The sequence below is a fragment of the Notechis scutatus genome, chromosome 11 (genome assembly GCF_049901735.1).
Source record: "Notechis scutatus isolate UNSWTSFEM ecotype Mainland chromosome 11, rNotScu1.2, whole genome shotgun sequence".
In the NCBI taxonomy this organism is placed as follows: domain Eukaryota; kingdom Metazoa; phylum Chordata; class Lepidosauria; order Squamata; family Elapidae; genus Notechis; species Notechis scutatus.
The window spans coordinates 1,507,501-1,760,000 of record NC_142019.1 but is presented as its reverse complement, the minus strand read 5'-3'; the positions used below and the strand labels follow the sequence as shown (position 1 = coordinate 1,760,000).

At 44.0% G+C, this 252,500-nt stretch overlaps 7 protein-coding genes across 13 annotated transcripts in view; 3 read left to right on the top strand and 4 right to left on the bottom strand.

Moving 5' to 3' along the window:
• SEMA7A (semaphorin 7A (JohnMiltonHagen blood group)) overlaps positions 1-37,511 on the top strand; it is a 39,063-nt gene extending 1,552 nt beyond the window's left edge. The window contains exons 1-14 of one of the 3 annotated variants that reach the window (XM_087972538.1): positions 4,822-4,840; positions 22,352-22,485; positions 24,035-24,079; positions 24,684-24,779; positions 24,883-24,967; positions 25,855-25,965; positions 28,498-28,643; positions 29,473-29,651; positions 29,902-30,010; positions 30,790-30,967; positions 31,780-31,895; positions 33,125-33,282; positions 33,799-33,866; positions 35,370-37,511. In XM_087972538.1, coding sequence (XP_087828664.1) covers positions 4,837-4,840; positions 22,352-22,485; positions 24,035-24,079; positions 24,684-24,779; positions 24,883-24,967; positions 25,855-25,965; positions 28,498-28,643; positions 29,473-29,651; positions 29,902-30,010; positions 30,790-30,967; positions 31,780-31,895; positions 33,125-33,282; positions 33,799-33,866; positions 35,370-35,737 — 1,797 coding nt within the window. In that variant the 5' untranslated portion in view covers positions 4,822-4,836 and the 3' untranslated portion in view covers positions 35,738-37,511. Of the gene's footprint in view, positions 1-4,821; positions 4,841-20,639; positions 20,839-22,351; positions 22,486-24,034; positions 24,080-24,683; positions 24,780-24,882; positions 24,968-25,854; positions 25,966-28,497; positions 28,644-29,472; positions 29,652-29,901; positions 30,011-30,789; positions 30,968-31,779; positions 31,896-33,124; positions 33,283-33,798; positions 33,867-35,369 lie in introns of those variants that run through there. The other 2 variants (XM_087972539.1, XM_087972537.1) reach the window with 2 other exon arrangements.
• A 20,042-nt stretch (positions 37,512-57,553) lies between these two features.
• CYP11A1 (cytochrome P450 family 11 subfamily A member 1) lies at positions 57,554-67,226 on the top strand. The gene is made up of 9 exons (XM_026684553.2): positions 57,554-57,868; positions 59,669-59,824; positions 60,673-60,872; positions 62,543-62,746; positions 62,914-63,074; positions 63,562-63,728; positions 64,524-64,602; positions 65,404-65,598; positions 66,381-67,226. Exons 1-9 carry the CDS (start codon positions 57,579-57,581, stop codon positions 66,501-66,503), a joined length of 1,575 nt encoding a protein of 524 aa, XP_026540338.1. The 5' UTR covers positions 57,554-57,578; the 3' UTR covers positions 66,504-67,226.
• A 458-nt stretch (positions 67,227-67,684) lies between these two features.
• On the bottom strand, positions 67,685-174,972 carry CCDC33 (coiled-coil domain containing 33). The gene is made up of 25 exons (XM_087972527.1): positions 174,038-174,972; positions 172,935-173,410; positions 171,780-171,995; positions 150,015-150,178; positions 126,227-126,360; positions 120,550-120,659; positions 115,610-115,711; positions 115,107-115,198; positions 114,495-114,615; positions 106,516-106,639; positions 105,468-105,601; positions 104,762-104,833; positions 95,216-95,362; positions 82,906-82,956; positions 79,581-79,645; positions 79,124-79,151; positions 74,725-74,920; positions 73,339-73,427; positions 72,752-72,883; positions 72,561-72,648; positions 72,264-72,382; positions 70,950-71,036; positions 70,134-70,253; positions 69,033-69,126; positions 67,685-67,867 (listed from the first exon to the last, which is right to left on the bottom strand). Exons 1-24 carry the CDS (start codon positions 174,345-174,347, stop codon positions 69,061-69,063), a joined length of 3,243 nt encoding a protein of 1,080 aa, XP_087828653.1. The 5' UTR covers positions 174,348-174,972; the 3' UTR covers positions 67,685-67,867; positions 69,033-69,060.
• Positions 174,973-178,168: 3,196 nt separating this feature from the next.
• Positions 178,169-210,516, top strand: STRA6 (signaling receptor and transporter of retinol STRA6). Of its 3 annotated transcripts, none has more exons than XM_087972511.1 (19): positions 178,219-178,267; positions 178,946-179,016; positions 187,479-187,629; positions 191,067-191,145; positions 193,893-193,978; positions 194,165-194,304; positions 195,980-196,146; positions 197,269-197,394; positions 199,343-199,410; positions 199,505-199,581; positions 200,009-200,070; positions 200,152-200,329; positions 202,585-202,660; positions 204,963-205,096; positions 205,734-205,851; positions 206,374-206,475; positions 206,628-206,791; positions 207,825-207,962; positions 209,278-210,516. In XM_087972511.1, exons 3-19 carry the CDS (start codon positions 187,529-187,531, stop codon positions 209,454-209,456), a joined length of 1,995 nt encoding a protein of 664 aa, XP_087828637.1. In that variant the 5' UTR covers positions 178,219-178,267; positions 178,946-179,016; positions 187,479-187,528; the 3' UTR covers positions 209,457-210,516. The 3 variants fall into 3 exon arrangements, with proteins under 3 accessions (XP_087828635.1, XP_087828637.1, XP_087828636.1); XM_087972510.1 differs by having other exon boundaries at positions 178,946-179,025; XM_087972509.1 differs by lacking the exon at positions 178,946-179,016 and having other exon boundaries at positions 178,169-178,267.
• LOC113423216 (immunoglobulin superfamily containing leucine-rich repeat protein-like) lies at positions 210,205-216,010 on the bottom strand. 2 transcript variants are annotated; one of them, XM_026684512.2, is made up of 3 exons: positions 215,891-216,010; positions 210,938-213,121; positions 210,205-210,839 (listed from the first exon to the last, which is right to left on the bottom strand). In XM_026684512.2, the coding sequence occupies exons 1-2, from the start codon at positions 215,951-215,953 to the stop codon at positions 211,841-211,843; spliced, it is 1,344 nt and encodes a 447-aa protein (XP_026540297.1). In that variant the 5' UTR covers positions 215,954-216,010; the 3' UTR covers positions 210,205-210,839; positions 210,938-211,840. The 2 variants fall into 2 exon arrangements, with proteins under 2 accessions (XP_026540297.1, XP_026540298.1); XM_026684513.2 differs by lacking the exons at positions 210,205-210,839; positions 215,891-216,010 and adding an exon at positions 215,561-215,626 and having other exon boundaries at positions 211,153-213,121.
• A 13,274-nt stretch (positions 216,011-229,284) lies between these two features.
• ISLR2 (immunoglobulin superfamily containing leucine rich repeat 2) lies at positions 229,285-236,513 on the bottom strand. The gene is given in 4 exon segments (XM_087972508.1): positions 229,285-232,689; positions 232,691-232,969; positions 234,986-235,108; positions 236,441-236,513. Coding segments are annotated over 4 exon segments (2,370 nt in total). The 5' UTR covers positions 236,488-236,513; the 3' UTR covers positions 229,285-230,768.
• Positions 236,514-242,385: 5,872 nt separating this feature from the next.
• LOC113423215 (PML nuclear body scaffold) overlaps positions 242,386-252,500 on the bottom strand; it is a 13,894-nt gene continuing 3,779 nt past the window's right edge. The window contains exons 3-8 of one of the 2 annotated variants that reach the window (XM_087972502.1): positions 250,855-251,438; positions 249,403-249,458; positions 248,330-248,428; positions 246,736-246,997; positions 244,948-245,000; positions 242,386-243,731 (exon numbers count right to left, since the gene is read on the bottom strand). In XM_087972502.1, the coding sequence (XP_087828628.1) occupies positions 243,729-243,731; positions 244,948-245,000; positions 246,736-246,997; positions 248,330-248,428; positions 249,403-249,458; positions 250,855-251,438 (1,057 nt within the window). In that variant the 3' untranslated portion in view covers positions 242,386-243,728. Of the gene's footprint in view, positions 243,732-244,947; positions 245,001-246,719; positions 246,998-248,329; positions 248,429-249,402; positions 249,459-250,854; positions 251,439-252,500 lie in introns of both variants that reach the window. The other variant, XM_087972503.1, reaches the window with a different exon arrangement.

The window sequence follows — 252,500 nt, the reverse complement described above, 5'->3', positions numbered from 1 at the left end:
AAGAAAGAAAGAAAAGAAAGAAAGAAAGAAAGAAAGAAAGAAAGAAAGAAAGAGAGAAGATAGGAAAGTAAGAGAGAGAGATGATAAGAAAGAAAGAAATAGAGAGAGAGAGAGACAGGCAGAGAAGATAGGAAAGAAAGAAAGAGAGAGCAAGATAGGAAGGGAGGGAAGAAGATAAGGAGGGAGGGAAGGAGGGAGAGAGACAGGACGGGAGGAAAGAAGGAAGGAAGGAAAGTAAGAACATAGGAAAGAAGGGAGGGAGAAGGAGGGAAAGAAAGAAAGATAGGAAAGGAGGGAAGAAGATAGGAAAGGAAGGAGGGAAGGAAGGAGGGAGACAGGGAGGAAGGAAAGAAAGAAAGATAGGAAAGGAAGGAAGGAAAGAGGGAGGGAGAGAGGAAAGAAGGAAAGAAGAAAGAAAGAAAGAAAGAAAGAAAGAAAGAAAGAAAGAAAGAAAGAAAGAAAGAAAGAAAGAAAGGAACAAGGGAGGGAGAGGAAGGAAGAAAAGAAAGAAAGAAAGAAAAAGAAAGGAAAGGAAAGGAAAGGAAAGGAAAGGAAGGAAGGAAGGAAGGAAGGAAGGGAAGGAAGGAAGGAAGGAAGGAAGGAAGGAAGGAAGGAAGGAAGGAAGTCTTGGAGTCACACTGGCCAAATATTTTTGGAGTCATTTGAAGGCTACTCAAGACTTCTAGAGAGGACCTGGCTGGCAAGTTTGGAGTTTACTTCCCCCCATTTCCCTCTAAAAGGAGGAGGAGTCCAAGAAATGAATGCATTGGGGTCTGTGGGTGTCACCATGATTAAATCTAGGGTGTTTTGGGACTATCAATCCCAACCATCTATCCCAAACTGGCTGTTGGGATGTTGACTTGGCCTTTGGTTGGTCTGGATCTGGGAGCCCCGAGTTGCTACGTCTTGGGCGCCTTCTTGTCTCTCTAGCAGAGAGGACCCAAACGCCATCCTTTCAAAGGCATCCTTTAAGGTTAGGAAGAAAAGAGGCAGAAACGGTGTCCATCATCCTGAACCCAGCTGGGAGATGGAACCAGAGTAAAAAACAAAGCAACCTTTGGGAATCCTTGTGGAGCTCGTTGGTTTTGATTGCTTGCGAACATCTCTGGACCAAACTAGCTAATGTCATCAGGGCGAACTGGCTTTGCCTTCCTCCGAAGAAGGATGTGTACCCGCTGCCCTGCCTGCGTTGGCCACAAACTTAGTCCGTTCCGTTCCGTTGACTCACCTTGGTATCGCAAGGATAAACTTTCTCGGCAGCATCTCTTTTCGTAACAATCTTGTTTTGAGGGTGGGAAACAGGGGGAAAAAACAAACCCAAAACAAACCCAAAACAAACCCCTTACCTCTCCAGCTCTGAAGATGGCAAGGGGAGGGTACACATCCACAGGGGTTTCTACGGGACCTGCCGGGAAACGAGAGAACGAGCAAGGATTTTTAAAAAACCACATCCATTCTTTCTAAACTCCTGGATCGCTCTCTCATTTCAACCTAGAAAGATTCATTTGCTCTTCAATACTCTCTGTAATAGGTCACCAAGGGAGGTGCAAGCATTGATTACTTTTAGGGACGAGTTCATATGCTTCTCATCCTTCCTATTACCTATCTCCTTTTACTTATGACTGTAACCTTGCTACTTGTATCTTTACGGTTTATATTGTTTTGTTTAGCTTCCTAGTATGATTTGATTGCTTATTTAGCATCCTATGACAATCACTCAGCGTTGTATCTTATGCTTCTTGATGAATGTATTTTTTTATGTACGCTGAGAGCTTATGCACCAAAGTCAAATTCCTTGTGTTTCCAATCACACTTGGCCAATAAAGAATTCTATTCTATTCTATTCTATTCTATTCTATTCTATTCTATTCTATTCTATTCTATTCTATTCTATTTTCTATTGTATACTATTCTATTCTATTCTATTTGCTGTTCTATTCTATTCTATTCTATTCTATTCTATTCTATTCTATTCTAAATTCTATTCTATTCTATTCTATTTATTCTATTCTATTCTATTCTATTCTATTCTATTCTATTCTATTCTATTCTATTCTATTCTAATTCTAATTCTAATTCTAATTCTAATTCTTATTCTATTCTATTTATTTTCTATTCTGTTCTGTTCTGTTCTGTTCTATTCCTATTCTATTCTATTCCATTCCATATTCTATTCTATTTTCTGTTCTGTTCTGTTCTGTTCTGTTCTGTTCTATTCTATTCTATTTTCTATTCTGTTCTATTCTATTCTATTCTATTCCATTCCATTCCATTCCATTCCATTCCATTCCATTCCATTCCATATTCTATTCTATTCTATTCCATTCCATTCCATTCCATTCCATATTCTATTCTATTCTATTCTATTCTATTCTATTCTATTCTATTCTATTCTATTCCATTCCATTCCATTCCATTCCATTCCATTCTATTCTATTCTATTCTATTCTATTCTATTCTATTCTATTCTATTCTATTCTATATTCTGGTTGAACTTTTTCTCACCCGTGGCCTTCTAGGTATGTGGGAATGCCAGGTGGATGGAGAGTTTATTGGTTAGCCTGCTTTTAACTCACCTGTAGCTTTACTTTTTGAGAGGTCAAAATAACGTCTTCTTTAAGGTGCTCTTAATGGGCTCAGCAAAGTCTCGCTGATGATGTGAGATTTATACCCGGGCTAAAATGATCCGTGAATGTACCTGAGGTTATTGATTTTTTTGGGGGGGGGGATGCATCCTCTTTCTATTATATTTTTGTGGTCGCACAGGGTTGCCAAATCGGTTTTTATCCATTCCTGGTTACTTCCATTAACTTGGCCACTGGCAGTTCAATTGCCGGGGGGAAGATTTTAATGTTTTCCTAAAATGTGTGTGGTTATGTGCATTTCCACAGTGTGTTAAGGAAGCACACTTTCTCTCATTCTCCTGCTTCCAAGATCTGTACCTTCACTAGGAGGCATCCATAAGGATCTGTATAACCATCAATTCCAATAGACATTATCAATTCACACCTTGGCCCAAAGAAACCGAGGATGACCAATCAGAATAGAGCTGGAAGGGTCCCTGGAGGTCTTCTAGTCCAGCCCCCTGCTCAACAGGACATCCTACACCTTTCAGCAAGTGACTGTGCAATCTCTTCTTTAAAAGCTTCCAGTGATGAGGAACCCACAACTTCTGTTCCACTGGTTAAGTGACCTCACTGTTAGGAAATTTCTCCTTAGTTCCAGGTTGCTTCCCTCCTTGATTAGTTTCCATCCATTGTTCCTTGTCTTTCCTTCTGGTGCTCTGGAGAATAGCTTGACCCCCTTCTTCTTTGTGGCAGCCCCTCAAATACTGGAACTCTGCTATCATGTCTCCCCTAGTCCTTTTTTTCTCTAGACTGGCCATACCCAGTTCCTGCAGCCATTTTTCATATGGTTTAGTCCTCCAAACCTTTAATCAACTTTGTTTCTTTCTTTGCACTTTTTCCAAAGTCTCGATGTCTTTCTTTGGTAATGCAGTGACCAAAACTGGATGCAGTATTCCGGGTTTGGCCTCACGAAGGTTTTATAAATACAGTACTCATATTTCACGTGATTTTGATTCTCCATAATCAAATATTGAAATCAAAATATCTATTTTGACCAGATGAAGGCAATTTCACTTCCACTTAACCAGAGTTTGTTGGGTATGGCTTTAAAAACTCTTGGGAGGGAAATTGACCCTCCCCATTCAGCCAATCAGGTCAGAGTGTCATAAGAGAGAAGGAATGAATATCAAGGGATTGTTATTCAGTGGTAGACTGCTCCTGGAGCTGGAGGTTTTGGATCTCTTCTGCATGATCCATTAATTTAACCGAGTCTTTTTTCCTTTTGTCATCCTTGGAGGGGTTCTCTGATCCAGAACCCTTCTCAATCCGGATGACAATTGCAACTGTGAGATGAATCTAACTGCACAGTGTGAGAGTTAGTGTTGTATATTTGTGTACCGCGTGTGTCTAATCTCTGTTAAAGGAGTTATGTCAGATCAAACAGCCAAGCCCAGATGGGAATGACATAATAAAGACACACAGCCTGATTCCCAAGATGGGATTATGAGGTCTCCAAAGGATTTCCGTGCCAGCTGAATCAACCTTGCTTACTAAGAAAGGATTATGATCTTATTTCTTGGCATGGCAACCTTCTGTAGCTCCTGCTCCCAGATCTCAGGGCTGAACACGAGGCATAAACAGCCTTGGAAACGTTGATTAAATCTCATTAAATTCCATTTTATGGGGATCCCTCTGCCCGTGGCTGAATTGGTTCTTGGATCTGCAACCCGCAGAATTTAAATAGTACCAGAGAAAGATATTACAGAGGAAAAAGTCCTGGATAGAAACATGCAAGAACTGGCTAAACAAGGCTAATTTTTTCTTTAAGCCCTGTGAAATATCCCAGGTAGACACCTCCTATAAGAAGGAGGAGGTGGCACAGCACTATCGGTTTTGCAAGATTCTGTTATTATATGGCAATATTATTACGATTGTAATCGCCTCCAGATAGGATGGGCCACATTTAAATTGAATGAACGAATAAATAAAATAAACTAGAGCCTTTCTCGGTCATTGTAGTTTTAGTCTTCCGTGGAGGTGATTTCCTGGACAAAAGTGGATTTCCTTGGACAAGTGGTGACATCGGTTTCATCTCTTCTCCAAGAGGTGGACTTCAACTCCCAGAATTCTCCAGCCGGCATGGAGGTTGAAATTCATCCCTCTTAAATGTGCCAAGATTGTGAAACATTGGATAAAACAGTCCAGAGAATGAAACAAGTGTGAGAAAGAAACTCAAAAGAAGCATTTCTTGGCTATATTTAGTGTATTGATGGGTAAGAAAGTCTTCCTTCCTTCCTTCCTTCCTTCCTTCCTTCCTTCCTTCCTTCCTTCCTTGTCATTATACCCATACATCAATAAAGTACCAATCCTATGATCCTTGCCTCCCTCAAAGGGCTGTCCAACCCCCCTCAACTATTTGATCTGCTTTCAACATGCATCTTCCTTCTTCCTGCTCCCAAATTTAGTAATTTTGTACTAAAGGACTTCTTGGGGTTTGGGTTTGTTTATTTAGTTGCATGCAAGTTGAACAACCCTGATCTGGTTTCCTTCCTTTATTACATGAATAGATAAGTGTGTACATGATAGGGGACAAGATTTGCCTGAAATATTTCCGAGAAACGTCGTAAAATGTTTTCCGGGGAGATTAGTCAAGAGGCAGAAAAATTGCAGTTTCACATTGAACTAATTTAACTTGTTTGCTTCATTCCACAACTCCCGAATTGCCACAAGTTGTCTTATTTTAAGACTCACAACTCCCTTAACAAATGTCTCACTTAACAACTTAAATTTTAGGATCATTTTTGTCATATGTCGAGGTCTACCAGTATTGGGTTCTCACAGGTGTCTTCAAAGCAGTGTCTTTGTACAGCACAGTTTGGAAACTTAATCCCACAGTGCCGCCTGGGCTCCAGAGCCATCTATTTAGTTTTTGATCCCCAGATTTCCTTGGGAAATTGCGCCCCAGAAGTGTAGCATCAATTCCTGGTTCTTTGAGAGAAACCGGCTATGAAAACAGTAGCCGTAGCCTTCAAAATGGCTTGGTGACACTTAGAAAACAGCCAAGTAAGTGAAACAGGTTCTCTGCAAGAGTTTGTCTCTTGGTTTTAGTTTCTGTGCCAGAGAGTCAAAAAATACTAATCATCTTTACCAAATTGTTCCTCTTTTGGGTCTTGCAACACCGAGTAGAAATGACTGTTTCTCAAGAGATTGAGGTTGGATGCAAAGTAATAATAGTTATTTCAGATCTCTGGGTTTGGAAAGGCTGCCTGGTCCCCAGAATTACTACAGAGTTGCTCATATTTTACATCCTCAAAGCTGCCTGAAGACCAGCTTTGATCAGACACAAACTTTGACCAACCTTTGATTTGATTCTATGGAATGATCCCAGGAATGCTGGCTTATAAATCCTGGTTTGTGTCTTGGTGTGTTCTGTAAACCTACCAAAACTGGCTTATTTAGTAAAGCACCGAGAAGCAGATTGTAATTCCTTATGTAGTGTAGGTTGATTAGATTACTAATTCATGATCATTTATGATAAATTAGATGACTTATTCATGATGTGGTTTAATCTAAGATGTGAACCTCACCAAGCTTTTTCTAGTCAGAAATCTTGGCTGGCTTAGCAGATGATATAAAGCTGAGACTGGCTTAATCATTGCATATAGTATCAATCATTTGATTGAGTATCCTCAATATTTCAAGCCATGAACCAAGATGCCTTATGAAGAAATTGCCGTCTTGCAAAACCATCCCTCAGCATAGCCTGAGTTAGTCTGTAGGTGTGTGAATTCAATTATTTTGCCAAGTATGGAAAAGAATTCACACTCTAAGGAGCGTAAAAACATTTAATCTGTTTATTTATTTATTTTATTTAAAGAACCTACAGTAGGTCAATGTTTCTCAACCTCAGCCCCTTGAAGATGGGTGGACTTCAACTCCCAGAATTCCTCTAGCCAGCTTGCTGGTGTGGAAAGGAGGGGGAATTCTGGGAGTTGACGTCCCAATTCTGGGAGTTGAAGTCCATTCATCTTCATGTGGCTTGAGAGCTTGAGAAATGCGGAGGACATGAAACCACAATCATCTGCCAGGTTGTGGGTGTTAGGAAGTGGAACCATGCTCTTTAATGGGACAAAGGCTAACTGGGAGTGTTTCACCTCTGTGGGGGTGTCCATCTTTCACGTACTACCCGCCTGACTGGTTTTCAGGAATCTATAACTTCCTCCATCTTTTTACCTTCTCTCCTATTTGTCCTGATCTTCTATCTTATCTTATCTTATCTGAATTCAGCTGGTGAAAAATTCCAAGGAGGCCAAGCCTGTGCCATGTTATCTTTAAGTCTCAAAATTTAAATTATGCGTGTTCTTACCTTTACATGGCAAGGATAGGTCTTCAACATGAACTTAACTGTTGGAGATGATCTTATCTTCTGTAGCAAAGTTTATTGGATGCAACTTTACAAGGGCCAGCCAATAACTTACGCATTGTGGTTTGCAAAGTTGAACTGTTACACAATCTGTATCTCCAGGCAGGGCAATAGCTTGACTAAGATAAAGGTATCAGTGAACACTGGGTGTGTGAACACTATGTCTCACGCAGTTAAAGAACCTGAACCCAGATCCAGCTGTGTCTGAAAGACAGTAACTTGTTCAACTTAGTGTTTCTTAACTTGGACAACCTTAAGGTGTGTGGACTTCAATGCCCCAGCCAGCATGTTTTAAGTCTTTAAGGTATGTTGACTTCAACTTCCAGCATGGATGGCTGGGGAATTCTGGGAGGTGAAGTCCACACACCTTGAAGTTATCAACGTTGAGAAACATTTCTCTAGATGCTATGGACAGGCACTCCTATAACCCTAATCAGAACAGCAGATCAGAGGAAATTCTGATAAAAATGCCTCCTATTTCCCCTGATCTTTAAGAAAACAGATGCCCGGAAGAAGTTATAAAAGCTGGAATCCACCCTGCTGAAATTCTAGAAGAAGGTGAAAATGAAAAACGGGAAGAAATCTTGCAAATGCTCTTCCAAAATTTGCATTTCTCTAATTTTGTATAACTAAGACTTTAATACAGAAGTTAAGAATGCCCTATTGGCACTATACATACAGCATAGGTCTATTTACATAGATAGATATATTTGGCATCTTGGCAGGGGAAAAAAAATAGAAACCACAACTAATTTTTTTTATAATTCCTCTTTCCTACTGAAGCAACTTTGGTTTAAGCCTTTTATGATCACAATTTTTCTTTTGTGCTGCATTTCATCGTATAACAATAGTTATTTCCTGATGCAGCCGGAAATAAATTGTATTGTCACGTTTCCCTTACATACATACATACGTTTGTGCGTGTGTAAGAGAAAGAGAGAGAGAATGACTCAGAATAATGCAATGGGTTGTGTTTGCCAAATGAATATTTTTGAGTGAGTTTGTCTAATTACTAATTCTGATCTATAAATACTTCCTCCCCCAAACTCATGGTATTTATTAAAGTTTTAAATCACCCAATAACCGGTTTTTGGACAAATTGCAGAGTGTAATTGAGTTGAGGACTAATTGTATGCAAGAAATGAGCTCAACTGAATTCCCCCTAAACATACATACACACAACAAAACAACAACAACAACCACCTGGTAAACAATTCCAACCTAGGAGAATTTGCTGACTTTGGCAAAGTCCGTTGTCCTTTCAGACCTGATTCAAAACACAGCAGCATTGGGTGTTGACCAAAATTTTCCCCTAGCTTAGATCTGACCAACGGATTTCTAGAAAGAACTGAGCGCTTAAGACCACAAAAACCTTAATCTTTAACGAAAGGCTATTTTGCAAGTAATTAAAACCCACATGACTACTCACATGTGGAGCAGGAGATATAGGGAAACCCTTCACCAGCCCTATGCTCTACCATACTTTCTAGTTAAGAGTATGGAGCAGAGTATCTATGTGCAGAAGAAGAAATGTGCCTGTGAGACACACACACACACACACACACACACACACACACACACATGCTGAATCATGACTAAACAGCAAAGAGTCCATTGATTACCATGACTAATGTTGGTTGGACATAGTTGACTTGTGGTTGGCAAGATAGCTGAGAACTTGGAGCATCTCCAGATGTCCATGATAGTGTTGATTTTCTAGGAAACCTTCTGGACTTGATAAGTTTGCTTCCTAGACCTTGTTCCATCCCCTAATTCATTTATTGCTTGATTAGTTTCTGTAGCTGTTCAACTCAACCAATTGATTCTGAGTGGTTTAACGTTCTAAAGTTCTAAAAGATGAAAAGTGTAAAAATATCCCCAAAATAAATATCAGAAATGCAGGCTCCTGATACGTCTTGGTTGATGTAGGGTCCTTTTGAAAAGCTTGTTTGTTCCAGCATTTTATGGTTGTCTTGCCACAAGCAATGTTTCTAAGATGCTAAGCCACTAGCATTGTTCCTGCTCCTGCAGTATCATGTCTAGCAGATTGCACATATGTGTCCATGTTGGTGAAAAGAACTAGAGTGTGATTCAAGATAGCCTTTATTATTATTATTTTACTTCCTTCCTTGATTAGTCAATTTGCTCTAGCTCTTTCTCAAAGTATGATATTTCCATTTTGAGTTAAATAATGTTCATTGCTATTATAAGACAGGATGCTGAAGTCTTTCTCAATTCCCAAAGTCCCACTGGCCAATTTTCTCTCTTGTTTCGATTCTTTATGACATCTGTGGCCTTCTGTGCAATAGCCTACTCCATCCTTCACGCTAACCATGTTTAGCTGTTTTGTTGAGCAACCCAGATTAGATTAACGCATTACATGAAACCATAGCATCGCTTAGTTTATATCTTAGGATGTTTCAAGAACCTGATCATCATGGTTTGCAAATCATGGCTTCTAGGTTCTATCATATCACAAGACCTAAAATGGACACCTAACATCAAAAATGTCATCAAAAAAAGCACAACAAAGAATGTTCTTTCTGCGCCAACTCAGAAAGCTCAAACTGCCCAAGGAGCTGCTGATCCAGTTCTACAGAGGAATGATTGAGTCTGTCATCTGCAACTCTATAACTGTCTGGTTTGGTTCTGCAACCCAACAGGACAGGCACAGACTTCAGGGGATAATTAGGACTGCAGAAAAAACTATTACTACCAACCTGCCTTCAATCGAGGACCTGTATACTGCACGAGCCAAAAAGAGGGCTTTGAAAATATCTACAGACCCCTCACATCCCAGACATAAACTGTTTCAACTCCCACCCTCAAAACGATGCTATAGAGCCCTGCACACCAGAACAACTAGACACAAGAACAGTTTTCCCCCCAAAAGCCATCACTCTGCTAAACAAATAGCAACACTGACCAATTTTTTTACAAAATCTGCCCTACTATTACTATTAATCTTCTCGTCACTCCTTATCACCCATCCCACTTGTGACTGTGTGACTGTAACTTTGTCACTTGTATCCTTACAATTTTTATTGACTGTTTCCTAGTATGATTTGATTGCTTATTGTACCCTACGACTATCATTAAGTGTTGTACCTGATGATTCTTGACTCTTGATGAACATATCTTTTCTTTTATGTACACTGAGAGCATTTGCACCGAGACAAATTCCTTGTGTGCACAATCACACTTGGCCAATAAAGGATTATATCTATCTATCTATCTATCTATCTATCTATCTATCTATCTATCTATCTATCTATCTATCTATCTAGCATGGTTTAGTTGGTTGTAATTCAGCATTTTGAGGGAATGGCTGAATCATTTGAATCCAGACACTACCTAATTTGATGTTAATTTAGTGTGATTTGTGAGTCAGGTCCATCAAGACATTGATAGACAATGTTGTTTTTACTCAAAATATGCTGGTAATATTTTGGCTGTAGACTTTTTTTTTTTTTAAAGAAAACTATGACCAACATTTAACACCCTGCTGTATGCAGAATCGTTTCTCAAAGGATAAGAAAGATTCTGTTCTCTTGTTTGTTCTTGTTCTTATCTTGTTCCAAATGTTGCCTTTTAAAGGAAATAACTTTGTTCAGTTTAAACTGAAACAAGAACATTCCGAAGTTTGTGGCTAACAAAGCAATCTTTGATGCCTGATGTTTGTTGTGTTCCTGGTTTTATAATAAAATTTGGAAAACATGTTTCTTCTTTCAGTTTGAAAGCTTTTTTTTCTAGCCTGTCTCTTGGGAAAGGGGTCATATGGTGGTTAAATGTTCTTTTTAATGTATTTCATTTCAGTTTAGCTGAAGATAACCTCAAGAACTTTTCGTCCTTGATCTGAAAGAACTAATTATTACAGAAATTGTTTCTCTTATGTAACTGCGTCTTGTAGTGGTGTAATTGACACTTGATGCTAAATGTTTGGTCGAGTTTCATTGTTACACGCAAATGGCTTAAACTCAATAACTAGATTGAACAGAATTGGGTGGAGTCAACCAAAACTTTGTGTGCATTAAAAGTACTACAATTTATTGCACAAATTTTCCCAGGTCATAGCCTACATCACTATAATATAACACCTTTAAAGAAAATTTAAATCTTATACAGAAAATCGTGCATCTGTATAACATAATATATTTTGTGCTAGCGAATATCTCACTGTAATGCATGAGGAAGTATGTGTTGAATTTCCTGATCAGCCCTAGTTTAGAAATGTCATAGTGGCAGCAATCTTATTATTTGCAAATAAAACAGTTTATAATGGTGTAAATATACTATTTTCACAGAAGATTGTGGCTGCCTTATTGATAGATAGATAGAATTATTTATTGGCCAAGTGTGATTGGACACACAAAGAATTTGTCTCAGTGCAAATGCTCTCAGTGTACATAAAAGAAAAGATACATTCGTCAAGAGTCAAGAATCATCAGGTACAACACTTAATGATAGTCATAGGGTACAATAAGCAATCAAATCATACTAGGAAACAGTCAATAAAAATTGTAAGGATACAAGTGACAAAGTTACAGTCACACAGTGGGAGGGGATGGGTGATAAGGAGTGATGAGAAGATTAATAGTAATAGTAGGGCAGATTTTGTAAATAGTTGGTCAGTGTTGCTATTTGTTTAGCAGAGTGATGGCTTTCGGGGGGAAAAACTGTTCTTGTGTCTAGTTGTTCTGGTGTGCAGGGCTCTATAGCATCGTTTTGGTGGGAGATGAAACAGTTTATGTCTGGGATGTGAGGGGTCTGTAGATATTTTCACAGCCCTCTTTTTGGCTCGTGCAGTATACAGGTCCTCGATTGAAGGCAGGTTGGTAGTAATATTTTTTTTCTGCAGTCCTAATTATCCTCTGAAGTCTGTGTCTGTCCTGTTGGGTTGCAGAACCAAACCAAACAGTTATCGAGGTGCAGATGACAGACTCAATAATTCCTCTGTAGAACTGGATCAGCAGCTCTTTGGGCAGTTTGAGTTTCCTGAGCTTTATGGTCAATATCATAGTATCCTTGAGAATTGAGGCACATCAGAACATGAAAAACTATTTCTGAAGCTGTTTAGCATTTCTCAGAGTCAACTTGTTGACTTTCTCCCTCAATAAACCACAAATTTAGCCTACATGTCTAGCCAGCGGTGTGGTCTTGACCACATATTTTAATTTGAGAGCTGGATGCTGTGTCAGCTTTGCAACACCATGTTGGGGGGTAGAATCTCCAGACATCTTAGCTGAAATGGAGAAAGTTTTTTCTCCCTCTCTTACAAGACTTGGATCTGGGGTCCAACAAAGAATTGGAGGGAAAAAAATGATGAATTCCGCCATGAGTTTTTTTTTTATTTTTTTTAAAGCTATATTGTAAAATAGAAAAATACGAAAGAAAATAATAGGAAAAATAGGGAAGGGAAAAGGTGTAGAAAAGAAGGGGGAAAGAAAGAAAAGGCAATGACTTCTGACTCCCTTTGATGCATTAAAATAAGATAATGACATCAAACCTCAACTTTTTACTTTTATATAATTGTATAAATGGTTTTACATTCTGTAAGCTGCCTCAAGTCGCCATGGGTGAATAGGCAGCAATGAATGAATGAATGAATGAATAAATAAATAAATAATAAACCCAAAATCAACATGTCATTTTTTTTCTACCTCAAGCACAAAGTCCAGAAGTGCTTTCCAAGGAGAAACCAAAAAGAATTGTGTTTTGTTTCTTTAATTATGCTGCCATGAGTTTTGACAGAAAAGTGAAGATATAAATCAATTTCCAAAAGCAATTATGGGTAATAAGATGACTTGGAAATTCCCACTCTTAGAGGATCCCAAAATAACGCTCGCTTGTTGAAATGTCTAAAGCCTGACAGGTCCTACTTGGGCATCTCGTGGGCTTCCAGAAAACCATTGTAGGAGACAAGATGCTGGATTAGGTGGACCATTTGGATTAACTCAACAACGATTATTTGTGTCACTTCCAAACCAGCATTTCTCAGCCTCAACAACTTTAAGAAATATGGACTTCAACTCCATACATCAGTTGAAGTCCATACCTCTTGAAGTCGCTGAGGTTAAGAAACCTTGACTGTAGAGTTGTAATTGCAGGAATGTTCCAATCTCCGATGGCAAACCTCAGATGAAGAATGTTTCCAAGCAAATACAACTCAGGCAAACAAAGTCACTAATCTATGGATAAAGGAGGATTAGAGAGGGGAAGTAGACATATGTTAGACTTTAACTAGAGATAATTAATTGTATGGATTACTGTACTAAACAGTAACGAAAGTTAAGCAGTAACCAAAGTTAACCAATGATGGAGGATAACTAAAAATGCATATAAATGCAAGACTGTACTCCAATAAAGATCATCATAATTCAGCTGTTCATGATCAAACAACTCGACTGCCTCGACATTACAACACTTGACCTAAGTGACTGGAGACATCAGCGTAGGATCTTGCTTCAAAAAGAAATTTTAATTTCCTGATTTTGAAAGGGGGTGGAAATATTCTGCTCTTCAGCAGAAAGGAAGATTCACCCGAAGACCTTGTGCAGGAATGAGAATACTTTTCTTTTCCACAACAGGTCAATGTTCTCTTTATCTCCTCCCAGGCTTGGTTGCACCAGCCATAAGCGACTCTTAGACTCTTGGCATTCAGCAATTCTTGACCACAATTGTAAGCTCAGCCATTCCAGCTCTGAGTAACCTTGGCTGACAGTCAAGTTGGAAGGAAAAAGCCTGCATTCTCCCTTCAAGGGCATTGCTGTTTTTCCGTTTTCCAAGTGAGTAACTCTGCCCACCCAGATTCTTCCCATTCACCCAAGAAACCATGGGTGGCCACAAGGCCTGAGGGGCCCACCGTAGTATGAAAACCAAGGCGGTCTCTAAAAGTGTCCAGACGTTTATTTGCATCCTACAGGGGAAGCGTAGCATAGATTTTACCAAAAGGGGATGCGATGGCCTAAGGGTTAAGATGCGGGGCTTGTTTACTGGATGGTCGGCAGTTCGAGACCCAAGCGCTGTGTGATGGGGTGAGCTCCCGTTCCTCACTCCAGTTCCTGCTCACTTAGCAGTTCAAAAGAATGCAAATGCAAGTAGATAAATAAGTACCATTTCGAAGGGAAGGTAGCCTTGTTCCGTGTGCCTTTGGTGTATAGTCATGCTGGCAGTCAGGGTTCCGATGAATGCCCTAATTAGTTCATGAGCTCAAGACAAGTTTCAAAAGAAATCCAATTATTTATTAGGAGCAAAATGTTGGCACTTTCCCAAGTGCGGTTGGCTTTGCCCCATGTAATGTACTGTCCACCTATGACCCTGTTTCTACCCTCCTCCCAGGATGTGTCATAAATTACATTCTCCAACAAGTACTTTCGCCTCTCTGGCTTGCTCTAGTAACCTAGGATACAATCTGGAGAAAGGTATGCGTGGCATGTGCTTCTGTTCATAGCAACCCAGCTTCTTTCCCCCTCCTGCCTATGGCAACTCAAGAGCAGGCCAGGAATGCTTTACGAGTTGACCCTGGCCACATGACCACAGAAGATGTCTTCAGACAAATTTTGGCTTCCTTGGCCAAGAAACGGAGATAAGCACCTTGCTTAGAGTCAGACATGACCAGGGGGAAACCTTTAACCCTTTACCCTTTACCTTTTTTTTACATTTGACCATGTTGAGATAGCTGATTCTTGGCTCGGTTGGGTGCTAATTGTGGTTTATTCAACAAAACACCATTAAGCAAAATGTGGCTTAAAAAAGTGTATGAACCTGCATAAGGGGATTGAGATTAGAGGTCTAAGTTAGGTGTCAGCCACCCACGGCTCTGGAGCTACATGCAGCTCTTTGGGCCCTCTGCTGTGGCTCCCTGTTGGGTGGTCCTACTACTGGCTGGTCCCACCCCTCACCTTCCCCTCCCAGTCACTCTTTGCCTGGGCTGAAAAGGTAAAACACAAAAAACAGAAATGAGAGGGAGGGAGGGAGGGAGGGAGTGGGGGAGAGAGAGAGAGACCAATTTCCCACAGAAAACACCAGGAGCCACAAAACCAGGGTAGGCGTGGCAGGGTGGATGGGTCATGTGACTGGGTGGGAGTGACGTTGAGTTGGCCATACCCACCCAGGTTTTGTAGCTCCCGGTCTTTTCTGTGGGAAACGACTCCAATTGGCTCTTTGAGAGTTTAAGGTTGAGGCCCCTGATCTAAGTTAACTTTTCCTCTCTTTTCATGGTTTAGGCCCTAATGTATTTGTTTCCTAGTGTTTTCCTCCAAATGTGGCTTGTTCTCCACTCATCATGGTTTCCTTTTGCTCAGGGCAGATGGTGCTTTTTCTCACACACACCCAGCCAGATCTTCTCCCTGATCTTTTTCGAGCAGGTGCATTAGGGAGATAACCACAATAGTTTGCAGCTTTAAATGTTTAAAGACTGTTGACGGAAGAGCTGAGAAAGTTGGTGGAAAGCACCAGCAAATGCAGAGCTGAATTTGGCAATGATTTGAATTTGTGTGTGTGTGTGCGCATGCTTTTAAAATAAAGTTATTGTGTGCCTCTGGAAAACTGTGACATTGCCTGATGGCTTCCTGGACACATTTGGGCAGTCTTTTTTAGGAACAGTGCAGGCGTGGTTGATCTTTGTTTTTCAATTATCATTTTTTCAAAAAACCTCCCAGTCTAGTAAACAGTCCTTAGCTAATCTGATTCCTTCTCCCCCTTCTCTTTCTTCTTCTGGTTCCTTCTCTTTCTTCTCATTTTCTTTGTTCTTGTTCTCTTTGTTCTCGTTCTCTTTCCTCTTCCTCCTCCTCCTCCTCCTCCTTTTCTCCTCCTTCTCCTTCTTTTCTTCTCCTTCTCCTTTTTCCTCCCCTACTCCTCCTGTCCATTCCCTACTAGTACTGATGATGTTATCTAGTTAGGTCATGAAATGTCTGCAAGAAAACAAAAAACACTCAGAGAGCATCAAGGACCATACAGTCTTCTTCTTCTTCTTCCTCCTCCTCCTCCTCCTTCTCCTCCTCCTCTTCTTCCTCTTCCTCTTCCTCTTCTTCTTCTTCTTCTTCTTCCTCCTCCTCTTCCCCTCCCCCCTCCTCCTCTTCTTCCTCCTCCTCCTCTTCCTCCTTCCTCCTCCTCCTCCTCCTCCTCCTCCTCCTCCTCCTCCTCCTCCTCCTCCTCCTCCTCCCATTATGGTTTGTTGAAGGCTCCCCCATCATCTGGTTCAATTGAACAATGTTGTCCTAGGCAGCTGCAACTGGGGACCAGTACCAAACGGATTGGGGTTCCAATCAAACAAAAGAGCATCTCGTAGATGATCTGCAAAATCGATGAACAAAGCAGACAAAATGAAGGGAACACGGGGAAATGAGAAAGGATTTCTTGCAGTCGCCCTCTTTCTCAGCCGAGACTTTTGATGATACTCCACTGGTCCACTCCACTTATGCTTTTGTTGATGACTGGCATACCTGGGCGCTAAGCCAGATTTATCCCTGGGCATGAATTGATGCTCTGTTGAGGGCAAATGTTTTGTAAGGCGCGTAAAAGACCGTGGCGTAAACTTGCTGAATTGGAGGAATGTGCTGGACGGAACATGGGCTCGATTAAAACATGAGGGCTTTTACAAAACTTACCCAGGTCAAAGGTCAGGATTCTTGACCGGGTGTCTTAGATCAGAGTTGGCAGCCTTGAGAAGTCTGAGTGACACTTGGATTTGTTTTCTTTTTAAATATTTTTTTTTAAAAAAAGCGAAGACAGAACATGATTATGGGGAACTGGGCAGAATCGGCTGCTTTAGGAAAGGAAACCCATGTAGGGAATGCGCAAGAGAGGGCGAGAATAATAAAACCTTTGTAAGCGCTCTTTTCTGAGGCAAGCAGGGAGTTTTCTGCGCTGCTGAGCAGGGAGGTTTTGACGAGCTGACGCTGCGTTGTTCTTTAGCCTTTGGCTTTTGTGTAGACCGGGAAACGTGCCTCTGGCATGTGGCAAACCTTTCACGCATCAGATGCATGCGTGTGTGTGTGTGTGTGTGTGTGTGTGTGTGTGTGTTTCATAATATCCCTTCCTTCAGCAACTGGACCGTGTCTTCGGCACATCAGCCCAAACTGCAGAGCAAAGCAGGAAGCCACACCAGTTTGATGTGCTTTGCAAACGTTGCGCCTTTGGTTATGTGAGCCGGAGACAGCCACGGCGGTGGAGATATACAGGTTGTCCTCAACTTTGAATAGAATAGAATAGAATAGAGCTGGATGGGACCTTGGAGGTCTTCTAGTCCAGCTCAAGCAGGAGAACTGTACTATAAAGTGGCTGTCCAGTGATGGAGTGCCCATGATTTCTGAAAGCAAGCGGTTCCAATGGTTGATTGTCCTCACTGGTAGAAAGTTTTCCAGGTTGCTTTTATCCTTGGTTAGTTTCTATCCATTGTTTCTTGTCCTGCCTTCTGGTGCTTTGGAGAATAATTTGACTTCCTCCTCTTTGTGGCAGCCCCTCAAATATTGGAACACTGCTATCATGTCATCCATAATTCTTCTTTTCTTTAGACTAGCCAAACCCAAATCCTGCAGCCGTTTTCCATATGTTTTAGTCTCCACGCCTTTGATCATCTTACTTGCTCTTCTCTGCACTTTTTCCAAAGTCTCAACTTCTTTGGAAAAAGTTCAGAGAGCAACTAAGATTTACAATTTCCAACTACTTGCTTAGCAGCGGTTCAAAGTTACAATGGCACTGAGAAAAATGATTTACGATCATCCTCGCATTTGTGACTGTTGCAGCCTCCCCATGTCACGTGATCAACACTGGTGCTTCTGACAAGCAAAGTCACTGCAGCCTTTAAGGCGGCGCGATTCACTTAAGGTTGCAAAATTGGGCGTGGCTCGCTGAACAACTGCCTTGCTTAGCGACAGAACTTCTGCTCCCAATTGTGGTTGAGGATTAACTGTGACGATAGCACTAGCGCTAGCACTAGCCCTTAGACTTATATACCACTTTGCATTGCTTTTACGGCCCTCTCTAACTGGTTTACAGAGTCAGCCTCTTGCCCCCCAACAATCTGGGTCCTCATTTGATCAACCTCGGAAGGACGGAAGGCTGAGTCCACTTTGATCCGGTCAGGATCGAACTCCTGGCAGTGGGCAGAGTTAGCCTGCAATACTGCATTCGAACCACTGCATCACCACGACTCACAAATTGGGAACCAGTAAAGAGACTGGAAAAAAAGAAAGAAGGGACACAGTGGCTCAGTGGCTAAGATGCTGAGCTTGTTGATCAGAAAGGTCGCAGTATGGTGGTTCAAATCCCTAGCGCCGCGCAACGGAGTGAGCTCTCGTTACTGGTCTCAGCTTCTGCCAACCTAGCAGTTCGAAAGCATGTAAAAAAATGCAAGTAGAAAAACAGGGACCCCTTTGGTGAGAAGGTCACAGCGTTCCATGCCCCTTCAAAAGCGTTTAGTCCTGCCGGACACATGACCACGGAGACATCTTCGGACAGCGCTGGCTCTTCGGCTTTGTAACGGAGATGAGCACCGGCCCCTACAGCCAGAAATGACTAACACGGATGCTCAAGGGGAACCTTTTTACCTTTAGATTTCAAGAGGTTGGAATTAACACAATCAAACTGGAATTGGGAACTAAATAGGATAAGAAGGTAGAATAGCGCAAACCAAACTAAACACCTGGATGGACAGAAGATAGAATTCAGTAGCATGAATTATACAGTTAAGCATCTGTCATTCAAAGCACCCAGGGATTTTGGGATTATGTGGATTTAAAGTGGTCCTCAGGTCAAAATACTAATTTCTTGCAGCCCAACCAAGGCCAACTTCAAATCCCAAGAAGACTGAGGAATTTGGGTCAGCGGGTAAATAATGTCCAACAAGTACAGACTTCTCAGCGCATTTAATACTTGAGTATTAGCCAGGTAGATTAGCAGCCGATCCACCTGTGCTATGCTGCGACCAAGTCTTGCCAAAACGTTGTTTTCTTCTTTGAGATCTTGGCCACCCAAGGAGATCACCCAAGGATTGTATCTCCTGGTCTTCTGCTTGTTCTTTTGTGTTGGAATTCAGCTTCCTTCGTTCCCCTAGGTTTGAATGAAACCTTCCAGGAAAGATTTGTTTCTTTTTCTTGGCTGGGGGCTGTGGATGAGAGAGGGGAGCACCTTAAAAGGAGACCTACCCCTCCCTGCTGCGGGCATTTCTATCCTCTTGTCAACAAGGTAAAGGTTCCCCTTGCACATCCGTGCTAGTCATTTCCGGCTCTAGGGGGCAGTGCTCATCTTTGTTCCAAAGCTGAAGAGCCAGCGCTGTCCGTAGACGTCTCCGTGGTCATGTGGCCGGCATGACTAAATGCTGAAGGTGCACGGAATGCTGTTCCCTTCCTACCAAAGAGGTCCCTGTTTTTCTACTTGCATTTTTTACGTGCTTTCGAACTGCTAGGTTGGCAGAAGCTGGGACAAGTAAACGGGAGCTCACTCCGTGACGCGGCGCTAGGGATTTGAACCGCCGAACAGCCGACCTTTCTGATCGACAAGCTCAGCGTCTTAGCCACTGAGCCACCGCTTGTCAACAAAGCATCTGTCAAATGCCAGCTGCCCCAAGGTTGTTTGTTGATCAACCTTAAGTAGAAATGCCCCGGAGGCCTTGAGGGACCCAGATTGAGGGAGATCATCTTCCACCTCGGATGGAGGATTCCCTGCTTTAGTCATCACGGCTGACTGAGAAGGCCCAAGAGAAGGCTTTGTTTTTGTCCCTTGAGATCATGATACAATGCTTCAAAAAAAGAGAGTCGAAAGCCACATTATTTAGCCAATGTGATGTTGTAATGCCTCCGCTCCCCAGACAATGAGCAACCTATATTTTAGATGCCTAACTTCTTAACTCATCCTGTTGCCAAACTGGATGGGCAAAGTGAGAGTAGGAGAGGCTATTTCAGCCCGAACTATCCACGGTTCGATCTGGGCGCCTCCTTGTGAGAAAGCTTGGGTGGAAGAAATCCACCTGCCCACCTGTTGGTTGCAGGTGGACCACACTATTGGCTTCCATGGGGCTGAATGAAAGAGAGCACCCATAGCCAAGATTAAACAGGGGAGAGAGAGAGCAGAGAAGAGAAGAGAAAGAGAGAGAGAAGAAAAAGAGAGAGGAGAGAGAGAGAGAAGAGAGAGAGGAGAGAGAAGAGAAGAGAGAGTAGAGAAGGAGAGAGAGAGAAGAGAGAGAAGAGAAGAGAGAGAGAGAGAAGAGAGAGAGAGAGAGAGAAAGAGAGGAGAGAAAGAGAGGAGAGAAAGAGAGAGAGAGAGAGAGAGAGAGAGAGAAGGAGAGAGAGAGAAGGAGAGAGAGAGGTCTAAACTGGCTCATCAGGCTGAGAAGTGGGAACAAAGAAAAGCTTATTTCCTTCCCTCCCACAGTTGTGATTCAGGGTCATCTGTTGAAACCAAGCTGGGTGATCGAAGGTCAGCAGATGTTTACGGCCTGGTTATCTAAGTCTTTCTTAGTTTCATTTGCCATTTCTAGTGAACTGGAAGAGTGGTTTGGGTTAGGTGTGGTTGTTGGCTTTAAATCTAGTTCTCTTTGTGTGTGTGTGTGTGTGTGTGTGTGTGTGTGTGTGTGTGTGTGTTGGCTTTTTCCCAGACAGCTGGATCAAGGAGAGAGAGAAAAAAAACAACACCGTGGGAAACTGTATTCCATCCTTCGGCAAAGGACGGCTTTGGCCATCCTCTCTTTTGTTATCTCTTTCGGGTTTTTTTCTTCTGTCCAACCTCCCCTCGCAATCTGGACAATTTCCGGAGCATTGTGTAGAGGGAAGAGCTAGCGAGAAGCAGTGGAGAAGGTAGATCTAAACAACTAATTTGGATTCTGCAGATGGAACCTGCTCTGCAGTCGAGGTAGCAACTCTTAAGATCTTAAGATCAGAAGATCATGAACCAACTTGGGGTGGAACGGGTGGAAGTGAGAAAGAATGAAAGCAAGAAGAAAGAGAGAGAGAGAAAGAGAGAGAGAGAGAGAGAAAGAGGGAGAGAGAAAGAAAGAGAGAGAGAGAAAAACGAAAGAGAAAGAAAGAAGAAAGAAAGAAAGAAAGAAAGAAAGAAAGAAAGAAAGAAAGAAAGAAAGAGAGAGAGAGAGAAAACGAAAGAGAAAGAAAGAAAGAAAGAAAGAAAGAAAGAAAGAAAGAAAGAAAGAAAGAAAGAAAGAAAGAAAGAAAGAAAGAAAGAAAGAAAGAAAGAAAGAAAGAAAGAAAGAAAGAAAGAAAGAGGAGGGAGGGAGGGAGGAAGGAAAGAAAGAAAGAAAGAAAGAAAGAAAGAGAGAGAGAGAGAGAGAGAGAAGAGAGAGAGAGAGAGAGGAAACGAAAGAGAAAGAAAGAAAGAAAGAAAGAAAGAAAGAAAGAAAGAAAGAAAGAAAGAAAGAAAGAAAGAAAGAAAGAAAAGAAAGAGGTGGATGGCCTGGCTAATTTGATGAGGGAGGCTGCCTGGGTCATATTCACATGTCAACAATTTTGAAATTCATCAGATGGCAGAGGGACCAAAGGAGAGTGAGAGTGTAGCATTGATTCATGTGCTGATTGTATCTAATTTTTTTTTGAGGAAGTTCCTTCAAACCAGCCTTGACTCTTAACAACTTGCTGGAGAAGTCCGGGCAGTTTTCTTGGCCAGATTTTACTTTGCCATTGCAACTAAATTGCCATTCCTGCCAATGACTGAGAGGGTGTGACTGGCCCAAGATTACCCAGCTAGCTTCGTGCCTAGAACTCCCAGCCTCCCAGTTTCTGTCCCGATGCCTTCAATACTTCATCACCAGCCTAAATGGTTAAGGTGCTGGCCTAAAAACCAGGAGGCTGCGAGTTGTAGTCTTGCCTTAGGCATGAAGCCAGCTGGTGACTTTGAATCAATCACTAGGAGATGGTGAGTTCTAGTCCCACCTTAGGCATGAAAGCCAGATGGGTGTGTTTGGCCGAATCACCAGCAGTCGGTGAGTTCTAGTTCCACCTTAGGCATGAAAGCTGACGGGGTGACTTTGGGCCAATCACCAGGAGATGGTGAGTTCTAGTTCCACCTTCAAAATGTAAGCCGGCTGGGTGACTTTAGGTAAATCACAAGGAGACAGTGAGTTCTAGTCGCTTCTTAACCATGAAAGCTAAGACTTTGGCCCAATCCCTCGCTCTCGGTTGAACCCACCTCACAGGGTTGTTGTGGGTAAAATAGGGAATGGGGATTTTGCAGTGTCCTTCCCTTGCCACACCCACCAAGCCACACCACACCCACCAAGCCACTGCCCACAGAAACGGTAGTAAAAAAAATTGAATTCCACCACTGGTCATAATGTGAGGACTCCCTATGCTTTCCTTAATCTGGGCTTAGTCCTGAGTTGTTGTTTTTTCCCCTTTCCCCCCTTCTTTTATAGGGTGGAAAAAGTTCCAGTTTAATTCCACGGAGAAACACATCGCTGTCTACCACGAAGAGGGCTCTTCTTCCGTGTTCGTCGGAGCGGAAAACAAACTTTACTATTACAATTTTGAGGACTCCACCAGCCACGTGGTGAGGAGACTGGGAAAGGGAGGGCGAAGTTGATCTTTGATGTTTTTGTTGTGGTTAGCCGGCAGCAGGTGTGGACAGCTGAGGAGAGCAAGGACTCAGATGAGGGGCCAGGACCATTAGGGAGTGGACTGCTGCCTTCAGAGATTGTGGGGGCTGGCAGCAGCGATGAGGAGGTTCCCGAGGAGCCTGTGCCAAGTGCGCACGCACACAGGGTTGCTCGCAGGACAGAGCAGTTACAGCAGCATAGGCGACTCGGGAGTAAAGCTGCAAGGTAATGGCCCCTCCCTCAAGAGGATAAAAGCCAGGCTTGAAGAAGCGTTCTTTGCAGAAGGCAAAGACGTTCCGAAACTCAGCCTCGTGGACATTATAGTTAGTATTTGAAAACTCTTGTAAACTATTTCTTATCTCTGGGTTTTTGGCAGCCTTGACAAACAACTTGCCAAGGCTCTTTCTTGTCGGAGAAAATTAGTAGGAAGCAGCCTTTTATCTGTGAAGAAACAGAATTCGTGGATTAAACCTTAAAAGGTGGGGGCTGCTGCCTTTGTCTTGAGTTTGCTCTCTTGGAACCAGGTTGGGCCAGAACAGTTTTAATTGTAGAGTTGAAGAGTTCTCCGATCTTTTCAAGAGGTGCCGGATTCTGGAAAACACTTCTTATCCCTTGACGATTATGGGTGACTTCCTTATTCCACACTCCCTCCATCTCTGAATCACCTCTTCTCCTGGGACGGCTTTAGAAACAGGCAACGTGTTGGTAACTAATTGCGCTGCTGCACCGACAGGAGAGGGGTTGTTATGTTTACAACCAGGGTGGAAAGTTTTAGTATCTGCAGAAAGCTGTTGCAGAATGGAGTGCGCCCCTTCTGTAGGCCTGCTAGCCCGAACGAGAGCAGAAGAACGAGTTGGAAGGGACCTTGGAGGTCTTCTAGTCCAACTCAAGCTAGAGGCCCTAAACCAGTTCAGACAAGTGGCTGTCTAGTCTCTTCTTAAAAACCTCCAGGGATGGAGCACCCACAACTTCTGGAGTGAAGCAGTTCCACTGGTTGATTGTCCTCCCTCTTAGGAAGTTTCTTCTTAATCCCACGTTGCTTCTCTCCTTGATGACTTTCCATCCATGGTCACTTGTCTGACCTTCTGGTGCTTTGGAAAATAGGTTGACTCCCTCTTCAGCCAGCCAATGAGTTGTCCTCTAGAAGAGGTCTCCTCCTTCAAATGCCTTTCCTACATCTAGGCCATTGGGTAGGCTTGATACCAAGGGTTGCCTCACCTGTTATCTCTTGGAGCTTGCTTGGATAAGTAACTCATCAGTACATTGAAACAAAGTTTTGGCTTCTCTCCTTGAGTAATAGCTTGGTTGAGAAATACGAACGGTCCCTCTTCTGTGTGCTGGAATGAGTCCACTGAAAAGGCCGAAATCCTTTCTCTCTTGGGTTGGCAGTTTAATGTACAGTAGGTGGCAAAGCACTGCCAAGTCATATATCAGATTTTAAAAAAATTGGGATTAAAAAAACATGCATGTAATTATTTCTTCCCTGTTCCTCTTTTTGTACAGGAGCGTTTTGATGTAGATAGATCCAGGTCCATGTGTGGACGTTCAGTAAGTTTGATTAATAGTTCAGTTCTTCCTTCCTTCCTTCCTTCCTTCCTTCCTTCCTTCCTTCCTTCCTTCCTTCCTTCCTTCCTTCCTCCCTCCCTCCCTCCCTCCCTCCCTCCCTCCCTCCCGTGATGGGATTCAATTTTTCTTACTACTGGTTCTGTGGGCGTGGCTTGGTGGGCATGGCAGGGAAAGGACACTTTAAAATCTCCATTCCCTCCCCACTCCTAGGGGAAGGATACTGCAAAATCCCTATCTCTCCCCACCCCACTAACCTGCTTTCCAGCTCCATTCTCCTATGCAGGGCAACCAAAGACCCAGCCAATCAGCTGGGACTCAGGAGGTGGAGAAGAGGTGGGGTTGACGGAGCCAGTCAGAGGTGGGATTGGCCGGTTCTCTGAACTACTCAAAATTTCCACTACCGGTTCTTTAGAACCGGTCAGAACCGGCTGAATACCACCTCTGCCTTCCTCCCTCTCTCCCTCCCTGTCTCTCTGCCTCCCTCCCTCCCTTCTTTCCTTCCCTCCCTTCCTCCTCCTCCTCTTCTCTCTCCTCCTCCTCCCCCCCTTTTCCTCTCCTTCATCTTTTTCCTTATTTCTTTTTTCAGGAAGAAGCTGTCAATTATCTCACGTTCATCGGGAAGTACCAGGGCAAAGTGCTGGTTTGTGGCACCAACGCCTGCAAGCCAACCTGCTGGAACTGGGTAAGGTCCATGGTTGCGTCTTCTTCCCTTTTCCTTTTGGGAACATTGGCCAAGCGAGACGTGGGGAATTTCATCTTTGGTCTTGTTTTCCTGTCTTCTACAGGTCGACGGGCAGAAAGGGCCAGGAATCAGTGCCCAGAGCTTAGCACCTTTTGGCCTTGAAAAAAATTCCCTTGTCCTCATCGATGGTAAATGATTTCAGAGCTCATAGTTATGAATCCACCAGGGGACTTCTCCAGATCATTTGTTCCGAAGCTCCCTTTCTTCCAACCTCATGTTGGAAGAATATAAAGCTAGATTTACCTTCTTCATTATGTTATAAAAGATCTTGGGGTGACTTAATTTTTGTAAGTATTTGAATACACAAACACGATGGTGCCTTTCATATTCTTCTTATTTCTGTAAGCCAAGTTTCCCCTTGAAGAGCATGTCCTTCTGTTTAGAAGGCTGGTTGTAGATATTTCTCGTTGCACAATCCATGTGATGGAATCCCCGGGGGGAAATGACAGATCTTCTTTATGAGAACTCTTTTTGGAATCGGTTGGGCGAGAAGAGAAGTTTCTGGTTCAATTTCTTCCTCATCGTAGAATATAATAGAGTAACTATAACAGAGTTGGAAAGCACCTTGGAGGTCTTCTGGTCCAACCCCCTGCCTAGGGCAGGAAAACTTACACCACGTCAGACAAATGGCTGTCCAACATCTTTTTAAAAACTACCAGTGTTGGAGTAATACACAACTTCTGGAAGCAAGTGGTCCCACTGATTAATTGTTCTAACTGTCAGGAAATTTCTCCTGTTCTAAGTTGCTTCTCTCTTTGATGAGTTTCCATCCATTGCTTCTTATCCTGTTCTCAGGTGCTTTGGAGAATAGCTTGTCTCCCTCTTCTTTGGGGCAGCCCCTGAGATATTGGAACACTACTATCATGTCTCCCCTAGTCCTTCTCTTCACTAGACTAGCCAGGCCCAGTTCCTGCAACTGTTCTTCATATGTTTTATCCTCCAGTCCCCTAATCATCTTGGTTGCTCTTCTCTGCCATCTTTCTAGAGTCTCAACCTCTTCTTCCTTGTCTTCTAGGCAATGACATCTATTCGACTGTCCGGAAATACCAATACAATGGACGGATCCCTCGTTTTCGGCGGGTGCGTGGAGCCACAGAACTTTACACCAGTGACACAGTCATGAAGAGTAAGTGTTGTGGTTCTGGAAGAGACAATTGAGCGACAATGTTGTGCTTTCCAACCCTTGCAAATACCTGACAAAGTGTCTGGCGATGAGGATTAAGGTGACATATCCAGGCAGTCCTTGCTTTGCCTTCAAGACCTACTGTGAGAACATGACTTGCATTGAGGGTTGGTTGGGTGGCAGGGTGGCTAGTCAAATAACCCCAATTGGCCCAATCAGGAGCTTCTTTTCAAGGAGGTTGAAGGCCACCATTTCAATTTTCCCTTGGTGCCCTATATTGACAGATAATGGGGACATTGTGGGGCCTTCTTAAAATAGTGATTCCTGGCTATCCAAAAGTGGTCCAGAGCAACCATAACTCATTGGAGAGTGGTCTTGCCAAGGATGCGAATCGAGGAGAAATTTCCTGACAGTGAGAACAATTAACCAGTGGAACAACCTGCCTCCAGAAATTGTGGGTGCTCCAACACTGGAGGTTTTTAAGAAGATGTTGGACAGCCACTTGTCTGAAATTGTATAGGGTCTCCTGCTTGAGCTGGGGGTTGGACTATAAGGCCTCCAAGGTCCCTTCCCTTGTGGTCAAGCATGGATGTGTCCTCCAGATCTTCAAGAATGAAGTATAGCTCAGAGGAGACTGTGGTAGCTTTTATGTCGATGTCTGTAGAGATTCTCAGTCATCCAGATCATGGTTGTTCCAAAGGTGCTTTTTTCAAGAGGCAACTGGAGTTTCTGTTTTTTTCTTTGATCATCCAGTGGTGGGATTCAATATCTTTTACTATCGGTTCTGTGAGTGTGGCTTGGTGGGCATGGCGTGGTTTGGTGGGCATGGCAGGGGAAGGACACTGTAAAAACCTCCATTACCACCCCACTCCTGGGGGAAGGTTACTGCAAAAACCCCATTACCTCCCCACCTCACTGACCTGCTTTCCAGCTCCGTTCTCCGGTGCAGGGCAACCAAAGAAGACTCAGCCAATCAGCTGGGACTCGGGAGGCAGAGAATAGATAGGGTTGGCGGGGCCAGTCAGAGGTGGTATTGGCCGGTTCTTTGAACTACTCAAAATTTCTGCTACCGATTCTCCAGAGCGGGTCAGAACCTGCTGAAATACCACCTCTGGGTTTATCTTCTCTTCTGTATGGGAAATGGGTTCCCTCGTTCACAGATCTTGGTTCTCTCTCGAGGGAAGGGAGACCAGGCATTCTCCAGCTTCCACCAAGTCGGAGATGAGCTTTGGGGTTAGGGAGGAAGACTCAAAACAAACACAACTCTGGCCCGGAGGAGTTCAATGGAGCAAAAAACAAACAAACAAATGCCATCCAGGTGTCTCCTATGTAATTAACATCATGGAGGATGAATTCTCCAAGGTTGGAAACTTCTGATGACAAGCCTCAGATAATTCAAGGTTCCTTCCTTAGGTCCCTCTGGGAGGACTTTTCCGTTCCCAGCTCAGGGGCCTGTTCCAAACAGCACAAAAGTGACGGATTGGGCTTTCACCCCTGCAGACTTGGCCTTTAAGCCTTGATGTAACAGGGTCCAAAGGGCCTCTTCCGTGCACAGAAGGGAGGGGTAGTCAAGCTCAGAAAAAGGCCGTGGATTTCAGAAGAGCTAACTTGTCTTCGGAGGTGGAAAAAAACACTTATCTCCTGCATAAACCTTTAAGGATGGTTGGGCCTTAGGTAATTATGATTACCTTTATTGTCAGAGTACAACATGTGTACAATGAGATTGGCTGGGCCTCCCTTCGTGCACCCCCCTCCCCAACACCACTCACAGCGAGGACAGAAGTCCCTAACTCAGTCCCAATCTCATTACATTAATTGAGAGATTCAGGGAGGGATCAGCAGGTGGTGCAAACCAAGTGTCAACTTATAAAATATTTCTGCGGTCTTTTAGAGTTGCCAACAGAAAGGGAGGGGAGAGCAGTGCAGCAGCTCGGAAATCGAAAGTGCATTCCATAAATGTTTTCAAAGATAGTAACTAGGTGACTGAAGTTTCCGCCGTGCAAAATTTTAACCGGAGAGCATGATTGATGACTCTTGGCTATGGATGTGTCCCATTGGAGAATATGAATTATGATACACCCAGAGGGTGGGGGAAAACCAGGGTCAAGGGTGACAATGAATGATGTCTCAGAGTCGGCTACGCCCAAGCAGTGCCGGACATGTTAACTCCCAATAAATCCTTTTGAAGTTTGGCTCGAGAGTCATGATTTAAATGGGGGTAACTGCCAGAATCCTGACACCTAGTTTGTTTGATGTGTTGGTAATGTTGGGTCTTGTGATCAGCTTAATCCATAATTCTGTGTTTGCCCAACTTGGTAAGCCCCAAAGCTTTACCAAGGTGAACCGTAACCTAGCTTGTTGTGTGAAACCAAAGCACCTAAGTGGTTTTTCCTATGATTTGGTTAAACATATTGCGTGAACATGAAAAGGATTGACAGTAATCAGGCATGGGTGTTTTGTGTAGGTTCTGAGCTAAAGGATCTGCCCAGGCTTGTTCTACTTTCTTTTCTAATCTCACCTTTTCCCTCCTGGCAGATCCACAATTTGTGAAGATTGCGCCAATCCGACAAGAAGAGGCCTACAATGATAAGATCTACTTCTTCTTCCGAGAGGACAGTCCTGACTGGCCAATTAATCCTTTGGCTCCAAGGAAGATCTCCAGGGTGGCTCAAGTGTGCAAGGTCAAGAATGGGCTTTGAAAAGCTCTTGGGATACTTGGCTATCTTGGTAACTTAATTTTGGTGGGAACCAAGCCCTCATGACCATCAACAATCCCGCGTGAATGATGACAGGCACATTGTGATGCAAACAATTTTGGATCCTGTACTTTCCTCAGACACCACAATATGTAGAAATCATTCAGTGGTGCATACCACTGCGTCAATGGTGCAATAATGGTATTGCGCCCGGCCATTGTGACTTCCTGGTGGCTTGCTATGGGCCCTGCACCAACCAGTGGAGTCGATGGCTTAGAGCCACAGCTAAATTCAGTCGTGATGGCTTCTTCAATCAATAATGTCAAGAGCAAAGAATCAGGACCAGGTTGCAACATAAAATATTTATTCAAGGTTGTACACAAGGATCTGGTCAGCTAAAGTTCAACCCAAAATTGGCACCAGATGAGTGGCAATAGAATTCAGGAGGGACTGGACTTGGAGTGCTTGTTGGAACGCAACAAACCTAAGCTGATGACACACTTAACTCCTCCCTCCTAGCTTTGCCTGCTCTTCGCCTACAAATGATTCCTTAGCAGAATGCATGAACCCAGTTTGGGTCTTCTCATCCCCTCTGGAAGATTTTTTCCCCCTGAATTGTAGATTTGTGCAAAAGGAATAGATGGTGAAATGAGATACCCTCCATCCATTAGTTTTTACTCTTGAGCTATAAATAGTTTCTGAAAAGATCGAGTTTAATGATCTGTTTTAAAAAAGATTAGAATGGGCACCCAAAGCTCAGAGGAGGTGTTTTGCTGCTCTCTTACTAAACCCCCTTTCGCCCTTCTCTCTGCAGGGTGACAAAGGGGGCAATGGCTCCTTTTCAGCAGCCAAGTGGACGACTCTCCTGAAGCTCATGTTGGTCTGTGTGGACTCAGCCACTAACCGAAACTTTGACTGGCTTCAAGACATCTTTATCGTTGAGTCGGACCAGTGGTTTCAGACAAAGATCTATGGGCTTTTCCTAAATGAATGGTGAGTCTTTGGCTCTTGGACCATACATCACCACCACCAGAGGACTTCTGGTTGGCTTTGAAGAACCTTCTTCGTCCCTTGCAGGAACTTTCCTTCCTTCTTTCCTGTCTTATATAGATAAGATATAGATGTAGCATGGAATTAGATTATGGCAAGAGCCTCACTTTTACTGGCCATAATCGAATAGAAAGCCATACAAATATGAGTTGCCGTTGATGGAAGGCTGATTCCTTGTATCTCATTTCCACAGGGGTTATTCCGCCGTCTGTGTCTACTCTGTTAGTGACATCAGCGAACGCTTCAGAATGTCTCCCCTGAAAAACTACACTGGGAAACCCCCTGCTGTGAAGCCAGGACAGGTAAACAGCAGTGGTGAATGCTGGGTGGAAAAATCGATCCTTCCCATATGTAGTCAATTTGGAGACTATGGGATAACTCAGGATGAGATATAACAGCAATAGTGTCAACTCATAAAATATTTCTATGGTCTTGCCAACAGAGTTGCCAACAGAAAGGAAGGGGGGGAGCAGTGTGGCAGCTTCCATTCCATAAATAGTTTTTCAAAGATAGTAGCTAGGTGACTGAAGTTTCTGCCCTGCAAATATCTAATTGGAGAGCATGATTGATGACTCTTGGCTATGGATGTGTCCCATTGGAGAATATGAATTATGATACACCCAGAGGGTGGGGGAAAACCAGGGTCATGAGTGACAATGAATGATGTGTCTCAGAGTCAGCTACACCCAGGCAATGCCGGCACGTTAACTCCCAATAAATCCTTTTTAAGTTTTGGAAGTTGGGCTCAAGACTCATGGTTTAAATGGGGGGGTAATTGCCGGAATCCTGACAAATAGCACTTAAGACTTATATACTGCTTCCCAGTGCTTTCCAGCCCTCTCTAAGCGGTTCACAGAGCCAGCCTATTTTCCCCCCAACCATCTGGCTCCTCATTTTACCCACCTCAGAAAGGATGGAACTCAACCTTGAGCCTGGTGTGATTCGATCTGCCAAATTGCAGGCAGCTGGCAGTTAGCAGAAGGAGCCTGCAGTACTGCACTCTAACCACTGCGCCACCGGGACACATGGAAGTTCTTCTCCATCCATCTCCTGACTATCACCGTTGTGCCTTTCTTGACAGTGTCTAGAAGAAAAAACTCCACCTGAGACTTTCAAAGTGATCGACAGCTATCCAGAGGTGGCTGACCAAATGAATGGAAAAACCATCTTCTACAGCAAACATCACTACCAGCACCTTGGAGTCCACCAGGTTCGGGCGGCAGACGACAAGAACTACGATGTTCTGTACTTAGCCACAGGTAACCGACAAAGCAATCCGTAACACACTTGCTAGTTTTAGAAATTGTGTGTGAAAGGTTCGGTAGGAAGCCTCCGTGGCTATGGGAGAGATCTTCTCAACTCAATATAAAGGCACTTTGGACATCTTCTCTCGTCTACAAACAACATCAAGCTTTGGTTTAGCTGATCTCCCCCCCTTGTTTTATACAAAGACTCTTGAAACCTGCAATCTTGCACTTAGCAAGTGCTGGATCCTACAGCTGTCTCTGAATTACCTCTCTCTTGCTGTGATCCAGATGAAGGTTGGATTGCAACAGCGGAGAATAGCCAGGAATCGGAGTTGGAGAAATGGGTAGATTTGGCTTCTCATTTGCAGATGTCTCATTCTCCCTTCCATAGCCCTTTCTGGGCTGTGATCTTGGGACACGGAGAGATCTAATGTTAGGTTGCACAGTTGCACAATTGCCTATCCTACCAGCTTTCGATGTGATACCCTGCACTGTTGAGTGTTGTTGCTTTCTGTATAGCCACCTGTTCTACTCTCATCTTTCTGGCTATTTCTCAAATGAGAACTCTTATAGAGAATTCTCACAACTCAAATATTTGATTGCTGGGATAAGACCATAACGTGGGAATTAAAGATGGATAAGGGGAAAAGGTCCATTCTAAAGGGTTTTATGGTCAAGTATTCAAATCCATCCAAGTGGAAAATGTCATGTTGCTTCTGTGGTCCGTTTGAGTCTTGTCACTTGTTCCACCACTAGCAGTTCTCACCATCCATGTCCCTTTCTTCATCTTGCTAATCCTTTCTTTCTTCTCATCCCACATACAGACAAAGGAAGCATCCATAAGGTGGTTGTCTTACCAGACGGAGCCATGAATATCCTGGAAATCCAGCCTTTCCAATCCCAGGCAGCCATTCTCGCTATGATTTTAGACAAATCAAGGGTAAGAAAGACTTTCCCTGACTTTATCAGGACGGGGGTTCATGCATGATATTAGGCTACGGAGTAACCTGTTCTGACTTAGTATGTGTTGAACCAAGTTTGGTTTCCTTTGTAAACTGGTGTATATAGCTTTTGTTGTAAAAGCAGTCAGCATGGCTTGTTCAGCAAACCACAGTTAAAGCAAATCATGGCTTGTTATTCTTTATGGACAGTGTGTGTCCGAAACAAATAGGAAACATTTTATTGCTGTGGGGAAGATTGTGGGTGGGCTAAAATGTCTTCAGGATATGCAGCGGCTTCCAGATATCCTGGGTGAAACTCTAGTTTAAATTTGGGCGTCAACATTCAAAAGTGTTTTTTTTTTTAAAGTAGCCATTCCCACATGCTTGGAAGCCTTCTTTCTGTCATTTTTCAAATCTTTACCCTTTGGGGATCTTTTGTGTATAACCAAGTATACAAGAAGGGATGAGGTGGCTCAGTGGCTAAGATGCTGAGCTTGTCGATCAGAAAGTTTGGCAGTTCGGCGGTTCGAATCCCTAGCGCCGCGTAATGGAGTGAGCTCCCGTTCCTTGTCCTAGCTTCTGCCAACCTAGCGGTTCAAAAGCATGTAAAAATGCAAGTAGAAAAATAGGGACCCCTTTGGTGAGAAGATAACAGCGTTCCGTGTACCTTCAGCATTTAATCATGCTGGTCACATGACCATGGAGACGTCTTCGGACAGCGCTGGCTCTTCAGCTTTGTAACGGAGATGAGCACTGCCCCCTAGAGCTGGAAACGACTAGCGTGTATGTGCAAGGGGAACCCTTACCTTTACCTAAATATACAGCTACAGTTGGAACAGCTGTATTGAACTAGGAAATGGTTTATATCCAAATAGGCTGATGGACTCATTCTGATGGGTTACGAGAACCCCACTGAGAATTTATCTAGAGGACTCTGCATGTGAGACACACATTACAACTAGGTAGATCTTTGATTGCAGTGGCTATCTTGAATTTTTTGATCATGCAGTGAAGACACTCCTGAATTTATCTAAGAGTGGTCAACATGTAAGTGTCCACCTATTGTTGGATCCTGGTTTCCATCTTCCTTTGTCATTGATCCCTCTTGCCAGGATGTCAAATCTGCGTTTCATGACCTTGAGGCAGCTGTCCATTTTCCACATCTGGTTGACTATCTCTTGATGGTCAATAAAGCTCCTTTCAATGGCTCCTTTGTTTTATTTTGCAGAATGAATTAATTGTGGCTTCAGCAAACGAGGTGGTGCAGCTCCCCATGGCCTCTTGTGGGGCATATAAGAACAACTGTGGGAGTTGTGTGCTGTCCAGAGACCCCTACTGTGGATGGGTCAATGAGAAATGCACTTCTATTAATGAGCATGAAAATGGGTAGGTTACATAATTGATACATAATTGGTGTGATGGCCACATAGGATGGCTGAGATCACCAGAGCATCTTAAACCAGACAAGCATTTCTAAAACATAAATGTGATGTCACTTTGTCAACTGGGTGTATTCATCAATTCTGGTCCACCAGGTAAAGATCTTATGAGATATGTTCCCACATGCGAAGCTTGGTTAGCGTTGACCTTGGCTACTTGTTTTGGCTTATCTCTTGCATGAACCCAACCAAACAGATTATTGCTGAGCTAATATATTATACAAACCAAGAAAAGTGGTTTTACTGGGTAGCAACCCAGTAAAAATGTGTGAGAACATGACCTTCTAATAAGACAACGAAACATTTTGATTGTGATTCTTCAGCTATTTTTTGACCAGCTAAACAAACATAAATAATAATGTGATTACCATGTATCTTTTATGGAGATGCCACAGGCTGACCCGTTGATGGCTTAAATTATTGAAGAAATATGATATTTAACTTAATTTTCCATTTTTTTTAGAACCTTATTGCAGTTTCTACAACATGATGTTCCTCGAAACATTTGTCTAAGCAACTTGGCCTCTGAAGGTAATATTCATAAACAAACTTGAGCATACTTAAGAAGTACACTTAAGAAGATGTTTCCTGCAAAATCTGTGAAAAGATATTTTTAAAAGCCCACAAGGAATTAGGAGAAGGAAGAAGATGGGGGGGAGGCGGGTTAGAAAGAACGGCCACCAGACAAAGTGTTGAAAGTAGCGGTGGATTTCAGGGGGGGAAAAAGTTTTGTGATTTTAGAATGAAGAAAAAAATAATAAACAGAGTTGATGGAAGGTTATAAAAATCATCATATTAGAATTCAGTTTTATTTGTTATATTTGGCAACTGCCCCAAACTTTGGGCAGTGGATAGTAAAGTGAAACAAATTACGAATCGTGCAAAACTGAAATAATCAGTTAAAAAGATACAGAAATGTGAATGTGGGGAGGACCACCCATATGCCAACCAGCTGAAAGCTTGTCAGAAAAGGAACATTTTCAGGCTATTCCTGAAAATAGGGTACCATCTGAACCTCCAGAAGTAGCATTTTCTATAATATGGAGGAAACCACAGAGAAAGCCAACCATGAACCTTGGACAGGGAAGGGATTCTTACCCAGTTTTCCCAAGAAGACCAGACCAGACCAATAAACAATTTTAATTTGTTGGGTTTGGCCACAAATATGAAAAGAGGTCATCTAATGACACTGGTTTGGCAGTAGACACGGAGTAGATAATCTCTCCGCAACCTGAAAAAAAATACTTCATGAGGACTACCAGTTTGAGGGCCTCAAAAATGTGGAGACTCTAGAAAGAGTGCAGAGAAAAGCAACAAAGATGATAGCAGCCTTCCAATATTTGAGGGGCTGGTCAACCTGTTCTTCCAAAGCACCTAAAGGCAGGACGAGAAGCAATGGATGGAAACTAATCAAGGAGAGAAGCAACCTAGAACTAGGGAGAAATTTCCTGACAGTGAGGACAATTAACTAGTGGAACAGCTTGCCACCAGAAATATTGGGCTCTCCATCACTGCAGGCTTTTAAGAAGAAACTGAACAGCCACTTGTCTGAAATGGTTTTGGTTCTCCTGCTTGAGCAGAGGGCTGGACTAGAAGACCTCCAAGGTCCCTTCCAACTCTTATTATTTTGATCATAATAATTCTGACAATAATACTTGTTCCACTAATTCTTCTGGATGAAACTCTAGTTTAAATTAAACCTTAGTTGTTGTTTTTTAATTAGCCATTCCCACCTGCTTGGAAGCTTTCTTCCTCTATTTTTCAAATCTGTTCCCTGTGTGTGTGTGTAACCAAGTATACATATACAGTTGGAACAGTTACCTTGAACTAGGAAATGGTTTATTTCCAAATAGGCTGATGGACTCATTCTGATCCCTTTGAGAATTTATCTAGAGGTCTCTGCGTCTCTGTTCCTTCCAACTCTGTAATTCTGTTATTTAAAAGGAGATGAGAAATATTCAGAAAGGGAGACAGAGAGGCCCAATCTGTCCCACCACTGACCCTTTCCTTCCTTCTTTCCTCCCTTCTCCTCAGGAGATGGCAGCAGTTCCGACCCAAAGAATGTGACCTTACACTCCCGCTATTTCCTGAATTGCTTTCAAGAATCTCATTATGCCAATTACACCTGGCTTCACAATGACCAGCCAGTTGCCCATTGCAGCTCTGGGCACCGTCACTGCCTTCATTTCATTGACAACATGACCGCTGAGCTCTATGGCAAGTATTCCTGCGTATCAAAAGAAGATTGGTTCCATCAGACCGTCATAACTGAATACCTGGAGAATCCCTCTCAGGACAGCGGGTACAAGTATGCAAAATCAGTGGGACTTGGCTCCATGCCGTCTTTATCATTCTGGCTGGGGTTACTGCACATAATAGCCATAGTCTTCATCGTCCAGTAAAGCCTGATCTTCTGTGGACTTTCACAACATTCCCCTACTAGGCCGGATGTTCAGGAGCATCTCTGCTGAAGACATCTGACAGTTCAGATGGTTGTAGAGATGAAACTTCTCCTTGATCTTCTTGACATCTGGATGGAAGCAAACGAAGAAGAAGAAGAAGGGACTTGGGAGAAGGAAAAATGACTGATCTGATACCCTCAGTTTCACCTGTTGAGATTGGGTGGTTCTACAAATTGGACAAATAACATCATAAATAAATATTTCAGGAAGGACATGGAATGTCTTAATGGGAAAACCTTGTGTGGTGGCCTTGAGACCTGACTAATCCAACCTCGAAAAAGAAAGATGAGTTTTGCCTAAAAGCAGATTAGCACTTACAAGGTCTATTTTTTACAAGATCTCTGCCAGTGGCTTTTCAAGTTAACTCCTTCCCGTCTGTTCATTTGTAGAAAGGGCTTGGCTCCATGTTTGTTCAGGAGTCCAGCTTGAGACAAAGGCATTTTCGATTCTCTACCAACCCCACTGGTGTTACTGCTGCTTATTGAAGAAGAATAGCGAGTGCCAGTGTCTAGATCTATCGGTCGTAAACTTTCAAACAAAAGCCCTTATTATATTTCAGAATAGTTGCAGTATATTTATTTATTATATTTTCTCTTTGTAAAAGAGAAAGCTCCCAACTCTTTCTATGTAAATATTTGTTCTACATTGTTTGCTTCCTGTTTTTTTAAACAATTTGTTAGTTTTTTATTAAAAAAAACCCCACCCAATTGTTTTATTTGGAAGACGTTTAATGTTCCTTGGTCAATGAAGGTTCTCACTTACCTACAGATAGACTAGGGGGCCTAATGGGCCTGCAAATGCCCCATTTCAGGATGGTGGGTTAGAAAAGAAGCAATGGTCGAACACCTGAGGTTTGGGAGCTCTGGTTCCTGGAAGAAAAGATCTTAAAGAGGAGTAGAGATTTTTTTTTCCTGTGTAAACCTTTACAATGAAGTCCTCCAATCTGGTGCAAAATTGCTCGCCTTAATGTTGGACTAAGATTGATCCTTAAGCCACTTCCCAAGGCTCACTTGCAATCCAATCTTTGTTATGGGGCCATTGCTTGGAGAATCAACTGTGAAATGTGTCTTATTTTGTAATAATACTCCTAGAGAACGTGAGTTCTCTGCACATAAACTGCTTTATTTTTCTTAACTCATCCCTTCCGGTTCCTTCATACTGTTATCACCTCAAAATATGTCCCTCACTACTCTCTGTCTAACATTGGTTCCTCTTCACAGTTAAACATCAACAGGTTCCATTTACCCTGCACCACAAAATGGACCTGTCCTTCCTCCCTTGAGTACCTCTTAATCTTTCGAGCCCCAAAGGCAATTTTGTGCTACACTACATTGTTGTTGTTGTTGTTGTTTTTAAAAAAAGAGCCATTCCTTATTTCGCTTTTGTACATTTCTTTGTCATTGATAGTGTTGTTTTATGATGCACTCTGGACTGCTGCAGCAGTAGATTATGAATAGAAGGAACTCAAAACGGGTGTTTTATGGGGAGGGGCTATAAAAAAAGTCAAGATGGCGGCTGTGCCGTTGAAGGGGGCGATGCTTTAATCACATGGCTGTGGACGCCATTTTGAGCGGGAGGGGTTTTGACGCACATTTCTCCTAGATATCTCTAAACAAAAACTTATTCCTTTTTTTTTATATTTTTGCTTCCAGTTTCTTTGTACCTGAATGTATTTTTTAAATAGAGCACTTTAAAATAAAAACAAGTAAACAAGTAACTGTGGTCAGAATTAACTGGAGTAAAGTCTATGTGTCTTAACTCTTTGGGATTTATCAATCGGTGACTTCCCACTATGGGTCCTTCAATCTATCCAAATCATAGCTGCATATAGACTCCTCAAAGGTCTACATCAGAGGTCTTCAAACTTGGCAACTTTCAGACTTGTGGACTTCAACTCCCAGAATTCTCCAGTCAGCTGGCTGAGGAATTCTGGGAGTTGAAGTCCACAAGTCTTAAAGTTGCCAAGTTTGAAGACCTCTGATGTAGACCTTTGAGGAGTCTATATGCAGCTATGAAAATTAAGCTAGGGTGAGGTTGGGGGGGGGGCGGAGCTGCCCCAATACTTACCTTTGGACAGTTGTAGCCAGGCCTCACACACCTGCCTTGCCGGCCCATTTCTTCTGCAGCCAGAAAGGCTGGCATGGCTTTCCTGAACGCCTCTGTAGCTAATAACAAAGCTCTGGATCGACTGCAGAGACAAGGAAAGCCTTGCCGGCCACAGAAGAAGTTCCTGAAGGCCTCTAGGACAGCAGAAAGGAGGCCCGAGGGCGATGCACACAAGCGAGGTTAGTTAGTGGATGGCATCCCCTGAAAATAAGACCTGGTGCTTTTTTTGGGTAGCAAATATATATATATATAAGACAGCGTCTTATTTTGGGGGAAACGCGGTACATCAATTGTAATCCAGGACAACCTCAACAAACATCTGCTATAACCCATCACCCAACTGACCTTAGGTGAGTGATGCAGTTAGCCTGAACTAAAGACTTCTGCTTTTTTCTTTTTCTTTGCAACTTTAGCTAAGCCGCTTTTTTCTCCTGTATCTTACAAATTCCTTGTAAAAGAATTGGGCCATTCGACAAGAGTTCAGGCAAAAGACTTACAGAGGTTTGGCCCTGACCTAAGCTGGTATCCAAATTATGGGTTATTTTTGGTTGCAGCCTTGTTCATGTTTCTTTAGAAGTCTGGCCACAGGTCCCTTTGGGGGAGAATCTCTATAGAACAGTTCCTTCTCCTTTTCCTGTTCTATTGTGATGTTATTTTGGACGGCAGACCAGCCCTATATAGAGAACTACACATTTGTCTTTTTTAAATTCTGCTTCCTCCTTTTTGTGTCTTAGTTCCGCTCCTAATATAATACACACACAGCTCTATTATACTGATGGCTTCAGCGCCTTTTATAAGCCTTCTATTTTTCAGTTCCTCAAAAAGATAAAAAAATTAAAAGAACTAAAAATAAAAGCATCAACAACAAATATTGGAGATGACTCAGAACGTCTAGGAGTTTTCTCTAGCATCCTGATCTTAATGGAAATACCTCCCTTGCTGAATCTTCTAAGAGAGCCATAGAATTATAGTATAAAGGGCTTGCAAAAGATCTTAGCAATTAGTGTTCAGTGTTGCTCAACCTGGATAACTTCAAGACTTGTAGACGTCAATTCCCAGAATTCCCCAAGCAGCCAGCGTGGGAAGTTCAAGCCCGCGCATCTTGAAGTTGTCCAGGTTAAGGAACATTGAGCTAAGCTACAACTTGCCCAGTGCAGGAGTAAAGACTGATAACAAAAAAGAAGGATGTCAATTTTATCTTTCCAGGTTGGACAACCTGATCCTTCAGTTCAGATGTAACTTCAAATGTTCGCTAAATGAATTATTGTAAGTGGAGAACTACCAGCACAGCCTATAAACAAGAATCTAGTAAAGTAAGGGTCAGCACTAAATTGGCATTAGATAAAGGTCAACAGAATTCAAGAGGGGCTGGATTTGGGCCTCTTGTGGCAACGCACAGATTCCAAACTGATGGTGTGTTTAATCCCGCCCTCCAGCTCTGCCTCTTCTTTTCCCTACGAAGAAACTGATTATCGATTGAACTCCTATTTCAATTTCTCTTGGGATCTGTTTGGATATACAGGTAATTCTCAAATTCCCACAGTTCATTTAGTGACCATTCAATTGGGAGTGGTGCTGTTCTCACTTGACAACCAGGAGGTTGTGAGTTCGATCCTAGGTAGAGGCAGATATTTCTCTCTCTGGGCACACTGAGAATATTATCGGATGAACAAAACTCCATATTGGTGACAGGAAGGGCATCTGGCCATTAAAATACTCTGCTAGCTCCATTCAGTTGCCCAGATTCCACCCCGCAAGGAATTATGGGGTTATTAAAAGAAGATGATGATGATTTAGTGACCATTCAATTGTGGTCCTAAGGAGGACTGTAAGAATACATTTACTCTAACTATATAGTTATTCGACTCCATCTTTCATTTTGAAGATGTTAAGCGTCCAATTTTCAAAGTGGGGTTTCCCATCTAGGCTGGCTATTTACATATTCCATAAGATAGAACACTGCTTTGAATATCTTTTATTTGGCCACAGTCGTTAGCTTAGAAGGTATTCAAAACAGGGAAATTGAGGAACTACACAGCCCGAAAAACCCGATTATTTAGCTAGTGCTTGCAAAGTTGGGTGTAAAAGGAGGGCCCTTCCCCTCTGCAGCTCACCAAATTCAAATTGCACAAGAAGCAGCGAGACTCAACTCTGGCTGGAGAGCAGGTGGGCAAACGTCTGGTAACAGCTGGGGCTGAGCAGGAAGAGGGAAGGGTAGGGCTTCCCATCTGGGCAAAGCTGTTGCCAGAAGCCGCTGAGCTCAGCAGGAGTCATCAGAGGTGATTTGCCAAAGGCTGCACTTCTGGCTGGACAGATGTTGGGCACAGTGGATGTCAGCATAGTTGCAAAGAGACATCATAGAGTTTTTGTATCCAGCACGGGAAACCACACTGCAGCCCAATTGTCAAGGCTTGTTCTGTCTGCTTGTCTCTCCTGTAGCTCTCTGTCCCTCTTCGTGTCAACATCTCTCTCTCTCTCTCTCTTTCTCTCTTTCTCTTTCTCTCTCTCTCTCTCTCTTTCTCTTTCTATCTATCTATCTATCTATCTATCTATCTATCTATCTATCTATCTATCTATCTATCTATCTATCTATCATCATCAGTGTCTCTTTTCATCTTTGTTGTCTGTCTGTCTCCCTCTCTCTATCATATTTCTTCTCCTTCTATCTTTTCATCTTTATTGTCTATGTCTGTCTGTCACTGTCTCTCTCTCTTTCACACACACACACACACACACACACACACATCTTTATCTATCATCATCTGTTATCTTCGTCATCAGTATCTCTTTTCATCTTTGTTGTCTGTCTGTCTTCCTCTCTCCATCATATTTCTTCTCTTTCTCCTTCTCCTTCTATCTTTTCATCTTTATTGTCTGTCTATCTGTTTGCCTGTCACTCTCTCTCCCTCTCTCTCTTTCAGACGCACATATCTACCTACCTACCTATCTATCTACCATCTATCTAATCTATCTATCATCTATCTATCATCTATCTATCTATCTATCTATCTATCTATCTATCTATCTATCTATCTATCTATCTATCTATCTAATCTATCAACTATCTATCTATCTATCTATCTATCTATCTATCTATCTATCTATCTATCTATCTATCTATCTATCTATCTATCTATCTATCATCTATGTAATCCATCATCTATCCAGCCCATGAAACTCTTGGTGTTTATTATTCTGGTTTAATTTGATTTGAAGACCAATTTTGACTTTTTATTTTTCACGGAGTAGTGAACCTGGCATATACTTCTAATAAAGAACAATACTGATGCTTACTTTTTTTAAAAAAATGCAGTCAAATCTAGCAGCTGTTGATAGACTTTCTCCGTGGTAACTTTTAGAGCTAAGCCCCCAATTTCATTTCTTCTTTTTAGTCAAATCTTATCCTCCTGAATTACTCTTTCCCCATTTGTAAACCCCTGAAGATTTCAATGTTAACACTCTGCAAATGAATATTCAGATAGAAAGAGAGAGGTTGCATTTCTGGTTTGTATTAATAGGATGACTTAAAATGAAACCAGACATTTTAAGCAGAGCCTTAAAAGCACCTGTTAAATTCAGGCCTCTACAATCTCTTGATTATACTGTAGTTTCGGCAAAAGATTTTTAATGAACCAATCAAAAGGTTTTTAAAAATGCCTTTTTTTTTTTGAGGCATTACATAAATCCTTAAATAGGGGATTTGTTTACACCATAGATGTGATTTATCTCTCCCTTGTTCCAGAATGTTTCAATTTCTTGGCTAAAGTCCTGGCACTTCTCCTATTTAAACAAACTCAGATAAGGCCAGCCAGGTGCCCCTCCTTATTTCAAACTGTGTAATTAACACCCTGCTCAAAGTTTAGATTTTATGATCTGTAAACTTTACCTTTTACCTGGATAGATTTTTTTTTTCCTGGACATGAAGTAAGACTCTGTTCCCAGGGATCATTTTTTTAAAACAAATTTTAATTGATTTTTTTTCTTCAGAATAAAAACATTTAGAAGAAGAAGAAGAAAAATAAAGGAAAACGAAAGAAAAGGAGTGAGAAAAGAATGGAAGAAATGAAAGAGAAAGGAGAAAAAAAAACAAAGAAATGTCACTTGATCTTTACAGCAGTTATAAATACATTTGGTCTTCATTTTCTCTGCCTAAGGTTACATCATAATTCCCTTCTTTCCATTCTCTCTCTCTCTCTCTCTCTCTCTCATAAAATTTGCTAGTCTTCCAAATATCTCCTGATTCTTTGAAACTCTGCTACCCATCCCTCAATGTATCCTGGGGCACAAAGTTCCATTCACATCTTGTTAATTCAATTTTCTTCTGTTCCTTCTGTATTTGTGCCAGTCAGTTTCACCAAATGACTCTGAAATATTAACATTATAAAAAGTCCTGTCCAGTCATTCTTCCTTCTGCATGCCAGCGTGCATGATTAAAACAAAAATAACAAATGGCTTTTATCATCTACTTTTATAAGAAGCACAAAACTTCATCCTGATTACAAAATTACTATCATTCGTGAACTCACCGCATCATTGGATAACATCTGTGGGAACTGGATTTACCCAAAGATGTAAAGTGAGTTTGCAGAACTGCTAAAGTCACATTAGATATGGCTATCCTTGCCTGAAATCTTAGGGGTGATTTTGTCAATATTTCATAATATTTAGCAATCATGGGATTTTTTTTTAAAAAAATATTTGAACAATAACAACGACAACAAAAAAAGTAAAATCACACAATGGCACCCTGGCCAACTCTTGTTATAATCCACTGATTTTTCAATGGAAGGGAATATTTGTAGCTCAGGATTGGAATGAAGAGGTCCATGGTGGTCTCTGAGTTTGGTTGCTTTCTTGCAGGCATTTCACAACCCAACTTGGTAACATCATCAGTGCTAGAAGAGAGTGGGGTTTACTCTCTGTTTATATACAAATGGATTCCCCATATATAAAAAAATCAGCCTTCAATAGACACATAGAGATAAACGACATCTACCTACCATTCAAAAGAGACAAAGAACCCAAACAGAAAGCAGAAAGTAATGCCCAGATAAGCAAGCAATGCCCAGATAAGCAGAGATTAACATCAAGATTAACAGTAGATCAACAAACAATAAATAAATATTGTCCTAATCAGGGACCTATCAAATCAGACAAATAAAATTAACAGTCAACCTAACCAATAAGTCACCAAGAATATTCTCACCAACACAGACAGGACAAATCACTAGTATATAAAAATGAGAGCAAACCCCACTCTCTTCTAGCATGGATGATGTTACCTAGTTGAGTCATGAAACATCTACAAGCTCAGAGAGCACCAAGGACTGCTCATCACATTTTAGATATTTCTAAATTTATTAGACGCCTCTCAATATTTCTAATCAAAGTACACCAGGATCTTGTGATTTTGAGCTTTGGGGAATTTATCAATGGTTTTGCCCTCTTTAGATGAGCAGGAATTACAGTGTAGGTGCTCCAGAGATGAGTGGGTGGGGAAAGGACCAAACCCATGACTCGTTTCTGTTTTAAATCTTTCGTGCTCTGTTTTGGCACTTCTCAATGTTGCAGAGACATACTGATTTTCCCCTCATCTTACACCCACTCTAAATCTTCATTGCAGACAGATGTGGGTTTCCTTTTTTGAAGGAACATCTGAGAACCAAGAACATTTGATAAAGAAGACAAGATCTCTAGGCTGGTACATGGGTTGGTTCTTTTCATAGTCCCTGCCGGAGCTGACTCCAGACGACATTACAGCTGGATGTAATCTCAGTTTTAAGGATTTCCAGGAGCAGGAAATCTTTCCGAAGAATTTCCTGCTGCTGTAAAGGTAAAGATTCCCCTCGCACCTATATGCTAGTCGTTTCCGGCTCTAGGGGGTGCTGTTCATCTCCGATACAAAGCCAAAGAGCCAGCACTGTTCAAAGACGTCTCCATGGTCATTTGGTCAGCAGGACTAAATGCCAAAGGTGCATGGAATGCTGTTACCTTCCCACCAAAGTGATCCCTATTTTACTACTTGAATTTTTTTATGTGCTTTTGAACTCGGGTGGGATTCTCCCAGTTCGCACCTATTCGCTAGAACCGGTTGCTAACATTCTAAGCAGTTCGGAGAACCAGTTGTTAGAAGAAATTACTGGGCTAATCCTGTAAGGAAGGCAGGAAGGAAACATTCTGGTGTTGCTTACAGAAACTGCCTCTCCACTAACCCTTATTACATTCTTGGCAGGACTAAACTTCCTGTCTCAGGAACCTCTCTGGAGTTTTTTTTTCCCTTCCTTTGCTAGTACTTGGCTTGTGTGGAGTGACCATTCAAAGTTACAATGGCACTGAAAAAAGTGACTTATGACCCTTTTTCACACTTCCGACTGTTGCAGCTTCCCTACAGTCACAAGAGGCCAGGTGAGGAGATGCGTGCCTCGATGTGAGTGATATTGAGTTGGCCACGCCCAGACAATAACACCACCACCAAGCCACGCTCATCAACTAAGCCATGCCCACAGAACCAGTTGTTAAAAAATTTGAATCCCACCCCTGTTTGAACCGCTAGGTTGGCAGAAGCTGGGACAAGGAACAGGAGCTCACACCGTTATGCAGCGCTAGGGATTCAAACCACCAAACTGCCAGCCTTTCTGATTGACAAGCTCAGCATCTTAACCACTGAGCCACTGCACCCTTTTTTTCCTGCCACTGGCAGAACCCTAAAACTGAGATTCGTACTCAGCTTCTTCAGTGACCACGAAAAGAACCATTCCAGGCATCAACCTGATGACCTTGTCTTCTTTATCAAGTCTGGTTTGTTTTTTGGAAGCTAAATAATCGCTGTTCTGAAATTCAGGGGAAATCAAACCATCTGTTTGATAAGAAGCAATGCAGAAGTTCTACTGAAGTGTTCTTTTCTTAGTGGTCTCGAAACTTCTTATTTCAAAGAAAGAAGAACCTTCCTTCTGATACTTTTACTTCTGGTTCTTCACTTAGCAACAGAAGTCTAGAAAAGACAAGTGGACTTGGTAGTCCATTCTAGACAGAGATGGTGAAGGCTATTCCTTGAGTAGGAAACGTTCAGGAGATATCTCTGAGTGCATTTACCCCAGGGCTTTATTTGATCATATTAATCATTCCTTATTTTAACCCTACTTCTCAATTGCTAAAGAAATACACACAATTACGTGAGCATACATCATGCCTATTCAATGTACACAGATATTGTTCCTTTAACAATCATATCCTTTCTCTGACTCAGAGTGTAAGAACACCAAACCAGTGAGATGCTACACAGGTAAAGTTCAACGGGAGCGCCTATTCTTGGGAAATCAAGGAAGAAATAAAAGGATATATATTGACTTAAGTCCACAATGGACACCAGGATATCCGTGGTTAGGCAAGACAACTGTTAAGTGTAAAATCCCTGATTTTATTATCTATATCCTTTTGCCAGGCTTGTTAAACGAATCCTTGCAGTTCTTAAGTGAATCAAGCAATTATTAAGCGAACTCAACTTCCTCAGAAGCCTGTTGGGAAGATCACAAATAGCACTAGCACATACACTTATATACCGCTTCAGGGAGCTTTCCAGCCCTCTCTAAGTGGTTTACAGAGTCAGCCTCTTGCCCCCAACAATCTGGATCCTCATTTTACCCACCTCGGAAGGATGGAAGGCTGCGTCAACTTTGAGCTGGTTAGGATTGAACTCCAGGTTGTGGGCAGAGTTAGCCTGCAATGCTACATTCTAACCACTGGGAAGGAAGGAAGGGAGGAAGGAGGGAGGGAGGGAGAGAGGGAGGGAGGAAGGAAGGAAAGAAGGAAGGAAGGAAGGAAAAAGGAAGGAAGGAAGAAGAAAGAAAGGAAGAAGGAAGGAAGGAAGGGAGAAGGAAGGAAGGAAGGAAGGAAGGAAGGAAGGAAGGAAGGAAGGAAGGAAGGAAGGAAGGGCAACAGCAATAGACCTTAGACTTATATACCGCTTTGCAGTCCTTTCCAGCCTTCTCTAAGTGGTTTACAGAGTCAGCCACTTACCCCCAACAATCTGGGTCCTCATTTGACCCACCTCGGAAGGACGGAAGGCTGAGCCAATCTTGAGCCTGGTGAGATTCGATCTGCCAGATTGGAGGCAGCCGGCAGTCAGCAGAAGTAGCCTGCAGTACTGCACTCTAACCACTGCACCACCGGGGGTCATGTGATCAAATGGTGACTACATGACCCTGGGATGCAGCAAGCCAGTTGCCAAGTGCCCGAATTCTGATCTCGTGAGCATGGGGATGTTTCGGCGGTCATAAGAAGGAGACCCCGTCGTAAGTTGCTTTTTTCAGTGATGTTGTAATTTTGAACCGTCACTGAACAAAAGAATATAAATGAGAGACGACCTGTGATTTCTCGTCTACCTCTTTCTAGATTTAAAAAAAAACGCTTAATGTCTTTCCGGGATGCAAAATGGATTTTCACTTCTTCCGATTGCCAAACATGAGATTCTGAATCACAGAAACGGCTGAATCTCAGTGAAAAAGAAGAGCAAACAAACACTGCATATCAGTTCTGCAGAGTTGCTTGTCACCAGCCCAGATAATAAAAGGAGAGGTTGGTATTGAATCATGCCGACTCAGAATTACGCATTCTTCCTGGCTGATGCCAATGTCTCTCTTTTGAGTGACCTCTGTCTCCAGACAGCTGGTTTGCACGGTGAATTTAATTCCGCAAGATAGAATTACTATTGTTCTTTTTCCTATTATTTGGCCAAAGGGCATTTCCTGAAACTACTTCATGAAGAAAATGTCATTTCCTATTGCTTTCTAGCCGCTCCTGCAGCTCCAGGGCCGAAGCCCATTATAGTGATGGTGCACGCACATGTGGGTTGCGTGTTTCGCATGGGAACCCACCAAATTTCAGCCAATTCAAATTCTCAACATCGGCTTAAAATGCTAATCCATTTGTACTTCTGAATCAGGAGCTGCCACAAAGAAGAGGGGGGTCAAGCGATTCTCCAAAGCACCTGAAGGCAGGATGAGAAGCAATGGATGGAAATTAATCAAGGAGAGAAGCAACTTGGAATTAAGGAGAAATTTCCCAGCTGTGAGAACAATTAACCAGTGGAACAACCTGCCTCTAGAAGTTGTGGATGCTCCAACACTGGAAGTTTTAAAGGAGATTGGACAAAGATTTGTCTGAAATGGTGTAGGGCTTCTTGCCTAAGCAGGAGGCTGGACTAGAAGACCTCCAAGGTCCCTCCAACTCTGTTATTCTATTCTATTCTATTCTATTCTATTCTATTCTATTCTATTCTATTCTATTCTAAATTCTATTCTATTCTGTTCTGTTCTGTTCTATTCTAAATTCTATTCTATTCTATTCTATTCTATTCTATTCTATTCTATTCTAATTCTATTCTATTCTGTTCTATTCTATTCTAAATTCTATTCTATTCTATTCTATTCTATTCTAAATTCTATTCTATTCTATTCTATTCTATTCTATTCTATTCTATTCTATTCTATTCTGGACTGCTGGCTTGATCCAGAACAAAACAAGCCTTTTTTTCAGGAACAAACATTTATCAGACCTGAACACCCTAATTTTACACCAAAAACAACAACAACCCCACATTCTATTGTTTGAAACTGCCTATGTCCTTAAATCAGGGGCCTGCAACCTTAAACACTCAAAGAGCCATTTGGAGCTGTTTCCCACAGAAAAGAAAACACCAGGAGCCTCAAAACCTGGGGGGGCGTGGCCAACTCAATGCCACTCCCACCCAGTCACATGACCCACCCACCCTGCCATGCCTACCCAGGTTTTGGGGCTCCCGGTGTTTTCTGTGGGAAATGTCTCTCTTTCTCTCTCTCTTCCCTCCCTCTCTCTCTCTTCCTCTCTCTCTCCCTCCCTCTTTCTCTCTCCCTCCCCCCTCTTTTTCTCTCTCTCTCCCCTCTCTCTGTTCCTCCCTCCCTCTCTCTTTCTCTCTCTCTCTCCCTATCTCCCTCCTTCTCTCTTTTTCCCTCCCCTCTCTTTCCCTCTCCCCTCCCTCCCTCTCTCTTTCTCTCTCTCTCCCCACCCCCTCATTTCTGTTTCTTCTGTTTTATCTTCTCAGGCCAGGTGAGGAATGACTGGGTGGGATCACCCAACAGGGAGTCACAGCAGAGGGCCCAAAGAGCCACATGTGGCTCCAGAGTCGTGGGTTGCCGACACCCGCCTTAGATACTACCTTAATCATTTTTAGGTCCTTGCCACTACTTGATTTATTAAGTTTCCCCCAGTCTTTGACTGTAAATCTTCTGTATTCATATAATAATAACAATATGCTGCTAACTTTGCAAACTAAAACACGAATGAATTATGACCGATACGTTGGATTAGACTGACTGGCAAGAATGCGTGTCTCTGCTGGAAAAATGAGTCAACATCAGGAAGATTGACCGAACCAGTGGGTTGGAAATAGCACCAGAAGACCCACAAGGCTGGTTAATTGCTTGGTGCAGCCAGGGTGTGTTTTGCACAAACACACTGAGATATTTCTGCTTTCGGCCTCCAAGCATTGTGTCAATCTTTCCAAGTATTGGAATCTTGAAATAGTCTCTGCCTTGTGATAAAACACTTCGGTCAACATGACTAAGTCTGTAAAGAATAGTGTCAGTTTTTTCCCCCTGATCCATCATTAAAGTCTTGGACTTTAGTTGAGTCCAATTAGCCCAGATCAAAGTTAGAAGGGATTCCCTCTGTTTATAATTCCATGTAGTGGATAAAAGGAATCGATGAATTTTAAGCTTTAAGAACGGTTGTGGAAACTGGGTATGTCTAGTCTAACGAAGAGAAGGACTGGGGGTGACATCATAGCAATCTTCCAATATCTGAGGAGCTATCACAGAGAAGAAGAGGCCAACCTATTATCCAAAGCACCTAAGGACCAGACAAGAAGCAATGGGTGGAAACTTATCAGGGAAAGAACCAACTTAGAATTAAGGAGAAATTTCTTGATGGTGAGAACAATTAATCAGTGGAATGGCTTGTCTCCAGAAGTTGTGGCTGCTCCAACATTGAAGGTTCTCAAAGAAGAGATTGGACAGCCATTTGTCCATAATGGTATATGGTCTCCTGCTTGGGAAGAGGGTTGGACTAGATCTAGAAGAACTTCAAGGTCCTTTCTAGCTGTGTTATTGTGTGTAAGTGATAATATACAAGGCCTGGCCAATTGTGGAATCATTGATCTTCAGACAGAAATTCATGGAGAAGTCCCAGAGGAAAAGTCTAGGCTGGGGAGTTGAAAAAAATACCCCTCCCCAAGTCCACTTCTACTTTTAGTGCAACCTGTAATAAATCTGTATTAATTAAATACCTGTGATAATAAAGAAATACACTCATTTTGAATTGCCATCAATCAATCCTCAATCGATCAATCAAACAGCATGGTTATACTTAAGTAATCCTCAGGAGCTGAGTGTCAGGATCCCAGCAATCACCCTAATTAAATCATGATTCTCGAGCCAAACTTCAAAAAGCTTCAAAGGATTTATTAGAGGCAACACACAGGCACTGCCCTGCATGAAGCCAACTCTGGCATAGTGTTGTGGTTCGCTGGCAGCAATCAGGTGGACGTTCCCGAGAAACCTGTGCTGGGTGGGAGTGAGAGCAGGATGGTTCGTGGAAGAGCAGCACAGGCAACTCAGGAGTAAGAATGCTAATTAATGACCCCTCCCTCTAGGGAATATAAGTCTGGTTTCAAATGGCTTTTGCCTTTGCAAAAAGCAAAAGTTCAAAGGAGTTAGTGTGATGATTACAGACTCTGATTTATTGGACTAATTGGCTGCAAGCCATCTGTTATCTACAAAGAGGGTTATTTGTGGAATAAAGCCATGAACCTTTCAGTTTTGGAGTTTATCTGTGTTTGCTTTTGGAAACTTCAGCTGGGACAGAACACATACATAATTTACAGTCCCCCGTGACCCTGTTTCCCCCCTCCCCCCTGGGTGTGTCATAAATCAGATTATCCAATTAAGCACCTTCATGGGCTGGGTGTCATCATTCACGATCTTCAATTAAATATATTCATGAGCAAAAACTCTGGTAGTTTAGTTACAATCTTTTAAAGATAAGAGTTGGAATGTACTTTTGCTTCCCCCGCTTTTTTTATGGCAACTACTAAAACCGGCATAGGAATGTTTTATGAGTTGACATTGAGTTTTAATTTTAATGTAATGTTACCTCTTTGTGAAAAAATGTAGGGAGGGAAGTTGATGCTGTTTGAGTTATGTGACAATGCTCTTGGGAGTGGCTCTTTGTTGATCTTTGTACAAAGGGAACTATGCAAAAAGGAAGAACAGTAATTATAACAGTACTCCCGAAAATGAAGGAAGCCACTCGGAGGAGGCTAAAAATGGCAATGCACCTATGAAGCGGAAAACACCCTAAATAGTTTTGGGATGTCCATTTTGTGTACGCAAGAACGTCATTGATCTCCAGAACTGTTAGGTATTTTTTGCTCTCACAAATGAGCACATTTTATTGAGCATAAAAGTTGACTTGCTGAACTTCCACCGTAAAATTTCCCTGAAATAAAACTTCTGAGTTTCATTTAACAGTAAAATCTAATGAGTGACTTCCTATAAGGACAACCACTGAAATTGTAATAAAATCTAGATAATTTGCTGATTGGAACTGAGGTACTTATGTCCTACAGGAAAAAAAATAGAACATAGAATTATGGGATTGGAAGAGATCTTGGAGGCCTTCGAATCCAACCCAAAGGTGGTTTGTTTTTTTTTTCAAGAGGAAACTGGACTTTCTGGTTTTTCTTTGAATACGTTTCACTTCTCCTTCTTTAGCTCTGACTGGATGGTGGGAAATGGAAGGATTTATCTTCCTTGCAGACAGCTGGTCACTTGCATTCTTTTAGAGAGTCACTGAGGCCACTGGGAGGTTTGTCTGTGTCCTCAAGCAATAGAAATCCTTCCTTTGCCTACCATCCAGTCAGAGTTGAAGAATCAAAATGGTCTCGACTCTTTTAACCAAATCCCATAGACTTCCCTACTGCAGCTGACTCTTTAGGTTTGAAGGGCGCTCTCTACAGTCTATTGAAAATGCTCCCGTCGCTGTTGCAGCTACAATTGACAGGTCTGGTGGATGTGAGTTTTTTGTTGTCTTTTAAATCCTGGTGACTGCTGGGATTATTACAGATGACAGATTAACAGAGTTGGAAGGGTTCTTGTAGGTCATCTCGTCCAACCCCCCCCATCCAAGCAGGAGACCCTACACAATTTCTGATAGCAGTCCAATCTCTTCTTGAAAGCCTCCAGTGATGAAGCTCCCACAACTTCCAAAGGCAACTTCTGTTCCATTGGTTGATTGTTCTCACTGTCAGAAAGTTTCTCCTTATTTCCAGGTTGAATCTCTCCTTGTTCAGTTTCCATCCATTATTCCTTGTCTGGCCTTCAGGTGCCTTGGAAAATAGCTTGACCCCTTCCTCCTCTCTGGGACAGCCCCTCCAATATTGGAAGACTGCTATCCTGTCTCCCCTGGTCCTTCTCTTCACTAGACTAGCCATGCCCAGTTCCTGCAACCGTATGTTTTAGTCTTACGTTATAATCCCTGCCACCTCTGTTCTTGCCAATCTGAATAGCAGACAGATAGAAGTGCGCCATATCTTAGTAAAGATTCTGGAGGGTTGCAGATGTTTACTGCCACCTCATGGTAAAAAAGAAACTGGCCCCTTTGAATCCTGAATCAGACTAAACTACAGAAAGACAGAATAACAGTGTTGGACAGAATGTTTGTTTGATTGACTGAAGATTGATTGAAATAAATACAAAATAAATTTATTTCCTTATTACAGGTACCAGTATGTTGCTCTAAAGACAGAAATGATCTTTTTGGGGGGAGGAGGATTTTTTTTCAACACCCAACCTTGCATCCTACTCAGGGCTTACTCTGTGAATCTCTGTCTAAAGATCAACAGAGCCAAACCCAACTGAGCTTCATAGTCTAGACTCAGTTTTCCATGCCTTGTACACTATTGTTCATACTGAATGGCAGAGTTGAAAGCAACCTTAGAGGTCTACTAGTCCAGCCTCCTGCTCAAGCAGAAGACAAATGGCTCTCCGATCTCTTCTTGAAAATATCCAGTGATAGAGCATCCACAACTTCTGAAGGCAAACTGTACCACTGATTCTTCTCACAGTCAGGAAATTTCTGCTAAGTTCCAGATTGGTTCTCTCCTTGATAAATCCCCACCTGTTACTTCTTGTCTTGCCCTCAGGTGCTTTGGAGAATAGCTTGACCCTTTCTTCTCTGTGACAGCCCCTCAAAAAGGAGAAACACTGTTATCATGTCGTCCCCTAGTCACATGATAACAATCTTCCCATATTTGAGGGGCTGTCACAGAGAAGAAGGGGTCAAACTATTCTCCAAAGGTTGGAGAATATGATTAACTTCACACTAGTCATCACACATGACCTAATTTGCCAGATTCACCCAGCATACCAAGCCATTAATCATGGGTTGCCAATCAAAATAACTAGGTTCAGCATTAACTAGGATCCAAACTCAGAAACTTCTCTGATTGCTGATGTGTGTGTGTGTGTGTGTGTGTGTGTGTGTGAAGGGGAATAAAATGAGGATATACAAACTACAGGGGATTTTGTAGAGAGGCTGATGACCAGGTTGCATAATTACCTTGGGCAATTGGACACTAGAATGTGAAATTTAATTTTTTCTCTCTACTGGATCAGCAAAGGTCATTTTGTACCACAAGCAAGTATGAGTCAGTGTGATATCTGTATGACATAAAGACATGATAACTGCTGATTATCGGGGAACAAATTATCTTCAAATGTGGCTATTGCAAGTCAGGATGTTCTTCTCACTATCCAGATCTTTGGTAAGTTTAAGGACCATGACCTTCTGACTCTCTTTTGGAACTCCAAGATCCTGACAAACTTGAGAGTCCCTGAGAGTTTATCAAGAATTCCCCAAGGAACCACATTTGGTCATAAAAGCTCTCAGCTGATGTTGCTCATGGCATTGGTTTTTTTTCAGAATGAAAATAGAAGGTCCTGAATCACTTTTCAGTTTTGCTTTGGGAACTGGTGAATTATTCTTTTGGAAAAGGTCAACCAAGAATTTAAGAATGAGTTTATATATGTATTTTTTTTAACCCGGCTTTATTATTTATTCAAATATCTCAAGGGGGAAAACATACCCAACACACCTTCTTCTTATTTTCCCCAGAACAACAACAATCCTGTGAGGTGAGTTGGGCTGAGAGAGAAGGACTAACTCAAAGTCACCCAGTTTTCAGGCCTAAGGGGGGACTAGAACTCCCAGTCTCCTGGTGATTGGCTTAAAATCACCCCAACCGTCTTTCATGCCCAAGGGAGGACTAGAACTCACCATCTCCTGGTGATTGGTTCAAAGACATCCCAACCAGTGTTCAGGCCTAAGAGGGGACTAGAACCCCCAGTCTCCTGGTGATTGACCTAACGTCACCCCAGCTAGCTTTCATTCCTAAGGGTAGGGAGGACTACAACTCACCGTCTCCCACTTTCTAGCCTGGTGCCTTTACCACTAGCCCAAACTGGCTGATTGTTATGCAGGCTATTCTGGACTGAAAAATCTATAATTTAATTGGCCGAAGATGTAGTTTTCGGCTGAAAAATACCTCGACCTTGCTTGAGGAAACTACTTTCTAGAGAACTACATGAGATAATTCTTCTCAGATTGATGGGCATATGGAACAAAAAAATAAGCTAGTTTTAGATGAGGTGGTATAACCACATATCCCATTAGTGAGAGTGCACAATTCGACATCTTTACCTCCTGCAAACTCTTCAAGCAAATTTGGTCTGTTGGTAAACTTAATCTTGATTTCCTTGAGATACCAAAGTAGAATGAGGTTTCCTTATTGTTTTTCTTAACTAGAAGATTACGGAGACAGGCTAGATATTCCAAGCTCAATGAACCCAAAACAGAGATGTCCCAAGAATTGACAACTGTGTAGGGCCAATATTTTCTTGCATATGAGTTTGGTTTGTGAACATATTGATCTTCTGAAGAAAAAATAAAAACCAGTGTCTTTCCAAATTGTTGTCCTCCAACCTGGAGGAAAGTTTGAGGCTTTGGGGCCTAATTCACATGAAAGCCATAATGATGTTACCTAGTTGGGTCATGAGACATCTGCAAGAAAACAACCAAGTTCAGGTTAGAAAAGATGATAGGAAGACATGTAGATTTTAAACTTGATTTTTTTTTCCTATTAGGTATAGCACCAGAAAAAAATTGATAAACAAAATATATATTTAATATTGCATGCATTAACAGCAGCAAGGAATTTATATTTGCACAATATTGGAGAAATGAAGAAATACCACAAGATGAAGAGATAATTAGGAAGATACTGGATTGTACAGAAATGGACAGACTCACATTGAAGATTAAACAGAAAGAAGATACAGAATATTATCAAACATGGAACTTGTTCTACCAGTACTGGTAGTTGGATGCTAAGCAGATAAAATAACCCAGACAACACAATGTTTATTAAGCACTAACAAAATGTAAACAATAGAAAACTAATAAAACTTTATTAAAAAAGAAAGAAAAGAAAACAACCAAGTTCAATGATTACCTGGTTATTATGACACTACCACGATACCCAACCAACACAATGTCCTTCAGAATTATTTAATCTACTGATGTGAGTACCAACCTAAGATTATGAGTTTTGGAGGATGTTCCTACCCTTCTTTGAAACTCATGTTTCCCCAAAACTCATCAAATGGTAGGGATATTGTGTGCATGCAACTCTTTCCTTACAAGGTAGGGCAGTGAGAAGCTGGCTTGACATCATCCACAATATTTTTCAATTCGTGTGCCACGCAAGCTTAACTCCCAAACTTCAAAGAAAGAACAAAAAATCCATTTTCTCTTTTCAAAAAGTGGAGAATATTAACCAAAAATAAGAAGAACTGGTCTGAAAAAATATAGACTCTCCTGTCCTCATGGAATAGAGACAGAGTTGAGTAGGGTTTGAAGGCAGCAAAAGAAATTATTAGCTCTGTTTTGGAATTCAAGTACAAAGCTTTTTGGGACTTTAATGCACAGATGTTGGTCTGTTTGAAATTCTAATTGCAAACTACTCAGTGCCCTTCAACTTTTCTTATATGTACTCCTTCTCATGTGTTTTTTGGCCAGAATCCAATCCTTTAACCTCATTTTTAACCCTTTTTTATCTATACTTCCTCTAATTTCTGTGTTGTTGTTTGTCTGGTCTGCAATTTTTGAGTGCTAAGAGAATAGAGCGACCCACAGTTTTTCTTCCTTGGTGGCAATTTTGACTCCAACGAGAAAGCGTAACCAAGGTGTGTGTTGGATAATAGTATTTTGCTTGTTTGGTCCAGAAGAAGCAACTGGGAGATATTATTTTCAAAGCTAGGAATTCCAGCTACCCAAACAGCTGAATATTCAAGCATAGAAAAATGAAACTGCAATGCCTACCTGGTGGATTCATAATCCAGTTAAAGATCTGCCACAGATCAGTCCCTGGCTGTCCTCATGGCAAGTCTGCTTACAAACCCAATATTAATAAAATCCATTATCTTGCAGGTTCCCATATATACACACATTTCTCGGTATGTACTTTGTTTTCCAAAACTGGAATCTCTCGTTTTCGGTTCTGCTCTGTCTCTAACATTTTTAAAAGAATTGTCTGTAGTTTGCTTATCATCTCTCTCCCTCTCCCTCTCCCTCTCCATCTCCTCTCTATCTATCTATCTATCTATCTATCTATCTATCTATCTATCTATCTATCTATCTTTCCATCCATCCATCCACCCCCCTCTCTCTCTTTCTTAACTCTCTCTCATCTCTCTCTCTTTATCTATCAACTATCTATCCATCCATCTCTATATCTATTTCTATCTCTATCATCTCTATCTTTATCCTACCTCTACCTCCATCTCCATCTCCATCTATCTCTATCATCTCTATCTTTATCCTACCTCTATCTCCACCTGCATCTCCATCTATCTTGATTATCTATCTATCTATCTATCTATCTATCTATCTATCTATCTATCTATCTATCTAATTATTTATCTCTATCTAATGTTTATGGCTGCCCATCTCAGGATTATTTCTAGGAAATAATAGAAATATGGAAGGATAGGCCAGTCTTAGAATGATTCAGCCTCCAACATGAAAGGACACTGATTTAATCCATTTGAGGTGGGCAACCCTGACATAAATCAACCAGATTTTATTTATTTATTTATTTTATTTAATTTGCCAATCACTTACAAGTTAATGGGTATAAGTATAAACATGAGTAAGAATACAGGAAATAGGTACGAATAAATGGGGACAATAGGACAGGGACGGTAGGCACGATGGTGCGCTTATGCATCCCCATTACAGACCTCTTAGGAACGGGGTGAGGTCAATGGTGGATAGTTTGAGGTTAAAGGAGTGGGGGGGTTTGAGGATGTAACTACAGAGTCAGGTAGTGCATTCCAGGCCTCAGTTGCTGAAGTCGTACTTTCTGCAATCAAGTTTGGAGCGGTTTACTTTGAGTTTGTATCTGTTGTGTGCTCTTGTATTGTTATGGTTGAAGCTGAAGTAGCCATTGACTGGTAGGACATTGTAGCAGATAATTTTGTGTGCTACACTTAAGTCCAACCGTAGACGGCGCAATTCAAGGTTGTCCAAGCCCAAAATCTCAAGCCTGGTGATATAGGGTATTCCGTTGCGAGCAGTGTGGTAGTCTTCTTTTGAAATATTTCTGGACTCGCTTGATTGTATTAATGTGTGCTGATATACACAGCACCTCAACTTTGCAAAAAATAAAAAATAAACACCCCCCAAACCAGAACAAAAGATTTGACTAAGTACAAATTTGGGGACCTCAAAGGGGAATTGTAGCTGTAGTCTTAAGCAGTCTGAACAACTGTTGTGCTAAACAGAGCTCTCTTGACCAAAAGTTCCAGGATGATTGAGATGGGTAGAAATTGCAAGAAAAGGGGAGTGGGCAATGCTGATTGTCTCAGAACAACTCAATTGATACCATGGCAGCCTTGCTCCAATGGGGTCATTAAAGTGGAGATTGGACAGAGGCAATCAACGTTGATTGATTTTACATCAAGGAGAAATTTGGTCTAGCTGGAGATCCCTGGAGCCAATCTTCTGCAGTAAAGGCCAACTCTAAATGTAATCTCTGAGATTTCATCTTTTATCACAGAGCTCTTTTGGAAAGGAGCAAACATTTACCAATGCTTTGCTAGTTTAAGCCTGCCTTAGAGCCTGCCTTCTTTATTTGAACGATTGAAAATAGAAAGTTTTTGCATTGGAGAAAATAAAAATAAAAGAAATATTACCCTTAATAACTGCAGGCTCCCAAATACCACCTTATCATACCTAATGTGGAGAAATGGCTTTAAAAGGTAACAAGTCTCCTTGTGATGTACGTGTGTGTTTGTGTACGCACACAAAGTTGTGTTTATTTGTTTTGAAAAAAAAAATGCAATGGGAAGGCAGGCTAGGATTTCAGAAGGAACCTGATTGGACAACCTTCATCCTTGAACAGGCCATTCCTGGGCTATAAAACTTACAGTTTTGGAGGTCTTCTGTCATTTTCAAGGATTTTCGTCTCCAGTGCTGGTTTTTGACTCCCCTCCCTCCTTTTCCCCCCTCCTTTGGTGTGGCAATGCTGCTCAGGCCCCATCCCTTTGTTCCTGCTTTGGGCATCACCAATTCTTTGCGGACCCTGTTCTGCCCTGAAGATGCATCCAGGCCCGGCATTCTCCAACTCCACACAGCTTCCAGAGAGATATTGTCATCTCCAGCCCAGGAGAGTGCACCGAAGCCATTCAGTGACTTGCCAGGAAATTGGAAAGCCAGCTGGTTTAACCTCTATCAGTTCTGGAAGGAGGGTGGATTCCACAACCTTCACAACATTATGGTGGACAAATTTAAGACCTTTGGTCCTATTTATAGGTAAGGAGGTGGGGATTGCTTAAATCTGGAGGGATTTTGCTTCCTTTCCCAAACTTTTTCCATTCTTCTTCCTCAGACTAACCTATTTTGTCCCACTTTGATCAGGATGATTTGCAGGTTTAACAGATGCTGGGTTGTTATTATTATTATTTTTTCCCCCTGCAACTAAATGACTGGTTTTCCCCTTGAAGGAGTGCAATAAATCTTCTCTTTTTCTCTCCCTGCCTCTTGTTTGCTTCAAACATTCCTCTGTTACTGGGAGGTCCTTGGTGCTCTCTCAGTTTGGTGGTTTTCTGGCAGATGTTTCATTTACCCAAACTAGGTAACTTGATCTGATGTTCCCTTGTTTGGTAATGAAACGGTCAATCTGGAGCTAAATATATTCTCTATTATTGATTTCCCTGTTTGTCTTCATTAGAGGATATTGCAATTGGAAATACAGTATTTAAAACTAATATTATAATCCAGAAAATCAGGGGGGTCATCCTTCCAGGTGGACATTCAAGATCCTTTAAAAGTGATAGGTTCTGACCATTTCTTTTAAACAGCTGACTGAAGAGTTGTGGGTTTTTTTTTTTTTTAGAAGGATGTAGGGGAGTTTGCAACAGAGAAAGTTGTACACCTCTGTAGCATCCCCCTAATTTTCCTCCATTTCATCTCTTCTGATTTATCTCGTATTGCTAAGAAATAGAACGGACCTACAAACTCCGGAGGGTTTATTTGTCCCAGAACAATTTGCAACAGGGATCAAAGAGCCAAAAATTCTTAAATATGCTACAAAGCAAAATATATATACAAGCTTAAAATCGAACAAAAGCATCTGTTATGAGTACAAATTTGCAATTCGGTCCCTGGATCTCAGAACAATGCAAAGGGGACAAATTCTTAGAAGTCCTGGGTGAAAGGGCTTAGGCCAGAACGAAAACAGAGGCTTCGTGTGCAAATAGATTCTGATGTTTCCAAAATCTGCTTGCAAATTGACTGAATAAATCAAAGCCGAAATCTCTGGGTTTTTCTTTTTTCTTTTTGCAATATACCTGGATAGAAAAGCATGTTTTAATCAATGTGCATGCATTATTAAATTTAATTTGGAATTGCTTTATTCATTTATTAGCTTTTTTAAAAAAATCCTGCCTTTATTGTTTTGATAAGTGACTCAATGCAGTGAATCTATCTAATATACCTACCTTCCTCCTATTTTCCCCACAACAACAACAACCCTGTGAGATGGGTTGGGCTGAGAAAGAGAGGGACTGGCCCAAAGTGACCCAGTTGGCTCGCATACCTTCTGGTTGCTACTCCAGGCAAGAATCACACCCCAATGAGCTGCTTCTCATAGCTTGTGGCCCTGGCAGTTGATTGATAGCTCTCTCACTTGCCTTTAATAGTGTTTTCTTCTGGATGTTTCATTACCTAGTTGGTATAATCATTAGTGCTAATTTTGGTGTGGTAATGAAACGTCTGCAAGAAAATAACCAAGGTCAGAGAACACCAAGGACTCCACAACCCACATTTCTCCTCCTCCTCCTCTTCTAATTCCTCCTCCCCCATCCTTTGCTTCTTTTACCCTCAACAAACCTCATCCCTTCTAGCCCTGATGATGTTACCTACTTAGATAATGAAACATTTGCAAGAAAACAACCAAGATAGCAGCCCATTTCTTTCCCATTCTTTAACCCAATCCTGCTGGGAGAAACTGGGCATCCACCATTGCCTCAAGAGTTCCATTTCAATGACTTCAAACCTGTGACACCAGCCAGCCTTTAATGTCTAAAATGAGGTGCCGATATGTCTTCACAGGGAGAAACTGGGCAGCTACGAGAGCGTCAACATTATTGACCCCAAGGACGCCGCCATCCTCTTCAAATCAGAAGGCTTGTACCCGGAGAGATTTACTGTGCCACCTTGGATCGCATATCGGAACTTCCGTAACAAGCCCTGTGGGGTTCTCCTGAAGTAAGAACCCCATGAGATGTGTGGGGACTGGCCCATGGGTTTTCTGAGGAGACAATAGCCACCAAGAGTCTGAACTCCACACCGGAACCAAGGGTTGGGGCTGGAGATCCTTCAGGAAAAGAGAGATAGGAAACTTGCTTGATCGTGAGGGTGATTTGGTCATGTGGAGAGGATTTTATTTCTCCACTTCTTCTTCGACTTGCTTTATAATTTCTTTTTACTATCGATGAGCTGGCTTGATTGTAGAGAATAGAAGAGAAGAGAAGAAGATGTTTTAGAAGAGAAGAAGAGAAGATAGAAGATAGAATAGAAGATAGATAGAGCAGAGCAGAGTAGAGTAGAGTAGAATTGAATAGAATAGGAGAAGATAATTTAGAAGAGAAGAGAATAATAGAAGAAGAGAAAATAATTTAGAATAGAATAGAATAGAAAATAGAAGATAGAATAGAGTAGAGTAGAGTAGAGTAGAGTAGAGTAGAGCTGGAAGGGACCTTAGAGGTCTTCTAGTCCAGCCCCCTGCTCAAGCTATACTATTTCAGATAAGTGGCTGTCTAGTTTCTTCTTAAAAACCTCCAGTGAAAACCGGTCATAAGTCACCTTTTTCAGTGCCATTATAACTTCAAACTGTCACTAAATGAATGATTGTAAGTCAAGGATCTCCTGTATAAGGATGTGAAATCTCCTACTTACAACTACCAGCCCTTCCTCGACCTCCATATATATTATTGACCATTTTCACCCCTCCTGAAGATGATCCCTTCTCCACCAGCTTGAAGAAGAAGAGATGATCAGTGGGAGAAATAATGACAGAAGCAACCTTGGAATGACTTCTTTTTAAAACTTTCTAGGAAAGGAGACAGTTGGCGCCAGGACCGCCTAGCCCTGAACAAGGAAGCCATGTCCCTCAAAGTCACGGATAACTTTATACCTCTCCTGAATGAAGTCGGGGAAGATTTTGTCAAGAGGATGGAGATGAAGGTTGGAAGCAGTCCGCAAAATAAATGGACAACTGATCTGACCCACGAGCTTTTCCGGTTCGCCTTGGAATGTGAGTGGAAGGGAAGCAGGTTGGGTTGGGATGGGTGGAAAGGGAGGCTCAAGAATTAGGCAACCGATCAGGGGAGGGATTCCAATTTTTTAACAACTCATTCTGTGGGTGTGGCTAGGTGGGCATGGTCATGTGACTGGGTGGGCATGGCTTCTTCTTCTTCTTCTTCTTCTTCTTCTTCTTCTTCTTCTTCTTCTTCTTCTTTTTCTTTTTCTTTTTCTTTTTCTTTTTCTTTTTCTTCCTCCTCCTCCTCCTCCTCCTCCTCCTCCTCCTCCTCCTCCTCCTCCTCCTCCTCCTCCTCTTCTTCTTCTTCTTCTTCTTCTTCTTCTTCTTCTTCTTCTTCTTCTTCTTCTTCTTTTCTTTTTCTTTTCTTCTTCCTCCTCCTCTCCTCCTCCTCCTCCTCCTCCTCCTCCTCCTCTCCTCCTCCTCCTCTCTCCTCCTCCTCCTCTTCTTCTTCTTCTTCTTCTTCTTCTTCTTCTTCTTCTTCTTCTTCTTCTTCTTCTTCTTCTTCTTCTTCTTCTTCTTCTTCTTCTTCACCTCCCCCAGTTCTTTTTGCTCCTGGGCCTCAGGGAAGCCTCCTGGGCAGGTATTTTTGCTCCCATAAGGCTTCCCTGGGGCCCAGGAAGGAAAAAATGGAGCATGGGGGGGGGGGAAGCGCGCAGCACACTCCCTACCACTCCCACCCTTTTTGCCTCCTGGGCGAAGCAGTAAGGCAGCGAGAGGGATCCTGGCACAGCTGATCATCAGAACAGCTGATCGTCAGGAGGGGGGGAAAAAAGAAATACTTAAGGACAGACTGGATGGGGGAGAATGCAATCAGCAATGTCGGGCATGTGCGAAACATCGCACATGTGTGATAAGGACTGACTGGGTGGGGAGAGGAGGGGCGGGTGGAGAGGGGTGGGGCCAGCCATGGGCACAATTTGCCAGTTCTCCGAACTGCACAGAATCATAACAACCGGTTCTATAGAACCGATCCGAACCGGTAGAATACCACCCCTGCAACCAGTGGTGGGATTCAGCCAGTTTGCACCACTTCGGGAGAATTGGTTGTTAAGTTTCTGAGCAGTTGGTGAACTGGTTGTTGGAAGAAATCATTGGGGCAGAGAACCGGTTGTTAAATTATTTGAATCCCACCATTGCCTGCAACTGATGTAATTCTTCTCCTAAATAGATTACAGTTTGGGTCATTTTAATTTTATCTAGTTTTCCTGATAAGCATTGAGGAAGGTGCTTTGCTGGATCTGCAAAATAGCCCATTGGCTTAATTTAAGGTTCAGTGGATATGTAAGGCCATAAAATAATGTGTAAAACCCGGAAAATGCACTAATTCAATGAACTGGGTCAGAAGGAATAGAAGCATTCACCTCTTGAAGAACAGAAGGGTTGATAGAAGAGAATTTGTAGCTCAGGGGTTGAACTGTTGGGTGCTTGGTGCACCCTGAGCTGAGATGTTTTCTTGTTTCATTATCCAACAATATCAGTGTTGATGATGTTACCTAGTTGGGTAATGAAACGCCTGCAAGAAAACAACCAAGTTCAGAGAGCATCAAGAACCCCACAGGAACAGATGTGATGCGCAACAAATTCATTAGAAGATGGTCTCTGCCCTTGCGGGAGACATGGACTTGATAGTTTCATCCATCTTCTCCATCTCTCTCTTCCCACAGCTATATGCAATGTCCTCTACGGTAGCCGGTTGGGACTTCTTCAGGATTTCATTGACCCCGAGGCACAGAAGTTCATTGATGCCATCACCTTGATGTTTAATTCCACTCTACCCATGTTGTACATACCACCAGAATTTCTGCGCAGGATCAATTCCAAGTATTGGCAGGACCATGTCAATGCTTGGGATGTCATCTTCATGCATGGTGAGTGGACCTGTGGTGGTTGGGTGATCCTGCACCCAGTGACAGAACAGAAAGTGGCTAGTCTGGTGAGAACTTGGTGAGGAAGCTTCCATGGCGATGTTATTGTTTCAATAAAATTGTACTGTATTTTATTTATTATATCTACCATTTCGTCTCCATCTCACCAGCTGACAAATGTATACAGAACATCTACCAAGACCTCTGTCTTAACCAGCAGCGTGCCAAAGAATACCGAGGTATTCTCTGCAGCCTTTTGATACAGAACCAGATGCCAATAGAAGACATCAAAGCCAGCATAACTGAGATGATGGCAGGAGGGGTGGACACGGTAAGGAGAGACCTTGACAGATTCTTCAGATGTCCCCTTCAAATGGTTGCTTTGATTCTATTCAACATTTTAAGAAACTCTTTGAGGAATTGGTGATCTTTGCATTCTGCTGGCCATTAAAACCATTCAGGACATTCCTCTGTTCACGGATGGTTTCCTTAATCCCATATGTCTCTCTCCAGCCACTTCAAACACATCTCCCCCTCTGTCTGACCTAAATTGAACTCTACCTCGATAAGTTGGTGGACCTAAAACATTAAGGTCCAGAGATACTCCAGTCCAGTTAGAAACCTCAAATCTTGTAGATTAAGGCAAGGGTTTCCAAACTTGGCAACTTTTAAGACTTGTGGACTTCAACTTCCAGGATTCTCCAGCCAGTCCACAAGGTTGGAGACCCATGCACTAAAGGAAGCACTTTTTGCAGGGGTGGCTGAGAAGACCCACCTAAGAACACACCCATGGCCTGATATTATGTATTTTCATTCAGACTTCCATCACCCTCCAGTGGGCTCTGTATGAACTCGCTCGCGCGCCACACCTTCAGGACCAACTGAGATCTGAAATCTCTGCAGCCAAAGCATCTTCCCAGGGAGATGTTGCAAAGATGATGAAGTCCACCCCGTTGCTCAAAGCAACCATCAAAGAAACACTAAGGTACAAAATGTTAAAAAAAAATATTTCCTGTGGGTCAACTCCTGATGTTTGAATGTGCTACACAGTTCTACATGGGGCTACTTTCAAGACAGGTACTGTCAGCCTTGGAAGCGATATTTCATTTAGAAGCTTTGACGCTGCCACATTCAGTGCCTGGGAATTTGGGAGGGGGGATTTCATAGAGAGGTGGAAGATTAGACTCAACAACATTCTTCCTTAAAAGTCAAGGACATATTACCCTGCACCCGGAGAAGAGTGTTTAAAGGAATGTCTCCAGCTGGGATGGTGTTTGATTGGACCATGTGATGGACTGGTGGGTGCAGGGGATGGATTTTTGGCTTGCTATTGGGAAGAGAAAACCTGGAACTCTCAGTTTCGGATTTTCCCTTCCCAATAGAAATTCAAAGATCCATCCCCTGCACCCATCATCCCATCACATGGCCCAATCAAATTGTCGTCTCAACTGGAGCCATTCCTCCAGACACTCCTCTCCAGGTGCTGGGTAACATGTCCTTGATTTCTAAGAAAGAATGTTGTTGCGTCTAATCGTCTATTCACTAAGAAATCTCCCCTCCCAAATTCTCACGCACTGAATGGGGCAGCCTCAAAGCTTCTAAGTAAAATATGGCTTCCATGGCTGACTTTGGTAAGGAAAGGCCTTGGAAATACGTCCCAAAGAGTCACATGTTGTCTAGTAGTTTGTAATTGTTGTTGAATCCTATGCTGGTCTCCTTGGGCTGGAAAAATAACTTTTCGATGATAAATGTGTTTCTTCTTCCTCTGACTTCACTCTAGGCTCCATCCAGTTGCAGTGACATTGCAGAGATACACAACCCAAGAGATTGTGCTTCAGAATTACCGTATCCCTGCCAATGTGAGTAATCTGGTAATGAGGATGATTGTTGTTGTTTTTTAAACAAATTTCAAACCCTGCCTTTTCTCCAAAGTTCTGAAATTGGCGAAGGTAGTCATTCCCTTCAGATCACACAAGGAGCATTCCACATTTGAATTGGAGCAGCAGATTATTCCATACTTACATGAAAATATATATATTGGTTTGAGACCATCTTCCCACTGGTGACTTGTATTGTCTTCTAGCATCACCTAACCTATTGTGGTGATGAGATAAACCTTGTCATCATTAGTACCATGCTGGCCAAAAGATGGTTGAAGACACCTAAAAGTTGCCAGAAGCCTGTCAGCCTTGGAAGCCATTTTTTTACTTGGAAGCTTCAAAACTGCCACATTCAGTGCCTGGGAATTTGGGAGGGGGAGGGTTCATAGTGGAGTAGAAGATTAGACACAACAACATTCTTTCTCAGAGAGTCAAGGACAGGTTGCCCTGCACCTGGAGGGAGTGACTGGAGGAATGTCTCTGATGATTTGATTGGGCCTTGTGATGGACTGATGGGTGCAGAGGATGAATCTTTGATTTCTCTTTTGGGTAGGGAAAACCCAGAACTCTCAGATTTAAGTTTTCCCAGATGTGCCAATATGACAACTCTAATAAAATGGAACTTTGAGGAATTGTTTGTTTTGGAGTTTATTGGTTTGGGGTTGATTAGTTGGAACATTGACATTGTCATTCTTGCTGATGCTATTTTAAATCTTGTTTTGATACAACTCATAAATCCTAATTTATCTTTTTCTCCCCCCGCCCATCTTTTCTTCACAGATATTAGTCCAGGTAGGACTTTATGCCATGTTTCGGGATTCCAGATTTTTCTCCAAACCTCTGCAGTTCAACCCAGAAAGGTGGATTAAGACCGAAGACTCCAAATATTTCAGAGGATTAAGTTTTGGTTTTGGGCCACGTCAGTGTCTTGGCCGCAGAATTGCCGAGATGGAGATGCAGCTGTTTTTGATCCATGTAAGTCCAGTTCTGCCACCAACTCATCATGGAAGGCAGGCTGGAGAAATATGGAGAGGGTGGACTGGTATATATATATATATATATGTTTTCTTAAGTTTTCGCGGGTACTTACATGTATGGTATTCAGCTTTGTTCGGGTATTTTCCCACATCATTATAGTTGTGCCTGATGATGGCAGATGAGATTCTGTCGAAACGTTTAAAAGCACAACTATAATGACATGGGAAAATACTCGAACAAAGCTGAATACTATATATATAAAAGTCTGTAAAAGTCTGACCCACAGACGGTCCGGTAACATGATGACAGGAGAGAATATGTTTAGCTCAGGATGGAACTGTGGGGTCCTTGGTTGTTTTCTTGCAGATGTTTCATTACCCAACAAGGAAACATCTTCTAGGTAACATCATCAGTGCACTTATGATGTTATCTAGTTGGGTCATGAAATTTCTTGAAAAAAACAACTGAGCTCAGAGGGCACCAAATCAATCCTCCTCTTCCTCCTCCTCCTCCTCCTCCTCCTCCTCCTCCTCCTCCTCCTCCTCCTCCTCCTCCTCCTCCTCCTCCTCCTCCTCCTTCTCCTCCTCCTCTCACTTCTTTCTAGCACTGATGAAGTTACCTAATCAGGTCATGAAACCTCTACAAGAAAACAACCAAGCTCAGATGACTCTCTGGCCAATCCTTGCTATGTAAAGACAGATTTTGAAGTTTGAGGTGCATGATTTGGCAGCCTTATATGACTTCCTTCTGGTCCCCCCCTTTTTTTCTCTCTCCTTCAGATGCTGGAAAAATTCAAGATTGAAATAAAGAGAGGCGTGGAGGTTGGTACCACTTTTGGCCTTATCCTGATTCCAGACAAGCCAATCTATTTGACACTACGGCGCCATCATTCCCAGCAGTGAATTGGGTTAAATTTTCCACAAGCACCTGGTGCCTCTTTTAAAACGCTTGGAGAAGGGACGGAGTTGCCAGCTTGGCTCTTAGGGGTCACAGTCCAATGGTGTTTCCAATGTCAGATGTTTACTAAACATAAAAGTCATCCCAAGGTTGGGGTGCAGCAGGATATTCTGGCTGTCTTATATAATACAATTTAGATAGGAAAAAGATTCTCCTGCCCAGAAACCCTGCACATGTAGCACTCTACTAGGTTTAATGTTATTAGATTTAAGAAGATTCCTTCTCATTGGATGGAAGTACCTTTTTGCTGGACTGAGGTTGAATCTCATCCATCTCATCCATAATGTCCAACCAGATCCCTTTGGGAAGCTTTTAAGGAAGGTATGGTATTTATTAGGGTCTCTCAACTTTTGATTTTTTCCTTTCGGGCAATGGTAGAAGTCTACGTCTGAAGGCAGAGGCTATATCTTTTGGTTGACCTCTTCTCTGTCCATTTCTCTAGTCCATTACAACTTTCTGAGCTATTAACATGTCAATTCTGTGTGCTGGATGAAATAAAGTTATTTTCCTCGTTTTTGAATCTCCTGACAAACTGACGCATTTAGGGTGCCCACCCTAAAACCCTAGGCCAACATAAGCAAATACATGAATGAGGAGTCTTAATTTTAAAGTAATCATGGTTAGATGGTCAGATCCTCTCCACAATTTGTTTCCAACCAGGATTTCTCTTATGCTCCGATAAAGTTTTTGAAATGCAATGTTCTGTAACCAAGTCCGAAAACTAAGATCATAATAAAGTCAGTGAAAGATGATTGCTACTGAGTCACTTTCCAAAACAGAGCTGTTGACTTCATCGTTGGCTAAGCATGCAGACGAATGAGAACAGAACTAGGAAAAAATAAGCTCATATCACAGCCAGAAGCTCTTGCTTGATTGTAAGCTTACATTAATAGAATCTTACAAGTCTGGAAGTATCTCTCAACCCCTCCCACCCCTTTATGGTCTGAGAAGCTAGGGAGATGTTCCCCACAGCCATATTCCAGATCAGCCATGATCTGACTGCTGTCTGGTTTGTAGCTCTTCCTCCTGTCTGCCAAGGCACATCCTCACATACCATTACAAACTCAAAAGGGGGAGACATTTTATGTACCGTACAAAATTTACATCACAGGCACCAACACTGTCATGTAGTTTACAGAGAAGTCTGTATTCAGCTCATCTCTCCAGGAAAGAGGTATATAACTGTATATATTTTACAATAGATATTTTGTTCTGCTGCACCAGGTAGAATTCCAGGGTCTCCTCCCAGACTAGAGTCGAAGGCTGTGGACTCCAACGGCTCTTGAGTTGTGTTGGATTAATGAGGTTTCTAGGAAGGATGGAAGAAGTGGTGTCAGAACACAATTTTCACTGTTGCTTCCTCCTTCCCCTCTGGGGACCAGTTTGACCCGGCCCAAACTTCCTCGGCCAATGGGTGTGGACAGTCATGGCAATGTTGTGAAAGCAGGCTGATGTGGAGGATATGTTGACGTTACGAAACCATCATAAAAGGTCTTCCAGGAGTTTCTTTCCCCTGAGATTACTCCCACTCCTTGGCTGAAGTTCAGGACACAGCTAAGATTGGCTGTATCTCAACAAACCAGTTCTGATGGCAGGAAAAGGTCAGCCTCTTTCTCCTTTCTCAGGAGTAGCAATATTGCAACTATTCCAGCATGGCCTACAGCTCTTCCCCCAGAAAGGCTACGACAAGCCCACCTCTCTGCATGACTGATTGTGTTTGGCAAGAACAGTAATTTCCCATAATCAATGGAAGAGAAAAGAGAAAACATTAACTGTGGGAAAATTGGGAGCCCCTGTTTTGTTTTGAGTCGGTGGAGACAGAGAGAGAGGGAGGGAGGGAGGGAGAGGGAGAGGGAGAGAAATTGTTAAAAATATACTTCCACTTACGAAAACCATCCAGGGGTGCAATTCAACTGGTGTAACAACTGGTTCAATAAGTGTTTGCTACTGACTCTCTCCAGCAAATCAGATGAGCTTAAAAACCAGGATATAAAGACTAGAGCCAGGGCGGGCAGGTGGGCCCAACAGCTGATCCTCGGAGCTACCGGTTCTCCCGAACTGGGCCAAACCGGTAAAATCCCAACCCTGGAACCATCTCATTCAAAAGGTGGTCCATTTCAATGAGGTTAATTTTTTAAAACATCAAAAAAAAAAAAAAAAAAAAAAGCAACGGGATTCAGAGAAACCTCAGATACCAAACAAGGTTGGTTTGGGATATTCATCTCCACAAACAACCTTTATCAATACATTTGTGTCTACCCTTGTCATCTATCTCCACTGTTGGTTTTTTTTATTTTTTAAAGTATACAAGACAATGTTCTTTGCTCAAGCTTTTTCCTGATTCTTTCATCTTTGGAAGTCTGGTCTACAAGGCATTCTTGAAAGGACCAATGTGGCCTACAGCCCTCACTCCTACCCCCCACCCAAAGCTGTGCAATCTTGGCTTACAATTGTGGCTAAGAATTAACACTGACCTATAAGGAGATTCGGCCCCATAACTGGCTACTTTTGTATGACCTTCCCTGAGTTTTTGTACTTTTCTTCATCCTCTCTCCTTTCCTTCTCGTTCTGTGGATGAAGGGGAGACATGTGAATGGGTTAAGAACAAACATTCTCTTTCGTATCAAAAGCTGATCTCCATTTCCAAATTCTTCCAAATTCTGCCCAAATTTGTTTCCCTTCTGATCCTCCACTTTCCATTTTGGAGGATCATGTCCCACTGTTGAATGGTGGCTTCATGGTAACCTTACATCTTCTTGGGTATAACGAATTTAACAGAAAATGAAAGGGAAGGTCGTTTTTATCAATGGGAAAAATAGGATTGAATCCTGAGCCATAGAATTCCCAGGATTAAGTTTTTTCCACACTTCAGTCTCAACCAAAGCAAAATATTATCTTTGGAAGAGAAGAAAATGTGTTTTGCCATGGGAGATGTAGCCACTTGGACAAGCCCAACCAGTCACAATGCAGACCGAGATGTCCACTTGAGACAGTTGGAAAAGATGGGCCCCCCTTCCTGAACAATAGAAGTTTGGAGGTTTGTGACATATGCAACATATGAAAAACAGTTGCAGGAACTAGGTATGGCTAATGTAGTGAAAATAAGGACTTAAGGGTGGCATGATAGCAGTGTTCCAATATTTGAGGGGCTACCACAAAGAGGAGGAGGGTCCACCTATTCTCCAAAGCACCAGAAGGCAAGACAAGAAACAATGGGTGGAAACTAGTCAAGGAGAGAAGCAACCTAGAACTAAGGAGAAATGTCTTGACTGTGAGAACAATGAACCAGTGGATTGACTTGCCTTTAAACGTTGTGGGTGCTCCATCACTGGAGGTTTTAAGAAGAGACTGGATAACCCCTTGTCTGGATCAGTATGGGGTCTCCTTCTTGAATTAGAAGACCTCCAAGGTTCATTCCAATTCGGTTATTCTGCAGTGATGGACACTGTCCCATCGCAACCCAAGAACCATCTTGCATGGTTCTACACACATGGGTATCACTACTGAAGTGACCTAGAAGTTTTATCTAGCCTTCCCTGCTAGACTATTTCTGTTGTTTTATGTCCATTGCTCACCGGATAAATGTCATGAACTATGAACGAGGACGGCGATCGGTCAAATCCAAGGTCATTTTCAAGCAGACGAGAGTTGTAACTCTGCTTCTCTCGGCCCCAGTTCTTGGCAGAGTCCCCCAGCTACACCAAAGCAAAGAAACATTTACAGGCTCAGAGCCTCGGTTATGACATAGAGTTGATGCTTTAGCATTTGATGGTTGGCCACCAGAACCAAGTTAAGAAGCTGGACAAGAATTGGAGAGATGGCAAGGTCTGGCCTTCCCTCATCTCTTCATCGCACAACCCACCTGACATATTGTTATTGGGGGTTAGGGGAAGTAGGAAGAATAGAGTTATGAACACAGCTGATGAGCTGTCCAAATAAAGATGGGATATAAATCTAATTAATAAATAAACTGTCATCAGCATAGGGCATATGGGAGCATTGGCCAAGCGGCCAAACTTAGCAGAAGTCATTTCTGCTTTAAAAACCATGATTTCTAAATTTAACTCTGAGCATTTGCCAGGAAGCTGAATTTAGCTGTCAACCACAAACTCAAGACACTAAGAGTTAGTACCAGTTATAAATCAATGCTCTGTTTCAGGACTTCTCAATGTCAACTGAGCAACTTTAAGAAGGGTGGACTTCAACTGCCAGAATTCCCGAGTCAGCAAAGGCTTCTAGGAGTTGAAATCCATGCATCTTGAAGTTGCTGATGTTGAGAAACGCTGCTCGGTCTGAACACAGATTAAAAGTGGTTGGATCTCATTCTGGTTTCAGAGGAACATCTGGGGAGGGATCACGTCAAAACTTCATGCCAGTGAGATGACAATTACCTGGTGTTCCAAGGCAAGTATACGTGCCTCAGCCTTCTCCAGCTTTGAAACCAACGAGAGCTTTTCTGAGCTGGTTGAAAATGTATCCTGCGGGGGACATCAAAAAGTGTTTATGGCTCACAGATGGAGAAGAAAGCCAAGAAATTCAAATAGACTCATGTGGTTTTGGGTTACAAAGGGCCCTTCAACTCAGTTAAAGGAGTCAAATAGTGGGAGATGCCTGCACTGAAGACCAGGTGCCTCCAGAAGTTATGGTCTAACACTGGAGGTTTTAAAGAAAAAAATTGGACAGCCATTTGTCCAAAATGATATAGACAGGGGTCTAGGTCTCCTGCTTGAGGAGAAAGTTGGACTAGAAGACCTCCAAGGTCCCTTACAACCTTGTTATTCTGTATGACTGTCTTTTGGACCAGACCCATCATGGGGCATCATCACACGAAGACATGCAGTTGATAGGTAGGATAAATAGGGTGTCATGCCCCTGATGGAGACTGACTCTGAGGGAGAGGAGGAACAGCCAACAGGGAGTGGAAGTGTTGCTCCGGAGGTGGTGGAGGAGGCTGGGGAAGGGCAGAGGCCGGCTGAGCAGTCAGAGGAGGACCCAGGCCCATCCCCTATCCATCCTAGGGCACGCAGGGAGGAGAGGATCAGGGAAAAACGTGGTCTACTCGTGAGAAGAGGGCCATGATCCTCTTCATGGGTTGCAGGTGTGAGATCTGCATAAGAGTTTGGACCTGCGTGCTAACAAACGCTGGAGACAAATTAGTGTTTTATTCCTAGATGAGGTTCATCTTGGTTGGCGTTCTTCCAGCGGACTGTACCTGGTTATCTTCCTGAAGTTTATAATTATTTATCCTGGTCTGTCATGGAACTTTATTCAGTGTGGTTTGTTTTTGGTTTTTGCTTCGTTATCTGCTCTTTGAATTTGAACCGTGTTTCTTTCGTTTGGAATGTTATTTTGAAAATAGTTTGATCTTCAACTGGGAACAATTAAACAGTGAAGCCAAGTTGAAGGCATGAAAGGGCCTTTATTTATGTTTTGGTTTTTGTTATATTTTTGATACACTCCGGATCATCACATAGGGACATAGGTAATTGGAAGGTTATATAGATAGACCTACAGGCAGACAGCCAAAGTGGGAAAGGGAAGAAATAGAAGGTACTTGTGGAGTGATACACAGAGATGACAGAGCAGATAATGAGATGGATGGATGGATGGGTGGAGATGGATGGATATACCCATAAATAGATAGGTAAAGGGGATAGAGGAAAGGAGGGAAAGAGAGAAAAGGCAATTGAGTCAGAGGGTCTTACGGGTAAGGCTTGTTGCTGCAATATGATGGGTGAACGAAAAGAAGATTTCCCCAGTTCATCCCGTAGCCTCATGTTCTCCATCAATAGGGTGGAGTAGACATCTTTGGACCAGTTGTCACCTGAGAACCATTAAGGTATGTGATGGTCAAGAACAGAAAGAGAAGGAAAAAGCTTCGTAAGTACCAAAGAATCTCTTCTTCAGTTGGGAACAGAAATGGGTTACCCAGCAATCTCCTTCAGGGTGGCAGCCAAATCTCTTGGGGATAACGAAGAGAAGACCTGCTGTGGTTTACTTACCAGCCGTTTTGGATAACTCTCCAAAAGAGGCCTCTTTGATCCGTTCCTTCATCTTCCCTTCCAACATCCTCTCCATCCTCTCGATTACCTTTTTTGTGGAAATGGATGAGCATAACCGTATAGGAAAAGGCCGGTTGCCTCTTCCTGAAGGACCCGACCCCCTTGAAGTTAATCCGATTAGTATACCTAACCTTTTCCTGCTGCCGGACCGCATCTTCAAGGGTTTGCATCTTGGCCATCTTGGCTTGATATTTTCGAAGCACCATCTGCTGTTGTTGGTGGGCTTTTTGTAACATCACCAGGTCTTTTTCTCGGTCATTTTTCTGTGGGAAGGAAAATAAAATGAAGAGAGAAATCCAGCTTGGAAATCGAAAGTGCATTCCTTACATAATTTTTCAGAGATAGTAACTAGGTGACTGAAGTTTCTGCTGTATAACTGGAGAACATGATTGATGACGCTTGGCTATAGATGTGTCTCATTGGAGAATATGAATTATGATACACCCAGGGGGTGGGGGAAAGCAGGGTCAAGGGTGACAGTGAATGATGTGCCTCAGAGTTGGCTACACCCAGGCAGTGCCGGACATGTTAACTCCCAATAAACCCTTTTGAAGTTTTGGAAGTTTGGCTCAAGACTCATAATTTAATTGGGGTAACTGCTGGAACTTTGACAGCAGCATGGATTTGGGACAAAAAATTATAAATAAATGAAGGCTTAGTGGTCCTGTCCAGCTGTCAAGAAGGCCAATGTAAGATGCATCAAAAGAGAATCGCTTACCCTAATCAATTCGTTTTGCAGTCTTTGTATCCGATCCTTCATCCGGGCCATCTCCCGAGCCCCGGAAGATAATTTTTGCTTGAGTGCCACTGAGAGAGAAAAAAAGAGGCAAAACCTCCAATGAAGGTACAGGTAGTCCTCAACTTACAACAGTTCATTATTGACTGTTCAAAGTTACAACGGTGCTGAAAAAGGTGACTTATGACCATTTTTCACAATTACAACCTTTGCAGAATCCCTGTTGTGGTCCGTCTGCCGGCAGCCTGCAGAGACGGCAGCAGAGTTGGACAGTGGGGAGGAACATGGGCCAATCCGTGAGTCTGCGGAGGACTCAGATGAGGGTCCTGTATCTGATACAGAGATGGGCCACCTGGGAGTTATGTGCTGACTCTGGAGCCTCCGGAATCTGACAGCAGCGAGGCAGAGGAACAGCGGGAGCCTGTTCCCAGTGCGCACATGCACAGAGCTGCCAGAAGGCAAGAACAGTTAAGACAAAAGGGGCGACTCGGGAGTAAGGCTTGGAGGTGATTGCCCCTCCCATAAGACATAAAGGAGGATGGGAACCTTTGCAGGAAGCAACTTTGTTCGTACTGGTCGGTTTGAAACCTGAAGCTCTGTGTTGAATTTGTGCTCCATTTGGCCTTGTATAACGAATTAGAAATTTAGTTCTTGGCAGCATTTCAAGAGAGATAAAGGGGGGTGCTTATCAGACTTATCCTGAAGGACTTTGGCAGACATCCATGGGACTATTTACAAACTTTCAGACTCATTATGGGCTGTGAATGACTAAAATTCACAGCCATTGAAATAAAGAAAAAAGGGTTCTGGGACTAATGTGTGTTTATTAGTGTCTCAATAAGCCTTGGTCAAAACAATCCCTATGATCAGGTGATCAGAATTGAAACTCTTGGCAACTGGATCCTATCTATCACAGTTGCAGGGGTTCCAGAGTCACGTGATCCCCTTTTGTAACCTTCTCACACGCCAAGTCAATGTGAAAGTCAGATTCACTGAATAATCTGGTTACTAACTTATCAACTGTAGTGATTCACTTAACAACGGTGGCAAGAAAGGTCATAAAAGGGGGCAAAACTCACTTAAGAAATGTCTGGCTTGACAACAGAAATTTTGGGCTCAATTGTGGTTGCAAGTTGAGGACTTCCTATAGTCAGAATTCTTCTCCCAACCCCATGATGGAAGCCGTAGGATGACATGTGGCAATCTTGCCATGGATGCATCCAAAGTTAACTTTTGCAAGGGGAGATCCTTGGCCTCGATGGATGCTTTCAAAGAAAAGGAAGACTTCTGGGGTGCTCTCCTTCTTTTCCTTTAAGTAGACCCTTCCCCCAACTGAATGGGCAGAAAAGGAGGAGACAATTCTCTTACTTATTCTGTCAACTATTTCTGCCTTGGTCATAACATCCAGATCGAAGTCTTGGAGAAGAGACCGGCCAATGTCTTCATGCAAGGCAAGGTTACGTCTCAAGGCACTGTTTTCCCTCTCCAGTGTGGAAATATGTTGGCGCAAGGACAGGATGTCATCCGCCATTTTTTTCAGGGCTGCACGGTAATTATCTGTTTCCTAGGAAAGGAAAGGAGGGAGGGAGGGATGGTGGAAGAAAGGAAAGATGGAGGAGTAAGGGAGGAAGGAAAGAGAGGGAAGGAAGGAAGGAAGATGGAGGGAGGGAGGAAGGAAAGAAGGAAAGTGAGGGAGAGGAGGAAGGAAGGAAGGAAAGGAAGATGGAGGAGGAAGGGAAAAAGAAGGAAAGAGGAGGAAGGAAGGAAAGAGGGAGGAGAGAGGGAGGGAGGAAAGAAGGAAAGTGAGGGAGAGAAGGGAAGAAGAGAAGGAAGACGGAGGAAGGAGGAAAGAAGGAAAGAGAAGGAAGGAAGGAAAGAGGGAGGAGAGAGGGAGGGAGGAAAGAAGGAAAATGAGGGAGAGAAGGGAGGAAGAGAAGGAAGATGGAGGAGGGAGGAAAGAAGGAAAGAGAAGGAAGGAAGGAAAGAGGGAGGAGAGAGGGAAGGAGGAAAGAAGGAAAGTGAGGGAGAGAAGGGAAGAAGAGAAGGAAGATGGAGGAGGGAGGAAAGAAGGAAAGAGAAGGAAGGAAGAAAAGATGGAGGAGAGAGGGAGGGAGGAAAGAAGGAAAGTGATGGAGAGAAGGGAGGAAAGGAAGGAAAGGAAGATGGAGGAGGGGAAGGAGGAAGAAGGAAAGAAGGAAGGAAGGAAAGATGAAGGAGGAAGGAGGAAGGAAAGGAAGGGAAGATGGAGGAGGGAGGAGGAAGGAAGGAAAGGAAGGAAGGAAGATGGGGGAGGGAAGGAGGAAGAGGAAGGGAGGGAGGAGGGAGGGAGGAAGGAAAGAAGGAAAGGAAGGAAGGAAGATGGGGAGGGAGAAAGGGCAAATTAACAGCATAAACAGAAAGAAAAAAAGTGCAACCTAATAACTATTGATAACAATATGAAATTAATTCAATCCTTAAACTTGTATTTAAATCCGGACTAGATGGGCATACTGCTTCATCACCTCTCAGTGTATGAACGTGCAAACTCTGCTTCTGAATTTCACTGGAAATTTCACGGTAGCCCCCCAATTACGTCTGCGATGGAGTTCTTCTGGCAGGATTTTATGGGAAAGGAGGCAGCGCATGGAAAAGGTTTGGGTTGCTGCGGGGGGCTGAAACAAAAGCCTCTGAAAGCTGCCTTGAGCAGCGGAACATCAAATTAACCAACATCCTTCAGAGTTCTTGATTTTTGGCTGATGCGCTCAGCCTTGTAGAAGAACGGCTTTTGAGATTGTGGGGCCCTGTCCTTGGACCAGGCTGCAATCTGAACCTTGCCCCAGCCTTCAACGGGTGGGACATCCAGAGATAAGGCTGGCTTATTTGTTTAGAGACCAAGGAGAGGGATTTCTTGGGAGGAGCTATGGTCATTAGCCATGGTCATTCCTACCTTCAGAAAGGGAGACCCCAGCTTAGTTGAAAACTACAGACCAATCTCATTATGTTGTGTTGCCTGCAAAGTCATGGAATCAATCATCAACCAATCCATTACCCTCCACTTTAGAGACAAACAACCTACTCTCTAACAAACTGTTTGGTTTCAGAAAAAAAATGTGTCCTGTAATCCAGGGGTCTCCAACTTTGGCAACTTTAAGACTTGTGGACTTCCTGAACTCCCAGTGCTGTAATCTACAACTCCTACACCGTAAAAACATTTCGACTACACAACTCCACCAGGGTACGTCCTACCTGTCAATGACTACTTCAGCCACAATAACACACAGGCAAGCAATAGATACAAACTCAAAGTAAACCGTTCCAAACTCGATTGCAGAAAATACAACTTCAGCAACAGAGGGGTCAATGCCTGGAACTCACAACCTGACTCTGTTGTTACATCCTCAACCCTCCCAAAACTTTAACCTGTTTAACCCTACTGTTGACTTCACCCCATTCCTAAGAGGTCTGTAAGGAGGTGTGTATAAGCACACCAGTGTGCCTACTGTCCCTGTCCTACAGTTCCCATTTATTTGTACTCAATTATTATGTATATACTTATACCCGTTTATACTTACATGTTTATATGTTATGTTCGTACTTATACTTGCTTTCTCATACATGCTTGACAAGCTAAATAAATAAATAAAATAAATAAAGATGTCGCCATCCTTTCCTGTTCTTTAGGACACAGGGTTAGCTGCTGGAGATGGTTGTGTTTCAGTGTCACCCTGGTCAAGTTGAACCAAGGTTTAAATATCCCAGTAACTTCCTGGGTTTTTTTTTTCCCGGAGAAATTGACGCACATACAGAATGTTGTTGTTGTTGACGTTGGCACAGCCTTGCTCCTGTGACCTACGGCTGTCAGAGGGACATATGTCATAGATCTACCTTCTTTTTTTCTCTTTCTCTCTTTTGTTTTTTTGGACCCATGACCACGTGGCTCTGCTGAACCAGGACCATCAGCTGAGGAGAGGACGAGCAGACAAGGACACGACAATTGGGGAAGGTTAAGCAGCTCGATGAGTGCCTCAACAAGTAGTTTCGGAAATGGCCGAAATCAGTGGTGGGATTCAAATTTTTTTACTACTGGTTCTGTGGGCGTGGCTTTGTGGGCGTGGCAGGGGGAGGATACTGCAAAATCCCCATTCCCTCCCCACCCCACTAACCTGCTTTCCAGCTCCCTTCTCCTGGGCAGGGCAACCAAAGAAGACCCAGCCGATCAGCTGGGACTCAATGGGAGGCAGAGAAGAGATGGTGGGGTTGGCGGGGCCAGTCAGAGGGGGTTATTTGCACATTCTCTGAACTATTCAAAATTTCCACTACCGGTTCTCCAGAACTGGTCAGAACCTGCTGAATACCACCTCTGGCTGAAATATAGAAGCCATTGATGTCAAGTGACACAAAATTCCTTTTGCCTTCCAAAAAAAATTAGAGTTTTCTGTGCAAATGGCTATCAAAGTGTGCCGGATGGGGAGAATTCTTTGAAGACCTTTGTTCTTTCATGTCCTTCTTTTCAGTCTTAGTAAAGAACTCCCAGTAGCGTCTTATGTCTCAGGAGTGTATGTTTACCCATGTTTTCTGGCTGTGTTGTTGTTGTTGTTGTTGTTATTGTTGTTGTTATTATTATTGTTGTTGTTGTTGTTGTTGTTGTTATCCTTCTCATCTTCTCTCCCTCTTTTTTCCCTTCTCGTTGTTATGATTATTATTACTCTATTGTTTTACATACCCACTGAGAGCTTACGACAAATTCCTTGTGTGTCTAATCACACTTGGCCAAATAAAGGCTTCTCTTCTCTTCTCTTCTCTTCACTTCTCTAGCTCTGATTTCACACTTGTGGTCTTGATTTTTTGATCACATTTTGTGGATAATCTGACAATAAACAAAGCTGATCATATCTATTCCAGCCAACAGTGGTTCAGTTGAATTTTTCTCTTCTCTTTTGGTTCTTTCTTTCTTTCTTTCTTTCTTTCTTTCTTTCTTTCTTTCTTTCTTTCTTTCTTTCTTTCTTTCTTTCTTTCTTTCTTTCTTCCTTCCTTCCTTCCTTCCTTCCTTCCTTCCTTCCTTCCTTCCTTCCTTCCTTCCTTCCTTCCTCACTTTCCTTCACAGCATTTCTATTGAACGGAGACAAACTTGGTTTTCAGTGATTTCAGATCTATTTTTTTTTTTTTGTGATCCAGCACTGGAGGTTTTAAGAAGAGACTGGACAGCTATTGGTCTGAAATGGTATAGGTTTTCCTATCCAAGCAGGGGGTTGGACTAGAAGACCTCCAAGGTCCCTTCCAACTCTGTTATTCTGCGTTTTTACCAACCTGTTGAATCCCTTCTGCTAAGTTGCTTCCTTGCTGCAGAGGGCAATATTTCACATCTTATCCCTCTCTCTCTCTCTCTCTTTCTGTGTGTGTTTTTAAAGTAACCTTTCAAGTGATTCTTTGATAGTTGTACACATTTCAAGGGTGAGACACACAGCAGGATTAGTACCTATTAATCAGCCTGGCAGTTCCTTCAAGTCAGACAGAAAGGATTAGTTTTGTCAAGCGTTTTGCTTTTCTCCTCCTTCTTTTTCTGAAAAGCGTTTTGTAGGTTGCTCAGGGCAGCCGTGAAAAAGGGGCAGACATTCATTTCCGATGGATTGCAAAAATCAACGGAAGCCCATTCGTTATGCTGATCAACATCACCAAAGCCGAAAAAAGAAATAAAAGATTTGAAAGGATGGAAGGACGAGGAAAATGTTGCAACAGTTTAAATAACCATTCTTTAATGAATTATTATTTCTAATTCTAATTGCCTTACCAGATCTTGGATCTCTTCAATGACTGGCCTGCAAAATTAGCACACACAAAAAAATGTATCAGAAGAAAAGATGGGCATATTTCCCCCACTTTGCTTTAGCTCGAGTTTTTTTTCTTTCTTCCTGATCATACTTTTATTTTGATTTGTTTCTTTAGCAGCTTGCAAAACAGAAGGTGGGGAAAAAAAACTGCATAAAGATCTGTGTTTCTATACCTTTCCTGCTAATACGCACACATTAATCAGTCAATCAATTAATTAATGTTGCATTCCCTAGTGCACATTGTGGCAAGCAATTTTCACCATCATATATGCCTGGTGCATTCTGTACCCGGAATAGTTTTGTGCAACGTAAAACTGTAAATGCAGTCCAGGCTTCTGGACTACAAATATTTCCTTCTATGGAATCCCATCTATGTACTGCTGTTCTGCAGAGCCCACAGGCTAAGTTGGGGCCTACCTGGTGCCTTTCCCAGGCAGGATCCTGGCTACAGCATCAGGTAACGGAAACCTGTTGTTTTGCATCTGTGAAAGAAGAAGCAAATGGTTGCTCTCAAAATGTAGAAATTAAGAGAGGCTGTTTCCTTTCAGAAGGAAGGAAGGAAGGGAGGGAGGGAGGGAGGGAAGGAGGAAGGAAGGAAGGAAGGAAATGAGAGGAAGGGATGAGATGAGATGAGGGGAGGGAGGGAGGGAGGGAGGAGAAAAAGGAAGGGACGGAGAAAGAAAGGGAGGGAGGGAGGAAAGAAGGGAGGAAGATAAGAGGGAGGAAGGGAGGGAGGAGATGAGAGGGAGGAAGGAAAGGAGAAAAGAAGGAAGGGAATGAGGAAGGAAGGAAGGAAGGAAGGAAGGAAGGAAGGAAGGAAGGAAGGAAGGAAGGAAGGAAGGAAGGAAATGAGAGGAAGGATGAGATGAGATGAGGGGAGGGAGGGAGGAAAAAGGAAGGGAGGGAGAAAGAAAGGGAGGAAAGAGGGGAGGAAGATAAGAGGGAGGAAGGGAGGGAGGGAGGAAATGAGAGGGAGGAAGGAAAGGAGAAAATAAGGAAGGGAGGGAGGAAGAAAGGGAGGGAGGGGGAAAGAAGGGAGGGGAAGGAAGGAGATGAGGGGAGGAAGGAAGGGAGGGAAGGAGGAAGGGAGGAAGGAAATGAGAGGAAGGGAGGGAGGGATGAGATGAGGGAAGAAAGGAAGATGGGGAAGGAAAGAAGGAAGGAAGGAAGGAAGGAAGGAAGGAAGGAAGGAAGGAAGGAAGGAAGGAAGGAAGGAAGGAAGGAAGGAAAAAAACCTGGCCCTTCAATTGTGTAAATTCCATATCATTCAATAGAATTATTTGTGTGTCTGCTGTCTTATGCACAGGGGGAAAAATATCTGTGTCAGCTGAGGAATCCTTGGTTACTCACTGTTGAGGAGAACGGCCGGTAGTACAATGCCATTTGCAGAATCTAAGCAGCCCAGCTCTGCCTCCCGCTAATTTTTACCCAGATGAAAGACTGGGTAGAAACTTTCCCAACCCTTCCTCCAGCTTTCTCTCCTGCCTTTGCAAGAACGGATTGTACAGCTTCTGTCTTGGTTGCCAGGGGCCTGTCATTTCCACATGACAACACCCAAGGAACCGCACCAGCTCCAGAAGAACAAAGCAAACAGGTGTGCCTGCATTTCCTCCAACGGAAATGCCTGAGGGCACTTCGACATGGACTCGTTCGAGGTAGGAGGATGACTTATAACAAGGAAGATCTCCCAGTGCTTAAAACTTAAGGAGGGGAATCTACTACCTGGTAGGCAGTGAGGAGGGAGGGAGAAAGGATCTAACACAGTGGTGGGATTCAAAACTTTTTACTACCGGTTCTCTGGGTGTGGCTTGGTAGGTGTGGCTCTGTGTAAGACAAGCTAGGGGAATCCCAGCATAGCTGATTGTATGAACAGTTGATTGTTGGGAGGGGAACAAAAAAAGAAATACCTTAAGGGGGGAGAATCAGGCGGGCGGGGTGAGCGAGCATCAGGCGGGCGGGCAGGACAAGCAAGCTAGAGGCGACCGGGCGACCAGGCCAGGGGCGTGGCCAGCCAGAATTTACTACCGGTTTGGTGACCCACACGAAATCCTTGCTACCGGTTCGCTCAAACCGGTGAAAACCGGCTGAATACCACCACTGATCTAATGGGGAGCAGAATGATCTGGAAGCTTGGATCTGCTTTTAAAGATCTGCCTCCTCCTCGCTGTGCATTCCGGTAATGGCTGTTGCCATATAAAAGCCTGGGCTTCTCTTAGCAACTGGGTTGTAAGCTAAAGCCCACAGAGAGTGATGGGTAAGCAACAACAGGTGAATGGTGGCTTACCAGGTGGTGACAAGAGTATAGAAGACCTATCAGAGATGGGAAACACTTTTTCCCTTGACCACAGACAGGATTGAGAGCCCAGATCTCCTTAGGCGAGTGTTTCTCAACTTTGACAACTTTAAGATATGTGGACTTCAACTCCCAGAATTCCCCAGCTAGCATGACTGTCTGGGGAATTCTGGGAGTTGAACTCCAGATATCTTAAACTTGCTAAGATGGAGAAATACTGCCCTAGACGACCTACAATGTGTGATGACCCGGGGCATGTCACAAAGGCAACACAGTCAGATAATTAATAAGAGTCCCTTTATTAGCTCCAACTTTGCCCCCCAATGTCCAGGTTACCTTCTGGCTGGAGAAAAACTCTCCCAGGAAAAGCCTTTGACTGCAGAGAATCAAGTCCAAAACATGGTCAACCCAAACTGTAACTTTAAGTCCAATCAAACCAAACTGAGGTAATTAGTTTGGCAGGGCAGGAGCAAGAATTCCAGACGTGAAGGCACAGCAATAACTCAACATGGTTGGGAAGACGCCAGGAACACAGATAAGCAAAGACAACACTGGATAAAGTCACGTTTGCTCCCAGCATTCAGTTCTTTTAAACTTTCATTCCCCACTTTAGCTAATGAAGGGAATCAGGGCCCTTTCCTCCCCCATAAGCCTTGGAAAGGGACCCTAATCTTCTCTCTAGTGAGTCTCCTTACTGCTTTAAAACTTGCTCAACATTAAAACATTAGCTTCCCCCTGCAGTATTATAGTTTCCGTTTGGTATCTTTGCTTTCCCTAAATGATTGTGGTTTAGAAGGCTGACTATAAATACACACACAAAAGGATATGTCACACTGATGGCCAGAGCAATAGACAGCGGGAGGTTCAGAGGTGGTATTCAGCAGGTTCTGACCAGTTCTGGAGAACTGGTAGCAGAAATTTTGAGTAGTTCGGGGAACCGGCCAATCCCACCTCTGACTGGCCCCGCCAACCCCATCTATTCTCTATCTCCTGAGTCCCAGCTGATTGGCTGGGTCTTTTTTGGTTGCCCTGCACAGAAGAACGGAGCTGGAAAGCAGGTTAGTGAGGTAGGGGATTTTGCAGGATCCTTCCCCTGCCACACCCACAAAACTGGTAGTAAAATTTTTTTGAATCCCACCACTATGAAAAACCTATGTGAATCTACCAGCTTCTATGGATTTCTCAAGCTACCAAACATCTTCAAATGTCCCGTTGCTCGATTTGAAACCAACAGAGTGACCATCACCACAATGGGAGTCACAAAGAAGAAATGGTAGCAAGCCATTGGCTGCAGCAATTCCCTTGAGGGAATGCGACCTGATTGAAAAGCACTGGAGAAGACAGCCAGGACATACAGACTTGGGGGAAACCTGTGGGATGGATCCCAGGTTGAGTTTTTTTTTTTAACTTATTTAAGACACAAAGCTAGATGTTATGGGTTATACTCACGTCTGTCAGGTCAAAGTAGGAAGATGCACGATCAGGTTCAATGTAGGAATCCTTAAAAATAGAAAATAAATTTCTTGTCATTCCCTTCCAAGGACCATGTTCCTTCCAAAGCTTGGGTCATCTCAATGTCCGAGAGACGGAAGGAAGGAGAATCACATAATGTATGGATATTAATAATATCAATATTGTGACAACAACAACACTAATGATAATAATATAACAATAAACAGCGAGGGAGGGAGGAGAGAGAGAGAGAGAGAAGAATGAATGAAGCAAGATGGAGAAAGGAAGGGAGGAAGAAATAAAGAAGGAAGGAAGGGAATGAGAGGGAGGGAGGAAGAAGAGAGAGAGAAGAATGAATGAAGAGATGGAGAGAGGAAGGGAGGAAGAAATAAAGGAAGGAAGGAAAGGAGGGAGGGAGGAAGAAGAGAGAGAGAAGAATGAATGAAGAGATGGAGAGAGGAAGGGAGGAAGAAATAAAGAAGGAAGGAGAAATGAGAGGGAGGAAGGGAGGGAGGAGAGAGATAGAAGAATGAATGACGCAAGATGGAGAGAGGAAGGAAGAAATAAAGAAGGAAGGAAGGAAAGGAGGGAGGGAGGAAGGAAAGGAAGGAAGGAACACAATTTATTTACAGAGAAATATTATATGGGTGGACAAAGCTGAGCCAATAGCTAACTACGAGAGCTAACTAAGAGAGACCAGGCTGTTTTTATTGATGGGGAGTACACACATCTATATTAGCCACAAAAGCCAGGCACACAGGTGCAAAACCCAGATCATGTCCTAACCATTTGAGATGGGATTCACACAAAATGATGGGTAGCGGCTTAAAAAGATTACGCCCCGTTAATTCCCAGGCAAAGCAAAAGAACTGACCCGCCCCGTGTCTGAAGGAATCAGGAGATCAAACCGAACTCCATTTTGATGAGACGGCCAAAAATCAAACAGAACCAGCTTCTTAATGGTTATTGCCAAGGATTAAAAATAAGCATTATTTTCACGCCAGCCTGCGGTTTATCTTCAACTCTGCATGCGATCAGGTGGTTTTCAAAATTCTCATTTTCCTTTTCCTTTCGGGCAAATCCTTTCATATGAGATGGTGGGGTGGGGAGATCTTTTTTCCAAGCTCTGCTCCGCTCCCATCATCCTATCTTGGTCTGTGCTGGTATATTAGCTGGCTGGTTGGCTTGGTTTGCAAATTGCTTTGGGGGCACTTTTGCTGTCAGCAGGATGGGTTTTCAACCTGTGGAACTTATTTATCTCCCAGTGGCTTAAAAAGAACATTCGGGAGTTTAAAAAACTGTTTTACATGGTCTGACTTGCTCCCAGTCTTGATAAGGAAACCACGGGGGCCCCAATAAAACATGGAAATACAAATAATGCCACTTGCAAGCCTGTCCTTTGAACCTCCCTCAAGCCAGTGGGGGGGGTTTGGGGGGGGGGGGGGGGGGAGGGGGGTTCGGGGGGGGGGAGTTGGAGGGGGGGGGGTTTTGGCGGGGTTTTTTTTTTTTTTTGGGGGGGGTTTTTTGTGGGGTTTTTGTTAAAATGGGGTGGTGGGGGGGGGGTGGGGGGGGGGGGGTGGGGGGAGTCTTGGGGGTTTTTTATTTTTTTTTCTGGGGGGGGGGGGGGGTTGGTGGGGTTGGGGGGTGGTCTGCGTTTTTTTTGTTGGGGGGGTTTATTTTGGGGGGGGGGGGGGTTGGGGTTGTGGGGGGGGGTTCGGTGGTGGCTTGCTTTTTTTTTTTTTTATTTTTTTGGGGTTGGGGGGGGCTTTTCTATTTATTTTTTCTTGGTTGGAATATATGGGGTAAAATTTTTTTTTTTTTTTTTCTTTTTCTTCTTTGGGGGTTATTCTTTGCTTTTTTGGGGGTTTGGGGTTGTTTGGATTCAGCCGGTTCTGACTGGTTCACAAGAACTGGTAGTGAAAATTTTGAGCAGACATAATAACATTCTTCTGCTAAGTCAAGGTCATGTTATTTCTGCACCTGGGTGAGGTGACGTCTCAAGTTGGTTCTGGAGAACCGGTAGTGGACATTTTGAGCAGTTCGGAGAACCGGCAAATACCACCTCTGACTGCCCCTGCCCCCATCTCTTCTCTGCCTCCCATTGAGTCCCAGTTGATCGGCTGGGCCTTCTTTGGTTGCCCTGCACAGGAGAACAAAGCTGGAAAGCAGGTTAGTGGGGTGGGGAGGGAAGGGGATTTTGCAGTAACCTTCCCCTGCCATGCCCACCAAGCCATGCCACACCCACCGAGCCACGACCACAGAACCGGTGGTAAAAAAATGTTGAATCCCACCACTGCCTCAACTCAACCTTCTTGTTATAGACAGGTAGCAGTGGTGGGATTCAAATTTTTTTTTACTACCGGTCTGTGGGCGTGGCAGGGGAAGGATACTGCAAAATCCCCATTATCCTGTTAAGGACGTTTTTAAAGTTCAGCCAAATTCTCCCTTCGTCACCTAAGCCTTACTCTCCTTGCCATCTAGGACAGCAGAGAAGAACGATGGTTTTCCTTCTGGCAGAGGAAACGGCCCCTCACAAGTTGGCCATGATTAGTGTCTTCTCAAACGCTTACAACCTAAGAATGGCAGGTGGTAATTTGGATCTTGAAGCGGACGAGCACAATAAGCAATGCTGAAGCACATCCTGGTACATTCATCAATCTTTCAAGCCATTGGCCTTCAGTGGTCGGCCTTGCCTGTGTAAATCTTATGCTTTCGTGGCTTTTAATTACAAGTACCATATCAAGCTTCTCCTTGGAGACAGGACCATAATTGCTTGGGAATGAGAGTTGATCATTAGAATTGACTCGGTGGCCTTTCTTGAGTCATTAGGCCAGGACAAATCAAGGGATTGGAACTGGGCTGTGCATCGCATGGGAATATTTAGGAAATGGGAATATTTGGGAATTAACCTCGTGCATAAGGACGCAATGCCTTTACAAGGGCCAGCAATCATCCATTAAAATATTTGGCATTTCAGGGGCTTCTTATTTCTGAAAAATATTGCCTGCAGGATCTTAACAGAATTAACAGAATAACAGAGTTGGAAGGGACCTTGGAGGTCTTCTAGTCCACCCCCTGCTCAAGCAGGAGACGTTATACTGGTTCAGAGAAATGGTTGTCCAATCTCTTCTTAAAAACCTCCAGTGTTGGAGCATCCACAACTTCTGGAGGCAAGCTGTTCCACTGGTTAATTGTTTTATCAGGAAATTTCTCCTTAGTTCTAGGTTGGATCTCTCCTTAATTAGTTTCCATCCATTGTTTCTTGTCCGGCCTTTGGGTGCTTTGGAAAATAGGTGGAAAATAGGTGCCTCTTCTTTGTGGCAGCCCCTCAAATATTGGAACGCTATATAAGCATTCTATTTTATTTTATTTATTTATTTGATTTGTTAATTGCTTACAAGATAATAGGTATAAATATAAACATAGTTATGAATACATGGGCACATATAAGGAAAAAAAAACAATAGGACAGGGACGGTAGGCATGTTGGTGCGCTTATACATGCCCCCTACAGACCTCTTAGGAAAGGGGTGAGGTCAATAGTAGACAGTCTAAGGTTAAAGTTTTTGGGGTTTGGGGAAGAAACCACAGAGTCAGGTAGAGTATTCCAGACATTGACCACTCTGTGGCTGAAGTCGTATTTCCTGCAATCAAGTTTGGTGCGGTTAACCTTGAGTTTGTATCTATTGTTTGCTCTAGACAGGTAGGACATTGCAATGTATGATTTTATATACTATACTTAGATCGGACCGAAGGCGGCGTAATTCTAGGTTTTCATCTTCTATAAAATTTAAGTGATATATTTTTTATCATATAAGATAGAAGATCTGGAGAAGAATTTAAGGGTTCAAAATTGAGGTTCCTATTAAGAACTTAGCAGCTTTCCCTTCCTTTCCAACACTCCAGAGTTTGTGTAGCCAAAATTGCAAAATTTGTGCCCCAACAAGGAGGTCTCATAACATGAAGGAATCAAATATTTGTAAAACTGCAACATATTTGGGAGAAGGACTTAAATGGGGGGGAGTAAACTCAAAACTACTTTATGAAGTCAGAGTATGATCAGTAGTCCAGGAATGTTGGCCAAGTGTTGCAGAAGAAGGTTACTAGAAGACTGCAAGCAGCTGCCTCACAACACACTACGGTGACATCTGCTGTGGTCCACCTTACTCACAGGATGAGGTTGAATGGCATTTGTGGGAATTTTACCCACAGAGGAATGTTGTGAAATCTCCTTAATTCCAACGAATGACTCAAGCATACAAAATCAAACACAAATTTCATGGGTTGGGTAGGTTCCAAACTTGGTCATCGTTGAGAGAAACGCAACCTTTGAGGATTTGAGACTGAGCAGCTGCTGGGTCCTGGAAGGGTACATTTCTGAACATTAAATCAATTCCCCTTCCCTTGTCTGGACATGCCTTCTTTGTGAATTACCCATCTCATCTGCTTCTCTCCATACACTCAGGTAAATGTCAACTGCAATTAATCGTTCTTTATCTGATTAAACTGGAGGTGAACTCACCAGCTATTTACAAGCAGTCTTCTAGATGAACAAAGAGGAAGGGTATATATATATATATATATATACATATACATACATGCTTGGGAATGTCGCCATATATTTTCCCATTGCTATTCAATTTGAGAGTTAATTGGATTGTAACGAAAAGCATTTAATCTCCCCAGGAGCTAGTTTAATAGAGATGCACCAGCCCTCTCCGTGACTTGCTTCCCCATTCAAAAGGGGTGATTTTTAAGCAGGCCAAAGAGATGGGCATCGTCATCAGGGTGTAGTCCCAGCTGCCAAACGCTGATAGGATATCAAGCAAGACGATAAAAGCTGACAGATTACACACGTAACTCTCTGAACAGACAAGCATTTCACCAGTTCGGGTCAGCCTGTTTCCCAGAGATAAGGAGCACGCTAGAATATTGAAATCATGCCATTCTGCCGCCAGGGTTTCAGAGCGTTGTGTTTTGCAAGTGGGGCAAGTCTTCAAGTGATCCAGGGACTTCCCACCCACCATCTTTAGTTGAGGCGTCAAAGAGAAGCTCAGAAAGTGTCCCACCTCCCCTGGAATCACAAAACAGCAGACCGCCCTTTCCATCTAAGATGCAAAGAAGAGCTGAAAGGGGACACACACACACACACACACACACACACACACACACAACCCGGGCTGGCTTTTTCAGATGACCTCACATTCGTCTTTGTCTCTGTATAAAGGGTTCCCTAGTATCATAAAACAGCAGAATAACCAAGCTGGAAGGGACCTTGGAGGTCTTCTAGTCCAACCCCCTGCTCAAACAGAAACCCACTAACATTTCAGACAAATAGTTTTCTAATCTTTTCTTTAAAAACTCTGGTGTTGGAGAAGTAAATAAGTAAGTATGGAAGGAAGGAAGGAAAGAGGGAAGGAGGGAGGGAAGGAAGGAAGGAAGGAAGGAAGGAAGGAAGGAAGGAAGGAAGGAAGGAAGGAAGGAGGGAGGGAGGGAGGGAGGGAGGGAAGGAAGGAAGGATAAAAAAGAATAGCAGAATAAACAGAGTTGGAAGGGACCTTGGGGGTCTTCTAGTCCAACCCCTGCTCAGGCTATACCATTTCAGACAAATGGTTGTCCAATCTCTTCTTTAAAAGAACATGTAGCCTTTGAGAAACAACACTGCTTGAACGACAGGTATAATATGGGCTTCAAACTCCGCGATGCTTAATAGGAGGAGCCATAAATAGGATTTTTTTTTAAAAAAAAATGTCCTACTTATTGTTTTAAAGTGGAATGGAATTTGGAACTGGGCTATTTAGTTCTGCTAACCAATCCTTGGTTGATTTATTGCATTTATATTTGAGAACGCTCACAGCAGCTTTCCAAAGGGCTTCTGTTGATTTTTTTTTCCCCCTTCCAGAATCCATTTCTGGGGAATGGGTTGTAAATGGGAATGGAATTGACCCAAAGAGCTCTGGTTTGGTGGAGATTTGGAGCTGGGTCTCCACAGTCCAAGGTGGGCATCCTAACTGACCATCACTAAGAGTTCCTGATCTGACCAGAAACATCCTTCTGGTTTGTTTGTTTTTGTTTTTTAATGCTGCTGTTTAATTAATGACCAGGTTTAAATCATTCTGCTTTCGACACAGGGAAGGAGGTGATGGCACGGCACTTCTGGGAAACCGTTGGCAAGAAAATTGTAGAGACTTGTTTGCCAAGAGTGAAAAACTAACTGGAAGGCACCCGGATAAGTTTGTAGCATAAGGTAGTCCTTGGCTTAGAAGCCACAACTGATCCCAACATTTCTGTTGCTGATTGGGACATTGGTTAAGTGAGTTTTGTCCAGGGGTGGGCTTCAAAAATTTTAGCAAGTGGTTCTCTGCCTGGTTGCTGGGTGGACGTTGCCATGGTGGGCGTGGCCTAGTTGGCCTCCTGCACCATGGCAGGGGGGCATTCGAGCCTCCGGAAGGGAGAAAACGGGCTCCGCGGGCTCCAGAGCAGAGGTGGTCTTCAGCCAGTTCTGACCAGTTCTGGAGAACCAGTAGCGGAAAATTTGAGTAGTTTGGAGAACTGAAAAATACTGCCTTTGACTGGCCCCACCCCCATCTATTCTCTGCCTCCCATTGAGTCCCAGCTGATCGGCTGAGTCTTCTTTGGTTGCCCTGCACAGGAGAATGGAGCTGGAAAGCAGGTTAGTGGGGTAGAGAGGGAATGGAAATTTTGCAGTATCCTTCCCCTGCCTCATCCACTAAGCCACACCACACTCACCAAGCCACACCCCTAGAAGTGGTAGTAAAAAAAATTTGAATCCCACCACTGCTCCAGAGGTTCTGTGGAATGTGAAAATGGGCCCATTTCTGGCCTTCCCAAACTTCCAGGAGGTGCAATTTTTTGCCCTCCCCGAGCCTCCCTCCGCTTACCTGCATCCCAAACAGGCCGTGTGGAGATTCCCGGGGGTGGGGGTGGGGGTTCGAGCCAGCTGGTCGACCGGTTTGGATGAACCGGATGTAAAATTAACCTCCGGTTCGCGTGAACCGGTGCGAACCGTTAAGCAGCCCACTCCTGGTTTTGTCACGTTTTATAACCCCGCTTGCCACCGTGAATCCCTTGCAGATGTTAAGTTAAGTCACCTGTTTGTTAACTGAATCTGGCTTCCCATTGACTTTGCTTGTGAGAAGATCACAAAAGGGTTACACATGGGCCCAGGACACTACAACCATCATAAAGATGAGTCAGTGGCCTAGCACCTGGATTTGGATCACGTGACTGTGGGGAATGATGCCAGGGTCGTAAGTGTGAAAAATGGTCCTAAGTCACTTTTTTTCAGTGCCGTTGTAAATGGTAAGTGTCAGCCTCCAAGATTCCTTCTTCTGCTTAAATCTTTCCAGCTGCCATAAAAAAAGGGGGGGGGAGGAATAATTGGGCCTCGTGAGGGGAAGGGTGCTGGAGGTTGGAGTTGTGTGAACTGTAACAGTTGGGATGCTTTGCTGCTTACTGGCCAAGGTCAACCATCTTGGCATACCAGATGTGTGAGATGCCACCTGACACTATACACACCTCAGACTGGATGTCCATTTTGAATTGTTGGAAGTGGGTCGGGACTTGGGATAACTTGCTATGTGTAATTTCCGCACCTTTTATCTCGGATCTTGCCTTTCCTTTGTTGCTACCACTTCTTATTCAGTAAAAGTATATTTCTCTATAAAAACTGGAGCCTAAAGTTTTCAAGTTGCTCAAGGGTTGAGCCATTCAACACAGATGTCCTGATGGTGGGTTTGGTTAATGAAGAAAGAAATGAATTAAAACAACTGAGCCATCTTTCTATCTGTCTGTCTGTCTGTCACTATTCAGCCCTGCCTGCCTGCCTGCCTGCCTGCCTCTTTCGCTTTGGCCATCCTATTCTGCTTGGCTTAGGATTCTAATTAGCGCCAACAATTGAGGTTTCGTTAATGAGCTCGCTATAACAAGAACTAATGAGCGTCTTTCACTGGGGCTGTTAATTAGCACTTCAAAAGCTCTGTTTGGCTTGTGGAATTAGCTGTACATCATCCAGCAATCAAGTGTTTTGTGACAAACCCAACAAGGTTTTTCTGAAGCAAGCCTGAATGGGCGGGGTGCTTGTAAATTGCTGTTGCACACAATCTCTTCAGTGTGTGTGTGTGTGTGTGTGTGTGTGTGTAGAAAGCAGAATCCAGTCTCTTTTTTTTTTCCCTCTCCTTTTGTAGGAAAAAAACACACCCAAAGGATCCATGGAGAGGTAAAATTCTATCCTCCACATCCTGCATTTTGTATCTGAATACTAAAGCCAGTTTTGAGGGGAATTAAAATACGATCTGCAAAGCAAAAACAATAGCTGTCTCTCGTTTAGACCTAACTCTTCTTGGTGGAGGTATTTCTTTCTTTAAGAGGTTTGCAGCTCCTCTTCCTCCTTTTGAGTGAAATAAGGGCGCACAAGATCGGCCATTTTTAGAACTTCTCCCCACTCGAAGCTGTGCAAGAAATTGGGCACCAGTTTCTAGGAGCATGAATTCAACGAGTGTTCTGGGTTGGCCCTGATATAGAGATTGCTACAAAATGCAAGGACTTGCCTCTTTTCCCTTCCTTTCTTTCTTTAAATTGGCTACATGGGGTAATCAATGAAAGCATGGGAGATGGATGGGTCTCCAACCTCAGCAGAAGTCAAAAGAAAAGCTACCTACAAGAGGTAAAGACTATCACTTGGTCCTTCCAACCATCACAGTCCAGATGTTTGAGAACTACAGCTCAAGGGATGGAGGAACATATCTACCAGCTGGCTGAGACATCTGGGAGTGCAGTGCCCACATATTTAAAGGACTGCTGGTTGGATGCAAGCAATGTTAGCAGAACTTCTAAGCGACGGTTGTTAAACCTACTTTTAAGATTTGTGGTCTTTCAACACCCAGAATTCCCCAGCCAGAATTCTGGCAGCGGAAGTCCACCAGTCTTAAAGTTGGCAAGATTGGACACCCCTGCTCTAAGAGATGAGAAGGATGGCTGTTGATATAAGTATTGTCCACTAGATGGTGGTAGGAAGATTGCAAAAACAAACAAACAAACCTGAGCCCATCGGCACAAAAAATATATATATGGAAATAATTGGAAAGGCTGCCCAGATTTCTCAAGGCGTCCACCTGTAATTCACAACTTCAGCCCAGTTGGAAGAGGATTGGCTGCCCACAGTGTGCCAGGAGCACAGAAGGCCTGCCGGATGGTGCCACACTACTTGAGAATTCAACATGCTGCAATGATGATTCTTGTACCTGAAGCAGATCCATGTTCCTGCCTGTCAGGGTTTGTGCTTTTAGGCACACGCAATCAGAATTAGATGTAATGTGAATTTAGTGGCTCGTCTCCTCTCCTCTCTCCTTACCTTTCCTTTCCTTTCCTTTCCTTTCCTTTCCTTTCCTTTCCTTTCCTTTCCTTTCCTTTCCTCTCTCCTTTTCTTTCCTCTCCTCTTCCTCTTCCTTTCCTTTTCTCTCCTCTCTCCTCTCCTCTCTTCTTCCTTTTCCTTTTCGTCTTCCTTTCCTTTCCTCTTCCTTTCCTTTTCTCTTCCTCTCCTTTCATTTCCTCTCCTCTCTCCTTTCCTCTCCTCTTGGTTTCCTCTTCCTCTTCTTCTTTCCTTTCCTTTCCTCTTCCTTTCCTCTCCTCTCCTCTCCTCTCCTCTTCCTTTCCTTTCCTTTCCTTTCCTTTCCTTTCCTTTCCTTTCCTTTCCTTTCCCTTTCCTTCCTTTCCTTTCCTTTCCTCTCCTTTCCTTTCCTTTCCTCTCCTCTTCCTTTCCTTTTCTCTCCTCTCTCCTCTCCTCTCTTCTTCCTTTTCCTTTTCCTCTTCCTTTCCTTTCCTCTTCCTTTCCTTTTCTCTTCCTCTCCTTTCATTTCCTCTCCTCTCTCCTTTCCTCTCCTCTTGGTTTCCTCTTCCTCTTTCTTTTCTTCTTTCCTTTCCTTTCCTCTTTCCTTTCCCGCCACTCTTGATTCCTGACAACTGCCTGAACAAGCTCTTGCAGTTTTCCTAGCCAGGTTTTTCAGGAGTGGTTTTGCCCTAGGGCTGAGAGAGAGAGACTGGGCCAAGGTCACCCAGCTGGCTTTGTTTGAAGCTAGAACTCACAGCCAGCTTTCTAGCCTGATGCCTCTACTCCAAAATGGCTCTTAAGGCCACACGAACAATTGGAAATACAAATTATCTCTCTAAAAGCATCGCGACAATGAGCGGTCATTGAAAGAAGAATAGTCTTTGTGTGTTCTGAAAATTTCCTGTGCCTTTTTGCTACTTTCCGATCGCTGCTTTCACATGCCCATTTTATTCATCAAATTTCCACACCACCAAAGTGACTCTTTTAGGGAATGATTTCGTTTTCCTGAATCCACACAGATCTGCTCTATTCTCTTCCCTCTTTCTCCAGTTCTCCCAGATTTTGACCTGAGCCATCCAGTTGGATGACTTTTGTCACTCAAAGGAGTGAAAAAAAAAAAGGCCAAATAAATTTCTCAAACTTTCATGGGGGGATGTAGGCCATTTAAAGGGGAAGCCCCCCACCCTGAATATTATACTGGTAGGTTGCACCCAATAGTAGCTCCCTTGCTAACTGAGTTGTAGAAGAGCTAGGGAGGCACAAAGGGAAAAGCAGTAACACCTACATTGTGGTGTAGTGCTGCAAATCCTTGACTCACACATATTTGCATCCGATGCTAGGACACAACTAGGAAAAGATGGCTGTTGTGTTGACTCATGTTTTACCCATTTTTTTCATCATCGCAGTTTTTACCAGAAGGCTCCACATGTGTGGCTCTTGAAGATCTTGTCAACGTTGGCTGGAAATTTGCTACTTCTACACACAGCCCATCTGTCTCCAACTCTCCCCTTTTCTGTTTTCCTTCACCCAACTTTTAATTTCATTTCCATTGTGCCCCCTTTGTTTCGCTACTGCTAAAATCTAAGCCGGATAGTGATTACACCCAACCCAACTTTATGGAAACACCAAAGATCTTGATCTACATGGGGGAAATAAATTGCAGTGGAAATCTTTTTAAGCTTTATCTAACAGCCACCTTCTCTTTGCTTTCTCTCTGGGTCCTTCCAATGTTCTACACCCAACTAGATAGTCCACCAAGATATGGAATAGTTGAGCTCTAATGCCTTGTTCCTTTTGTGTCTGTTTCTTACATTAAGATTGATGGAACACCCCAAGGCCTTCACTTAGCCAGTGGTCAGTCTGGAAGCCCAATGAAATGATTTTATCCATGTCCAGGTTTTGCTGATGTCAGTCTTATGGTCACAGAGCTGACAGTTATGAGCTGGAAGTGGGCCTGAGGTCTAGAGATAATGTAGCTGTAATAGCCAGCAATGCACTAAATGGGTTCACAATCAAATACTCATCATCTTGCTGAAAGCCTTGAAACTTAGCAGCCAAGTTACTTCTCAGAATGAGGACAGGCAGGAATTTCTCAAACTGTTGGAAAATTCAATTCGAAGATTGGATTAGAGGGGTCTCATTCTCAATTTGGAATCAAATCACCAAATCAGTTCAGGACACCAAAGTGGACTGGAGACATTCAGATGGATTTATCAGTGGGTGGAAACTTCCAAACATGCATGCTATATACCTGTAGAACCTTTTTTTTAATTGGCTTAAATTGATTGGATGATCTCAATCAAATCCATAGTTGAAATTAGTTTTGGGGTAACCCATCCCTTAACATTGACATAATTCGGGGGGGGGGGATGGGGGATGGACAAGATGCTCTTCATCTACAAATAGATCTCATCTGCACTTGGTCATGGTTGTTAACACCCATTGATTTTTCCTGTCCCTTGGGTTCACCAATTCACAAAATCATCCAGGGCATCATTTATTCTCTCTAGTTTCTTCCTGAATAAGGGAAGAAAGAAGGTGAAGAACAGAAGAGAAGGACCAGGAGACTCCAACAGACTTGGAGAGATGGTGGAAGGGATGGGCCTTGGTGTCTATTTAATGACCCAAAGATATTACTGTCTCCAACATGGATGAACCTATGACATTTGAGCTACAAGAAACAGATAGCGTTTAAGCATCTGGTAGAGTTGCTGCATTCTTCTGTTTTGCAATCACTGCATGCCAATCAAGCTACTGTTTTGGGATTCTGAGGTTGGGTTAGCCCATAAATTGTATGTTTTAAGAACCTACCTCTTTGCAAGCCACCCTGCTGCTTATTCTTGGAAACAGATATTACAAGGGTGTCATGATTTCTACTGTTTTCACAGTTAAAGAGAGCTTCGCTCTATGACGTTGCTAGGAAGCGAGGACCATAATAAAATAAAAGAAATCACTCACAGACTCTCTAGCCGAAGTAGTCTTCTGTTCAGTTTTGGAAGTTGGCCTTGTCCACGGTTCCTTGATTGTCCCGAGCTCTCCCACCAACTCTGGATCCAGGACGGGAAGTCCATTTGTGGCTGATGAAGTCAGAAACCCATCTGGCCTCTAGACAGAACAAAACAAGAAGACATTACGATGGCCAGCCTTGAAGTTGCCTTAAAGATCTTGGACCTGTTTCTAACCAAGGAAGAGTAACCAAGCTTGCTATATAAAACACACCTTCAACAGTTGGAGAAATGTTCCATGCACCCCTAAAAAAAACCATTCAATCCTAGATTACATCAACAGAAGGATAGAATCAAGGTCATGTGAAGTGTTAGTACTGCGTTATAAAGCCTTTAGTAAGGCCACACCTGGAGTACTGCATCCAGTTTTGGTCCCCACCATATAAAAAAGACAGTGAGACTCTTTTGGGGGTTGGAGGGTAAACCATATATAGAATTGTTGCAGGAATTGGCTATGTCTAGTTCAAGGAAAAGAAGGACTGGTGAGTGTGTGTGTGTGTGACATGATAGCAGTCTTCCAATATCTAGGCAGTTGCCAGAAAGAAGAGGGGGGTCAACCTCTTTTCCAAAGCACCTGAAGGCCACATGAGAAACAATGGATGGAAACTAACCAAGGAGAGAAGCAACCTAGAACTAAGAAGAAATTTCCTGACAGTGAGAACAATTAACCAGTGGAACAACTTGCCTCCAGAAGTTGTGGGTTCTTCATCACTGGAGGCTTTTAAGAAGAGACTGGACAGCCACTAGTCTGAAATGGTTTTGGATCTCCTGCTTGAGCAGGGGATGGACTAGAAGACCTCCAAGGTCCCTTGCAACTCTATTGGTCTCCAAAGCACCTGGAAGCAGGACAAGGAACCATGGATGGAAACTCATCCAGGAGAGAAGCAGCCTGGAATTAAGGAGAAACTTCCTAATGGTGAGTGTTAAGCCTGAATTCCCCAACGAGTGTTAAGGAAAACAAACTAAACAGAATGTGTAGCGTAGTCAGATAGGCAGACAGGTAAATGTGTGAGATAAGTTTGTATTTTAGTTAACACGCAGTAAAAAAATACAGATACGCTTGTGCTATCAAAAATATAGTTTATTCCATTAGGAATTATAGCATAGTCAAAATAAACGGTCCATTAGTCATGTATCATTTCAGTCAGTCCAGTCAGGGATACTCAATTTGCAAAATCCGTGTTGAATAGCCAATGTCAGTTCACTTACAATAAATCAGTCCGTATTATCTCTTCTCTCCGTTGAGAAATCAACACTCCTTTCTCTCCTCCGTTCCAGTAAGGAAAAACGCAGTCATCAATCCATCCAGTAATTAGGGATCATTAAGCCAGAGAGAGAGAGCTGCAATTGACTTGCTTCTTTTATGGTGCTTTTACAACCACACCCTTAATTACATTCTTGTAGTTAAAGTTACACACACTTTAACCAACAAACCATGATAACTTATTTATTATTTTTTACCCAAACCAGTTAGGGTAAACAATGTTATCCCTAACAGTGAGAACAATTAACCAGTGGAACAACTTGCCTCCAGAAGTTGTGGGTTCTTCACCACTGGAGGCTTTTAAGAAGAGACTGGACAGCCACTTGTCTGGAATGGATCTCCTACTTGAGCAAGGTTTGGACTCAAAGACCTCTAAGGTTTCTTCCAACTCTGTTATTCTGTTAAATATTGTTGGAAAACTCCACGTGCAACCAGCTGAGGAAGGATTGTGCATTTTGGTCCGAGACTTCCCTCCCCGTTGAAGCATCACCTTCGCTCAATAAGCATGACAAAATAGACTTTGATTTCCATCAGCAGCCCTGCAGTAGAAAGCACTCATTTGCTACCTTCGGGGAATAGAAAGACCCCTCTGGATCCCTCCTTAGGCAATCTGTTTCATGTTCTTCCCTAGCACTTATTTGCAATTAGTTTCGAGAGACAAAGGGCTCCTATCCTGAAGACAATGTCAAGCCATCACCAAGCTTTGATCATTGCATCTTGCATGGATTTCCTCCTTTTACTACTAAAGTTGCTGGCTTTCTTTTTAACCTGATTCCACACATTCTGTCATTCCCCTCTGAACCTCCTTGAAGGACCACTTCTATTCTGACTCCCTTCTTCTGCTTGGATGGGTAAAACCCACGGGGTCTTTTAATATCGGGTGAGAAAAAAAAAAGACCTCACACCGTCCTTCATGGGATAAACCTCAACCAAAGGCTGTTTAGCGCAATTTCCAGGAGGAGCACCCCTACAGCTAGTCCTCGACTTAGAGCCATTCATTGAGTGACCCTTCAGAGTTACCACGGCGTTGAGTTGGGTAGTATGACTTACAGCTGCTCTTCATACTTAAATAAATAGCAGTAGCACTTAGATTTATATACTGCTTGAGAGTGCTTTCCAGCCCTCTCTAAGCGGTTTACAGAGTCAGCGCCCCCAACAATCCGGGTCCTCATTTTATTGACCTCAGAAGGATGGAAGGCTGAGTCAACTTTGAGTTGGTCATGATTGAACTCCTAGTAGTGGGCAGAATAGCCTGCAATACTGCATTTTAACCAGTGCACCACGATAGCTCTTCCTTCCTTCCTTCCTTCCTTCCTTCCTTCCTTCCTTCCTTCCTTCCTTCCTTCCTTCCTTCCTTTCCTCCTTCTTTCCTTCCTTCCTTCCTCCCTTCCTTTTCCTTCCTTCCTTCCCTTCCTTCCTCTCTCCCTCCCTTCCTTCTTCCTTCCTTCGTTCCTTTCCTCCTTCCTTCCTTCCTTCCTTTCCTCCTTCTTTCCTTCCTTCCTTCCTCCCTTCCTTCCCTTCCTTCCTCTCTCCCTCCCTTCCTTTTCCTTCCTTCCTTCCCTTCCTTCCTCTCTCTCTCCCTTCCTTCTTCCTTCCTTTGTTCCTTTCCTCCTTCCTTCCTTCCTTCCTTTCCTCCTTCTTTCCTTCCTTCCTTCCTCCCTTCCTTCCCTTCCTTCCTCTCTCCCTCCCTCCCTTCCTTCCTTCCTTCCTTTCCTCCTTCTTTCCTTCCTTCCTTCCTCCCTTCCTTTTCCTTCCTTCCTTCCCTTCCTTCCTCTCTCCCTCCCTTCCTTCTTCCTTCCTTCGTTCCTTTCCTCCTTCCTTCCTTCCTTCCTTTCCTCCTTCTTTCCTTCCTTCCTTCCTCCCTTCCTTCCTTCCTTCCTCTCTCCCTCCCTTCCTTCTTCCTTCTTTCCTTCCTTCCTTTCCTCCTCCTTTCCTTTCCTTCCTCCCTTCCTCCCTTCCTTTTCCTTCCTTCCTTCCCTTCCTTCCTCTCTCCCTCCCTTCCTTCTTCCTTCTTTCCTTCCTTCCTTTCCTCCTTCTTTCCTTCCTTCCTCCCTTCCTTTTCCTTCCATCCTTCCCTTCCCTCCCCTCCCTCCCTCCCTCCCTCCTCCCTTCTTCCTTCCTTCATTCTTCCTTCCTTCATTTCCTTCCTTCCTTCTTTTACCAACCTCAGAAGGATAGAAGGCTGAGTCATCTTCGAGCTGGTCAGGATCGAACTCCTGACAGTGAGCAGAATTAACCTGCAATATTGCTTTCTAACCACTGCGCCACCACAGCTCTTCAACCAACTAACTAACTTCCAAGGCAGACACACAACAATGACTCAATGGTCCTCAAGTTATGTCCTGTCCTCCCTGAACATAGCTGGGCAAATCTGTTCTGAAGCTGCCATCGAGAGGCATTTAAGGAGCCTAACAAATGGCAGATGGTCTTGAGCAAACAGAGATGGGTGGTTAATTAAGGAGAATTCCATCAAGGCTTAAGGCAACCTCTCCGTGCTCACCAATATGATGTCTTCATTTCCTACAATCCTAGGGCTAACTGGCTAAATTGGCCACTCTGTGTGTCTGGCAGCAAAGTGGCTGCCGCCAATTCTGATGCCGTGACTCCAGGCTGTGACAGCTTATTTGAGTCTTAATGGAGAAGAAGAAGGCAGGACTCCTATGTCTATTCTTGGATTCATCTTCTGAAATCCTGCATCTGTCTCCGGACTTGGAAGAAAAGGAGCAAACAGAATAACAGAATAGTGTCAATAGTGTTCCATGTCAAAACCACCAAAGCGCTTTCGTGCCAGTGACATCAGCGTTGCCCAAGGGATGCCCAGTTGGGGGATTCCTTTCACATCCCCATCAATGAGTCCACCCAAGTGGTAGCTATTTATTTATCTACTCCTGTTTTTAAACAGCTAGTTTGGCAGGAACCGGGGTGAATGGTAGGAGCTCACCCAGCAGCACTCGGACCTCAAACACAGACTTGCAAATTGTCAACCCAGCATCCTAACTACGTGAGCCACCCTGGTCCTTAATAGCAGAACATCAGCAGAATAGCACAACAGGACTTTGGAGGTCTTCTAGTCCAACCGTTGAAGTCAACTCATCTTCAAGGTTGAGATGCACCTCAATCTGATCTCCTTCTCTTTGGGATATTCAGAAATATCTCTGAACCGATGACTCAGTGGATCACAAGTTGTCTAGAAAGTGTGCTGGTAAAGTCTTTGAGTCTTCTGGCATCATATTTTACCAAGGTTCCATTGTATAGAAGATAGAGCAATAGGATTGGAAGTAGGATTGCTGGTAAAGTCTTTGAGTCTTCTGGCATCATATTTTTCCAAGGTTCCATTGGATAGAAGATAGAGCAATAGGATTGGAAGTAGGATTGCTGGTAAAGTCTTTGAGTCTTCTGGCATCATATTTTACCAAGGTTCCATTGTATAGAAGATAGAGCAATAGGATTGGAAGGGACGTTGAAGATCTTCTAGCCCAACCCCTCTGCTCATGGCAGAAGATCCTATATCCTTCTGGACAAATGTTTCTCCAATCTCTTCTTGAAGAACCTCCAGTGAACCTCCACAACTTATGAAGGCAAGTCATTCCACTGGTTAATTATTCTCATGGTCAAGAAATTCCTCCTTATTTCTAGGTTGCTTCTCTCGATTAGTTTCCATCCGTTGCTGGAAGGAAGATCCCTGAGATTTTGCAGTGGAGCTGGCTGACTGATACAGAATGCAGGGCATCAGTTGTCCTGTACCTGCCCATCTACATATTTCATTCAGCTGGGGAGCCAAGCTTGACCTCAGCCAACCTTCCTTGGCATCAACAATGAGGCTTTCGCCTGGCAGGTGTCAATTAAATCCAAACAACCCCCAAAAGGACTTCCTGCAAAAGGCAGGCCTCATTGTCAATCCCGCCAAGCTGACCACCCAGATGGGACCCAGAATCGACTGGAATGATTATCGCCTCCTCTGCCCCATCTGATTAAAAAAAAACTAAAGGAGCAAACCTTGACCAACGAAGCTTGCCTCATCTGCTCCCCTAATTCAATTAATTCCCCCCTAAAACTTCCTCTGGGAACAGCCAGCGAAAACTGGCAAATTTTCCTTTCGACAAAGACATTCGTTTTTTTTCTCCCTGCTCCACTTCGCCGTGGCCTCGCTGTCTGCCACTCATTAGCTGTCTAACAAAGCGAAGCCGGTGGACTCGTTCCTGCTCAGTAGTAATTCTATCACTGCTCTATAATTTCCACAGCAATCATGATCTCTAACGATGTTGGGAAAGGGTGGAAGGAGGATGGGCTTAGAGGAGCAGAGTTGCAACTCACAGGAAGAACATTATTCTGCTGGGAAAACAACCTCCAGCAAGAGATGTGAGAGTGTGCATGGATGTATCTATCTATACAGATAATCTTCCTTATGACCAGGATTTGGGACCACAATTTGGGACCTCTAAGCAAGGCAGTGACTTGAGCCTGATTTTACGACCGTTTTTTTTTTTTTTTTTTTTGCCTGGGTATTAGGCAAACCATTGTAGTTGTTAAGAGAATCATGCAGACTTTATGTGCGTCGGCTTTTAACTTATTGCCCAATGGAGCAAGGAAAGGGACAACGGAGAAATGGGCAGGGCTGCTTACACAGACCCGTAACTTTATGAAAAGTACAGCTATAAGCAGTGTGGCTGCAATATGTTGTGTGACCAATAGAGAGAGCAGCAAAACAGCATGGAATGGTAACTCTCCACTACCGCCTAGTGGTCGTGTGAAGAATGCTCATGTGTGCTATTACCGTAGGGGTGGGAAGAGGAGGAGGAGCAGGAGGAGGAGGAGAAAGAAGAAGAAAGGAGGAAAGGAGGAGGAGGAGAAGGAGAAGGAGAAGGAGGAGGAGGAGGAGAAGAAGAAGATATTAATTGGGGGGGGCTGCAGGCAGCTGGTGGACTGACCACCCTGGTTGTACATCATCCCACATCATCCTTTAATTTATGTACTCCCCCCCTCACCCACTAGGCACTTAGCAATCCATCAGCACCTGTCACTGGGGAGGGAGCCCCACAACACATGGCAGCATATTGAATTTCACTCTGATCAGCCAAGATCTTCTTTTTGTGTGTATTTAAAAAGAAAACGAAAGGAAAAGATGGGTAAGGAAGGGAGGGGGTGGAATCGTGTTAAGGCAGTTTAACGTGACAGCAAGCATGAAAAAGAAAGAAAGAAATGATGGCTTAAGATCCCTGTTCCTTTTAGAATTAATTAACCCCCATGGATGGCTTTAGAAAGCTCCATGGATGTTCCAGAGCCAAGACACACATTCTCTCTCTCTCTCTCTGCCTTTCTCTTTCTTTCTTTCTCTCCTTTCCCATTTCCTCTCTTCTTCTCTCCCTCTCTGCCTCATTTTCTCCCTCTCTTCTTCTCCTACCCTCTCCCTCTCACACACCCTCTCTTCTTCTCTCCCACTCCCTCCCTCCCTCCCTTTCCTTCTCTCTTCCTCTCTGTCTCTCTCTGTCTCTCTCTGTCTCTCTCTGTCTCTCTCTCTCTCTGTGTGTGTCAAATAAATTAAAATACAGGGTTGTGAGCTTCTTGCTTTCAATGGAAGATGGACAGAGGTCTGTAGGATCGAAGGTGCTGTCCAGAGTTATAAATGTGTATAAATGTGATGTTTTATTATTGTTGTAAAGGTTGAGGACATTGGTGGTTCCAAACTTGTTCTTGTTCTTCTTCTTCTTGTTCTTCTTCTTCTTCTTCTTCTTCTTCTTCTTCTTCTTCTTCTTCTTCTTCTTCTTCTTCTTCTTCTTCTTCTTCTTCTTCTTCTTCTTCTTCTTCTTCTTCTTCTCCTCCTCCTCCTCCTCCTCCTCCTCCTCCTGCCTTCTTCTTCTTCTTCTTCTCCTCCTCCTCCTCCTCCTCTTCTTCTTCTCCTCCTCCTCCTGCTCTTCTTCTCTGCTTCTTCTCTTCTTCCTTTCCTCTTCTTCCTCTCCTCCTCCTCTACTTATTATTATTTTTCTTCTTCCTTCCTTCCTTTATCCTCCTCTTCCTCTCCTTCCTCTACCTCTCCTCCTCCTCCTCTTCCTCCCCCTTCTCCTCCCCCTCCTCTCTCCTGTTTGTGTATTTGTGTATTAGCATGAGTGGGGGAGGGTCTCCACAACCGACAGTCCTTCCAAGATCAAAACAATAATCAGCTAAATGAATTCTGCAGCATTTTCCCGCATGACCAGGAGTGATAATTTAGTGCAGCAGCCAGCTGGAAGAAAGGGGGATTAATTCTGCACTTACTGACGCCCCTGTGAATAATTCATCACGTGCAGAGCCCCCCCACCCCCTCCTCTCCCAAGTGCTTCTCCAGACAGCCTGGCCCCAAACCCTGGGAAGGGGGGGGGAGGGGACCCTCCAGATGAAAAGAGCAAAAGAATTAACCCGCCAGGTGTGAATTTGGCCCCAAGTTGGAAGAAAGAACACAAAAGCATCATGGCTTCTTACAAGCTGAACGCTGGTCTTCTACAGGGAGTTTTCACTTAAGGACAGTTCAAAGTTAACCATGGCACCAAAAAAGTGACCAATGACCCTTTTTCACACTTACGACACCCCCCCCATGGTCATGTGATCAAATTTCGGAGGCTTGGCCACTGACTCATACTGATGACGGTTTTGGGAGATGCAATGCTCCTTGGGTCCTCCTGAAGACCGCTTCCCGTCTTGCAAATTGTTCTGCCGAGAACAATTGTTGTTTGTGGGTCAAGAGTTGCCTGCACAATCATTGTGTTTTCCCCCTCTCTCTTTTCCTCTTCCCTTTCTTATTTCCACCCAGCATCCTTCCATGATGTAATTTAGCCCCGGCGAGCTGAAAGCGGTGCCTAGCTATGAATTGCTCTCAACCTGTGTTGTTTCAAGACTGCCAGCCTGCGGAGAGGAGAGAGGGAAGGCAGCCAGGGGGTGCTTTCCAAGGCCATGTCAAACATCATCTATATTCATGAAATGGGTTTAGGAGGCCCCGCTCTTTAGTCGAGTCGGTTGCCCAGCCGCCCGGGGTTTCTGGTGGTTTTACAGGGCTTGGATAGAATCACGAGGAGGAGATGGAAGGAAGCTTAATTCAATCCAGCCCCAGACCAGGCAGAGGTCTAACAAGATGGTAGGTTCAAAACAGCAAAAAAATTAGGGAACATTGTGTCACATCTGTTGTGCATTTCCCTCTGCAAGAATGCCTCTTTAGACAAATACCACATTTGCATAGCTTTCATATGCCGAGCGAGCCTGCACAAGCTTGGAAAGGCATCGATTTTCGAACAGAAGACGTGTTTCCAACGTGTACTGGCTGAATATGAATTATTTTGCTCCCGAGAAGAATTGAATTCCAAGCATGGCTACATGTAGAAAGTTGGGAAACTTGTTGCGTCATTCTCTTTTCTCCCGACACCATCCTGTCTCCCTTTCCTGGCTGAATTCTTAAACCGGATGGGACTAGGGTCAGATGAGATGGGGTAGTTTGTGAGTTGGCCTTTTGTGGTAACCCACTCGTAGCAGTGGCCTAAGACGCTGAGCTTGTCGATCAGAAAGGTCGGCAGTTCAGTGGTTCGAACCCCTAGCACCGTGTCATGGAGTGAGCTCCCGTTACTTGTCCCAGCTTCTGCCAATCTAGCAGTTCGAAAGCACATAAAAAAAGGCAAGCAGAAAAATAGGGGCCAATTTGGTGGGAATGTAACAGCGTTCCATGCGCCTTTGGGCATTTAGTCATGCCAGCCACATGACCACAGAGACATCTTCGGACAACGCTGGCTCTTCGGCTTTGTAACGGAGATGAGCACTGCCCCTTAGAGCTGGAAATGAGACTAGCATGGATGTGTGAGGGGAAACTTTACCTTTACCTTTACTCGTAGCATTAACAAGAATTGGGCTATCACAATAAATGATAAAGTGGTTTATTTCATAATGTGTTTTCTTAACTTAGACCTAGAGTTTAATGTGTTGCGTGAACACCACACACACACTCTCTCTCTCTCCTCTCTCTCTCTGCTTCTCCTCTGTCTCAGTCTCTCTCTCTCTCTCTCTCTCTCTCTCTCTTTCTGTCTCTCCCTCCCTCCCCTCTCTTTCTCCACACCCCTATTTTTCCGAGATATGTGAAATCAAGGATGAGAACTATTCATTTTTCCAGTCCCATATGGATTACGACCACTTAAGGCCAAGGATTGACTGCAATCAAGACATTTGACATTCTGGTAGGAAGCGACCAAGCCTTTGTGAACGGCTGTTTCCTAACCTTACCTCTGAATTGACTAACTGAAGGCCAAGTTGGACAGTTGGGAGTCCACCAGATGTGGTTTTCATAGTGGTATCCTGGAGAAATAATAGGCAGAAGGCAAAACCAATTAACACAAATCCACACAGTAGGTAGAATTCGTTACTCACGTTTCCTTAGAAGAATTCTAAAGCCTTAATAAAATTGATTATGCAAGTTTCCTTCTTAATATTGTAAAATGGCTTGGCTGGAGAAAATTAAACAGCCAGCTAACCTAAGCTGTATTTTTTTTTTAAAAGGAGATATTCAAAAAAGTTTTCAAGAAGCACAGGAGAACGAGAATTCTTCTCTATTTATCTCCACAAAGCAGTCATCAAAAGACTGGAAGGACTTCATTTGGTCATCCAGAGTTTCATTCATTCGTTGACTTATTCCAAAGACTAAGATGAACCCTCTTCTAAGACATACCCATGTCATTTAAGTTGACAGCTTGAGACAGAACCAATACCCTACTGTTCTAGAACAGTGTTCTCCAATCTGTGAAACTTTGAGATGTGTGGACTTCAGTCTCCAGAATTCCCCAACCAACATGGCTTTCTGAGAGTTGAAGTCCATATATCTCAAAATGGGCCCAGCAGGAAGAGAATGACCTAGAGCACAAATGTGATGTAATTCATCCATTAAAAAAAACAACAATATTATTCCAATATAATTTGATCCACCCATTCCTACCTGGATGGGTAGATTTTCTACCCTAATTCCACTTCGGCTACTATCTGCTGCAAGTTTTCGGTAAACTCGGTTGGTCAGTGGCAGCACGGAATAGCCTAAAAACTTTGATGTGCCTTCCAGATCTTCTCCTGGTGCTGGCAGTGTTGGAGAAGAACAAAGAGTGGTTTAGCTTCCCCTTACTTTGTAGAGGAATACAAAAGATAAAATAAAACGAAGTGATTTGTCTTTCTCAGAATCTGCCAGTTTTAGACTTCAAATTCTTCCCATTCAGACTTCATTCTGGGTTTTAAAGTTGAGACTGAATGCATGGTTTCTACACTGAACCAATGTTTGGGAACCCTGGGCTAGGAGTGGACCTAGGATGAACGTTCAAAAATTAGTCTAAAATGTTCTGCATTGGAGACCTTTGCATCCTTAACCAAATGGACCCTTAGTTGGGATACCATTCAATGAGGCTTCTCAAAGAGTCCTTGATGCTCTCTGAGCTTGGTTGCTTTCTTGAAGACGTTGCATGACCCAACTAGGTAGCATCATCAGTGCTACAAGGGAGTGGGGTTTTTTTTTTAAATTTCTTCATTGTTAACTATACCCCAATCAAGGAACTACCAACTCAGACAAATAATCATTCAGTAAACCACAGCCTAACCCAGGAACCATCAAGACCACTCTCACCAAGACTGACAGGGCAAGCCACTTGTTAATAAACAGAGAGCAAACCCCACTCCCTACCAGCACTGATGATGTTACCTAGTTGGGTCATGAAATGTCCTCAAGAAACAACCAAGCTCAGAGAGCACCAAGGACCCCACAGATCAACCCTGAGCTACAAAGACTCTTTTCCATCTTGTTAACTAAGTTTGAACTGATTATCTAGCTGCAAGAGGGTCTTCTATCAGCTCTGGACCCTACCTTAGATGCTGCCATGCCCTACAGCATGGTTCTTATGATGACCTATGATCTGGGAAGAGTTGGCAACCTTCTTGAGCTCATTCTCATCTCTTAGAAAGAAGATGCCAGTTCCTTGTTACACAGCACACCTGGGACTTACTCGATCTATAGTATTCAATGAGCAAGGCCGTATCATCTGAAAAAGCGGTAGCACCATCCCTTCCTTGAAACAGGAAGGAAGTATTCCACATGGGTTGTTCAGGAGGTCCGCCAAGCGAAGACACCTGAGGATTGGGGAAAAAAAATAGGATGAAAACCCAGAAGGCACCCCAGATGATGAACATCAGGGTTGAATCAAGAAACCTTAATACACTGCTCGACTGAGTTCACACGGAGAAGAGTGCGAATCTTTCTAATAGCCTTCTGAAAAGGCAATAAAAAAATAAACAGGCAATAAAAAGGAGGAAAGCTTTACGTATTAACACAGCATAACAATTTTGCCATAAAATTTAATTGCGCAGGAAGCCAGAGATAAAAACAATTGCAGAATATCCTCCTTTTTCGGATCCCATATAGATGACTCCAAGAAAGAGTAGAGGGACCAGGGTGAGAGCAGATCAAAAGTCGAAAAAATCAAGGTTTCTCTTTCTTGGGTTCATCCAGATTTTTCCACCCTCAAACCCTACAAGAAGGAAGTGTGAACTCAGTCACCGTCATCTGTTTTTGCTCCTTAATAAGGAGAGACATTGTACTTCATCAGTTCACGATTTCTCTTTAACCCCTAAATTGAATACGGGTAATACTTGACTTAAAACCAGGTGGTATTTCAGCAGGTTCTGACCAGTTCTGGAGAACCGGTAGCGGAGATTTTGAGTAGTTCGGAGAACCGGCAAATCCCACCTCTGACTGGCCCCACCCCCATCTATTCTCTGCCTCTCGAATCCCAGCTGATTGGCTGGGTCTCCTTTTGTTGCCCTGCACAGGAGAACGGAGCTGTAAAGCAGGTTAATGGGGTGGGGAGGGAAGGGGGATTTTGCAGTAACCTTCCCCTGCCACACCCACCAAGCCAAGTCACACCCACAGAATGTCACACCCACCAAGCCATGCCCACAGCTGATTGGCTGGGTCTTCTTTGGTTGCCCTGCACAGGAGAACGGAGCTGGAAAGCAGGTTAGTGGGGTGGGGAGGGAATGGAGATTTTGTAGTATTCTTCCCCTACCACGCCCACCAAGCTACGCCCACCAAGCCACACCACACCACACCCACCAAACCACAACCCGCCCACCAAGCCACGCCCACAGAACCGGTAGTAAATTTTTGTTGAATCCCACCACTGCTTACAATCATCCCTTTAAGGGACCATTATTTCAGATTTCATTTGATCTACATATTTTACAGGAACGGATCTATTTTGCACATTAGGGATTTCTTTGTGTATCAGAAGGCTGCTGGCCTTCAACATTCAATGTCCCAGAACTGGGCAATGTAGTTTCTGCCCAAAAGAAATATACACGAGAAGAAAATTGCAATACCAATGTCCGGATTGGGGAAATTTGCATTGTTATGCCTTCTTTTCTCCCCCCCACTTTTTTTTTTTTTTTTTTTGGGCAGGAAGATCCTGCAGCCTGACTGAACTGACTTCGAAATGAGTAAACACCAATCTGTATCGGCCAAATATTGATTAAACGATACATCCCCAGCAATCAAATGAAATATATTAGAAAAGCAAACGCATACAGGCAATTAGCAAATGAAGCGTGCATTCTCTTCCCTCTCCCTCCAGCCTGGAAGGAGGGGAATGAGCCGGAAGAGAGAAATTCTTGCTTACATTCGGATCCACGCATACATATGAACCCAAAAGCTGGGTTCACGCAACATGCTTAACAAAGGCAGATATAACGGCTGGGGTTGCATGCACAAGAGCTGCTACTCTTTGGTTACGACTGAATTATTTTGTTCATTTTTCTCTACCAGTAGGTTGGTGATTCCTTGTGTGGCACAAACCCAGATATAATGGGTTAATCAGACTGCGTATATTGATTAAACATAATGTGTCTCTCTTCCTCCCCTTCTCTCTCTCCTCCTCCCTCCCTTCCTCTCCCTCTCTCTCTTTCTCCCTCCCCTTCCCCTTTTTTCCTCCCTCCCTCCCTCCCTCCCTCCCTCTTTCTCCATCTCTTCCTCCTTCCTTCACTCTCTTCCTCCCTCCCTCCCTCTCCCCCTCTTTCTTCATCCCTTCCTCTCTCACTCTCTCCTTCCTTCCCACTTTTCCCTCCCTCCCTGTCTCTCTTCCTCCCTCCCTCCTTCCCTCTCCCCCACTTCCTCCCTCCCTCTCTTCCTCCCTCTCTTCTCCTTCCTTCACTCTCTTCCTCCCTCCCTCTCTCCTCCTTCTCTTTTTCCTCCCTCCCTTTCTCTCTTCTTCCCCCTCTTTCTCTCTCTCTCTCTCTCACACACACACAACCCAGAGTTTTCTTAGGCAGAACACTAAAGGAACATCATTACTTATTCATTTAATAATAGCATTTACATACCTCCAGCCCTCACGAGGACTTCCAGTGATTTACAAAAGGCTGGGACATAAAATCCATACAATCATAGCCCTCGATGATTAAGTCACAGGCATAACCCCAAAGGTTATCCTCCACACTCCCCCTCTTTCTCTCTCCCCAATTCCCAGGCCAGCCTGGAACTCAGACATCCCAGCCAAATGTCTTCTGACAACTTTAATACCGTTGAATTGTTGAGGTCCATTGAACTGTTGAGGTCAATGCTGCAAAAACTCAACTAATAGCCACTCCGACCAACTCATCTGGAATCCAGCTCCTGTTGGGTGAGTTTTTTTCCGATGATAGAAAAGATTATGGAGGCCAAGGGGTCCTGGGCCATATTCTAACCAAGCACGATCATGATCAATCCATCAGAAGAGAGCTAGAAGGGATTTTGGAGGTCTTTGAGTCCAACCCCCTGCCCAACCTAGAACATAAGGAGAATTTCCTGACAATGAGCACAATGGATCAGTGGAATGGCTTGGCTCCGGAAATTGTGGGTGATCCAACCCTGGAGATTTTCAACAAGAAACTGGACAGCCATTTGTCCAGAATGGCATGGGATCTTCTGCAGGGGTGGGATTCAAATTTTTAACAACTGGTTCTGTGGGCATGGCTTAGGTAGTAGGCATGGCTTGGTGGTCATGTGACTAGGTGGGCATGGCTTGGTGGTCATGGGACTGGCTGGGCATGGCCAATTCAATATCACTCACATCGAGGCATGCATATCTCCTCGCCTGGCCTCTCGTGACTGTGGGGATGCTGCAACAGTCGTAAGTGTGAAAAAGGGTCATAAGTCACTTTTTTCAGTGCCATTGTAACTTTGAATGGTCACTCCAGACAAGCGAAATACCAGCAAAGGGGGAAAAAACTCCAGAGACGTTCCAGAGACAGGAAGTCTAGTCCTGCCAAGAACGTAATAAGGGTTAACGGAGAGGCAGTTTCTGTAAGCAACACCAGAATGTTTCCTTCCTGCCTTCCTTACAGGATTAGTCCAGTAATTTCTTCTAACAACCGGTTCTCTGAACTGCTTAGAATGTTAACAACTGGTTCTAACGAATAGGCGCGAACTGGGACAATCCCACCCCTGATCTTCTGCCATGAGCAGGCGGTTGGACTAGAACAGGGGTCTCCAACCTTGGCAACTTTAAGACTTGTGGACTTCAACTTCTGGGAGTTGAAGTCCACAAGTCTTAAAGTTGCCAAGGTTGGAGACCCCTGGACTAGACTATCTCCAAGATCCCTTCCAACCTTGTTACTCTATGTTCTATCCAATGGAACCTTGGTGAAAAATGATGCCGAGGACTCAAAGCTTTATTGACACACTTTCTAGGCAACTCCTGTTCCACTGACTCATCGCTTCAGAGATATTGGTGAATATCCCAAAGAGAAGGAGACTGTATTGCAGTGTTTCTCAACCTTGGCAACTTGAAGACTTCAACGTCCAGAATTCTCCAGAAATCATACAAGGTTGTGTGGATGGCTGAACGTAAGCTTTCTGGCTTTCTTTCGCTTTTTGCTTTTTTTAAAAAAAAAAATTATTTTTGCAACCCTTTGCTTGCCTGAGGACAGACAAGCCGATGGCATTTCACAGCATCACGGCTTGATTGCCTTAAACTGGGATTTGAGTGAGTTTCCATGTAGATCTTGAGGCTATTGGGTGACTGATCAGCGGAGTAATGAAAGGAATTACCGTTCAGAAATGGATCCTACGGCTCAGCACGGACACCCGAGGGTTAAACAATCGACTGAAAAGGACATAGGAAGAAAGATTGTGTGTGGGTTGGAGTAGGGGGGGTTGGAGAGAGAGAGAGGGAGGGAAGGAGGGAGGGAGAGAGAGAAAGAGCTTGGACATGATAGTTCAATTCCCCCTGAGGATTAATTTGTAATTCAATTGCTAAGTGCAATCGTGATGCCCAGAAAGTGTAATTTACGGTATGTAAAGCAAACCGCTTGGGTTGGGGTGGGATTAACCCCATTCGTGTCTCTGCCTTCTCTACCCCGACGACCTCTTGCTGCTTTGAAGGCTGCAGATGGGAGCATTTAGAAATTGTGCCTTTTTTGGGGGGGGGCTTTCCACCCTTGTTTGATTCCAACTCTATTGAAGAGATCAGCCTACCCGTCACAGTTATAAAATACGTACGAATAACGTCCATGAAGAACGGTCGCAGGAATTTGGCTAGTCTAGTCAAAAGAAGGACTAGGGATGACATGATAGCAGTCTTCCAATAACAGAACAGAACAATGGGACAGAATACCAGAGTTGGAAGGGACCTTGGAGGTCTTCTAGTCCAAACCCCTGCTTGGGCAGGAAACCCTATACTATTTCGGACAAATGGTTGGCCAGTCTCTTCTTAAAAACTTTGGTGAGGGAGCACCCCAACTTCTGGAAGCAAGTCACTGATTAATTGTTCAATATTTTGAGGGGCTGCCACAAGGAAGAGGGGGGTCAACCTGTTGTCCAAAGCATTTGAAGGCAGGACAAGAAGCAACGGATAGAAATTTGAGGTTTTCAAGAAGAGATTGGACTGCCATTTGTCAGAAATGGTGTAGGGCAGGGATGGCGAAACTTTTTGGCACCGAGTGGTGCATGTATGCATGCCAGAGTACCAGAAACCCAAAGACCAGTTGGCCGGTGCACGCATGCCTGTTTTGGGGGCATTTGGGGGGTTGTTTTGGGCTGTTTTTCAGACCTTTTACAGGCCATTCTCAGGCCATTTTTTGGGCCTGGAAAACGTTCTGTTTTTGGGGTGTTTTTCGGGCCATTTTCTGGACCAGCTGGCTGGCACACATATGCAAGAGACCAGAAGAGCAGCTGGCAATGGTGCATGTGACCACAGTGAGGGCCCTGCATGCCATCTCTGGCACGCGTGCCATAGGTTCGCCATCATGGGTGTAGGGTCTCTCGCTTGGGTGGCGGGGTTGGACTAGATGACCTATATCACACTACTAACTGGAGCATACAAAACATTTGCTAGACCTATGCTTGAATACAGTTCATCAGTCTGGAACCCATATCATGTATGTGATATTAACACAGTTGAGAAAGTCCAGAAATATTTCACAAGAAGAGTTCTCCACTCCTCTACTCGTTGCAGAATTCCTTATGCCACCAGACTTGAAATTCTAGACCTAGAAAACCTTGAATTACGCCGCCTTCGGTCCGATCTAAGTATAGTATATAAAATCATACCTTGCAATGTCCTACCTGTCAATGAATACTTCAACTTCAACCATAACAACACAAGAGCAAACAATAGATACAAACTCAAGGTTAATCGCACCAAACTTGATTGCAGGAAATACGACTTCAGCAACAGAGTGGTCAATGTCTGGAATACTCTACCTGACTCTGTGGTTTCTTCCCCAAACCCCAAAAACTTTAACCTTACACTTTCTACTATTGACCTCACCCCTTTCCTAAGAGGTCTGTAGGGGGCGTGCATAAGCGCACCAATCGTGCCTACCGTCCCTGTCCTATTGTTTCTTTTATTTTTCTTATAAGTATCTATCTCATGTATTCAAAATTATATTTATTCTTATACCTGTATCTTGTAAGGCGATTGACCAATCAAATAAATACTACAAATAGTAAATACTATAAGGTCCCTTCCAACTCTGATTATCTGTTATCTATTAAACTAATCAAGGAGAGAACCAAGCTAGAATTAAGGGTAAATTTCTTGACAACAAGAACAATTAATCAGTGGAACAATTTGCCTTCAGGAATCGTTGGTGCTCCATCACTGGAAGTTTTAGAGAATAGATTGGACAGCCAATTGTCTGAAATGGTATAGGGTTTTTTTCTTGAGCAGGGGGTTGGACTAGAAGACCTCCAAGGTCCCTTCCAACTCTGGTATTCTGTTAAAAGGGACAAAAATCATCACCCATCGGTGTCCTTTCTCTTGGATTTGCTGAGAGCAACTGCACAGGGCTTTCCCAAAGCTGTATTTAAATGAAATTCAAGGTCTGGAGGTCAGCCTTGTGATTCAATTTTGCTCTTTCTTCGGAGATTGAATTTTGCTTCCTCTGCGCAGATTCAATTTTGGTTTTTTTTTTCCCCCTTCACAGAAGAGCTACACATAGTCACCTACAGCCCTCCTCCTCACCGTGAGTAGCCTGCTTGGAGAAAATAGACTGAAATAGAAAAATCCAACTGAAATCGAAAAGGAAGCCCTGGCCTGGAGGTTTTCTATCCCTACTCCCAAGTAGCCCGTGGTCCCTGTTGCAAAACCAACGTTCATTTCAGGTCTTTAACAAAACTGTTAGAAAGCAAGGGAAGGGAATATATTTTCACAGTCCAGATGGCTCCACTAAATCATTTATAACACCCTATCGACATCCTGTATAATTTTTTCTTCTTTTTCGCCAACTCCAACTGGCAACGTGCCTCACTGGAGGATTGTCAGTCGAATCCGGATGGAACAGGGACTTCCCTTCCTTTCTCTTCCCCCACAGGAACTAATATTCATGAACCTAGGACCTACTTCTTGCTGTCCTTATGTTCTACTCGTGGCTTCCTGTGGGCCTATGTGGACAGCTTTTAAAAATATCTCTCCCATCACTTCTGCAACTCAGTCAAGCTCCAAAGAGTGGCAAGAATATCTCTGGATGACATTAGTCATGATGGATGTCCAGCATTCTACATTGTCTTAAGAATACAGGAATAAATTCTCCACCAACAACTTTGTAACTCTGATGGAAAGGAGTAAAGAAGTAGAGCCCTAGGAGGGAGGGGTGTAGTTGTTCTGACCCAAACCTTTGTCCAATAAAACAAACAGGAACCAAAGGAAACAGAATCCTTTTAATGATTCTTACAAATCCCCAGTTAAAAGGCTGCTGCAAACTAATTAACTTTGATAAGTGCGAGCCTCGCCAAAACTGTGCGAGGCTGCCAAAAATAACAGATAAGAAAAATTTCACAACACAAGAGTCTTCAAATACCAACTTAAGATACTGTAATATCCACGAGGCTGAGTTTCAAAACGTCTTTGCTTCCTGCAAAGAACGTTCACTTCACAGCTGGCTTATCTTCTTGAAGGAGGGGCCATTACCTTTCAGCCTTATTCCTGAGTTGCCCGTGCTGTTGCAGCTGCTCTTTCATGCGAGCAACCCTGCGTGCACACGCACTTGGCACAGGCTCCTCGGGAACCTCCTCATTGCTACTGCCAACCCCCACAATCTCTGAAGACAGCCGTCCTGATGGTCCTGGCCTCTCATCTGAGTCTTCACTCTCCTCAGCCGTCTGCACCTGCTGCCAGCTAACCACAACAATAGTCCAGAACAGTACAAAGCAACTCAGTCTGGAAATTATGTGTGTGAGAAAGAGGGTGAAGAGAGCCTCTCCTTAATAGTTTCCCAGAGTACATTGTAGATGCAGATAGTAGACTCCTTAATCTGGCAAGATTCTGTCTATAGGTGTAAAACAACTAAGAACTCAGCCTGGAGTTTCACTCTTGGTTTTGAGCTTGACATCAACCCAACACAACTGCATCATAAACCAGTTCTTTGTTCTTCTCCGTGTCTTTTCCCAACTCTAAGTCCCTGGGTTCCATCAGCCACTCAGCCAGATCTTTTCTCTCCCTCTTTCTCCTACCTGTGGATATCCATGGTTGTTGACTCGAGGGACATCAAAATCCTCCATTACAGGATCTGGGAAATTCACCACGGTCAAGGGAACGGCAGGAGCATCAGGTAACCGAGCTTGCATCTTCTGTCTTTAAAAAGAATGAAAAGGACAGAAAGGTCATTTGTTATCCACAGCTTGGCGCCATTTGGTTGTTAACGAGAAGATTCTAATTACACCATAATCCCAGACCTGTAGACATCTTCTCAAAAGGTAATCCTGTACTACTCAACAGGGCTCCTTGTGCCACACAATGTAGGCTGCTCTCCGAAGTCAATTCCACGAAGCTAAAAAAATTCCAGGCAAGTCCTGGTTGCAAGATACATTCGTGGCCTTACACAATTTTTGACTTTTCTGACTCAATCTCTGGGCAGAAAAATTAGAAGAAGATAGTTATATCACATGATTCAGAAAACCAGAGAGCTTGGAGCAAATCATAATCGTCCCCATTCATGTCATTTATAGGTCAACTTTCTTAGAAAACCTCGCTGCTTCTTCTCTGGATCTTCAGGAAGTTAGTACACAATCCCAATGAGATTGCTACCTGACACATGCGCATACATGCACAGATTTATTACTCACACGTAGGCTCCAAGGTTATTCACTATTCTAGCAACGGCTTTGACTTTGCCACCAGGCTGTGCAAGAGGTTCATTGATCCCTTTGAGGAAAACCTAAAATTGGAACAAAAAAGGGAAAAGATCAGGAACAGATTCCCAAAGCACTGTGGGAAGGAATATTCCCTGAACTCTTTCCCTGTAGAATTGTGTCAATTGGAGTTTTTTAAATCAACCATGGAAGTCCTTCTTTAGAACTCTTTGAAATTCAGTTTCTTTCGAAGACCACCAAGTTCTTTAAGTGGTCAAGAAATGGTTCTTTGTAAAGTAAACAACCATTTTTTGACCAGTTAAGGATGCTTCATATCACATACATTTCAACACCAAAAAAAGCAATAGTCAAATTTCTCATTTTTTTTTTAAAAAATCACATGTCTAGTTCCATTTGACTTATTCATGAAGCTCTCTGACCCATCTCCCCAATGGCCTGGATTTAATAATTTTTTAATTCCTTGTTCTGGCCCTCACCTCCAGCCCTGTGTAGTTCACTCCGGCATAGCGTGGGATGAGGCTACGTTTACGAATGATGGATGCATATAACTTGGTTCCTGTTTGGTCCTTCTTCCGAGGCTGTTTGAGGAAAAACCAAAAACCAGAAGGAAAAGAGATTGAAAGGTACAAACGAGACAATAAACCAAGCAGAAGGAGGCTTACGGGTTGTTCTTGAGATGGCTCGAAGGAACTGTAATTGATAGGTAAACCAGGAGCTGTTCATTACAGTTCATGCTACCCTGGAGAATCATCTAGAAAGTTCAATGCCATAAATTGCTCTGATTGGTGTAAAAGTAAATACAATAATGCTTCTATTTCTGGAGAAAGAATGGAAGTGGCTTTCAATTAAGCTAACATCAAAGATTTGGCTGTTGGGAAGGGTTATGGCCAGTAGATTCGACAATACAAAAGGGGAGAGCTCGTGTTATGATGGCACAAGACACCTTTTGCTGTTTTCTCATCATTGTGATTGGTTCCAGATGCCCACAGAACCAAAAATGTTTCATGCTTTGTCTGTGTTAATCTCTGGTGATCAGTGGATATCTAAGCAGTGTTTCTCAACCGTGGCAGCTTGAAGAGACGTGGGCCTCAATTTCCAGAACTCCTCAGCCAGCAAAGATGGCTGGGGACTTCTGGGAATTGAAGTCCATGCTTCTTTAAATTGCCACGGTTGACAAACACCAATTTAGAAGAACTGTCATTCTCTCTCTGCAGAGGTTTCTAAGGTAAGGTTGGACAGATGTATTCTGGAGATGATGAGGCTCTGGATTACTTAGATTAAGTAGAAGACGTCCGTGGTTTATAAACCCCTCCAGTTCTATAGATTTATTTCACATTGTGTTCTCTCCCTTTCAAAATTCTGTACCACTTGATTATCCTAACTTATCCAGAACTGTGCCACAATACAAAGAAGCGTGAAATTGAATGGAAGGCACCACTCGTTGTTTTGAAATATGCAGATCAACCAGTTTTCTACATAAAAATCCAGGAAGAGTGAATTCTTTACCTATTTCTACACAGAACGGGATTGTCACAGTGTGGCTTAGCGTCTGCAAACAAAGGGCCACAAGACCGAAACCTTTTAATTGTCCCGTTTTTAATTATCAGTAAAGCACTAGTCTTTAAAAGCTTCCATAAAGGTTAGAATCACAAGCAATCCAGCCCTATAGAAATACTGGGAGGCTGACGTTAAGATGAACACAAATGGATTCCTGAGCCATCACCAGACAGCTAATCATTATCATGTCATCAATACAAGCACTTTCCTTTTTTTTTAAAAAAAAATCCGTCTTTGTGCAAACGGGTAAAGGTGTAAAGGTCGAATTTTTTTATTTTTTTTTGAGATGTCAGAAAGAAGAATTTGCAGTTCCATTCTGTACAGCACAATGGCTTCAAGAAACCATGCATGTTTGCATTTAGGGGTTTTAAATTTTAGCATTCCAGGATGAATGGAAATATGTAGGTATCCATTCTCAGATGATGCAAGGGAATGGGACTGGGGTTTTTCTCTGTTTGTTCTACAGTTTCAACTTGGAACAAAAGGCAAACCTGGGGAAATGACTCAAGCCCAGACTGGATTTCATTGAGGTATTCTGTGAGGCCTTCCTTTCTCCTTTAAATTTCCCATTTTTTTCTTTTTTTCTTTTTCTTTTCTTCCTTTTTTTTGGGGGGGTGGGGGGTATACATCTTCAATCTCAGAACACACTCAATTGTTCGTCGCATTTCTCAAATACCCCTTGAGTTTGCTACTATAAAAAGAGCAAGCAGTATTTGGTGGAAGGAAAACTGGACACGTATTTTAGATAAATGGAGGTTAGATAGAACAATAAAATAATGGGATAGTAGAAGGCTAGGAAAATGGATAGATGAATACAAATAATGCAATACTGATAGAACAATAGAATGATAGAACAATTGGTACAATGACTGATTGATTGATACAGTAGTTATACAGATGTAGAGAAAGCCAGTCAAAGAAAGAAAGCAAGAGATGATACAGAGATAGAGATAGATAGATAGATAGATAGATAGATAGATAGATAGATAGATAGATAGATAGATAGATAGATAGATAGATAGATAGATAGATAGATAGATAGATAGATAGATACTTAGATACTTAGATACTTAGATACTTAGATACTTAGATACGTAGATCATAGATGGTAGAGATAGATAAATAGATATAGATAGATAGATAGATAGATAGATAGATAGATAGATAGATAGATAGATAGATAGACAGAGATAGATAGATAGGTAGGTAGGTAGGTAGGTAGATAGATAGATAGATAGATAGATAGATAGATAGATAGATACTTAGATACTTAGATACTTAGATAAGTAGATCATAGATGGTAGAGATAGATAAATAGATATAGATAGATAGATAGATAGATAGATAGATAGATAGATAGATATAGAGGTAGATAGATAGATAGGTAGGTAGATAGATAGATAGATAGATAGATAGATAGATAGATAGATAGATAGATAGATAGATAGATAGATTATGGGTGGAGAAAGATGGATGATAGAAGAGAGAGAGCTTATGGAGAGAGGTAGATTATGGATGGATGGATGAAGACTGACTGACAGATATATAATGCATAGATATATATGGATAAGAGAATAGCAGAATTAAGGGTTGGAACTTGGAAGGGACCTTGGAGGTCTTCTAGTCCAACCCTTTATTCAGGAAGGAAACCCTCTACCATTTCAGACAAATAGCTGTCCAATCTCTTCTTAAAAACCTCCAGTGATGGAGCACCCATGATTTCTGGTGGCAAGCTGTTCCACTGGTTAATTGTCCTCACTGTTAGGAAATTTCTCCCTAGTTCTAGGTTGCTTCTCTCCTTGATCCTGGATGGATGCATGGAAGCATGGATGGACAGATAGATGCCTCCATCTTCACTAGTCTTTCTCTACCATTCCTGTTTTCCCACTGCTATTTTTTTTTTTTTTGGTCTTCCTTCCACTTTGGGCCTCTCATTCCTTCTGCCCGTTTTCACACACTCTTCACCAGCTGTGCTCCCTCCTTCCTTCCCTTCCACTGCTCATGCGGAAAAGCAAACATGTCAGGTTGTTTCTTTAGCTGCCTTTGAATGTCAAGTTGTTCCTTTTAATGTCTTTGATGCCACAAAGATTAGAAACAGGGCAGGGCAGCTCTCTCTCTCTCTCTCTCTCTCTCTCCCTCTCTCTCTCTCTCTCTCTCTCTCTCCCTCCCTCTCTCTCTCTCTCTCTCTCCCCCTTTGCTTGGCTGAGCAATGGAAGCCCCTCCAAGGAAGCCAAGAATGCACCTTCTTTCACAAAAATTGGACAAAGGGCGAGGAGGGGACCCCTTGAACTGACGGATTTCCAACAGCTTGACCAGCAACAAGATCTCTCTCCCCCTGGATATCTTGGATTCTCTGCAAAGAGCATTTGAGAACAAAACCTTTCTGGTGACGGAACTTAGGTTTCGTAGAACGTAGACATTCTGAATTGTTGTTGTTCGTTTTTCTAACTTTTCAACCACAGGTTAAAATCATCCCCTCCAAGTTCTCATCCACGGGGAGCTTCTCTTGTAGCCCTCTCAACATCTGGTTTGCGTCTGCTATTTTGTTCTCCTAATGGCTTCTCTTTGGTGTTTAGATTGCAAAGGGGTTTTTGTTTGCTTTTGTTAGGAACATTAGCCATCTGGAAGCACGCCCTGTCCTCCACCTCCCTGGCTTGGTGGGAAAGCTTTGAAGTGAAGAAATAATTGTGCAGCGCAAACAAGGAGAAGGGCTCAAACGTTCGGGTCCTGGAAATCTCATGGAGCTTTCTTCTTGGTGAGCTAGCTTGCCATCTGCAAGGACTTTGGAGAATGGGCCTGGCTAGTCTAGTGAAGAGAAGGAACAGGGGAGACAAGATAGCAGTCTTCCAATAGTTGAAGGGCTGCCCCAGAGAGGAGGAAGGGGTCAAGCTATTTTCTGAAGCACCGGAAGGCCGGACAAGGAATAATGGATGGGAACTGAACAAGGAGAGATTCAACCTGGAAATAAGGAGGAATTTTATGGCAGGGAGAACAATCAACCCATGGAACAGAAGTTGACTTCAGACGTTGAAGTTGAGACTTTCAAGAAGAGATTGGATTGCCATTTGTCAGAAATGGTGTAGGGTCTCCTGCTTTGGTGGGGGGTTGGACTAGATGACCTACAAGGTCCCTTCCAACTCTGATTATCTGTTATCTGAGAAGAGCATCCTCTTTTGATTATGTGTTTGCGTTTACGTACAGAAATAGTAATAGCAATAGCACTTAGCCTTCTATAGTGCTTCACAGCCCTCTCTAAGCAGTTGACAGAGTCAGCCTCTTGCCCCCCAACAAGCTGGGTCCTCGTTTGACCGACCTCGGAAGGATGGAAGGCTGAGTCAACCTTGAGCCATAGGGGCCCTGGATGCTCTCTGAGCTAGGTTGTTTTCTTGCAGGTGTTTCATAACTCAACTAGGTAACATCATCAGTACTAGGAGGGAGTGGAGTTTGTGGAGAGGAGGAGGAAGAGGAGGAGGGGACTGTAGGGTCCTTGGTGCTCTCAGTTGTTTTCTTACAGATGTTTTATTACCCAAATTAGGTAACAAACTAAGTAACATCAGTGGGAAAAACCCCTCCTTTCAACTCTCAGCTGCATATATTCTCCTTTAAAGTCTAAACAGGTAGATTACATCAGCAGTCCCCAACCTTTTTGGCACCAGAGACCAGTTTCATGGATGATCATTTTTTTTCCATGGACTGGAGAGGAGGAGCGTGCAACTTAGATCTCACCCACATGCTGTTTACAGTAGGGTTTGCTCACCTGCTGCTCACATCCAGCTGTGCTGCCCAGTTCCTAAACAGGCCCTGGACCGGTACCAGTCCACAGCCAGAGAGTTGGGGAGCCCTGAATTATGTAACTCACCAGCACCAAGGCACAGTGATAATGGTGGAAAGGACGGAGGTATTTCACAGGGATGTTGTATTTCACAAGAATTTCTTTGGAGTCCTTGTCAGCTATGGTGAGAGACACATCTGGAAAGAGAAGAAAGGAGTAGACAAAGACGGTCAGGTTAGGGCACAAAAATGCCAGCGAGCCAAACTTAGCTACACGCAGGAGAATCGTGGTCAGCTCTTTTCATTTTTATTTTCTTTCCTTGAAAGCAAATGGGGCGCCAGGCGGCTGCTTTTGATCAGTGTGGTGACATTTAATCTCCCAGCCTTTCCTGCCATTTTCCCAATCTAAATATCTCCCCCAGGGGAACTATTAGGCACATGAAAGAAAAAAAAGGGGGTAAACCCCCCCTGATGCAAATTCTTTGGTCATTTTTATATTGTTTGCTCTGCTCTGGGGAGAAACCGTTGGCTTCCAATGGGGAGGGTGGCAGCTGATTGAGATCTGAAAAATAATGGAGTCGGGTAGATTAAGAGCCCTTGTCTAAAAGACGCTGCTCTGGTAAAAATTAGAGCAGTGTGCCTGTTTCAAAATTTAAAAAGAGAACCAAATATCTATCTTTTCCTAGCTGTTGCAAAGCTGATTGGTGCTTTCATTCATTTATTTCTCATGAACCCACCACAAAATGCTTGTTAGTTACTGAGAATTCAGAACTCCACCAACATAGATAAATGATAAAGATGATAGATAGATAGATAGATAGATAGATAGATAGATAGATAGATAGATAGATAGATAGATAGATAGATAGATAGATAGATAGATACTTAGATCATAGATGGTAGAGATATATAGATAGATAGATAGATAGATAGATAGATAGATAGATAGATAGATAGATAGATAGATAGATAGATAGATAGATAGATAGATAGATAGATAGATAGATAGATAGATAGATAGATAGATAGATAGATAGATAGATAGATAGATAGATAGATAGATAGATAGATAGATCATAGATGGTAGATATAGATATAGATATAGGAAGGAAGGAAGGAAGGAAGGAAGGAAGGAAGGAAGGAAGGAAGGAAGGAAGGAAGGAAGGAAGGAAGTTTGCTTTTGATGAGATGAGCTAAATTAGAGAGATAGTAGATAGATGGATAGAGATAGATAGATAGAGATAGATAGATAGATAGGGAGAGAGAGAGAGAGAGAGAGGAGAGAAGGAGGGATATGGCGATACATGATAGAAAACTAGAGAGAGAGAGAGAGTGGATGAAGATAGATGATAGATAGATAGGCAGACAGACAGATATCTTAATAACCATCACTTTACATGTCTACTGTACTATAATTGCAGTAGGAAAATTATTCTACTGTCATCTGAGACAAGCCACCCATGTGCTAATTTCTAATCTCACCAATTATCATCCTTATGAGTTTCTAACATCGCTAAGCAAAGTCTTAAAAGCTGTGTGGAACAAAAGGCCCATGCGAAGAAAATAAGCCCCTATTCACTTGATAAAACTCATTATTCTTAGTTGAATAATGTGTGAAAAGCGCCTGAAGAGGCTTCCAGTCCTTGGGGGGGGGGGGCTCCTCCCCTTGTCCCCCCCCCCCCGAGCAGAAAGCTCTGTCCTTGGTGCTGAACTGTAATCAGGCGCCTCTTGAAGGGAAGACGAAGGTGTGATAAATAGTTGATGGTGTATACATTTTGATTTGGAATTTACATCTTGGGGGCGCGGGGTATGCACAAGGAATAGCTATGCTAGGTTATAGTAGAAAGAACTAAAAAAAAAAACCTTTAAAGTGATTGTAAATGTTTGCATTTTTATCTGCAAAAATCCACCTTTACTTCAATTCCCATCCAAAGTCTTTTCTTTCCCTTCCATTCTAACACATTTGTGTATGTTTCATTTATTTTTTCATTTATCCCACCTTTTCTAAAAATAATATTGTCAGATATGGGGGGACGAGGAAGAGAAAGGATGAGAGGAAGAAGGGAAGGGAGAGGAAGGGAAGGAATTGCAATAGTGCTCTATTAAAATAAAATAAAAATGAACTTCTAACATTAAAGGCATTTATTAGACAATGAGAGAATTGGGGCATTATAGAATTAAAATCTTTTTTTTTTACTGCTCCATCAAAAATAGAATATCCTAATAGCTAAGTATTCAAAATGATTAAGAAAGCTAATAATTTAAGAGTATGAAAGCAAAACCAGACAATGAACGTTGAATCATTTTTTTTTATGAAAATGGAATGGAGGGGAGATAATCTTTTTATCAGACCCAAAATAGGGAGTTTTCAGACTGATTAGTTGAAACAGGCCTTTTTCTGTTATTTCAACTGGAACGACAACAACAAAAAGAAGTACTGTAAATGTGGTTCACACCTTCCTCACCTTTCCTGACCTACTAAATGAAGTTCCAAAGGCTCTTATTTTTTATGATGGCTTGATTTGGGATTTCCTTGAGCCAATTTGAGATGGAACCCTAGCATTCTCTTCCTGTAAATCATGAAAAATTCATCCAACTAGTCCCTAGAGTTCAGGAGCAGAAAGAAGAAACGTGCAGAAACTATAGAAGACTTCCAAATGTTATGCAACGTCAGAAATTATATATTTTTTCTCTTCCTACTCTTCCTTGAGAGACAGAAAAAGCAAGATGGTGGATTCTGAGGTATTCCCAAAGGTGAAGGCCAGGTAAAAAAAGATGTTGGCATCATTGCTAGATAAAGGGGGGAAAGGAGAAGGCATTGGTTGAATGTCTTAAAGGTGCTTTTCAAAACACAACTGGACTTTCTTGGTTTTTTTCCTTGAAAACATTTCACTTCTCATCCAAGAAGTTTCTTCAGCTATGAGAAGTGAAACATTTTCAAGGAAAAAACACAAGAAATTCCAGTTGCCTTTTGAAAGAAACTTTTGGGACAACCATGACTTGGATGACTGAGAATCTCCATAGACGTTGGTTGAATGTGGGATGGAAGAAGAGATGGAAGGTAGACTGGATGAAGGTCAAACCAAGTTACATAGACACCAGCCTCTTACTGGTGCCTTCTTCTCCCTTGACCACGTTGCTGGCCTTGTAACCTTCTCCTAAGTCCCCATAGCATTTTCTGAACTTTCTGAGAACACAGCTGAAGCCAGGAAGACATTGTTGCTTTGTGTCTGGAGATGCTCTCCAGCCTGTCTCCCCGCCTGTCTCATTATCTCTTCCCAGCAGTCTTGTTCTTGCTGTGGCCATTATTCTTTGTCCCTCAAATCCCTTGCCCAAGAAGGAAGGCCTGCCTCTCCTGTGAGCGTTGACAACGGAAGAATAGAGCCTCATTTCCTCCATCATTAGTTGCCAATTGCTTTCTGTGTGACCCCACTGGAGAAGGGAGGGGGCAGAGGCACCACAGAGCTATGACTGAATAGATATCCACAGAGCAACAGTCTGCCAGGCACCTGCCCAACGCATGGATTTCTTTGTCTCTCCCTCTTCTTTCTCTCTGTCTCTCTTTTGAGATCCCTCCCATCTATTCATTTTCTTTCTGATTGCAATCACTAACTCCAAGAACGTTACGACTTCAGCTGTCGCCTGGATGTCACTGTGATAGCCACCATCTCTCACAACCTCTTGGTCAGAGAAGGATAATACTCCACTTAGTACCGTGACTCTTCTTTTCCTAAACTTAGGAGCTGATTATTATTATTATTTTGCTATTGGGAGCAGAAGCAGGGGCACGATGGCTCAATGGTGAAAGGTGCTGTGCTTGTCAGCTGGAAAGCTGACAGCCTGGGTTCGAGACCCCAGCTCTGCACGATGGGGTGAGCTCCTGTTCCTTGCCCCAGCTCCTGCCAAATTAGCAGTTCGAAAGCAGGCAAATGAGAGTAGATAAATAAGTACCACTTTGATGAGAAGGTAACGGTGTTCTGTATGTCTTTGGCATATAGCCTTGCTGGCCACATGGCCACGGCGTTGACTTTGGACAACACTGGCTCCTTCGGCCAAGAAGTGGAGATGAACACCATGCTCTATATTGGAGAGGGAAAACTTTTATCTCTGGAGGAAGTATTTGACGTGTCTTTTGCTGAAGATGCTTTTCTTTTTCTTGGAGGGAATCTCCAGGTCCCATGGGGGGGGTGTCCTTTTGGGGTGCTGCATCCTTAAAGGAGCAAGTCTCTCACCACACAGTCATGGGCCCCATCTTGACCCTTTTGACCTGTGTGTTCTGACCAAGGCTTCCTGAGACCCTAATTAAGCACACGCTGACTTAAAACAACTCTTGTTTTATTTCAACGCTGGGAATTATGTTCATTCCCAGCCTGTAATGAGTCCCAAACAGTTCCTTGAGATAAGCACCCACCTTTCTCTCCTTTGAATTGCTGCCAACAACTAAAGTGCCGAATGAACTATAAAAAGCCAATGGAAGAACAAAGTCCACACAGAGCTTCAAGGATTAATCCAAACAGAACAAACAACTTTGCTTCCTGCAAAGGTTTCTCTACCTTTGCCTCTCCTTTATACCTTATGGGAGGGGCAATCACCTCCCAGACTTACTCCCAAGTTGCCCCTTTTGTCTCAGCTGCTCTCACCTTCTAGCAGCTCTGTGCACACTGGGAACAGGCTTCCCTGGGTCCTCTGCCTCTCTGCTGCCAGACTCTGGAGGCTCCGGAGTCAGCACATAACTCCCAGATGGTCCTGGCCCCATCTCTATATCAGATGCAGGACCCTCATCCGAGTCCTCTCCAGACTCCTGGACTGGTCCCTGTTCTTCCCCACTATCCAATTCTGGTGTCATCTGCATTGGCTGCCGGCGAACCACAACACTGGGAATTATGTTCATTCCCAGCCTGTAATGAGTCCCAAACAGTCTCCTGCCTTGCCTAGACAAACAGCTTCCTCCAACTGGATTTAGATTCAAGCGATCTAACCTTGAAATTCTGCAGGCCCTGTCTCTTCCTTCTGGGCTGAGATAGGTAGCGGAGTACATCAAACACTGTCTTATTTCACCGGATCAGGAGCTGTAATGGAATTACCTGGAGTGCTACGTCTGACTGCTGCTGACTTCGTTTCGCCAGCGTCTGGCATTAATCTAATTGTTAACTCTAATGCCATTAGTAGTATTATGATTACCCGCATAACATCGCTCAGCTTGGAAGAATAAAGATCAAGTCACCAGGACAAATGGCCGCCGTCTTGCGAAAATACCTCAATTATCAATCATCATTTCTCCATTAAGGTAAGCAATGGAGCTAGGAGGGAAGAGCCAGAGGCAGCAAAACACAGATCCCATTTCCTAACTGGGAGATAAGCGGGGCGATTTGGTAGGCGATTATTAAATATAGACTCATTTGCTTGATGGAGAGAGGAAGGATTCAGGAGCAGTACTCTATACATAGTCCGCTAGCTGGGTACCACATCATGTGTTTATGCCACCGAATTCAGTTCAGCTTGGCACACAAGCTTTTTAAGATCTTGCATTCCATTCATTGAGTGCCATTGGGTTAGCATCAACTCTTAAGGACCATGTAGATGTTCTCCAGGACCCTCAACCCCCTCAACCTGATCCTAAAGAACTCACAACCTTCCCCCCCCCGCCCCATCACCACCATGACTGAATCTATCCTTCTTGTTTCAGGTTGATTCTTTTTCCTCTTTTCTTCCCTTCCATTCATTCAGTCCCACCAAGCTTCTCGGATCTTCCAAAGTGGTCCCACCTTCTTCTCCTGCCTTGCTGGAATCAATTTCCACTGTCACTCTTTCCTCCCAGGTTGGAGCATGCGTGGGTTGTGCAGGGACATGGGTCACTGCCTGAGCTGGCTGCTTGCTGTCTTCTTCTGAAGTGGTTTTGCTACAAATGGAGAAGAAGAGAAGATGTGACATAATTTGGGTGCTTGGTAAATAATATTCTATTCTATTCTGTTCTGTTCTATTCTGTTCTACTCTACTGTACACCTACTGTATTCTATTCATTTCTGTAATTCTATTCTATTCTATTCTATTCTATTCTATTCTATTCTATTCTACCCTACTCTATTCTACCCTACCCTACCCTTCCCTACTCTACTCTACTCTACTCTACTCTACCCTACTCTATTCTATTCTAATCTATTCTATTCTATTCTACCCTACCCTACCCTACCCTACTCTACTCTACTCCCCCACCCTACCCTACCCTACCCCACCCTACCCTACCCTACCCTATTCTATTCTATTCTATTCTATTCTATTCTATTCTATTTATTCTATTCTATTCTATTCTATTCTATTCTATTCTCTCTATTCTATTCTGTTCTACCCTACCCTACCCTTCCGTACCCTATATTGTTTTTCTAGTAAATAGTTTTTGCTGATTTCTACATTCCTTCAATAAGCATTGTACCCTTAACAGATGCCCTGACATTTTCATCTACGTAGCTACATATGGTATCATTTCTACTTCTTGTATGCAACGCCTCCAGCCTATTTTTCATGTAAATTTCCAAAACAAAGATTTTGCACACAACATTTGCCTAGACTTGCTCTCTTGAATGGCATTTTGCCAGATCGGCATTTCAATTTGCAGAACTTCTACCAGCCAAGTATGAAAGATGGCCACAGACCTTCTGTGGTGCTGCCTACGCAACAACATTGGTGGCAGATTTATTTGACCTCCCTGGCGTAATTCATTTCCATCCTTAGAACCATTTATTTTACCTCTCTACCATAACTTATTTCCAGTCCTGGCGTAATTTATTTTACAGCCCTAATATAATTTGCATTGATTGGCAGGCGCTCCCCACGGTTTCAGATTTAAAAAAAAATGTCCTTCCCAACTCAACCTAGAAATGCTGAGCTAAGCTGTGGGTTTTCCTGCATGCAGAGCTGGCCTCTGAACATGAGTGATATTTATTCCCTAATTTATTCAGACCTTTCGGTCTCAGTTCTCCATTGGGGTAAGATAAACAGTTGTATTTTGGGAAGCGAATGAACTCTTTGGGTTTTCCCATACCATTCCTACAGAGAAAGTCCTTCCAAACGCCAACATTTTGTTGTATCAAAGTTCTGAGGTCTCCTCTAAAACTGGATGGATCAAAAAGCAATCGTCCAACCAATTCTTGATGAGAAAATTGCTGCAAATTATTGTTATTATTGTGGTTCACAGCATAGCCGGCCAGATGGTCAGGCTGGATTACCAATTTTGGATTCCTTGACAAAGTAGAGCAAGTGAATGGACCTGCTAAGCTCATGTAGCATGTTGGACATGAGTTTTGTCTCCTTATTTCGGTTTATCTGGATGCAGGAATAGGAAATCTATGAATATTCCTTACTGAGAAACATCCATATATTACCTGGGTCTCTCTCTAGTCTGCCGTGACTGCTTTTTAGTTTTGGGTTTCTATTGATTCCAACTAATCAATTCCATCATTTGCACTTCATTCTCACCACTAGCATTTCAACTCCCTGGAGGTGGTGATTATTATGCATGTTACTATCCAACTGCATTAATGCCTGTTACCAAGTACAGAAGAATAGATCCATGCAGGAATAGAGAAAGGAAAGCAGACTGGGAAAGGAGGAAGAGAAGTGGAGGGAAAGCCCTCAAGAAGCCTGCACAGAAACCAACATGGCCAGGAGCCAACTACTAACTGTCATACGTCTCTGCAGAAGTATCCCCTTTCCATAAATCTCAGCTCATTGTGCTCATTTTCCCTCTTTGTTCTCCTGTACAGATCCTTAAAATGCAGCAATTAATTAGATCAGAAATTGCAACTTCCTTCAGACCAATGTGTTGGGAGAAGAGATAATTGGTGTAACATCATTATATCCTTCAATTGCAAGCATGAAAATGCAACTGACACCTCAGAGCAATTCAGGAAGGAAGGAAGGAAGGAAGGAAGGAAGGAAGGAAGGAAGGGAGGAAGGAGGGGAGGGAGGGAGGGAGGGAGGGAGGGAGGGAGGGAGGGAAGGAGGGAGGAAGGAAGGAAGGAAGGAAGGAAGGAAGGAAGGAAGGAAGGAGAGGAACAAAGGAAGGAAGGAAGGAGGGAAGGACAGATGAAGGAGGAAGGAAGGAAGGAAATGGAAATGGAGGGAGGGAAGGAAGGAAGGAAGGAAGGAAGGAAGGAAGGAAGGAAGGGTCAGATGAAGGAAAGGAAGGAAGGAAGGAAGGAAGGAAGGAAGGAAGGAAGGAAGGAAGGAGATGAGGGAGGGAGGGAGGGAAAGGAAGGAAGGAAGGAAGGAAGGAAGGGAAAGAAGGATGGACAGATGAAGGAGGAAAAGGAAGGAAGGAAGGAAGGAAGGGAGGAGGAAGGAAGGAAGGAAGGAAGGAAGGAAGGAAGGAAGGAAGGAAGGAAGGAAGGAAGGAAGGAAGGAAAAGGAAGGGGAATTATTCGCTGCCCCAAGGTTTTTCTTGAAAGAAGCATTCTCACATTTGCACATGTGGGCAGCACCTCTTTCCAGATTTGAATGCATTTCAGCTCATTGACATCAAAAGCTTTATACAAAGAGGAGAGGATCCAGCTCTTCTAAAGCAAGAGAAGGCACCGTTCTTCTCTTTTTAGTTCCTCTCTGTCCATCCTCCCTCAAAAGAATGCTAACTCCCATTTTCCTTCTCATTCACATAGATGGGCATAGTGGCCCCTTACCAACTGATGTCCCAAAAAGCATTAAAAGCAAAAAAAATACCCCCCCCCCCCCAAAAAATAATGATGTAAGTGATTGGACTCCAAGGTGGACCCTGTTCTTTGGGTAATAATTACAGCTCAACCATTCTCATTGCTCTCTCCAGCCCAGGAGATAAACCTTCTCTTGAGGCAGCTGATTACTGGCTTCCAAAAATGTCTGCTGGATACCACCCACCCACTCCAAGATTTAGCTGGCAGACCCGGGGCCCCTGCTGTCTTCTGGAGCAGAACTGGAGAACCAGATGGTCAGGTGTTTCTTGTCCATCGACCCTCAAGGGTTTAACCTTGCACACACACCCCCGACTCATCCGCCCAGTTGCTGTCCTGGACTGCCATATCTTTGAATGAATGAATGAATGAATTCTTTATTGGCCAAGTGTGATTAGAGACATAAGGAAATTGTCTTAGTGCAAATGCTCTCAGTGTACATAAAAGAAAAGATACGTTCATCAAGAGTCAGGAATCATCAAGTACAACACTTAATGATAGTCATAGGGCACAATAAGAATAGAATAGAACAGAACAGAACAGAACAGAACAGAACAGAACAGAACAGAATAGAATAGAATAGAATAGAATAGAATAGAATAGAATAGAATAGAATAGAATAGAATAGAATAGAATTAGAACAGAAGAAAATGGAATAGAATAGAATTAGGATAGGATAGGATAGGATAGGATAGGATAGGATGGAATGGAATGGAATGGAATGGAATGGAATGGAATGGAATGGAATAGAATAGAATAGAATAGAATAGAATAGAATAGAATAGAATAGAATAGAATAGAATAGAATAGAATAGAATTCTTTATTGGCCAAGTGGGATTGGACACACAAGGAATTTGTCTTGGTGCAAATGCTCTCAGTGCACATAAAAGAAAAAATACATTCGTCAAGAATCATCAAGTACAACACTTAATGATAGTCATAGGGTACAATAAGAATAGAATAGAATGAGAAAGAATAGAATAGAATAGGATAGGATAGGATAGAATAGGATAGGATACGATAGGATAGGATAGAATTCTTTATTGGCCAAGTGTGAATGGACACGCAAGGAATTTGTCTTGGTGCAAATGCTCTCAGTGTACATAAGAGAAGAGATACATTCGTCAAGAGTCAAGAATCATCAGGTACAACACTTAGTGATAGTCATAGGGTCCAATAAGCAATCAAATAATAGTAGGAAACAGTCAATAAAAATCGTTAGGATACAAATTACAAAGTTACAGTCATACAGTCATAGTGGGAGGAGATGGGTGAAAGGAACACTGAAAGCTCCTTGTGTTGCCCTCCCTAACACACACACACACACACACACACACACACACACACACAGGCCCCTCTGCTAGCCATCTTCCCTTTGATCCACTCAGCCCAAAATTGCCTCTTCTCCGGGCAATCAGCCGATGAAAATTTAATGACGGTTTCTTTCAAGCCATTTGATCGTGGCCTCTCGGCTGCCGCACCCACCCACTCACCCGCAGCGGAGAGGCTCTTTTAATGGAACCTGAGGTTGGCCCTCCCGTGATGTGTTAATGAGGTTCTTGCTTGAAGTGGGGGAGAAGTAATAGCTCTCCTGTATCTTCCTAACCTTCCCATCCCACCCAACCCCTCCTTCTTGGTCTCACTTCTATTCTTTCTCTCTCTCTCTCTCTCTCTTTCTCTCTCTCCACCCCTGCTTTTTAAACCGCTCCTTAAGTGTAGCTGCTGGCATTTCCAACTCGTAATTGGCTCCATGTTACTTCAGCCAGCAATTCTCCCTCTAGGTAAAGGCAGACCACCTGATCACGACCCTCCCCCCCCCGCCCTTTCATCTTGGACCCTCCCGCTCTCTATCCCCAAAGAGCCTCCTGCACCACCAGTGCATTAATAATGGATGGTCCCTTGACCCACCGCTCTTTCTAGCTGGATATCGGTAACCCTGAAAAACAAACGGCCAAATCAATTGCAACGGGGTGCTGGCAAAGCAAACAAGCAGGACGAAGCCGTCCTGAAGCGAGCATCAAAAGTTGGAGAAAGCTGCAGGTGAAGATCAACAGGGCTGGCTCAGAAGTTTCTGCTCGTCTCCCTGTCTCTTTGTCTATGAATATTCACAGCCCTCCAGGTCAAGGTAGTTGTCCCAAAGGTGCTTTTTTTTTTTTTTTCAGGAGGCAACTGGACTTTCTGGTTTTTTTTCTTTGAAGACGTTTCGCTTCCCATTCAAGAAGCTTCTTTCAGCTCTGACTGGATGGTGGGGAATGGAAGGATGCGTATTTTCTTGTTTTTCTTTGAAGACATTTTGCTTCTCATCCAAGAAGCTTCTTCTTCTTGGATGAGAAGCAAAAGGTCTTCCAAAAAAAAAAAAAAAAAACCCAGAAAGTCAAGTTGTCTCTTAAAAAAAAGCACCTTTGGGGTCCTTCTCTTTTTCTCTCTAAATCAAAGGAGGGACTTCATCACAAAGACACTGGGAAGACTCTCTTTGACATATTCTTATCTCTGATTTTGCAGGACATGGAGTAACTTGGAAAACAAATTAGGTGCTCTTCAGGAATCTGACTCAGGCTAGAATAGATCCCAGATGCAGATGCTGGCCACCTCCATGCCCGGTTTAGCAAAGGGGGGGGGGAGTCCCAATACGTCATGTGATGACTCTCTTTAATGAGTAGAATTCTTTATTGGCCAAGTGTGATTGGACACACAAGGAATTTGTCTTGGTGCAAATACTCTCAGTGTACATAAAAGAAAAGATACATTCATCAAGAGTCAAGAATCATCAGGTACAACACTTAAGGATAGTCATAGGGTACAATAAGAATAGAAATAGAATAAAAATAGAAATAAAAATAGAATAGAATAGAATAGAATAGAATAGAATAGAATAGAATAGAATAGAATAGAATAGAATAGAATAGAATAGAATTCTTTATTGGCCAAGTGTGATTGAAACACAAGGAATTTGTCTTGGTGCAAATACTCTCAGTGTACATAAAAGAAAAGATACATTCATCAAGAGTCAAGAATCATCAGGTACAACACTTAAGGATAGTCATAGGGTACAATAAGAATAGAAATAGAATAAAAATAGAAATAAAAATAGAATAGAATAGAATAGAATAGAATAGAATAGAATAGAATAGAATAGAATAGAATAGAATAGAATAGAATAGAATAGAATTCTTTATTGGCCAAGTGTGATTGGAAACACAAGGAATTTGTCTTGGTGCAAATGCTCTCAGTGTACATAAAAGAAAAGATACCTCCGTCAAGAGTCAAGAATCATCAGGTACAATACTTAATGATAGTCATAGGGTACAATAATTAATCCAATGAGCCGCATTACCTTCTTGACTTGCTCTCAGATGTTTTGGGGAATAGATTGACCCTTCTCTTCTCTGTGACAGCCCCCTAATATTGGAAGATTGGTATCAGGTCTACCTATCATATCCTGCCGAACCTAACAGTTTGAAAGCAGGCAAATGCAAGTAGATAAATAGGTACCACATCGATGGGAAGGTAACAGCTTTCTGTGCACCTTAGACGTGCTGGCACACAACCACAGAAAATGTCTTCACACAATGCTGGCCAAGAAATGGCCAAGAAACGGAGACAAACATCACAATCTAGAGTTGGACACAACTGGACAGGGAAAACCTTACCTTTCCTTTGCTATCGTGTCACCCACCTAGTCTTTCTCTTCATTAGAAACACCCAGTTCCTCCAGTTTCATCTTGTGAACACATAGGTACCCTTAATTGGACTGCAACTGTTCTCCAAAGAGTGAAAGAGATGAGCCAATCAGTTCGCAGCGGAGATGTGGAGCCCAAGGAAACGATATTCCAAAACTGGCGATAGAATCTATGCCTAAAGCGAACCCAACAAAACATGCATAGCCTTACAAACACACACACACACACACACACACACACACACACACACACACACAAAAAAAACAAACGCTTAATTGCAACCACTAAAAGCCAGAACCCGATACATGTATTGATTTTGCTCCTCTTGTGACAGCGAAGAGATGGTGCCGATTGGCTGAGTGCCGAAAAGCTGAGCATGAAATGCTCAATTGCTCAGCCAACTAAGCCCAGATTCTGATGGGGAGGAAAAAACATCCCTTTGACCCAGAACTAAAAATTCTCGGAAGGCTTTTTGGGGAGCAACCCAAATCCGTAGTGCTCACACAAGGACTGCACCAATTGAGCTGGTGCGTGTGTCTGTGTGTGTCTGTCTGTCTGTGTGTGTGTGTGTGTGTGTGCTAGGTGGGGGAGAATATGGACTTTCATGTGAAACTGGAATTAAACCAAAAAGAAATTGCTTAAAACCAACTAGGAGTGTTCTCACTGGCTCCTTCACACCACCACCTGCCTGTCCTTCCCAAGGTGAACCCAGGAAGGTGTCTACAGGATGCTTTTTGACAAGGCTGTGCTCCAAAGGCTATTATTTAATTCTGACCACTCCATTAAAACTCATGCACACCTGCTCCTTTCCTTTCCATTCTTTCCTTTCCTTTCTTTCCTTTCTTTCCTTTCTTTCCTTTCTTTTCTTTTCTTTTCTTTTCTTTTCTTTTCTTTTCCTTTCTTTTCTTTTCTTTTCCTTTCCTTTCCTTTCTCCTTTCCTTTCCTTTCCACTCCTCTCCACTCCTCTCCTTTCCTTTCCTTTCCTTTCCTTTCTTTTCCTTTCTCCTTTCCTTTCCTTTCCTCTTTCCTTTCCTTTCTCCTTTTCTTTCCTTTCTCCTTTCCATTCTTTTCTTTCCTTTCTTTCCATTCTTTCCTTTCCTTTCTTTCCTTTCTCCTTTCCTTTCCTTTCTTTCCTTTCTTTCCTTTCTTTCCTTTCTTTTCTTTTCTTTTCCTTTCCTTTCTTTTCTTTTCCTTTCCTTTCTTTTCTTTTCCTTTCCTTTCTCCTTACCTTTCCTTTCCTTTCCTTTCCTCTCCTCTCCTCTCCTTTCCTTTCCTCTTTCCTTTCCTTTCCTTTCTCTTTTCCTTCTCTCCCCTCCTCTGCTTTCTATTCCTTTCTATTCCCCAACTTTCTCTCAAACCTCTATCTCCCTTCATATTTTGCATTACCTGTGCTCCGCATCTTAGTCCAACAAAGATGATTCACCTCTGATGGAGAAATGTAATTTGGGGGAGGGGGCACTCCTGTTCTAGACCCCACACCTAAACTGTGTCCTATTATCACCGAAGGTCCCCTGAACCTTCTAAATTCTCCCAGGCCTCCAAGTTAGGCTTCGTTCCTTTCTCCCGCATTCGTTTTCTGTTCACGCTCAGCTTTGGTAGAAGGTCACTGCTGCCTTTTCTCCCACACCCTCCTTCCACAGAGAAGGCAAAAGGTAGGCGAGTCATTTCTCGTTCCAGGGGAATGTGAACAGCTGCCTGGTGCCAACTATTACAACCAGCCAAATGCTGTCGAGACCACAGGCATTTGCCCTGAATGAAAATGAAGATAGGCAGGGACTGGAAAGAAAAAACATCTGTAAACTGAAAGCTAGAAACCCAAGGGTACAATTTAGAAGAAGAGAATAACAGCATTGGAAGGGACCTTGGAGGTCTTCCAGTCCAACCCTTGCTCAGGCAGGAAACCTTATACCATTTCAGACAAATGGTTGTCCAATCTCTTTTTGAAAACCTCCACCTACAACTTCTGGAGGGCCAGTTGTTCCACTGATTCATTGTTCTAACTGTCAGGAAATTTCTCCTTAGTTCTAAGTTGCTTCTTTTCCTTGATTACTTTCCACCCATTGTCTTCTTGTCCTGCCTTCAGGTGCTTTGGAGATACCTCTTCTTTGTGGCAGCCTCTGTCATGCCCCTGTTGGAGTCTGACTCCGAGGGAGAGGAGGAACAGCTGACGGAGTGGGAGCGTGGCTCTGGTGGCTGTGGAGGAAACTGGGAAAGGGCACAGTCTGGCTGGGCATTCAGAGGAGGACCTGGGCCCACCCCCTCTTCATCGCAGGGAGGAACAGAGAAGGGAGCAACGTGGGTTATGGGGGAGGAAAAGGCCCTGATTCCTTTCATTAGCTGCAGCTGGGAAAACAGGATAAAGAGGGTGTTTGCGCACAGCACCTTGTGCATTATCTTTGTTTGCAACGTCTTAACTGGGTTCTGGCGTCCTCCCGACTTTGTGTGTTTCGTTATTTTTTTGAAAGTCTGCAATTCCTTATCCTGCCCTGTCTTGTTAATTGCCGCAGTGTGGTTTGTATTGGTTTTTATTTATAATTTATAGGTACTTTGGGTTCAGACTGAATTTCTTCCCTTTAAAAACTGTTCTTGGGAGAGTTTTTTTTCTCCAGCCGATGATAACTGAACATTAGGGGCCAAGTTGGAGGAATTAAAGGGATTTACCTACTTTTGTGACTTTGTTGCTTTTGTGCCAGTCTCTGAGATATTGAAACACTGCTATCAATCACCTCTGGTCCTTTTCATTAGACTAGACATACCCAATTCCTGTAACCCAATTCCTTCGTACGTTTTAGCCTGCAGTCCCCTAATCATCTTTGTTGCTTTTCTCTGTTGCTCTTTCTGGACTGCTGGTCTCCATTTAATTCTTAAATTGCTATTCTACATCTTCAATTTGGGGGGCATTTGAAATCCACAGTGAAAAACGTTTGCTATGGAAATGTTGTGCAACTTTAGAGCCACCCGGTTTAGTCAACCAACCCAAGAGCCAAAAGTTATTTCATGGTCAAAAGCAAATGGTATGATATTCAATCAGGTTGCTACTGCAGCCAAAGCAAGGATCAGAAATGGAATCTTCTATCCCAGAGAAATGTTCCTCTAACCTTTATGAAGAACAACGGAAGAAAAAGGCACAAGATTCAACATTTACGAATGGAGCTCGCGTTTAGGACACAGCAATTCATTGTTTTGTAGAACAGGGGTCTCCAACCTTGGCAACTTTAAGACTTGTGGACTTCAACTCCCAGAATTCCTCAGCCAGCTTTGCTGGCTGAGGAATTCTGGGAGTTGAAGTCCACAAGTCTTAAAGTTGCCAAGGTTGAGACCCCTGTAAGCGTATGCAAAGCTTAAAAGGACGAAAGGAAACAATTTGCGGCTTGCCCCTCTGCCTATCATAAATAAATGGGGTTTTCCTTCTCAACAGAATTCGGCCTCCACACGCTGAGCAGAAGGGACTCATCCAATGCAAAAACACAAAAATTTGCAAGCCAAAGCTAAAATTTGATGAAACCTTGCACCATTGTTATCCTTATTTTGTGCAAACACACTGCTCAAAGCTTACGGTGATGATTGCGATTGTCATTGCAGTTGTGGATTTCCCCATCTCTGGAATCAAATCAGGCTGAAATGCAAAATTGAAATCTCTCTCTCTCCCCCACCTCTCTCTTTGTGTGTGTGTGGGAGGGCACACCCATGGAAACACATACCCTTGCATCATAAGATGCTCTGATAGTCAGATTCAGGCACTTGGTGCATGCTATTATTTATATATACCATTTGCAAAAAAAAAAAGATATTTGCACAGTGTTTACCTGCCAGCAACTAGCTGGGCTATGCCACCATCACTACTAACAATAACAACAACACAAAACTCCCATCCTTCTGTGCAAAAACTACGCAAACAAACGGAAAGCAAAAAATAAGAGAACAGAATGAAAAAGCATACTAAAGAATGAACACATGGATGGTTCCCTTTGATTAGGAACCAATGTATAAACAATCAGGAGCGCATTAAGAATTAATCAGATACTAACCAGGTGCCTTTAACATCCGATCTTAACATAATCTTTAATAGCTCCAGCAACTGCCTGCTGCATATTTAGAAAGCAATTTTCAAAGGCCCATCGAGCTAATTGCAAAGGTCTTTGTGAAGTCACCTCTTGGATCGTTCATCTTCTGTTTGATCACCGAGAAAATACATTTGTTTTTCTTGTCTTGTCTTGCTTTTTTTTAAAAAAAAGCTGATAGGGCAATTTCACGGATTTTTTTTTCCTTCTGAAACTCACTTCATTTTCGTACAACAATGTTTGTCTGGGCAAGATTTTGAGGGACAAGGGATAAAAGAGTCTCCTGTGAATCGGTGATGTCAGGTTACAGAAAGGGTGGAGTTATGGCACCCAGATGGTAGATAGGGACAATTGTCTAAAATTTAAGCCTAAATAAGTGGGAGATGTTGGGTGAAGGGGAAGGACATGAATTTATCACTGAAAAGCAAGGCACGTTGTTTTTCTGACACATCCACTTTCTGATTTGACCATATCCAGGTTTCCTTTTGAAATGTTGAGCTTCCTTTAAGATGTCCTCATAGGATTTCTTGGATGTTGTTAGGTATAACATTGATACCAAATATGGTTTGGGTGAATAAATATATAAAACTTAGATATCATGGTTTAAGTGCTTATCACTTTAAGCACAATGCAGCAGGCAATTAGCCGATTAAGGGTGCGGTTAGAAGTTACAATATAAGGAAGCATTAGAAGCTGGTCTGTAACTGTTACTGTGTGTTGCTGCGACTAACTGTGATTACTGACTGTGAGTGCCTGTGACTGAACTGTTATTGTTTGCTGATTTACTGCGTAATTCTACTGAATATCCAGCGTTTGTTTCTCTGGAGAGTGAAACCGGAGGAGGAGAAGATATCTTTATCGGCTGATAAAGATATTGCAAGGACTCTTAACTTGGACTATACTAGTGAGTCTTAATGGATAGAAATACTGTGAATGACTTAATGGACTGAATGACAATGATTAAACTCTAACTGGATTAAAAACTATTTAAACTACAAACAGTGTTTGTGTTCAGTGTGTGTATACTCTGGGGCCCTTCCTGGCTTGACTACTGCTGCAATACTCTTCTAGGGGTTAATCCCCAAACCCTAACATTGGTTATGGGCCCAGCAGCATAGTCTAACTAACCAGGATATAGCAGAGAGAGTTGGTGTGAGTTGCACATTACTGTAAAAACAAACTGTTTTAATTAGTTTAAAATAGTCAAAATATCTGAAGAGCAATGGCACAAGTAAATTTGTCACAACTGTCCATGATATCCAGGCTGGATGGAACAAACTATGTTTCATGGTCAATGAAATGTAGTTTACTTCTACGCAGAGAAGGTTTGTGGGACATTATAGCAAACCCACCAGATGTGAGTAGATGGGATCCTGCTGATGATGATGATAACGAAAAGTTACAAGACTTTAAACTGAAGAATGAGCAGGCTTTATGCATCATAGGACTGACTCTCTGTGATCAGCAGCTTGTCCATATTCGTGGAGAAGAAAATGCTGCAAACTGCTGGGAGAACCTCAGGAAGATTTATGTTCGGGACAGTGTAGGAGCACATATAAATCTTACACGGAAGCTTTTTCGACGCATCTTCAGAGGAATGGAGATATGTTAGTTCATTTAAACTGTATGAAGAGCATTTTTCAAGATTTGCAAGAAAAAGAGCTTATATTTAATGAACTGCAACAAGTCTACATAATATTATCTTCATTAGATCAAAGCTATGATGACTATGTGACTTCGTTGGAAGTATTGCCAAAAGAAAGCCTCTCATTAACCGAGATTACAGGCAGGCTACTAGAAGAAGCCAGAAGAAGGCGTGAGCGTGACGAGCTGAGAGAAGATAAGAAAGAAGAGAAATTATCTTCAAAGCTTGAAAGAAACCAGCAAACCAAAGTAAAGCACCCGGAAGAAGAGAATTTATCTTCAACGGCATACACAATTAAAAAGTGTTTTAATTGTGGAGGCAGAGGACATTTGGCAAGATTCTGCAAAAAGAGAAAAAGCCAGAATGTAAAAAAGCCAAAGAAAGCATTTGAACTAGCCACGTTTAGCAACTCTGATGTGAAGAATAATTTATGGGTGGTTGACAGTGGCGCATCCCACTGCATCACAAGAGATAAGACAAAATTTATAAAAATGTCTACAAGTTCTCAACATATATCTCTTGCTAACGGCTGGAACCTGAAAGCGAAAGGTCAAGGTTTTGCACGTTGTCCGTACATAAACCAGGATATAAAAATGTTGTATGTACCGCAACTAAAGTTTAATTTGCTTTCAGTAAGGGTATTAGATAAATTAGGTTATGTAATTACTTTTAAGGATAATAATTGCATAATTGAAAAAGATAACAAAAGGGTAACTGCAGCTTTAAATGGAACATTATATGTCTTAGATAATAGTAAGAAAGGGGAGGCTCAAACTGTATTTAATAATATAAAGCCTCATGATGAATGTATCCATTTATTGCATAGGCGTTTGGGGCATGTAAATTTTAAAATGCTAAAACGTACAGTTGAGTTATCTGAAGGAATAAGGTTAAAACCTTGTGATAAATATTTGCGTTGTAATGTTTGCTGTGAAGATAAGACCAAAGTATTGCCTGCAAATAGGCTAAATGGTTTCAAAACAAAAGAACCTTTAGAAGTAGTATTTGCAGACATAATAGGTCCAAAAGAAACCCAGTATGGGGGTGCTAGATATATACTGAGCATTATGGACCATTATTCTAGATATGGGTTTTGCTATTTAATGAAAAGCAAAACTGAAACATATCAACATTTTTTCAATTGGCTTAGGTTTGCTGAAAGAAAGTCTAAACGTCAACTGATAACCCTGGTGACAGATAATGGCACGGAATTTATTAATAACAAATTCCAGAACAGACTTAAGGTAGCTGGAATAGAGCATAAGAAGTCTGCTCCATACAGGCCAGAACATAACGCTTTTATTGAAAGAAGAGGCCAAACACTACAGGCAATGGTTAGAACAATGTTAAATGATTCTGGGTTACCTGATTCTTTGTGGGGGAGGCTACAATGTGTGCTAATAACATATTGAACAACGTTGTTAATACAACAACAGGTGAAATACCATTCACCAGATGGCATGGCAGGAAACCTGACCTAAGTTACCTGCACACATTTGGTGCACCAGCATGGGTGCATATTCCTGCACAAATCAGAAAAAAAGGGCAACATAGAGCTAAAAGATTTTTCTTCGTTGGTTATCAGGCAAACCATAGGGCATATAGATTTTGGGAGAAAGGCACATCGAAAGTGTTATGTAGTGCTAGTGCCCAATTTCTAGAACATGAAGGATGGGAGAAATTAGAACAGGATGCCAATAAAGATGTAATTATTGAATCCTATAGAAATCCCATTAGTTATCCCTGTAACTTTAAAAATAAAGTAAAGAGACAAATACAGGATGAAATAGTGCCCATAAAGGAAGAAACAGATTCAATAGCTGAACAGGATGAGGAAGATGAACAGGTAGTAGTTCAACAAAGTCCTCCTGTAAGCCCTGTAATTCCCAGAAGAACTACACGTATATCTAGACCGCCTGATAGGTACCAGGCTAACACAGTGTGCCAGATTAATCAAGTTCCTAATTCTGTTGAAGAAATTAAAAAGTATCCTAATAAGGAAAAAGAAAAATGGTATGCAGCAATGAATAAGGAACTGAAATCATTAAGTGATATGAAGGTGTATGAAAATGCCAAATTACCTGCAGGAAAGAAATCCATTGGCTGCAAATGGATATTTAAGGTAAAAATAGATAAAGATGGTAATTTAATCCATAAGGCAAGGTTAGTAGCCCAAGGTTTTAGGCAGAATGCTAATGACTACGATGAGGTGTTTGCACCTAGTCTTAAGGCAGCAACCTTGAGAGCAGCTTTAGTGTGGGCAGCTAGTAAAAACTATATAGTTAACCATTTAGATGTGGAAACTGCTTACTTGCACGCCCCATTAAAACATATTATTTATATGAAAAAACCTGTTGGTATTAAAAGTGAAAATAAGGATAATAATGATTGTTGGTTGTTAAAGAAAAGCCTCTATGGTCTTAAACAATCAGGCTATGAATGGAACCAGTATATTGTAAAGGAACTAGACAATATAGGATTTAAAAGATGGTTTAGCGATCCATGTCTGTTTAAGAGGGAGACAAATGGGAAAGTATCATTATTATTACTATTCACAGATGACATTGCATTGATAACTGAAACTAATGATGAAGCAAATAAAATAATAGCATCATTAGGAAAGAGAATAAAGATCAAGCAATTAGGGAGATAAAGAAGTATCTCGGTTTGAATATAAAGAAAACACGGAAAGGTTTTAAGATATCTCAGGAAGATAAGATAAGCAAATTACTAAAAGATTACAAGATGGAGCTTTGTAAGCCAGCTAAGACTCCAATGAGTCAGGAGTTTAGCAACACTGATGTACAAAGCCCTGAGTTTGATAAGGTGATTTATCAATCTTTAATTGGTAGTTTGAGTTATATTAGTAATTGGTCTAGACCAGATATATCGTACTGCGTGAATCAGTTGGCTAGATTCAATTCTGCACCATGTGAAAGACACTGGATTGCAGCTAAGAGGATATTAAGATATCTTAAAAAGACAATGAATTATTCATTGTATTTAGAACCAAAGGGTGATTTAATTCTGTGTGCATATGCAGATGCTAGCTTTGCATCAGAAAGAGACACTAGAAAGTCGACTTCAGGAACAGCCATAATGCTGGGTAAGACATTAATAGGCTGGAAGTCAATAAGACAACAGCATATAAGTTTGTCTACTATGGAGGCAGAATTCTCCTGTTTATCATTGTTATGTACAGAATTAATAATGTATAAACAAATGTTAATTGATATAGGTATAACTGTAGATTATCCTATAATTATACATGAAGATAATCAGGCAGCAATTCAAATGGCCACAAATATTGGAGTAAAAACAAGGAGCAAGCATACAGATCTAAGATACCTAAACGTGAGACAATCTGTAAGAAGTAAGATGATTCAGCTAGAGTACTGTATGTCGGAGGAAAATTTAGCTGATAATTTTACTAAAGCCCAAGGTGCCAGTAAGCACCAGGAGAGTTGTGAAAAATATGGGATTAGATTGTAAAGGTATTATATATTTATTTCACCCAAAAGGGAGTATGTTAGGTATAACATTGATACCAAATATGGTTTGGGTGAATAAATATATAAAACTTAGATATCATGGTTTAAGTGCTTATCACTTTAAGCACAATGCAGCAGGCAATTAGCCGATTAAGGGTGCGGTTAGAAGTTACAATATAAGGAAGCATTAGAAGCTGGTCTGTAACTGTTACTGTGTGTTGCTGCGACTAACTGTGATTACTGACTGTGAGTGCCTGTGACTGAACTGTTATTGTTTGCTGATTTACTGCGTAATTCTACTGAATATTCAGCGTTTGTTTCTCTGGAGAGTGAAACCGGAGGAGGAGAAGATATCTTTATCGGCTGATAAAGATATTGCAAGGACTCTTAACTTGGACTATACTAGTGAGTCTTAATGGATAGAAATACTGTGAATGACTTAATGGACTGAATGACAATGATTAAACTCTAACTGGATTAAAAACTATTTAAACTACAAACAGTGTTTGTGTTCAGTGTGTGTATACTCTGGGGCCCTTCCTGGCTTGACTACTGCTGCAATACTCTTCTAGGGGTTAATCCCCAAACCCTAACAGATGTGATGTGTCTGACTTAATCTGTAAGATTTCCATGCAGCTTGTCAACCCAGAAAACTAGCACTAATGTTATCTAGTATAGGTAATAATGAAACCTCTGCAAGAAAACAAGCGAGTTCAGAGAACACCAAGGACCCCTTTATGTCAATTCTGAGTTACAAATATTGGTACCAGAAAACTAGTGTTTGGTTATCTGCCCTTGAGATGTTCAACTCAGAGTTACACTTAGGTTAAACATGGACCCACAGCCAGCTGAGATATTGGTTCAGGGGCATTGTTCAATGCCCTTGAGTTATGAAGATCACTTCTTGACATTTATTGAGTCTTACCCAACATTCCTTTGGAAGTTAATGCTTGAAATGCTCACTCTCATTGGAAGTGAGGAAGGAAATGGGTGAGCAAACTCATTTATTTGAGGGAGGGAGTGAACATCTTCAGAACCTTGGCTTCACTGACTAAGGATATCCACTAGATCTTTCCAAATAGGAAGGAACTGAAGACTCCTTCAGTTTTTCTTGAAGAAACTTCCCAGTGTTCAGGTGTCTTTCCTCATCTTTGCAGACCTTCAGTCCTGACTCCTAATTTAGTTTGATTCCACTTACTAAGGGATCTTTCCAAATAAGAAAAAAAACTGATGATTCCTTCCATTTTCCTTGAAGAAAGAGCTTAGGTGTCTTTCCACATTTTTATAATCCTTTCATCCTTGATGTGTTTATTTTTTGGGGTGTGTGTGTGTGTGTTTTGGCTGCTCTTTGGTTCCTGGTTATTTTTTTGGCTGTGACGTCTGCCTTGTTGCCTATCCAGTTATCTTGTTACCCTTTTTTTGAACTATTACCATCTGGCAGACCGTACAGGATAATAACAATAAGGACAAATAGGCTGAAAAACAGCTTCTATCCCAGGGCAGGAGCTCTGTTGAATTCTACTGTAGAGTGCAATATTAATGCAATATCAGGGGTTTTCAATTCAATGTATAGAACAGAGGTCTCCAAACTTGGCAACTTAAAGACTTGTGGACTTCAACTCCCAGCATCCCTGAGGTAATATGACTGGAGGAGGAAATTGTGTTTATTTTCATAGTCATCATGTACACTGAAGATGATATTTAATTGCATTGTATGAGGTGCAGTGACAATAAAGTGAACTAAAACTAAAACCTATTTCCTGTTCACCAGATTCAATTCAGCTGGCTTCCCACAACAGAGCCCAGACACTATGAACATCAAGGATGCTGAATGCTTGTTCAAGGCACTACTAAAAGACACCAGGACCAAAAGCAAAGCAGCTTGTTTCATTCCTGTAGCCTTTTTTTTTTTTTTTTTTTAAAGATGAAACAGTAAGGAAGCCGAGAGAGAAAGGTCTACCAGTGAAGGAGCGTGAGTCCTTCCAGATCTCCTGCATTCCTTCCTTGGCGCCTGTCTCAAACCATTTATACAATTATGACATTTGTCACTAGAGCCGTGGGGGTGGAAGGGTTGGAAATTGCATTTGAACAAAAATCACAGGAAATTGGGTAGGAAAGCGGAGCTCTCCGAAGGCAGAGCTTCTCGCCATCCAGGCCTTGCCTCCAGGCACAAATGACATTCCAAACAGCAGTCGAGCGACAATGTGCGAGGTTAAAATGAACCGTACTCCAAAGAAAATCACTTCCTGCTTTCGTCCCTGTCTGTTCTGTTCCTAGGCGTCCTCAAAAAGCACTAAGTCAATTCTGAATCCTGGCAAAAAAAAAACCTATTTTATTACATTAATATGAATTTATTTCACTCACAGCCAGCCAACAGCTTGGCAAATAGTCTTGCAAAGGTAGACTAATGAGCTCGTACCTTTATCAAACCTGAAACGCTGCCCGGTAAATAGTTCCACACTCAATGCTGGCAGGGAAGGCCTGGGTCACACAAACAAATCTCACGAGGCTGAAACAAACAAATGACTAAACGAGAGAGTTGTTTCCTGCAAAAGCCCCCCTCCCTTTTTGCTTCTCTTTTAAAACTGATGGGAGGGGCCATTCATCGTCCACCTGTGGCCTTACTCCCACATCGACCCTGAGTTCTTAATTGCTCCTTCCTTTTGTCAGTTCTGCATGTGTGCAGGCTGGGAACCGGTTCCAGAAGCTCCCCTGCCTCACTGCTGTCCGAGCCCAAAGGCAGCTGATGACTGCCAGACTGCCTTGGCCCCATCTTTGCCTCTGATGTAGAGCCCTCATCCGAGCCTTCCTCAGCCTCCAAAACTGGCCCGGGTTCCTCCCCAACCTCCTCACTACTGTGCGACTCCACTGCCAGCTCTGCCAGCTGCCGGCAGGCCACAATACTGTCCGTGCAGAGCAAACCCAAGAAATGACGCATTTTCCTCCCTTCTCCTCAGCTACGTTCTAGAAGCAGCAGAGATGGATTTAATAGGGTTCAAACCTGTGTCTGCCACAAGCTTAATAAAGCTAGTCCTTGACGTATGACCACAGTTGAGCCAAAAACTTCTGTTGCTAAGTGAGACAGTTGCTAAGTGAATTTTGCCTCATTTTATTACCTTTCTTGCCACAGGTATGAAATAAATCCCCTTGGTTGTTAAGTTAGTAACATGGTTGCTAAGTGAATCTGACTTCCCCATTGAGTTTGCTTGTCAGAAAGTCGCAAAAGGAGATGCCATGATGGTAGGACACTGCAATGGTTCTAAACACACGCCAGTTGTCAAGCACTTGAATTTTGACATGGGGATGCTGCAATGGTCATAAGAATGAAAAATGGTCATAAATCAAGCTTTGGGAAAGGTTAGGAAAAAAAATATTTTGAATCTGAACTGGGGATATGGAACTCCGAACTTGGATTCTGTAGGAGAAGAACAGGCAGAGATGGAGGGGGGAGTTAAGCAAGTCATCAGCCCGGAATCATTATGTTCTCACAAATGGTCTAAATCCAATCCCTCTTGAATACTGTTGTTAACCGTTATCTGGTGCCAATTATAGTACTGAACTTTAGTTGACTAGATTCCTGTGTGTAGGCTTGATCAAAAAATTTTCTGAACTGCAACACAACTTATGGTCCTGATCCTTTGCGCCCCGACAGGTCTCATCTATCTTCCTCGAGGCTGTTGCAACCATTGCGTTCCTCCTGCTGAGCCTTGCAACAAGATTCCATCACACAGCCCATATTTCACCACGGCAACCCAAGCTGGGATCGTGCTTCCCACCCCACCTGAGGTCGAAAGGGCAGAGAGGAACCCAGGTAGCCCCTCCCCCATAGGAGGTTTGCAGGGGGCAATTGTGAAATAGTCACGCAGGATGCACCAGGTGTGTTCTTCAAAGACATCTATTTTAGTAACCATGGTGAAGATAGCCAGGCGGAAGGATCTCCGTGGTTGATTTGAAAGGATGCTGATTTGAGCTCCAGGAGTAAGAAACGGGGCATTAAGAGAAGCATCGCCAAGGCAAACGGTGGCCTAGCAATGGCCTTGGGAAAGCAGAACCTTCTAATGAGTCAGTTGCTAGGCATCTGCTGTTAGCAACGGGTCCTTCTAAGCTGTATAAGCAGGAGGAATTAGCAAGATGCTAATGATGGGTGGGAAGTGGGAACAAAGCTTCTCTCTGGAGGCTAAAGATGAAACTGGTGAAGGGAGAGAGGAAGACGAAGAGAAAGAGAAAGGAGAGAGAGAGAGAAAGGGAAAGAGGGAGGGAAGGAGGAAGAGAAAGAGGGAGGGAGAGACTCTTAAAATAGCCCCTTTTAAAAGCTTCCATCCTGCTCACCCACAGAAACTGGAGCGTTGATTTATTTATCAATGATATTTGTTTTCTTTCCCGACAAGAAAAGCCGATTAAAGATCTATGAATAATAGAAGAACAGATGATCCTTTGGACTGGAAGTAAACTTCGAATAGGAGGGCCAGAATGAAACCTCTATACATCTTTAAACCTCTAAATATTTAGAAGGAAGGAAGACAAGAAGGATGAATGCTACGATCACCCACAGATTCATGAGATAGCCATCCGATGGGGAGAGAAACCTGGAAAGGTGCCAGCTTTTATAGCCAAGCCAAGGCTGTTGATCACAACGTTGGCGCAGACAATTCTTTGAATCCATGGTTGACCGGTGGGTTCTTGAGAGTTGAAGCCTTCAAGGTTGGACACCCTGGGATGTAGAAGGAGACGTATGTCCCTTTGTGGTTGAAGATGAAGACGTTAAAAGCCTCTAAGATGTAATGATTTGAGGCAGCCAGCTCCAAAAAGCCATCTCTCTTCTACGTCTCTGAACGATTTCCCTTCTCAAACAGCTGCTCCAGCCAACCAGGCAGTATATTTACTCGTTCAACAGTACAGATTTACAGAAGCTTCAGGCAAACCCTGAGGCTTAATGAGACAGGATTCCCAGAGGGTTGGTAGCTTTTGAAGCAACCTTTCCAGTGCTTTCTTTGACCTGCAACCAACTTGCCTTTTCTCACGGGGTCTCTTCACCCCCAAGGACAAGCCACCACCTGATTTCTACAGCCTGAAACTGTCCAAAGTTCAAAGAAGGCCATTCCCTTCTCTTTATTTCACCCAGATCTTAAGCCAAGACTATTTCAATGTATTTATAACCCAACTTTCCATGTGAAGATTAGTTTTCTGAACAACTTGACTTGATAAGGTGAAGGGTCTTTGGGGCTCCCACAGCTCAGTTGTTTTCCTGTAGATGTTTCATAACCCAACTAGGTATCATCATACTTGATTATCTAATTGGGTAATGAAACATCTGGGAGAGAACAGCCAAGTTCAGAGAGCACCAAGGAACCCTGCAGATTAACTATGAGCTGGAAATATTCTCTTCTATTGGTTTTATAAGGGTCAGAGAAGTAAACAGAAAAAAACATTTGGTGGAATGTGAAAATAACCAGTATGACACTCTGAGGCTGGGAAGAAGGAGATGGAGAAGAAGAAGAAAAGAAGAGGAAGGAGGAAGAGGAAGAGGAGAAGGAGGAGGAGGAGGAGAAGGAGGAGGAGGAGGAGGAGGAGGAGGAGGAGGAGGAGGAGGAGGAGGAGGAGGGGAGGAGGAGAGGAGAGAGAAGGAGAAGAAGAGAAGAAGAAGAAGAAGAAGAAGAAGAAGAAGAAGAAGAAGAAGAAGAAGAAGAAGAAGAAGAAGAAGAAGAAGAAGAAGAGGAGGAGGAGGAGGAGGAGAGGAGGAGGAGGAGGAGGAGGAGGAGGAGGAGGAGGAGGAGGAGGAGGAAAGAGGAAGGAGAAGGAGGAGAAGAGGAGGAGAGGAGGAGGAGGAGGAAAAAGAAGAAAAAGAGGAGGAGGAGGAGGTGGCTGTCATCAGCCCCCAAAGGACAAATGACCACATTCCCATTTTGTCACCGCACCCTCCAGGGTCTCTTGCCCTTTCTCAAAATGTCCAGCGTGGTTTCCCAGCAAACAAGCAAGCAAACAAACAAACAAAATCTTTCTTCTCCTTAATTACTTCAGAATGTGGTCAGACCTCCTGTGCTTTTTGTAGCCTCCCAGCCCGGCCAAAGAACTGACGTATTTCTCTTTTGTGTTGTCTTTCAGGAGAAGAGAATAATACATTGAATCCCACTTCTGGCTAGATTACGCTTTTCTGGCTGGGTGCATTTATTTACGATTGAGATAGAACGTCCGTCCAACACTTTTGCTTATCCCTCTGCAGATCATTAAATCTCTCCTACACGAAAACCTCCGGATCGGTAGATAGAGGCGGGGGTAAAAGATGTTTTTCTGCCGTAAATGCAAAATCCAGTGTTTGTTTTTTTGTTTTTCGCCTTCCTGGGAGGAAGGCTGCCACTCCTGGGCTTTGGGACCTCACCTCTGAAGTCTGAAGGAGCTTTACAAACTGTTGGGGTTCTACAGAACCAGGCTCCACTAGCCTCCCTCTTGCTCTCAAGAGGCTTCCTTCTGATCCTAAACCCACTCAGCAATGCCTTTTCAATTAATCAGGCAGCCCACACAGCCAGGCTATAATTAAGTCCCATGGTGCACTGATTAGATACCCTGTGGAGGGGAAACTCTGGGCAGCTCTGCTTTATTTATTCAATGCAAAAAAATGTAGAATGTTGAAAGCTCCTGGATGCTCCAGCATCCAATGTTTCTCTCGCTGACTTTGGAAAGCAAATCAGAGAGACCCCTTTGTAATCTCCGATTGTGGGAATTGTCAATGACTACTTCAGCTTCAACCACAACAACACAAGAGTAAACAATAGATACAAACTCAAGGTTAATTGCACCAAACTTGATTGCAGGAAATACGACTTCAGCCACAGAGGGGTCAATGTCTGGAATACTCTACCTGACTTTGTGGTTTCTTCCCCAACCCCCAAAAACTTTAACCTTAGACTGTCTACTATGGACCTTACCCCTTTCCTAAGAGGTCTGTAGGGGGCGTGCATAAGCGCACCAACGTGCCTACCGTCCCTGTCCTATTTCTTTTATTTTTCTTATATGTATCCATGTATTCATAACTATGTTTATATTTATACCTATTATCTTGTAAGCGATTGACAAATCAAATAAATAAATAAAATGAAATAAATTGTGCCATGGGGTCTTGCCTGCCCACAACTCATCCCGGCTGTCAATACAGGGGTGGGGTGGCTTTTGTTCAAATACACCTTGGACAAGAGTCTAAATCATTTGTTCCTTCCTCTTTTTTTTTTACTCATCGAACTTAGAATGTGTTTGTAAACAACCAGAGACCACACTGGGGTATTAGGAAAGGTATTGTGGGTTAAGAGACCATGGATACTGAATTTACAACTCATCTCACTGTTTATATTCAAGGAGAAACTGACAGGTCTGATGATCAGGTTTGGTCCACAGAAAAACCAGAAGCATTGAAACCCCAGACAGAACCCTCCTTTGCAAATGTTAGGTCCTTCACACAAAGCCAGTTTGGCCTAGTGGTTAAGGGGCTGGCTTGGGAACCAGAAAACTGTGAGTTCTAGTCCTGCCTTAGGCATGAAAGCTTGGTTTGGTGGCTTTGGGTCAATCACCAGGAGACAGTGAGTTCTAGTTCAACCTTAGCCAGGAATCCTGGCTGGGTGACTTTGGGCCACTGTCACTAGGAGACGGTGAATTCTAGTCCCATTTTAGGCATGAAGGCCAGCTAATCACCACTGTGAATTCTAGTCCCACCTTAGCCAGGAAACCTGGCTTAGACCAATCACCAAGAGATAGTGAGTTCTAGTCCTGCTATAAAGCATGAAAACTGACTAGACGACTAGGTTAGTCCTTCTCTTCTCAGCCCAAACCACTTCACAGGGTTGTTGTTGTTGTTGTAGGGAAAATAGGAAGAGGGATGAGTATTATCGGCCGCCTTATTTATAAAAATAATAACATTTAATAATAAGGAAAAAGAAATAAACTCCAGAATCGTTGCAGACATTTTGGGACGTGGGAAGTATACTCACACAATGACATACGGGTGGGGGACATTTCCCTTACGGGTTGAGGGCAGGTTGGAGGCACTGTGGAGCACAAAGGTGATAGATTCCTTTTCAGGATTCGCCAGGTGCCAGTCATTTGTGTGGGACGTCAAGGCGGCTTGTCCTGGTCCAGCTGGATCCTCTTTCACCTGCCAGGTGGAAGCCAGAGAAAGATTTGAAATTCGTGGGTGGAGGTCAGATCTTCTAGCAGAAAGAGGAAGGAATGACAAGTTTGTTGAAGTCCTCCCCGTAGGTTTCCCCCCCCACAGGCTCAATAATCATCTCCGTAGCTCCATTTCTGGAAGTAGGAGATGCCACAGACCCCGTCAGGAGCTCCTCAAACAGAGAACGACGGGAGACGACAGCATCTGTCTGAGTTGGGTTGCAATGGGGACCAGGATTTCCATTGTTAAGCAAGACAGTTGTTTGTCACATTCCTGAATTGACATTGTTAAATGAGTCCAGCTTCCCCCCTCCCCCGCCCATTGACCTCACTTGTGAGAAGCCAGCTGGGAAGGTTACAAATGGTGATCACAGGATGGATGGGTGGGTGGATGGATGGATGGATGGGTGGGTGAGTGGGAGGAAGGAAGGAAGGAAGGAAGGAAGGAAGGAAGGAAGGAAGGAAGGAAGGAAGGAAGGAAGGAAGGAAGGAAGGAAGGAAGGAAGGAAGGAAGGAAGGAGACACAAAGGAGAGAGGAAAGATGGATGGGTGGATGGAAGGAAGGAAGGAAACAAAGGAGAGAGGAGACATGGATGGATGGAAGGAAGGAAGGAGAGACAAAGGAGAGAGGAGAGATGGATGGATGGAAGGAAGGAAGAAAGGAAGGAGAGACAAAGAAGAGAGGAGAGATGGATGGAAGGAAGGAGAGACAAGGGAGAGAAGAGACATGGATGGATGAATGGAAGGAAGGAAGGAGAGACAAAGGAGAAAGGAGAGATGGATGAATGGATGGATGGGAAGAAAGGAAGGAAAAGGAAGGAGAAGAGGGAGGAAGAGGGAGGAAGGAGGGGAGGAACTTAGTTTCATGTGACTGTTAATCCTAACAACTATAGTGTTGTAAATCCACACACACACACACACATACACACACTGAAAAGGGAGGCAAGAGTTAAATGTTTCAGCCTTCTTGACTTGCAAATGAAGGATGTGGGGAAATGCTCTCCATCCCTTTTTCATTAGCGCTTCATTGACAGCCATTCCCAAGAGTTTGAACCCAGCTTGAGAAACCCCCCATCTAAAGCAAGATGCTTGGCTACCCCCAAATTATTCCAAACTCCAACAGTTCCTTAAAAGCCCTCCTTTTATTCCACGGGTGGAAATCAGGAGGGATGACTGGAAAATGCGCATCCCTGGATGGCGGGTGTAGAAAACCGGGCCGCTGCTAGCTTTTCCAAGAAATATCTGCACTGCATTTTATGTTCAGCTGACATGTTGCTTCTGATCCAGCCAACCCTAAGACTGAGACCAAAAGCTTCCAGGCCACATTTAGCAATTACGTCTCGATTACTGCCAAAGGTTAGAGGAGACCAGGAGAAAACGCTTGGCTTCTGATGGGAGAAAACAGGGCAGCCACTTTTGTTGAGCATACAATAAAAAATTGGAGGAAGGAAGGAGGGAGGGAGGGAGGGAGGGAGGAGGGAAGGAAGGAAGGAAGGAAGGAAGGAAGGAGATAGAGAGAAAGGGGAAGGAAGGGTGGGAGGGAGGGAGGAAGAAAGGGAAACAGAAAAGGGAAGGAAAAAGGAGATAGAGAGAAAGGGGAAGGAAGGGAGGGAGACAAAGGTGAAGGAAGGAAGGAAATAGAGAAAAAAGGGAAGGGAGGGAGGGAAGGAGGCAGGGAGGAAGGAAGGAAGGGAGGGAGACAGAAAGAGGAAGGAAGGAAATAGAGAGAAAAGGGGAGGGAGGGAGGGAGGGAGACAGAAAGGTGAAGGAAGGAAGGAGATAGAGAAAAAAGGGAAGGGAGGAAGGGAAGGAGGCAGGGAGGAAGGAAGGAAGGGAGACAGAAAGGGGAAGGGAGGGAGGGAGGGAGGGAAGGAGAAAGATAGAAAGAGGAAAGCTGGAAACGAAGAAGTGAAGAAGGTAGGAGGGAGGGAAGGAAACAAGGAAGGAAAATTCTATGACCAAACACTGATTTTCTCTGCGGTTCATGATATACAAAAGGAGTTGGTGGTTACCTTTTTCATAGAAAATGCTCGTGTATGCATGTTTCCCCCTCCCTCCACATGCACACACAGAGCTTTTATCTCTTTGGTGCCCTGTCCAGGAAGTTCTGCATTATACAACAGCGGTCAGTCGGTCGATTCAGGGCCGAGGCTCCTGTTTTCTCAGACCTTGGCCAATTCTTTTGAAAGTTCCCATCTTGTGGCCTTGGCCAGAGCTAAGCTGGACAAGCATTCAAGAAATCACCCCGGGCAGCAAAAGTCTCCATACCCAGGAGGGAGCCTCTAGCCATGGTTGCTCCACACTCTGTAAATAATAAAGATGTGGTCAAATGAAAGGCTGACATCCTCTGGGCACTGAAGGGGGTGTGTGTGGGTGGGGAGGGAGGGAATGAATAAAAGATGAAACATTAAAAGAATGCGAGAGAAACAGGTATTTATTTATTGATGCATTTGCTCTCCGTGCAGCCTTTCTTCCAAAGGAGCCTACACAGAGGTTGTATTCAGCCGGTTCTGACTGGTTCTGGAGAACCAGTAGTGAAAATTTTGAGTAGTTGGGAGAACCAGCAAATCCCACCTCTGACTGACCCCACCAACCCCATCTCTTCTCTTCCTCCCATTGAGTCCCAGCTGATCGGCTGGGTCTCCTTTGGTTGCCCTGCCCAAGAGAACGGAGCTGGAAAGCAGGTTAGTGGGGTGGGGAGGGAATGGGGATTTTGCAGTAACCTTCCCCTGCCACGCCCACCAAGCCATGCCCACCAAGCCACGCCCACAGAACCAGTCCTAAAAAAATTTGAATCCCACCACTGATCCTATAGAAGGAATTCCCTGATCCAATTCGAAATGTCCAAAAGGTGTGAGGTTGATGGATGGAAGAGCTAAGAATTGGCCCCGCGTCTTCCAATGTCTTTTAACCAATATGGAAAGATTTGGACTCTTAAGACTTCCTGGCTTTCCTTCAACATCTGCCAGCCCTTTAAGGTAGCCCAAACCAGAAGCCCAAACCCGGAGTACTAATGCTACCTTTATTGTAAACAATTTCAATGACACAATCTTGCAAGTCTGAAAATGTTGCCCCATTCCTTGGCCCAAAGGTGCTTTTTCCAAAAGGCTTCTAGGACAGACACCTTTCCCCAAAAAAAAGTCATAGGAAATACTCTGCTAGCGGAGAAGGAAGTCCAAAGATCCAAACCACGCACGCAAAGCTATCATCTCTTGTCTGTTTTGGGGGTTCAACCTTGTTTATTCCAAGTCTTCTTGGCTAAGGTAAAGGTAACAGTTCCCCTTGTTGCATCCGTGCTAGTCATTTCCAGCTCTAGGGGGCAGTGCTCATGTCCATTACAAAGCCAAAGAGCCAGCGCTGTCCGAAGATGTCTCTGTGGTCATGTGTCCGGCAGGACCAAATGCTGCCGAAGGCGCATGGAATGCTGTGCCCTTCCCACCAAAGGGGTCCCTGTTTTTCTACTTGCATTTTTACCTGCTTTCGAACTGCTAGGTTGGTAGAAGCTGGGACAAGGAACGGGAGCTCACTCCGTTACGCGGCACTAGGGATTCAAACCGCCAAACTGCGGACCTTTCTGATCGACAAGCTCAGCGTCTTAGCCACTGAGCCACAATGTCCCTAGTCCTCAATATCCCTGCTTCAAAGCTTCATGAGACAATCTTACTTTGGTCCTTCTCTCTTCTCTATCCTCACCCATAACAAAGTCCTTGTCGGTTTCCTTAAATTATTTTTTTCTTTAGATCCAGAATTGCTCCCGAGGACAGTTGTGCAATTCTACCCCTCCTCGAAAGTTGTGCATTTATATCATTCCTTTTGGCACAACCAATTTGTACTCATTCTCCTAAGAAGCCAAGCATAAACCCATATAACAGCTGAATGCATATTCTCTATTTACTCTTGCCTCCGGCTTTATTTTATTTTATTTTTTTCTTCCTCTCTCTTTCTCCTTCCCGGGGTCATGTTTGAAATGGGGAAGCATCCAAAGAGTTTTCTTTAGCACGCCTCTCCAAAGCATGAACGAAAACGACGGTGGGAAGGAATATTTGAAACTGTAAGGAGGAGGAAAAAATAACCACCTTTTGCAAAATTGACGTAGCACTGGAGGCGTTTGCGAAACTGATCAAGCAGATTGAGACATTTGGGGAAAAGATGCAGGAGATCAGTGCCTTTATGAGACAGATCAAACGTGGTTTCTTCAGATCTTTTTGTTGATATATCTCTAAACACACCAGCCTGCGTCATTATTTCATACCTTATTCCCACAGAGTCTATTAGAAATGCACTCAATTTTTATTTCAACCCCAAACTGAGAATTGGATACCTTCAAAACGTTAATCTGCATTTGTAGCAGCCATTGCTTGGATTTTTTTTTCTTTCCTTGCAAAATAAGCTTTTAAAAAAAGATAATAATAAACCTAATATTTAGACAAACTCTTGATCTATTAGGTTACGTATAATGGCCTACTGTAATGTTATACCTTTTATCATCTTTGTTAGGCCAAAGAATTTAACACGGCGGTGTCATATAATGTAAATAATGCGATGCGACATAAATCTTTATGGCTCTCCATTAAAATGGCAGCTAAACATCCCTGAGTATTAAAGGAGATGGCCGTTTTTAATTTCCTGGCTTTTTAATAAAAAAAAATGATAAGGTATTTTGAGTATCTCTTCCTTACCTTACCCTGAAAAAAACCCAATAACAGAATTTGAGAGGAATGAAACAGTTATAAGAAAGAGAGAAAAAAACAAACCCTGGGCCATTTTGGTGCCCTCCTAAAATCCATACAAGATGCTCCACTTTACATTATACTTCTAATCTATAAAGACATTATATTTATTTCTAACCTACCTTTTTGGTTCCAAAAGAAAAGAAACTGAATCGACTTCGTTTGTTGAGTTTTCTGTGGTCTGATTTCTTCTGAAGTCACCGGGTTCCAAAAAGAAAAGCAAAAAAAAAAAAAAAGCAAAATAGGAGAGAATTCTCAGTGACATTCATAGATAAAAGGGAGATTTCATGCTACATTAACTGGAATTCACAAATGGAAGAACATAAGAGAAAATAGGTTCATATCTGCAAAATAGGTAAGGAGACTTGGAGAGCTGGCCGTGGGCTGAAATACAGATAACTCAAGGTTTTGCAAACTAAGAGTTTGTGTGCGTTCAAGAGTGCTAGGATTTTTTGAGATGATAAAGAAGCAGGAACTGAACCAATGGAACGAACAGCCCTATATTTGAAGGTGGGCTCCAACATTTCTGCCTAGAAAAAAATAACTTGACTGATGTATGTTTCTTGGGCCCCAAACAGAACCATCTGTGAAGTCTCTTTGTGTTTGCATGTCTGTGTGTATACAAAAAGCCAAAAAGCAGCCGTAGCCATACAACGGCTACCATCTTGTTTGGTTCTCCTTGAGCAGGACTGATTTCATAGCTTCCATATTTCTTCTCCTCCCTTGGGGTTCATTCTAGCCGAGTGTAACATCTTCCTTGAAAACATTGTGCTTGTGTGCATCCAAGAGGGTGTTTTACAAAAACTAATAGGAAAGAGACTAATAGGGAATTTAATCATGGATTCTTCTCTTCTGTTACTGGGGTCCCAGCAAAAATCAACCCCTGTTAATAGGGTATGCTTTGTCTGACAAAGAGAAGGACTAAAGGGTGACATGATAGCAGTCTTCCAATATTTGAGGGGCTGCCACAAAGAACAGGGGGACAACCTATTGTCCAAAGCATTGGAAGACAGGAGAAGCAATGGATGGAAACTAATCAAGGAGAGAAGCAACACTAGACCTAAGGAGAAATTTCCTAATGGGGAGGATAATTAATCAGTGGAACGACTTCAGAGGTTGTGGGTGTTTCATCACTGGAGGGCTTTTAAGAGGAGATTGGACAATCATTTATCTGAAATGGTATTGGGTTTCCTGCTTCACTAGAAGACTTCCAAGGTCCCTTCCAATTCTGTTATTCTGTTATTTTCCACTGCCATTAGTCATAACGCAACTTCTCTTTTCCTCCTCCTTGATAAAATATGACACAACGTAATTCTAGATTTCCCATTCTTCTGGCATTCACCTGCACCTGGAGAAACAGGTCAACTCACCTCCAAGTTAGATGTCTCTTCATCAGTTTCATCAGCCATTTCTTCAGGCAATTCTGGATTCCTTGGTCTGTTATTTCAGAATACTTTCTTACAGTACTACTTTTTGGGTGTGAAAGTGTGACCCAGCTGCAGTGTTTATCATCACGATTGCTTCCAGCACTTTAAAAGAGAAGAGGGCTTGCTCCATTCTAGCTTCTAGGGAGCTTCTCCATCATCAGCTGGAGGTTTGGCCAAGGAACGTGTCTACTGAACCACGGTGGAGTTGAACGGAAGCTGGTTGGTTCCATCACAACTGACTGCTTGTGATGTCATCAGTTTCACCCTTCCGAGGCCAACATGATCTCACCTTGACAACTACCAAGGCATTCTGGGTATATTTTAAAAGATTTTTTTTATAGGGTTGCCTGGCAAAATGGGCAACAATGAACAGACGTGGGTGTTCCGTGCACCTTCTCAAGAACTTCCTGTTTGATACTTGATGGAGCATGCTACCCAGTCTCCAAAGCTTAAAAGACTTCTTGGTTTGAAGTGTAGAGAATGGACTGAGGGAGGGTCGGGTAGGGCTGTAGAGAATTGTGGGTCAGCAATGCCTAGAAGGCTGCAGGTGTGAACTTTGGTTCCATCTACTGTACGTCTGGCCAAAGAGAGAGATAAGCCAGGGCCATACAGTGGGGAGTTTATTACAATTTTTCATTTTAATTAAAAGAAGGGCTAGGATGACATGATAGGATTTGAGGGGATGCCAGAAGGAAGAGGGGGTCAACTTATCTTCCAAAGCACCAGAAGACAAGAAACAATGGATGGAAACTAGCCAAAGAGAGAAGCAACCTAGAACTTCCCAACAGAATAATTAACCAGTGGAATGCCTTGCCTTCAAAAGTTTTGGGTGCTGGAGGTTTTTAAGAAAAGATTGGATATCCACTTGTCTAGAATGATATAGGATCTCCTGCCTGAGCAGGCAGTTGGACTAGAAGACCTGTAAGGTTCCTTCCAAGGCTGTTGTTCTGTTATAATCAAAAGGATATCGAATTCAGGACAATCACCATGCCAATTGCATGTGTGTTTCATCATTTCTGTCTTTTGTCACATTCAGAATTACAATGAAGAAAGAGATTGTGTATCAAATTGCTCTGGAAGCCATGGCATAACACTTGCACAATTGCACCGGTTGTGAATCTTCTGATTTAACTCTTTATCAATTGATCCCATTAATTCCAGGACTTTGGGGTGATCTGTTTCTCCAGCTTGATCACATAATATCAGAATGTGTTTCACAGAGCCAGGAATCACCTCTTCTTGTTAGATCTCCTTCGACAAGACGCAAACCTCCACCCCCATGTGTGATTTATGATCAGTTGTTGCAACACACCAGCGTTATCCTTCTCTGGAGACGTCATAAAATAATATGAAGATGAAGTGATTGCAGCGTAAGCTTTCTTAACTCAACGGTTCCCTGGGCACTAGTAAAACCAGATGAAAAGTCCTTGTGTGAACTAAATATAGCCGTAGCAAACATAAACAAAACAGATAGACAAGAAGCGACCAAGAAAAAGGAACACAGGTCTAGTTTCTGACAAAGAGCACAAAATTATGCTAGACCAGTTGTAGGAAGTCAACATACATCTCTTGATTTTCTTTGTTCTTCCAATCTTTTATTTTTCTTGCTAAAAATATTTTCAAAATGGGAAACACATAGATATGGTAACGCAAGTTCCAAATCTGGCTTAAAATAATTTTTAAAACACCCCCTTCAAATTTCTCTGCTCACCCCACAATTTAGTGGGAAAGTCCTGAAAATGCTCACTTTGCCCTTTGAAAGATACAGTCCCAACTATCTAATTTTCCACCAGTCCTTGAACCTCCCCCCAAAAAACTACATGCAATCCTTGGTTACTAAAACTCCCATAAAGGAGAATATTTATAACTCAATATTGAAAGGAAAGGTCCTTGGTGCTCGCTAAGCACAGCTGGATTTTTTTTTTTTTTTGCAGATGTATCATTACCCAAACTATGTAACATCATCAGTACTAGAAGGGAATGGTTTTTCTCCCTCTGTTTATATATAAGTGGCTTGGAAACCCAACTCCTTGCTAGCACTGATGATGTTACCTGGTTGGGTAAGGCAACATCTGCAACAAAACAACCAAGTACTAAAACTTTTGCTGCTCCCATTTAGGTCTTCGTCATAAAAAAGGCACACAGTGGCTCAGTGGCTAAGACGCTGAGCTTGTCGATCAGAAAGGTCAGCAGTTCATTGGTTCGAATCCCTAGCACCATGTGATGGAGTGAGCTCCCATTCCTTGTCTCAGTTTCTGCCAACCTAGCAGTTCAAAAGCACGTAAAAAATGCAAGTAGAAAAATAAGGAACCACTTTGGTGGGAAGGTAACAGCGTTCCGTGCGCCTTCGGCATTTAGTCATGCCGGCCACATGACCATGGAAACGTCTTTGGACAGCGCTGGCTCTTCGGCTTTGTAACGGAGATGAGCACCGCCCCCTGGAGCTGGAAACAACTGGCACGTAGGTGCGAGGGGGACCTTTACCTTTACATTCAAAAAAAGTGGAAAAACAGTGGGGCCTTGAGATGGATGGACCTTTATCTGGACAAGGCCTCCAACATTCCTTCTAAGTCTCTAAGTCAAGGCAAACCACCGCATAGAAAAGTGACGGATGGCGGGGAAAAAAATTAGTTTCTGATTTTTAGCAGGTTGCTCTGTTAATTTGTCTCCCGTTAGGCTTACAAATGATTTGTAAACTCTTCCGTTGCTCGTTTTGGCTGATTATTGTCAAGAGTGTAACAAGGAATATTAGCAACCGAGTTTTCTGCCATATTTTCCTTTCTCCCTCTCTCTCTCTCTCTCTCTCTCTCACTCACACACACACACACACACACAGCAAGCTTGCTTTGTTTACTTTACAATTCGGTTCACTTTTGCAAAACCTAACAGTTGCATGGCGAGGTATGTGGGTGGGTGAGTTAGGCTGCCCCCCCCTGTTCTTTTGCACTCTCTGGGGTAACCCCAGCGCTCCAAACAATCCAATTTAAGGCTGTGAAATCTTATTTGAAGGTCTATTAATGCCCAGCTGGAATGGTGCAGGCTCCATCCTGGCTCATCCACTGACTTGAAACCTCGGAAGCAATTTTATCGAGGGATTCACCTCTTGGAACATTGCAAGAAAGGAGGTGGAAAACTCGGAAAGCAATGAACTTTAGGAGGGAATTTTAAAAGGGGGGGTCATTTATCCCTCCCCCAATCAATTCCAATCTCCTTTCTCCAGAGAGGTGGGATAAATCCTTGAATTACTCAAAGCAGTTTGCCAAGGATCAGGACCTTAACATATGACATCGGGGCATCTTGGGTGTTTTTTTGTGTTGTTTTTTTTGCAGAAAGCAATTAGCAGGCTGAGGTGTTTGTTCCCTTGCCAACATCTGACCTAAGGAAAAGAAAAATTTTAATCAAGGAGGCTCAGTAAAAGCGTGGGACCTAGCTGGATGTCAGCTCCGGAAACAAAACAGATGATACGGCAATTATCAACACTGCATAATTGGACGTAGCATCGATGAATAGCTGGCGGGCACCGAGGAGAGATAATTTAAGGCAAATTAGTTACTCCTGATGATTTTCTGACTAGCCATCAAAACAGCGGAAGGCTGCAAAATTCAGTGGTGGGATTCAAAAAATTTTACTGCCAGTTCTGTGGGCATGGCTTGGTGGGCATGGTGTGGCTTGGTGGGCATGGCAAGGGAAGGATACTGCAAAATCCCCATTCCGCCCCCACCCCACTAACCTGCTTTCCAGCTCCGTTCTCCTGTGCAGGGCAACAAAAGAAGACCCAGCCAATCAGCTGGGGACTCAATGGGAAGCAGAGAAGAGATGGGGCGGGGCCAGTCAGAGGTGGGATTGGCCGGTTCTCCAAACTTCTCAAAATGTCTACTACCGGTTCTCCAGAACCAACTTGAGACGTCACCTCACCCAGGTGCAGAAATAACATGACCTTGACTTAGCAGAAGAATGTTGTTATGTCTAACCACATGCACTCCAAAAAACCCCCACCCTCCCATTTTCCCAGGCTCAAGAATGTGGCAGTGTGGAAGCGTCTGGTCTCAATATGGCTTCCAAAGCTGACACAAGGCACTTGTTAAGTGAGTCAGCCCTGATTTTATGACCTTCCCTCTTTTTTTTGGCTACACTTATTAAGCAAATTGTGTGGTTCTTAAGTGAATCACGCAGTTGTTAAACAAATTGAGCTTTCCCCGTTGACTTTGCTTGGGAAGGTCACAAATGGTGATCGCAAGATTTTTTTGGGATGCTGCAACCATCATGAATATACGCCGGTTGCCAAGCGCCTGAATTTTGATCACGTCACTCTCCCTGGGGAATGCTACAGCAGTCATATGTACGAGGACCAATCCTAAGTCGCTCTTTTCAGTGTGGTTCTAACTTTGAACCATTACGAAATGAACATTTATAAATCAAGGGCTGTGTCATGCCCCTGTTGGAATCTGATTCAGAGGGAGAGGTGGAAAAGCTGACAAGGAGTAGGTGTGGCTCTGGTGGCTGTGGAGGAAACTGGGGAAGGGCGCAGTCCGGTTGGGCATTCAGAGGAAGACTCAGGCCCCCCCTTCTTCATCCTAGGGCATGCAAGGAGGAACAGATAAGGGAGCAACATGGTTATGGGGGAGAAAAGGGCCCTGATTCCCTTCGTTGGCTCCATCTGGGAAAACTGTTTAAAAAGGAAAACTATACACAGCAAAGTTGCTGGAAGCAAAACGTGGAATTATTTTGGTTTGTCAAGTCTTATCTGGGTTCTGGCATCCTCCCAAGTGTGTGTGTTTCATTATCTTTTGACGTCTTCAATCCCTTATCCTGCCCTGTCTCGTTAATTGCTGCAGTGTGGTTTGTGTTGGTTTTTATTTACAATTTATATGTACTTTGAGTTTGGACGAAATTTCTTCCCTTTAAAAACTGTTCTTGGGAGAGTTTTTTTTTCCTCTCCAGCCAATGATAACTGGACATTGGGGGTCAAGTTGGAGGTATTAAAGGGACTTTACCTATTTTTGTGACTTTGTTGCTTTTGTGCCACGCCCTGGTTCATCACAGGCTGCCTCAGCCAAGACTTCGGGGTCTTTGCTGAAAATAAATGTTTCGTTGTCAAATTAGGTGACGCCATCCTGACTTTGAGGCTGAACTGTTTGGGAGAAGAAGAGTAAACTCCCCAGACACCAGGATCCAATGTTTATATTTCAGGTACACTGGATGCTTTTCTTTTTTTTTTTAAAGGAAGCGCTAAACGTGTATTTATTCATCTGTGCTTTTTCATGTGACAAGGCCACCCTGCTGAACAAGGTCAGGGAAAGGAGAAACTATGAAACTATCCCTCTTAGACAGAAGACCCCACCTGGAATTCTGCAACCAATTTTGGCCACCAAACTCCCCCCCCCCCCCCCCCCAAAAAAAAAAAAAAAAAGATGTTGAGAGTTTGGAAAAAGTTTAGAGAAGAGCCACTAAGACGATCAAAGGCCTGGAGACTAAAACATGTGAAAGATGGCTGCAGATTTTGGGTCTGGCTAGTCTAGAGAAAAGAAGAATTAGGAGTGACACGATAGCAATGTTCCAGTATTTGAGGGGCTGCCACGAAGAGGAGGGGGGTCAAATTATTCTCCAAAGCACCAAAGAAGGCCGGACAAGAAACAATGGATGGAAACTGATCAAGGAGAGAAGCAACCTGGAATTAAGGAGAAACTTCTTAATAGTGAAGACAATGAACTAGTGGAACAGCTTGCCACTAGAAGTTGTGGTTGCTCCATCACTGGAGTTTTTAAGAAGAGACTGGACAGCCACTTTATAGTACAGTTCTCCTGTTTGAGCAGGGGGCTAGACTAGAAGACCTCGAAAATCCCTTCCAGCTGTATTCTATTCCAGTGGTGGGATTCAATTTTTTTTACTACCGGTTCTGTGGGCTTGGCTTGGTGGGCATGGCAGGGGAAGGATACTGCAAAATCTCCATTCCCTCCCCTCCCCACTGACCTGCTTTCCAGCTCCGTTCTCCTGTGCAGGGCAACCAAAGGAGACCCAGCCGATCAGCCGGGACTCAATGGGAGGCAGAGAAGAGGTGGGGTTGGCAGGGCCAGGCAGAGGTTGTGTTTGCGGGTTCTCCGAACTACTCAAAATTTCTGCTACTGGTTCTCCAGAACATGTCAGAACTGGCTGAATCGCACCTCTGTTCTACTCTAAGTTATCCCAACTTCAATAAATCTAATGAATTTAGGCTAAATTTAGCAACTTGTATTCTGTAAGAAGCTTCCCAACCTTCACTTATACGAACAGTTATTGACGTACAAGCACAACTGCAACTAGAATGTCTATCGCTAAGAGAGGCAGTCATGGAGAGAGAGACATCCAATTTTACTAGCTTTTTTTCTGCCGTGGTCCTGAAACAAATCATGTGTTCATTAAATGAATCCAGCTTCTTCCTTTAACTATGGTCAGCAGAAGCCAGCTGGGAAGATTGCCAATAAACCTAACACGATATGGGTTTATCCTTGTTTCTGCCACGGAGCTCATCCTTCTTCCATCTTTTTCTTTTTCTTTTTTTCTTTTTGGCATATTAATCACTTGGGAGCAATTGAACAATGTGGTTGGATGTCACCAAATGTTGCCCTTTGCATTCTTTCAGGAGCTCTTTGGCACTTCCTGGAATCGAGTTGGTTCTGCCCAGTGGTGGGATTCAAATTTTTTTTTACTACCAGTTCTGTGGGTGTGGCTTGATGAGCATGGTGTTGCTTGGTGGGCGTGGCTTGGTGGGCGTGGCAGGGGAAGGATATATTGCAAAATCCCCCTTCCCTCCCCACCCCAGTAACCTGCTTTCCAGCTCCGCTCTCCCGTGCAGGGCAACCAAAGAAGACCCAGCCGATCAGCTGGGACTCAATGGGAGGCAGAGAAGAGATTGAGGGTTGGCGGGGCCAGTCGGAGGTGAGATTTGCCAGTTCTTGGAACTACTCAAAATTTCCGCTACCGGTTCTCCAGAACTTGTTACAACCTGCTGAATGCCACCTCTGGTTCCGTCCTTTTTCCCTGTCAAGTCCAGGGAGGAAAAAAAAGAGAGAGGATATTTCCCAAGGAAAAATGAACGACTAAGCCAGTTATCCAAGGGAGAGAAGCAACTTTGATTCTTGGAAGCCCCGTAGAGCGATCCTTTCTCGTGCCATTCATTCCAACCCATTTGTGCAAAATTGGCCCAATTTATCTGGCGAATAATTACGAAGCGTTGGCTCAATGCCGTGCCCATTGCCTTCCTCTTTCTCGGTGAGAAACAGCCTTCCAGTTGTTTGTCTTGCTTTGGCAAAAGCCCCCTCCTCTTCCCCCCTTCCCATCCTCTATATAATAGAAAGTATTCCCACCACCCCTTTCCAGTGTATTTTTTAAAAAAAGAAAGCAATTTCTCCCCCTTTTAAGCCCATTTAAGTCTCTTACACAGGCGGGCATTTGTCACTAGCTGCACGATTATTATCCAGAAAAAGAGCTCTTCGTGAATACCTCATAATTACCTTTCTGTAATGCATTACAGGTTTTGCAAGTGATTGCAGCTCAGGGTGCAATCAAAGGCAGGAGCGTTTTCTCCCCAGGCAGCCCATTCAGGTTAACCCTCGTTGCATCTTCTCAAGGCTGACCTCTGGGTTCCTCACCTGCAGTTTGTCCTTCCTTCCTTCCTTCCTTCCTTCCTCCCTTCCTTCCTCCCTTCCTTCCTTCCTTCCTTCCTCCCTTCGTTCCTTCCCCCCTTCCTTTCCACTCTCCTCCCTCCCTGTTTTCCTTCCTTCCTTCCTTCCTTCCTTCCTTCCTTCCTTCCTTCCTTCCTTCCTTCCTTCCTCCCTTCCTTCCTTCCCCCCTTCCTTTCCACTCTCCTCCCTCCCTGTTTTCCTTCCTTCCTTCCTTCCTTCCCCTTCCTTCCCCCTTCCTTTCCACTCTCCTCCCTCCCTGTTTTCCTTCCTTCCCTCCTTCGTTCCTTCCCCCTTCCTTTCCACTCTCCTCCCTCCCTGTTTTCCTTCCTTCCCTTCCTTCCTTCCTTCCTTCCTTCCCTTCCTTTCCCTTCCTCCCTTCCTTTCGTTTCCTCCCTCCTGTTTTCTTTCCTTCCTTCCTTCCTTCCTTCCTTCCTTCCTTCCTTCCTTCCTTCCTTCCCCTTCCTCCTCCTTCCTTCCTTCCTTCCTTCCTTCCTTCCTTCCTTCCTCCCTTCCTTCCTTCCTCCTTCCCTTCCTTTCCTTCCTCCTTCCTTCCTTCCTTCCTTCCTTCCTCCTTCGTTCCTTCCCCCTTCCTTTCCACTCTCCTCCCTCCCTTTTTCCTTCCTTCCTTCCTTCCTCCTTCGTTCCTTCCCCCTTCCTTTCCACTCTCCTCCCTCCCTGTTTTCCTTCCTTCCTTCCTTCCTTCCTTCCTTCCTTCCTTCCTTCCTTCCTTCCTTCCTTCCTTCCTTCCTTCCTTCCTTCCTTCCTTCCTTCCTTCCTTCCTCCCCGGCTTGCTTTTGTGTCTCAAAATTGGAATGAGGAAAAGTGCACACAGCTTAGACTGAACGTAAGTCATCATTTGTTCAAGCTGGCCTTGAGGAGTGGGGGGGGGGGAGGGTGCCTCATTGTAAAAGAGGTCTCCGTGTGGCCTTTTCATCTTCTGCCTCCCAGCTCAACAAGGCCTGCCGATCAATTCATCTCCCGGGCTTGACAGGCACTCCAAAAGCTTGCAAATTGTGCTGTGGTGTTTATACGCTTACGCAGCCCAGAGAAAGCAGGGTCCATCTGTTTGGCTAAGACATATTTCATACAATTGTATCTGTGGCCATATGAAATTACAGATTAACACAATTGGAAGGGACCTTGTAAGTCATCTAGTCCAACCCCCTCCTCACCCAAGAAGGAGACCCTACACCATTTCTGACTGATGGCAGTCCAGTCTCTTCTTGAAAGCCTCCAGTGATGAAGCTCCCACAACTTCCGAAGGGAACTTCTGTTCCATCGGTTGATTGTTCTCCCCGTCAGAAAATTCCTCCTTATTTCCAGGTTGAATCTCTCCTTGTTCAGTTTCCATCCATTATTCCTTGTCTGGCCTTCGGGTACTTAGGAAAATAGCTTGACCCCTTCCTCTTCTCTGGGGCAGCCCTTCAAATATTGGAAGACCACTATCCTGTCTCCCCTGGTCCTTCTCTTCCCTAGACTGCAGGCCCAGTTCCTGCAACCGTTCATCAAATGTTTTAGCTTCCAGTCCCCTCATCATCCTGGTTGCTCTTCTCTGCACTCTTTCTAGAGTCTCAACATCCTTTTTTATAGTGTGGTGACCAAAACTGGATGCAGTACTTTAGGTGAGACTTGTGGACTTCATAGCTGGCTGGAGAATTCTGGGAGTTGAAGTCCACAAGTCTTAACGGTTGCCGAGTTTGGGGACCTCTGCATTAGAAAGAACCAAGATTTTAATCCTTACGGCACAAAACTCTCCTGCCACAATTTAATCCATTCCAGTGTGCAGAAAGGTTAGTATAAGGCATCACAGCTTCGCGGGTCTTTTGCGCATTGTGTAATAGCAGGCTCATTTCAAATGTCTATTTCCACAAGGGGCTTCTTTGCAACCAGCTCAGGGTCCCTGATCATGCCTGCAAATACATTATCTGGACAGATTTGATGAAGAAGTAAAAAGGAAAAAAAATATGGCTTAGCCCTCATTCACTCTGCCTCGGCTGTAGCTTTTGCTAATCCCTTTCTAATTCCCCACTGCCTGGACCTCAGATTTCCTGGCACGTACTGTGAGGTTTCTGTGAAAAGCTTGAGACCGTCGGATCCCCGTGACCAACTGAAGCAAGGAGAAGCACAAAGGGCTAAATTGCAAACAGAGGCCAAAAAAAATGTGGGGCTTTGCATTTACCCAGGATAAAATGGTTGTGGGTCGCTCTGCTTTTCTGTCCCGCTGGATGCCTTCTGCCTTGAACCTTCAACCAGCTGGTCTATGGAGATCCTCAATCATCCGGGTCATGGTTGTTCCAAAAGTGTTTTTTCCAAAAGGCAACTGGACTTCCCAACTTTTTACTTAGAAAACGTTGGTTAAGATTTATCCAAATTTAAAATCAAACTGCTGGAAATGTGGACCAAAAAAAAGGTACTTTCTTTCATACATGGTGGTTATGCCCTGAAGTGAAAAAATATTGGAAGATAATACAAATGTGGCTACAGGAGTTAATTGGAAGTCAAATAGATTTTGTTCCAGAACTATTTCTTTTAGGGATAATAAAAAAGTAATTACAATAGAAAGATAAAAAGTATGTGGTGTTACACGTATTAACAGCAGCAAGGTTTTCCTATGCGCAATATTGGAAGAAAGATTGCATACCATCCAAAGGTTCAGTAATTTTAAAAAATTGAATGCACGGAAATGGATAAATTGACCATGGAATTAAAAGGAAAAGTAGATTCAGAACACTATGCAATATGGGAGAAATGGTATCATTGGATTGACAATAGAAATAAGAAAAGAAAATGTATATAATAGGTATAGAAGATATAGAAATAATATGTATAGATTGTATCGGATAGGATATGTGAATAAAAATAAAATGTCACAGTACTGTTTATTAAGTAATTGAGGGGGCTGGATGGAGTCACGGAAGCAGTCTGTTGTGAGCTTAAATGGACTCCAGAAGATGGCGGAGGATAGGAAGGCCTGGAGGAATGTTGTCCATGGGGTCATGATGGGTCGGACACGGCTTTGCAACTAACAACAACAACAACCATTACTGCAAAAACATTGTCCAGAAATTCCTCACCCATCATTCTCTCCTTTCCATCTCCAGCTGCGTCCTACCAGCATCACCCTGAGTTTTCAAAGCTGACCCTTTTCTACCCAATCCCCAGCATTGTGGGGTTTTAACCCTTCTGGATCTACAGGCTACTTTTCCAAAAAAAAAAAAAAAAAACTGGTCTTTTGCCTCTTTCTGCATGAAAGAAGGGCCAACAAATAAAATCTGAAGACTACATTAAGTTAATGCTGAGTCAAGCCAAAGCATTGTTCGGCTGTTTGTGGTGAAAGTTTGGCTAGTAAATTCCTGCCATGCTTTTCTGTAGGTGGATGCCTGATTGAGTTTCTTTGAATAAAGAGGGGAGAACAAAGGCTTTCAGACCACTTTGTAATCTGTTTGTTGAGCTGGCTTTGCAATTCTCTCTTTCCTAGAAAGCCTTTTCTTTTCTTCTTTTTTTCCTTACCACGCCTTATTTTCTCCTCCTTTTTTTCCCCCCACTTATTTGTCACAGAGGCGTTTTGTCACTTTCCACTGTCTTAATTTAGATCACATTCTCATGAAACGCCCCTAATATTTGAAACTGATACTCATCTGGAAGGAAGGGAAGGTTTTTAATAAAAAGGCAAGATGAAAAAAAACAAACCCTGCCTTGAGAAACATCTGTTCTAACATCGTACTTCTCGCCGAAACTCATCAGAAGCCTCCACTCTGATCCAGGATCTTTTGATTTCTGATTTCTTTTCCCCCCAATTTCAACATATTTGCAAATTTGTTATCTTTTGCACTTCAAAAAACATGACCTCACCCCTTTCCTAAGAGGTCTGTAGGGGGGCGTGCATAAGCGCACCAACGTGCCTATCGTCCCTGTCCTATTGTTTCTTTTATTTTTTATTTTTCTTATATGTATCCATGTATTCATAACTATGTTTTTACTTATACCTATTATGTTGTAAGCAATTGACAAAAATAAATAAATAAAAATAAATAAAATTATCCCAAACCCTCCAGGCTCCACAAGCTGCAGTACACATTATATGAATGTATCCATGGTCTAAATTATCCATGGTCTAAATTCAAAAATTATTTGCAAATCTGGCTCAAACATTTGGCAAATGAGGTCCATCTAGATACCAACAGGCCACCCTCACCCCCCACAGCCAGGAAAGGGAACAAGGAAAGGGAAGGAGAGGAGAGGAGAGGAGAAGGGAGGGGAGAGGAGGGGAGGGGAGAGGAAAGGAAAGAGAGAGAAAGAGAGAAAGAAAGAAGGAAGGAAGGAAGGAAGGAAGGAAAGAAAGAAAGAAAGAAAGAAAGAAGAAAGAAAGAAAGAAAGAAAGAAAGAAAGAAAGAAAGAAAGAAAGAAAGAAAGAAAGAAAGAAAGAAAGAAAGAAAGAAAGAAAGAAAGAAAGAAAGAAAGGCATTTCCTATTTCACTTGAGCATTTTTGCTTTCCATCCACAAATGTAGATCTTTGGCCAAATAGATTTTTGTCGTCCAATAATTGCAAAGCTCAGGGCTCAATGATTGGAGTGTTTTCACTGGTTGTTTGCTTTTGTTTGTTCTTCAGCTGAAAAACCCCAAATAGATTAAAAAGGAATCTATAATTGTTTGCTTTTTATAACTGACATGTGATATCACAAATTATCAACTTTGGAGTTTTTTTGCACATGGATGCCTTCACAAGAGCTTATTTTAAATGCCTTGTCTTGACAAACACACCACTGATTTCATTGCTCCCCAAAGGTAAATCATTTTTCAAAACATGATCATTTTATTGTAATTTAGACCTTTTATGTTAATTTATCTGGCAATTCAATCACATCTTATAGGTTTCAAATTGAAGATGGAGATTGAAGCTGTTGTACTCTGACATTCAGTAATTTGGACGAGACAATTGTTGGTGCTGCCATTGAACATGTCTTCCCTTGTAAATCTTGGGCTCTATTTGGTCATTTCTGATCTTAGCAACTTTCAGATATGTGGATTTCAACTTCCAGAATTCACCAGCCACACAATCTATGCATTTCCAAATATGTCTCCCAATATACAGAAATAATTCATAATAGCCAAAGACAGAGGCAAAAGCAGAGGCGAATAATAATTATTATTTATTGTATGGCACATTCATATCTCACCTCAATAAAAACATGACAAAAATACAAAAGATGAAATATAAAATCCAAAATACTATGGAGGAGGAGGAGGAGGAGGTGAAGGAGAAGAAGAAGAAGAAGAAGAAGAAGAAGAAGAAGAAGAAGAAGAAGAAGAAGAAGAAGAAGAAGAAGAAGAAGAAGAAGAAGAAGAAGAAGAAGAAGAAGAAGAAGAAGAAGAAGAAGAAGAAGAAGAAGAAGAAGAAGAAGAAAAGAAGCTTAGAACATCATCACTAACTTCACACCTCCTGAAAACATTACTCTAAACATAGGAAGTGGGTGTTAATTTAAGACAAAGAAGTTACACTTTTTGCAGCTTGAAAAAAGAGCAAAGAGCAAAGAAGCTGAAGACAAAGATAGAGTGAGAATTATTTACAATGCTGGAATTAATTAAGTGGCCTTATTAAAAGACTTTAAAAAAAGAAGTTGCCATGTAGATCATGGCCCCAATATGGAAACCATCCCATCAAGAGGCTAATTCGCAGACTTTAAGAAACATGTGTATCCTTTTGTTCATGCTCAGCCATCCAGCAATGAGCTCACAATCGGTGTCACTCTCACAAAAGCACAACAAGGGCATGTTTTTAATTCACCATCAGGCCAAACCCCTTGTCACCCATTCACTGGGCTCCTCACTCATTTCCCTTTCAAAAGGACCCCATAAAACATCGAACAAGAAGAGACAACTTGGAAGATATCAATATTTAGATATAAATCCTAAAATTACAGCAGTAACAGCTGGTTTTACACCATGGCTATAAAAAGGAGATCTTTACTAATAAATGAATACATTTTGATTTTTTAAATTGTTTTCTACAAGGTCTATCAATTTATTTATTTGTTTTATTTTAGGAAATTTCTATTGCCTCCTATGCGCACATGGCGACTCAAGGCGGCTTACAAGACTACAATGGCAAATATTTAAATATGGAGCCAGTGGAATGTTTTGTAGTCATCTCATCTAGAAGATGTCAAAGCAAAGCAGATGTTGATGGAACTGTACTTTTGGACAACAATTAGACTATATTAAAAGCTGACATTATTCCCCTCTTTGCTCATATTTGATGTTATTGATCATAAACCCAGCTTATGTATTATTTGAGTATAGCTTCAGAATGAAAACCATCAAATAAATCTGAATTCAAGGAACTAACATTAAATAAAGTAATAAAATATCATATCATATAAAATAAAATAAAACGCAAATGCCTTTGCATCTTTCAGAACCTCTCCAGCCTACCCTTAAGCATAGAATTTCTCTGCCACTCATTATAGGATTTTTGTTTCTGAGTTTTTATTCCACCTAAGGAAAAAAATAAACCACACAATGACTTTCTGACCAGGCACTAACTCATTTTCCTTTCCAGCCGTAAGAAACATTTCCATTTTGTAAACATTTCTGCCGTTAACATGTGATGCGACATCCGGAAAAATACAGCATCCTTCACTTAATCCTGCAAGGAAAGTTTGAAGGCAAACGAAGGTCCAGGCAGAAGGAGAACATCATGGCTGCAAAATCTAAGGGCCACCCGGCAGCTGACAGAACTGGCAGCAGAGTTGGACAGTAGTGAGGAGGCTGGGGAGGAATCTGGGCTGGGTTTGGAGGCTGAGGAAGGCTCGGACGAGGGCTCTGCATCAGAGGCAGAGATGGGGCCAGGGCAGGCTGACAGTCAGCAGCTGCCTTCGGGTTTGGACAGCAGGGAGGTGGGGTAGCTTCTGGAACCGGTTCCCAGCCTGCACATGCGCAGGGCTACCAGAAGACAAGAACAATTGAGAAAGCAGGGTCAACTCAAGAGTAAGGCCACACCTTGGAGAGGATTGGCCCCTCCCATAGGACGTAAAAGAGGAGCGAACGGGATGTGAGCTTTTGCAGGAAGCAACTAGTTCATCTGGTCAGTTCAAGCTTTGAAAAGTTATGTTGGGCTCTGTGTCAAGTTTGGCCTTGGACTGCATCTGGAAATTAGTTCTCTGGCAGCATTCCAAGTATGATAAGGTAGGTGTTTATCAACATTCCCCTGAAAGACTTGTTTGTGAAGCCTGGCCGGCTGTGATGTGAATGAACGTAATTCACAGCCGTGGAAATAAAAGAGGTTTTGCCGGGACTAAGAGAGTGTTTTATGCTTTCTCAGGGAAGCCAAGGTCAGAACACAAAGCTCAACAGCACTTTTTTGTGCAGCTGTTGATAAAAGTAGGATCGCCAACATGATGGCCAACCTCCGATGACGGATATGGCAGAAGAAGAAGAAGAAGAAACATTTCTGCAAGTCACTAGAAGGCATCCTTGGCACCTTTTGGGTTAAACCCAAGCCTGGGTAACAAAAAGATTTCTGGAAGGGCCACCGTTGACTTTAGCAGTGACTAAAATACACTGAGGAGGACTTGCCTTCAAGCTCTTGGTGCAGCCCTTGAATTAACCTGCCATTGAATTAACACCTGAATCGAACAAACAAATCCTTGACCCTCTAACCAAGAAGGAGCAGCTTCTGGATCTTGTTGGGTTAACCTGGACACAGATGACAAAGAGAAGCAGGCAAATATTGTGTTTGCATGGTTGATTGGGCAGATTTTTGACCTACCAGCAATCCGAAGAAAGAAGCCAGCTTTGGGCTATCTTCTGGAGAAGGCAGGTGGAGACTGGCATCGCTTGATAACCTTCTTGGCAAAGCTGGTGCGAGTGAAGAGGAGGAGGAGGAAGAAGAAGAAGCTACTAAGATGGATTGTTCTTCTAAAAAGTCTTGGATATCTTCATCGGGGACTTCTTTCTCGGACTCCAGCAGGCCGTATGGTGAGTGCTAAGAAGAGAGAAAGGGCACCTGCCTGAGGAAGTCCATAAAGATAAAATGGCTGCCACAATCCCACCTCTGAATCCCTTGGGGCAATGTTTCTTAATCTTGGGAAATTGAAGATGGGTGGACTTCAACTCCCAGCATTCCTCAAGCTACATGAATTGGGGAAAATGGGCCAATATGAACCTCATTCCCTACTAGCACTGATGATGTGGCCTAGTTTGGTAATGAAACGTCTGCAAGAGAACAAACAAGCTCAGAGTGCACCAAAGACCCTTCTATCTTTATTCTGAGGTTACATGAACAGAATCTTGTAAGATCGAAAGTATTTCTTCCCTCCTTTTCTTTGACTCTCCAGAAAACTGAAGAGGATCCTGATGACCAGGTTGAGCCAGAGGGAGTGGTCAAATGCACCATCAGTTTCGACTCCCTTCACACCCACAAGAGACCTAAATCTAGTCCACTGAGTTGAATTCCACTGACTTCTTATCTCCCACTAATTTCCCTTGACCATTAGTAGTTCAGATTCTCATAGAGAGCTTAAGCTTGCAATAAATCTTTATACACATTTGAACTGCCTGAGCCTCTTGATTTCCTTGGTCCTTGACAGATCCTTTCTGAAACGTTCTCCATGCCTTCCCCTTTCTGTGAGCTGAGCCATCTTCTACATGCCGGCAGTCCCTTTTCAGCCCTCCCGTCTGCTCCCCAAGGCCACTTGCACAGTCATTTAGAAATTCTTAACTGGACCCAATTCACTCTACTTTGCTCATCCAAGACGAACAACAATGCATTCCTTCCTTCCATTTACAACCAAGCTTTCTCCCCCCCAAAGGAGATGAAAACTACCCCTTCCTCTTTGACCCACTTGCTCTCACTCCCCCACCCCAAGGAAAAACAAATAAGATAACATTCAGAATAACCCTAATACTTGGAGACATGCCTTACCCCACGAATCTGGGATTCTGCAGTCGGCGGCATCTGAGATGGTCGTTCAAGTGCACTGCCTGGGGTCCTCTCTGGCTGGACCCCCAGCAACTGTAAAGGTGCCAGATAAGAGCTTCCCACCTCCACCTGCATCTTATCTTCCTTGCGGGGGACCAAAGGAGAAAGATGACGTGGCGTGATGGGTATTTCTCTCTTGGCTCCGGGTCGATGCTCATGGAACGATACCGTGTAAGCCAACCTCCCACAATGCATGGCCAAGTCATTGCCACCAGCCCGGAGAAGCACCATAATATCACTATAACGGTATAAATCTTCGTCCTTGCTGGCAAAGAGGTTTATTCTAGGTTGGTTAGTGCGGGGGTAAATAGCAAAGAAAGCTTCTCCAGTCTTCACGTTGGTCTTCAGGAAGGACCCACGCTGGCGTAAAGCTTCAATCCGCAGACGAGCATCATGGTTTTTATCATTTTTGCAGAAACCTACATTTACCAAAAAAAAAAAAAAAGGAGAGAAAATTTGTAGGGCAACTGGAAGGTTGTGCTACTGGAACAACTTGCCTTCAGGAGTTGTGTCGGTGCTCCATCACTGGAAGTTTTTAAGAAGCAATTGGACAGCTACTTGTCTGAAATGGTGTAGGGTCTCCTGTTTGAGCAGGGGGTTGGACTAGTAGATGGAGATGGAGGAGGAGGAGGAAGAGAAAGAGAAGAAGAAGCTTAGAACATCATTTGTTCTAAGGAAGAGGAGGAGGAGGAGAAAGAAGGAGAAGAAGTTTAGAACATCTAAGGAAGAGGAGGAGGAGGAGGAGGAAGAGGAGAGAGGAGGAGGAGAAGAGGAGCTGGAACATCATTTGTTCAGGAGGAGGAGGAGGAGAGGAGGAGAAGAAAAGAAGAAGCTTAGAACATCATTTGTTCTAAGGAGGAAGAGGTAATACTGTAATGCAATCTTGCTCCTTCATCCTAGATTTCACAGAGCATCAAAATCCTGCAGTACTTTGGCTTTGCAATGCTACATTTCAGATTGCCCCCTTCTTCAAATCTCCCACGCCCCTTTCAGACCCCTCTGAAAGTAAATTCTGCCCCCTTCTTCCACCTCTCCCCTCCTCCTACCTTTGGGCAGGATGAAGAGAAACCTCCGCTTCTCAAACGTGTAGACTTCGCTGAGGTTGGTCTGCTCCACCACGTTGGTGGTGGCCGTGTTGGTATGAAGCGCTTCTCCTTCGTTCACCCGCAGCTGCACCCCAGCTTCTGACCCTTCCACCAGAGGATTTTCGGCGGTCAACCGCAGGGCGTACCTCCCTAGTTCATTAAACTGCACGCTCTCCAGCTGGAAGTCAAGGTCCAGAACCTTCTCCTCGGTCTTCAGGCGGGATTTCTGCAAGGTGGCTGGGACACGGGGCTCCCCTGCTTTTCCAGCCATGGCCAGGAGTATCCCAGAGAAGATCTCCAAAGAAGTATGGATTGTTCAAACCAATAGTCAGTGATTTCACCCACCAGATTAGTAGCATAGTGTCTTCATTCCAAAGAAGAGATTGGGTTGAGTCAACGGGGAGGATGCCATCACTGAAGAGTTCCAGCTGTCTAATATAACTTTGACCTCTGAGCAGCAGGAATGGACCCTTTGTGGAAGAGGATTTGTTTCCATAGAGACCTTGGCCCTCTCCAAATCAGCCCATAACAGTCTTCCCAAGATCAGATCTTCTACTCACTCCTCCATGGGCAAGATGCTACTCATCACTCATGGCTTCTGAGGAATGTGCTCAGACTGAAGACCAAGAGGTGAAATGAAACTCATTCCTGAATGGGATCAAACCGGGAGCATCTACTCAAGAGTCCAGAAAGCAAGCCACAAAGGAAGAAAGTGACCAGGTGTAGAAGGAAACAAAAGCTGTTGCTCCTTCCATTTGTTTGCAGGGAGCCATGGCAACTTGACACAAGGTGTTGCGGTGACCTTGGATAAACAAGGCCAAGCACGAGCCTTCCCCTAACAGGGGAAAAATAAGAGCAAGGGAGGAGGGAGTAACATGCCCTGTGCAAATCTGCCCCAGAGAATGGACTCAAAGAGATATCAAAATGAATTGCTTGGATTTATTCATTCTTTTAGCAAACGGGGCCCATTTTTCTGCAAAATGCAAACGTTGTTTCATCTCAGGAGCAAGAAAATTCTCCAGGACCAAGTCCAGAGGTGGTATTCAGCCGGTTCTGACCGGTTCTGCAGAACTGGTAGTGGAAATTTTGAGGAGTGTGGAGAACCCTCAAATCCCACCTCTGACTGGCCCCGGCCCCATCTATTCTCCACTTCCCACTGAGTCCCAGCTGATCAACTGGGTCTTCCTTTGTTGCCCTGCACAGGAGAACAGAACATTTTAGGCTCAGAGGTGGTCATAATTTGAGGACTATTACGTTTATTGCAGAGGAAAGTTTGGAGTGACTTTAGGCAACTACCCATCCATCTTTCTCCACCTGCCTACCGTAGCTCCTGGACTCGGTCCTCCTCGGATTGAACTCTTACCTTCTTCTGCGTCTCTGAGTTGGAGGGTCTGCATATTTTGGGCACTTTGCCAACGGAGAAGCAAGAGGCAAAAGGCTTTCATTGCTGGGTGTGATTGGCTGACCTCGATTTTCAAATATGGGCAGTAGGTACGGTGGCCTGCAAGAAAGAGACGGATGCAGAGGTGGTCTTCAGCCTGTTCTGACCAGTTCTGGAAAATTGGTAGCAGAAATTTTGAGTAGTTCAGAGAACTGGCCAATCCAACCCCATCTATTCTCTGCCTCCCATTGAGTCCCAGCTGATTGGCTGGGTCTTCTTTGGTTGCCCTGCCCAGGAGAACGGAGCTGGAAAGCAGGTTAGTGGGGTGGGGAGGGAAGGGGGATTTTGCAGCATTCTTTCCCTGCCACACCCACCATGCCACATCCACCAAGCCACACCACGCCAACCAAGCCATGCCCACAGAGCTGGTCGTAAATTTTTTTGAATCCCACCACTGACCAAGTCCCACGTTCTCCACACTTATGCTCAACTTTGCCAGCTTCAAGATGAGTGGGAGCTGAAGTTGTCCCCCCCCCTTAAAGTTGTCAGGCCTGAGTGACAGGTCTAACGAGTGGTCTGATCCCTGCTCCTAATTAGATATTTATTGATGAGGTTTTGGCCTCAGGAAACTTCAATGTAGGAGGAGAACTGGGAGGCTGGAGGTTTCTAGCAAAGTTCCTAGCCCAGCTCTGAGATGTTCTGGGATTGAAGAAGAGGTGAGAAGGTGGAATTGAAAAACAAAAGCCAGACAGAATATCACGAGATATGGAATAAATTCTATCAATGGTGGGAACAAGAAGGAAGGACCCAGAATAAAAACTAATCAGGATTTGTAGAATGGACAATTAAGGTTATGTATATAATTAGAATAGAACAGAATTCTTTATTGGCCAGGTGTGATTGGACACACAAGGAATTTGTCTTTGGTGCATAGGCTCTTAGAGTACATAAAAGAAAAGATACATTTGTCAAGAGTCAAGAATCATAAGGTCCAACACTTAATAATAGCCATAGGGTAAAATAAGCAATCAAATCATACTAGGAAACAGTCAATATAAATCGTAAGGCTACAAGCGACAAAGTTACAGTCATACAGTCACAAGTGGGAGGGAATGGGGGATAAGGAGTGATGAGATTAATAGTAATAGTAATGCAGAGTTATAATTGTAAATAGTAATTATAATTGAACATGATGGATAGTATGACAGATATAAAATAGATAGCACAAAAGATAATATGTATATACTGGATAAGTTAATTGCATACATGTATATAAGATATCTATCATATATTTTAGTATGTATGGCAAAAATCATGCCAGGGCGGCCACACTGTGTCCAATATTTTAATGTGTAGTCAATAAAAAATATTTAAAGGAGGAGAAGAGGAGGAGAGGAGGAGGAGGAGGAGAGGAGGAGGAGGAGGAGGAGGAGGAGGAGGAGGAGGAGGAGGAGGAGGAGGAGGAGGAGGAGGAGGAGGAGGAGGAGGAGGAGGAGGAGAGGAATAGAAGAAGGAGAAGGAGAAGAAAAGAAAAAGAGGAAGGAGGAGGAGAAGAAAAAGAGGAGGAGGAGGAGGAGAAAAGAAGAAGAGGAGGAGGAAGAGAAGGAGAATCAGAAGGAGAAGAAAAGGAGAAGAGGAAGGAAGAGGAGAAGAAGAAAAAGAAGAAGAGGAGGAGGAGGAGGAGAAGGAGAAGCAGAAGGAGGAGAAGAAGAAGAAGAAGAAGAAGAAGAAGAAGAAGAAGAAGAAGAAGAAGAAGAAGAAGAAGAAGAAGAAGAAGAAGAAGAAGAAGAAGAAGAAGAAGAAGAAGAAGAAGAAGAGGAGGAGGAGGAGGAGGAGGAGGAGGAGGAGGAGGAGGAGGAGGAGGAGGAGGAGGAGGAGGAGGAGGAGGAAGAAGAAGAAGAAGAGGAGGAGGAGGAGGAGAAGAAGAAGAAGAGGAGGAGGAGGAGGAGGAGGAGGAGAGGAGGAGGAAAAGGAGAAGAGGAAGGAAGAGGAGAAGAAGAAAAAGAAGAAGAGGAGGAGGAGGAGAAGAAGAAAAGGAGGAAGAAGAAGAAGAAAAAGAAGAGGAGGAGAAGGAGAAGGAGAAGGAGAAGGAGAAGGAGAAGGAGAAGAGGAAGGAGAAGAAGAAGAAGAAAAAGAAGAAGAGGAGGAAGGGGAGGAGGAGGAAGAGGAGGAAGAGGAGGAAGGAAGAATGAAAGAAGGAGGAGGAGGAGAAGAAGAAGAAGAGGAGGAGGAGGGGGAGGAGGAGAGAAGACTTGAGGGGGGGGAACCTTCCATTTGGCTGAGGTTCAACACGAAGAGGTGAGATAAGCCCCCCTCCCTCCCTTCCCGCCAGGCTAGTTGTTTTCAATTTCTGAGCCCCAGGCTGGCCCCAAGCCAATCCCTCTTAACCGTGGAGGGGCTAAAGTTCCTTGGGACGAGGAAAGCCTCCTCTTTGCTGTGAGTTCAACTTTAAGTTCCAAGGCTGGGTCACCTTTGGAACCTTCTGATCGGATTTAAGAAGTCCTGGGGGCAGCTGGGATTTTCAAAGTTCCTTCCTCCTCACCCCCTAGACCATTAAGTCTTGAGATAGCATCTCTCCAGGGTCTGGAGGTGTGTGGGTACAATTGTCCAAGGAAAAAGACTGAATCTGCAACTTGGGGGGGTGGCTTGTATCTTTGGACAAGCTGGAGAGTTTGAACTCTTTTTTTTTTTTTAAATTTTATTATTACTTTTGGTCTACCTGCCGTGGAGAAGTTGGCGTTTGGATTTTGGGTGTTTGTCTGGTGCTCAGCCTGCTCAGACTTTGGAAATCTTATCTTACACGGCTCAAGGTAATATTCTACTTTTTCCAAGCTTGGTTTGTCTCTGTTGTTGTGTTTTCTATAACCTTTGGCCCGGCTAATTGCCGAACAAGTTCCCTTTTGGAAAAAAAGAAAAGAAAAAGAAAATACAAATTCTTAAAGCTCTATCACCATCCTGACCATCCATTGTTAAGCATGAATTTTTGCCCAAAAAGACAATTTGGATATCTTTCTAAAGGGAAAGGCCGCATGAGACGTGAGCCAAATAATAAAAGAAACATGGATTTTTTTTTCTCTCTCTCTCTCCTTCTCAATAATCATTAGACTTTTTTTCTTTGTTAATTCACAAGAGAAACTATTCCAAGTTCTAATAAGAAGGTCTTTCTTATTTTTTTTCCTTCTTCTTGGGAAATCAATCAATCAAGAATAATATGGCTCTCTCTCCCCAGCGAGATTTTCTTAGCAACAAAATTCTTAAGAAGAAAGGTGGCAATTGTATAGTGTAGAGGTTTTTTTTCTCCCCCCCCAAGTCTGTGTTCTTTTAAAAAACTGATCACGAGGGAGACTTTACCTTGTCAACTCCCAGCCTATTTCTCTCCATTTAATAGAGGTGCTTATGTTAAATCTACAAGCAGCTGAAAAGACGAATGCTTTGTTTCCTTTCATTTTATACAGCCTTTTTTTTCTTTTTTCTTTCCTTTCGCTTAGCCTGCATTGTTGCCTGGGTAGGAAAAACATTTTTCCAAGGGCCCAGGAAAGCCGTGCTTACAATAGAGGAGGTAAAAAAGGTATTTCATCAAGAGGCCATTGGCATTAAGAGTGGAGTGGGGGGGAACCCTTAATCACCCTGATTTCACAGCAAACGAGGCATCTAATTGTGACACGGTTTTGATTGCTTTTCCTTTTTAATAAAAGGACAATTTATGATCCTTCCAGGTCACATTGGCTCTCTGGTTTGGAAGTGAATTATACAGGGGTCTTTAAAAATTTAAAAAAAACACGCACACAGATCTTCCATCTTGGCTCTGAAACTCGGCAGGGATCGATCAATCGAGATTTTTTTTAATAGCTCTTTTAAGAAATGATAAATTGCAAGGCAGGGCCAGGGGGCCAGACTCAATCCAAGGTTTGCAATTGGATGGAGACAGATCCGAGATTGGCAGTTTGAGTTCCTCCTCTCCCGAAGAACCTTTGAATCTTGGCTAGCTATTTTTGTGAGATTTTCGTAGGACTCCCAAACTTCTTCCCTACCCCCATGGACCAACCTTACAGCTTCCTCAGCCTTTGCTTTTCCTACCGATCAAATTACACTTGCAATGGCTGCAACTGCCTTAAAGTCTAAAAAGCTCTGGCTGAGACCACAGTAGTCCTCGGGTTACCACTAAGATTGAGCCCAAAATTCGGATTGCTAAGCGAAACGTTTGTGAAGCGTTTAACCTGCTCTATGTTACGACTTTTCTTGCCACCGTTGTTAAGTGAACCGTTGCCTTTGTTAAGTTAGTAACCCAAGCGAATCTGGATTCCCCATGGATGTTGCTGGTGACAAGGTTGCAAAAGGGGAATTGTGTGCCCCCAGGGACACTGCAACCGTCATAACTATGAACCAGTTGCCAAACGTCTGAATTTCGATCGCGGGAACGCTGCAATGGTTGTAAGTGTGACAAATGGTGCTAAGTCACTTTTTTTCAGGGCCGGTGTAACTTTGAACGGTCACTAAATGTGTAAGTCGAGGGGAGACAGGATAGCGGTCTTCCAATATTTGAGGGGCTGCCACAGAGAGGAGGAAGGGGGTCAAGCTGTTTGCTAAAGCGTCTGTAGGCCAGACAAGGAATAATGGATGGAAACCGAACAAGGAGAGATTCAACCTGGAAATAAGGAGAAACTTTCTGACGGTGGGAACAAGCAAACAATGGAACAAAATTTGCCCTCAGAAGTTGTGGGAGCGCCATCACTTGAGACTTTCAAGAAGAGATTGGACTGCCATTTGTCAGAAATAGTGTAGGGATCTCCCGCTTGGGCAGGGGGGTGGACTAGATGACCTATATGGTCCCTTCCAACTCTGATTATCTGTTATCTGTATTAAACATCACAATGAAGCATTAACTTCTTCAGCAAGAGCTGGACATGGGGTGACAGGGTAGCAGCCTTCCAATATCTGAGGGGCTGCCCCAAAGAAGAGGGAGTCAAGCTATTCTCCAAAGCACCGGAAGGCAGGACAAGAAGCAACGGATAGAAACTCATCAAGGAGAGAAGCAACTTAGAACTAAGGAGAAATTTCCTGACTGGGAGAACATTTAATCAGTGGAACAACTTGCCACTAGAAGCTGTAGGAGCTTCATCACTGGAGGTTTTCAAAAAGAGATTGGACAACCATTGGTCAGGGATGGTATAGGGGTCTTCTGTTCAAGTAGGGGTTGGACTAGAAGACCTCCAAGGTCCCTTCCAACTCTGTTATTCTGTGACCTGGAACTTGTTGAAGAGATACCCTTGGGTCCTGGAAACGGGGACCTTTTAAACTCCTCCCAAAGGGACTGATTGATTGAAACCGAAGACTGTCCTTTATTTCTGTGTGTGTGCAGTTGGTTGGCTTGTTGACCTTATGAAAGAAGACTAAGACGTTTCCCCTCCCCTCCTCCGCCCCTTCCTTTGATCTCCTTTAAAGCATAAGGTGTCCTTTTGTATCAGGACTTCAGCGTTCTGAGTCATTACAGGCTTTAATAACCCCTGGTGTTTATTTGCTAAAGAATGAGCACGCAGGCTAGAGTTTGAGTAATAGCAAGAAAATTATTTACAGGAATAATTGGTTTGCAATTATAGATAGATAGATAGAATTCTTTATTGGCCAAGTCTGATTGGATACAAAAGGGATTTGTCTTTGGTGCAAATGCTTTCAGTGTACATAAAAAGAAAAGATACATTCGTCAGGAGTCAAGAATCAGAAGGTCCAACACTTAATGATAGTCATAGAGTACAATAAGCAATCAAATCATGCTAGGAAACAGTCCATAAAAATCATTAGGATACAACCAACAAGGTTACAGTCATACAGTCATAAGTGGGAGGAGATGGGTGAAAGGAAGGATGGGAGGATTAATAGTAACAGTAATAGTAGTGCAGACTTTGTAAATAGTTGGACAGTGTTGAGGGAATTATTTGTTTAGCAGAGTGATGGCGTTTGGGGAAAAACCGTCCTTGTGTCTAGTTGTTCTGGTGTGCAGTGCTTTAGAGTGTCATTTTGAGGGAAGGAGTTGAAACAGTTTATGTCCAGGATGTGAGGAGTCCGTAAATATTTGCACAGCCCTCTTTTTGACTCGTGAAGGATACAGGTCCTCGACTGAAGGCAGGTTGGTAGTAATTGTTTTTTCTGCAGTCCTAATTATCCTCTGGAGTCTGTGTCTGTCCTGTTGGGTTGCAGAACCAAATTGAAACAAATGTAGATACTCCCCCTAGATTTTTTTTCCTCTTTTCTCAAAAGGATTCAAAAAAGATTTTACAAACTATTCTGAAATAGTTTGGCTGAACAGTTCTACCAAAAATCCAAGACAGTGAGCAGTCTAGTTTTGAAGGTAGATGGTTTTATATTTCAGAAGGAGATTGAAAAAGGATTTCTCTGAGTTGGTGGTGCTACACCATGGCCATTTTACGATGTGTGGATTTTAATTCCCAGAATCCCCCAGCCAGTTGGAGAATTCTGGGAGTTGAAGGCCACACATCTTAAAATTGGCAAGGTTGAGAAAAGCTGCTGTAAGTGATGGTGTCTTCGGAAGTATCTCTTTGACAGATGGGATACCTAGATAGGTTGACCGTGAAATGGTAGTTGAGCTTACAAATTGTGGATCTGTACTTTAAATATTGGCCAGGTCCATCCTTCACATTACACAGTAACCATGGTTTGTTAGGATGACTAGGTTCCATAAGTTGCTGGTGCAAAAGCAAACCAACCAAGATATTATATATTGTGTGCTAGAGAACTCAGTCAAGTGGTTCCTTAGAGATGAAGATATATATAGAAAGCATGTATTTAAAAAGGACAACATCACTCATCTGGAAATATCTGGCCAAAATTGTGTTCACTACCAGGCACTTTCAATACCTGAGGGAATGAAAAGACAAAACTCTCTCAGTAGTGGCCCCACTTTTCATGAGATCTCAACTTTAAAATGTGGGGTCCTTTTTAAATTAAAGCTTTAGATGGTTTTATTATCTGAGTTTGGCTGTCTATGCAGATGTTTGGTCTTGCATAAGTCAACTTAGAAACTTTCTGGAGAACTCAACACATGAACCACTTCCCCCACTGCATGAAACCATGTTTCGTTGAGCCAGGTCTATTGAACATGCCACCATTAGATTGCTGTTGTCTCTTGGACTAAGTCCTAACCTATTATCTACAAACCCCAATGGCTGCATTCCCACTTGATTCTAAATCATCCAACCATCACTTAATGACTTACCCCAATGTGAGGCCCAAGCCTATGAGTTCATCCCTGATACTAAACCACGGCTTATTGAGCAAGTCATTGCAGCATGAACCATGTGCCATGCTCAAGCTATATAACCCATGACTTAGAAACTACAATGGTCTGAGTTCTCCATGATCTTGCCTAGATTCATCCTAAGAGCCAGGATGGCACAGTGGTTAGAATGTAGTACTGCAGGCTACTTCTACTGACTGCCTGCTGACTGCAAATTGGCAGTTCGAATCTCACCAGGTTCAAGGTTGACTCAACCTTCCATCCTTCTGAGGTGGGTAAAATGAGGACCCAGATTGTTGGGGGCAACAGGACGACTCTGCAAACCGCTTACAGGGAGCTGTAAAGCACTGTGAATCAGTATATATGTCCAGGTGTTATTGCTATTTTCCTTCCTTCCTTCCTTCCTTCCTTCCTTCCTTCCTTCCTTCCTTCCTTCCTTCCTTCCTTCCTTCCTTCCTTCCTTCCTTCCTTCCTTCACACAATGGTTAGAATGCATTATTGCAGACTACCTCTGCCCACCACCAGCAGTTCGATCCTGACCGGCTCAAGATTGACTCAGCCTTCCATCCTTCCGAGGTCGGTGAAATGAGGACCCAGATGGTTGGGGGCAAGAGGCTGACTCTGTAAACCACTTAGAGAGGGGCTGTAAAAGCACTGTGAAGCGGTATAGAAGTCTAAGGGCTATTGCTATAATCAAGCATCGACCTTACAACTTTTGCATGACTACCCAACCCAGATTGTGGGTTTATTTTGACCTTTTATCCAGGCCTGCACTTTTAACTTCTTCTTCTTTAGTTTGCCTCTTAAACATTCAGTTTGTTGAGAGTTGTCCCCGAATTAGCCAGGTGGGGAAGGAATGTAGAACAATAAAAGGCTTGGAAGCAGAAGATAACAATCGGCCTGCTTCGTTTGAACTCTGATGTTGGTAGAATTGGCGAAGATTGCCTGCTGCAATCCCTCACACATTTGCAACTCCCTCACTGTGAGTTGACACCTGTACAAACAGCTCTGGCCGGTAGTAACCCCCGCAGGGATGAAGCAAAGGCAGTTTGAAGAGCCACCAGAAACCCTCCCGGTGCAAAGTTGCTTTGAAAACAGTAGGGCTGGGCTGCCTGAAGAAGAAAATATCTCTCCCATTTAACAGAATAAGAGAGTTGGAAGGGACTCCTTCTCAAGCAGGAGATCCTAGGCCATTCCAGACAAGTGGCTTTCCGATTTCTTCTTAAACACCTGCAGTGTTGGAGCAACCACAATTTCTGGTGGCAAGCTGTTCCACTGGTTCAAGGGTCTTCAAACTTGGCAAGTTTAAGACTTGTGGACTTCAACTCCCAGAATTCCTGAGCTAACACAACTGGAGGAGGAATTCTGGGAGTTGAAGTCCACAAGCCTTAAGGCTCTCAAGTTTGAAGACCCCTGATCTATCACCTATCACCTATCACCTATCACCTATCATTCTCTCTCTCTCTCTCTCTCTCTCTCTCTCTCCCGTACCTACCTATTTACCTATCTATTTATCTATCTATCTATCTATCTATCTATCTATCTATCTATCTATCTATCTATCTGTCTATCTGTCTATCTGTCTATCTATCTATCATCTATCTATCTATCTATCTATCTATCTATCTATCTATCTATCTATCTATCTATCTATTATCTATTATCTATCTATCTATCTATCTATCTATCTATCTATCTATCTATCTATCTATCTATCATCTATCACAAGGGTCTTCAAACTTGGCAAGTTTAAGACTGGTGGACTTCCCAACTCCCAGAATTCCTGAGCTAACATGACTGGATGAGGAATTCTGGGAGTTGAAGTCCACAAGTCTTAAAGCTGTCAAGTTTGGAGAGCCCTGCGACTGATTAATTGTTTTCACTGTCAGGAAATTTCTCCTTAGTTCTAGTTGCTTCTCTCCTTGGTTAGTTTCCATCCGTTGCTTCTTGTCCTGCCTTCAGGTGCTTTGGAGAATAGATTGACCCCCCCTTCTTTGGGGCAGCCCCTCAGATATTGGAAGACTGCTATCATGTCCCCCCTTAATCCTTCTTGCCACTCCAAGCAGAGCTCAACTGAATGGAATCACTTCCCACTCAACAAATTCCACAGCTCTTCCGGAAACTGATCTCTTATCATTTTGATTAAAAGCTGTGCGCTCCATTCTCCCATCCCCTCGACCTCTCTTGCTCTATTTATTTGGGCGAGAGGCAAAAAAAACAAAAAACCAACCATTTCCCAGGGAGTGATAAAGAGGGAGAAATGAATAATATTTATTGCGGTCATCAATCTCTCCCTCTGCTGTCTCCCCATCAAGCGTTGCCTTTCCCCAGCGGAGGTCAGACAGAGGAGCAAAGAGATCAGGTTTGGGGTGAGAGGAAAGTGGAGCTGAAATGCCAGGCTGCCACAGAGCACCAGTTGTGCATTGTGTCTTAAATCTTGGGCTCCTCGCCCACCCTTGGCATTTCCATCGGGCTCCCCCCGTGGCTCCTAGGACTGGCGGAATAAATTGGGAGACAGCACCTCTAGGCCATCATCTCAGGGGTGGACTTCAAAAAGGTTCTCTGCCTGGTTGCTGGGTGGGTGTGGCCATGGTGGGCGTGGCCTAGTTGGCCTCCTGCACCACGGTGGTGGTGGTGAGGTTTTTTCGCCCTCCCCGGGTTCCGAAGGCTCTCCGGGAAGCCAGAAACGGGGCCCATTTCAGGCCTTCCCGAACTTCCACGAAGCCCGTTTTTCAACCTTCCCCGAGCCTCCGTGCCCGTGGTGGGATTCAAAAATGTTTACTACCGGTTCTGTGGGTGTGACTTGGTGGGTGTGGCATGGCTTGGTGGGCGTGGCTTGGTGGGTGTGGCAGAGGAAGGATACAGCAAAATCTCCACTCCCTCCCCACTCCTGGGGAGAAGGTTACTGCAAAATCCCCATTCCTTCTCCACCCCACTAACCTGCTTTCCAGCTCCGTTCTCCTGTGCAGGGCAACCAAAAAAAACAACCTACTTTCCAGCTCTGTTCTCCTGTGCAGAGTAACCAAAGAAGACCCAGCCGATCAGCTGGGAGGCAGAGAATAGATGGGGGAATAGAAAGGTGGGATTTGCCGGTTCTCCGGGCTACTCAAAATTTTCACTACCAGTTCTCCAGAACCGGTCAGAACCGGCTGAATACCACCTGTGCTCCATGCGCACCCTGCACTTACCTGCATCCAAAACGGACCATCCTGGCCGGGGCAGGGTGGGGTAGGGAGGGCCAGCCAGGAGTGGGATTGTTGGGAGGGTTCTCCAAACTGCACAGAATCTTAGCTAGGGACTCTCCCGAACCCCTGAGAACCCCCAGAAGCTTACCCCTACATCATCCAGCTTCTTTCCTTTGGGCTCAAACAGACACTGGGGTAAACCAGCCCATTGATGGCTTGTCCGACAAACCACAGTTACAACCAAGTAGGGCAATGCTTTCAAACGGTGGTGGACTTCAACTAGCAGAATTCTCAGCAATGGCTATGCTGGCTGTGGAATTTGGGGAGCTGAGGTCCACATACCTGGAAATCACCAAGGTTTTACGACGCAAGATTCCAGAGGTGTTTTAATCAGCTACTAGGGAAAGCCACTGTATATAAACAGAGAGCAAACTCCACCCCCTTCTAGCACGGATGATCTTAGCTAGTTGGGTGGTGAAATGTCTGCAAGGAAACAACCGAGCTGTGAGCACACCAAGGATTCCATAGTCTTACTATTAACCAGGAATATCCTTCTGCATTGGAATCAATTCTGTCTGTATGATTTTCAAGCTGGGATTTTGACTGGTTTCATTCATTAGATTAAGTCATAATGTGGTTTATATTTAGTTGGTGCCGCATTGCCATTTAATTGCAATTTATTCAACCAGCTAAGCTTGGGGCAAAGTGGTTTAGCATATGAAAAGCCAGTTTTATGTATTCCATACATTAACACCTCGCCTCTTCTGCAAAGAGCTCAAGAAATTTTCTACCACCTTCTCCTGTATTCTATGACTGAAACCCCTGTCAAATAGGAGTAGCCAGATGATCAGCCTATTAATTTTATAGCTAAATATTGGGTGCGTACCGGGGTTTTCTTAAGCCCAAAGCAATAAATTTTGAATATTTTGCTACACAGGTTCTCAAATCAAACAATGGTGCTTTTGAAAGTATCAAGAAAGAGGGGTGTGAAACAAAACACCAAACCATTGGTTGGAGAAAATCAAGCTTTATTTCTAAGTCATATTTCCCTTGGATTTTTTATTTATTTTTTTGCAAAAAGGAAAAGAGAGAGAGAGAGAGAGCATCCATTCAAATAGGTGTAAGGAGCAAAAACGATTTTCCAAATGCTTTTCATTTCCTTTAGGCTGAGTCTTGGAGAGAAACCAAGTTAAACAACTCTTTACTTTCTTTAATCTTGTCGTGGGCTTTTCATAACTGATGATTCTTAGTTTGGTTTGTGTTGTGTGGTTTGAAGTTTTTTTCCCCTCCTTTTCTTTTCTTGTTAACCTCCAACCTCTGTTCCTCCTTTGTTCTCCTGTAATGCTGAAACAGGATGAAGTCACTTTGGATAAACTTCTGTGGGATTTAAAATAATAATAATAAAAGCATGGAAAGCAGCTTAAATGACAGAAGGAAATAGAGTCGCTTGTATGAAAGACCTAAGAAGCTGGCCAGGTTTTTTTTTTAAATTTGACCGCCAAAGTGTATCAACTACAGGACAAATTTTGTGAAGGATTTGGATCTCCAGCTCAAAAAAGATCTTCTTTTCTTTTCTTTTTAAAGATATTCTTTAGATTTGATTGCCTGAGAAATTAAAGAAAAGAGAGAGAGAGATGTCTTCCCAAGAGCTACTAAAGGATGAACTGGAGCTCGGTGGCAACTTGGCTGATGAAGATAATTGGTACATATATGAACCAATAGGAAACTCCAACGAGTGAGTATAAATGCTACTTATTTCTCAGGTTTCATCCTTGCATCGCTTTAACTATCTAGAACTTAAGGTTGTTGGTAAAACTTCCTCTCAGCAAAGTATTTGTGAATGTCCCAAATATTCTTTTAAAAAAATCATTCTGGGCTTGGGAATATTAAACCTCCAAACTGTTAGGAAAATATATCTCGTATTTATGGAAATCAAGCTACAGATATTTCGTGATTAATACTGTGTGTGAGCTTTTCAAAGAAATCCATACATTTACGATGAGGGGAGAGTGGGACTTGACTCTATCCATAATTAGTTCAGCGGTTAGCCCTTGGATGGGATTAAATATCCTCATTTCTAACATAACTCACTAATTCTGCCCCGAAGTAGGATTAATGGGACATAAGCAGCCAAGACTGAATTGAAACATTCTTCGCTTTCCCAGCTTCGACTCAGAGGGGTGCGAAACACAGAAGAAGCTTTGATGCTTTCCTGTTTTTTTGTTGGTTTGCCTCCACTGCTATTAGTACATTTATCACAGAATTCTAGAATGCAAATGTTGGGAGTTATTCTGAGGATCACCTACCCTGATGTTTCTCAACTTCGATATTGAGATCGGTGGACTTCAGTCCCCAGAATTCTCCAGCCAATCCCCAGGAGAATTCTGGGGATTGAAGTCCCCAGAGCTCAACATTGCTGCGACGTTGAGAAATATTGATGTAACCCAACACCTTTTACAGAAATCCATTCTTAGAACACTCCCAATAGATTACTATTCTACCTCTGTTTAAATCGAGGGTCTTCAAACTTGACAAGTTTGAAGACTTGTGGACTTCAATTCCCAGAATTCCTGAACTAACATGACTGGAGGAGGAATTCTGGGAGTTGAAGTCCACAAGTCTTAAAGTGGTCAAGTTTGAAGACCCCTGGTTTAAATTCTCACAATATCTCAAGGCTATTAGTTCTGTCATTGAATGACTCTGTTAAGTATTTTTCCTGGTGTCCAACCCAATCTTCTTCCTCATCATTTAAATCTGTTGTTTCTTGTCTTGACTTCCAGTCAATGGTTGGACAATCCCATCCATCTCATCCCATCCTGATATATAAGTTGCCTACTAGAACCCAATGCCATCCCTCAGTGTGTTCAATGTACTGGTCATTATTTTTGGCTGTTGCCAACATTCTGGACTGCATTTGCAATGATCCTCACATGGTCACATGTGACACCTTCTCTCCACCCCATGTTCCATTCATCATCCCATGGACCTCTCCAGATTGTATCACAAATGCCAGGATTCCTTCGTGTGTAACTTGCCTCGCTCCTGCGTCAAACCACTGAACGGTAGGAAGAAAGTTCTGGGTGAAGGAACTTCAGGTCCTGGATTTGATTCTTCTCATTCAGTCCAGCCCTTGGATCCTTTCGGGCCAGAGAGAATTTTAAAAGCCTTCTTTTTTGTCCTAGTTGAACCTTCCTTGAGCATGAAGTTGAAACTTCCCTCCACTTAAAAAAGTTCATTGAGTGACCATTCAAAATTACGTCATTGAAAAGATGAAAAGTTGAAAAGTGACCTACAACCAGTTTTCACACTAATGACCATTGCAGCATCCCTATGGTCATGAAATATACTTAATGTCAACTCATAAAATATTTCTATGGTCTTTTTAGAACAACAGAAAGGGAGGAGGGAAAGAGGTTTGAAAGAGCAGTGCGGTAGCTTGGAAATCGAAAGTGCATTCCTTACATAGTTTTTCAAAGATAGCAACTAGGTGACTGAAGTTTCTGCCCTGCATATATCTAACTGGAGAGCATGATTGATGACTCTGGGCTATGGATGTGATCCATTGGAGAATATGGATAAGGGGGTGGGGGAAAACCAGTGTCAAGGGTGACAATGAATTATGTGTCTCAGAGTTGGCTACACCCAGGCAGTGCTGGACATGTTTACTCCCAATATATCCTTTAGAAGTTTTGGAAGTTTGGCTCGAGACTCACGATTTAATTGGGGTAACTGCCAGAATCCTGACACTTATCAAGTGACTCATATTTATGACCATTGCAATGTCCAGGGGTCCCATGATCCCCTTTTGTAAACTTCTGACCAGCAAAGTCAATGGGAGAAGCCAGATTCATCTAACAACCACATTACTAACTTAACAATTGCAGTGATTCACTTAACAACGGTGGCAAGAAGGGTCGTAAAATGGGACAAACCTCACTTAACAGATATCTCTCGCTTAGCAACAGAAATTCTGGGCTCCATTGTGGTCAAAAATTGATGATTACCTGTATGATCCTTCTGAATGGTTGACGGATCCTACATTTTGAGCTTTTGTGACCTTTCCTCCAAAAATATCCTTCAGAAGACACTAACATGATTGCAAACGCTGGTGCACCAGAGTTCCTTGTCAACTCCTACCACCCTTAGATATTTCCCCTTGAAGGATCTCTAAAATACTTGAGAAAAATCTCCTCAGTGGGAGAATCAGTGGTGGGATTCAAAAATTTAACCGAAGGTCCTTTGCCCTAATGATTTCTTTCAACAACCAGTTCACCAAATTGCTCAGAAAGTTACCAGCCAGGTCTGACAAACCGGTGCGATCCGGATGAATCCCACCACTCGTCTGAATATATTCTGAGAGGGAACAAGCTGCAGGGCAACTTTTCCACCACCCCCACCCCCCTGATTGTACAGAAAGTCGGTCTAGCAAGAGAGATGACCTTTTAAATTCAGAAAGCTTCCTTCAAGGGCTGTAACTTTATCCAGATTCAAGCTTGGTCAACTCACAAGCTTTCCAACTCTTGTTGAAAAGTCACACAAAGGGCTGTTCTCACCAGGCCGCTAATCTAACAACCTGTGTTCTCTGGAACGTAATTTTTTTTTTTGCTGGATTTTAACAGGGAAAAAAAAGACATTTCAAACCCTCACTTCCTCTCACATTACCACAGTGCCACAAAAGCAGTCCTGTGTTAGAAAATCTGTTGCTTGTTTGCATTCATTTGAATAAGCACCTTCAGTTACATTTCCATGCTACTCCATCTTCGTAAATCCAACTAACCACATGACACATATTAGAGCTCTTAATCTCTGTTCCTAGTCAAGCTTTTTGGCTTATGGGCTTTGGGGTTGTTTTTGGTTGCTTAAATCATTCCTTTTAATTGTCTGTGCTTTCCATGAATGTGAGGCGTCTAACATCTACTTTAAAGCTGCTGTTTTAAGTGAGTTGGTTTTAGTGAGGAATTGGAGAGAGAGAGAAAATCTCTGGAAAAGAAAAACATTTGGATAGAATGAAAGAAGATAAACGTGATTTGTTTGTTTTTTCGTCCTAAGGCATTGTTGTCAAATGCAGAATTTTTTTCTTGGCCGGAGGATATTGGTTTAGATTTGACGGCTCTTAATATGTTGTTTTCTGAGCCAGATGTGCTTTTAAATGGTTTTGATGCTTTCTTGCAGCATGGCTTCCAACATTATCCCCGATTGCCAACTGACTGTCCCCTTTGATCTCTATCACTGCAGCATGGCTCCGATTTCTGTAAGTATTTTTTTTTTAAAAAACAAGTTTGCAAATGAGGCTTTGGCCTCTGTGGGCCACTTCTCGAAGAGGTAAGAGGACAACAGGAGTTATAGAGAGAGGAGCATTATCCAAAATACTTTACACAACATTTGTGAAGCTGATTGGAATTGGTGATCTACCGATCCATGAAATAGGCCAGCATTTCTCAACCTTGGTATCTTGAAGAGGTGTGGACTTCAACTCCCAGAATTCCCCAGCCAGCCAAGGGGAATTCTGGAAGTGGAAATCCACACCTCTGCAAGCTGCCAAGGTTGAGAAACACTGAAAGAGGCTGTTAATTTGATACTATAGTGTAGCTGCAAATATCTAACTTGATTATTTAGCCAAGAACGTAAATTACACCCCACTGGGGCTTTACTCACTTCAGTGAGGCTAAAGAAAGTATTAATCATAATAAGAAACCACATTCAGAAAGAAGGGAAGGGAAGGGAAAAGGAAAGGGAAGGGAAGGGAAGGAAAGGAAAGATGGAGGGAGGGAGAAGGGAGGGAGGGAGGGAGGGAAGGGAAGATGGAAGGAAAGGAAAGGAAAGATGGAAGGAGAAGGGAAGAAGGAAGGGAAAGGAAAGGAGGAAAGATAGAGGGAGAAGAAAGGGGGGGAGGTAAAGGAAAGGAGAAAGGAAAGGAAAGGAGGAAAGATGGAGGGAGAAGGAAGGAAGGAAGGAAGAAAAAGGAAAGGGGAAAGGAAAGGAGAGGAAAAGGAAGGAAAGGAGAGGAGAGGAGAGGGGAGGGGAGGGAAGGAAGGGAAGGAAAGGAAAGGAAAGGAAAGGAAAGGAAAGATGAAGGGAGAGGGAAGAAAGGAGACCTTTTTCAAAGTGAGTTCCTAGCTTATCACCCAAATATACACCAGGTCTTAACTGATTTAATCTTTTCTAACATAAGCCAAGGTTAGCTGTTGTGACAGTCCAGTTTTATTCCATTTTTCTGGCTGGCTGGCTAACACATTTTGGACTCTTTCGACTGCTACCATCACCCCCTCCCCTTCTTGCTTTTTATCCTCACAACAGCCCTGCGAAGTAGACCAAGCCCAGATTGTGCAAGAGTTAACGCTTTAGCATTTCTTCCCCCCCAACTTTGGCTATTCAAGGTTTCTTTGGCTGTCTTTGTTTGTGTCGCCATAACAACTATCTCCCCACCGTGAGGAGCTGAAAAGAACTGATGCCAATGTTTTCTGCCTAGTGAAATTGTGGGGGTTACCCCACCTCCTTTTAATATCCCTAGTTGGCAGCTGCTGACATGTTCAGCTGCTGGAAAGGGAGTGTGGACAGATACGGCTTGCAGTTTTGAGAAAGTTTAGGACGGTGTTTTAAACACTGCAAAAATCCCTCCGTGCAGTGTGGCAGATGGCCCAGTCAAAACTGCAGCTGAGCATAAAACCATTTTATATTTCAAAATGCTCTTCACCACTTGGGGGTTTGTGGAAGGATGTATAATTGAAATGGAACCAAATCCGCGAAAGGAAACTTCGAATCAAGATGAGAAGTTATGGAAAAGCAAAGGACTGAGAAACCAGAGAGAAAATCCGATTTGGGTGATAGTAGGTTAGTAGGTCAAGGACCCTCCTCCTCCTCCTCCTCCCCCTCCTCCCCCTCCTCCTCTCCACAAACCCCACTCTCTTCTATTACTGAGGATGTTCCCTAGTTGGGTAATGAAACGTCTGCAAGAAAACCACCAAGCAAGAAAACCACCAAGAAAACCACCTGCAAGAAAACCACCAAGGACCCCACAGTCCTCCTCCTTTCCTTCTCTTCTCCTTCTCCTCCTCCTTCTCCTCCTCCTCCTCTCCGTAAACACCACTCCCTTTTAGCACTGATGAGATTACCTGGTTGGGTCATGAAACGTCTTGCAATAGCGTGGTGGTCCCTCCCTATGAAACGTTATCCCTGCAGAGTAAAGATTGACCTCTATCTTGACTTTCTTTCAAAAGACCCTGAAGATGTTTTTGCCAGCAGACCCCGGGCATCTCAGGGTGATATGGAGCCCATCAAGTGGTTTGATTGTTGTCACCTGGGCAAGTGGAGTTCATGGCAAGTGGGTTTTGTTCTATTTGGGGTTCCCCTGCTAGATTCACCATTAGTTGAATGGCCATATACATTTTATAGATAGATTACAGTTTAACAGAGTTGGAAGGGACCTTGAGGGTCATCTAGTCCAACCCCCCACCCCACCCAAGCAGGAGACCCTACACCATTTCTGACAAAGGGCAGTCCAGCCTCTTCTTGAAAACCTTCACGGATGACGCTCCCACAACTTCTGAAGGCAACTTATGTTCCATGGGTTCATTGCTCTCACTGCCAGAAAATTTATCCTTAGGTTGAATCTCTGCTTGTTCAGTTTCCATCCATCATTCCTCATCTGGCCTTCACATGCCTTGGAAAACAGCTTGACCCCCTCTTCTGTGTGGCAGCCCCTCAAATATTGGAAGACTGCTATCCTGTCTCCCCTGGTCCTTCTCTTCACTAGATGATAGATAGATAGATAGATAGATAGATAGATAGATAGATAGATAGATAGATAGATAGATAGATAGATAGACAGATGAGAGAGAGAATAAAAATCTGGGTCATTAGGTGGATGGAGGACCTTAGGAATGCAATATATTTTGTCATTTTTATTATATCTTCATTTTCATACCTAAGAACAGAAGAATAACTTCATTTGTTTAAGGAATCAAGCTGTGTGTAAACACGAGGAATCTTGCCTTACAGCTAGTTATGCTCGTGATTCTCTCGCTGTTGGTAAAAAGGAAGAAACTCTATCCAGATTTTTGGAACGGAGTACCTGGACTATTGAGGTACTAACTCGGTCATGCTGGGTGGGGAACACTTCGGCTTGGGGCGGGGGTGGTGGTCTTGCAACTTTGGAGCATAATATCTTCAAAGCTTTCCAGCAGAGGCATTCCATTTGTAGAACTAATTTTTGTTTTGTTTTCTTCTGTTTATTCTTCCTCTCTGGCACTCTGTTTGTCGGCTTTGCCCAGCCCTATGCATTTCTTGGAAGACACGCAGAACAAAGGATTGGCCATTGCAGTCTTTGGCATACTCTTCTCTTCGTTGTGCGTGCTGTTGTTAGACAATGACCCCCTGCCTTTCATCTCCAACTCTTCAATACAAAATCGAGGTAATCTCAAAGAATTTCAGATAGGAAGATGGGGAGGTGGTGATCTTCTCTAAACTCCCTCTTTCAAGTTAGCTTTGTTGATTAAGAATTTGGGGAGCTGTGGTCAAAGATAGGTCAATAGCACCAAAGTGGACAGAAAATAAGGACTATAACCTTTTTTAAAAAAAGTGGACGGTTAATTTTTGGAAATTTGAGGAGGAAGATGAACAGCTGACAGGGAGTGGGAGTGCAGGTCTGTTGGCTGCAGGGGAAACTGGGGAAGGGCAAAGCCCAACTGGGCAGAGCAGGGGAGAAGCAGAACAAGGGGAAGGGAGTTCAGAGGAAGACCTAGGCCCACCCCCTCTTCATCCCAAAGCAGGCAGAGAGGAACAGAGAAAAGAGCAACGTGGGTTGCATGGCTTACAGGGGAGGAAAGGGCCCTGATTCCCTTCATTAGGCACACCTGGGAAGAGAGTTTAAAAGAGATGCATGCTGAGTGCAGCATATTCTGGGAACAAACGTGAGTTTATCTTGTGTTGACTTTGGTTATCTGTGTTCCTGGCATCCTCCCAATCGTGTTGAGTTATTACCATGCCTTCATGTCTGGAATTCCTTCTCTTGCCCTGCCGGACTAATGGCCTCTTCTTGCCTTGATTGGAGGTATAGTTACAGTTTTTGTTGTCCATGTTTTGGACTTGATTCTCTGCAGCCAAAGGCTGTTCCTGGGAGTGTTTTTCTCCAACCAGAAGGTAACCAGGACATTGGGGAAAGCTGGAGCTAATAAAGGGACTCCTACTGATTATCTGACTGTGTTGCCTTTGTGCCACGCCCTGGGTCATCATAGTGGCCTCCAAGGTGCATTGAATTTGTCACTCTGTAAAGAAAGAATATGGAGGACAAAATATGTCCACCTTACTTGGAACATCTCCTTTTCTACACAAGCCATTCTGGTGCTTCTGACATGGGGATAAGATCAGCTGCTTCCTGATTATATCGTAATTAAGAGTTGTGGTTAAGAGTTGTGTCTAATCCAGCATATCATCTCCTTCTTCACAAGAACATTAGAAATCACTTCAATGGATCAAAGCAAGCTTATATCATCCTTCCTCCCAGAGAGAAAGCAGCACAAGTAGGCATAGAAAAAGAGCTAACCTGCTTTTGACCCATGCCAATTGGCATTAGATGGCGGAATGGCCTTAAAAAAAGTACTGCCTTCTTTCCACCATGGTTTTAGGCGAAGGATCTCTCCAAATAGACCCAGCTCTGGTTTTTAAAAGCCATTTCAACTAAGAGCAGGAGGAACACACAAAGAACATCTGCCATTTCTGTCTTCTTAGATATTTTCCTTGTTTTGCCTAAGACAAGATCCCCCAACCTTGGCAACTTTAAGATGCGTGGACTTTCAACTCACTTCAATGGCTGACTGGGGAAATCTGGGAGTTGAAGTCCATCTTAAAATTGCCAAGGTTAAGAAATCTGACCTAAGGACAGGACCAATCCAAGGTCTGTTGGCCAACAGTCATCGTTGTACAAATAAATGTCCCATGAGTTGCCTTCTATGGGAAATCTGATGACGTCCCCTTAGCAGAGGTTATGGCAACCCTACCCACTCTTTCATTTGCATTGTCCACGTGTCTTTGCGCAAAAATACTTGGGCTTTTAACGTTAGTCCTTCTCTTTTGATCTCTTTGTCTAGAGTACTGGAAGGTGCTGGCTTTATTCTATTATCCTGCCTTCTATTATCCCTTATTGGCATGCGCTACTGTTCGACACAGAATTGGATACCTGCTTGGCTGCCTTCTGTCCTGGTGTCACTGTGTGCTCTACATCTGGCAAAAGGTGGAATGTCCTCAGTCATCCAAGGTAAAGAGAAAGAAGAAAGAAGCTGATAGGGAGAAACTGGGTGCAACTAGAGCAGAGGTCTCCAAACCTGGCAACTTGAAGACTTGTGGACTTGAACTCCCAGAATTCTGGGAGTTGAAGTCCACAAGTCTTAAAAGTTGCCAAATTTGGGGACCCCTGAACTAGAGTTCTTGCCTGAAGCCTGGAGACTTTCTGCCCATTTTGGGAGAAGTTTGGGACTCAAATTTTGGATTTTTAATAAATGCAGTTGGGCCATAGAATCAAAACATATTAATTTGAAGCAATTAATAGAAACTCCCTTGATGATATTCAGAAGGACATCCTGGAGACAATATCTGGAGAAGGTCTGAAGACCACACTTTGAGTTGGGGGGATACTGATCTGGGGCCACAGTTGCATACATCTTTGGATCGTGATGCTTCAGAAGGCTCATGGTCGTTTATCACTCATGTTTCTCGAACTCGGTGAAGTAGATTTTAGGATGCAACTACTACAAGGGAAATGTGAGGATCTGTCCCAGAAGAATGAGAAAGGAGCTAACTAAGGAGCAAATTGTCAGGAATATATATGGCACCGGGGTTCCTCCCAGGTGGCTTTCAGACCAGGAATCATTTGTTACCTGTACATTGGACAAAGCGGATGCTTTGACTTAATAGGAGTAGCAAACTCTCTGGATTTCCCATGGACTGCAGTATGTTCTCAGCCTCCAGGAAGCAGGGCAGAAAGCAATTATGTGCACAGCTTGTAATTAACATGAAAGCATATTTTGAGCCCCACCAAAGGCCCAAGGAAGAAAGCGGCCAAGAACACCCCCTCGGAGTTCCAGAGGATCTGAAAAAGGGGTGTGGAGGAGAGCAACTAATCCACTCTCTTTGTTTGCGACTTTGCACCTTGAAGCAATTCACGGAGGACTTCGCGAGAGGGACCAACTCACTCTTCAAATTCATCACTGCGTCATCACTGTGGCAGAGAGATCTGGTCCATAAACCACAATCCCTGGGTCTGGAAACTTCCCAGTGTAACATTAGCCATTGAGGGATGGTGACCGAGATATAATTCAACTCCTCGGTGCTCAGTGGTAGCCACTTTATTCTGTCTTTTTTTCTTCTCCTTTCTTCTCAGATCTACAGGTATTATTCCCTGCTTTCTTACCTGCCTATCATTCTGTGCCTCGCCGTGCTGAGCCTTTGGTACCCCGTAAAATTGGTTGAGAGCTTCAAAGGGGACGCCAGGATGGCGACAGAGAAGGTAACCAATCTTGACATCGCCCTCTCCAGCTCCAAAGGAGGCAACAAATAAGCCATTGACGATCGTGAATCATCGTTAAACAAATGGTTGTAAGACAAGGACTACCTGGATGAAGTACATCCAAAATTAGGAAAGAGAGCGGTGATTTTGTTCTTAAAAAATCCGCTTTCCCCCCCTAATGATCTCTCGTTGATTTATTTGTGTCAACCCAACCTCTCAGCTCCAGAAAAGTTGAGTCTTAATGTCCCTGGTTCAGAGAAGAATGGATGCCTTATTGTACAGTTGTATTTAAAAAAAAAAAAGCAGGCTGTTGGCGCAACGGTGTTGTAATCCCCTCAGACTGTTGTGTAAGAAATCCCTGCTTTGCAAACCCAACAATAGTCAGAGGAATGCGTTTGGTGCCTTTGCTTGGAAATGTGCAGGCAGGTTTTTGGGTTTCACCAAATCCAACCATTTATATAACCCTGAGATGAAAGGGAGGGAGAGAAGGAAGGGAGGGAGATGGAAGGGAGGGAGGGAGGGAGATAGAAGGAAGGAAGGAAGGAAGGAAGGAAGGAAGGAAGGAAGGAAGGGAAGGAAAGGAAGGAAGGAAGGAAGGAAGGAAGGAAGGAAGGAAGGAGGAAGGAAGGAGAGAAGAGAGAGATGGGCGGGAAATGGGTGGGAGGGACGGAGATAGGAAGGAAGGAAGGAAGGAAGGAAAAGGAAGGAGATAAAAGGGAGGGAGATAGAAAGAAGGAAGGGAGGGAGATAGAAGGGAGGGAGGGAGATGGAAGAGAGGGAGGAACACATATATACATATACATATACATATACATATATATATATATATATATATATATGGTATTCAGCTTTGTTTGGGTATTTTCCCATGTGATTATAGTTGCGCTTTTTGCAAAGTTGCATATGATATATATATATATATATATATATATATATATATATATATATATATATATATATATATATATATATATATATAATATCAATCATTGTGTGCCCAGTCTTCTCTCTTTTCCTCACAATTCTCAGAATGATGCTGTTCTTCTTTCACACCAGATGTGGTCGGGCATCTGTGCAGCCATGTAATTAGCACCTTTGCAACTGTTATCACGACTCGCGGAGCAGATGGAAATTATGAGAGACATTTTTAAGGGGTGGCACAAATCAGACCTATTTCTTTCATTTTATTTATTGCTAAGCAAAGAACAAAAAACACGGGGAGAATGCAGGAGAAAAGGCGCAGAGAGGCAGCTTTGTAACCTTGTTAGGGTAGAAGAGCATTTTACGCCACAAAATTTAATTTTAATGTATGACGATTGGTGTAAATTTAAAGTGACAATAACGATCTTCTAAGTTAGTGTAAGCCTAAATCCTTGGTGCTCTCTGACCAGGGATGTTTGCTTGCAGACGTTGCATTACCCAACTAGGTAACTTCATCAGTGCTACTGAGTGTGACTTGCTCCCTGTTAATATATAGTGGCTTTTTTCTTTCAGAGTTGATGGGGTATATGGTTTTCTCTTAATCGGGGTATTGTTTTCTGGTTGATTGTTTGGCTGATGTTAATCCCTGCTTATCTGGGTATTGACTGCTGGGTGATGGCCGCAGGGCGAGCTACTGAATATAAACAGGAAACAAACCCCACACTCACTCACACTGATGAGGACACCTAGTTGGGTAATGAAGCGTCCACAAGAATACAACCAAGCTCAACAAGCACCAAGGATCCCATAATTCAAACCCTGATATATAAACATCCTCTTCTATGGATCTGCTAATCTTCTGCAGCTAGCATCCTCAACTGCAGTTCTACCTTTAAAAATGGAGGGAGGGAGGGAGGGTAGGTATTGGGCAACATCTGGAAGGGGGAAAGTATTGATTTCATGGATTTAATGAAGGCCCCCCAAATGATTGGAATCTCATCTTGAGTGCTTCCTTGTTTGCTTGAAGGACCCCGGAAGTAGATATTATGAAGGCTATTTGAAGCACCTCCTGGCTAAAAGAACACCCAAGAAAAGGTGAGACCACCATTTGAGCCCCCAAGAACTGGAGAATCCCAAAAGCGGACCAAGTTTTGCATTTTGGGCAGTTCTTTTGAACTTCTTCTTTCAGCATCAATGGAGTGAAGCCAAGCATGCGTTCAAGCCTCCAATCCTACCTACGTACATTTGTATACATACCCCAAGAAGGTACTTCATTTAAATATATATATATATATTTATATATATATATTCTTTTTCATTAGGTTCTTGGGAGATATTGAAAGGGCTTAGGTTAGCTTGGTTTTTTTATACTGCCCCTCTAGTTTGGTAGTTGTTCTGGAAGGATCTGCAGAACATCTACATCTTCATGACGGCCACGTATGTTCTGAAGCAAGGAAGTGGCTGAGATGTTCTGTGTCTCTTTGACTTTCTCCTTCTCTCCTTATGGACCTGTTTTTCAACATAATCCATGTATTGAACTCATCTGGGTCTATTGTACCTCAGGTCTCATTAACCCTAAAAATATCCCCAATGGGCAAAATTTAACTAGCAAGTTATTGAAAGTCCACGTGGTTCGTGTTCTACCAATCAGAATATGCTTCTCGATAGATTAGCCATGGCTTTGTGATTGCAGGTTTCCAGATCCCATTGAAACTGGTCCTCTCTCTAGCCATGGCTGTGATAGCTGTCTACCAGGTAAAGTACATCACAGTTTCCTCTCAACCTGTCCACCTGTGGTAGGACCAGCCTACTCATCTGTGTCCTCCTGGTTTGCAGGTGTCCCTTCTTCTACTTGCATCCTTCATCCCCAATATCCAGATCATAAGAGCTGGGATGACAAAAGAAATGACTGCACTCTTTGTCCAATTTGGTCTAATTCCTTCTGAAAAGCCTGGCAATATTCCAGGAGACAAAGAGTTGGCAACGGCTAAGCACTACATCTGGTCCCTGGAAGGTATGTTCCTTCAACCTTGGACATCAGTGTCCATTACAGTACAGTGTTTGCCCAACTGCAGCTAGAATGAAGAGGGTTCTTGAAGAATGCAAGAGTTAGGTCCAGGAACTCAAAACAGAGCAGAGTAAGTGTCATGCCCCTGTTGGAATCTGATTCGGAGGGGGAGGCTGAGCAGCTGACAGGGAGTGGGAGTGTGGCTCCGTTGGCTGTGGAAGAAACAGGGGAAGGGCAAAGTCCGGCTAGACAGAGCAGGGGAGAGGTAGTGCAAGGGAGAGGGAATTTGGAGGAAGACCTAGGCCCACCTCCTCTTCACCCTAGGGCAGGCAGGGAGGAACGGAGAAGGGAGCAATGTGAGTTGCATGGCTTACGGGGGAGGAAAGGGCCCTGATTCCCTTCATTAGCTGCAGCTGGGAACACAGTGCTTAAAAAGGCAAGCTGTGCACAGCAAGTTGTTGGGAGCAAATTGTGAATTTCCTGGTATCGTCGAGGCTTATCTGGGTTCCTGGTGTCTTCCCAACTGTGTGTGTTTTGCTGTGCTTTCAAGTCTGAAATTCCTTCTCTTGCCCTGTCAACTTAATTACTGCAATGTGGTTTGTGTGGATTTTTAGTTATAGTTTGTATGTACTTTGTTTTCGGACTGAATTTCCTCCACTTAAAGGCTGTTCCTGGGAGAGTTTTTCTCCAGCCAAAGGTAACATGGGCGTTGGGGACAAAGTTGGAGATATTAAAGGGAGCCTTCTTACTTATTAGACTGTGTTGTCTTTGTGCCATGCCCCAGGTCATCACAGTAAGGTGACATCTGCTTAGAAGGAATTCAATTATCAATCTTGAGAAGGAATTCAACAAGCAATGACAATGCTTATTTATTCTTGACTGTCTCACTTCCCCCAGCAATATAAAAAGTATACAGTGGTACCTTGGCACTCATCCTTAATTGGTTCCGAGGGGTATAATTAGTACCAAACATCCCCCCCCCATAGAAAATAAAGTAGTGAGTCACAAGGCAGCCAATACTGACAAATTCTAGCTTGTGCGTTGAGTACCAAGCAAACAATGAGTAACAGGGCAAAATGTTTGCATCAAAATGCGTTGAGTACTAAATTCAATGAATTCAACGCCGTTGAGTACCAAGATACCATTGCATATTAAAAATGATATTTTAAAAAAAGAATGAACACAGTGGACATCCCATTCTTTTGTAATCCTGCCAGGATCACCCAAGATCTATCCTGAAGAGGCAATTCAACCATTCCATTTGACAAGTCAATCAGTTTGAATCATGCAACTGAACTAAATAGATCTGGAGATCTGACTCAGTCTTTATAAAAATGTGGGACACCTGCAGAGAAGTCCATAAGTCTCTAAACCCCTCAAGATTCATTTAGATTGATGCTGTTGCCATTTGATTCTGCAATTCCATTCCAAGAAATGGGTGACTCAATCCAAATGCCTTCAAATCAGAGGTCTGAATCATGGCTTCTAACGTCCTTAATATTTAACATATGTCAGCAAGCATGTTTTGCACTCCGATGCGCTTCTGTTGCAAATCTGAATGAGTGCCTATTTCTTCCTAAGAAAGACGGAGCTTTAGTTATTATCCGTGCCTTAAAATAGATGTCTGGGCCGAGGCTAAACTAAACACAGGAGCCAAGGCATTTCTGCACAAGTCCCTGGAGAAAACAGAATAATTTCAGAGATGTTTCACGGTCTGTAAAACTTCCTGGAATTTGAAGGTCCAAGATGCGTAGGATGTTTTTCTAAAAAATGCAATCAGGAAACTGTCAAAAGTTGGGGGAGATTGTCAGAAACAAGCAGCACAGAGAGAGCGAGCAGAAAGTTCTGTTGAATGTTTGCCCTCGTAAAGATTTCTGAGGACCAGGTGCATGGAGTAGATGACCTGGTGACACAGGGAAACTGCGAAGAAGGATACAAGGGGGCCTCCAACCCAACAACACACAACAGCCCTGTGGTTCCTGTCACCTCCTGCTAAACTAAGCCCTGGGCAGATCCTGGTGGACACAGAGAAGAAATTAACTCTACGGGTTCTGAGAGATTAAAAATAAAAACATGTCTTTAGAGAAAGAACCCATAGCTTCTATAGATCAAATGTAGATTAAATTTGCACCTCTTTTGCCTGACCCTCACTGAGATCCCGGTGGGTTTTGTTTTCATCTTGAGAAAAAAACAAACTGCAATCTTTTAGGAATTCCTGCAGCCCTTGTCTGGATCCCTCTCTGCCCATTCTTGTTTTGCAGTGTGCTTCATCACTTCTCTGGTCCTCTCCTGCCTGGTGACCTTCTGCATGTTAATGAAGTCCTTGGGAAATCATAGGTAAGGCCTCTTCCCAGGGTTCAGAGGTCCAAAGTACCACCACCTCTTCGTCTTTTCCTTCTCCTCGTCCTCGTCCTCCTCCTTCTCCTACTTCTCATTCTCCCCCTCCTTTTTCTCCTCCTCCTCCTCCTCCTCGTTCTCCTTCTCCTCCACCTCTTCTTCTCCTCCTCCTCCTCCTTCTCCTCCTCCTTCTCCTCCTTCTCCTTCTCCCCTCCTTTTCTCCTCCTCCTCCTCCTCCTCCTTCTCCTTCTCCTCCACCTCTTCTTCTCCTCCTCCTCCTCCTCCTTCTCCTCCTCCTTCTCCTCCTTCTCCCCTCTTTTCTCCTCCTCCTCCTTCTCTCCTCCTCCTCGTCCTCCTTCTCCTCCACCTCTTCTTCTCCTCCTCCTTTCTCCTCCTCCTCCTTCCCTCCTTGTCCTTCTCCTCCTCGTTCTCCTTCTCCTCCACCTCTTCTTCTCCTCCTCCTCCTCCTTCTCCTCCTCCTCCCTCCTTCTCCTTCTCCTCCTCCTTTTTCTCCTCCTCCTCCTCCTCCTCCTCTCCTTCTCCTTCTCCTCCACCTCTTCTTCTCCCCTCCTTTTCTCCTCCTCCTCCTCCTCCTTCTCCTTCTCCTTCTCCTCCACCTCTTCTTCTCCTCCTCCTCCTCCTTCTCCTCCTCCTTCTCCTCCTTCTCCCCTCCTTTTTCTCCTCCTCCTCCTTCTCCTCCTCCTCCTCGTCCTCCTTCTCCTCCCACCTCTTCTTCTCCTCCTCCTCCTTCTCCTTCTCCTCCTCCTTTTTCTCCTCCTCCTCCTTCTCCTCCTCCTCGTCCTCCTTCTCCTCCACCTCTTCTTCTCCTCCTTCTCCTTCTCCTCCTCCTCCTTCTCCTCCTTGTCCTTCTCCTCCTCGTTCTCCTTCTCCTCCACCTCTTCTTCTCCTCCTCCTCCTCCTTCTCCTCCTCCTTCTCCTCCTTCTCCTTCTCCCCCTCCTTTTCTCCCTCCTCCTCCTCCTCCTTCTCCTTCTCCTCCACCTCTTCTTCTCCTCCTCCTCCTCCTTCTCCTCCTTCTTCTCCTCCTTCTCCCCTCCTTTTCTCCTCCTCCTCCTTCTCCTCCTCCTCCTCGTCCTCCTTCTCCTCCACCTCTTCTTCTCCTCCTCCTCCTTCCTCCTTCTCCTCCTCCTTTTTCCCTCCTCCTCCTTCTCCTCCACCTCTTCTTCTCCTTCTCCTCCTCCTTCTCCTCCTTCTCCCCAATTTTCTCCTCCTCCTCCTTCTCTTCCTCCTCCTCCTCCTCCTCCTCCTCCTTCTCCTCCACCTCTTCTTCTCCTTCTCCCCTCCTTTTTCTCCTCCTCCTCCTTCTCCTCCTTGTCCTCCTCCTCCTCCTCCTCCTCCTCCTCCTCCTTCTCCTTCGTCTTCTTCTCCTTCTTCTCCTCCTCTTCCTCTTCCTCTCCTTCTCCTCCTCCTTCTCCTTCTGCTCCTCCTTCTCCTCTTCCTTCTCCTCCTCCTTTTTCTCCTCTTCTTCCTTCCCCTCCTTGTCCTTCTCCTCCTCCTTGTTCATTGCCTTCTCCTTCTCCTCCTCCTCCTCCTCCTCCTTCTCCTCCTCCTCTCCTCCTCCTTCTCCTCCTCCTCCTCCTCCTTGTCTTCTTCTCCTTCTGCTCCTCCTTCACCTCTTCCTTCTCCTCCTCCTTTTCTCCTCCTCCTCCTTCTCCTCCACCTCTTCTTCTCCTTCTCCTCCTCCTTCTCCTCCTTCTCCCCTAATTTTTCTCCTCCTCCTTCTCTTCCTCCTCCTCCTCCTCCTCCTCCTTCTCTCCACCTCTTCTTCTCCTTCTCCCCCTCCTTTTCTCCTCCTCCTCCTTCTCCTCCTTGTCCTCCTCCTCCTCCTCCTTCTTCTCCTTCGTCTTCTTCTCCTTCTTCTCCTCCTCCTCTTCCTCTTCCTCTCCTTCTCCTCCTCCTTCTCCTTCTGCTCCTCCTTCTCCTCCTCCTTTTCTCCTCTTCTTCCTTCCCCTCCTTGTCCTTCTCCTCCTCCTTCTGTTCATTGCCTTCTCCTTCTCCTCCTCCTCCTCCTTCTTCACCTTCTCCTTCTCCTCCTTCTCCTCCTCCTCCTCCTCCTTTGTCTTCTTCTCCTTCTGCTCCTCCTTCGCCTCTTCCTTCTCCTCCTCCTTTTTCTCCTCCTCTTCCTTCTCCTCCTTGTCCTTCTCCTCCTCCTTGTTCATCGTCTCCTCCTCCTCCTCCTCCTCCTCCTCCTCCTCCTCCTCCTCCTCCTCCTCCTCCTTCTTCTTCACCTTCTCCTCCTCCTGCTTCTCCTCCTCCTGATCACATGTTCTTCCTGTGTTTCAGGACTAACCTCCAGTGTCTCTACCGAGGGGCTGTTGAAAATGTTTTCTATCGCCCCTGCAAACTCCAACCTTCCCAGCAGTCGCTCATATGCTGGATGCAATTCACGGGGTTCCAGATATCCTTTGCTTGCCTAGGTAACTGAGGAGCACTAATCACAACTTACAAGGTGGGAGGGAAAAAGTAGTAAGTTAAAAAAAAGCATCCTGGAAGAAAGAAAGTCATGACAAACCACATCCATACTGTTGCCGAGAAAACTGCATGGATGTGTCTTCAAACTTGACTTGAAGGAGTCCTTATTATTTCCCTGGCCTTATACTCCACATTCTAGGCAACAATTGGACCAAAGAGTGGAAAGGGTTCAGCTGGAGGGAGGTGATGGTGTTCGAGTCGTGGGATTGAAATATTTTTACTCCCAGTTCTGTGGGCGTGGCATGGCTTGGTGGGTGTGACAAGGGAAGGTTACTACAAAATCCCCCTTCCCTCCCCACCCCACCAACCTGCTTTCCAGCTCCGTTCTCCTGTGCAGGGCAACCAAAGAAGAGCCAGCCAATCAGCTGGGACTCAACGGGAGGCGGAGAATAGATGGGGTTGGCAGGGCCAGTTGGAGGTGGTATTGGCTGGTTCTCAGAACTACTCAACATTTCTGCTACTGGTTCTCCAGAACTGGTCAGAACCGGCTGAATCCCATCTCTGTGGTGGTCCCAAAGTCAGAACTGATGTCCATCTGTGATCTTCTTTGCAACCCAACGGGCATTTTTGTCTCTGTTGCAGCTCTTTTCATCCAGCACATTGTCTTCTTCATTTGCATCGTGTGTTTCACTTTCCTGATCATTGTCCCACTGCAGTCTGGCAGCAACATGTTTCTTTTCAAAATTGTGCTGAACTTGTGGTAAGTGTTCAAGAGAGCCAAGCCCAGAATGTTAATGCGATTCATCTGCCTGATGAATTCATCTGTTAATGCGATTCATCTGCCTTATGAACGTTGAGAGGTCCCAAGCCATCTATTGACCTGTCCACCTAGCTCCCTGAACTAAAAACCACCAAACTTGGAAGTATGAATGTCTCTTTATGTAGTTGTTGAGTTTAGACCAGGGGTCTCCAACCTTGGCAACTTTAAGACTGGTGGACTTCAACTCCCAGAATTCCTCAGCCAACTTTGCTGGCTGAGGAATTCTGGGACTTGAAGTCCACAAGTCCACCAGGGGTCTCCAACCTTGTCAATTTTAAGCCTGGAGGACTTCAATTCCCAGAATTCCTCAGCCAGCAAAGCTAGATGGCAACCGTTTCCCCAACATCACACTAGCTTCTAATGTGATGGTTAGAACCACTACTATACCCCTCAATTGTTGCTTTTAGTCAAACTGAACATTCATTCATTGGATGATCAATGATTTTGGTGTTTTTTTTCTAGGCCCTTCTGGTTGACCTTGCTTGTTTCATTCATTGTCCAGAACCTGCTGGTCCGCTACTACTTTCTGGAACGGGACCATCTACCCAGGGAGTTGACCAATAGGTGATTATTAAATTATGTCAAATGGAGAGCCCTCATCACTGGCATTGATGTTACCTGGACATTTAACATTATGTTGTTGCAGCAAGTTGTGTACATCCGTGTATGCGTTTGTATGCTTTACTCACGGCCGTCTCTGCTTCCTTCTTTTGCAGGAGAGCATTTTACATTGTGACATACATGTTTTTCCCCATCAATGTGCTCCTGGGCTTAATGGCAGGAATCTGGAGACTGGTCATCTCGGCCCTTTATAATATTGTTCATTTCTGCCAGTTGGATGGGAGCTTGCTGAGCCGTGGGGTGGAGGGATTTGATCCAGGTAAGGAATACAAGACCCCATCCGTCCTCCCCCAAAAACCAGCCCCTTTCACCCTGGCTGCATCCTTCCTTTTCATTCATGATGCATAGAACTCCATTCACACATGACGTATGAAGTCTATGGAGATTCTTAGTCCTCCGGGTCATTTGGTTGTCCGAAAGCTGCTCTTTTTTTTTTTTTCAGGAGGCAGCTGGAGTTTTTGGTTTTTTTCTTTGAAGGTGTTTTGCTTCTCATCCAAGCAGCTTCTCCAGCTCCGACAGGATGGTGGGGAATGGAATATAAATAAGAGGTGGTATTCAGCAGGTTCTGACCGGTTTTGGAGAAATTTTGAGTAGTTCAGAGAACCGGCCAATCCCACCTCCTGACTGGCCCCGTGCCCATCGATTGTCCACCTCCCAAGTCCCAGCTGATGGGCTGGGTCTTCTTTGGTTGCCCTGCACAGGAGAACGGAGCTGGAAAGGAGGTTAGTGGGGTGGAGAGGGAATGGAGATTTTGCAGTAACCTTCCCCTGCCACGCCCACCAAGCCACGCCCACCAAGCCATGCCACGCCCACAGAACTGGTAGCAAAAAAAAATGAATCACTGAATATAAATCATTCCCCACTATCCAGCCAGAGCCGAGGAAGCTTTTTGGATGAGAAACGAAACGTCTTCAAACAAAAACCAGAAACTCCACTTGCCTCTTGAAAAAAAAAAAAAAAGAACCTTTTGGGATGATCCTATGAAGTCCCTGTAGATTTGTTTGCAGAATCTCCATTCTTTCCCCACTCCTGGGTGAAGGTTACTGCAAAATCCCCGTTCCCTCCCCACCCCACTAACCTGCTTTCCAGCTCCATTCTTCTGTGCAGGGCAACCAAAGAAGACCCAGCCGATCAGCTGGGACTCAATGGGAGGCAGAGGAGAGATGGGGGCGAGGCCAGTCAGAGGAGGATACTGGCCAGTTCTCCAAACTACTCAAAATGTTGGCTACCGGTTCTCCAGAACTGGTCAGAACTGGCTGAAGACCACCTCTGCATCCGTCTCTTTCTTGCAGGCCACCGTACCTACTGCCAATATTTGAAAATCGAGGTCAGCCAATCACACCCAGCAATGAAAGCCTTTTGCCTCTTGCTCCTCCATTGGCAAAGTGCCCAAAATATGCAGACCCTCCAACTCAGAGACACAGAAGAAGGTAAGAGTTCAATCCGAGGAGGATCGAGTCCAGGAGCTACGGTAGGCAAGTGGAGAAAGATGGACGGACAGTTGCCCAAAGTTACTCCAAACTTTCCTCGAAAATAAAAGGAATAGTCCTCAAATTATAACTGCAACTGAGCCAAAAATTTCTGTTTGCTAAATGAGACAGTGGTTAAGTGAGTTTGGCCCCATTCTATGTCTTCTGGCCACTGTTGTTAATTAAGTGAACCACTGCGGTTGTTAAGTTAGCGACACCGTTGTGAAGTAGATCTGGCTTCCCTGTTGACTTTGCTGGTCAGACAGTCGCAAAAGGGGATCGCTGTCAACTCATAAAACATTTCTATGCCCGTTTTAGAGTTGCCGTGACCAGAAAAGCGGGCAGGGGAAAGGAATTTGAAAGAGCAGCAGTTTGGAATCAAAAGTGCATTCCATTCATATCTTGCAAAAATTATAACTAAGCGACTGGAGTTTCTCTAATTGGAGAACATGATTGATGACTCTTGGCTATGGATGTGTCCCATTGGAGAATATAAATTACAATACACCCAGAGGGGTGGTGGTGGGGGAAAACCAGGGTCAAGGGTGACAGTGAATTACATCTCTCAGAGTCAGCTACACACAGGTCATGCCGACATGTTCGCTCCTAATAAATCCTTTGACGTTTTTGAAACTTGGCTTGACGCTCATGATTTAATTATGGCCACTGCCGGAATCCTGACAGTCGCGCGATCCCAGGATACTGCAACGGTCGTAAGTATGAGACAGTTGCCAAGCGCCTGAATTTTGATCACGTGACAGTAGGAATGCTGCAACGGTCATAAGTGTGAAAAAGTTACTTTTCCAGTATGGTTATTACTTTGAGCAGTCACTAAATGAATTATTGTAAGTCGGGAACTACCTGTATTAAAACGTTCCAAAGAAACATGGCCAAATAATACTAATGATACTTTCGCTTTCCTCTTCAGCTCTCTTTTATATTTCTATCTTTCTTTAAAAAAATCTTCTTAACGAGGTTTTCTTTTTAAGCCTGGGATCAGATTGCACGAAACAAACCTATCAATTCAGACTTGCCCTATAATCTTTGCTTCTTCTGAATTTCTTTCCTGATTATCTTCAAGCTGATCCCCCACACACATCCTTTTAAGACAGAGGTCTCCAAACTTGCCCACCTTAAGACTTGTGGACTTCAACTCCCAGAATTCTCCAGCCTGGCTGGAGAATTCTGGGAGTTGAAGTCCACAAGTCTTAAAGTGGCCAAGTTTGAGGACTCCTGTTTTAAGACCATCGTTTCAACCAGATTCCTTTCTCAACAGGAATCAAACTCATGAAGACCACCAGTTCAGCACCCAAAGCACCAAAGGGCCAACAGAACCGGGTGCGATGGCGCCTGGCCTACACCCTCCTCAACAACCCTTCCCTGCTGCCCTATCGCAAAGGGGCCCTCGTGGATGCGACAGCCAACGGGACCAAGGCCAGCCTCACCAAGCCTTGATGGAACCGGCAACGTTTCTTGGAAAACAATGGACTCCCATCCGGTGATAATGGATGGATTCCATCACGAGTTTTCAACTGGGGTTCTTCAACTTCTTCTCCGTGCCTCTTTCAGGCTCGTGCGTCTATCCTGACCTCTTTGTAGACTTAGAAGATGACAAGAGGCGTAGTTGTCCTCCTTTCCTTTCCCACCCCACCCCATTCCACCCCAGGACAAACGGCTCTTGATGGCCATGACACCCAAAGCAAAGTTTTGGAATTGGTCCAAAGCTGGTCTTTTTCTCTCCATAACAAGACGTTCCTTAGCCTGTGTTCTCCTGTTGTTGTTTTGTTTTTAACCCGTCAATGTTGCCCTTCGCACATCTTGGGTTTCAAAGCCCTCTGAAGTGCTTGGTGCACCCTAAATCTTGCGGGGTTCACTTTTAGCAAGAAAGAAAGCCAAGGATGGTAGGCTTAGAAGTTAAAAGCAGAACAGAGACCAAAGTATGGAGATTTTGAGAGTTTTGCAAATGTACATAATGGGTTCTTTTTTAATGTTAGGAGTGGGCTGATGTTTGAGATGGAGAATTTGTATAAATGCATTGAACAGGCTGCTTTAACTTGTTTAAAGTCCCACGTACACTGTTCCAGGTTGTCTAGATGTTTAACAGAGTGGCCACCATTCCACAGTAGAATTAAAAGAGTTGTGTCATAAATATGAAGAAGAAGAAGAAGACGAAGACAAAGAAGAAGAAGCTGGACAATCAAAATATATGCACAAGAAAAAAAAACACATCTCAGATTTTTTAATCCCTCCAGTTGTAATAGGTTATATTGAGAAAGTCCCTACATAGTTGAGTCTTTTTGACAATCCCTCTTCATGTCTGGTTATGGAGTTGCTTCTCCTCATTCTTACCTTGACCAAGTAGGGTTCCCGCCCATCTCCTTTAAAATTAAAAAAAAGCTCTAATTTCAGGAGCTGGCCAGGTGACTTCTGCACACATCTAATGAATGTTGAGTAATTAAAGAATACAGAAACCTGATTTCTACTATGATGAATAATAAACGAAACCTCATGGTTAGTCTCTTGGAGAAGGTGTGCTTTTGTCTTCAGGGGCATCTCTCTTGGCCCGCCGGACGTCGAATCCTGGAAGGAGGCATTTGATGGAGAGATTGTTTTGATGATGTTGGGACTTTCAAAAAATAAAACTGGATAGAGACATGTGTATGTGTAAGTGTGTATCTGGTTTGCTGCAAAAGATCTTTTCCAGGTCTTGCCTGTTTAAAAGATCAGAGAGCAGGAATAGAAGAAGGCTTCCAGAAGTACACCACCGTTGACTTGGAAGACTGTAGCTAGATTTTCCATTTCCCAATCTGGAGAATGTGTAGATCAGGGGTGTCCAACCTTGGCAACTTTAAGCTGGCTGGGGCATTCTGGGAGTTGAAGTCCTCCAGGCTTAAAGTTGCCAAGGTTGGACACCCCTGGTGTAGATCATCCCTTACTTGCTTCTTCTCAGGATGTTTTGGAAGAGACTGTCAACTGCCACCTTATGCTGGCTTGTGCTTCACTGTTATGTGGTGACAGAACTGTGGAGAAGGGGAAATGCTTGGGGAAATGAAAGTAAGTGTGGTGTCTCCTTAAGACGCTGCCTCAATGTAACTCATCTGGAAGAGGGAGGGAGTTACATACCAAACAGTGCTAGGACTGACCATTATGAAAACATCTTGCTGGAAAACCTGATTGGTTACACTGGGACTGGCAGTAAGAGACAGTTAAGGGAGAGAAAAGTAGAACTTAGCGATTTTGGCCTGCCATTCTCAGTTCTGGCTATACAATACTACAATACACTTGATCTCTAATAAAATTATGCCTTTCTCAACAAATGGAGCCAAGGACCGTTTCTAGTTAGAGATTTAAATTGTGCCAGGTCAGATACTCAGAAGTGAGAATCCTACACCGAAATCTTTAAATTCGACTTTCTCGTCCTACTCTGTCTCTGACAAAGTTGAGCTTATATATCAAAAAAACTCTCCACCATTTCCACCAAGTCAAGATAAGCATCCTCAAGAAATTAGTCACCTTTTCCCTTCTCCCTTTATAATTTTTTTCTCCTGAGAAACAGTTCTGGACTTTCAAATCCTTGCCAGGTTTTGGACTGCTTCTATTCACCTAATCAAAGGGTTGCCTATCCGTGTTTTTGATTTTTTTTCCTCTCTCTCTCTCATTGTCCACCTGTCTAACTGTTTCTTTTCTTACTTGAGAATATGGGGAATCCTGCCCCAGTTCAAATCAAGATTCTTCATCTAAGAACCAAAGTGTGAAACTTTTACCTAAACTAAGAGCTGCCATGGGCCATCCTATAGAAATAAGTTGGATTTTCTAACCGATGCTAGACTGCAAATGTCTTAGCTGTAATGGGCAAGCAAGCAGAACAGAAATAAACTCCAAAAACCCAACTGGCTTTGAGTTCCTCCATTGCAAACAGTCTTGGGCATGGTAGGAATCAAATAGACAAACTTCACATTTTCTTCGGATGTCAGGCCTTCTCTGGTGTCACCAGTTTTGTTTGGATTCTTGCTGGCTTGGAGATGGTTCTTGAGGAAAGTGGTGGGTTTCTCAGAGTCGGTCAAAGCCACGTGGACAAAAGCCTCACGAGAGCCAACATCATTATAGGCCTGGCAAGTATAAATACCTTCGCTGGCCTTGCTGAATTTGGTGACCGCCATGGATCCATTTTTGAAGACCAGAAAGCGCCCTCTGCTCTGCGAGGAACCTGCAGGATCTAGCAACAAGTCCTCTTCTCTTTCAACGTTGGGCCCATCGATGGCCACATGTTGATCGGCTGTCTGGATTTTCCACCTGATCTTCGGCGGGGGTTTACCCACCGCATTGCAGTGCAATTGAAGAGTAAGCCCATCTTTCAACTTACTGTTCTCCAAGCTGGAATGATAGACCAACTGCACCGAAGGAAGGGCACAGTCTAGCTTCAAGGACCTCCCAAGAATGAGGCCTTTCTGTGTCTCCGGAGTAGCACATGTAACGGACTTCTTCTCTGGAATCGACACCAGCGTGCTCTGTAGCCATCCATCCAGCCACCAAATTTTACAGGTGCAATCGAAGGGGTTGTTGTTGATTTGTAGCTGAGCTAACTTAGGCATGGAACTGAAGGTCCCATCCGAGAGAATCGCGAGCCGATTGTCACTGAGCCAGAGAGAACGAAGATCCTTGAGGGGCCGAAAGGCCTCTGGAGGGATCTTCTCCAGATGGTTGTTGCTGAGCTTCAGCTGTTGCAGAGATGTGAGGTTGGATAGGTCTCTCCAGGGGAAATTAATAATCTGATTGTGACTGAGATCAAGAGCTCGGAGGTGTACCAGAAAAGAGAAGGTGCCCACAGCAACGGTGCCTATTTGATTGTAGGAGAGCCACAAACCTTGTAGTTTTGCCGTGTTGGCGAAGGACTCTTCCCCCAACGAGGCAATGTGGTTGACAGACAGGGTGAGGGTGGTGGTGTTGGAGGAGAAGTCCTGAGGGACCACCTGGAGATCTTGATAAGAACAGTCTGCAACATATCGCTCATATTTCTTCTTTGCTACACACCGACACACCTCCGGGCAGCTCTGGATCCCCACGAGGAGCAATGTGATTAGTAAGCAGGTGAAGAGATCCATTGCTTTCTCCCCATTTAGCTGCAAAACAACAACAGTGGAGATTATCTTCCACATTTCTAAGATCTGGTCCAACCCAACAATCGGCCCATAGCTGTGTTATATCACCTGAGGTTGAACATGGGCATCACCTGATGGGCCTTTGAGTGAACCAACCCAGAGTTTGGTAATCTAACAAATCTGGTATCAAGACTTCTGCCCAACAATTGTGTGTGATAGCAAATCCAAGCTCAATTTGTCTCGGATGTCTGCAAAAAAATAATCACTCCAGCAACACTGAATGGATGAAGTGATAATAAAAAACTATGACCATCAAAAATATATTGCTGCTAGCAAGGAATTATAGCTATGTGTTTCTTATCTGGGTGTCCTTCAACCTTTCAACTGAATTTTAATCAAGGAAAGATCCTCACATTTTTAAAATAATTATGAAATAAGTCCTTCGCATAGACTGTGAAAGCTAAGACATAAATCTTAAGTAGCATAGTAACCAGATTAAAATTTCCCACTGCCAGCTCTCCTACTTTAAGGTTCTCCTATCATGAGGTTTCTTTCCATGTTGCTCTCACGTTGTGTGAATCCAACTCTGTGCTCTGGTTTAGCACTACAAACCCATAGACTCAAGAAAACATCCTCATAAGCCACAGCTTCTCAATCGTGGCAAATTTAAGATGTGTGGACTTCAACTCTCAGAATTCCCCAGCCAGGAAATTCTGGGAATTTTTTTTCTTGTAATTTTTTTTTTTTAAAGACAAACACTAACAAACACAAACATAAAACATCAACATAAAACCATCTTCCAAAATACAGCAAGTTGGCTGGTACATTTCCTTCATGCAATGTCATAGTATCAACAGTTTTCCCTTTCCAAACATACATTCATATTACATAAGTCAACTATATATATTATATTGTATTATATGGTATCATTGTTGTATCATTATTAGATTCAACTATAAATGTACATAGTTCTTATCGAGCGAATCTAAGTTTTAACAAATCTGGGAGCATTCATTTCATTTCATTATGTTCAATTATATAATATCATTACATCATATTATCTTACATATTATACTATTCCTTTTTATAACATCGTTTACTTCTGGGAATTGAAGTCTACACATCTTAGAGTCACCAAGACTGAGAAACACTGCCATAATCTATTCCCAATGAATGTGCTTCTTTTGTTATCTTGTTGAACTGCTATGCTGATTTCACAATTCTGTTGGGAAGAAATATCTTTGTCCAATTAGCATTTGTCTAGCTGAAGATGTGCCTTGCTGTAAAAAGGATGACTCTATGTCTAAAAGAAGGCGAATTTTCTTGTAGATCATCAACACCTCACCGCAACACCTTTCCAACACTCTCTTCTTTCACACACACCCCCAAGGACAGTGGCCTCATTCTGAGCTTATCCCAATACATGGAGTTTGGGAGTTAGAACTGGGCAGCTAACAGGTAAAAGGTAAAGCCAGGATTCCAGGACTTCTTTTCTGTTAACCACATCCTGGAATTCAAGTTACACATTTTGGTTGCCACTAATGTAACTGGACTGTTTTCTCTGGACTTTGCTGCTTAAGGAGTCTTCCTGCCCACAAAAACTGGAGGCTTGTCATACAAGCCTTCAGAAATTCATGGCTACCCTACTACAATGTATTTTGTGTAGGGCTGCCCTTCATAATCTTCAGGCTATCTCCAGAAGTGGTGGGTGCTCCAACTCTGGAGGTTTTTAAGAAGAGACTGGACAGTCAGAAATGGGGAAGAGTTTCCTGCTTGAGCAGGGGTTGGACTAGAAGACCTCCAAAGCCCCTTCCAACTCTGTTGTTCTGTTAGATTCTGCCTTCTGTAGGGGGTCTTCATGAGGAGTGAGTGGCACCAGCATCAATGCTGGTGGAGAAGGCTGAAGGAGAAGGCTGGGTAGGGATCTTCACCAGGGTACCCCTAGATTCCTGGGGTGCTGTAGTTAAATTTTTATCCTGCAAAAGAGGCCCTCCTGCGCATTTTCTCAAGTCTTACCACTACCAGTTTCATCACTTGGCCTGCTACCTCCAAAAACTAGAATCACTGCTTCATGTTTCACACACACACACACACACACACACACACTAAAGTAATGATCACAAAACCAACAAATAATTTAAACGGCTGGCTTTTCCCAGGTGTGCTGAGAGTCTATCCCATCTGATAAACAACGGATGATGAGGAAGGTGGCCTCAAGATCTCTCTAGGTAGGAGCCAAGGAGAAGAACCTCTTCTCCTTGTATTTTTTCACTACTGAGCTTAGTGGCTGCTAGAAAAAAAAAATTCACAGCAAAATCTGGAGAGCAGACTCGATATGCTTGAAATCCAGCCATGAATTGAAGCCGTCAGGAATCCCAACCGGGAGTCTAAATCTAGCAAACTTGACAAAAGTTTGGTTTGTCCTCTGCTAAAACCCCCCAAAAGAAGCAAATCTCATACCATTCCCTTTCTGCTCCAGAGTAATCCTTACTCCTTCCTTCCAATTCTTTGCAGCCATTACCCTCCTCCCTCAAATACGCTACGCAAAAAAAAAAAAAAGCCCCAGATGTTTTCGTTCTCCCAGTTTCACAATTCCTGGCCCGAAAGCTGTAAAAAGCTACGTCGCTCAGCAAGGGAGAGGAACTGAAATCTGAGGAAAACCAGAACCAATTTTCACTAGGGTTGGGGGGTGGGGGGGGGAAAGCACCCACTCAGAAAATAAGCACTTTTAACAACAAGCTTCCTGAACTTAAGACAGGAAAAGGGAATATCGTTTCTCTTTCTTTTTACCTTTTTCCAAGCTCCCCTGTTTTCTCTCTTGCGATGGTTCAGGAGGAAAACCTCTACAAACATTGTATGGAGCGCGGACAGGGCTACGCTACGCCTTCCAAAAACTTTAATAATAATAGAAAGTCCTGCCTCCAATTTGGCAGGAGTTGGAACAAAGGCGGGGGAGGAAGAAGAGGAGTTGATTTTTTGCAGGCCTCACCAAAAAAAGAAAGAAAGAAATATTTGGCTTTTTCAGTTTAATGGAAAGAGGCGCCTCTGGTAGGCAGCGTGCTTTCTGGGAAGAAACTGTTCAGGGTTGTCTGTGACATCCTAAAAATTTAATCCTGATGTACTGGATTTCCACAGAGGGTTCAGATTGATTTGAGTTTCTCTCCTCCTCTCTATCATACACCTGGTTTGTGCATGTTTGTTTGTTTACTTGATTTAGGTAGCCGTCCTTCTTGCCAAGGTGGTGTGTACACCAAAATAATAGACTAACAATGTTGGAAGGGACCTTGGAGGTCTTCTAGTCCAACCAGGAAACCCTGTACCACTTCAATCTCCCATGATGGAGCATCCACAACTTCTGGAGACAATTTGTTCCACTGATTAACTGTTCTCGCTGTCAGCAAATTTCTCCTTAGTTCTAGGTTGCTTCTCTCCTTGGTTAGTTTCCATCCATTGCTTCTTCTCCTGCCTTCAGGTGCTTTGGAGAATAGCTTGATTCCCTCTTCTTTGGGGCAGCCCCTGAGATATTGGAACCAATAAACACCCATAAACAATAAACTAGAAAATCTATGATCTGTTGGCTTTACAAAGTCTCAGACGATTAAGTTTAAAATTGCCCACAGAGTCGATTCAGAGGATATCCGTAATCCATGGCAGATTTTCACTCCTGCTTTCTGATTTCCCTCCTCCACTTCCTTTGTACATACTCACTTAAAAATTCACTCCTTTTTTTTTCTGTCTCCTGCAGGCTGTAAAGCACAGATGGGGAGGAGTAAATTAAGGGGAGATTGTCTGTCTCCCCGATGAATAACAGATGAAGTAGACGAGTCTCTAATAACCTGACTCACCGGCTGCTTCGGACCGAAGTTATGTCTCTTAAACATAGACAATCCTAAAGCGTATAAGTTTAAAAAAAAACACATTTACTCTGCTTTCTTCTTCTTTTTTTTGTAAGATGACTACAAGGGCTAGTTCAGCTTATGTGGGAAGGAAAAATAATCTGTTGGCTCTGCATGAGGTTGTGTGTCTTCAGCGTCTCAGACAGAAGATGTGGCAGGCTAGACATTTCAACTTTTAGGAGGCCACGAAATCCATTTTTAAATGGAGTTCATCACTTGGAAACCTTGACCCCACGTGTCATCTCCTCACCTCGCTTTTTGAGCTTGCTACCTTCCGGTATGGTGCTCATCCACCATTGTTGATAGGACACAGAATATAGGATAACTAGCCCGATACCCGTGCTTCGCTACGAAACTATGTTAGTTTTGGGGGAGGAAAATAAGGAGAGAAAAAATCTGCCTCAGCCTACCAGCATTCATTAGTATTCATCTGGCTAGCGTCCTGTCAGTGTGTGAGAGAGTTGAGGGCTGTTTGGAAAGTGAAACAGTATTTGCTGTGTGAGCAAGAAGGAGACAGCAAGGAGCCTGGGCATGGCTTAGCTCAACTGTTCTGTCCTAAAGCTGGTTACCGCTGTGAAACTGAAACTGAAACTGAAACTCCTCTCCTCTGCTTGTGTTTTGCATTTTGGAACAGATTTTTTTTCAGGTAAGGAGGGGGAGTAGAACTCCTTAGCATCAGAGCATGTTAATAATAATAATAATAATATAGGAAATACTCTAAATGCTCTGATGGTCGTTTCAAAAAATCCTTTCTTAGTGAGCCCCTAGAAGCCAAGAGGAACCTATGTGCCCAATTTCAAGTTTGTAGGCTTTACAGTTCTGGAGATTTTGTGATGATGTGTGAGAAGTATTTCGCTTTTTTTTTTTTTAACCCTCCCATAAGGTATAAAGGACAGGCAAAGGTAGAGAAATCTTTGCAAGAAGCAAAGTCATTCACTCTGTTCAGATTAATCCTTGAAGCTCTGTGTGGACTTTGTACTTCAGTTGGTTTTGTTATAGTTCATTTAGTTCTTTAGTTGTTGGCAGCAGTTCAAAGGAGAGAAAGGTGGGTGCTTATCTTGAGGGACTGTTTGGGACTCATGACAGGCTGGGAATGAACATAGTTCCCAGCATTGAAATAAAACAAGAGTTGTTTTAACTAAGCGTGTGCTTAATTACGGTCTCGGGAAGCCTGGGTCAGAACACTTGGCAACTTTAAGACTTGTGGACTTCAATTCCCAGAATTCCCCATGCTGTAACAGCCCCTGCCCTCTAAAATATTTCCCCTTCAGATATCAGAAGGACCCCAAGCCTGTTGGTCTTTTCTAAGACCATGAAGAAGACTGGAACCTCCCTTCTAACACTGATGATGTTACCTAGTTGGGTAATGAAATGTCTGAAAGAAAACCACCAAGTTCAAGGAAGCACCAAAGGACTCCACAATTCAATCCTGAGCTACAAATAATTCTCCTCTAAAGATATATTTATTTTGTTCTCCTTTCATCGTTTGAATTGTTTTTTATGTTTTAGGATGTAACACCACCTCGAATCACTTGTTGAGATGGGCAGCTATAGAAATCGAATGACAATAAAATAAAATACAGCTTGCCTACTATTACTCCCCCAAAACACTTGTACGTACACCTTCATCTAATCAGCAGGAGTGAAAATTGACTGGAAGGCATTTGTCTTATACATACGGGCTGTGTTTCTCGGAAGAGACGTTTGCCATCTTCCCTTGTCTTCCTTCTACTTCCCGGTGGTCTCAAAGGGGTCCATGGTGTATCCTCCAATTCCAATATCTCATCATAACTAGATTCCCCAGGGAATTATTAGGTGGGAGGGAGCCAAAAGGGAGAGAAATCTGTTACTCTCTAATTAATTGGAGGCGGAGATGGCTGCGTTTCCTCTCTCCTTCCTGTGTCTTAAAGCAGAAAACTCAATTAAAACGTGTTCACCAGAGACCATTTTTCTATAATGAGAAAGTCTACATTTCTAATGCACCATAAAAATGTTGATATTGTCCTCCGGTCAGAAGAAAGACGATTTATGCCCTTTCCGTTCTGACAGCCAGACTCCAAATCGACAGAGGCAAGAAGAAGAAGAAGAAGAAGAAGAAGAAGAAGAAGAAGAAGAAGAAGAAGAAGAAGAAGAAGAAGAAGAAGAAGAAGAAGAAGAAGAAGAAGAAGAAGAAGAAGAAGAAGAAGAAGAAGAAGAAGAAGAAGAGGAGGAGGAGGAGGAGGAGGAGGAGGAGGAGGAGGAGGAGGAGGAGGAGGAGGAGGAGGAGGAGGAGAAGAAGAAGAAGAAGAAGAAGAAGAAGAAGAAGAAGAAGAAGAAGAAGAAGAAGAAGAAGAAGAAGAAGAAGAGGAGGAGGAGGAGGAGGAGGAGGAGGAGGAGGAGGAAGAAGAAGAAGAAGAAGAAGAAGAAGAAGAAGAAGAAGAAGAAGAAGAAGAAGAGAAGAGAGGAGGAGGAGGAGGAGGAGGAGGAGGAGGAAGGAGGAAGAGGAGAGGGAGAAGAAGAAGAGGAGAAGAAGAAGAAGAAGAAGAAGAAGAAGAAGAAGAGGAGGAGGAGGAGGAGAGGAGGAGGAGAGGAGAGAAGAAGAAGAAGAAGAAGAAGAAGAAGAAGAAGAAGAAGAAGAAGAAGAAGAAGAAGAAGAAGAAGAAGAAGAAGAAGAAGAAGAAGAAGAAGAAGAGACAAATGCTTTGATTATTTTTTGCCCTCCAGGGTTTTGCTTGCAAAATGTCCCCATTGTGGCCTCTGCTCAATTCTTAGACAGTTTCATTTCATTTAAAATAATGACAATCCCCTCCCCCATAAGTCAGTTAGTCCTCGGCTTAAGACCACATTTGAACTAGAACTAGAAAAAAAGGAAAAAAAGTGAGTTTTGCTTCGTTTTTTGCAGCCCTTTCTTGCCACGGTCAGTAAGTGAATCACTGCAGTTGCTCAGTTAGTAACGCAGTTATTAAGTGAATCTGGCTTCTCCATCGACTTTGCTTGTCAAAAGGTCACCAATGATCACACGACCCCAGGACACTGCAACCATCATAAGTACATGCCAGTTGCCAAGCATTTGAATTTTGATCACCTGGGGATGTGTGAAAAATGGTCATAAGTCACTTGTCAACTCGTAAAGCATTCCTATGCCCGTTTCAGAATTTCCATAAGAAGGAGGGGGGGAGCAGTGCAGTAGTTGAAGGCCAGAAGCACATTCCACACTTATCTTGTGGAGTGTCATGCCCCTGTTGGAGTCTGACTCCGAGGGAGAGGAGGAACAGCTGACAGGGAGTGGGAGTGTGGCTCTGGAGGTTGTGGAGGAAACTAGGGAAGAGCACAGGCTGGCTGGGAACTCAGAGGAACACCGAGGCCCATCCCCTCTTCATCCTAGGGCACGCAGGGAGGAGCGGATAAGGGAGAAACGTGAGTGGGGTGGTCTATGGGGGAGGAAAGGGCCCTGATCCCCTTCATAGGCTGCAGCTGGGAGAACTGTTTAAAAGGAGAAACTGTGCATGGCCCAGTGCTGGAAGCAAAGCATGAAATAATTCTAGTCTGTCACTTCTCATCTGAGTTCTGGCGTCCTTCCCAGTGTGTGTATTTCGACATCTGTGGACGTCTTCAGGCCCTTATCCTGCCTTGTCTCATTAATTGCTTCAGTGTAGTTTGTGTTGTTTTTTTCTATTTATAATTTATATGTATTTTGAGTTTGAATGGAAGTTCTTCCTTTTCGCAACTGTTTGTGGGAGAGTTTTTTTCTCCAGTCAATGATAATTGGACTTTGGAGGACAAGTTGAAAGAATTAAAGGGACTTTACCTATTTTTGTGACTTTGTTTCTTTTGTGCCCCACCCTGGGTCATCGCATGGAGATTGTAGCCTAAGCTACTGGATCTTCTGCCCTAGAAAATCCTTCATTGGAGAATGTGATTGATGACACCCAGCCTGTGAATGTGCTTCGGTTGGAGAATCTGATTTATGACACACCCAGAGGGATGGAGGAAACAGGGTCATAGGTGATAGTAAATTATGTGTCTCAGAGCTGGCTTCATATGGGTTAATGCTGGACATGTTGCTCCTAATAAATCTTTTGAAACTTGGCTCGAGGCTCATGATTTAATTAGGGCAATCACCGGAACCCTGACATCACATTTTTCAGCGCGTTGTAACTTTGAACAGTCAGTCACTAAACAAACTGTTGTAAGTCAATGACCGCCTGTAATTTTTTTTTTTCACTGCCTTTGTAAATTTCAAATAGTCACTAAAAAAAATGGTTATAAGCCACGGACTATCACAATTTTTACGGCTGTGAAAATATTTGAACGGATTCCCCAAACTTGGTTAGACCTAAATGCTTGATTCAAAAATACACCCAGATCAATCCAGATTTTATGGAACATTCGGTGTTTCCATGCTCATTTTAAGAGCCAGTTTGTTCCCATTTGGTACGGATCCCTTCAGAAGGTACTGAAATTGATCTTCCAAATCTTTTTTTAAAAAAATATTTTATTGAACAAAACAGTTAAAAACATTGAACATAGTGAAGTCAGTTTTCGTATAACTTTTGGTCAGTATCACATAGATATATATTTTCCTATATACAATTATTCAAATATATACATTTGTTTGCTTATATATTACATTTCCCAACCTCATTGGTCCTCTTTTCATCTCATACATTCATTTACCTTCTCAGTTGTCCTTTCTCAACTTAAGACCTTCCTTTCTGCCCCCACCCTTGATAGAATCTATCCCAAATTACGTAATATGCCGACTCGTCTTTATTTTTCATCTCTAAAGTTAGCTTGTCCATTTCAGCGCATATCAAGGTTTTGTTTATTACTTCATCTTCACTTAGTATATAATGACCCGGAGTGTAATACAAACGTAACAAAATCCAAAATGTAAATAAATGTCCTTTAATGCCTCCAACTTGGCCCCACTGTTCAATAATTCTCAGTTGGAGATAAAACTTACTCAGAAATATTCTTCAAAAGAAAGCAATACAGTCCGGACTTCATGAGCAGATAGTGATGGAAATAAAAAACCAAACAAACTACAATGAAGGAAATTCCACAACAGACCAGGATAAGTAATTACCAAATTCAAGGAGATAACAAGGCACAGTCTGTTGGAAGGACGCCAACCAAGATAACTTCAGCCCAAGATAAAACACGCTTTGCTTCTGTGTTGTAACCATCTCTCTTATATACTATTCTCCCCAGCTGCAACTAATGAGGGGGATCATGGCCGCTTCCTCTCTCGTAAACCAAGTTGTTCCCTTCTCCATTCCTCCCTGCGTATCCTAGGATGAAGAGGGGATGGGCCTGGGTCTTCCTCGGACTGCCCAACCAGCCTCTGCTCTTGCCCAGCCTCCTCCACAACCTCCGGAGCCACACCCCCACTCCCTGTCCACTGTTCCTCCTCTCCCTCAGAGTCCGACTCAACCAAGGATATGACAGGTATGTCTGTCTCTTTCCAGTCCTGAATAAATGCGATCCTTGCTGCAGTAATAATATGCATAATCAAATATAGCTCATCTTTATTGTATTTGTTTGACATGATTCCTAATAGAAAGCATTCTGGTACATGATCTAATTTAAAACCCAACATTTCCTCCAACCACTTCCTTGTCCTGGGCCAAAACTCTTGTGCTTTTTTTTTTTTGCAGCTCCACCACGCATGATAATATGTTCCCTGTTCCATTGAGCATTTCCAACAATTTGGGGACTTGCTTTTATACATCTTAGCCAATCTGGCTGGTGGAAGTCGATCTTCCAAATCTAATTGGATCCATTATTCTCCTCCTTCCACGGAGAGACAGGGAGATGCCCCCCCCCCCACACACACACCTATGGATGGTGTTTTTAATCCGACGGCCAATTGACATGATCACGAGCTGCAAGAGAAGATTTTCGAACACATCTCTTTGGACAAAGAAAATAGCTTTTTCCATAATACCTCACTGGGTTATGGGTGAGAATATCGATGCCGTGTCTTTTCTCACAAGCAAACATGTTTCTTGAAAACTGGGGCTACAGTGTGAATTGAGAATGCACAGCAGGTTTTGGCTGGATGATACGTCTGAATGCTAACAGGAAGGAAGGAAGGAAGGAAGGAAGGAAGGAAGGAAGGAAGGAAGGAAGGAAGGAAGGAAGGAAGGAAGGAAGGAAGGAAGGAAGGAAGGAAGGAAGGAAGGAAGGAAGGAAGGAAGGAAGGGCACTTTCAAAAGTACTTATATACCGCTTCACAGTGGGCAGAGTCAGCCTGCAATACTGCATTCTAACCATTGCATCACCACGGAAGAAAGGAAGGAAAGAAGGAAGGAAGGAAAATAGCAATAGCACTCAGAATTGTATACTGCCTTTACAGTGCTTTCCAGCCCTCTCTAAGTGGTTTATAGAGTCAGCCTCTTGCCCCCAACAACCTGGGTCCTCGTTTTACCCACCTCAGAAGGACGGAAGGCAGAGTCAACCTTGAGCCTGGTAAGAATTGAACGGCCCAATTGCAAGCAGCCGGCAGGCAGCAGAAGTAGCCTGCAGTACTGCACTCTAAGCACTGGGCCACCACAGCTCATACTTCCTCTCTTCCAATCTTCCTCTCTTAAAAATATATATATATATTTTTCTTAAAAGGGGACCAGCTGCCCAATTTGAAACCCCTGCCGATTCCCATAGAAGCTTGCCAGATCCCTGCCTCCTGACTGTGTTATCCCAGAGAGCAGCCCGCTTCCGAGAAGGACCGCAAAAAGAAAAGAAAGAAAAGAAAGAAAGAAAGATTGAAGTAGACGCGCGGCTTCTCTGCCAAAGCAGCAACTTGCTGCTTCCCACCTCCTGTCTTCTGCAAATTAGCTCAGCTTGAAAGCAGGAGAGGAAGCCAAGGGCCCCATCTGCCCTGGAACTCCCACCGTGAGAAGCAAGGCTTTCGGTGATCAGATTCTGGAGTGACAAAGGTGTGTGTGTGTGTGTGTGTGCGTGCGTGTGCGTGCTTCCTTTCACAACTGAGGTTCCAACCATTGGATTGCTTGCAACCTTCATTGTTGCATGGAACTGGTTTTGTAATGTTGGGCCTGGGTTGAGAGGGCAGGTTTGGTCCAGTGGAGATGATTTAGTTAAGGCATCAAGGTGGCTATGATTTGGCAGAACCAGGAGATGGTGAGTTCTAGTTCCACTTTAGGCATCTAAGGTGGCTGGATGACTTTGGGCCAGTCAACAGGGAGGTGAGTTCTAGTTCCACTGTACAGGAGACTGTTCCACTGTAGGCATCTAAGGTGGCTGGGTGGCTTTGGCAGTGGAGAGTTCTAGTTCCACTGTAGGCATCTAAGGTGGCTGGTGGCTTTGGGCCAGTCAACAGGAGAGGTGAGTTCTAGTTCCACTGTAGGCATCTAAGGTGGCTGGTGCTTTGGGCCAGTCAACAGGAGAGGTGAGTTCTTTCTAGTTCCACTGTAGGCATCTAAGGTGGCTGGATGACTTTGGGCCAGTCAACAGGAGATGGTGAGTTCTAGTTCCACTGTAGGCATCTAAGGTGGCTGGGTGGCTTTGGGCCAGTCAACAGGGAGACGGTGAGTTCTAGTTCCACTGTAGGCATCTAAGGTGGCTGGGTGGCTTTGGGCCAGTCAACAGGAGACGGTGAGTTCTAGTTCCACTGTAGGCATCTAAGGTGGCTGGTGGCTTTGGGCCAGTCAACAGGAGACGGTGAGTTCTAGTTCACTGTAGGCATCTAAGGTGGCTGGGTGGCTTTGGGCCAGGGAGACATGAGTTCTAGTTCCACTGTAGGCATCTAAGGTGGCTACTGTAGGCATCTAAGGTGGCTGGGTGGCTTTGGGCCAGTCAACAGGAGCGGTGAGTTCTAGTTCCACTGTAGGCATCTAAGGTGGCTGGGTGGCTTTGGGCCAGTCAACAGGAGATGGTGAGTTCTAGTTCCACTGTAGGCATCTAAGGCTGGGTGGCTTTGGGCCAGTCAACAGGAGATGAGTTCTAGTTCTGCTTTAGGCATGAAATTCTATGTGGCTTTGGGCCAGTCAACAGGAGACGGTGAGTCAGTTCGTCTTGGCAGGACTTTGGGCCAGTCAACAGGAGATGGTGAGTTCTAGTTCTGCTTTAGGCATGAAATTCAGCTATGTGGCTTTGGGCCAGTCAACAGGAGACGGTGAATTCTAGTTCTGCCTTAGGCATCAAATATGACCAAGTGACTTTAGGCCAATCAACAGGAGATGGTGAATTCTAGTTCTGCCTTAGGCATATCTAAAAGGCCAGGTGACTTTGGACCAATCTCCAGGCGACCGTGAGTTCTAGTTCTGCCTTGAGCATAAAGGCTGAGCGGGTGACTTTGGGTTCAGTCTCTCTCTTTCAGCCCAGCCCATCTCACAGGATTGTTATTGTGGGGGAAATCGGAGGAGGGAGTATGCAGAGCTTGGTTGTTTCCTTGCAGACGTTTCATTACCAAACTAGGCAACATCATCAGTGCACGAGCTGGATAATGAGACGTTGGCAAGGGAACCACCAAGCTCAGCAAGCACTGAGGGCCTCCCAGTTCAACCCTGAGCTACAGATATTGTCTTCCCTCTGCAGGAAGAGAAACCTGCGGCCTCCTGCAGGGTAGCTGGCGGATTGAGCCAGGTGAGATTTCACCTGCAGAAACCTTTAGAATGGAAGTGTCTAAAGGGCTCCTGATCATCTCGAAAGGATACAGTGCAATGTCTGAAATGCCAGGCAGGTGAGACGCTCGGGCCTCTCTACAGCCATGGGAGCTCATGGTAACAATCAAGAAAGAAAAGAAAGACAGGTGTTTGTTAACTTTTGCTTAGTCTCTTTCTTTCTTTCCTTCCTTCCTTCTTTCTCTTTCTCATTTTCTCTCTTTCTTGTCTCTCTCTCTCTGCCTCTCTCTGTGTGTCTCTCTCGCATTTTCTCTTTCTCTCTTTCTCTCTCATTTTCTCTCTTTTCTCTTTTTCTCTCTCTCTCTCATTTTCTCTGTCTTTCTCTTCTCTCTCCCTCTTCTTTCTCTCTCTCTTTTTCTTTTTCTATCTCATTTTCTGTCTCTCTCTCTCTTTCTCTTCTCTCATTTTCTCTCTCTTTCTCTCTCATTTTCTCTCTTTTCTCTCTCTTTCTCTTCTCTTTATCTCTCTCTCTCGTTTTCTCTGTCTTTCTCTTCTCTCTCCCTCTTTTTCTCTCTCTCTTTCTTTTTCTATCTCATTTTCTGTCTCTCTCTCTCTCTTTCTCTGCTCTCATTTTCTCTTCTCTTTCTCTCATTCTCATTTTCTCTCTCTCTTCTCTTTCTCTTTCTCTCTCTCTTCTCTCATTTTCTCTGTATCTCTTCTCTCTTTTTTCTTTCTTTCTCATTTTCACTCTCTTTCTCTTCTCTTTCTCTCTCTCTCTCTCCCCCTCTCTCCTCCCTCTGCCCCCCAGTTTTTAATTGATAATCGTACTCAAGTAGAAGGAGTAGCTCCAATAAACCAGGTTAGTTCTCCAAGGTTTTTTTTACCTGTTTACCTGGCTTTAAAGTCCCCCGAGAGACTGTTCACGTGTGAATGTTGCTTAGCTCCCCCTCTCAATCCAGGTCCCCTCAATGAAAACATTTGGGGCAGAAAAGCATGGAGCCAGGGAATAAAAGGTTGGGGTTTAGGGGAGTTGCAGTCCAGCGTTATTTCCCACCTGGGGGTGTCCTCCTGCTCCAAAGTTAACTTACATTCAAGCGGACCCCAATGTTGTTTTTCCAGATCACTCTGCGGCAGGTTGGAGTTTTGTTCTATTTTTATTTTTGTGATTTGGTTTTATTTTCACCTGTGGATCACCCTACCTGGGAAAGGTAAAGCTAGCAAGTGTGCCCATGCTTCTCCGGAAAGTCGTACCCAATTCAGAGCTCCCGGACTGGTTTCCTTCTCACTACAAATCCTATGTTCCTCAATCAGCAGGGCCTAAGGTTGGGGAATGATGGGGACTTTTACTCCAAGGCTCTTGGAATGCTTCGGGTTGGGCACCGCTGGTTTCTTGGTTGGTAAGCAGGACCTATTCCAATCTCCAGCCTTCGCAGATCCAAAAGTACCTCTGCCAATCCTCAAGATATCACCTACCTCCCCCCTCTCATTTTCTCTGTTTCTCTCTCTCTCTCTCTCTCTCTCTCATTTTCTCTTTCTTTCTCTCATTTTCTCTTTCTTCTCTCTCTCTCTCTCTCTTGTTTTCTCTCTCTCATTTTCTCTCTCTTTCTCTGGTTTTCTCTCATTTTCTCTCTCTCTCATTTTCTCTCTCTCTCTCTCATTTTCTCTCTTTCTCTCTCTCTCTCATTCTCTCTCTCATTTTCTCTCTCTTTCTCTGGTTTTCTCTCATTTTCTCTCTCTCTTGTTTTTTCTCTCTTTCTCTCATTCTCTCTCTCTTCTCTCTCTCTCTCCTGTTTTCTCTCTCTCATTTTCTCTCTCTTTCTCTCGTTTTCTCTCTCTCTTGTTTTTTCTCTCTTTCTCTCTCTTTCTCTCTCTCTCTCTGATTCTCTCTCTCTCATTTTCTCTCTCTCTGGTTTTCTCTCATTTTCTTTCTCTCTTTCTATCATTCTCTCTCTCTCCTCTCTCTCCTGTTTTCTCTCTCTCATTTTCTCTCTCTCTCTGGTTTTCTCTCATTTTTTCTCTCTCTTGTTTTTTCTCTCTTTCTCTCATTTTCTCTCTCTTTCTCTGGTTTTCTCTCATTTTCTCTTTCTCTTGTTTTTTCTCTCTTTCTCTCATTTTCTCTCTCTCATTCTCTCTCTCTTTCATTTTCTCTCTCTCGTTTTCTCTCTGTGTATGTCTCATTTTCTCTTTCTCATTTTCTCTCATTTTCTCTCTCGTTTTCTCTCTCTTTCTCTCATTTTTCTCTCTCTTATTCTCTCTCTCTTTCATTTTCTCCCTCCCTCCCTCCCCCCTCTCTCTCTCACACACAAGTTGTTGTTTTTAGGGCTCCCATTGTTTCCAAAGCGAGGGAGGGACTCCCTTTCCAACCTTGAAGCTGAAACGCGAGCGCCGCGCACACGCCACAGTTCCGCAGAGCGTTCCGGGCGCCCAAGAGCGCGCGCGAAGTCAAACACCGTTTGACTTCCCTTCCTTCGACCACAGAGTCCATATGGCACGTCTCTCTCTCTCTCTCTGCCAAGAATCGGGGTCTCCCGTCGGCAGCTGAGGCTCTAAGACTCCCGCTGCCTTCTTTAAAAGCAGAAGTCTGTTCCAGCAAGCCTTTTAAGGCAGCAAACAAACCTACATCCCGGAGCGCCCGTTCTCCTTTCCTTTTTCCGATTTTGGCACTATGAAACGATTAGATGAAGTAGGGTCTCATCCGGCGGGCCCCTTTGATAACCCCACTAAAACACACACACACACGCAAACACACACACACACACACACACACACACATATATCGATCCTTGGGGCCAAATCTTCGAACTGCCTAAAAGGAAACACTTGCTAAAAAATCCTTTCAAAGTTGCTCTTTTGAGTTTTAGCTATATTTAGTATTAACAGAACAACAGGGTTGGGAGGGACCTTGGAAGGTCTTCTAGTCCAACCCCCCTGCCCAGGCCGGAAACCTTACACCGCCGTTTCAGACTAAACGGTTGTGTTTTCGCCCTTCTTTTTAGTGATGTATTTGTTTGTTTGTTTCTTTATTTTGGTCAACTCGCCGCTTTCTCCCGCCTTCGCTGCTGCTGCCGCCCCACCCCACCCCCCAAAGGATCGCAATTAAAGTCAAGTCACTTAAAAATCTAATTACTCCCCTCGAATTTGCTTCCTCTCTCTCCGGACAGAAAGACACACCGGGGCGCACGGCTTTTTTTTTTTTTTTAATGCAAGGACTGTAGAAACGAGTTAAGCGCTCCAGAAAAATGAAACGGCGGTCGGATGCCACTAATTTCGTTAAAACCGAAAAAAAAGGAGCTACTGTAAGTTCCAGATGAGAATTAGCGGGATGGAGGAGGGAGGGTGGGCGAGAGGAGGACGGAACGGGGTGTGGCGGGGGGGGAGTGAGGAAAAGGCAAGTCCCTCCTGGCGAAAGACACCTCCTCTTTTCCAAAATTGGCAACCCGCGCGCATTCACCTGGCGGGATTAAACTTTACCGGAGGGGGGAACAAAATCTTGTTTGGTTTTGTTTATATCTTCAGCCTAAGCGTGGCCTCGAAAGATTCTGCATTTATACTGCAAAGATTTTGAGAGGGGAGAGGAATTGGGATGGGGAGAGGGACAGCGAAGAGTCAGAAGCTCTTGAATTTTCTCTTTCTTTTCATCCCACTCGGAATTCAATCTACTGTACATTCCCCGCCCCGCCTCCCAGTTCGCCAAATAAGGATGCAACAGAGGTTTTTTTTGTTGTTGTTTTGGGTCTGTTTTTATTAGACTTTCCATCTACAGAAATATACCCCTCTTGTGGCTGGGGTTTGACTGTATCATTAATTCTTCTTAGACTTTAAACCATCGTATGTACAGTATAGAAGTGATACTATTTCTCCCAGCCCTGGAGAGAGAGAAAATTTGTGCTGTTTCTTAGTTGATCTTTTGTTGTGTTTGCATTTTTTGCTGCGTTGTTTTCCTTGACAAAAGTCTAAAAATGTATACTAATAAAACCACAGGTTCACCAATGCAAAACTATCTCACTCCCAAAAATCAGCAGCCAGACCCACCAATATTTTTTTTCCTTTCCTTTCCTTTCCTTTCCTTTCCTTTCCTTTCCTTTCCTTTCCTTTCCCCTTTCCTTTCTTCTTTCCTTTCCTTCCTCTTCTTTTCCCTTCCTTTCTCCTTTCCTTTCTTCTTTCCTTTCCTTTCTCTTCATTTCCCTTCCTTTCTCCTTTCCTCTTTCTTTTCCTTTCGATTTTCCTTTTTTTTCCTTTCCAGTCTTTAAATGCCACCCAAATACCAGCCAGGGCAGGAAAGTTAACTAAGCAACTATTCTACTGATTAAACGTTTAGGAAACACGGATCTTACCTGAGGGAAACCCTTCAGGTAAGGGGCCCAGGAGGGAAAATTCACGACGGGAGGATGGTGGAACTAAACATGGCCTGTTTCACTCGACTGAATGAGTCCACCAGCGGTCCAAAATGCACACAAATACATTGACACGTTTCTACAGCATGGGCTCCAATTATTATTCACAAGGTCAGAGGCAAACTGTTCCTTCCGTTGGACCTTCCTGGATCTGCTGCCGAGCAGTGACCCTGACCCCGGTTGTTACCGTCTTCACGACCAACTTTCCAAGGGGTGGGAAGGCAAGGCAGTTTGTCCAGGCGGTTGGCCGGCTTAGAACAAAGGATGGGAGCTGTCCAGCAATCGCGACCTCCTGAAACTTAACGGAGGCGCTCTTTCGTAGGGAATTTCAGGGACCCCCTCTACCCACCCAAACCCGGGTTCTACTCCATCCTTACCTTTCGATTTCGACCAAGAAATGGATTCAACCAGAGTGAGGGAGAAAGGAGGGGGAGACGCGTGTCAACGAGAGGGGAAGGAAGGCAGGCCAACGCTGAGGCTTGTTGCATGAAAGTCATTCCGACTTTCAAAACCTGGGGGAGAATTTCTCCACCGCTTAGCTCCCTGACGGACCCCTTCAAAATGTTCTCTGAATAGGTCATCGCCCTCTAAGAAAGGGACGGGGAGAGAACCTCCCCCACCCCCGCCCACCCCCAAAAACACCCCCAACCCTCCCCAACCCCACCACAGCCAACCTAGGCTGAAAATAATCCAAATATTCCACGCGCTTCTTCCAAGCGGAGACCCTTCCCAAGAAAACAGCCCGATGGATCCGCAGGGTCCGGGAGGCGCGAGCAACTCCGAGAGTTTCGGGAGGGGAGCCGCCCGGGCCAGCTCAGCGAGGCGGGGGCTTGTAGTTGCCGTTGATCTCCTGGGCGATGGTCACGGCCTCGGCCCCCAGCGGGAGCCGGTCGCTGTATTCGGAGCCCCCTTCGAATTCCTCCGGATTGGCTTTGGAGTGGGATTCCGCCAGGGAGGCAGCCGCCAAGCTGGGGTCCCTGGCCAGCTGCCCCCCGCCCTCTCTGGCCCTCCGCTCTTCTTCTTCCTCCTCCTCCTCCTCCTCCTCCTCTTCCCCGGCGTCCTCTTCCTCCTCTTCCAGCTCCCCGCGGCCCACCTCGCTGGGCTGGTAGTTCTTCTCCGACTCCAGGTAGGAGGCGCGAGGGTCGAAGTCGGCCGCCATGTGCTTCTCCATCTGGTCGGCCGGGTTCTGCGCGCGGAGGATCAGGCGGTAGGTCTTGCCCTGGTACTTGGAGAGCAGGTGGCAGCAGGTGGCGCCCAGCAGTGGGAGGGTGGCCAGGGCCAGCAGGAAGGCGCTGACCACCACGATGATCAGCAGGGAAGGTACCTCCTTCTTGGTGCTGAAAACCACCTGCACCTGGCAGTCCTCGTCCGCCGCGAAGCTCAGGCAGACGGAGTAGTTGGTGCCCGGGGCGAGGCCTCGGAACCAGTAGGAGTTCAAGCCTTCCTCGATCTGCGACCACCGCACCAGCGTCGCCGGCGCCCCGCCACGGCTCACCTGGCACAGGTAGAGGTGGCGCAGCTGGCCCTTCTCCCGGCCGGAGAGAGGCGTGATCTGCACCTTGGCTTCGCGCTCCGACACGTCCAGCGCGATGACGCCCAGGTCGAAAGTCTGCGGCTTCAGCTCCGAGCTCTGGTTGAACGCGTGGTTGGAGACGTAACGCGGCAGTTGGATCGGGGCTGCGTCGCCCACGCCGCCGCCGCCGCCGCCGCAGCGAGGCTCGAAGCCGGCCGGACGAGAGGGCGCGTCGGCCCCCGGGTGGGATTCTCTGGGCTCTGCCTCAGTGCCGCCGCCGCCACCACCGCCGCCGGCCGTGTCAGGATCGCGCGCAGCGTTTGGGTTCGGCGGCCAGAGGAGCTTGCGCTTCTCCTCCGGCTTCATGACGCTGTTCTTGGACGCTTTGCGCTCGCCCGGCGGCGCCTTGGCCTCGGTCTTGGCGCTGCCCACCGAGTCCTTGTCCTTGGGCGCAGCGTCGGCCAGAGCCACGCGGAGCGAGCTTTGGTTGCTGCCCACCTCGTTGGCGGCCACGCAGGTGTAAGTGCCTTCCTCCTTCTTGCCCAGGTGAGGGAGCAGCAAGGTGCCGTTGGGGAAGGCGCGGAAGTTCTGCCTCTCCCCCGCGCCCGACGGGGGCAGCGCGTTCAGCCGGTCGGCCTCGCTGCCCGTGATCTCCAGCGTCCGGCCGGAGGCTTGGATCCGCCAGGTGAGCTCGGGCCGCGGGATCCCGTCGGCGTGGCAGTGCAAGGCGAGCGAGGAGCCGTAAGCCAGGCTCTGCAGTTCCGGCTGGGAACTGAGGCGCACAACAGGCGCGGCGCAGCGCATGTAGGGGACGTCGAGCAGCGGCTGGTCCTTCCAGGCCTCGGGCGCCGCGCAGGTGATGGCCTCCCTCTCCGGGATGGAGATCAAGGTGTGCTCCGTCCAGTTCTTCAGCCACATGAGCTGGCAGGTGCAGTTGAAGGGGTTGTTGTAGATCTGCAGGTGGGAGAGTGAGGTCAGCGGGTCGAAGGTCCCCTCGGCCAGGCCGCTGAAGAAGTTGTTGTTGATGCGCAAGGAGCGCAAGTCGCTCAGCGAGCTGAAAGCCCCCGACGGCAGCTGGGCCATGCGGTTGTTGTTCATCTTGAGCAGCTGCAGGGCGCTGAGATTGCGCAGGTCGGCCCAGGGGAAGTCCGCGATCTGGTTGTGGCTGACGTCGAGGTTCTTCAGGAGGCCCAGCACGGCCAGCGTGCCTTCCTCCACCGCGGATCTGGTTATGGGCCAACCAGAGCGAGGTGACTTGGGTGACTTCGGCGAAGGTGCCCCGGGCCAGCGCCGTGATCTTGTTGGCCGACAGGCTCAGCGTGGTCACGTTGGAAGGGAGCCCCGAAGGCACCGTCTGCAGGTCTTTGTAAGCGCAGTCGGCAAATTGCTGCGCGTATTTGTCCACGCAGGCGCAAGGCTCCGGGCAGCCGGCGCTGGGCGCCCACCAGAAGGCCGAGGCCGCCAGCCAGGCGCGCAACAGGAGCGCGACCACCATCTTGGGTCTGCAGAAAGGGGGGGAGGAAGAAAGAGAGAGAGAAAGGCTGAGAGACGCCTGCGCCCCCCCTCCCTCCCCGGATCCCCAGCCCCTTCCGGGGCCCCTCAGTCTTCACTCCCCACCCGCTTTCCTCCCAACCTGCCCCCCCCGCCCGTGCCTTGAGACGCTTAGCAACACCCATCACACCCCCAGAGGACGAGCTTGTCGCAGCTGCACCCCAATATTCCGCGCCAAGGAAGACGGAGACCTCCGACAGCCTCCCGCTACCACTCCCATCATCCGCAGCCAGAAGCAGCAGCCCCTCGCACCACCGACACTGGCAACCCTTGTGGGCGCCCCGAGTCGCGTCAACTAACCATCCGGCCCGGGTTCCTACGACACAGGCGGTCGACCCGTGTTTGGCTCGAGAGTCGAGTTGAGGGCCGTGCCGATGCAGCCTTGCCACCCGATACCGCCCGCCGCCTTCCTCCTTTTTTCTCCCTTATCCCGCTTTCGAATCTGATCCTTCGCTGGAGTAAGACCCGCTTCTTGCGCGGGATTCGGGGAGTTCGTCCGAATCCTGAGAACGGAGCTTCAGTCTCCGTTTCCTTGGCGGAGAAGGAGCTCCTCCGTCGTCTCCGCCCGCCTATCCCGGGAGTTTCCCCCTTTGCTTGCCACAGTGCCCCGCCCGTCCTCTCCCGTTTGGCACGTGCCACCCGAACCGCTTGCGCGGAGAGCTGCCCCTCCCCCAACCCCTTCTCCGTCCATCCGCCAGCCCCTCCCTCCCTCCCTCCCTCCCCCCACACCTCACCCCTTTCAGGGTCTGCACACCTCCCTAAGCCATGGTTTAGTCAAGAATAAACCACACCTTGGGCTAAAGATACAAAACTGCGGTTGGACTGCGCTGATCCTGACCGAGTGGCAAACAGGAGCCTTCGTTGGCTCGCCTGGCCGCCTGCCCTGCGCGCTCTCGGGACGCCTGGACTCGCGACCAGACCACACACACACACACACACACACCAACCAAATCCTGCCCCCACGTGCGTCTGGGTCCTTCAGATCCAAAGACCATTTCTGGCTCCCCACGGAAGACAAGCACCTGGCTTGAAGCCTGCGCCTCCCCCCCCCCTCAGCTTCCCCTGGACCAGATGCAACCACGGGTCGCTGCCCGCCCAGGTAAACTGACACCTGCCCCGCGGGAGCTTCCCTGGCGGGCGAGAGGTGGTGCTCCTTTGCACCTACAGGTTGCGCCTGGCTCCCAGCGCCCCAACCTCCCGGGACCCCCGTCTCTAACCTCATGCAGATCCCTTACCGCTTTTATGGGGGGCTCCAAGAGCGTTTCCTTCGGGGGGGGCGCAGAAGCCCTGCGGAACTCCAGGCATGAGACTAGGATCGCGCGCGGCAGCGCTCCACTGGGGATGGGAGGGCCGCCGTGGATCGACCCTTCCTTCCTTCCTTCCTTCCTTCCTTCCTTCCTTCCTTCCTTCCTTCCCTTCCTTCCTTCCTTCCTTCCTTCCTTCCTTCCTTTCCTTTCCTTTCCTTTCCTTTCCTTCCTTTCCTTTCCTTTCCTTTCCTTTCCTTTCCTTTCCTTCCCTTCCCTTCCTTTCCTTTCCTTTCCTTTCCTTCCCTTCCCTTCCCTTCCCTTCCCTTTCCTTTCCTTTCCTTTCCTTTCGTCCCTTTCCTTCCTTCGGGATGGGAGCGGTTTTCCGACTCTCGCCCCCTCCCTCTCCCTCCCGATCGCCGCCCGCCGCCCCCTGCGAAAGCCTCACCTTCGCTCAGCGGAGCTGGCCAGCCCGAGCGCGCAGCCTGGGCGCCCCGCAGATGCGCCCAGCCCGGCCGGCGCGCCTCCCGTGTCTTGAGTGGGTGTGGAAAGCGCAGCGCCCCCCACACACACACACGCCCACCTCCTTCCACAGCGAAAGCCGTGCGATATTTAGCAGGTCGAGATTTTTTCCAAGCCACCGAGGTCGTTTTTCCCTCCCCTCTGCCCAGCCCAAGCAAGGACGGCCTAGTATGGTTTACCCTCCTCCTCTCCCTCCTTTACCTGGCCAGATGTGGCAGGAAAGCCAGGTGCAACAGCCCAGGATCCTCAGACAGCTGGAAGGGGGAATCTAGACAGTCATGTGAATGGTCCTTTTTGCTTCCCTCTCCATCGGATTTTTCTATCCTGAACAGCAAATCAGAATAAATGGGATTTTCTTCTGCTGGTTTTCCTCTTTCATTTTCCTGCCTTGGTAGCCCAAAGAGGGCTTAATATTCTCTCTCTCCCTCTCCCCTCTCTCCCCTCCCTCCCTCTCTCTCTCCCCCTCTCTCCCTCCCTCTCTCTCTCCCCCCTCCCTCCCTCTTTCTCTCCCTCTCTCTCTCTCCCTCTCTCTCTCCTCTCCCCTCCTCTCCCTCTCTCTCTCCTCCCTCTCTCTCCCCCTCTCCCCCCCCTCCCTCCTCTCTCCCCCCTCTCCCTCCCTCTCTCTCTCTCCCCTCCCTCTCTCCCCCTCCCTCTCCCCCTCCCTCCCTCTCCCTTTCTATCTGCCTCTTTCTCTCTCCCCCTCTATCTATCTATCTCTCCCCCTCCCCCCTCTCTCTCCCTCTCTCCCTCCCTCTCTCTCTCTCTCTCTCTCTTCCTCTCTCCCCTCTCCCTCTCTCTCTCCCTCCCTCTCTCTCCTCTCTCTCCCCTCCCTCCCTCTCTCTCCCTCTCTCCCTCTCTCCCCTCCCTCCTTCTCCCTTTCTATCTGCCTCTTTTCTCTCCCCTCTCTCATCTATCTATCTCTCCCCCCTCCCTCCCTCCCTCCCCCTCTCTCCCTCTCTCCCTCCCTCTCTCTCTCTCTCTCCCCCTCTCTCCCTCCCTCTCTCTCTCTCTCTCTTCCTCTCTCTCTCTCTCCATCACACGCACACCCACCATTCTTTGAAATTAAAATAGGTGCAAGGGGCGGGCTTTTTTATTTTTAGGTTTGTCTTATTTTTATAAACAACTCATGGTAGACATACCATGTTACTCTTTCCTCATCTTATTTCCCCCATCACAACAACCCTGCGAGGTGGGTTGGGATGAGAGACAGAGCGAGACTGGCCCAAAGTCACCCAGCTGGCTTTCATGCCTAAGACGGGACTAGAACTCGCCATCTCATGGCCCAAAGTCACTGTTATAAAAAAATATCCCAATAAAAGCGGTACAGAGACAAACCGTAGCAATAAATCTTAAACTATTAAGATCAGAGGTTTATTTCATGAGCAATTTGGAATATGAAAAGCCATCATTAAAATAGTGATGTTTCAGTAAGATAGTACTTACTAACAACCCCTTGCAATGAAGTCCAGAGATAGTAGCTAAGTCCAGCAAAGGAATAGCTACCCTCAGTGGCCCTGATTTGAGATTGACCCCCTTCTTTGAACCCCTTCTTCTTCTGAAGCCCACCCAGTGGTATGTAATCGTACTGGATGTACCCCCCTGTTCCCTCATACTGTTCATCAATAAACACCCACTTGTAGATATGTGCCAAATTACCATTCGCTACTTTCAGTTCCCCCTTTTTTTCTCAGTGTCCCAGACATTCGTGATCCAAAACAGCTCAAATTTTGACTCTCCAGCAAATATATGTTTTTTGCAGAAGTAGCAGGTAGCAAATATATTGCTGTGCCTGCAAATTCAGCTCAGCAGATTACAAATACCGCATTTTACCATGCTTGCAAAAATCAGCTCAGCCAACGTTGTAATACACTGCTCAAAAAAAAATAAAGGGAACACTTAAACAACACAATGTAACTCCAAGTCAATCACACTACTGTGAAATCAAACTGTCCACTTAGGTAGCAACACTGATTGACAATCAATTTCACATGCTGTTGTGCAAATGGACTAGACAACAGGTGGAAAGCAGAGGCAGTTAGCAAGACATCCCCAATAAAGGAGTGGTTCTGCAGGTGGTGACCACAGACCACTTCTCAGGTCCTATGCTTTCTGGCTGATGGTTTGGTCACTTTTGATTGCTGGCGGTGCTTTCACTCTAGTGGTAGCATGAGACGGACTCTACAACCCACACAAGTGGCTCAGGTGGTGCAGCTCATCCAGGATGGCACATCAATGCGAGCTGTGGCAAGAAGGTTTGCTGTGTCTGTCAGCGTAGTGTCCAGAGCATGGAGGCGCTACCAGGAGACATACCAGTACATCAGGAGACCTGGAGGAGGCCGTAGGAGGGCAACAACCCAGCATCAGGACCGCGACCTCCACCTTTGTGCAAGGAGGGACAGGAGGAGCACTGCCAGAGCCCTGCAAAATGACCTCCAGCGGGCCACAAATGTGCATGTGGCTGCTCAAATGGTCAGAAACAGACTCCATGAGGGTGGTATGAGGGCCCGACGTCCACAGGTGGGGGTTGTGCTTACAGCCCAACACCATGCAGGATGTTTGGCATTTGCCAGAGAACACCAAGATTGGCAAATTCTCCACTGCCGCCCTGTGCTCTTCACAGATGAAAGCAGGTTCACACTGAGCACATGTGACAGATGTGACAGAGTCTGGAGACGCCGTGGAGAACGTTCTGCTGCCTGCAACATCCTCCAGCATGACTGTTTTGGCAGTGGGTCAGTAATAGTGTGGGGTGGCATTTCTTTAGGGGGCCGCACAGCCCTCCATGTGCTCGCCAGAGGTAGCCTGACTGCCATTAGGTACCGAGATGAGATCCTCAGACCCCTTGTGAGACCATATGCTGGTGCGGTTGGCCCTGGGTTCCTCCTAATGCAAGACAATGCTGGACCTCATGTGGCTGGAGTGTGTCAGCAGTTCCTGCAAGACGAAGGCATTGATGCTATGGACTGGCCCGCCCATTCCCCAGACCTGAATCCAATTGAGCACATCTGGGACATCATGTCTCGCTCCATCCACCAACGCCACGTTGCACCACAGACTGTCCAGGAGTTGGGGGATGCTTTAGTCCAGGTGTGGGAGGAGATCCCTTAGGAGACCATCCGCCACCTCATCAGGAGCATGCCCAGGCGTTGTAGGGAGGCCATACAGGCACGTGGAGGCCACACACACTACTGAGCCTCATTTTGACTTGTTTTAAGGACATTACATCAAAGTTGGATCAGCCTGTTGTGTTTTTTTTCCACTTTAATTTTGAGTGTAACTCCAAATCCAGACCTCCATGGGTTGCTAAATTTGATTTCCATTGATAATTTTTGTGTGATTTTGTTGCCAGCACATTCAACTATGTAATGAACAAAGTATTTCATGAGAATATTTCATTCATTCCGATCTAGGATGTCTTATTTTTGTGTTCCCTTTATTTTTTTGAGCAGTGTATATATCTATGCGATACTGACCAAAAGTTATGTCAAACCGACTTCACTACGTTCAATGTTTTTAATTGTTTTGTTCAATAAAATATTATTTAACAAAAAATTCAGTCGCTTAGCCACAGTCTTGTATTTATGGCCGTGGAAGTATACTGGGAGCAAGGGGAATTATACCCTTTTGTGACCTTCTAACAAGCAAAATCAATAGGAAAGCCAGACCCCCTTAACAACCAGGTTACTAATTCACTAGGTCAGTGGTCCCCAACCGTTTTTGTACCCCAGCCCAGTACAAATGATCCACGGACCGGTACCGGCATCAGCACACACGACCAAGGCAAGTCGAGCCGAGCGACCGGCCAGCCAGCCGTCCCCTGCTTCTCCCCGCCACCTTCAACTCCTCCTTTGTACCTTCTCGCGGTCGATGGGCTTTTCGGGCTCTGTCTTAATCTCCTCCTGAGTAATGCAAGACTCCACCGCCATCGGGACGGCTCTTCGTTCAAAGCCGCCGCCCCCCCCAACGAAACTAAGGCGCGAGGATTCCTTCAGCACCCAAAGGCCGCTTTCCAACCGACGACCGACAAGCTCACCCGGAAGCACTTTCTCAAGCGCCGTCTAAACAAGATGGCGGCTCCCAAGCAACCACTAGCCACCATTCTTTGCGGCCTGGTACAAAATGATCCACGGACCGGTACCGGTCCGGGGCCCAGTGGTTGGGGACCCCTGCACTAGGTTACTAATTCATCGGGTTACTAGTTTAAAAACTGCAGAGATTCATTTAACAACGGTGGCAAGGATGGTTGTAAAATTGGACAAAATTCACTTAACAAATGTCTGGCTTAGCACCAACAAAACCTGGGCTCAGTTGTGGTTTTAAATCAAGAGCCATATTAATAAACATTAATATGTAAGGATGAGCTAAGAGGAATTGGCGCAAGATGGGAGCGTCTATGAAAATGAATTATGGAAGGTGTGGCCTTTGCACAGCCCTCGTGGGAACGATCCCCTTGTCCTTTCTTCTGCACAGAGTAAAGTTTTTGCAAATCTCCTGTCAACTAAAAAAAAAATACTTCTGTGACGACCTGGGGTGTGACACAAAAATAACCAAGTCACAAAAATAGAAGAAAGTCACTTTAATGCCTCCAACTTGGCCGGATACGGGAGTAAATGCAGTCTGCACCCAAAGTAAAGTTAATTCGAAATAAAAAAAAACAACACACCACACTGAAGGAATTACTGCGGCAGGTAAGGATGATTAATTGCAGACTTCTACCAGATAAAGCAGCAACCACAGTTGGGAGGAAACCAGAACACAGATAAGCTCTGACAAGAATGCACACTTTGCTTCCAGCACCTTTGCCATGCGCAGTTTGTCCTTTTAAACAGTCCTCCCAGCTGCAGCCCATGAAGGTGATCAGAGCCCCTTCCTCCCCCATAGACCATGCGACTCACGTTTCTCCCTTCTCGGTTCCTCCCTGCGTGCCCTAGGAGGCAGAGGGGGTGGGCCTGGGTCTTCCTCTGAATGCCCAGCTGGACTGTGCCCTTCCCCAGTTTCCTCCACAACCACCAGAGCCACACTCCCACTCCCTGTCAGCTGTTCCATCTCTCCCTCGGAGTCACTCCAACAGGGGCATGACAACTTCTTTGGGCTTTTTAGTTGCCAGCAGAAAGGGAGTGGGGAAAGCAGTGCATTCCTTAAATGCTTCAGATAATCGCTTTGGCAGCCGAAGCTTCTGGCGTGCAAGATTATTACTGGGGAGCATGATCGATGACTCTTGGCTATGGATGTATGTCATTGGATAATATAGATCCAGGGGATGGGAGGAAGACCAGGGTCAAGCGGGAAATGAATGATGTGTCAGAGTCGGCTGCAACCAGGAAACACCAACATGTCAACTCCTAATAAATCAACCTTTTTTAGATGCGGCTAGAGACTTATGATTTGAATGGGGGTGCATGTCGGAGTCCTGACATCTCCACCTCAGGGGTGTGTGTGTGTGGTTTATTGGGCATTACACACCAGGCAGAAGCATTTTCCTGGGGCCACAATGGCTTGCAAGATGCTAACCTTTGTCGGTATGGACTCATCGCAATAGTTGAATAAGGGGGTGTTGATTAGAAGCATAAGCCAGTTAAGGAAAGCTAACTGCTTCTCCGAGCTAACTTCGCGGAGAATTTATGTCGTTAAAATTAGGCAGCATAAATTAATCCTAAACTCTGCCCTTCAGCTTTCATTACTTTGGGAAAAGAGAGAGGGAAAAGAGTGAAATCAATTTTCATAAACGCTAAGGCAGACGCTGCCACCAGCCTCTGGCAGAGTTTGTCGAGAACCGTTTAAATTAAGCGATACATAATTAATCGCTGCAAATGGAGCGAGCTGAATATTATATAGAGCTTGCCATTTCGAGGGATTTAGTTCAAACTGACGGGGCTATTTATCCCCCACCCCACCCCTTTTATTTTACAGGCCATTTAAAACGTATTCTGTCTTTTGGCTCACTTGCTGAATATAAAGACAGATAGAATAACTCTACAAATTCTTCCAGACAAAGTTTCTTTTATTGGATTATATTAGGCATCCTCAAGGTAACTCACAGTTATGTTGAGATGCATCTCATGTCCAATTCTTTGCATAGTTGAAATAGTAGTAGAAGCAGGGGGTAGAGATGCTATCATGAGGCTGTATGTTCAGGCAAGAGTGAAGAAACCTCCCCCGACCCACCAAGGGTCAATTCAGTGACCAATCCAGGTTACAGATGTGGCCACATGACATGCACTACATTTCCCAGGATACCTTAACTACTTTTACCACGATGCATTCCCTTAAGGGGACAGCTCTCAATTCCTAACTATCCCAAATCCCATTAACTATAACTGTCTGAACAGCACAAAACGCTCGCACGTTCTTCACTCTGGAGCAATTGCGGCACTGAGAAAAAATTCTCTGCCCAGTCTCTTGAGTATCCTCCAAATATTTATAATCACGTTCATTGTAAATGTAGGGTTTACACTTCCCAGCTGTGCTTTCGTACATCACGCCTATTTCAATATGGCCAATGCAGATCCGACTGCCAATATCTGGTCTATTTTCTCACAAATGAAGACAAATATGTTGATAATACTGACTTACGACTGGTCCTCGGAACGACATCCATCGTATCCCCCATGGTCACGAGAACAGAATTATTTATGTTCATATTCATTTATGAGGATTGCAGGGTTCTGGGGTCATGTGACCACCAATTGCAACCTTACCAATAAGGAGCAGTGCCAACGGAGGAAGCGAGGCTCGCTTAACATGTGTGTGGTTCACTTAATGGCCCCAGGGTACTGATGATGTTACCTAGTTGGGTAATGAAACATCTGCAAGAAAACAGCCGAATTCAGAGAGCACCAAGGTTTTTTGATATTAAGATTAGATTAGATTAACAGAGTGGGAAGGGATCTTGTAGGTCATCTAGTCCAACCCCACCACCCAACAGGAGACCCTACACCATTTTTGACAGATGGCAGTCCAGTCTCTTCTTGAAAGCCTCCAGTGATGAAGCTCCCACAACTTCCAAAGGCAACTTCTGTTCCATCGGTTGATTGTTCTCCCTGTCAGAAAATTCCTCCTTATTTCCAGGTTGAATCTCTCCTTGTTCAGTTTCCATCCATTGTTCCTTGTCTGGCCTTCGGGTGCTTTGGAAAATAGCTTGACCCCCTTCCTCCTCTCTGTGGCAGCCCCTCAAATAGTGGAAGATGCTCTCCTGTCTCCCCTGGTCCTTCTCTTCACTAGACTAGCCAGGCCCAGTTCCTGCAACTGTTCTTCCTATGTTTTAGCCTCCAGTCCCCTCATCATCCTGGTTGCTCTTCTCTGTACTTTTTCTAGAGTTCCCACAGTCCTCCTCCTCCTCCTCTCTGCAAACCCCACTGCCTTGTAGCACTGATGATGTTACCTAGTTGGGTAATGAAACATCTGGAAGAAAGCAACCAAGAGAAATACCAAGGAGCTTTCATTTCAACCCTGAGCTACAAATATTCTCCTTTATCCATATTCTGCTCTTTTGAGGAACTAAGGAAAAGCAAGCAAATTCTTCCTGTGCTAGACTGCCATCTGCTGTTTCTTGTCTTCACAACACACAAACACAATATAAGTAAACGTCACAAAACACAGGCTAGTCATAATGTGCTTTATTTGGTTTTGGCTTAGCATATTGGGGGAAATTAGACATGATGGCTTGTAAAAATCTGCTTGATTAACTTATTTATATCCCTTTTCTTTATTTTTACAAAAAATTCAAGGCAGCGCACACACACAACTAGCTCAGAGCTTAATACACTGTGTGTAGCCAGCCAATCTTGTTAATTCACCAATCCATGATTAAACCAAGGCTAGCTTAGCCTAGCAGGCAAACCAAGTCCTAATTTCAATTAGAGGAACCATGGGATTGCTTTAAAACACAGCACTTTCATTAGCTGGTTCATTAAAATAGCTGCATCTTTCTTCAGGCTTATTAGGGAGAGTAAATTACTCTAAATGCGCTTCTTTTAATGAACAGAGAGGTGGCACCCTCTCTCTTCTATGTCCTTTTCACAGTGGGCACACACTGTTTACAATTGATTTTATTTTACTTATTTGTTAATTTTATTCGCCACCCATCTTGCTATCAGCATGATTTTTAAGAATCGAGGTTCTTTGGGTTTTTTGGGGGGTAATCCAGAGCATTTTGGGAACTACTTCCTTTAACAGCACCACATCAAGGAGACAGATTATTTAGGAATAAATAATCAGTGAGAAACTGACCAGACTTTAAAACTGAGAGATTCAACTTAATTTGAGTTGATGATCTCCATCAGAGTTCATTGGACCTTTTTAAAAAGCTATCAGGATTTGTAGTTCTATTTTAGCCAGTACAAAGGTTTGTTGCTTATCTTAGGTTCTCCAAGAAATGAAGTAAGCCCAAACAGCATCTTTGTCCTTTTTTTAAAAAAAAAAAGTATGACGTACAAACTTTTGGTAATAATCAGAAAACCAGGCAAACCAAATCCACTAACTGAAGGTGAAAGGCTATTTACTTTGAGTTCCTCTAGTTACTAAGCTATAAATCAGGCAAAAAAAACCAAAAACCCACCCCAAGGCTATTTGGAAGAAACTCTTAGCAGAACAAGCAGGTAGCAAATTCTAGGAACTGAGTAGAAATATAAATTATCTTTGTTCAGCAGCCACGCCTGACTGCACCTATGGAAGGCATGTGGATCCAGAGATTAGCAATGCATGATCCAATGCTTATAATTACAGGCTGGATAAAATTGTGCACAAGGGAAGAAAAAGAGACAATCATTTTCCATGAGGCAAAAGGCCCTGGAGGGAAACAACAGCTCGAAGTTGGTGCTGTGAAGCAGCTGTTCACTCTTCAGGGATTTGATTAAAAGAAGCATAGGAGAAAAGTGTCAGTCCATCCTGTGGCTGCTAACTCAGGGCTCAGTTTACTGGAAACCAGTCTGGAACAAGCAGGTGGTCACTGGGAGGGGGAAAAAACACAAAAATCTCAACCGATTTTCCTAGATCATATCAAAAGAGCACCCAGACTTTCCCAGTGTTAGAACTACAACTCCCAAAATTCCAGGTGACTACAGCTCCCAGAATTCCAGGGCTGTTATGACTACAACTCCCAGAATTCCAGATCTGTTGAGACTGCAGTTCGCACAATTCCAGGTTTGTTGTGACTGCAGTTTCCCCAATTCCAGAGCTGTTGAGACTATAACTCCCAGAATTCCAGGTCTGTTATGACTACAACTCCCAGAATTCCAGGGCTGTTGTGACTACAACTCCCAGAATTCCAGGGCTGTTGTAATTACAACTCCCAGAATTCCAGGGCTGTTGTGACTACAACTCCCAGAATTCCAGGGCTGTTGTAATTACAACTCCCAGAATTCCAGTTCTGTTGTGACTACAGCTCCCAGAATTCCAGATCTGTTGAGACTGCAGTTCCCACAATTCCAGGTTTGTTGTGACTGCAGTTTCCACAATTCCAGAGCTATTGAGACTACAACTCCTAGAATTTCAGGTCTGTTGTGACTACAACTCCCAGAATTCCAGGGCTGTTGTGACTACAACTCCCAGAATTTCAGGTCTGTTGTGACTGTAGTTCCCAGAATTCCAGAGCTGTTGAGACTACAACTCCCAGAATTCCTAGTCCATCATGTCATCTACTCCTAACACTTCCAAAGGAAAGGAAGGCTCTCCAACTCCCCTTTTGCAACCGAGACCAATGTGGTGTCTCCAAGAAATTCACATGGCGTACACTCTGCACTGGTTCCCTGACAACTGACAATTCAGGTAGACTATGGTTGAAACGTGGAGGCTCCATTTACTCAAGGCTAGCAGTTAAAAGCTCCTCTGATTTAAAGAATACAATCTTAACCTCGATCAAAAGTTCCCTTAGTTTATCTATCTGCTTCTCAGAGGAGCCAAAGGATTCAATGAAATACACGAATCACTGCAGTAGGGGGGGAGAAACAGCCAACAGGGATTATGGGAAATGTAGTCAATCATCATCTAAAGTAGGGTTTCCCAACCTTGGCAGCTTGAAATGGTGTGGCCTTCAATTCCCAGAATTCCAGGCGGACCAGGGAATTCTGGAAGTTGGAAGGCCACACCTCTTCAAACTGCCAAATTGAGAAGCACGATTCTACTTCACAAGTCCCGAGTGGCGAGAACCTTCTTTTCACACTCACCGCAGTGTCATCTTCGCTGTCTTCGGAGCTACTGATCACAATACTGGCACCATCTGCAGAAAAACACAAGTGTGAATGCCACATGACGGACCGAGACTTTGCTACCTGGCATCTTGGGAGGCAGGGAACATTGGAGGGTTCAAAACTGGTCCACTGGGGCAAAGGGCTGTGAGAATTCACTTGGGGGACAGGAGGAAGAGCCGTAGCTCGAAGATTGGATAAGAGGAAACTCGGCCCTCAGAAGAAATGGAAGTGGAAAGAGCATCTCAGCAGGCACCCTCCCTAGTTTAGTTTAGTTTAGTTTAGTTTATTGTCATTGCACCTCGTACAACGAAATTAAACACCATCTTCAGTGCACATCATGTCCATGAAAATAAACACAAACACACATCCTTCACACGTATTTGGGGAATAAGGTCGGAACAGTTTGCAAGTCAAGGGACTACTTATACAATAAAATGTTAGTCCTTGTGGTTTTGGATTCCTGTCTGGGTTACCTCCAAAGAGACAACAGTTTGCAAGTCTCGAGTTATTTCAGCTGACAAAGCAACTGAGGCAAGAAGCCCCTATAAGAAGGACTTCTACACTTGAAAGGCCCACCTCCACTTGAATGGTGTCCTTTTGTTCTGACCCAGGCTTCGTAAACCGTAATGATTCACAAACTTGTTTTAAAAACAAAAGCTATTGTATTGCAACGCTGGGAATTGTTTTCATTCCCAGCCAGAATTAATCTTAAACAGTCCCCTGAGATAAGCACCCACCTTTCAGTTCTGTGAAGTGCTGCCAAAAACAGAAGTATCAAATGAACTAGAAAAGAAACCAACCGAAGTCCAAGAAAAACCAACCGAAGCGCACAGAGCTTCAAGGATGATTCGGAACCAATCGAACGACTTTGCTTCCTGCAAAGGGTTTTGTCATCTTGGCCTGACTTTTATCCCTTATGGGAGGGTCAATCACCTCCCAGCCTTATTCCCGAGTCGCCCCTTTTCTCTCAGCTGCTCTCACTTCTAGCAGCTCTGTGCATACACACACTGGGAACAGGCTCCCCTTGTTCTTCTGCCTCGCTGCTGCCAGACTCCAGAGGCTCTGAAGGCAGCACCCCACTCCCAGATGGTCCTGGCCCCATCTCTGCATCGGACCCTCATCCAAGTCCTCTCCAGACTCCCTGACTGGTCCCCGTTCTTCCCCATTGTCCGATTCCACTGCCGTCTGCACCGGCTGCTGGCGAACCACAACACCTTTCATTTCTCCCTGTTCTGACCCACACCCTTTTCAAAACAAATCAAACACAATCCAAAAGGAACAGAAACCTTGCAATGCTTTTACAAAATAATTAGCTGTGATAAGCACAAGCCTTGCCAAACTGTGCAAGACTTGGCAAAAGATAACAAATAATTTACAATACAAGAATCTTCTAATACAAACTCAGGATACTGGAACATCCACGATGCTGGGGTTTCAAAACGTCTTTGCCTTCTGCAAAGTACGTTCATTTCACAGCTGGCTTTTATCTTCTTGAAGGAGGGGCCATTACCTTGCAGCCTTACTCCCGAGTAAGTGCACTGGGCCCAGGCTCCTCGGGAACTTCCTCATCGTTGCTGCCAGCCCCCACAATCTCTGAAGGCAGTAATCCACTCCCTAATGGTCTTGGCCCCTCGTCTGAGTCCTCGCTCTCCTCAGCCGTACGCACCTGCTGCTGGCTAACCACAGCACTTCCCTGGAGAAAGTCTTCTTCATCATGAAACCTGTGTTTGTATGTTTTAAAAACCCACCTGCTTCTCCTCATACCTGGTTCACAGATCCCAGAAGTGGAATCTTCTCCGAGCATCAACGATCTGGCAGGTTCTCCTTGCTGGGGCTCTGGTGTGGATTCACGGAACGAAGGCTGTCCAGACCTGGGGACATTCTCCTGAGGACGTTGTCCTTGCTGGTTGGAGACCTTAGGGGCATTGCACTCCCGTTCTTCCAACTTCAACATCTTGGGGGAAGCCTGGATGGACTTCTCCAGCTGGGCTACCGGTCGCTTGATGGGCGACATAATCGATGTGGTCTAACAAACCAGAATCGGAGAGATCTCTAAGGGTTTGAGCGAGCCAAATCTACGTCGTTGTCATCAAGAAGAAACACAGCCGGACCTTCTTCAACCCACAGCCAACGATCGGAATCCCAGGTGGTGCTCAACTTACGATCACAACGGAGGCTCAAATTTCTGTTGCTAAGCAAGGCCATCGCTGAGTGAGTGTGGCCCCATTTAAAGACTTTTCTGGGCCCCGTTGTTAAGCAAATCGTTTGCATTTTGTTAGTAAAATGGTTGTTGAGTGAATCTGGCTTCCCCATGGACTCTGCTGGCCCGAAGGTCACAAAAGGGGAACACGTGACCCCAGGGCATTGCAACCGTCACAAATACAAGTCAGTTGCCAAATGCCTGGATTTTGTTCAGGTGATTGTGGGGACGCTACGATGGTCCTAAGTGTGAAAAACGGTCATCAGCTGCTTTTTCCAGAGTTGTTGAACTTACCAACGGTCAGTAAATGAACTGTTGTGAACCAAGGACTACTTGTAATGATGACTCAGCTAGTCGTCAAGACAATCCTTGCCTAAATGTGGGTGATATTTCCCTTGCAATTCATTTCGCTCACCTTTTAAATGCATATGGCTGCACACTGTTTTTAATATAGGTAAAGGTAAAGATTCCCCTCGCGCATGCATGCTAGTCATTTCCGGCTCTAGTGGGCGGTGCTCCAGAGGTGATGTTCAGCCAGTTTGGACCGGTTCTAGAGAACCGGTAGTGGAAATTTTGAGTAGTTTGGAGAACCGGCCAATCCCACCTCTGACTGGCCCCGCCCCCTCTAGTCTCCGCCTCCCAAGTCCCAGGTAATTGGCTGGGTCTTCTTTGGTTGCCCTGCACAGGAGAACGGAGCTGGAAAGCAGGTTAGTGGCATGGGAAGGGGATTTTGCAGTATCCTTCCCATGCCATGCCCACCAAGCCATGCCCACCAAGCCACGCCCACAGAACCGGTAGTAAAAAAAATTGAATCCCACCACTGCAGTGCTCATCTCTGTTACAAAGCCGAAGAGCCAGCGCTGTCCAAGACGTCTCCGTGGTCATGTGGCCGGCAGGACTAAACGCCTTCAAAGGCGCATGGAACGCTGTCCCCTTCCCACCGAAGGGGTCCCTATTTATCTACTTGCATTTCTTTTTTAAACTGCTAGGTTGGCAGAAGCTGGGACAAGGAACGGGAGCTCGCTCCGTGACACGGCGCTAGGGATTCGAACCGCCGAACGGCCGACCTTTCTGATCCACAAGCTCAGCGTCTTAGCCGCTGAGCCACCGCATCCCTGTTGTTTTTAATATAACCAAATGCAGGTAACCAAAACTTACAAAACCCTGGAATGCTTTGGTAACATTGATGGTGTACGATGGCCTCTGCATTTTCATTCCCTTGGATTTGGCTTGAAGTTTCCCATTGGACGGACTCTCCTGTCAACAACAGGAATGAAAACAGAGATTAAAGCGAGCTAACAGAGATGGAGAGAAAGAACCTGGTCTGAGTGACATTCCTGATAAAAGATATTTGAGAAATGCTATATAGGAAGTCCTCGGATTACGACCATAATTGAGCCTAGAATTACTGTCATCATTTTGTGCCAGTCACTAAGGGGATCATCACGGAACCAATCTGATTTTATGATATATTTTTTTCAACAATTAGCAATTAAGGGGTTGGGACTAGATGACCTACTAGGTGCCTTCCAACTCTGTTATTCTGTTCTGTTCTGTTCTGCATTCTTTTCTCATAATTCTATTATATTCTCATAATTCTCTTCTCTTCTCTTCTATTCTGCATTCTCTTCTCAATTCTCTTCTATTCTGCATTCTCTTCTCATAATTCTCTTCTCTTCTATTCTGCATTCTCTACTCATGATTTTATTATCTTCTCATAATTCTCTTCACTTCTCTTCTATTCTGCATTCTCTTCTCATAATTCTATTCTATTCTCATAATTCTCTTCTATTCTGCATTCCCTTCTCATAATTCTATTCTATTCTGTTCTGTTCTATCCTGTTTCCAGCAAAAAAATCATTGTAAATCTTAAAAAGTTCCCAAGATGGAGAAACACTGGTCCAAAAGATAGATCTCTGGGCTGGCCTCCAAAATATGACATGTTCACACTCATTCCTGAACCTGCAGCTCCAAATGGATGCCAACGGAGCTCACATTCTAACTGTCTAACTTTGAGAACTGTTTCGCCCTCGTTAAAGATCTTTTTTGATCAACTGCAAATCCATCAGTGATCGACTAGGAGTTCCTAATCAACCTTCTGCCCATTTCCAGAAGGGACCTTTCAGGATAGGGGAAGAAATAGCATCCTGTGATGCAGACCCAAGCCAAGCACCACATGGACCATCTTTGGTTCAAGATTCCACTTCCACATCCATCCAAATCCAGCTTACCGAATGGACCATGGAACTGTGAGATCTGGGCGTGGAAACTGTGCACCCACAAGCATCTACAAGCAGAACAGACAATTAAGAGTAGATTGAGGTGAGCAAAGCATGGGTTGAAGTCATGCCTAAGGTTTTATCTCAATTCTTCCATTGCAAGAGAGACCAGGGGTTCAGCACCAATTCCTAAACAACTTTACACAATCTGTACCATCCAAAACTTCTCCAGTCCCCATCTGTCACTCATCTTGCTTTTTCTTGTGGACTTCAATTCCCAGAATTCCCCAGCCAGCATGGCTGTCTGGGGAATTCTATGAGTTGAAGTCCACATATCTTAAAAGTTGCCAAGATTGGACAACCCCTCTTTAAAGATCTGGGCCCAGTTGGGTTGCCCATCAACATAGGTACAGATATGGACCTTCATGATCTTTCACAGATAACAGATGATCAGAGTTGGAAGGGTCATCTAGCCCAACACCCCGCCCAAGTGGGAGACCCTATACCATTTCTGACAGATGGGAGTCCAATCTCTTCTTGAAAGTCTCAAGTGATGAAGCTCCCACAACTTCTGAAGACAACTTCTATTCCATTGGTTGATTGTTCTCACTGTCAGAAAATTTCTCCTTATTTCCAGGTTGAATCTCTCCTTGTTCAGTTTTCATCCATTGTTCCTTGTCTGGCCTTCAGGTTCCTTGGAAAATAGCTTGACCCCCTTCCTCCTCTCTGTGGCAGCCCCTCAAATATTGGAAGACTGCTATCATGTCTCCCTTGGTCCTTCTTTTCTCTAGACTAGCCAAGCCCAGTTCCTGCAACCGTTCATCGTATCTTTTAGCCTCCAGTTCCCTAATCATTCTGGTTGCTCTTCTCTGCACTTTTTCTAGAGTCTCAACCTCTTTTTTTATAATGTGGTGACCAAAACTGGATGCAGTACTCTAGGTGTGGTCTTACTAAGGCTTTATAGAGTGGTATCAGTACCTCACTTGATCTCGATTGTATCCCTCTGTTAATGCAACTTAGAATTGCATTAACTTTTTTGGCTGCTGCTGCACACTGCTGGCTCATATTTAGCTGGTTGTCCACTAAGACTCCAAGATCCCTCTCACAGTTACTGCTATTGAGCCTGGTTTCACCCAGTCTATATGTGTACTTTTGGTTTTTCTTGCCTAAGTGTAGGACTTTACTTTTCTCGACATTGAATTTCATTTTGTTAGATACGGCCCAGTGTTGTAGTCTGTCAAGGCCCATCTGGATCTTGAGCCTATCTTCTTGGGTGTTGGCTATTCCTGCCAGCTTAGTATCATCTGCAAATTTGGTAAGTTCCTCTTCTATTCCCTCATCTATGTCGTTAAGGAATCTATTGAAGAGTATTCCCCCTTCCACCTCTTAGTTTTAGACACCACTTCCCCGTCCCAGAAGGAAGCACCACCAAAAAAAAAACCTCAACTTTTGAAAGCTGCTCACCTTCTCCTTTGACTCTCTTACACAGATCTTGGAGCTCCCCTCGGACCTCGTTGAAGTTCTCCACTTGGGTCCGAAAGCTGGAAACGGGCAGCTTCTCTTTCTTGAGCCTCTCCAGGGACTCCTTGATGAAGGGATGCATGTCTATCACCTCTTGGTCGGAGGCAAAGAGGTCCATCTTCTCCACCAGCTGCTCACCAGCATCCATTTGCTTGAGGATCTGCTCCATGCATGCCAGCTTCTTCTTGGCTTCTTCCTGCTCCTGGCACAGTTGCTGGTCCACTTTCTCCATGAGTTTCTCCCCCTTCTGCTGGATCCACTGGACCATGTCTTCCACCTCCTTCTGGATCACCTCATGGGTCTCGCTCTGCACCTTCTCCAGCTTCTTGAGCTGCTCGTGGACATTGTTGTGGCTACTCTCGTAACTCCTCTTCTTCTCCACCAGCTCCTCCTTCAGCCTGCTCAGTTCCTCCTTCCGGTTATCGATTTCCACCCGGATGTCACTGTAAAGCTTGGCGTTGTAGTGCTCTCCATCGAGCAGGGCACAAGAGCAACACATTGGTTTGCGGCAGCCACGACAATAGATGCTGTTGAACAGAAGCAGAGCACTTTCAAAAAAGACATTTGACTGCCTTCTGTCCTTTCCTGGATGAAAAGGGTTGCAGTTGCCTATTTTATTTATTTTTTCAAGTTTTAAGTGGTTCCCTTCCATTTACAACCGGTCGCTCAGTACCTGTTTGAACATGATGGTGTAGGCTGAGCCCAAAGGAGGGAGGGAGGGAGGGGTCAAACCATCAGTAGTCTAGATCAGGAGTCGCCAACCTTTTGGACCTCAGGGACCACCAAACTCATAATTTTAAATCCCATGGACCACTAATATGAATTTTGACTAACGGCAGCTTGCTGACATTGGTGGGGAAGTCGGTCCCCTATTCCCGAGCTTCAGGAGTCACAGGACTGGCCCTTTGGTCACCCCGGAGCAGCTGCTCCTCCACCCAGGTGCACCTGCCTGCCATGGACTGGAGGAGCTGCTCCGGGTTTTCTTGCAGACATCTCATTACCCAGCTAAGTATCATCATCAGGGCCAGTCCCTGTGCAGACCCTTACTGTGATGACCCAAAGGGGCGTGGCACAAAGGCAACACAGTCAAATAAGCAAGAAGAGTCCCTTTATTATCTCCAACTCTGCCCCCAATGTCCAGGTTACCTTCAGCTGGAGAAAAACTCTCCCAGGAACAGCCTTTAAGTGGAGGAAATTCAGTCCGAAAACAAAGTACATACAAACTGTAACTAAAAATCCACACAAACCACATTGCAGTAATTAACCTGACAGGGCAAGAGAAGGAATTGCAGCCTTGAAAGCACAGCCAAACACACACAGTTGGGAAGATGCCAGGAAGACAAATAAGCCTCGATGATACCAGATAAATTCACGATTTGCTTCCAACAAGTTGCTCTGCGCAACTTCCCTTTTTAAACACCGTGTTCTCAGCTGCAGCTAATGAAGGGAATCAGGGCCCTTTCCTCCCCCGTAAGCCATGCAACCCACATTGCTCCCTTCTCCGTTCCTCCCTCCGTGCCCTAGGATGAAGAGGGGGGTGAGCCTGGCTCTTCCTCTGAACCCCTTCTCCCTTGTTCTACCTCTCCCCT

What these genes read in the sequence shown, in the direction of transcription:
- CYP11A1 (XM_026684553.2), top strand. Translation starts at nt 57,579, where the DNA reads ATGCTGCTCAGGCCCCATCCCTTTGTTCCTGCTTTGGGCATCACCAAT. An exon ending in TTTCCGGTTCGCCTTGGAAT is followed by an intron (nt 60,873 to 62,542) that starts GTGAGTGGAAGG and finishes CTCTTCCCACAG; the next exon opens with CTATATGCAATGTCCTCTAC. An exon ending in TGCAGCTGTTTTTGATCCAT is followed by an intron (nt 65,599 to 66,380) that starts GTAAGTCCAGTT and finishes TCTCTCCTTCAG; the next exon opens with ATGCTGGAAAAATTCAAGAT.
- CCDC33 (XM_087972527.1), bottom strand. Translation starts at nt 174,347, where the DNA reads ATGGCTGGAAAAGCAGGGGAGCCCCGTGTCCCAGCCACCTTGCAGAAA. An exon ending in CTACTTCGGCTAGAGAGTCT is followed by an intron (nt 82,957 to 95,215) that starts GTGAGTGATTTC and finishes TCTATTTTTAAG; the next exon opens with GATTCCTACATTGAACCTGA. An exon ending in TACTTGCCTTGGAACACCAG is followed by an intron (nt 70,254 to 70,949) that starts GTAATTGTCATC and finishes GCTTTGGTGTAG; the next exon opens with CTGGGGGACTCTGCCAAGAA.
- STRA6 (XM_087972509.1), top strand. Translation starts at nt 187,529, where the DNA reads ATGTCTTCCCAAGAGCTACTAAAGGATGAACTGGAGCTCGGTGGCAAC. An exon ending in GCAGCATGGCTCCGATTTCT is followed by an intron (nt 191,146 to 193,892) that starts GTAAGTATTTTT and finishes CTTGCCTTACAG; the next exon opens with CTAGTTATGCTCGTGATTCT. An exon ending in ACTCAGAGACACAGAAGAAG is followed by an intron (nt 207,963 to 209,277) that starts GTAAGAGTTCAA and finishes CTTTCTCAACAG; the next exon opens with GAATCAAACTCATGAAGACC.
- LOC113423216 (XM_026684512.2), bottom strand. Translation starts at nt 215,953, where the DNA reads ATGTTTGTAGAGGTTTTCCTCCTGAACCATCGCAAGAGAGAAAACAGG. An exon ending in ACAGGGGAGCTTGGAAAAAG is followed by an intron (nt 213,122 to 215,890) that starts GTAAAAAGAAAG and finishes GTTGTTTTGCAG; the next exon opens with CTAAATGGGGAGAAAGCAAT.